Source organism: Trachypithecus francoisi, unplaced genomic scaffold, assembly GCF_009764315.1.
Source record: "Trachypithecus francoisi isolate TF-2019V2 unplaced genomic scaffold, Tfra_2.0 Contig01474, whole genome shotgun sequence".
Lineage (NCBI taxonomy): Eukaryota > Metazoa > Chordata > Mammalia > Primates > Cercopithecidae > Trachypithecus > Trachypithecus francoisi.
Window position 1 is genome coordinate 11,727,362 of NW_022681435.1, and position 288,358 is coordinate 12,015,719.

Here is a 288,358-nt window from a genome sequence, read left to right on the forward strand (position 1 = left end):
TGTTAACCCCCCTCGAACAAAACCCTCCAGATACTAGACATAAATGCCACAATACTCATGGGGACCTATTTGATTAGCCAATGTTCAGCCCCACACCCACCCTCACTCTCAAATTCCCTGAACCATCTACATCTCTCTCTCTGGGTCTCCGGCTTCAGTCACAGTGGCCTTTCTGAAGGCCACTATGTGTGCTCCAATATTGCTCAGATCTTTCCACTTGATGTTCCCTCAAACAGGAGGGCTCTTCCCAAGAAGCCGTGCTCAGCTTCTTCGCTTCTTTCAGATGCTACAACACAGTGAGACCCTTTCAAGTGAAGATCCTAAAAATTTCACAATGTTCCCCTCTTGACATTTTCTATCCCCATTCCCTGAATCCCATTTTCAATTCAGACCACTTGAATTCTGTACTATTGTCCGACTCCATCAGAAGAGCGTACTGATTTTAATCTGCTGATCACTGCTCCATTCTCAACTCCTAAATTGGTGATTGACATAGTAGATACTCAATGTGCATTTACTCAATAAATTGTAATAAGTAATTGAGCACTGAGTCCATTGGGGACAAGCTAAAGGCCATCTTAGAAGTACTGATGGTTGGCCGGGCGCGGTGGCTCAAGCCTGTAATCCCAGCACTTTGGGAGGCTGAGACGGGCGGACCACGAGGTCAGGAGTTCGAGACTATCCTGGCTAACACGGTGAAACCCCGTCTCTACTAAAAAATACAAAAAATAAAAGCTAGCTGGGCGAGGTGGCGGGCGCCTGTAGTCCCAGCTACTCAGGAGGCTGAGGCAGGAGAATGGTGTGAACCCGGGACGCGGAGCTTGCAGTGAGCTGAGATCCGGCCACTGCACTCCAGCCTGGGCGACAGAGCAAGACTCCATCTCAAAAAAAAAAGAAACTCTCAAAAAGAAGTACTGATGGTCATTTTAGGCTAAAAATTGATTTGGTTAAAAATGGACATATTAAGTTAGAACATTTTTCAAGGCAGACACAAGTTCAAGGCACCAGAGTTGACAGTAAAGGACATATATGGATTTCTATGTGTAAATCAGCACTGTTCAACAGAAATATAATGCAAACAATAAATGCAAGCTGCATATGTAATTTTACATGTTCTACCATGACCATGTAAAAATAGATTTAGAAAGAGAAAATGTAATGTTAATTTAAAAATTATATTCTATATGCTGCTGATTTCAATTATCCAAAATTTTTTCAACATAAATATTATCAATATTTATTATAAAATATTTATTTATTATTATATAATCTATTATAATAAATACATATTATAAAATATTACTAATTTGATCTTACATTTTTCCATACAAAATCATCAAACTCTACTGTGCTTTCCACACATTTAACACACATTAATTCACGTAAATCACATTTCGTGTACTCAACAGACCATGTGGATAGTGGCTACCATCTCAGACAGTGTACATTTGGATAAATGTAGAGTCGGAAATGGCTTGGTTCTGACTGAAAGATATTGAGGAAATTGAGTGTGAAAATAAGACATTTGTTGAAATAATATAACAAGAAGCCAGTTGCATCAGTAGGAGAAATGAGCATGAGGAAAGTAGATTGTGGACAGAGTTCTAAATTATGCCAAAGGACAAATTCAGTGGAATTATGAGAGTGTAACATCTTAAAGAAAGGGTTTTGTGATCAGAGATTGCATGAAACGTGAGATGGCAATGAAGGTTGTTATAGTTAAACACTTTAATTGGGCAGCAACAGCAATTTAGAAAAAGAGCAGGTGGGCAAGGAGACTGACGCCAGCGTTCTCAGAGAATGTGAGTGACAGGTCAATAAATGACAGCAATGAAGTCCACATGGTGATAGCTGGAATGCCTGACATCAAAAAGGGAAGACCTTAGCACAAGGGTGAAATGATGGATCTTTCAATACATTTAATGTGGGCTCTAGAGATGGCTAAGAAAATTCATCAACATGGGAAGGGAGAGTGATGAGAAAGAGGTCAGAGGGCAATAACGGGAAACATATTTGAATGGAAAATAGGTTGCTGGAACAGCCAAGGGAAACTCATGTTTTCCGAGTTAAAAGAGCAAAACATACCTGTCAAGGATCCTGTTAAATCAGAAGATGTGTCCTGGCTGGCTATGAAGCAGAATTTTTCTTCAAGTAAGCTAGCATAGGCACACTACCTTAATCTTCTAACGTCCTATGGCTCATCCTGAGGGACGTAGATAATAGCTCTTAGTTAGCCAAGATAAACTGCTTAAATCTAACAAGTGGTATCAAGGCAACTCCTTCTGAGAATTCACAATATATACACTATTCCTGATGGCCCTTCCATATTAATGATTTCAGAAGCTTCTTTAGAGGGTGAAGAAGGAAATAAAGGAGGCCCTAACTGAGTCCAGGGTCTCAAAAGAATGTATCTGAGACTTTGTAAGACAATATCTTAAAAACTTAAAGAAAGGGATAAAGTCTGAATTCATGTGGAAATATTTTATTTAGCCTAATAAAGACTGAACTAGTTGCACAAATAATTTTATACAATTCACTAAACTTGGGCATCATTCAATATTCACTCAATACATATTTAGTGGATTTTAGCATACTGCAAAGTTCTTAAGATAAAGTGATGAAAAAATTAATCTTTATTGAAGAGCTTCAAATTAAAACAGGAGCCTGAAAATTAGCTAAGAAATTAGAACAGGATATTTTTATGCACTATCTTAACTTGTGGATGGGAGATTTATAGAAATACAACACCATCTCATGCAACGTACAGGCATCCGCCAAGTAACTGACACATCATCGAGTTTATAGAGTGTGAGAACATAGAAGAGAAAACCACGTAACACATCATTGCAGCACAACCGTAATGTTCCCTAGACCCCAACTCTTCACTTATTCACACACTCTGAAAACCCAAGTTTTCCTATTTATCTCCGCAAAACAGTTATAACTTAACAGAAGTAGTTCTCAAGCTGGGCTGCACATTAGAATGACTTGGGTAACTTTTACGAAAGATCTTTTTCCAGGTCACACCCCAGGCCAATTAGATCTGAGTCTCTTGGGGTGAGATTCCCACATCAGTATTTTTTTACACCTTCCCAGGTGGTTCCACATGCAGACAGGTTGTGCACCACTGCCTAGAGCTTTCAGTAAACCCAAACTCGGCCATAATTCAAAACACGACTTCTTGGCCTCAAGCATGACCTCTTTGAAGACCTTCAATTTATGACTTTTCCCACGGAATCCAGGTCAAATTCTGTGGTGTTCTGAACGCAATTAACTAAGACAGAGAATCTTAAAGATTTCAGACTGGCAAGGATCAAAGATAGTCCTACAGTTTCTGGCGTGAATCAGTGGTAAAAGCTGTAGCATTGAGATAAGGAATCCAGGGAGGGAAGTAAATTTAGGAGCAATGGGGAAAGTTCAGAAGTTTGGCAGATTCATCACACTTGCTAAGGATGGTAAGGCAGATTTCATTCAAGGTGACCATTGCCATCGGTAAATGCAGTCTTGCATTGGGAAGAGACATTGGACTCAACTCTGATTCCAACAAGGATAAGTGGGGATTTTTAACCAAGAAGGAGGGTGGGTATCAGTGGATGGAAAATTGCTAAGAGAAAACATGAGGGAAAAAGAGTTTCTGGGTAACCTGACTTGATGGGATTATTGCTGAAGGCAAGCCAGGGTGATCAGCTATCCAGGCTTGTCCAATGCTATACAAGCAGAGGGTGAGAAGGATTTTTAATAAACTAACTTAGCACAATTCTTACTCAAAGTGGATTCTACAAGGACATAGAGGGAAGCCCAAGGTTGGGTCTCGCCAAGCAGAAGAAGACTCTGAGGAGCCTGACTAAAGTTTAACTCAAAGGAGAAAGTCTTTGTCAATGCTAAGGAAGAATCATATCTAATGGGGACAAGTGTTTCTAAATAATGATATTCAAATTAAGAGAATATTACATAGTGTTATACTCAGTTTGGGAAGAGATTAAGTCTTGATTGTGAAATCATGTTATCTTTTAAAATATATCTATGACTTATGTTGAACCCTATCTTCTTTTAACCATTGACTCTTCAAATCTCACGAGTCTTCTGCAACGAATAATGTTTCTCTTAAGCATATTTGCATAGGGGTTTTAAACAAAGGCACAATAAAAGTAATTACTATTTTGTAATTGAAGAGGTCTGAACGAGTACAACCTTTCAATTAGGGTCTTGTCAATATTCAACAACATAGAATATTTTCCTCCCACTATAATTCTATATACTTTCTATATACTTTCTTTATAATTTCACGAGATTTCCACCATTTTACATGCTCTTTATGCTATTCTTACCAATAAACTTGTAAAAAATAAAAATGCATTCTTCAGCTTCTATTCATTTAATATTTTATCCCCAGGATATAAATATAGTTCTATGAATTTGGTTTTTTTTTTTTTTTTTTTTTTTTTTTTGAGGCAGAGTCTCGCTCTGTCGCCCAGACTGGAGTGCAGTGGCGCAATCTCGGCTCACTGCAAGCTCCGCCTCCCGGGTTCACGCCATTCTCCTGCCTCAGCCTCCCGAGTAGCTGGGACTACAGGCGCCCGCCACCTCGCCTGGCTCGTTTTTTGTATTTTTAGTAGAGACGGGGTTTCGTCATGTTATCCAGGATGGTCTCGATCTCCTGACCTCGTGATCCGCCCGTCTCAGCCTCCCAAAGTGCTGGGATTACAGGCTTGAGCCACCGCGCCCGGCCTATGAATTTGGTTTTAACAAATAATGCATGTGTCATAACTTATAATTCTTTCTTGGCTTTGATTAGATATTAAAATAGAAGAAATAACACATTCAGAGCCCTTTTACCTTTCATACCAGGCTTGCAATGTTCTCCAAGAAGACGAATGGCTAGATTACATTTTGGTTATTAAAGTGAGGCTTATTACGCTGTTCAACAAAAGTGCATTTAATAGCGTTTTCATTATATTCAAATCATTTCCAGAGTTACACACTTAAAAAGTAAATGAAGTGTAGTCCTGTAGAGAATTACTACTGTGCCAATTCAGGCAAAGTTAAGAATAGTATATTATTCTTAATAGAAAATCCTAAATATATATTTGAGCTATAAATACATGTAAAGATAGATGATATGTTTTCCAAGCGTATTTTATTGTGACCTTAAAGGTGGTTAAGGCAAAAAGTCATTAAAAAAAACTTTAAAAATGTATTCTGGAAAATAGGTGGCATGCTGTTCAGTTTCTACAGCCTTATTATAGCCTATCCCCCAAATTCTTCCATTTCATCCATGAAACACCCAATTTTTGCATGTCTTGATGTCCAATAGCTGAGTGGTGATATTTTCCTACTCCTCTTGGAAGACATGAGTCCTTTCTGTTGCCATCAAAAGCTCCATATACTTGTATACATGATTTTTTCTCTTACCACTTGTCCTGTTCTTTGGGATTACATAAAATACTTCTATATAAAATTATGCCATAACAAACCTGATATAAACAGGTAACATAAGAACATAATAAGAGAGAAAAGTAATTATATTTGTTTTACTATCTGCATAATATAAAATTTATTATGAAAAGATGATGATGATATAAAAGGGTGATTAATTTTGTATAGATAAATATAGGCATTACCAAAGTTTACTTAAAATTAAGGAATAACATTTTTTCCAATTTAAAAATTTCTTTTATTCACTGAGTAAAATAAATGCAAGGATTAATGCAATAACTTTTTACCCTACTACTTAATAGCCATTGAAAGATTGTATTCTATATTCTTTCAATTTCTTCTGCTCTGATTTATAGCAGGATATTTGTAAGTAAATTTAAATTCATCAAAGATTTGACACGTCAGTTTTATCATTCTTGCTTTCTGAATCAGTCATGTAAACCTAGATTGAAAGAAATTAGATGAGACCAAACAGAAGTGAGGCTGTTGGTCAGAAAATAAAATAAACTAAAAAAAGATTTGAAAATATGGTTCACAACATTATTCTTTATATCAGCAATGCTTTCTACGACAAGCTATTTATAACTATAAAACTGGCAAGACCATTTAAAATGTGTTTTTAAAAGGTGATTCTCTTAAGAAAACTCATTGCATTCTTTTATTTTGGAAATTACTATAGTGTTGAGGCTGACGTATATGGTGGAAAACCCATATCTAATTATAGTAAACTAGTACCTACATGATATATTAGCATTTAAAAAATCCATTGGAATTAAATTGTATTTAAAGATTTTCAGTAAAAAAAAGTTAACAAATGCATCATGTAAAATAACTTCAGCTTTATGTTAGCTTTTTTCAAAACAAATTAAATAAGTTAATGAGTATAAAATATTATATTTCTGTGGCATGAATTTCAAGTGATTGTGACACAGGTGCATTTTTAAAAGAATCTATCTTAATATCCGTTAATACCATTTTCAGTATTATTTATTACTTTTTGTTTGTCCTTACAGTTTTCTATTTTGGTCATATACAGTATTTTGGTTATATGTGATTTGAAAAACGTGAACTGTTATAATATCAAGCTAACAATTATTTGAAGCTAATAAACTAATAAACGTGGACGAACACCATTAAAAATAAACTTTAGTTTTACTGTGAAAATAGTATAATTTTGACAGTTATTGCTTTTAGATAATTTTATTAGTATTTGGATTGATGTTTTTAATGAGACTGTTATGAGCAACTTTGAAGAATTCTTCAGAATTAAAAATACTTAAATACGAATATCTCATATGTATTGACCTTTTAAGATTATGAATATATAGATTTTTCTTTTAGGATTAGTTAGAAACAATAAAAGATAATCTTTTGGTCTAGTTATAATGGTTTTATGAAATATACGTTAAGAAATACCTTTGTAGTAAAGAAAATATTCTACTAAATTTCTCTTAAAAGCTTCAATCACTAAATCTCTTTTCTTAATTGTATGACACTAAAATTCAGTTCTATATTAAATAATGCCATATCAAATATTAAATAATGCCATATCAAATATTAAATAATGCCATATCAAATTTCTATTGCATATGTGGTAGTAGCTGAAGAGTATAGCATTAAAATAACTGAAAAATAGTATTTTATCAAAAAAATGATGCGAATTTTTAAAAGCACACTATTAAAAAATGTGTCAGCCTATTAATACAAAGTCAGTACAATTACTGAAATGATTTATCATGCAACATTAGGTACATTTGAATTTTAAAAGTATCTATGTGCTTCTGGTTGCCCGGTTCTCCAAAGGAGCTCAGCACTGAAATCAGATAATCAATGTTGAATTTTACATCTCCACTCTCCCAATGCCCAATGTACTCAAATGGAGCAAATATGACATTTTTAAAAAGTTCATCAACATTTCAAGTCCACCAGGGCTCAATACATCATTTGTGCAGTGCAGTGCATAATTCCTTAGTGGCATGAAAAAGTTAATACTCCTAAAAAAGTGCCCAACACTCATGGGGAGGAATTTGTGTGCTCAGAATTTGAATTGAGTAAGATTTCAGTTGTATCATCTTATTGAGCTATGGCCTTTTAGGTTTAATAATCACAAAATTAAAAATAGGGGTCAGTATTTCATGGTATCTCATCTAATGTTAAAAAAACCATGTCCAGGACTCTTAGATCTGTGTCAAATTCATGCTGTACACTGTAGGGGGATGGAATGCAACTTTGTTTCAGTTGAATCAATGGAAACTTCCCAGGGAAAAATCTTCAACCAAGTCAAATGAAAGACTGAAAAATTTACCTTCAAGTTAAAAAAGTACATTTTTGAAACATTCTGTAATTTTAAGTCATGTGAGTCCCAGTAATAAGTAAAAATTGAACTCAATTAATCTTTTCCTTTCTTTTTCTCTATTAGACTCCTCTACTCTATCCTTACCTCAAGTTTTCATTTTAGGTTCCTGACTGCCTAGCAAAGATACTACAGGCAAGATTAATCTGATATATTTATTCATGAAATTAGTCTTTTTAAAGTACATCCGAGTGTGTAATTCTCCATTTATATCTACCTTACTGTTCGAATTAGTCATCTTGAAATTTTAAAGTACTAATATACTTAGGAAATATAATTCTACTTTTTCCAGTGTTATTGAGGTACACTTGACAAAGATTATATATATTGGGAGTACAGTGTGATGTTATTTTTACAGCTTTATTGAGGTATCATTGAAGTATAAGAAACAACACATATTTAATATATACAATTTGGTGAATTTAGACAAGCATACACCAGTCGCCCCTTCCTTTTTACTGAGGTACGAATTTTGCTTTTTTAATAATTTAAACTTTTATTTTTGGTTTTGATTTGCATTTCTCTGATGATTAGTGAGCATTGTTCTTATGCTTGTTAGTCTCTTGTATGTCTTCAGGTGTATGTGTAAAGATTGATTACATGGATAAACTACATGATGCTAAGGTTTGTGGTACAAATGACCCCATCATCTAAGTAGTGAGCGTAATAGCCAATACCTAGTTTTTCAACACTTGACCACCTCCTTTCTGTGCATGAGTGCCCAATGATTAACTTCCATTTATAAATAAGAACATTTGGAATTTGGTTTTCTGTTCCTACATTAGTTTGCTTGGGGTGATGGCCTCCAGCTGATTTCTTTCTTTTTATGGCCACATAATATTCCGTGGTGTGCATGTACCACATTTTCTTTATCTAATCCACTGTTGATGGGCACCTAGGTTGATTCCATGTCTTTGCTATCGTGAATAATGCTGCAATGAAGACAAAAGTGTGTGTGTCTTTTTGGCAGAACAATTTATTTTCTTTTGGATATGTATCCATTTGCTGGGTCAAATGGTAGCTCTGTTTTTAAGTTCTTTGAGAAATCTGTAATGTGCATTTCAAGTGGTTGAACTAATTTACACTCCCACCAGCTGCATCCCTCTTCTCTGCAACCCTGCCGGCATCTATTAGTTTTTGACTTTTTAGTAATAGCCATTCTGACTGGTGTGACGTAGTATCTCCTTGTTGTTTTGATTTGCATTTTGCTGATGATTAATCACTTTGAACATGTTTCATATATTTGTTGGCTGCTTGTATGCCTTCTTTTGAGAAGTGTCTGTTCATATCCTTTGCCCACCCTTTAATGGAGTTATTTCTATTCTGCTTGTTGAATTGTTTAAGTTCCTTATGCACTGAGATACATTGTAATGCAGTTACTAGAACCAAACTAATTACCATATCCCTCATCTCATGTAATGGCTACTTTTGTGTGTGTGTGATGAGAACAGTTAGAGATGAACTCTATTAGCAAATTTCAAGTGCACAGTAGAGTATTGTTAACTATAGTCACCATGCTATACATTAGATTCCAGAAGTTATTCATCCTGCGTAATTAAGACTTTGTACCTTTCGACCATCATCTCTCCATTTCCCCCACCCTCAAGCTTCTGGACTGGGGCCGAAGATCATTTTAATCTTGATATTTCTATCATTATCCATGGCCAAGATGGTGAACTTGAGACAAGTTTCTTCCAGACTACAGGCCCCTGTCCTCCCTTAGAGCATGTACTTTAGAAAATTTGGGATTGTAAATTATCTGTTGTCCTTTTTATGTAAATCTTCTACAAACAAGAAATACCTTTCTCAAGGACCTGGGAGTTATGTTTTTGAAATGTAATAATCACAATCATCATCTGAGGGGATAGTTCCTTTATCTCCCAATCTCTGTGGAAGATGCAAGCCCAAAGTCAATAATCAAGCAACAGTTAGCAAACGCAGATGGCCTAACTGCTTTTACCAGCCTCTCCTCAGTGTTGTTCAGTACATTTCCATTAGCTCACATCTGCATTTACAAACCTCTCTCTCTCTTTCTATTTCAGCAAGTTTGAGTTCCCTCTGCTTTCTTGCATAGCCCTGAAGTCTTCTTCGGATATTTCTAACAAGTGTCCAGTGCATTTTTTGAAATAAATTGGTAAGATTATTTGATTTACTCATTTTTTTCAGTGATTATAAATCTATTACAATTGTATTTATTTTGGAATCAGTTTGCATTAGTTATAGTATTATTGGTAGAAAATTGTCTATTGTAACTTCAAAGTAACAACAGAAGCACGTCTATGTAGACTTGTTTTGTGACAACCAGCTAACTACACATGACAAGATCAAGTCCTGAAATAACAATATTAACCTTAAATACAAATTGGCTAAGCACCCCACACAAAAGGCACAGAGTGACAACATAAATAAAAAGCAAGACCTAACTGCATGCTGTTTTCAAGAGACCCATATCACAATTCAGTGACACCCATAGCCTTAAGGTAAAGGAATAGAGAAAGATAAACAAGCAAACAAACAAAAAAAGAGCAAGTGGGTCTCTATTCTTATGTCAGACAAAGCAGACCTTAAACCAACAACAATCAAAAAGGACAAGGAAGGGTATTACCTAATGATAAATGGTTCAATTTAATAAGAAGACTTAAGTATCATAAATACATATTCACCCAGCTGGCGCACCCAGATTCATAAAACAAGTTCTTAGAGGCCTACAAAGGAGACTCACATAGCCACACAACAATAGCGGGAGACTTCAACAGGACAGTATTAGACACATCATTGAGTGGAAAACTAAGAAAGATATTTGGGATCCAAACTCAACACTTGACCAAAAGGATCTAATAGGAATCTACAGAACACCATCCAAGAACAACAGAATATTCGTTTTTCTCATCTGCACATGAATATACATTTCCCTCATCTGTGCACTCTAAAATTGACCACACACTCAGCTATAAAACACTTTTCAAAAAATTTTAAAAAACTGAAATTATGCCGATCACACTCTCAAACCACACTGCAACAAAAAATAGAAATCAATAAGAAAAAGATACCTTAAAACCATACAATTCTATGGAAATTAATCAACTTGCTCCTGAATAACTTTTGAGTAAAGAATGAAATTAAGGCAGAAATCAAGAAAGTCTTTGAAACTAGTGAGAACAAGGATAAAACATACCAGAATCTCTGGCAAACAGTTAAAGCAGTAGTAAGAGGAAAATTTATAGATAGCACTAAACATCCACATCAAAAAGTTAGAAAGATCTCAAATTAACAACTTAATATCACACCTAGAGGAACTAAGAAAACAAGAGCAAACCAACCCCAAAGCTAGCAGACAAGAAATAATTCTGATCATTCCCTGGGATGCAGCCAGTTGCGGGAGGGGTGGCCATTATATCTGCAGTTCAGCTAGCACCCTTTCCCGCCTGCTGGCTCTGGAAAGTCCCAGAGGTCTGAATGCGGGAGATTTTCCCCAGCACGGTGCACCCACTCTGCTAAGGAGCAGCCAGACTGCTTCCTTAAGCAGGTCCCTGATCCTGTTCCTCCTGACTGGGTGAGATCTCCCAGAAGTCATCTCCATACACATCCTACAGGAGCATTTGGGCCAGCTTCAGGTCAGTGCCCTCCTGGAACAGAACTCCCAGAGGAAGGAGCAGGCTGCCATGTTTGCTGTTTGCAGCCATCACTGGTGATACTTGTAGGTGCGGGAGGGTCTGAGGCAACTAGGGTCTGCAGTAGGCCCCCAGCAAACCACAGTAGACCTATGGAAGAGGGGCCGGACTGTTAAATGAAAAACAAACAACAAAAAGTAGCAACAACAGCGTCAACAACAAAAAAAGACCCCACAAAAACCCCATTCAAAAGTCAACAACCTCAAAGATCGAAGGTAGATAAGCCCACAAAATGAGAAGTAATCCTCACAAAAATGCCAAAAACTCAAAAACTCAAAAAGCCAGAGTGTCTTTTCTCCTCCAAATGATTGCAACACCTCTCCAGAAAGGGCACAGAACTTGGCAGAGGCTGAGATGGATGAATTGACAGAAGCAGGCTTCCCAAGATGGGTAATTAACGAGCTAAAAGAACATGTTCTAACCCAATGCAAGGAAGCTAAGAATTATGAGAAAACATTACAGGAGCTGATGATCAGAATAGCCAGTTTGGAGAGGAATATAAATAACCCAATTGAGCTGAAAAACACAACACAAAACTTCACAATGTAGTCACAAGTATCAATAGCTGGATAGACCAAGTGGAGGAAAGAACTTCAGAGCTTGAAGACTATCTTTCTGAAATAAGACAGATAGACAGGAATAAAGAAAAAAAGAATGAAAAGGAATGAACAAAACAGTGTGGCAATTTCTCAAAGACCTAAAAACAGAACTGCCATTCAACCAAGCAATCCTATTACTGAGTGTATACCCAAAGGAATATAAATTATTTTACCATAAAAACAAAGGCACAAACATGCTCATCACAGCACTATTCACAATAGCAAAGAAATGAAATTAATAGGTCAGGCGCGGTGAGTTACGCCTGTAATTCCAGCACTTTAGGAAGTTGAGGCAGGTGGATTGCCTGAGCTCAGAAGTTTGAGACCAGCCTGGGCAATACAGTGAAATCTCATCTCTACTAAAATACAAAATATTAGCTGGGTGTGTTGGCACACACCTGTAGTCCCAGCTACTCAGAAGGCTCAGGTAGGAGAATTGCTAGAACCCAGGAGGCAGAGGTTGCAGTGAGCTGAGATCATGCCACCGCACTCCAGCCTGGGTGATAGAGCAAAACTCCGTCCCCCCCAAAAAAGAAGGAATTAATATAGATACCCATTAATGGTGTACTGGATAAAGAAAATGTGGTACATATATTCCACAGAATACCATGCAGCCATAGAAAAGAGGGAAATAATGTCCTTTGTAGCAACATGAATACAGCTGGAGGCCATTATCCTAAGTAAATTAACATAGGAACAGAAAAACCACATGCTGCTTGTTCTCACTTATAGGTGAGAACTCAACATTGAGTACACTTGAACACAAAGAAGGGAACGACAGACACTGGGGCCTACTTGAAGGCTGAGGGTGGGAGGAGATTGAGGACCAAGAAACTACCTATTGGGTAATATGCTCATTACTTAGGGGGTGAAATAACCTGCACAGTAAGCCCCTGTAACATGCAATTTATCCATGTAACTAACCTGCACATGTATCTCCTGAACCTACAACAAAAGTTGGAAAGGAAAAAAAGAAAATTGTCTACTGCAAATTGTCCACTGTCTCCAACTGGACAATTATCATACCACAAAGATACCTTTGCACCTATATGCTTATTACTATTCATCATAGCAAAAATATGAAATCAAATGAAGTGTCCATCAAGGGAGGATTGGATAAAGAAAATGTGGTACATAAGCTGGGCATGGCGGCTCATGCCTGTAATCTCAGCACTTTGGGAGGCCAAGGTAGTTAGATCATTTGAGGCCATGAGTTCAAGCCCAAACTCACCAACATGACGAAACCCCATCTCTACCAAAAATGCAAAAATTGGCTGGGCATGGTGACTCATGCCTGTAGTCCCAGCTATCTGGGAGACTGAGGTACAAGAATTACTTGGATCTGGGAGGCGGAGGTTTCAGTGAGCTGAGACAGCACCACTGCACTCCAGCCTGGGTGATAGAAGGAGACTCTGTCTCAGGGGAAAAAAAAGAAAAGAAAAGAATATGTGGCATATATACATATATATGGAATAAAAAAACAATGCAGCCATGTCTTTTGCAGCAACATGGATGTAACTGGAGGCCATTATCTTAAGTGAAATAACTCAATTTACCATGTGGTCACTTATAAGCAGGAGCTGAATAAGGCGTACACATGGACATAGATTGTGGAATAATAGACACTGGAGACTTGGGAGGGTGGGAGCGTGGGAGGGGGTGAGGGATGGATGAGAAATTATCTGAAGGGTACAATGTACACTATTTGGGTGATGGCTATTCTAAAAGCCCAGACTTTGCCTCTTTGCAATATACCTGTGTAATAAAACTTCACTGGTACCATCCTATTTATTTATATAAATAAATTGCAAATGTAAGAATGTTTTCTTAAAAAGAAGAATATTTGTATGTACAGGTGTATATATATATATATACACATACACACACATATATGTAGCTATGTAGTTACATAGTGATACTTTAGTATCTAGAATTAAAGTATAATACATATCATCAGGGTGATTTTAATATAAAATTAAGTGTAATTTAATAAATATAAATGTAATAAATATAAAATTGTAAATTTAAACATATTAGGAAACCAGAAAACCGTCCATTGTTAAATCTAATGACTCTGTTCAAAAACAAGCATGACCACTCTTGTTATATCATATTTTCTTAAAAATAAGAGTGTACGTACAGACACCTGTTTGGGATATCAGGAGTGCTGGTCATGCATCTAATTGATATCCACACAGTTATTCTGGCATATGATTATTATAAGTTATTTCTTGTAATTTTTGTAATAGATCTGAAGCCTTGTGGACTATACAATAGCTAGTGTATAAAGTCTGTAATAGTCAAGCACATACAATAGATGTAAAAAAACACATATTAGAAAGACTAAATGGATGTCCCTTAGAGATTTTTTCCTTCAAGTAATGTTTCCTGAAACTGTCTTGGAAAAACGATTCTTAACACATTTCCCATGATCGGGTGGTTTAAAGAAGCACCAGTAGTAAAGGGCAAATAAAGTGCCTTTTCTCTTCTAACTAAATATTAAGTTAGCTCCACTTCAGTGTTGCTCTGTTGCGACATACATTATAGAACACAGAGCTAATTGCTTTAGTGTTTCAGCCCTCCAAGCAGTACAGATGTTATGCAAATGGTTTAGTGCTCATTTTCAGAAAGTAAACAATTGTGGTAAATTTTGCAAGGGTTTTTTTTTTTTTTTTTTTTTGCATTAGCACTGAACTTTCTAAAATTGTTGCTAGCTGCAATGTTAGTGCTTAGATAAATTGAAATTTTTGTGCAGCAGAAACTTGTCAGATGTGAAAGTATAATGGATTTTTTCTAATTGCAAAACTTCACTACATTAAAAAACAAAATGGAGTTAAACAGAACAATTAGTATTAAGTTAGCTCCATAATTTGACGAAATATATTATTGCTATCCACAGACAACAAGAATTTGTCAGGTGTGTCTGCAATAACTATAAAATAAAAGCAAGTTTATTTCTTCACATAAAACTTGCATTTAGTAATCATTTAAAAACTTTCATAGTTCAACGCTTGTTTTGTATCAAAAAACCATGATAAATTAGTAAAAACGCTACTAATTATAAATGTCCACAAATATTTTTGAAATTTAGTATCTAATATGTAATCATTTGGAAATATTTATCAATGTGGTTTAGAAATAAGAATCTTAATAATTTATAAGTATTCCTACTATAGGAGGACAGGGTGTAGATAATTCCTGATGATGTGGATTTGTGAAAATGTGTATTTATTTTCTATTGCTGCAGTAACAAGTAATCACAAATTTTGACTCTCAAAACTACACAAATGTATTAGTTTACAGTTCTGTCTGTAGATCAAGAGTCCCACAATCAAGGGGTAAACAGGGCTGTGTTTTATCTGGAGGCACTGAAGCTGAATCTGTTTCTTTGTCTTTTCCAGCTTCTAGAGGCTGCTTGCTTTCCTTGGCTCCTGGCCTATTTTTATATCTTCTAAGCCAGCAGAAACATTTTCAATTTTCTCTCTCTTTCTCTCTCTTGCCTCCCTATAACATCTCCTTTTCTGATTCTGACTATCCTGCTTTATCCGTTTTCTTGTAAATCTCTTTATGGTTACACTGGGCACATTCAGGTTACCCAGGATAACCTCTCCCACTCTAAGGCCCAATTTAATCACATGTGCAATGTCCTTTTCAGCTACGTTTAGTGGGTTGAATAGCATTCCCAGAAGGCATGCCTACTGGAACCTCAGAATGTGACCTTATTTGGAATAAGTGTCTTTGAAGATGTAGTTGAAGATCATAGAATGAGAGCCTTTGGGATTAGAGTGGGTTCTAAATCTAATGAGGAGTGTCCTTATAAGAGACAGAAAAAAATTATACATTGAAGCACAATGGAAGATGGAGGTGGATTCTCCGTCTGAGTCTCCAGAAGGAATTAACCCTGTCAAGACCTTCATTTCATGCTTCTGGCCTCCCTGACTATTAAGATAAGATACATTTATTTTGTGTAAAGCTATCCATTTGATGGTAATAGGTTATAGAAGGCCTAGAAAAATAATACACCATTTAAAGCAACACATTACAAGATTTGGAGATTCTAGGATGTGAATCTTTGAGGGGCACTATTCTATTTATAACAAATATATAAATATGCAACAAAATTTGAGAAAGTAACCCTATATTTTAGCAAGCTACATTGTTTCTGCCTCATCGGTATCCTAAGGCTGTCAAAACAATGTCTTAATGTGACTTTTTATGGGTGATAATGACTTGAAATCCAAGCATAACTAAAGGAGTTATTCCTCAGTGATAAAAGGCTGCTGATGAAAACTTTTATTGAGATTACATAAAAAGACACATATTCTAGAAACTTAATATACTGTCCCTATAATTTAGCAACATTTTCTACTCTCTCTATTGGTCCTTAACTTCAATTACAATAACATTTTTATAGTTTATTAATGGTGATTCTCTGAACAAATACAACCCCAGTACCTTCTCTGGGTTTTCACCATGAGTTGGAATTGTTTTAAGCAGAGATGGATATCTAAGAAGCATGCTTGAATTAGTGAGCTACGAGTCTCTGAGACACAAATGTTTAATATTGTTCACTAAAATACATACATATGTATACATATGTAAATACAATTCTTAATACAGTTGTAAAGACAAATAATATAAAGTATAGTTCTCAAATATTTCTTCATTCAACTATTTCTCCCATTTTGTCTTTTTGCAAACTAATATTTGTATCTAAAATTTTCTGAATTTAATTTGATGGTGAATTAAATCTTTCAAATGATCTTACAGTGTCAGATTTTCTTGTTCACAATTACATTGTGACAATGGTCTTATAATAATTAGAAATTCCTGTTATATCTCTGCACAACTGTTTTACGTTCTAGACAACAATATTAATTTAATTTATTAGTAAATAAAATAGAATTGATTATATGTGCTTGCAATAACAAAGCTAGTTGTTTTCTATATGTCAAATTTAAATAACACCAAATCAACAATTAAACAGCTATATACTTTGTGAACACTGATTTATTCAGTTTGCCAATAGCTCACCATAGGTGTTTTCAGTTTAATCAGATATCTTTTCACCATCACCAATTAACTCTCTTTGTCAGGTTTTCGAAATAATAACTGAAAGCAAAGTCGGCTACTCCTATAGTTATTCATGTCCCCAGAATTACTTATCCAAACAGTAATGACATGCATACGAGCAAAGAAAATACAGTATGTTTTCTCGCTGTTTGATATCAGACAATGCAGGTAATTCACACAAATATTTAGCACACAGTTATAAATATTACAGATAGGCATAGCCTGAGAAGCAAGTATTTAATGTATATGACTATAATTTCTTGCTGTCTTAAATTTCTTTTCAGAAGAGACATGAATTACAAAGATTTCTGTAGATTCCATTTCCAGTTACCTGTTCCAAGAATATGTGGAGCATTGTGATTAACTGAACTTAATTGAATTGCAAGGGGCTCACCGTTTCTCAGAAACAGTATCTTTTCATCAAGCACTAATGTATAACAAGCAACAGAGTGACAGAAGTCTTCTGAAAGCACCATGTGCATATGCTGCCTATACTTCAAATAATATGTGGTTTTTGAAAAGAGTTTGTCTTGAGTTGGGAGGGTAAAATTGTAGAACACAAAGTACATTTAAAATGACTAACATAGATAATTTCCATGATATTCTTCTATGATTTAGGACAGAAATTTACCAGAAATACTGAGCTTTTTAATGCACTTTAAACGTGCAATGCTTTTCTTAAAAATCACATAAATCAAATACCATGAACATTACTAGACCACTCTACCTGCTAACATTTTGACATGTTCGTAAAAAGTGTGAACTTTTAGTTACTCAGAAAGTACAGTAGAACATAATAATTACCGTTAAATATGTTCTTGAATCTGCATTGTTATTCTAATACATGATGGCATAATTTTCCTTGATTGAAATAAAGTGTTTCTAATTACCTACCAATTTTTAAAAAACACATCTGGATGTATGCAACTTTGAAGCTAATGAAAGTCATCATCAAAAAAGAAGTTGATCCATGCTTAATTAATATAATTATCAACAAGCTCAAAGAAGATGTGAATAACACACCAAACATATTTTCTCCAGAAACAGAGAAAATTACGAATTTACACAAGTCTCTTATATTAAAGACTTACTCTCTTTTAACTTGTATTTTAAGTTCAGAGGTACATGTGCAGGTTTGTTACATAGGTAAATTTGTGTCGTGGGGGTTTGTTGTGCAGATTATTTCATTACCCAGGTATTAATCCTAATAATTTAAAACAATTTCTTTTTTCTTTTTTTTTTTTTGAGACAGAGTCCTGCTCTATGGCCCAGGCTGGAGTGCAGTGGCGCCATCTCGGCTCACTGCAAGCTCCGCCTCCCAGGTTCCCGCCATTCTCCTGCCTCAGCCTCCGGAGTAGCTGGGACTACAGGCGCCCTCCACCTCGCCCAGCTAATTTTTATTTTCATCTTTTATTTTTGTAGAGATGGGATTTTACGGTGTTAGCCAGGATGGTCTCCATTTCGTGACCTAGTGATCTGCCCGCCTCGGCCTCCCAAAGTACTGGGATTACAGGCGTGAGCCACCGCGCCCGGCCGCTAAAGCAATTTCTTTTGACTACTATAAATTTGGAAAAATGGAGGAAAACAAGAAATGTAAGTAAGAAATTCTTTGAGAAAGAAAAATAGGAAATAAAGAAATATAAAGTAGGAAAAGTGTAACGATAAAGAGTGATTTTGGAGACTTGGGGAGAAGGATGGGAGAGAAGGGAGGGACAAAATACTACGAATTGGGTGCAGTGTACTCTACTCCAGTGAGAGGCGCACCAAATCTCAGAAATCACCACTAAAGAACTTTTCTCATGTAATGAAAAACCACCCTCTCGCCCAAAACTATTTAAATGCAATTTTATAAAGAGTAATTAACAAGATAATTAATTTTAAAATAATGTAATAATGTAGTGAGTGGAGACTCCATTATACTCTGTTCTTGTGTACCCCATTAATCGAACAAAGAAACAAAACTAAAGCAGCCTAGTCTGAGGACGTTGCTGTTTCCCGCCCACTTCACTTTCCATTCTTAGTTCCATTTCTCCAGCCCAGTATTTTTCTGGAACCACAGGCATCATTGTTATCTGAGAATCTTTTAAAAATGCAAATTCTCAATATCCCCGTCCTAAATCAACTGAATCAGAAATTCTAGAGGCACGACACAGCAATCTGCTTTTATTTTTCCATTCATTTTTCTTGGTCCCTTTTTTCTCTGCAAATTTCCCAGTCTATTCTCATGCACGTTAGAATCTATTACCCTAATCCAGACTATCATCAGATCTTCCTCAATCTCTTTGTGTTCATTGGTTTCCATCCAAAGAATCCAAACTCCATACAAGGATAAAATGAAACAGGAGGTAATATGATGTGTTTGTTCGCTGTCTCCCTCCCCTAGCTAGAGTAACCCAGGACATTAATGAACTCATGACATAATTGGGTACATTCATATATTTGACATTCAATACATTTATGAAAAAGGTTACTAAGGGAAAACTAATGAAATAATAAAAGTACTCCCTTGATACATCTTCATGCATCCAGTATTTCCAAATACAGGATTCCTGGGGCATATTTCCAGTCTGCACCACCTTCATTACAGCTATGCTCAAAGTGCCAGTGGAATGGTCATTCTTAAAACTGGTTATAGGAAAGTCAACATTTAGTCCAAATGTTTGAGGTCTTCCTGTTGCCTCTAAAATTAAGTATAAGTGATTAGGCATTTTTCAAATTCTCGAACACTTTACGAACTTTTTCAACCTTCTGTATGCTTTGTACTTTCCAGTTCATACTTCTCACAAGACAGTGTGCTGTTATGCCCATAACCTCACTCTTGCTATGGCTACAGTAATGTATGATTATATCACCATTTGAACGTTTGAAAATTCTAGGCCAGTTGTGGTGGCGCACTCGTGTAATCCCAGAACTGTGGAATGCAAAGGCAGGCAGATTGCTTGGGCCCAGGAGTTCAAGACCAGCTCAAGCAACATGGAGAAATCCCTTCTCTACAAAAAAAACAAACAAATAAGAAATACAAAATTTAGTAGAGTGTGGTTACATGTGCCTGTAGTCGCAGCTACTCGAGAGGCTGAGGAGGGAGGACCGTCTGGGCCTAGGGAGGTCAAGGCTGCCGTAAGCATTGCTTGCACCACTGCACTCCAGCATGGTAGATGAAGCAAGACCCTGTTTTAAATATATATAATATCTATATATAAATTAATAATAAATATAATATATACTATTAATATATAAATATATATATTTAAATTCAATTTCATCATCATTTATTTCTTAATAAAATGAGGTCACTTATGTCTTCATTTTTATTTTTGACCACCTCTCTTGGCCATGTGTTTCCTTCTATGTTCTATTTGATCCTTTGCTCACTCAGCTTCTTTCCAGGAATGAAGTTCAATCTCAACCACAGAGAACATTCTTGCAACACCTCAAGTTCAGTTATACTGTAGACATGTCTTCCCATCTAAATTTCTGCTATTTATCCAATATCAGATAATTTTAAAAGTTTTTACAATTATGCAAATATTTGGTTACTTTCTGTTTTAGTTTGCTGGGGCTGCCACAACAGAGCACCACAAACTGTGTGGGTTAAACAAAAGAAATGTATTTCCTTGTAGTTCTGGAGACCAGAAGTTTAAGAACACAAGGTATCAGCAGGCGTGGCTCCTATGAGGCTTGTGAGAGAAGAATCTATTCCAGGTCTCTCTTCTTGGTTTGTAGATGACTGTCTTTCCTTTCTTCACATGGTCTTCCCACTGTACCTCTGTCCAAGTTTTTTCTTCTTATTAGAACACTATTCACATTAGATTAAGGTCTTCCCTATAATGAATTCATTTTAAATTAGTTACCTCTTTAAAGACCCTTTCTCTAAGTCAGCTCACATTCTAAGGTAATGGGCGTTAGGACTTTGGTATACGAATTTTAGGAGGGATACGATTTAACCCATATTGTTTCCCTCAAACCATACGAAATGACATGATTCCTAATAGCATGTATGAGGGGTGTGATACGGAAAGTATAAGTAATTGCATGGACAACTTAAGGGCAAAACAAACCTCGTTGGTTAATTCAAGATCATAATATTTAATCTTCAAGGTCTAAACCAGTTGAAGTCATCAAGCAGTTTTATTTTTTAAATATTTGTCTCTCTCCCATTAATAGTTTTCTCTATTGGCATGGTTTAAAGTGAAAGGAAATGTATAGAATAACATAACATCTATAAATTTGTTGTGAAATAAAACACCTTCTTAAGAGTCGCAGAGGACCTTTAGCAAATGGTTGCTTAGCTGTTGTACTGCAGGCATTGAGAAAAACCAGTCAAGTTCTGTTATATTCATTCCCCCCCCCAAAAAAAATCATTTTTGAAAAAGTTTGCTTGAAAAGAATCCCATCATATCTAATGGTGTTATTGTTTGGCATTGTTTCCTACAGAGAATTGGTTTGGACAGAACTAATCTAAACTGAATTGGGAAAATTTTTCAATGATATTTCTTATCAGTTATCAAATGATTAATATTATGTCATGTTGTTTATAAGGTACCAATAGCACTTAAAATATACCTGATGTCTTTAAATAATGACTTTATCTGGATAGAAGACAAAAGTGACATAACATCTTTCAACTTCCAACAGTGAATCACTTCAACACGTTTATATCGAACATCTCTAACAAATGTAGAATGAACAGAAAGTAGCAGTTTGCTGTTGTCATTGAGAAATAAGACATCATTCAACCTTAGCATAAATTTATTGTTTTCTGTATGACATAACACAAAATGCTCATGCTGTAAAACTTTAAATATTGTTAAAAATTAATTTATTCAAAAAATTGGCAGAATCATAAAAAGTTGAATTTATGATTAATTTTAAACTCAATTTCAATTTCATGATCTCTTATTTCTTAAGAAAATGAGATCACTTGTGTCCTCATTTTTATTTTTGACCACCTTTCTTGGCCATGTCTTTCCTTCTATGTTCTATTTGATCATTTTCTCACAGCTTCTTTCCAGAAATGAAGTTCAACCTCAACCACAGAGAACATTCTTGCAACACCTCATTTTCATGAGATCATCATTTTTTAAAAGATTTCAAGAGGTCATCATTTTTTTAAAAAATGAAGAAATGAACTATTGTAGAGGTTTGATCTCTTTTTCAGCGGTGTGCTAGGTGCTACACACAAAAAAGAGGATTTTATATAATTCATCTTTTCTCAGAATTTATAATCTATTCAAAAGGAAAGCTATAACTATATAAAAATTAAACAAGGCAAATATATTCCTGGCAAAATGTGTAAGTACCACAAAGCATTTTAAATAATATACATTCAATCTATATGAATATGAATGACAGATGTTGGCAAAGTTTTTGCTGGACACAACTAAATCTTATTTCTGAAGTGATTTCTTACTGTGGGGAGGTTAAGTCATAGGGGTTTATATGTGAGAACATGATTTTATAAGCTGTCTTGACAGCAGAAAGAAAACTGAAAAAAAGTCAGAGACTTTATAGTCTGATCCATCCTCACGTTTTAAAGGTATCCAATTATATGGCTTGTCATAGGTCAAGAGTTAGTATTTTAAAGACCTCTGAATTGGCAAAATTCATCCAGGTAATTTAGTTTCTCCCTGTCCAGTTACTGACAGTTGCCTTTGTAGTTAAGCTGAGAATGGACTATTTTGTTACTGACAGTTGCCTTTGTAGTTAAGCTGAGAATGGACTATTTTGTTCCTAACAAGTGCTTTTCGTTCTGGCAAGGTATGGGATAACAAACAAACAATGGCTTGGATTTGGAAGAATCCAATTTACTTCATCCAAAATGTCTGTGGGGAAAAGAAAGAGAGATCAGCCTGTTACTGTGTCTATATAGAAGGAAGTAGACATAAGAGACTCCATTTGGTTCTGTATTTGAGATGCTGTTAATCTGTGACCCTACCCCCAACCTTGTCCTTGCAAGAGACATGTGCTGTGGTGACGCAAGGCTTAATGGATATTGGGCTGTGCAGGATGTGTCTTTGTTAAACAAGTACCTGAAGGCAGCTTGCTGGTTAAAAATCCTGCCCGTCCCTGGGCAATGGAACATCTCGGTGTAAAACCCATTGTGTGTTTTGTTTACTGAGCAAGGAGAAAACCGCCTTTAGGAATAAGGTGGGACTTGCTAGAGCAATGCTGCTAAAAGGTTTATGGAGAGTTTGCATATGCATCTCAAGGCACAGCATTTTCCTTTAAACTTATTCATGTTACAGGGATTTTTGTTCATATGTCTTATTGCTGATTTCCTCCCTACAGTGATCCTATTGTCCAGCCACTCCCTTATCTTTTAAGATGGGAAACATAATGATCAATAAATACTGAGGGAACTCAGAGACCGGTGCCGGCGTGGGTCCTCTGTATGCTGAGCGCCGGTCCCCTGGGCCCCGCTTTTCTTTCTCTATACTTTGTCTCTGTGTCTTATTTCTTTTCTAAAGTCTCTCGTTCCACCTAACGAGAAACACCCACAGGTGTGGAGGGGCACGCCACCCCTTCAATGTCTTTTACTTTTATCTCAGAATTCACTTAGGAACTCCTGAAATAAAACACAGAGGTACCCTCCGTATCTTAATTCTTCCTGTCCAGTTGTCATAACTTGGGAAATTTACCCCAAACACAGTGTCTGCTATAACAATTTGACCTGTTCATGCAAGGAGAGAACATTCCAATCGCGTAAGTTTAAGTGAGAAGCTGTAGTGTGTGCTGTCGTCATATCTCAGCTTCCTCATAGCAAAATTGTATCTTGTATTTGTGGCTGTGCATTATCATTTTTATAGGCTTTTTGTTTTTTGAAATAGAATCTCACTCTGTTGCCCACGCTAGAGTGCAGAGGTGGGATCATAGCTGGCTGCAGCCTCAAACTCCTGGGCTCAAGTGATCCTCCTACCTTAAGGCCTCAAACTCCTGGCCTGAAGCAATCCTCCCACTTAGGCATCCTGATGTGTTGGAACTGTAGGCATGGGCCAGTAGGCCCTGCTAGACTCCTCATTTTTAAGTAAGAAAGAAAAGTCATATACATTGTAAAATCTTGAGAAGAAAGTAAGTGGGTCTAAGAAGCCCAGAAAATCTCACTCATTAGAAGAAAACTTGGTTAGGACACTTACTGAGAGTTGTATATGCCTAAACAACATAAGCTTAGCCATGCACAAGTTTCATGAGACTTTTATTGGTTCTGGGTAGTCACACCAGGATACTTGAGCACTGTGTAGTATTTTTGAAATACTAGATAAACATTGCCACGAAAGATCAAAATGTCCTAGTTCCTATATACACCATTGAGAATCTTGTTGACATAGAAGAAAGTGCTGGAAAGTCATTAAGGAGCTGAAAAAAAAAAGTGATGAAACAGAGATCGTTTGGAGAGTTGAGTTTGAAAGCAAGTTTGAGATGGTTTGGGGGATTAAAGAATCTTTCATGACTATATAATGTGAAGATCAATGGTGAAATGCATTACATTGAAAGCGAGACTGCACTCGCCACTCCTGGTAACAAAAGTTGGCTACAATGCAAAGCAAATATTGTAATTTGAATAAAGCAGTACTCATTGGAAGCAAGTGGCCATTTTCTGATTATACGGGAGGTGAAAAAATCATGTGGCACTTTAAGTTTCCAAAGATAGACACATTCTGCTCTGGAGTAGAAATTAGGAAAACAAAGGTAAAATCTTTCTAGGTATATGACTCCAAAACTCCAGGGACCTTCAAACAATGTTGGAGTGTGCACTGCTTGTCATATAGTGCTCAAATAGTAAAGCCCAAGTGAGAAAGTAGGTTATTTAACTTTGGAGACATTTATACAAAAGAAAGAAAATCTTACAAACAGTGCCCTGGATAATAGGCAATATATCAGGAATGTATTTATTAATGTCTAAACTATTAATTTATAGAAAGTAGAGTGAAGTGGGCTTTTTGCCTTAAAATACATACTTAACTGCAATTTTTTGGACCAAATTTTATGCACAACAATCACAGCATATTCTAAGCAGTATCTGATTAGAGGTGCTGATGAAGATATTAGTAATTCCATGAAGGACTTACAAAACGGTTTTGGATCAAGAGGCACTTAGGCTTGAAAGTATCACAAGAAAGAAAAGATAATGGAAGAAATGGTTATGTCACCTTCTTGGTGATGTCCAAAGTGCTAAAGGTTTGAATGGTCACCCCACTCTCATATTCAAAGACATCATGAATCTTTCAGAGAGGGCAGGATTTTGTGACAATGAAGAACTTAATCCTAATGTATTCATTTTGATGCTATCATTGATTAGAGGGAGGAGAAGATGAGTAGCCATGAAAATCAGACATCAACTATTTAGTTGAAATTTTAGGTTATGCAAAAAAAGACTTTGAAATTCTGTTAATGATAATTCCTGATGTGAACAGATGCATCACATTAAAAAAAAAAACCACAAAACTGTAATGGCACGTCAGTCTTATGGTATCTGGATTCTTGGAATTATCAGCAGATGAGCATACATAACTAGTTTCTTGGATTCAGAAATCGATTAATCTCTCATATTTACTGTTGTCCTGGCTCCTTCCCTGGAGCTCACCTTAACCTACTTGATGACTCTCCTTAATTGCCCTCCTCACTAAACATATTCCAGCAACCCTTCCAATGTTAAGCAGCAATTGTGTTTGGTCTAATTTGAATTCCTTATGTATCACTATCATGTTATTTTGATTCTTGGTAACATTAGAGTTGAATGATTAACTATCACAGTTTTTACCTGTTATCCAGGTGTAATTATTAATAGCACATGATTCACACTCAAACTGATGGTTTGTATTTTCTATATGGACACTGTAGCTACAGCAGATATTTGTTGCAGTTTAGAAAAAAACATGGATTGGTATTTGAGACTTTTTTGGCATGTTATGCCAGAAAAGAGAGAGAGAGAGTAAGGAAGGACGGGAGGGAGGGAAGGAGTAAGGGAAGGAGGGAGGGAGAGAGGGAGGAAGGAAGGGAGGGAGGGAGGGAGGGAGAAAGAGAAAGAGAGAGAGAGACAGAGAGAGAGAGAACTAATCAACAAAAGAAAGGAACCAATCATCACAATTCATTCATTGGTTAGTAGCTAGGTAGTTTGTATTCTACAAATCCTCAATGACTTTTTATGTAGGTATTTTATAGTGTTTTAAAGATACATGAAGAAAGTTGGGGTTGTGTATAGACTTGAAATGTGTTATTGCTTTTCTATTTCAAGTAATGGTATATAGATATCCGCTATCTGAAAATTCATTACCCAGTCAGTTTCCAGGGACTGATTAGATTCTGGTAAATAAGAAATACTTGGACTACCATTTGATCAGGAGGCAAACAATAGATTTAGACAAGAAAGGATACTTATTGTTTCCTATATATTTTAATAGAAGATTGTTGAGTTTGTTTTATTCATAGAAATAAAATCCAATAGGGATAGAAAGTCTAATCCTTTTTGTTCAATATCTTTGTCTTAGTCAACAAATAGAAATAAAATTGCTGGTTAGCATCCTTAGATGAAATTGAGAGATGAATTGCATTTATAAAGACTTTAATTAGAACAGTGTTTGTGTTTATCTGATTTATGGCACCAGGTATTTTCCTTTTTAATTACAAAACTAGCAAGGACAAATGTATTAATCCTTTTGGAAAGAAAAGTTTGTTTTGTTTTGGTCTAGTTTTCTTTGATCTAGTGTGGATTAACAAATTTAGTTGCATATCAGACAGAAAGAAACAGAGAGAATTGTTCTAAAAATATAAGAGATTATCAAGATTAGTATTGTTAAACTACTATCATGCACTGACACAGCTTTTATTTAAGTTCATAGAAGAAATGAATAGATTTCTTCTGTAGCTGAGATTCAGCTAGACTTTTATTTGATCATCCTGTTGCCAGTAATAAACCAGGGCTTATTCAAAGACAGTAAACTAGCTCTTCCCTTTTTAAAGCTGAATTATGCAGCATTTTAACAGTGAGTGAAATCATAGAGATTTCATTTAGGATGTGCTGCCTCTATTGGTAAGAAAAAAACTGATGCCAATTGAGGACATATACGAGAATGAGCTGGCTGACTTGGGAAAATTAGCAATGCTTTTTTTCTTTTCCTTTAAAAATAAGATTAGCATTATAAAAATATTCATTTGTGAAATTAATTAAACTTCATATAAATGCTGAATTTCAAGTTTTATAATTATTTTACTGAGAAGTTAATACAGAAGTGTATTATCATACCAAGCAAAGCACAGGTGATGCTTTCTTGGGATCAAACCTTGAGAAGTTATGGCCAATCTAACTGATCCTATTTATAATGTAACTCTCTTCACACCCAGTATCTGTACATATAAATATTCTCTTTTTAGAGAGGGATCCTTGATACGCCTATTGGGACAAATAAAAACCCTTACAGAAAGTGCTATTTATATATTATTATCAATTTACTAACTGCTACCAACTAGCTTCAATCATTATAAATTAGTTTGATCATACATTGAATAACTTCAATGATCATACATGAAATTGATATTTGCTGAGCAAAAAATTCATTACAGAGTACAAATCAAGATAACAAGTCATCAATTCCTCTAGTCATAGCCCATTTTATTTTAACTGAGTATATTTGGAAGAACATGCCATTTTAAAATAAATCACTAGTTTTTCAAAAAGCATAAGGAAGCTATTAAAGCTGTTAGTATAAAATTATAAAACAAAAGAAAAATAAGAATCAAATTTTGTGGTAACTGCTATTCATGTAATTATTCGTTAATTTATTTGTTCTTTTTTTTTTTTTTTTTTTTTTTGAGATGGAGTTTCGCTCTGTCTGCCAGGCTGGAGTGTGCAGTGGCGCGATCTTGGCTCACTGCAACCTCCGCCTCATGGGTTCAAGCAGTTCTCCTGTCTCAGCCTCCCGAGTAGCTGGGATTATAGGCGAGTGCCATCACACCCAGCTAATTCTGTATTTTTAGTAGAGATGGGGTTTCACCGTGTTTGCCAAGGTAATCTCAAACTCCTGACCTCAGGTGATCTACCTGCCTCGGCCTCCCAAAATGCAGGGACTACAGGCATGAGCCACTGCATGCAGCCTAATTTACTTATTCTTTCAAGTACTTATTTATTTATTTAATTAGTATTTGATGATCCTTACCATGTACTAGTTAGTGTGCTATGCATGCTGATATAAACATAAGTACAGTGAATAACTTTGTTTTGTTCCACATTGTTTTGTTACAATGTTGATGAGAAAAAAATACATGTATTCTTGGCAGGGGTCACTTTCTGTGTGGAGTTTGCATGTTGTCCCCATGTCTGCCTATGTTTTTTCTGAGTACTCCAGTTTCCTCTCACATCCCAAAGATGTGCACCCTGGGTTCGATGGCATGTCTACATGGTCCCAGGGTGAGTTAGTGGGAATGTGAGTATGTGTGTGAGTGCATCCTGGGATGGAATGGAATTCTGTCAAATTCTGTCCCATCATGCTCCCTGAGCTGACAGGAGCTACCCACAACTTGAATTGGAATAACTGGGTAATTAATTATCTTACTTGTTTTAACTAATCTTTCTTAAATGTATGTGTAGCTCACATTTATTTCAGTGTTCAATTTTAAAAGTGTTTTGGTCTTTATTTAGGAGATGGTTGGTGTTTTCATGACCAGAAATATGCTGATATGCTCTCGGAACTTAAGTCTTATTTATATAAATTATTATTATATCAATTAGCCTGTGGTGAAATTGGTTTTGTGATACATTGTTTCACTTATAATTGCAGTATCCAAGAACCAATTGATTTTAAGTAAGGACTTACTGCGTGCCACATGCCAAATCTTTTAGATTTCCCAGTCTCAAGCAGTATAAGTAAATAACATGTAATAATAAATGCTACTAGAGATTCAGATTATTAATTGTACATCTTTTTACAACATTAATTGCAATAAAAACAATAAATATAATAAATATAGAACAAAATCATTTAATGCATAAGGACATAAGAAAATTACCTCAACTACAAATCTAAATCAGGAAGCACAATGCTAAATACTATATGATCTGGAATAAAATGAGACCACATGAGAAATAATAAAGATTACCCCCAATTTTACAGAAAATAAACATTATTCTAAAAAATAAATGCTACCTACATGAAAGGAAAAATCAATCAAACTTTCATTGAAGCAATAAAGTTTAAGATTATGAGGAGATCACGCTAAAGCTGTTTTTTTTTTTTCTTCTACAGAGATTTGCTTAGACCTTACAAAACTTCAAGGTGTTAACATTGAAAATAAAAATATTGTACAAGATTGAATAGTTGAGTACTTCCATAATACTGCTTGAGCAGCAGCTAGGAATAGTAGGAAATACTAGATCCAACACAAAAACCTTTGACCTAGTGGACTATTATATACATATATTATATATCATATAATATATAAAATGCATAAAATATAACCTATTTTATATGATATCCAAAATATAATGTATAACAAAATACAATATAAAATACATGAAAATATATAATGTTGTATGCATATATTTTTGAAATATTGAAAGTAATGGCAAAAGCCACAATTACTTTTGCACTAACCTAATATATATAATATAACACAATTAAATATATAGTTATACCATATACATATAATAACACAATTATATATATGTAACTATTTTTTCTCATTTTGAGGTGTAATTGACAAATCGTATACATGTAAAGTATACAACATGATGGTTTGATATATATGTATATTGTGAAATGATTACCACAGTAAAGTTAGTTAACACATTTATATTCTCATATGGTAAACTTTTATGTGTGAGAATGCTTAAGATGTGTGCTATAGCTAACTTCAAATATGTAATTCAATATTATTAACTATGATCATGATGCTGTACATTAGATCTTTGGAACTTATTCATCGTATAACAGAAAGTTTGTACCCTTTGACTAGCATCTCCTAATAACCTCCACCATCATTCCCTGGAAATCACTATTCTATTCCTTGTTTCTGTGAGTTTAACTTTCTTTTGTTTAGATTCCACATATAAGTGATACCCTACAATATTTGTCTTTGCCTGTTTTTTTTACTTTGCATAATGTTGTGCAGGTTCATCCATGCTGGTCAAATGATAGAATTTCCTTCTTTTTGAAGGTTGAATAGCATTACATTTTACATAAATAAATCAGTTTGCATCCTCACCAACAGTGTATAATCTTGGTGACACTTATCTTTTTTGACATTTTTATAATAGCCATCATAACAGGTATGAGGCAATATCTTATTTTGGGTTTTAGTTGCATTTATCCTTTATTTTGTTAATGTGATGTATCACATTTATCAATTTGCATATACTAAACCATCTTACATCCCAGGAATGAATCCCACTTGATCATGGTGCATAATCTTTCTAATGCACTATTTCATTTAGTTTGCGAATATTTTGTTGAGAATTCTTGCATCTATGTTCATAAAGGATATTGGCATGCAATTATTTGTAGTCTCTTTGTTTGTCTTTGGTAACCATGCCTCCTAAAATCAGTTTGTTCCCTTCTTTCAAATTTTTGTAAAAGTTTGAGAAGGACTGACATAAATGCTCATTTGAATAACCAGTGAAGTAATCTGGATCTCGACTTCTTGTGTTTAGGAGTTCTGATTACTGATCAAATTTCCTTATATATTATTGGTCTGTTCAGATTTTATCTTTCCTCATGATTCATTCATGGTAGGTTGTATGTTTCTAGAAATTTGTAAATTTCTTCACCTTATTTATTGACATATAATTTTCATAAGTCTTATGATTCTTTGTATTTCTACTGTATCAGTTGTAATCACTCTTGTTTCATTTTTTATTTTCTTTTTTCTCTTTTATTTATAGTCTAAAGTTTTATTAATTTTATCTTTTCAAAACTGGGTGCTTAGTTTCATTAATATTTTCTGTTGTTTTTCTAGTGTCTAATTTATGTTTACTCTCATCTTTGTTATTTCCTTCTGCTAATTTTGGATATAGTTTGTTTTTCTTTTTCTAGTTCCTTGATGTTAAGTAAGTTGTTTATTTTAGCTCCACTTCTCTCTTTAGTGTACAAATTAATCACTATAAATTTCTCTTCTAGAACTGCTTCTACTGTACTTCATAAGTTTTGGTATGTGTTCTTTTATTTCCATGTATCTCAAGGTATTTCTATATTTCCTTCTTGATTTTTTGGCTCATTGATTGTTTAGAACTATGTTGTTTAATTTTCACATATTTGTGAATTTTCCAGCTTCCCTACTGTTACTGATTTCTACTCTCACACCACTGTACTGAAAATAAATACTTTCCATGATCTCAATCTTACTAAATTTGTTCAGACTTGTTTTGTGAACTTACATATAATCCATCCTGAAGAATTTTCTGCGTGTACTTATAAAGAATGTGTATTCTGCTATGGTTTGATAAAATCAACACTTTCCTGACTTGCAACATTTCTGCTGAGAAAATGATAGCCTTATGATGTTCCTTTGCATGGATGAGTTTGTTTACTCTTGTTGCTTTCAAAATTCTTTTTTGGCTTTGATTTTCAATGTTTTAGAATATTATTCAGCCATAAAAAATGAAATCCTGTTATTTGCAAACACATAAATAGAACTGGAGAATGTTAAGTTAGGTGAGATAAGCCAGGTACATAAAGACAAATATTGGATGTCCTCTCTCATACATTGCAGCTAAAAAAAAATGAACCTGTGAAGAGAGACAATAGAAGGATGGTTAACAGAGGTTAGGAAGGGTAGTAGCAAAGTGGTAACAAAGAGAGAATGGTACAAAATACAGTTAGATAGAAGGAATAAGACCTAATGTTGTTTAATAAAATAGGATGACTATAGTTAACAATGATTTATTGTATATTTCAAAATAACTAAAGAGTGGAATTGTAATGTTCCTAACACAAAGAAATGATCAAGGTTTGCTATGATGGATTTCCCAGTTTCACTAATTTGAACATTACACATAGTATGCATGTTTCAGAATATCACATGTACTCCTTAAATATGTATGACTATTAGGCTGGTACAAAAGTTTTCATGATTTTTGTCATTAAAAGTAATATCAAAAATTAATATTACTTTTGCACCAACCTAATATTGTGTATCCATAATAATTTAAAAAATAAAAAAAGTGTTTTATTATAATAAATGTGCTTCAATGAAGTCAAAACTTTGGGTTAAATCTGTATAAGGTTCTGTGAGTTTCATTTAACTTGTTATTCATATCCCTCCCCAGATTTGGAGAGTTTTTATTCATTATTTCTTTAAATAAGCTTTCTGCCACTTTTCTTCTCTCTTCTCCTTTTGGAATTTCCATAATAGGAATATCATTTCACCTGATGATGTCCCATGATTTACACTGGCTTTCTTCTCTATTTTAAATTATTTTTCTCCTCTGACTGAATAATTTGAAATTATCTGTCTTCAAGTTCACAGATTCTTTCTTTGGCTTAATCCTGCTTGATGCTTTACATTACATTTTTTCATTTCATTTATTGTATTCTTCAGGTCCAGAATTTACATATGGTTCTCTTTTTATAATTTCTACATTTTTTGAACTTCTCATGTTGCTTTTGTACTGTTTTCCTGATATTGTTGATTTCTCTATTTGTATACTCTATTAGATTCTCAAACTACCTTAAAACAATTATTTTGAAATTTTTGTTTGGAAACTCACATATCTCTATTTTGGGGTTGACTACTAGAAAATTATTGAATTCCTTTGTTGATACCATGTTTCTTTTACTTTTTATGTTTCTGGTAGTCTTCCACTGATGCCTGCACATTTGAAGTTGAAGAAACAGTCACCTCTTTTACACTTAAGGACAATTTTGGTGGATAAAGGCCTTTAACTTCAGGTGGGATGAGGGCACCGACAAGATGAAATGTGGCACTCACAGCTCTGGGGATGGCCTGACAGTGTAGTCTCCATGCATCTCTGTTACCTGAGATCAGCATTAGAGAAGATTGTAGAAGTCCTCAAAAGCCAAGACATCGAGTGTTCACAGTACCGGCAAAGGCTGTAGAGATCTTTGCTGGCAAAGACTCCTAGGGTCCTCCTGATTTCTTCATCTCCTACTGGGGATATTATCACTCTTGGTGACAGGTTCAGATCGTGGGCACCTTTGCAGTGGCAGTAGCACTACTGTTTGATGCATGAGTGCTTGTGGAACGACCACGGATATGGGATTTGGGGCATGGAGTTCATGGAATGACAGTATTTCTGGGATCTAGAATTCTGGCTAGATCATGGTAGCCCTGTTTCTGGTGGCTGAGACATAAGTAAGCATTTTTGTCAGCTACATAGCCAGGTGTGGAGTACAGTCTTGTGTAGATCACCTGCAGATCCAGGGTCTGGAGCTAAACATGCACAATGCAGCTGTGGTCTTGGTATCTGGAACATAGCAATGGTTGTAGGAAGTTGGCAGCCATGCTCCCAATGTGGTGGAACAGCAGATCCTTCTGGGAGTGGTGGCGGTTGTGCAGCAGCGTCGCTTTCTCCAGGGTGTCTGTAATTGCTATGGCTGTGGTGACTTCAGTGGTGAAGGTTGCTGATGCCTCTGCAGAGCAGGCCCCTAGGGTTGGTGCTGATGCACACTACAGCTTCCACTGTAGTGAATGCTGTAGGCAAACACTGTTGTCATGGGAAATTTTGAGGTCCTTAACAGCAAAGGCTGATAAGACTCTCAAAAGAAGACCATTGGGGAACACAATGGCAGCTGCCTCATGGCTGATGCAGATAACCCCCACCTTTTTCCTTTGTTTCTAGCCATTTTCCCATGTGTCTCTGCCAAATCAGTCTCTCCAGAAGAATCCTGTGTAGTTATTCTTCCCTTTAGTTTTTCTCCATTTTCTTTCTATAGATTCTTTTTTTTTTCTTTTTTTTTCTTTCTATAGGTTCTTAATTGGACTGTTGAGCCATCCCATGGTTATTTTTGTTAATGGATGGCTTTATAATTGGTTTTTCATTGGGGCATGCAAGTTATTTCCTATCCCACCATCTTGATGATTTCCTGGATGAAACTCATTTCCTTTTTAAAAGCACTTACAATATCCTTCTATTTTTAGGAGAGGATATTTAAGACAATAAGTGAAAGATATAGCCAATAATGTCCCATTTCACAACCCTTTGGTGGCCAGTCCACATTCTATTTTTCAGTAATTACACAGGGTCTATACAAATGACTCCCCTAAACGAAAGTTTTGGTCCTGATAGCCCACTACCACCACCATTCTCCATATGCAAGCATCAATATACTCTCATGTTCCCTTTTGTACAGTGCTAAGCAAAGTATCATCAAAGAATGCCAGAAAGTCACCCGTCTAACAGATTATTTCCCTAAGCCCAACTTGTAAAGAAAGTCTTGAACCAATATTAAGAGTTGTCATCTCTTTTAAAATAGTTAATAATTAAAAATAATCATGGAAACTAAGCATAGAAAATATTTTTAGAAGGAGATACAGAATATAAGCAAAAACAGTATTTCAAATAAGTAACAAAATAATTTATCTTACAATAATATATTAAAAAGGTGATAGTTGAAGTAACAGTCACAAGCTGCCAATAGTTGCTCCAGAAGAAGTAGAAATCTAAATAGCCTTACATCCATGGAGTTAATTGACTTTGTTAATAAAATTCTACCCACAATAGAAATCCAGGGTCAGAGAACTTCCACTGTGAGTTCTCTCAAATATTTAAAGAAGAGATAATACTAAGCGTACAAAAATAGAGCATGATTCAATTCATTTTATAAGGCTACTGGATTAGTCCATTTTCATGCTGCTGATAAAGTCATACCTAAGACTGGGCAATTTACAAGAGAAAGAGGCTTATTGGACTTACAGTTCCACATGGCTAGGAAGGCCTCACAATCATGACAGAAGGTAAGGAGGAACAAGTACATCTTATGTGGATAACAACAGGCAAAAAAGAGCTTGTGCTGGGCAATTCCTGTTTTTAAAACCATCCGCTCTTGTGAGACCCACCCACAATCATGAGAACAGCATGGGAAAGACCCATCCTCATGATTCAATCACCTCCCACTGGGTCCCTTCCACAACACATGGGAATTATGGAAGCTACAAGATGAGATTTGGGTGGGGACACAGAATCAAACCAGATCAGCCACTAGAGCCCTGATACCAAACCAGATGAGAAAATCACAAGAAAAGACAATTTCATACTAATCTAGCCCATGAACCTAAATAGAAAATTTGTCAACAAAATATTAGGAAATCAAATTTTAAAATCTGTGTTAAAGATTGTATACCGTAATAAAGTTTACTTGTGGGTTTACTCCTGGAATAAAAAGATTGATTTAACACATGACAATCAATGAATATAATTAGCATAGCAGATATAAAAGAGCAAAATGACATAATTATTATAATATCTGCAGCAAACATAGCTCAAAAAAGACAGTACATATTTATGATTTAAAAAATCTCAGCAACCTAGAAGTTGAAGAAACTTCCTCCCATAATTAGTATCTAGAAAAAAGCCATATTAGTATGTACAAAAATTAGTATCTAAAAAAAATAGCACACTTGGTGGTAAAAGGTTTAATGCTTTTCTGCTCACATCTGGAATAAGACAAATATGTCTCTCACCACTTCTATTAAACATATTACTGGAAATCTCAGCAAGCATCAAAACAAAGAAAGAAAAAAAGAAAAGAAAAAGAAAAACTCACAGCATAATGAATAGAACTGAACATTTCACTATGTGTAAATTTTGTCTCAGTTGAAAAAAAAAAAGATGGGATTGAATATAGAGCAGAATAACCTCAGAAAAAAATAAAAAATAATAATAAAGTGGAACATTACAGTAAATGGGAGACAATTTTAAAAACCCAGCATAATCCACAATTTAACACATGGTGAAGAGATTTTAAGAAATCAATGTCCAATTAAAAAAAACAAGGATAATTTAAAATTTATTATTAAAAGGCACACAAATATCTCCATGACTTTAATTTTTTGGTTTTCAGATTCCAAAATTTATACTTGTCTCTCTGTGCCTGCTTTATTTCACTTAGTGTAATGGCCACCAGTTGCATCCATGTTGTTGCAAATGACAGGATCTCATCTCATTCCTTTTTCTAGCTTAATAGTACTCTATTTTGTATAAGTACTACATTTCCTTTATCCATTCATCAGCACAAAAACACTCATATCCTCACTTCTGTTTATTGATAGGTTCCATGCCCAAGAAAAATTGGCTATCATAACCAACACCATGTTCCTGTGTTTAAAGACTGTACGAAGAAGTGCTGTGTGGTCTCATAGGCAGAAAAGCTGAAAGAATGACAAGGGAAAAAATCTATGCTGTTGCATTTTTCTATTGCAAACCCTAAAGCTGGAAAAACAGTGTAAAGAGTGAGTGATTCAAACATTTATATAAAGCAAATTACCCTTTAGATAAAAAGGCAAAACTACATATTCTCAAGCAAGTAAGCAACAGGCTTCTTACCAAAAATACTGTAACAAAAATCCAGCGAAACTATATTACTCAAACTTTCTTATTTTTGACTCTATCAATAGACACAGCCCTCTCAAAATAATCTATTATAGGTTAGATTTTTTAAATCAGTACTTTCAGTAGACTATCCTATGTGCAGCAGCTCTTCATCCTGTCATAAAGAAACAGTATCACTCATAATACCTTGACAATATCCATTACATTAAAAAATACAATTTATATGATCACTTTTTATCATTTTTGTAAAATTATGTTTGTATTATCCATTGTAATTGTTTTTAATAGGAAATATCTGATATACAATTCATATGTGTCCTGCTTTTTGGTAAACAATGGACTTGATGATGGTTTACAATATTAAAGTTGTTACTGTGAAGATATAAAAGCAGCAACCAGAATTAGTTCAGAGGATAAAAAGAAAATAAGGAAAAACTTCCTATTGACAAATTGAGTTTAGTGGTTAGCGTATTTTGTTTTAGATATTTACAGCCATTTCAAGAGCTTCGGTAGATCTAATACATAATTTAACTCAGCCTTATTATCTAACACCAAACATAAACACCATTCACAATAGCATCTAAAAATATCAGGTACTTATATATTGAAAAATTAGTGAGCCCTTTACAATGAGAACTTTAAAACATCACTGAAAGTAAAGATGGCCTAAATATATGAAAAGATGTCCTGTTAAGATATAATATTGTTATATTTTTAATACATGAATTTTCCAAAACTTGATCTGTAGATTCAACACAGGCTATTTTGAAGCAACTTCTGGTTATTATGATATTTAGCACTAACCCTGTATGGCTTATTATCCCTGCTCTGTCATTCAAAACCTATTCAGAGGAGTATGTCCTATGATTTCCCAGGTTTCCCTTACACAGATAATTCTCCCATTATTCTGGGTAACTTTAATCTCCACAAAAGTAAATTCTCTTAACACACAGTAATGATTCCTTGGTAGGCATTCACATTATCCTTCCAGCAAATCACTCCCATAATCAAATCAAAAAACATGTTGTCTGACATTGTTTCCTCCTTGATATCGTGAAAAGAATATGTGAGGGTGTGTTTGTGTGTGTGCGTGTGTGTGTCTGCAAGTGCACGTATAAAATTGAATCATGTTTGAATACAGAGAAATTGTACAATTCAGATGGGTATAAAAATAATTATTTAAACCTTGGAACCTAGGGATAACCACATCCAAAATAGGTAGGTGAGTGATGGAAGGTTAGCTAAATGATGAATGATAGATAGATGGGTATGATCTGATAAGATTTTTAACTTCCTGTCTTAGTGTCCCTATATAACCACCTCCCCTGAATGTACTATCCTGTAATATTGACTGTAGGTGTGTGTTATATAACAGACTGATATTATCCTCTTTATATGCATTTTCTATTCTTTAAAATAATCACACTGTTGATATTTCAATCTTATTACATCTGTTATAAAACAATATTTTATACCTTCATAATTAATATTCTATCATTTGATATTTAAAATGTTTTAAAATTTAATTATAAAAAGACTAGATAACACTTTTAATGAAATGCTTTGGCATATCTTTGATTTTTTTGTGAGACGCATTTCAAGATGCGCGTCGTCAAAAGATACAAAAGTTTATATGTTTGGATATATATGCAAATGCCTTTCAGAAAGATTTTACACAAATACAAGAAGAAAAGGGGACCATATTTTAGCACACTTAAGTTTTTACTGGTTTGACCAGTGAAAAGGTAGTGCATATTCCGTTTAATTTACATTTAATACTATTAGAGAAAATAAACATTGACATGAATACATTGACAAGTGTATGCATCATGTGTCATCTCTATTGATACATAATTACACAATAGCAATTATTTTATTATAAAATCTCCATTTACATGTTTGGTGTATTTTTCATATTAAATCATTTATTCATATATATATGTATTTTTTTTTTAATGGAGTATTGCTCTGTCGCCCAGGCTGGAGTGCACTGGCCCCATCTCGGCTCACTGCAAGCTCCACCTCCTGGGTTCACACCATTCTCCTGCCTCAGCCTCCTGAGTAGCTGGGGCTACAGGCGCCCGCCACCACGCCCAGCTAATTTGTTGTATTTTTAGTAGAGATGGGGTTTCACCATGTTAACCAGGATGATCTCGATCTCCTGACCACCCGCCTCGACCTCCCAAAGTGCTGGGATTAAAGGCGTGAGCCACGGTGCCCGGCCATTCATATTCTTTTTAATTTAAAAAATTCATATAGGATTGGGAACATTTCTTACTCATTTAGAAATTTTTGTCTTTTTTGAAATTATATTCTAAATAACATATATATTTTATTTGATTTCTTGGGATTCTTGAATCATAAATTGGACCTTACACAAACTTTTTTTTTCTGCAGTATTTTAAATCAAATTGCATGTATCCTGTCACTTCACCTATAAATACTATAGTATGATCTCTAAATGATAAGGTCTTTTTCAGGACTTTAGTTTGGTTTTGGTTCCTGGGAAGTCAAATCTAGGATGGAAAATTCTGTGCAGAATTTTTATCGGGAAGATCTCTTGTGGGGAAATGTAAAGAAATGAAGAAAGCAGGATTCCACAAAAGGAGAAGTTAACCTGCAGTGAACTGACAGCTGATCCCAAATCTAATAGGATGTCTGAAGCTGGCCCTTGAGTGTTGTTCCAATTAGGCAAAGAGGATGGAACTTTTACACCCATATTAGCCAGTCACTGGCTGCAGGTTGTTGCTTAGAAAAGGTGCACTTGGCCGGGTGCGGTGACTCATGCCTGTAATCTCAGCACTTTGGGAGGCTAAGGTGGGTGGATCACCTGTGGTCAGGAGTTCGACACCTGCCTGGCCAGCATGGCGAAACTCCTTCTCTACTAAAAATACAAAAACTTAGCCAGGAATGGTGTGGTGTGCACCTGTAATCCCAGCTACTCGGGAAAACAGGCAGGGAGAATTGCTTGAACCCAGGAAGTGGAGGTTGCAGTGAGCCTAGATGACGCCACTGCACTCCAGCCTAGGTGACAGAGTGAGACTCTATCTAAAAAGAAAGAAAGAAAGAAGGAAAGAAGGAAAGAAAGAAGGAAAGAAAGAAAGAAGGAAGGAAAGAAAGAAAGAAGAAAGAAAGAAAGAAAGAAAGAAAAAGAAAGAAAGAAAGAAAGAGAGAGAAAGAAAGAGAAAAAGAAAAGTTGCAGTGAGCCTAGATCACACCACTGCACTCCAGCCTAGGTGACAGAGTTAGACTCTATCTCAAAAAAAAAGAAAGAAAGAAAGAAAGAAAGAAGAAAGAAAGAAAGAAGAAAGAAAGAAAGAGAGAGAGAGAGAGAAGAAAGAGAAAAAGAAAAGTTGCAGTGAGCCTAGATCACACCACTGCACTCCAGCCTAGGTGACAGAGTTAGACTCTATCTCAAAAAAAAAAGAAAGAAAGAAAAAGAAAAGGTGTACTTTTAAGCAAGATAGTTCCCTGTTGCCCAGACAATATTATCAGCATCTCAAGGTGGTTGTACTGGCAGGAAAGAGGGAGCCTAGGCAGAACAGCACATCACTTCTATAGACAAGCCCCTGCAGTGCTCAGATTCACGCACTTCTTACAGTCACTTCTACCTTGTTTTCATTTTTGTGAAACTTAGAAGTGCTGGTGTGATAAATAACAACTCACGGTGCTCCACTGCATCTGGAAAATGCAACTGATTCTTATTATCCCTCTTCTCCATAACCCATTCAAGATTCCCCAACCCTTTGTAGCATTCCTTTTAGTCCAGACACCTTGTGTGTAAGATGACCAGATGTTCATTTTGGTTGTCATGCGCTTCTCAGTCTGTAGCTGCTATACTTACTGATTCACTGTTAAAATGGGGCAACTGGCCGCCGGTTATTGTGTGAATGCTAATCATACGCTCCCTGCCCTCATTGTGTAGAGGCAGCCCTGCCTTTTGTAGATATCAGAGTATATTACCAGCAAGTATGGTGACAATTTCCTTGCCTGATGCTCTTTCAGCATGATGAACCCAAAGTGAATAGATATTATTTATCAAATTAGCTATCAAAGCTATTTATGATATATTATTTTAACAGCTATCAAAGGAAATACCTATTATTTAAAATTCCCTGGAACTTTTAAGGTGTTCTCTTCTAGAACTCAATCCACTCTGGGAACATGGACCTCAAGATGCACAGTGATAGGAAGGGAAGATATTCAAGTCAGTTAACAATAGTGATGGTAAGTGAGCCCACTCTTTCATCCATCCTTTGATATCCAAACCTGTTTATTCTACCTATTGAGGACATAATACCATTCAGTAAAAATTAATTTAAGGTATGTATCACAGCTTAATGGAGACGACTTTATTCTCATAAGGTGGCATATCCATTTTGGCATATTAGTTTTGTCTTTAAGGAGCCGTTCCCATGGACAGTGGTTTCTAGATTGTGGTTTTCAAAAGAATCAGTGTATTCCATGGTTAAGGGATCATTGTCACAATCATTTTGCTATAAAATAGAGGAATTATTCTGGAGGGATGTTACATAGCACCCTGTGTGAACAGATTACTCTATATATAGAGTTCTGGTCAAGGTCATACAATAGGAAGGCAAACCCGTACGTTTTTCTGACATTTTGCCAGAAAAACTTAATAAATAAATTTTGTTCTTCTATAACCAGGATATGTTCATTCCATTTTAAGAGGAAACACTTCTTTTCCCAGGAGAAGCAATCCAGTATCTTCAACTTGCCACCTAGGTTAATTTCTCTTTTCGGTATGATGTCATATCAGGTGCATAGCTTTGGAAAGTTTGTCAATAGTTAGATCATTCTTGGAATCATAGATTAACTTGTGAACTCATGAACAGACTTCATCACTGTCGCTATGATCACTCTGTTCATGAGCCTTTTTGTCACCATTGGAATGACAAGCAAGAGACATTGATTTACTTCAACTGAGTCTCTTTTTTTGTTTATTTGACTGTGTTGCATGTCATTTTAGCACATGATTTGAAACAACATAAAAACATATTTCTGCTTGCTTCTTATTCTAATAGATACATCCATATGTCTCTTACACAGAGCTCTTCATCTCCAGTTTTCTAATCTTCCTACTTCCAACAGCGATTAAATCGGCCAGGTAACTTGTTGCTGCCTATAGGTTTATATGTATATCAACATAACATGAAATATGCTCTTGATATTATGCCTACTAGTTGTAATTGTGTCCTCTTTGTCGGCTGTTCAGTAAGTAATTAATTCTCTAAATCCCATTTTAGAATTTGTTTTCTAAGGTCATTTCTGGAACCAACTGTCCCAGATTGTGGTATTCTTGAAGACACAATCTAAGACACTACTTATGCACAGATTTATTGCAATGTGCTCTTGGGGGCTATACTTATAAGAATGTGGGGAATGCAGGATTGCACAAAAGAAGAAGCCTCCTCACAAGTAGTGTGTAATTGAAACTTCAGTTGCACTTACTCCGAGATCTAAAACTAGGATGCCACTTCAGATTTTTCCCTAAGTGGACCTTTGCATGCATGTATCAGGCAGTCACTGAATATAATCACAGCCACTCCCTCATTTCCCAGGAAAGAGGTAAAACCTTTGTCAAGACAGTTTCCTTCAACTGAAGGCAATTCCTATTAAAAAATATAAGTGTGAACTGCCACCAGCAAGATTGCTAGCAGCAGGGGTTGAGTGTGTGGAAACTGGAACGTGTATCTGGCCATTAAATAAGAAAATAATAGCTTTCAAAAAACAGACCTTGGCCGAGCATGGTGGCTCATGCCTGTAATTCCAGCACTTTGGGAGGCCAAGGTAGGTGGATCACCTGAGGCCGGGAGTTCAAGACCAGCCTGGGCAACATGGTGAAACTCCATCTCTACTAAAAATACAAAAATTAGCCGGGCATGGTGGCATGTGCCTGTAATCTCAGCTACTCGGGAGGCCGAGGCATAAGAATTGCTTGAACCTGGGAGGTGGAGGTTCCAGTGAGCTGAGATCGTGCCATTGTACCACTCCAGCTTGGGTGACAAAGCAAACCTCTGTCTCAAAACAAAACAAACTTATCTTGATTATATATATATATATATATATGTATTTTTTTGACCCCGAACAAAGGAATTTCTAGTGAAATAAGAGTAATTATTTACTTTTTCTAGATGTCTTTCTATATCTATCTATCTATTGAATGATCGATGAATCAATCATCCTATTTTCCTTGGATACATCCTACTAGAAAAATATAGTCAAATTATAATTTCAAATATATTTAAGTAATTTTCTTTCTGTGGTTTGGCCATCAACTTGTAATAATTTTTTATATCTACCAGAGTCTATCCTCTTCTGGTGCTAATTTTTGTTTCGATTAACTGGGTGTACTAAAAATTTTAGTGGTTTGAAACTAGAGTATTTTATTATTTCTCATGATTCTTTATGTTGGCTTGATCTTTCTCCTGGCTTAAGCTAGTTCATCTGGGGCTAGAAGGCTCTGGACAGCCCTTATCACTTATATCAAAAGTGGCAGGCTCATTGGTCTGGGGACTACCGGAAGGACGGCCTGACTCATCTCTGCTTCAGGTAGTCTGTCATATAGGCCTTGTCAAGTAACAGTCTCAGGGTTCCAAAGACAAGGAGAGGACAAATCCTAATGTGCAAGTGTTTTTACACCTTTTGTCACACTTGCTAATGTTCCAAGACATTTTGACTTCTTCATCCAAGAATCTGCAAAGTCACCTGGCACATCAAGTTGGGAAGAATTTTAGGTCTTTTAAAATTGTCTACATATAAGATAAAATAAAAAAGAAAGGAAAATTAGAAGCACTTTTAAAAAAAACAAAACACTATTTGATTTACAGAGACAACTGTTTTCTATCAAATTGCTCCAGGTTAAGAAACCGTTATTCAAAATGCTTGAGAACAGAAGTATTTTTGATTTTGATATTTTTTCCAATTTTGGACTATTTGCATTACGCTTAATAGCTAAGTGTTTTTAATCCAAAAATCCAAAATCTGAAATGCTTAAATGAGCATTTCCTTTGAGTGTCTTGTCAGCACTCAACAATTTTCAGATTTTGGAGCATTTCAAAATTAAGATTTTTGAATTGGGGATACTCAACCTTTAAGAATATCATTAATGTTTACTTTTAAATATTGTACTTAATTTGTCACATATCAATGAAAAATGTTGGACCACCCTCAGTTCACTGCTGTAGAGATTGCCAGTTTTAATTTCTTTTATTACATTCATCTGATGTAGTTTGACATGTTCCTCTATTCTTTTAAAATTTTCTAGAAGTTGATTTGTTGCACACGCTTGCTCTGTTCCAAGTGTAACAGTTTGCCAGAAAACTTAACAAGTAAGTTTTGTTCTTCTATCGTGAGATATACAATGCATGGGCAACTATTTTTGTGTAGTTAGTAGCCATTGATATTCAGTATTTAGACCTTTCAATTTATCACAGTTGTAAAAAGGTTATACCTACTATCTAATTCAATTATTAATCTTAATTAATGAGAAATACTTCTGTAATTTACTATTTAGTTTGCCCAATGGTACATTTTTTTAACAATGATATACAAGAACTGTTGAATTTATTTGTCTTATAAACTACTTTTTAAAAATCGTGAGTTGGTTCCCAGTTTCCTGAAAAGTTGAACAGTTAGTTTATGTGTGTACAATAATGAATGAGTGGATTTAAATAGCTTTAAAATGGTTTGATCAATAGGATTTTGTCTTTATTGAAGCTCAAAATATTTTATCTTCATTTATTTATCTCAGTTCTGCAGGCAGAAAAGTCCAAAAGCAAGGCATTAGCATCTGCTGTGGCATTATCAAGGTCCTTCTTTCTGCATCTAAACATGGCAGAAGGACAAACTCTGAAGCTTGCCTAATGCTGCATGAAACCTGTTTTATGAGGGCCTTAATCCTATTAATAAGGAAGGAGCCTTCATGGCCTAACCACCTCTTAAATAGCCTACTTCTTAATACTATCACATTGGCAACCCCTGAATTTCAGAGAGAATTAACTTTCGACATGAATTTGGAAGGAGACAAAAGCATTCAAACCGTAGCACACTTCTTACTTTCTTTTTGGCCCATATCTAAATTCAGCCATTAATCCAAGAAGCTTTAGTTCTTTGGTGGGAAATCATATTTCAAGATCACAACCAAAGTGGTTACAATGCTCATTTATTTAATTCTATCTGCAACTCTAATTCCCTTTTTCCAAGTAACATAACATATGCACAGATTCCAGGTATTAGGATATGGACATCTTCATGGGGCCATTATTCTATCACAATATTCTTGTGTATTTTTGTCATATCTCTCAAGGAATATGTAGTTGTTTATTAATGCTCTGTTATAAGAGTCACACATTCTTCTACAGGTTGACAAAATTTTTTATTTCAAAAGAGTCTGTTATAGCTTCATTGTGGATCATTTTCTTGAAAATACAAAATGGTGGTTTTATTATTTTTTTTTCAAGAATTTGTTTTTGTATTTTATAATTCCTTTCCAGAGTTCCATTTGTTTGGGTTTACTTGAAAGTAATATTTACTGAGTTATATGTTATAAATATAATCCTTACCAGTCTTCAACCTATTCATAAAGCTTTTAATTTTATACTTATTCTTAGAATTAATTGACACTTACAAACAATTGATATCTATGTAATTTTCTCACTTTATTTTATTATTTTAGGTTTTTGTGGTAATTATTTTATTATTGCTATTGTTTTATTAGTGGTGAGTCAACATTATAAAAAACATCTCAGTGAAATAAAAAGGATACTTTCTACCATTAATATCATTCCCTTACTCATATAACTATTTCCTATTTTATGTGTAGTTTCTAGAAAGCCATCTGAAAGTTATTCTTACTCAAGCAAGAGCCACTGTGACAAGGTATAATCAGTCTAGTAATATGTCTAAACTTTGTTTTCAGAATCTTGGCCATATGGAGAAGGAATGGTATGGTTGCATGTGGAGATTTGGAGACCTGAGAATACATTATGACAGTAATGTAGGTGAAAAGTGAGACACTCTTGGAAATAGAATAAAAAGAGAACAGATGAAAAATACTTTAGAGATCAAAGTGGGATGATTTCATGACTTCTTGGATAAATGAGGAGGAAAGGAAGTCAAAGATAATTCTTAGTACCTATTTCATTGATGGTGCCTTCTCAAAAATAAGGTCAGAGGAAGAGCAGCCTTTACTATTATTATTATTAGATTAGTTAAATTAGGGATCTTCAGGCTGTGATGCTTACGATAATCTCAATGTGAAATATGAATTTAGGAATCATTATAGATTCAATGCATAAAAGCAATTAAGATTACCCAAAGAGAGTAAGTAGAGGGAGAAGAGAAACAAGGAGGGAATCTTAAGGAACATGAATATTTAAGCTATGGAAAGAGCAGAGAGAATGTGGAAAATCAAATACAGAGCAGACTCTCAGGTTGGCATACTCTATTGGAGGCAAAAATCAGAAAAACAAATTCCAGTAGATGAGATTTTCTATTTCACAGTTTTCAGATAGGTCGAGTAACTTGAAAATTGAAATGCAATTGTGGAAGTTGGTAACGCTTGGGAGCTATGGACTTTCTAATGCTCAGAAGATGGACTTAGAAAGTCCAAGTTAACGTGTCAAAGATTAAACAGCCAAAATGTTTAAGTATTAATTTTAGCCAGGAGTGCTTGATTCCTCAATCTTAAACAATACAATTTAAAGAAAGTAAAAAAAAATAAATAAACAAAATACCTACATAAATTACCAATAAAGACTTACTCGTTCTTGTGATGGAAAACATTTTCTAAATTTGAAGCCTTTATACAAAAACAATTAGAGGAAAAAACATTTTTTTCATAAAAATTGTTAAGATCTGCATGGAAAAACAACAAAGGCAAACTTAAAGGAAATATAATATAAATGTTATTCTTGATACCTGTAAACTTTAATTTCAGATGTACTAAGCTTCTATCAATTTTTCTTAAAAACACATATGATGACTCAGAAACACCAAATCTCATAATACTGAAAACTCTAAAATATTACAATAATCTGAAAGGAAGTACAAGACCTATGGGGCTGAATTGAGAATTACAATTGGCAGCTGGCATGAGCTTTTCCAATTGGAGCAGATGGTATAGATATGCTTTGGTCCTGTGCCACAACCTGCCCCTGGTAAGAGACCAGAACCTATGCCAACAGAAAACTTGGAAGCTGCCTTCCTACTGCACAGACATAAGATTTTTAGGGGATAATAGTATACCTGATTTCCTGTTGCTACGCTGCTCTCAAGTACCTCTCATAATATATAAGATTTTAAAAAATAAAATGAGGACAGAGAGTCAGAGATTGATATATCCTGTAAAGTATTATCCAAACGTGTTAAATTATGTTGGCAAGGTCACCAATAGGGCTGCCACTATTCATGTCTATTAATGAGTATATATATTTTTTGAATTATTTTATTTAATATAGTGTCAGATAAAGTAGTCATGGCTTTTTAAGACTATTATAGCTCAGTCAAGTGGAATCACATTACATAAGTATTTTCCAGCCCATGAAATGGGTCTAGAAGCTCTACCATCAACCTGATGTATACAAATCAATAAGCTGAGATTTGCTTGCTTTTTTCTTCTCCACTAAACAGGTTGGTATTTCAGCTTTCTGTTTAGAAAGCAAACAAAGGCTATAAAGTGGCATATATTAAAGTGGTCTTCCTTATTCCACAGGCTTCAGTCATGCAAAACTTTGCCAACTGTTTGTTTAAATACAGAAGCAAAAGGCTTCAGCCCAGCAATTATTTTCTAATGCTATCTAAGAAGTATACTCAATGGAGAGTGAGAAAACCCATTGTATGCCATAACATGTCTTTTTTTTTTCTAGAAACAGTAAATAGGCTAGACAATTCTTTATTCCAAAATAAGTAAACAGAATCAAAAATACAAATAAGACTTTTTTTAAAACAAATGCAGAACAATGAATAACAGTAAAAATTGCTTTGAGAGTCAAAGACTTTTCTTCCAAAGGCAGTTTAATTCTCTGAAATCATAAACTCAAATATCCTCTAAAATCACATAGTTCAGATCATTCAACTATTCAATATCATTATTACCTTTATTATTCCTTTTCAACATTACTGACGCCTCTAAACCCTGTTCTCTTCTTTATTTCTCTCAACTTCTTTTTTCTTTGTTACTTACTATTCAACACAAATTTCAGAGTCTCATCCTTGATTATATGCGTGTGAATATCCTCAGCTTTTCTTCTCCATCTTGTTCTACAATAGCTATTGCCTCCTGGAAAAAGTTCAAAGTTGGACAGACTCAATGTGAATTCCCTAAGTCTATGCTAGGTCTTCTGAGCTATGGTAGAAAAAATAAACATCCCGGCCGGGCACGGTGGCTCACGCCTGTAATCCAGCACCTTGGGAGGCTGAGACAGGTGGATCATGAGATCAGGCGATCGAGACCATCTTGGCTAACACAGTGAAACCCCATCTCTACTAAAAATACAAAAAAGTAGCCGGGCATGGTGACAGGTACCTGTAGTCCCAGCTGACTGGGAGGTTGAGGCAGGAGAATGGCATGAACCCGGGAGGTGGAAGTTGCAGTGAGCCGAGATTGGGCCACTGCACTCCAGCCTGGGCGACACAGTGAGACTCCATCTCAAAAAAAAAAAAAAAAAAACCCACCTAATTGCAAAGATTATGGCTTAATATTGATATTATTTATTGATTTATTTTACATAGTGTAGTGCTTGGTCATATTTTCCCAGCTGTCTTTAAACTCATCCAGTTTCACCCTGTGTTTCAACACACAACTTTGCTTCAGAAGTTGGTGACCATTAGATGACAATAGACTCCACTGTCTATTACAACATTAAAAAATTTCCTGAATTCTTACCAGTTTTTATTTCTGTTTTAGAGAAAAAGTAGCTTTTCTGTCCATATAGTGACACAAAATTAGAATGACAACACATTTAAGACTGGTTGAACATTTTAGCGGATGGCTATTAATTGTTATGATTGATGCACAAATGCTACTGGGACCTACTAGGGGGAGACCAGTGAAGCAAGAACTTTTTTCAATTTTCAGAGCAGTTATGCACATTGAACATGATTCTTCACCTAGCACAACTTCAGTTGTGTCTCTGGAATTCAAATAAGTGAAAAATATATTTATAAGTAGGTGACTGTAGAACATAACTCTGATTTAAACGTAGCCCACCACTTTTTGCATGTGTTTAATATGCTGAGATATATATATAAAAAAAGTAGCCATTATAAAAATGAGTGAGAAAGAAACAAATCAAAGTTTATCACTAGAAAAAGGCACCGGCCGGGCGCGGTGGCTCAAGCCTGTAATCCCAGTACTTTGGGAGGCCGAGGCGGGCGGATCACGAGGTCAGGAGATCGAGACCATCCTGGCTAACCCGGTGAAACCCCGTCTCTACTAAAAAAAAAAATACAAAAAACTAGCCTGGCGAGGTGGTGGGCGCTTGTAGTCCCAGCTACTCGGGAGGCTGAGGCAGGAGAATGGCGTAAACCCGGGAGGCGGAGCTTGCAGTGAGCTGAGATCCGGCCAATGCACTCCAGCCTGGGCGACAGAGCGAGACTCCGTCTCAAAAAAAAGAAAAGAAAAGAAAAGAAAAGAAAAAGGCACCAAACCATTGGTGGCTGGGACAATGGCTGAATAACAAGAGCTCTGGGCTGCCGCTCCCAGCAAGATCAACACAGAAAGCAGGTGATTACTGCATTTCCAACTGAGGTACCTGACTCATCTCATTGGGACTGGTTAGCCAGTGGGTGCAGCCAATGGAGGGAGAGCTGAAGCATGGTGGGGTATCGCCTCACCCAGGAAGCACAAGGGGACAGGGAACTCCCTCGTCTAGCCAAGGGAAGCTGTGAGGGACTGTGCCGTAAGTACACATCGGACTTATTCTAAAATTTACCACATAATTGAAAGTAAAACACTCCTAAGTAAATGCAAAAGAAAGGAAATCACAACAAATAGTCTCTCAGACCACAGGGTAATCAAATTAGAACTCAGGATTAAGAAACCCACTCAAGGCCAGGCACGGTGGCTCACACCTGTAATCCAAGCACTTTGGAAGGCTGAGGTGGACAGATCACAAAATCAGGAGATCGAGACCATCCTGGCTAACACAGTGAAACCCCATCTCTACTAAAAATACAAAAAAATTAGCCGGGTGTAGTGGTGGGCACCTGTAGTCTCAGATACAGGAGGCTGAGGCAGGAGAATGGTGTGAACCCAGGAGGTGGAGCTTGCAGTGAGCCTGGGCGACAGAGTGAGACCCAGTCTCAAAACAAAAACAAAACAAAACCAAAAAACAAAAAAAACACCTCACTCAAAACCACACAACTACATGAAAACTGAACAATCTGCTCCTGAATGACTACTGGGGTAAATAACAAATTAAAGCAGGAATAAATAAGTTATTTTAAAACCAATGAGAGCAAAGATACAACGTACCAGAATCTCTGGGACACAGCTAAAGCAGGTTTAGAAGGAAATTTATAGCACAAAATGCCCACAGGAGAAAGTGGGAAATCTCTAAAACTGACACCCTAACATCACAATTAAAAGAGCTACAGAAGCAAGAGCAAACAAATTCAAGAGCTAGCAGAAGACAAGAAATAACTAATATCAGAGCAAAACTGAAGGAGATAGAGACACAAAAAACCCTTCAAAAAAATCAATGTATCGGAAATTCCGGCCAGTGCAACCAGGCAAGAGAAAGAAATGAAAGGTATTCAAATAGAGAGGAAGTCAAATTGTCTCTGTTTGCAGATGACATGATTTTATATTTAGAAAACTCCATTGTCTCAGCCCAAAATATCCTTAAGCTGAGAAGCAACTTCAGCAATGTCTCAGGATACAAAATCAATGTGCAAAAATCACAAGCATTTCTATACACTATTAATAGCCAAATCATGAGTGAACTTCCATTCGCAATTGCTACAAAGAAAATAAAATACCTAGGAATAATACTTACAAGGGATGTGAAGGACCTCTTCAAGTAAAACTACAAATCACTGCTCAAGGAAATAAGAGAAGACACAAACAAATTGAAGAACATTCCATGCTCATGGATAGGAAGAATCAATATAATGAAAATGGCCATACTGCCCAAAGTAATTTATAGAGTCAATGCTATCCCCATCAAGTTACCATTGACTTTCTTCAGAGAATTACAAAAAACTACTTTACATTTCATATGGAACCAAAAAAGGGCCTGCATATCGAAGATAATTGATAATTCTAAGCAAAAGGAACAAACCTGGAAGAATCACAATACCTGACTTCAAATTATACTACAAGGCTACAGTAACCAAAACAGCATGGTACTGGTACAAAAACAGAGATACAGACCAATAGAATAAAACAGAGGCCTCAGAAATAATGCCACACATTTACAACCATCTGATTTTTGACAAAATTAACAAAAGCAAGCAATGGGGAAAGGATTCCCTATTTAATAAATGATGTTGGGAAAACTGACTAGTGATATGCAGAAAACTGAAACTGAGCCCCTTTCTTACACCTTATACAAAAATTAAGTCAAGAAGGATTAAAGACTTAAATGTAAAAATCCTAGAAAAAAATATAGACAATACTATTCAGGACATAGGCATGGGCAAAGACTTCGTGACTAAAACACCAAAAACCATGGCAACAAAAGCCAAATTTGACAAATGGGATCTAATTAAACTAAAGAGCTTCTGCGCAGCAAAAGAAACTATCATTAGAGTGAGCAGGCAACCTACAGAATGGGAGCCAATTTTTGCAATCTGCCACTCTGACAACAGGCTAATATCCAGAATCTACAAGAAACTTAAACAAATTGACAAGAAAAAAAACAACCCAATCAAATAGTGGGTGACAGGTATGAACAGACACTTCTCAAAAGAAGACATTTATGCAGCCAACAAACATATGAAAAAAAGCTCATCATCACTGGCCATTAGAGAAATGCAAATCGAAACCACAATGAGATACCATCTCATGCCAGTTCGAATGATAATTAAAACGTCAGGAAACAACAGATACTGGAGAGAATGTGGAGAAATAGGAACGCTTTTACACTATTGGTAGGAGTGTAAATTAGTTCAACCATTGTGAAAGACAGTGTAGAGATTCCTCAAGGATCTAGAACCAGAAATACTATTTGATGCAGCAATTTCGTTACTGGGTATAAATAATTTTTACTGGGTTTGATAAGGGTTATAATAACTGGGAAGATTAGGGAAGTTAGGGTTAGTATAACAATGGAGGTGTGCATGTTATTACTTTTATTTGGAGTTGCACCAATGTTTTTGGTTCCTAAGACCAATGGATAACTGTTATCCTTTAAAAGTTGAGATAGCCATTTTGTTAAGTACAGGGGCATGGGTTAGCAGTCCTTGCAAGCTTTGTATACCCAAAGCATTATAAATCATTCTACCATAAAGACACATGCACATATATGTTTATTGCAGCACTATTCACAATAACAAAGACTTGAAGCAATCCAAATGCCCATCAATGATAGACTGGATAAAGAAAATATGGCATATATACACCATGGAATACTATGCATACATAAAAAAGATGAGGTCATGTCCTTTTCAGGGACATGGATGAAGCTGGAAACCATTATTCTCAGAAAACCAACACTGGAACAGGAAACCTAACATTGCATGTTCTCATTCATAAGTGGGAGTTAATCAATGAGAACACATGGACACAGGGAGGGGAACATCACACATCAGGGCCCGTCAGTGTGGGGGTGGCTAGGGAAGGGATGGCATTAGGATAAATACCTAATATAGATGATGGGTTGATGGGTGCAGCAAACCACCATGGCATGTGTATACCTGTGTACCAAACTGGCAACTTCTGCACATGTATCCCAGAACTTCAAGTATAAAAAAAAAGAAGAAGAAGAAATATAACTAATCATATCATCCAGCAATCCCACTACTGGGTATTTGGTCAAAGGAGATGAAGTCAGTATGTCAAAGAGGTAGCTGTTCTCTTATATTTACTGCTGCACTATCCTCAATAGCCTAGATATGATATCAACCTAAGTGTTTTTGAACAGATGAATAAATAAAATGTGGTATATATACACAATGGAATACTCTCAGCCACAGAAAAAGAATAAAATCTTGTCATTCACAGCAACATCAGTAAACCTAGGGGACATTATATTAAGTGAAATATGTCAAGCATGAAAAAATAAATATTGCATGAACTTACTCATTTTAGGAATCAAAAAATCTGGTATCATAGGAGTACAGAGTAGAATAGTGGTTACCAGAGGCTAAGGAGGGTAATAGAAAGGTGGGAGAAGGGGAGACGTTGATCAATGGGCATAAGAAGAATAAGCTCTGGTGTTCTATTGCAAAGTAGAGTGGAAATAGTTAACAATATCGTATATTTCAAGATAACTATAAGAGAGGACTTTGAATGTTCTCATCACAAATAAATGATAGATGTTTGAGCTGATGTATGTGCTAAATACTCTTATTTGATCATTACACCATGGACACATGTATTGAAACATCACTGTATCCAATACATATGAATAATTATTATGTCAATTAAAAGTAAGATAAAACTTTTTAAAAAGAGTAATAGTTAAATGTCTCTAAAAAAACTTTTCAATTTTAAAGGATATAGTAGCTATAAAAGTTTCCTTTTATTTAAATATTTTTATATAATTGAATATTTATATTTTACTTATATTTTCGGTTTAATTTATATGTTTAATTTCTTAAGCATAATATATGTATGATACTATTGTGTATCATTATTGTACCTCAGTTCTTAAACAAAATACGTAAAGACTAGGAATATGTGAGATCACATGTTTACAAACTACTGTTTTTTTAGTCAATGAAATTATTCCTATTGTAACATTTTTATTAAAAAATAATTGCAGGACTGGGCATGGTGGCTCATACCTGTAATGACAGAACTTTGGGAGGCTGAGGCAGGCAGATTGCTTGAGCAAAGGAGCTTGAGATTTTTTGCCTGGGCAACATGGCAAAAATCCGTCTCTACAAAAATACAAAAATTAGCTGGGCATGGTGGCAGGTGCTGGTGGTCACAGCTACTCAGGAAGATGAAGTGAGAAAATTACCAGAGCCCGGGGCGGTCAGGGCTGCAGTGAACTGTAATCGTGTCACTGCACTCCAGCCTGGGCAACAGAGTCAGATTCTGACACACACATACACACACACACACACACACGAAGTGAATGGAGGCACAGTGGCTCCCCGCTTTAATCCCAGCACTCTGTGAGGCTGAATTGGGAGGATCACTTGAGTTCAAGAGTTCAAGACTGGGGGCCAGGCGCAGTGGCTCACGCCTGTAATCCCAGTACTTTGGGAGGCCGAGACAGGCGTATCACGAGGTCAGGAGATGGAGACCATGCTGGCTAACACGGTGAAACCCCGTCTCTACTAAAAAAACACACACAAAAATTAGCCGGGCGCAGTGGTGGGAGCCTGTAGTCCCAGCTACTCGGGAGGCTGAGGTAGGAGAATGGCGTGAACCCGGGAGAAGGAGCTTGCAGTGAGCTGAGATCGCGCCATTGCACTCCAGCCTGGGCGACTGAGCGAGACTCCATCTTAAAAAAAAAAAAAAAAAAAAAAAAAAGGGTTCAAGACCAGCCTAGTTAACATAGTGGGACTTCATCTCTACAAAAAGTACACAAAATTAGTTGTTTCTGGTAGTGCGTACCTGTAGTCCCAGCTGCTTGGGAAGCTGAGGTGGAAGGATCGCTTGAGCCCAGGAAGTCAAGACTGCAGTGAACCAAGATCAGGCCACTGCAATCCAGGCTGGGTGATGGAGTAAGACTCTCTCTCTCTCTCTCTCTCTTTCTCTCTCTCACACACAGAGTAAATAGATACCTACTCATAAATTTAAATGTCAACAAATTTGCAAATTAGAAGAAACTGAGACTACATTTAAAAATCCCACATTTATAAAAATTGAATTTCATATTACAATTGTTTTTTGAATTGACTGTGGGTGTACTGAGTGGTTAGAAGGAATGGGAAAAATGCACCCACTATGAAGCCTTAGAAATAAGAAGTAGGAGTACCATCTGCTTTAGAGAAAATTATTCTTCATCCATTAGTTAAATGTTTGTAAGCATTGTACCAATTTCTCAAAAGATGTCTGTGTTGCTTAAAGTAAATGTCATTTATGAAATCAAATATAAATATTCATAAATGAAATGTGTGGCTATATACAATATTGATTTTTTTGCTGAAAAAAGCCTAATTAAAATGGAGCATTGTTAAAAGAATAGCAAAATCTTTAAAAAAGAGAAATGTTCAATTGTCTATTATATAATGGCACTAAAAGAGAGATCATTAATTTGAATACTCTCTTGTGTCGTGAATGCAGAATGTTTTTAGTTAAAAAATAAGTTAAAAGTTCTTGTGAAACTGAGAGATGGTTAACAGTTTGCCTATTTATCTGAAATATTATTTTTAATACAGAAGAATGTAGTAAATTTATTTGAGACTGAACTGAAGCTAGTTATTCAAGATTATTTTCTTTCAGAATAAAAATATACCTTTTTTCATTTATGATAAGTGATAATGCTATAAAAAATTCTATAGAGTACAAAAACTCTTAATGAAATGACTGAAAATCTAGGGGTTTGGTGTCTGATATACCAAATATGAACACAACTGATGGAATTGTTCAATTTTTACTTAAATATTTTACATTTACCTAAAACTGCCCTAAGTTAATAAGTTGCCTGTCTTATATCCCACTGTATGTTATCTTAAAATTTGAACTTGATTCTACCATAAAGACACATGGGCTCAAATGTTCATTGCAGCACTGTTGACAACAGCAAAGACATGGAATCAACCTAAATGCCTATCAATGACAGGCTGAATAAAGAAAATATGGTACATACACACCATGTGATACATATGCCATGGTGTATTATGCAGCCATAAAAAAGACCAAGATCATGTCTTTGCAAGAACATGGAGCTGGAGGCTATCATCCTTAGCAAACGAATTCAAGAACAGAAAACCAAATACTACATGTTCTCACTTGTAAGTGGGAGCTAAATGATAAGAAAATATGAACACAAAGAAAACAACAAACACTGGGGTGTACTCAGTGGGGGGGTGGTGTGGGAGGAGAGAGAGGAAAAAATGACTATTGGGTACTGAGAAAAAATAACTATTGGGTACTGAGTTTAATACCTGGGTGATGAAATAATATGTACAACAACCCCCTGATGATATTGGAGGAAACCACCCCAATATTTAACGTGGGTTCTTTTCTATTTCCCTAAGCATCTCGACTGGTCTGAGAAACAAAGGGAAAGGCTACAAAAGGGAGAAATTTTACAGCTGGGTGCCCGGGGTAGACATCACATGTCAGCACGTTCTGTGATGCTCCCTGAGCTGTAAAACCAGCAATTTTTTGTTAGTGATTTTCAAAAGGGGAGGGAGTGTATGAATAGCGTGTGGGTCACAGAGATCACATGCTACACAAGGTAATAAAGTATCTAAAAGCAAATGGAGGCAGGGCGAGATCACAGGACCACAGGACAGGACAATATTAAAATTGCTAATGAAGTTTCGGGCATGCGTTGTCATTGATAACATCTTATCAGGAGACAGGGTTTGAGAGCAGACAACCTGCCTGACCAAAATTTATTAGGTGGGAATTTCCTCATCCTAATAAGCCTGGGAGTGCTACAGGAGACTGGGGCTTATTTCATCCCTTCGGCTTCCACCGTAAAAGACAGCTGCCTCCAAAGGGGTCAGTCATAGACCTACCTTCAGGGGTGCCTTCTCTTTCTCAGGAATGTTCCTTGCTGAGAAAAAGAATTCAGCAATATTTCTCCTATCTGCTTTTGAAAGAAGAAAAATATGGCTCTGTTCCATCCGGCTCACTAGCAGTCAGAGTCCAAGGCCATCTTCCTTGTTCCCTGAACATTGCTGTTATCCTGTTCCTTTTTCAAGGTGGCCAGATTTCATATTGTTCAAGCACACATGCTCTACAAACAATTTGTGCAGTTAACGCAATCATTACAGAGTCCTGAGGCGACATACATCCTCCTCAGCTTATGAAGATGACAGGATTAAAAGATTAAAGTAAAGACAGGAATAGAAAATCACAAGAGTATTGACTGGGAAAGTGATAAGTGTCCATGAAATCCTCACAATTTATGTTCAGAGACTGCAGTAAAGACAGGCGTAAGAAATTATAAAAGTATCGATTTGGGGCTCTAATAAATGTCCATGAAATCTTCACAATTTAGGTTCTTCTGTCACGGCTTCAGCCGGTCCCTCCGTTTGGGGTCCCTGACGTCCTGCAACACCTGACATGTGTTTATCTATGTAACAGACCTTCACATGTACCTCCAAACCTAAAATAAAAAACTTAAAAATAAATAAATAAATAAAATTTAAGCTTGATGTTTTATTTCCAAAATATTTATATTTTCCAAAGTATTTTAATATCATATTGTTATATTTTGTATGTACACAAAATGTATATACAGTGTATAATACTTACAATGTACACACCACGTATATGTGTAATACTCTTAAAACAATATTTTTCAGTAGTGTGCTATACTTGTTTTTAGAAACAAATTTGTTCTGTGTTGATAATTTTCTTTTATTACTTTATCACTTTATTTTTTATCACCCATTTTCAGTATTTTTTTGTTAAAATACATTTAGTGATTTATTTAATTTACTTAATCGTGTATTTCACTCGGCAAGTGCATTTCTTTTAGTAAAGTATTTTCTCAATATGAGAATAATTGATGGTATATGATTATGTCATCTCAAAAAATCAAATAACTTCTAAATGGAGAGAATCTTTGAAGGAACACTGCAGGAAATGTCTGAGTGATTGTATAGTTCAGGCTTGACAGAACTGCTGACTAAATTTAATGAACCCATAGTGTTCTTGTCAACAGTAAGGAATCTGAGATGTATATTTCCACAACGTTCATCCATTTTGGCTGACACTCACTTAAACAATGGTTACTTCAATTACAATCTTTGTCTGACTTGCTTCTCAATCATTTATTTTCGCTAAATTAGCTATTTTAGGTGTGATTTTAGAATTAGTTGTTTAAGTTGAATAAACTCACTAACAAGTAGAACTTTTTTACATGGAAACTTAGATATTGATAGTGACATGTTTACAGCATTTTAAAAGAAGTTTTTGATTACCTTCAATTATTGTGGATACATAAATGTAAGTCATTTTGTGTAATTACTCAAAGATGCATATTTCATTTCTGACGTCATGTTGAGAGCATTTTTAAAATATCTTTGATAAGCGCTAATTATTTTTCATGTAATAAAGGATTGCTTGTTTGTGGAAATAGATTAGACAGATATATCCACGGCTGCTGCAATACACATGGCTTTACAAATAATAAAGTACTCATATAATGTTTAAATAAAATGTATGAGAGTTTATGTGCATTATTAACATTTGACACTCTTTGGATTAATATAATGTTTTCAAACTAGAACAAAGTATTTTGGAAATGAGGTTGGTATGAAATGAGATTTTTTTTTTTTTACAAACTATTGTAGAAATAAATGTTGTTTTATTGTAAAAATTTGTTCTAAATATTCTAAACTTTATCTAAAAACTTCCTATTTTCTTCATTGGAAATCTCTCTTTTGTATTGGTTTCACGTATCAGTTAAAAACTTTACCTCTCCCTACAAAAAATTAACATGTTAAAGAGAAAATCTTGATTAATTGAAGCAAAGGGTTTTATGAATGGATGCTAAAAGAGGATAGTTTCAAAAATAGATAAAGCAGGATGTAAAGACTGTGGCATTTCATTCAGGTGTATGGTTCAATTCCCTAGTTCTGGAAAATTAACCAAAGTGAGACTTTTAATACAGTCCACTGCTGACTAAATCATTTATAATTACAAAGTTGGTAAATCGGCACAAAGGAGGGAAATCGATAATATGCTAAGTTGGTACTACTTCATCTTGAATCATAGGAAACATTTAACATCTTAATAAGTCACACTGATAATCTACCACATTGTACACAGTCATTGTGTCAATCCTAACTTATAATGGACAGAAGTTCCAGGGTTAGAAATGATTAAAGTATTTGAACGTTTTGAAGATACACTATTAGAAGCAATAGTTATTTCTTAAAATGAAAAGGCTAGGTTGCTGATCTCAATAACACAATCTCTATCACGTGGTATAACCTTAATAATGCTGAATACAATTTAAAGGGCAGGTAAATGATCATTTCTATTATATTTTTTAAAAAGTGGTTCCACACAACAGCTTTGTGTTTTCTATAAAAGTAATATTCTCTCTTTTTCATTAACCAGCACGGGACATGGGAAAGGAATGTGTGGAGAGTGCTGAGATTCAGACCGCAGAATGATAGGCATGGATGGGGCGAAAGATAGAAACTGGATGTTTACACGCAGAAGAATGGAACTTGATTCTGATCTTCTACCACGTATAAAAGTCAACTCAAAATGGATTAAAATATTATATGCAAGAACCAAAGCTATGAAACTACTAAAATAATGCATTGACCTGGACAAAGAATTTTTTTTTTTGGTAAGAAAATAAAAGCACAGGAAGCAAATGCACGTATAAACGAATAAGATTATATTGAGCTAAAAATCTGCTACACAGAAACGAAAACAATCAACAGAGTGAAGAGAGAATACAGAATGGGAGAAAATATCCACTTGTCAAGGGATTAATAGCCAGAAGAAGATGGCAAAAGCACTCAGTAACAAAAATAATAACAATCTGATTTAAAAATGAGCAAAAGGTCTGAGTAGACATGTCTCAAAAGAAAACACACAAATGGCCAGCAAATGTGTGTGTGTGTGTGTGTATATACACACACACACACACACACACACATATATATACATATATATATATATATTTTTGAGATGGAGTCTCGCTCTGTCACTCAGGCTGGAGTGCAGTGGCTGGATCTCAGCTCACTGCAAACTCCGCCTTCCAGGTTTACGCCATTCTCCTGCCTCAACCTCCTGAGTAGCTGGGACTACAGGTGCCCGCCACCACACCCGGCTAGTTTTTTATATATATATATATATATTTTTTTTTAGTAGAGACGGGGTTTCACCATGTTAGCTAGGGTAGTCTCGATCTTTTGACCTCGTGATCTGCCTGTCTCAGCCTCTCAAAGTGCTGGGATTACAGGCTTGAGTCACCGCACCCGGCCCAGCAAGTATATTTTTAAAATGCTCGACATAACTAATTCTCAAAGAAATGCAAATAAATATCACAATGAGATATCATCCCACACCAGTTAAAATGGCTATTACCAAAAAGACAATAACAAATACAACAAACGCTGCCCAGAATTCTGAGAAAACAGAACTCTTATACATGGTTGATGGCAGTGTAAATTGGTACTGCCATTATGAAAAACAGTGTGAAGTTCCTCAAAAAACAAAGAACATAACTACCACATGATCCAGCAATCCCACTGCTGCCTATATATACCAAAGAAACAAAATCAGTATGTCAAAGAGATATGTGTATGCTGGTATTTATTGCAGCACTATTCACATAGCCAAGATATAGAATCAATCTAAGTTTCCATCGACAGATAAATGGTTAAAGGCAATGTGGTAGTTATACAGAATAAAATATTTTCAGCCATAAAAAATATAAATTTCTGTCATTTGCCGCAACATGGATACACCTGAAGGATATTGTGTTAAGTGAAATAAGTTAGGCACAAAAAGGCAAATGTTACATGTGCAGGAGCTTTAAAAAGTTGATTTTATGAAGGTAGAGAGTAGAAAGGTAGTTACCAGAGTCTGGGAAGGGTAGTGAAAAGGATGGATAAAGCCAAGTTGGTAAATAGGCACAAAAATACAGTTAGATAGAAAGAATACATTCTAATGTTTGATAGTTTAATGGGGTGGGCTACAGTTAATAATTTGTTATATATTTTCAAATAGCTAGAAGAGATTTGAAATGTTTTCAACACAAATAAGGGATAAATGTTTGAGGTGATGAAATCCTAACTACCTTGATTTGATCATTACACAATGTATACATGAAAATATCACAGGTACCTTACACATACAATGATTTTATGTCAATTAATATAAGATAGCGAGCTGTCTAAGCACCAGTCCCATGGTGAATGTAAATGTAGAAGCATCTGGTCACTGAGGGGAAGGACAACAACGTGAAGATATACTATCTGGATAGAACTTCTTTCCCCAAAAGAAATAAAGACCAAGTCATTATCATAGACAGACTTGGCATTGCAATGTGTGCTGAGGCAGAAGCTCAGTCACTGATTTTAAGATAAAGCATGTGGAGCTTGTCTTCAAGAACCAAGATGCGAAAATAAATCTATTACTGCAGCCAAGGTGCAAAATTAGGTAATATCAACAACGAGGTGTTCTTAGAGTGATCCTTGGTGATTTCTGTGTCTTTGTATTCTTTCTGCCCAGAGACAGAATGAGAGAACAAGCATCTGGTGTGCATAAACTACAATAAAAGTTTGTGTCCTTTCCTTCCTTCCTCTTCTCTTCCTCCCTTCTTTCTTCCCTTCCTCCTTCTCTTTCTTTCTCTCTCTTCCTTCCTTTATTCCTCCCTCCCTTCCTCTCTCTCTCTTCCTTTTTCCCTTCCTTCTCCCTTTCCTTCCTTCCTTCCTTCCTTTCTTTCTTTCTCTCTCTCGCTCCCTTCCTTCCTTCCTTTCTTTTTCTTTCTTTCTTTCTTTCTTTCTTTCTTCTTTCTTTCTTCTTTCTTTCTTTCTTTCTTTCTTTTTCTTTCTTTCTTTTCTTTCTTTCTTTGCTTTTTCCTTCTTTCTCTTTCTTCATTCTATCATGCTATTGATCTATCTGTCTGCCTGCTGGCATGCTAGTCTATCTGCCCATCCATTATCCATTCACTTATCATCCGTCCATCCATCCATCTATCCATCCATCCACCCACAGATACATCTATTTAAAATAAAGGGGGGGAAAAAAGAAAACGAAAGAAAAGGAAAGAAAAAGAAAGAAAGAGGCTAGGCATGGTGGCTCATGCCTATAATCTCAGCACATTGGGAGGTCAAGGCAGGTGGATCACCTGACCAACATGAAGAAACCCTCTCTCTACTAAAAATACAAAATTAGCTGGGCTTGTTGGCACATGCCTGTAATCCCAGCTACTCAGGAGGCTGAGGTAGGAGAATCGCTTGAACCCGGGAGGAGGAGTTTGAGGTGAGCCAAGATCACGCCATTGCACTCCAGCCTGAGCAAAAAGAGCAAAACTCCATCAAAAAAAAAAAAAAAAAAGAAGAAGAGAAAAGAAAAGAAAAGAAAAAGAAAGATTACAAGATTACAAAGGTAACATATTTAGAGTACAAATAAAATTATTTGTATTTCTACCTCTCCAATTCACTAAGTCCCCAACCTTTTCTAGATCCTCACCAAGATTCTCTTACATATACATGCAAATATTTGGATATATGACCAACTTTTATCTTGTATTTAAGTGGCATCCAATAGAAGACAACGCACACACACTTGTACACCACATGCATGATCTTAATTTTTTAATAGCGAAATTAACAAAAAACAAGTAAACACTTTTAATAATACATTTTATTTAACTCAATATATGTCAAATACTATATTTTCAACAAGTCAACGTAAGGCATACTAATGAGATATTTGATGTTTTAAATATTGTCTTTAAAATTAGTGTATTTTACACTTAGAGTACATCTCAGTTTGAAGTAGCCACATGTCACCTGCTGAGAATCCACGTGTGGTTAATGACTATCATATATGACAATACTTTTTTTTTTTTTTTTTGAGACGGAGTCTTGCTCTGTCGCCCGGGCTGGAGTGCAGTGGCCGGATCTCAGCTCACTGCAAGCTCCGCCTCCCGGGTTTGCGACATTCTCCTGCCTCAGCCTCCCAAGTAGCTGGGACTACAGGCGCCACCACCTCGCCCGGCTAGTTGTTTTTTTTGTTTTGTTTTGTTTTTTGTATTTTTTTGTATTTTTTAGTGTTAGCCAGGATGGTCTCGATTTCCTGACCTCGTGATCCGCCCGTCTCGGCCTCCCAAAGTGCTGGGATTACAGGCTTGAGCCACCGCGCCCAGCATATGACAATACTTATACAGGTTATTCTACCATACACACTATGGAGCACTTCATCTGCTCCTTATAACATATGTTGGTCATATTCTTGAAGAGGATGGTGAGCTATGTCTCACTTTCTTTCTTTCTCTTTTTTTTTTTTTTTTCTGAGATGGAGTATTGGTCTCTCGCCCAGGCTGGAGTGCAGTGGCACCATCTTGGCTCACTGCAACCTCTACTTCCTGGGTTCAAGCGATTCTTCTGCCTCTGCCTTCCTAGTAGCTGGGATTGCAGGTGCACGCCGCCACACCTGGCTAATTTTGTATCTTTAGTAGAGATGAGGTTTCACCATGTTGGGCAGGCTGATCTTGAACTCCTGACCTCGTGATCTGTCCGTCTCAGTCTCCCAAAGTGCTGAGATTACAGGCATGAGCCACTGCGCCTGGCTGGCTATGTCTCACTTTCTAAGTGCTCCAGACCATTCCATTTTTTGGACGTTTCAAGTAGGTCTTAAATGTCTCTCAATGCAAATGGAAAGACTAAGAAAACTCTAAACATTATGAATGAGATAAAACGTTACTGTGTTAAAGATGAGTAAGTTAAATTTCAGTTGTTATGCAATGGAAATCAAGAGATTGGAAGTCTTAACAAATCAATATACAAAACCATATTTAAATATGTTTTACTTGAGTATTAGGATTGAAAATCCTAAAATATTGACTACTTTTAATAACTGGAAAAGATAAAGAGAAGAGGCTTAATGGAAGCATCATTTACATCTTTATTGTGACTTTGAGATTATTAGGTGTGATCTAGTAGTTATTTCCTTATAATTATTAAAAATATCAATAATATATTTCTTATGGAATACAAAGTTATTTTACTTGGAAATGCTTCAGATAATGTTCCAATACATTTGAGTTAACTCATATAGTCAGCATTGAAAGGCGATCATTAAAATAAATTATCAAATTTATTTTAATAAATTTTAATAAATATTTTAATAAATCTTTGGCCAAGATTCACTGACACAGGACTTAGATTTGCTCTGCTGTAGTGGGCTGAGCACTGATGCTCATAGATGCACACATATACTTTATACCAGATCGAGCTAACTGGTTTGTTTGAATAGACAGATTTCTCTATTTAACACTAATTAACAGCATTATTCATTTTAAATGCTGAATAGTTTTAAAGGCTATATTTGCATGTACAAAACCCTTTGTTTTTTTTTTTTTTTTGAGAACTATGCCCAAGTTTTATACTATTAATTTTATTTTGGGGAAGGTGTTCAGGTAAGTGTTCAACCAACTAGTACTTATCAATTCTAAAATAATATCAGAAGAGAATTCCTCTTTTGAAAAAACACTAACTTAATTGAGTTTTCATTTTATTAGCAGCCTTCTGGTAACTGGGACTACATTTACTGACAAACATACAGTAATAAAATAATAATTATAAGGTTAAAATTATTAATAGACTGGGAGAAAAAAATGGCAGATAAAAGTACTACATAATGAGGATATGATTTTTATTTTTACAAAATTCATGAATGCTTATCTGATTTAAATACTGACTTAGCCCTTAAAATCTTTTAGACTATGCCTTTAGTGTTTAAGCCCCCCCAGAAAAAGATTTATTTATGAAAAACAATATAAAATAATGACTTAACTTTTTCATTTATAAATATAACATTTTAATATTGATCATCATATAATAGTAATAATAATATTTAAATCTCATTAAATTGTAACATATATCAGAAAATTTAGAATGAAAGGATTATCTTAGTCTAGAGATGAGGCTAATTTCTCTTTTAAATAGACAGCATTATAATACTAATTTGATCGGAGAACTAAGGCATAAAACACCTCTTCATTTGGAAAGTTAGTACTATAATTTTCCACCATTTCTTAATAGTACTATTTTTGTGTTAATATTTTATCTATTTAAAAACTTGTGAAAATAAATTAAATCCAGAGTGCCTGATTTTTCTCAAATTACAAAGTAGTGTTACAAAAATGAGATTACAGAAAATTATGATACCTCATTCCCAGTAAAAGTAAGAAAGAAGTAAATTTTTAAAAATTACCTACAGGATTTAAAAGACAAATGCATAAAAATAATTATAAATCTCTACTACTGGACCCAAATGTATAAAAATATAAATGTGTGACCACAGCATACAGAGTGAAAAGATAGAGCTGTAGACATATGTAAATTTGGCATGCTATTGAAATTATGTTGATATCAATTTAAATCAAGTTGTTACAAATTTAGGATTTTAAATGTAATCCCCATGGAAACCACAAATAAAATGTTTTAAAAATATATATAGAAGGAAATGAGAAGAGAATCAACAGAGTTTACTAAAAAAATCAACTAAACATAGAAGAATGCAGGAATGGAAGGAATGAAAGAAAAAGAACTATAAGACATAAAGAAAACAAATAATAAAATGACAGAAGGTAGAAATAAGTCTTTCCTTATCAGTAATTGCTTTAAATGTAAATGGGTTATTTTAAAATAAAACACAACATTATACAACTACACACTGTCTCTCAGATACTCATTTTAGATCCAAGGACACAATAGATTAAAAGTAAATGAATGGAAAATGGTATTATATGCAAATAATAATCAAAAGAGAGCTGAGGTGACTATACCAATATCATGCAAAGCAAACTGTATGTGAAAAAAAGGTTACATGCAATGAAGGACATTACATATTGATAACAATTTCAACTTCTCAGAAAGGTATAACAAAAACATATGTACCAAATAAAACTGCTCCCAAAATATATGAAGCAAATTAAAAAAAAATAAAAGTGGGGAAAATTAGACAATTTTACAACAGTTGGAAATTTCAATACACCACTTCCAATAATGGATAAAACATCTATATATAGATTAATAAGAGAATAGATAAGTTGTACAATACTATGAACCCACTAGACCTAACAGATCTATATAAAACACCCTACAGTAGCAGCACACTCCTTATTTTCAGGTGCACATGGAACATTCTGTAGGATAGATCAAATAGGCCACAAAACAATTATTAGAAAAATGCAAATGAAATACAATCTCACACCAGTCAGAAGGGAGATTATTAAAAAGTCAAGAAATAACAGATGCTGGTAAGGTTGCAGAGAAATACGAACACTTTTACACTGTTGGTGGAAATGGAAATTAGTTCAACTACTGCTGAAGACACTGTAGAGATTCCTCAAAGATTTAGAACCAGAAATATCATTTGACCCAGCAATTCCATTATTGAGAATATACTCAAAGAAATATAAATTATTCTATTATAAAGGTACACGTATGTGTATGCGCATTGCAGCACTATTCACAATAGCAAATATATAGAATCAACCCAAATGCCCATCAATGATAAACTGGATAAAGAAGGTGTAGTACACCTTGGAATACTATGCAACCATAAAAAGAAATGAGATCTTGTCTTTTGCATGGACATGGATGAAGCTGGAAGCCATTATCCTCAGCAAACTAATGCAGGAACAGAACACCAAACATTGTGTGTTCTCATTTATAAGTGAGCGCTGAACAATGAGAACACATGGACAGAGGGAGGGGAACAAAACTCACTGGGCTTAATACCTAGGTGATGGGTTGATAGGTGCAGCAAACCGTCATGGCACAGGTTTACCTATGTAAAAAACCTGCATGTCCTGTACGTGTACCCTGGAACTGAAAAAATAATAATAAACATAATTTTAAAATTGAAATAATATAATCTATCTTTTCTGACCACAGGATATGAAGCTAGATATCAATAACAGAAGGGAAACTAGGAAATTCACAAATACAGGGAAATAAAATAATGTACTCAAAACCAATAAGACAAAGAAAAATGTCACAAGAGAAATTTTAAAAAATACTTACAGACAAATGAAAATAAAAACACAGCATATCAAAACTCATATGTTTGAGTAAAGGTAATAACAAGGGAAATTTATATTATGAATGCATACCTTGAAAAAGAAGAAAGATCTCAAATTAAGAACCTAGTTTTACATTTTGAGAAACTATAAAAAGAGAGCAAGCTAAACTTAAAGCTAGAAGAAGGAAGGAAATAATAGATATTAGAGTGGAGATAAATAAAATACAGAGTCTTGTCTTTGAAAACATCAACAAAATTGGCAACTTTTTAGCTAGAGTGACCAAAATAAAATCAGAAATAAAACTGTTGACTATACTATCAACTTTACAGAAATAATAAAGGATTGTAAAATAATATTATGAACAATTTTACACTACCAAATTATAAAACCTAGAATAAATAGGCAATCTTTTGGAAACATACATATTACCTAAATTGACTCAAGAAAGAACAGAAATTTTCAACCATTTTGTAACAAGACATTGAAACAGTAGTCAAAAACTTCCTAACATGAAAAAGAACCAGTGGTTTTACCAAATGAATTCTACCAAATATTTAAAAAACAAATACCACCAATACTTCTCAAGGTTTTCCATAAAATTGAAAAGGAGGATACCCTTCCTAACTCATTCTAAGAGGCCAGCATTACTCAGATACAAAAATTACTCAGCTAAAGACATCACCAGAAAAGAAAACCACAGGTCAATATCCCTTATGCGTAGAGATGCAAAAAGCCTCAAAGAAATATTAGCAAATTGAATTCAACAGCATATTAAAAGCATTATAAATCATGACTAGGTGGGATTTATCCCAAGAATGCAATTGTGTTTCAAAAGCAAAAATCAATTAATAGAATACATATTAATGGAATAAAAAAATGCACAATAATCTCAATTGAACACAAAAAAAGTAACAAAATTGAACATTCTTTCAATATAAAAAAAATACCCAACCTAGGAATAGAAAGAAACTCCCTCATTATGATAAAGGCCATATATAAAAAATCCACAGCTAATAGCATATTCAATGTGGGAGGACTGAAAAATTTTCAGAAATAAGACAAGAATGTCCACTTTCACTGCTTCAATGAACATAGCATTGGAAGTCCTAGAAAGGGCACTTAGCCAAAACTAAGTAAATTAACTAATTAACAAAGAGCATTCAAATTGGAAAGGACTAAAATTTTCTCTGTGTGCAGATATAATCATCTTATACATGAAAAACCTTAAAGACTACACTGTAAGTAAAAAAACAAAACAAAACAAAACAAAAACACACTTATAGCTAATAAACAAAAGCAGAAAAATGCATGATAGAAACTCTATATCCAAAAATCAAATGTGTATTTATACACTGGAAATGAGCAAACCAAAAAGGAAATTAAGAAAAAAGTGCCATTTATAGCAGCATCTAAAATAGTAAAAGACTTAAGAATATATTTCGTCAAAGATATGAAAGATTTGTACCCTGAAAACTACAAGAAAAATGGTGAAAGAAATTAAAGACTTTTTATTTAAAAAAGAAATGTATCCTGTTTTCTCAATTAGAAAACTTAATATTATTAAGATGTCAATCAATATTACCCAAAATGATCTATATATAGACTCAACCCCAAACCTATCAATATACCAACATCCTTTTTTGCATAAACGAAAAATCTGATTTTAAAATCCATACAAAATTGCAAAGGGACCCAAGTAGCAAGCCTAATATTTAAAAAGAAGAATAAGTCATAGTTCTTGTATTTTTCAATTTCAAAACCTAGTACAAACTACAGCTACCAAAACAGTAAGGTATTGGTATAAGGAAAGACATATAGACCAAGGAAGTAAAATTGAAAGTTAATAAATAAAATCTTACATTTATGGCCAACTTATTATTGGCAAAGGCCCAAAGTTCCTTTTCCATTAAATGGAAGAAGAACTCATGTTGAAATTTAAATTCCCACTGTAATGGTCTTCAGAGGTGAGACCCTTAAAAGCTAGATAGGTCATGAGTACTCTTCTCTCATGAATTGATTAGTGCTGTTATCTTAGGAATGGGTTAGTTATTGTGGAAGTGGGCTCCTAAAAAAGGATGGATTGGGCCCCATTGTATCTCTCTGTCTCACGTCCCTGCCTACCTATTCCTCATGGGATAATGTGCAAGAATGCCCTTATCATTTGCCAATGCCATGCTCTTGCACTTCCCAACATCCAGAAATGTGAAGCAAGTAAACATCTACTATTTATAAATTACCCAATCTGTGGTATTTTGTTACAGCAGCAGAAAGTAGACTAAGACAGTCTCTTCAAAAATATGGCTGAGACAACTAGATCCACATGCAAAAGAATATGTTGGATATCTCTATCAAACCATGGTCATACCGTACGACGTATAATAAAATGGATCCCACTATCATACAACTTGATATCCTCAAAATGGATCAATGACCTACATACCAGACCTAAAATCATAACTCTTCAAGGAAAACAAAGGAGCAAATCTTCATGACCTTGACTTTGACAATAGAATCTTAGGTGTGCCATCAAATGTGTGAGCAAAAAGAGGAAAACAAGATAAATTGGACTTAATAGTAAAAATTTTGTGATCAAAGAATATTATTAAGAAAGTGAAAGGAAAATCTGTACGGTGGGAGAAAATATTTGCAAATCATTTATCTGATAAGGGTTTAATATCCAGAATCAACAAAGAACTACTAGAATTTGTCTACAAGGAAATAGTAACCCAATTAAAAAATAGGCAAAGGCTTTTCTCTAGAGAATATACACATCAATAGCCACTAAGCACATGAAAAGGTTCTCAACACCATTAGTCCTAGGAAAATGCAAATCAAAACCAGAAGATACCACTTCATACCTTTTCTAGGATGGTTATAACAATGGCAACACCAAAGGAGTGGGGGACCAGTGTTGTCAAAGACGTATAGAAATCAGAACCCTCATACATTGCTGGTGAGATGAAAAGTGATGCAATTGCTGTAAAAAATAGCTTGGCCGTTCCTCAGGAAACTAAAGATAGAATTATCATATGACCTAGCAATTTCATTTCTAGGCATATATCCAAAAGAACTAGAAACAGAGACTCGGTTACTTGTACAACAATATTCACTGGAGAATTATTTACAGTAGTCAAAAGGTAGAAACAACCTGAGTGTCCAACAACAAATGAATGGATAAACAAAAAGTGGTATGTACTTGTAACGGAATATTATTCAGCTTTAAAAATGAATGAAATTCTGATAAATGCTACACCATGGATGGACTTTGAAAACATTTGGGTAAATGAAGTTATCCAGACACAAAGGACAAATATTGTATGTTTCCATTTATATGAAATAGTTAAATTCATAGGGACTGAAAGTAAATTAGAGGTATCAGGTACGGGCAAAGGGAGGAATGGAGTAATTTTGCAATGGTCACAGAGATTCTGTTTGGGCAGTTAATAGAGTTTTGAAAATAGATAGTGGGCCGGGCGCGGTGGCTCAAGCCTGTAATCCCAGCACTTTGGGAGGCCGAGACGGGCGGATCACGAGGTCAGGAGATGGAGACCATCCTGGCTAACACAGTGAAACCCCGTCTCTACTAAAAATACAAAAAAACTAGCCGGGCGAGGTGACGGCGCCTGTAGTCCCAGCTACTCGGGAGGCTGAGGCAGGAGAATGGCGTAAACCCGGGAGGCGGAGCTTGCAGTGAGCTGAGATCCGGCCACTGCACTCCAGTCCGGGCGACGGAGTGAGACTCCGCCTCAAAAAAAAAAAAAAAAAAAATAGATAGTGATGACAGCTGCACAATATTGTGAATACAAATAATGATATTAAATTGCATACTTAAGATGGTTAAAACAACTATATATTTACACATGTATATAAAACTGTCTTTAAGCATGCATTAATATCATTATTTATATATAATATCATTACCAATATATATAAATAATTTCAACTCTTCAAGGAAAACAAAGGAGCAAATCTTCATGACCTTGACTTTGACAATAGAATCTTAGGTGTGCCATCAAATGTGTGAGCAAAAAGAGAAAACAAGATAAATTGGACTTAATCAATATTAAAAATTGTTGCTATCAAAGAACATTATTAAGAAAGTGAAATGAAAAATATTATATTATCAGTCAAATAAAAATATAAAATATATCGCTTCTCAGCCTTTTGGCTAAGATCAAGTGTAAAAATATAAAATATTTTCTGCAATGTTTGTAGAGACTACCTTTTTCCAGTTGCTTGATTTTACTTAAATTTTACTCCCCTCCTTTTATAGTAATGTATAAGCAAGTAAAATATAAATGAATATATAATTTATATAAAGTAATTTATATATAAATAATGATATTATGTATATATATTTCCCCATAAATTTGTTCAAAATTCTGCATATAAAAAATGCAAAACAAACAAACAGCGATAACAACAAACCTGGAAATCAGAAATTAGATGCATCCACGTTAAAAATCTTTGATTTGTAGAAATAGACCTGTAACAGGTAATGAACAAATTCAGGCTTCTAATGTAATATTCCAAATGAAACGAAAACAAATTCTTCTCTGTGAAATTCTGACTTTCTAGATTATGACTTCAAAAAGCATTAATAATATAACATAAAGTCACATGAGTGATTAAAATACTTTATATTAGATAATGAGCTCATCAGGACAAGGACCTTTTTTATTTTTAAATACTACTGAGGATATAAATATTTTAGGTAAAGTAATATTTTTGAAAGCAAAAGCAATGATATTTGATGCTTTTTAAAACTTTTGCAAATCTAATGTCTAACTTAATAACAAAGTAGGATTCTCATTTTGGGTCTGCATTCAGTTTGCTAAGATACACTGTTTGGTTTGAAGAATACAAAGAAAATACAATCTTACACACATATGTAGTCAAAAAGGGAGCATCTAGCAGACCCTGAACAACACCTCAGAGACTCCAGGAGACTTCAAGTCACAGTTTAGGAGCCACACATCTATCTGGAAACAATTTTCCAAGAAGACAAAAAGACACTTATAAAAGACATAGATGACATAAATTCTATCTAGAATTATTCTCATTTTGCAGGACTCATAGGAAAGACAGTTTTTTTAAGGAAACAATCACAGATAATACACCTATTTTGGGATAGGTTTTTTCCTGCTGTTTTCTCACAAAACTATGGTTTATCTCCATCCTTGTCTCATCATTTTGAGCCAGGAGAATAGGGTCTGCAGGAAGGAAACCTAAGGCTAATTTATGCTGACTTCCTAGAACTGAATCAAAAGGAAAACCTCACCTGTCCACATCCAAGTAACAAGAGGATCAGAGGCTACTCCCACTGCACTGCTGCCCAGATGAAAAGTGGAAAGTACCTCTGACTCGTCCCCTCCCAGAACCAATCAGATTGGTCATGAGCCATCTTTATTTACATAAGGTGTAACTTGTAACTTCACTTCAGCTCTCATTAGTTTCCTTCCACAACCAATCAGACTGGTTGCAAACCAAGTTCTAATTTACATATGGTGTAATCAAGTAACCAGCGGGAAACCTGTAGAGGATATTTAAACCCCAGAAAATTCTGTAACCAGCACTCTTGAGCCCCTTGCTCAAGCCCGCTATCACTCTGTGGAGTGTACTTTCTAACAGTATTGTTTTAATTACTGTTTGTCTCAATACACTGCCATTGTTTACAGGGCATGGGAAATGTCTTTCCACTAGTTAGGACCATGTCACAAGTTAAGAGTACAAGGAATCACTTGGAAGAGTGTATAAATGATTAGTTGAATGCATGGATAGAGCAAAATATTTAAAGTTTTATTTAAAAGGAAACATCAATTCTTATGGTAAGACTAAGAAATCATCTAAGTGTTCATGTGGTCAGAGGATTTGGCAGGCTGGCAAATGAGAGGCTCACATTCATCCATGCTCGCTATTGAACCTCTGGGGGAGAATATGACATCTTGTAGACCTCCTGCTGGTATCCTTGACATGTAACCAGCAAGTTTCTTTCTTTATTCTTTTAGTTTGCTGATATGGTTTCAATGGTGGCATTGTTTTACACTAATATGACTATTTAGAATCTGAAAAATATTTTTTATAAAATTATTCAATTTGTTTAGGATAATTTCTAAATTTAGATAACGTGATGGGAGCAATGAGAGAAACAATCTTTTATAATAATAAAGCAATCATTCTTTCCAGTCACTTATCTAGACATCTCCTAGCAAAACTTCTTACATATCTCCCAAATCCTTGACAAGGTAATTTCATCTATGCCATTTAATTTAATTTTAATTTTGCTATAGTTTTGTGTTGATAGTAAAATTGTGTCTTTCAGTTTGTGCATGCATATGTGTAAGCATGAGACACAAAGAGCAAAATATTATATGACCTGTAGAATAAAAATATTAAATATTGTCTTGCAATTTTTGTAGAGACTTTACCTTTTTCCCGTTGCTTGATTTTACTTAAGTTTTACTCCCTTCCTTTTACAGTAATGTATAAGCAAAATACAAACGAATTGCTCAAATTTATATAATTAGAATAGAGTGAAACCTCCTGGATCTGTACTCTTTTCAATGACATTACTTTGCCTCCTTTCTCTTCCTCTCACCTACACAATCTTAATACCATAGATGTGCATTTCCTCTTTCTTTTGGTGTTTTGGATGAAAGCATAGTTGACTTTGTAGATCTTGCATAATGAAGCATTTGGTGGAAGTCCTGAAGTGGCTGGCATTCTTGTGTTTGCTCCACAGCTCAGTACAGATGGAAGCAGCGTTGATGAAATGATAGCTTCATGTACACATTGAGCCACAGGGACAAGTTATTCCCTTGGATTTCTCTTACCAAAACCCACCTGGGAAAGGAATTACCTTACTCAGGGGAAGGGTGGCTATTTGTGAGGCGGCCACTGGGTGGGGCAAAAGTGCATCCTTTGTAAGAGGACACTGCCCTAATTGACTAGCATAACAATAAGCTAAAAGTGTTTTCCGTTGCTTTTGGTGTTTTAGACATGAAGTCCTTGCCCATGCCTATGTCCTGAATGGTATTACCTAGGTTTTCTTCCAAGGTTTTTATGGTATTAGATCTAACATTTAAGTCTCTAATCCATCTTGAATTAATTTTCGTATAAGGAGTAAGGAAAGGGGAAGGGGAACCTCATATACCTGGGCCTATTATGGGGAGAGGGGAGGGGGGAGGGATTGCACTGGGAGTTATACCTGATGTAAATGACGAGTTGATGGGTGCTGACGCGTTGATGGGTGCAGCACACCAACATGGCACAAGTATACATATGTAACAAACCTGCATGTTATGCATATGTACCCTAGAACTTAAAGTATAATAATAATAAAAAAAAGAATAAGTAAATAAATAAATAATTTTTTTTAAAAGTGTTTTCCAAATTTACGTTTGAAAACAAATTGGAAGACTTGAATTCAGAGTTAAGGAAGGTCTGAATTTTTATTATCTAGCATAACTCCTTTACAATATTTTTATTAATTGCACATATCTTTGCACACATTAAAGAGGATTGTTCTCTCACACACAGTACATGGACTAAGCACGATCATTAATTTGCATAATAGAAAGTAAAATACCAAGTTATTGTCATGTATAATAAAATTTTGTCTCAAATAGATCTTATCTGCTGAGTGTTTGCCTTTCTTAGTATGTATGTTATAATTTTGCTTCAGTGTGGCAATTTAAAAAATGATAGTTTATTGCATTTTTCTCTTAGTTCTATTGCTTTGTGATTGTTGTAGTTACATTCATCAAATGCTACATTCATATGCAGCAACATAATTGTGGCCGTTCAGTATCTATAATCACTTACAGAGAATGAGTGGGAATCAGCCCTTAGTTGGAGTGTTTAAAGAGGGAAAGAGTGAGTGTTAGTGTTTAAGAACAGATGAGCCATTTTCTACCTTCAGATTTCTTGCAGAATTTGTGCCTAGTCTGATTTTCTTTAGATTGAGAAAAATGTTGTCTCTCTGCAGCATTTAAACAAGTACATTATACAAATGTTCTATTCAGGTGAAATATAGTATAATGTAGCAGTTTAAAAGAGAGTCACTGCCTAAAAATCCAGCGCAATAAGTCTGATTCTCACAGACTTTCTGGGAAAAAAAAAAAAAAGTTGCTTTAAAAGTAGTTTTACATATGAAAGACTCCTTATCTTCATGTATATTAGTAACAAATGTGGAAATGCCAACTGAAAATGATACTATCACAAACATTTCGACATTAAATTAAATTAAAACATTTAGTGATGTATCTGGATGTATTGAGTGATTTTGTTTTTGTTTTTCTCTTTTTGTCTGTGAGGCAGGACTCTTCTTTCCTACAAATGTGAGGAGATAGGTGCAGAGATATTGACGTACACAATTTGGAAAAAGGAAATAAATCAGTATTGAATGGTACCTTTCTTTTCCTTTTCAATTTTCATTTTCATTTGTTTATTGCCAAGAATTATTGCCAAAAAATTTCCTTCTCACTTTTTATTGTCAGTTTTTTTTTTTTTTTTTTTTGAGATGGAGTCTCGCTCTGCCGCCCAGGCTGGAGTGCAGTGGCCGGATCTCAGCTCACTGCAAGCTCCGCCTCCCGGGTTCCGACCATTCTCCTGCCTCAGCCCCCCGAGTAGCTGGGACTACAGGCGCCCACCACCACGCCTGGCTAGTGTTTTGTATTTTTTAGTAGAGACGGGGTTTCACCATGTTAGCCAGGATGGTCTCCATCTACTGACCTCGTGATCCGCCCGTCTCGGCCTCCCAAAGTGCTGGGATTACAGGCGTGAGCCACCGCGCCCGACTTATTGTGAGTTTTAAGATGAAGCATTTTTAAAAGAAAGTCCCTGACTTTATTTTGTATTTATTTGTTATAGCTTAGGGATTTATTCATAACAATATACACAGTGAGTACACAAGATATTCAACTTTTCCATATACAATCTCATTTTAAGTATGTTATAAAAGTGTTGCAAAACAGCTGAAAAGTGCATTCAGCAATAAAATGTGCTATAGCCAATGTTTCCACTATTCTATTGCAACTGAATGGATAAAGCACCATCTTAGTATGATTGCTCCTCGGCCTTATTTGTGACCACTGAGTAATGTTAGAGAATGGTTCACTAACAACTTTAGGAATCAAGATGATACAATTCTAAAACAAATTGGCCCATCCAGATATATCATGGAAATGCTACGGGTATCAAGATGTGGGTAAAGAAAACAAGAAAATAAATGAGACTTTGTGAGAAATAGCAATAGTAGCAATAATAATAAAGATAAAAGTAATAATATATAATAAGAATGCAAATCCCATGTACAGAACAATGTACCTAGTCTGCCCTAAGAGATACATATTCCCTAAGTCCAATCCCTATAATTCCACAAGACAAGGTTTACTCCCATTAGCAGATGTGAAAGCAGCAAAGTGAAGAAATACAGTTTTCCCAAGACTGACTTGAAAATTGGTGACAGAAGGGTGGTTCCAGGATGCATTTAGTATGACTATAAAATTAAAAGTAAGAAAATATAGATATTTTATACTTGTTCAGTGTTCTACAGTTTACAAAGTGCTTTCATACCACTATTTGATTCTTTCTGGACTCCTAGGCGATAACAGATATTATTACTAACCCTGTGATACAGAGGAATTAGTGGATACTTAAAATAACAAAAATGACATGCCTAATAAAGCACAGAGGCTAAGGGGGTAGGAAACTAGCTCAGTGCTCTCTCCATCAAATCACACCAGCTGGCTTGGAGAACTGACTGAAATAAAGGAATATAGATATATATGGAGAAGGAAGATATATATATATATACATACTGGAGGCCAATTTAGACAAGGATTTATGACTTTTTATATTTATCCTTGTTCTACAGGTTGCTAGAAGAAATGTGCCTGGAGAGGAACCATGGTGGGGGGAAATGGAAGAAATAAAGGTGGCTTACAAAGGCTTCGTGTGCTGTCAGAGGTCTGGAAGAGCTAAATTTGCCAGCAGTTAAGGGAGGCAATGAGTTATTCAGAAAAGAGCCCTGGGCCTGCAGGCAGTGGATATGGGTTCGAGGCCAGGCTTTGACATTAACAAACTGAGAGATCTTGGAGTCACCTAATCTCTTAAGAACTTATTTTTCCCACTTGTAAAATGAGAGGATTGAATTATATGATGTGTAGTGGATTTAACAACTTCAAAACGTTATGATTGTAGAGTCTAATTATATTTCAAGCCTTATTAGAAAGCTATCACGGATACGGGAACAACTCCAGTGGACCTTCCAAAGCAGGAAAAGTCCAAGGAGAAATGCTGGCACTTACGCCTAACCCTAAACATCAAAATTGGCAGCAATAGTATTAGCCTGCTAATTTATTTTGTACTTTTCTTCCTTGCAATTAAATCAGGTGAGGAATAAAAGGAAGATTCTGAGGCAATAAAGAGATCAAAGAAAAAAATTGGAAGCAAAAGATTCTTCTAAATTTTCTTACTCCTCAATTAGAGGTTATATCTGTAGGACTGCTTTGATACTAGATTACGGATTCGAAGAAATAAACCAATAACATCATATTGTTTGAGGCAACTGAGCCATGTTTCCCTCCCACACTTTCTGGTCACCTTAAGTCCAGGACAACTTCATTCTCTCCATTCAAATGATGATCATCTGCCTCTCTGACCTTAACATACAACAGCAAAGAGAGAGCACTGCTGTTGAGACTGACCCAATTATTTGTCACTGTTTTCTTTACGTGTATCACAGAAACCCAGGAATAGGTATTCCAGATCTCTAAAAAGACAATGCCTCCAAAATGTATCGAAATCCAAAATTTTCAGCATAGGCATTTTGGGTATTGGTAGGGGCAGTTCTGCTCCCCCCACCAAGCATTTACATATTGAAATATACATTATTTTAGTATAAACTACTTTTTAAATTTCTCATTTATTTTTTGTTGGGATATTATATGGATAATTTTTGGTTATTGTGAGTGTATAGGTGGGTTTGCTAATATGAATTCCATTTCAGGATATTGAATAACTATTATACAGTACTTATAATGAAAGTAATCAATGGGTCTTACAGGAATCTTGCTCACTGGTCTAATATAACTCACATTATTGATGAAAGGTTACAGTCCACGTTGGACAGACCATACTGCTTCCCTTAGCTCCAGTGTTCCTTTAACATTTGTGATTAACCAGCTCTCTAGCTGACCAGGATTCGATATTTTATATATTGATATATCTGATATTTTGTATGTTCCCATATGGATTGAAAACACACGGACAAAAAAAAAAAAATCTGAAACCAGTGCTGCTACATCTCCAGCAGACAGGTAGTCGGCTCAGCTAACATTTACTGTACTCATGCAGCTATGAAAGACATACTCACTGTCTGAAAAAGATAATGCTTATTGTTGGCAGGGTAGGAGGAGGCACTTGAATAAAAAACATAAGGCACTGGTGTTCTATCAGGAAACAAACAACATTCCGTGGAATTGCAGAAGGAGAAAAAATTCTTACAAGAGCATTCAGAGAAGTTTTTATGAAAGAAATAACATTTGAATAGAGACTTAAAGGTCGAACAGGGTTTTGATATAGTGGGAGAGCAAACACTATGAACAAAGTTAATTGGCATTAAAATTTGTCTGTGTTCAGGGAATAATAAGTAGTCAATATGAACACAGAGGTGTGCTTCCAGATGGAGCAGAAAGGGGAGATGCGGCCAGACCCTGGCCAGTCTGGAATGCAACCTAAGGAACTGTGGCATGTCCCCTGAGACAATAAGGAGACTCTACAGGTTTTAAAGAGAAGGTACCAGCGTAATTCAGTCTAGTTTATGAAGATGACTGGCAGCAGTGTAAAAGATCAAAATGTGAGCACAGAAAACAAAACAAAACAAACAGGCAGGGAGACTAATTAGGAGTTTCTTCCATAGGCCAGTCATGCAATGACAACCCAAGCCTGAGGCTGGGCACGGATTGTCAGAATTGGGGGAAAAACAGATAGGAGAGAAAATGGTATTTGAAAACTGGGTGTAGAGAGTGAGAAATATCAAGGAGAGGAAGATGACTGTAACTGAAGGAGAGAAGTCACTCTGGCAGACTAAATATTGAAGCTGTCCTCACAGAATTAATAAGAATTCTAATGGAAATATAATTGTAATTAAGTATTAATCAGGCAGCACTTTCACCCACTGCCTCCTAACCAAAAGTCACAAAGCATTAGATACTGACCACTTGCACCCCATTGTTACCATAGATAAAATTTCTGATGTTAGAAACATAAGGCTTTTGTTTTAAGAATATGTAAGCAGATCCTGAATTCCAGTGGAACGGCTGACACCAATCAGTTTAAAGACCTATCAGAGGAACCAAATCAGCATGAAAATACAGTTTCTTTATCTTTTTGTTCCATAACGTCACCCTGCACTCTTCGACCAATCAATAATCTCTACATTTTGGCCACTCCAAAACCCTTAAACCCCTAGTCCCACATTCCCTGGAGAGATTAATTTGAGGTTTTCTCCCATCTCGTCTCATTTAGTGGCCCTACAATTAAACCTCTTTTTTCTGTTGCAATCTAGTGTGTACACATATTGACTTTTCACAAGCATTGGGCAATGAACTTGTTACACTTACAGTATTTAGAGAGAGGATAATGAATGTGGTTTGGAACAAGCTGAGTGTCCCTATAACAAACTTTTCTCTCAATGAAGGTGGTATCAACAACAAAAGCAAAGCAACTTCCTAAAATCAATGCTCACTTGTGAATAACAGCTGTCTTCATGACACTACATGACTGGTTTAAAAAGTCATTCAAAGCATGAAAGAAGTTCTACCATGTTTTAAAGAATAGGTAATTGAATCAAAGAAGTGTCAATGTTATAAATAAATTTCATCAGCAGATACAAAATAAAAAATTCTTAAACCAATGCTACAATTTTAAAAATGTGTTATGTACATCATTTGGTAGTTAAAAACAGCTGTTTACCCTACTTAATGTGTGTTAGAATATGACTTGATATGATACCATGCAAAAGAGTAAACTGATGTTGAAGAAGACATTTATATGCATATATATGCCCTAAATCAATTTTCAGAAGCAACTTGCTCTTACATGCTTTGAGGACGACAATCTTTCATAAGGTCTTTCTCTAAATGCTAATATTTTATTTTTCTTATTGTTTTTGCTGTTGTTTGACAAAAGCATTTCATGTGCTCTTCACGCAGACTCTAAGGCTGTGTGAAAATGTGACAGCCTAATTCTAATATGTTGTAAAAATAAGTGACTATAATTGTTGGGCTTTTAAACAAGACATTATTCTCCATCTCTCAATCTCAAAACCATTGGGAAATGTTTCTGCTAAGGATTCTGGCACTGCTCTGGGTGTAGGGTAGTGGAGAAAGAAAGATTTCAGAATCAGACAGAGCCCGTATGTCACTTGATGGATTGAATTAGAGATCAAGTGATATCATCAGCAAAGACAATAGCTCCCAGATAAGATAAGGCTTGGAGAAAAGAAAAAGCAAAAAACAAGGAAACAAACCAAAAAATCTTACCAATGTATCTAGATAAAGTGTTGATCAGAGAAGGTGGGTAGTAAAAAATGGAAACATACTAGTAAATTATAAGCTATTTGAGTAGACATACATGAACCTATTTTAGCTTGATGCTTTCACACTTTTAAATCACGTAGTTAACAATCCTCATTGTGATTTCATGCTCACCATGTAATAGCCCCATTACTGTGTGGCTTCCCATGTGACACCCCTGCCGGTGGTGTCTGGTTGCCTCTCCAATTAGATTGCTCATTATAAATTGAAAAACTGGTATACATCATTCTTTTTGAGTGGGATTACTTCTGATATGTTGATAAATCAGTTTTCTAAGCCTCCTAGATTTAGAGTCAATCTTTGAACCATGATGAATTTGAGGTGGTTGCCCTATGAAGCTCCTTGGAGATGGATAGAATGTCTTCTCTTAAGACTTCCAACATCTCTTTGATTGCAGCTTTATAAATTGCATTGCAGTAATTGCCCCTACTGGCAGAGTGAACATCAGCATGCAATAAAATACAAGGTAGCATATTTGACGCAGTACTGTCATAGAGCCAGGGTGCAAATACAATTCAGAGTTCAATATCAGCTTACATTAGAGTGAAATGGAGCACTCACCAAAGTTGAAAACAGGAATTTTAAACAAGGACTGTCCTAAAGAAAACAAGGTATACAATCATCCTACTTATAACTCAGGCTGTTGGATCAACCTTGACATTGAACTGGAAACATTTATGATCATTCTTTTGTGAATCTTATGAACCAGTAATGCTTCAAGCTATACCTTCTCTTCTGACAGCTAAATGTGGACCCCTCTCAGAACTGCATGGTAACTCCCTGGGGGTCACTCTCATGGGATGCCATAGCACACACTTCTCTTCTAGACGAAATCCAGGCCTGGTGGTCCCAGCTTGGTTAGTCTGTATTTGCTGTGCCTTATCTGAGAAAACCTTTTTGTTTTTCATTTTCAGTATTGTTTAGATTTTCTTTCATTCATCCAATTTTTTAATGATAGTCTTATTAAAAAAAGGTTGTTTAACCTCTTCCAAAATTTTTACATATTTCTGTCCTTGTGCAATGAAGACCCTTACGGGTGGCCCATGAGCTTCTGAAAAGAGCAGAAATAAGTTGGGCGCGTTGGCTCACGCCTGTAAACCTAGCACATTGGGAGCCCGAGGCAGATGAATCACCAGGTAAGGAGATGGAGACCAGGCTGCCTAACCCGGTGAAACCCTGTCTCTACTAAAGAAAAAAAAAATTAGCCCGGTATGGTGGCAGGCCCTTGTAATCCCAGCTACTCGGGAGGCTGAAGCAGGAGAATTGCTTGAACCCTGGAGGTGGAGGCTGCAATGAGCCTAGATCGCACCACTGTACTCCAGTCTGGGCGACCGAGTGAGACTCCGTCTCAAAAAAAAAAAGGAATATTCGAATTTTGAGTCTTACCAGGGCTTACACACAGGGCTCCAATCCAGGGGAAAATATACATTTTGTATAATGATAGATAGATAGATAGATAGATAGATAGATAGATATCATGTATCATTAGGGTTGTTGCTTTCTACAGATTTATTTCTTTACTGGATTTCTCTTTCTCTCCTGATTATTCTGTGTGGAAGTTTATCACTGAGAAGAGTCCTGCTAAAGTCTCCATGGTATACAAAGTGAGATGTCTGGGTGCAGACTTTATTTACTGAAAAAGATTCCTCTGAGTATACTTTACAAAAGGAGACAGCAGCTATAAATCATGAGAAATTAAATAGTATATTTCAAACTTCTTAAAATTAAAACATACCTGTTAGTGAATAAATATAGAAAAACAATTCTAAACTCAACGGCAAATTCCTATGGCTTAAAATCAGCTCCTTGTTTTAGATTGCTTTCAGTTACAATATCAATGGTTGCATAAAATATATTAAGACCTAATCCAAAGAAAGAAATTCCAGCATAAGGGATTACAACAATGCAAGTCATAGAGATCCTGGCCAAGAAGTAAGTTGCATACACATCACCTTGACTTGTAATACAGGTACTACAACTTATCTAACATAAAAGGCTTTCCAATCTTATTGACTTAAAAAAAAAATTCAATCCTAGACAGTGGAGTAATGAGATTTGGAGTACCTCTGTTTAGAAATAGCAACTAAGAGGGATAAGAATTTTAAAAAGAAAATACTAAAAACAAATTGAGGAGGAAACAAAAACTTGTGTTACTACGGTTTAGTTACTATTTGCCATATGACGCCGTTACATATAATGTGCTCATAGAAATTAGACAAAAACATAATACATTCAGAAATAGCGCAGGAAGAAATAGTTAATTTTCAAATGAATGTCTAGATGAGTAGAAAATGTATGTAAGGAATTCATTCTCAGTGAAGCAATGGAAATTGTATTACAGTTCTCATAGCATGAAAATCTAGCAATACATCCTCCTAAACACTTTTATTTAAACATCTTCAGGTTGATGATAAGGTATTAGCCACTTTTAAGAAAATTATTATAAGGGAGAACATTTTTGTGTATGAAGATATAAATTTCAAAGTGTAAAAGCAAAGTTTTGGGATACTAAACTTAAATTTCTAGCATTCACTGAGTGCTCACAAAATAGTAGGGACCCTTCTGAATTCTATGTACATGATTTCTCATCTACTAGTTTAAATGAACCAAAAAGTTAGACATTATTATCATTTCCATTTTATAGATTAGAAAATAGAGGCTACGTGACTTACACAAAATCATACTGCCAGTAGGTAGTACAGTCAGAATTCTAACTCAAGAAATCCGTCTCCAGAGTCCTCACATTTTGGAATGAAACCAAATGTATAACACTAGGAGAACAGCTACCTAATTATGGTTTATCAGCCTTCAAGTGCATCATTAAATCATACTAATGAGTACTGGATGATACATAAAAAGCTTTTGATATTTAAATGTATTTTTTGTATTTAATACATTTTTAAACATTACATTTAATAAATGAACAATTGCCCTTATAGTTTGCCTGTAGTTGTTTAGAGATTCTGAATTCCTATGATGGTGAAATCAAACATGTGAATGTGAAAATTGTTGATGCATTACAGTAGGCAAACTCTGATAATGGAGACAACCCAAAGGCAGTGAACTAAAAAGATAGGCTATTTGTCTCTCAGGTGATTGTTTCAGGGAAGATAAGCAGGTTCGCCAGCAACAAAATCATCCAGTGACCTAAGTTGACAATGGCTCTGTCATGTTTACTATACAGTATTCACTGCTGCTCTGTGCATGGTCCTTTCAGACAAGAAAGGCCTGGGAAGGGGGACGAACAGAAGAGGCAGATATTTCTCTTTAGTGCACACACTACATCACTCACATTCCTTTAAGAAAAATTTGGGCTTGTAACCATGCCCAGCTCAAGAAAGGCTGGAAAATGTACTTTATTCAAATGCCCACAAAGAAGAGAGAGACCAATATTGATGGACAGCTGCCAGTCCTGGCCACATAAGCATAGTGGATATTTTTCCTCCTTACCTTTATTATGATTATTTATTTCATAAAGACAGATGAAATTCCAGTAATAATTTGAAAACTATTTCTAAATAATCTTCCATTTTTCTTTTAGAAGTTTAATGAAAATGCAAAAGTATTTAAGAATTGAAGGGTTGGTCATGACATATGAGTAAGGATTGTGTGACTTCAATTGGTATACACAATCGTTTTGTGAGCAAAAATTGGAGTTATCATTCTGGAACAGACAGAGGGTCGATCTCATCCGGTGGCCAACGCCAGATGTTTCACTAAGAGAAATAAACCTCCCATAATACACTTAATTTCACAATACTATACCATAGGGGGGAATATCTTCCTGACCCATCTGGTGAGCAGCTTCTGCCCTGAAGCATGAAGATTGATAGCTGGTGTAATTCTATCCTAGCTAGTGTACTGTAACTGCAGGTGCTACTCTTCCTCATGTGAGTGTCTAATTATTTTCAGGATCATTTTCTCGTATTCATATCCTGTTGCCTAGAGTTACACAGGTGAAAAATATTGTTCATCCTTGAATGTTTTTCTGAAAAAACACATATGAGTGTTTAATATATTGTTCGATCTTGTTTTACTAGCTACAGGTCAACTGTTTTTAGAAAAACTGTTCTACTTGTATTTCATATTCCCCTCAATAGTTTGAAAGGTGCATTATTAAAAAAAACTATGTTTATCAAAATATATAATTGGCTCCATTTCACTTATGTCAAATGTCTTTGTTTATTTTTCCTGAAAATTTATTGTCATGAAATAAATTCCTTGCTGTTAATTTCACTGTAAATTTCATTATGTTATCACACACACTCTGGACCCTAATGGATGAATACACTGAAATTATATTTGATATGGAGCTATTAGCACCCATATCAGCAGGATAATTAACTTCCAAAACAGGTACCATTCCTTGTCTTCATTATTAATAATGTGTATATCTTGAAGAGGTAATTCTATTTGTATCTAATGTACTTCAAATGAATCTGTGGCTAAATTCCAAAATCCATGTGAATTCTTGACTTTAGGAACAGGATTTCTTGGCACAGAATCATTTTAAGATATATTAGGAAACAAGCTAGTTGAAAAATATTTAAATTGCCAATCATGAAAAGAGCTACGCATAGGAACAAATTATAGAGGCCACAGGGAAGAAAGATTTCAATTTTAAATACTATGCAGAATTTAGATCATCCTTTCAGAAAGAGTGGTGTCAATCTCTATTTAAATGACCATAGAATTCACTTAAAGGTCAGCTTTCACTCAGTAAAGCAAAGGCCAACGGGCTTTTCATTGCCAGAATAATTCCCCCTTTATAATTTAGGAGGTGAATAACTTGATCCAAAAATATGCTATGTGCTTAATGACAGCTAAAAAAAATACAGTAGCTTTCACATATTTGCATTTCTTTATTTTTGCATTGTTATTACATTAATCTCATTTACATTGACATGTAAATATAATTCATTCATTGACTAAATGCCTATGCTATATAAGAGCCTCTACTAAGCTCTACTAACATGGACAAAGAATGTTTTCTATCCTCAATATCTGGCAGTTCTAGTGGGGATACAAAGAAAAGATATTCTGAAGCAAAATTTTCACACGTGAAAATCTCATCACTGCCTATGAATGGGATATCTGGAATTACACTGGTCTCAGGGAATAATTTTCCTGAACTTTAACATTGTAATAAATGCTGGGGACTGGAATATGTAGGATTGATGTTAATGATTAAATGACTATAATTCCATCAAATAAAAAGAAGCTCATCTATTTTTAGATAATGTTTACCTAATGTTCTTATGTCAATTAATGGATTAGGTGCATTTTATTTCAAAAGTAAATATAACAAATTTGAAGCATGCACATTTAAAATTTCTTTGTCTAACGATTTCTAACCTGCCTAAGATGATAGTGTCACTAAAATCTATTTATGCTGCTTTTTACCTAACTCATTTGTTACCCTTCGGACATTTTCTTTTACTGCTTCATTTTGGTATAAATCGAGCTTTTAGTTTGACACTGCTCATCTAATTCTATGCTTAAATTGGAAGACGAACTAACAAATGCTGCCTGATCATCACTTTGCTTAAAATCACCTCCTATTTAATGAAAGGTTTCTCCTTAATGTTTTCAGTCACCCTTTCTGTATGTACCAGGTGCACCTGAAATGTTTATGATGTATCTAAGTGCCAAAGAGAATTCCTCAGGTGTTAGGAAGAGGCAAAACTTATAGAGCATTTGATAATTAAGTGTAACTTCATAAACGCCCAAGTACTGTTTTTCCTTATTATCATTCATGTAACTGTCTTGTAGTTTTCTTACGACATTATGGCCTACTTTTCAATATGACCATGTCTTAATATCAAGTGTATCAAATCTAATCCTATGGTTTATTGTGGGCAACCCCAGTTGGTAAGCTCTGAGCTTTTTCCTCCCTTCTCAGTGAATGGAAGTTATACTTATGCCCGGCTGGTGGCTTGAATCACCTCAATTTGTTCTGGCAATCAGAGGCAGCTGCTCCATGGGAAAGGCGTGAGGGCCACTGAACATCACATTAGGACTGACCTCAAGCTGAATGTAAAAGGCTCCAACCTTTCTGCCAGGCCAGCAGAGCATGTGCAAACAGATTTGCTGAAGTGCAAAACGGTACAATGATTTAGAGCAAGACTTGTTCTCTTTTCTTTCTCTCCCTCCCTCCCTCTCTCTCTCTCCTTTCTTTAAAAATGAAACAAGATAGCAGACAGGCTGGTATAATCTTAGCAACATCTGTTGCCTTTCACAAGGGTCTTGGTTGAGCACAATAACTTTTCAAAAGGGGACTGACGTCCTGTTGAAAAGGGTAAAATAAAAGATCTCAACTGAAGGAAGTATGGCCATGTTGCCTCAGACCCACTTGAATCTTTTGTGGTTTCTGTCAGAACGAGTATAAAGAAAGTTTATTTTCCTCTACTTCCTGATGAAACTGCCAGAAAAAAAAATATATATATATATATATTTTTTTTTCCCAATTAGTGCTTAAAGCCCTTAAAGAAATATAGAAAAGTTACATTTCAAACTCTTCGTTTTCATTCCCAGTGATATCTGAACTTTAAGCTCGGTTAATCAGAAATCTGAAGAAATTTATGCTGTACGTTTTATCATGTCTGTTACTTTTGGCCTTTCTTATTAAGTTAGTTTTATACTTTTTCCTACAGTTTGGGAGCAATAGGAAGGTTCTTTTTTGTGAAAATGAATATTTCACACTGATTATTTTTCCCTTCAATGTGACCTGTTCATTTTACCCTACTTATCTAATGATGGGTTACAGTAAACATTAACTTGGGATAATTTATATAGAAAAAGTTACCTGCTTTCATTTGCAAGATGTTTTTCATGAGCAATTTTGTTCACTCCAACCATCACATACTTTCACATCAATGAGGATGCAGATGCAGCTGATGTGTATATATATCACCTGCTGGCTTCTGTTTTGTAAAACAAAAATAGAATTATATATGTATAATTACATATATATATCATACACATATATTCTAGATATTTCTATTGTTTTGTATTTGTTTCATATGTTTCTCATTTCCTTTTATATATAAAATATATATATATAAGATATATATATATACACATACACACATATATAGATAGAGAGAGACAGAGAAAGAGAGAGACAGAGAGAGAGAGAGAGGGTCTCACTCTGTCACCCAGGCTGGAGCATAGTAGCACAATCTCACCTCACTGCAACCTCCACCTCCTGGACTCAAGCAGTTCTCCCACCTCAGCCTCTAGAGTAGCTGTGACTACAGATGCGAACCACCATGCCAGGCTAATTTTCTTATTTTTTGTAGGGATAAGGTTCCTCTATCTTGCCTAGGTGGGTCTTGAACTCCTGGGCTCAAGGGATCCACCTACTTCTGCCTCCCAAAGTGCTGGGATGATATTTTTGGTATTATTGATATTTTTATTAATAATATATGTTTTTGGAGTTATTATTTTATTAATTATACATGTTTTGGGAGTTATTCACATAATTTTGAAAATATATTTAAAGACAACATCTGAAGATGCAGTTTATGCTGATCAAGATAATAATAGATTCATATATACTTTTAATACTGATGAGCTTCGTCCTATTATAATAAGGACATAGAGATACATCTGAAAATATCTGAATTTATACGTCTATTAAAAATATATGGCCGGGCGCGGTGGCTCAAGCCTGTAATCCAGCACTTTGGGAGGCCGAGACGGTGGATCACGAGGTCAGGAGATCGAGACCATCCTGGTCTACACGGTGAAACCCCGTCTCTACTAAAAAATACAAAAAAAAACTAGCCGGGCGAGGTGGCGGGCGCCTGTAGTCCCAGCTACTCGGGAGGCTGAGGCAGGAGAATGGCGTAAACCCAGGAGGCGAGCTTGCAGTGAGCCGAGATCGCGCCACTGCACTCCAGCCTGGGCGACAGAGCTAGACTCCGTCTCAAAAAAAAAAAAAAAAATATATATATATATATATATAATAGATCTTTTGATGCTCAAGTTATTTTACCAATATAGTGTATTAATACATGATGTTTTAAAGTATTATTTTAAATGCCCTTTAAACTTACAAAAGTGAGTATATTTTATTTCATAATTAAAATGTTAATGCCTGAAAAAGTTAAATTTTTTTGTTTAACTGCATTATTATGCTTTCAGTGTTATTTAAATATGTGCAATTAAAAATATAATGCACTATTGTATTTGTGCTTCTTATGACTCTTTTTAGTAATTATCAATTTTTAAAAAATTTTTATACCAAAAGTAAAAATAGCAAAACAAGCTCAGTATAAGAAGTAGAAATGGAGAAATATAGGATCATGTGCTATAAATGTGAAAAATATTCTGGGAATAAGCAAAATTGTTGCATTTTTTAAACAGAAGAATTTTTACAAACTGGGTGGTATTCATTAACATCTAGACCATCTTACTAGGAGAGAGGATATTACAATTACTTAAGAGAGTTTCATAACTAGTCTTTACTGAATGGGATGATTCATATTTTGCTTTACTTGCTTCTACTAAAGTTATCTAAATGCTTTCAAAGTTTTCCAGGCTTTGCCAAGAAAACAATAGCTTTGCCAAGCCTGGAAAACATTGAAAGCATTCCATTTTACTTAAAATGGAAAAAATAAAATTGGTCAAAAGTAATGTTCAAACTCACAAACAGTAAGGTAGACATGACCTAGTGGACTCAAGGTTGCCGGGTATGTAATAATGCAAATGGGCTAGTACTGAGGTTTCCATTCACATCAAATACACACTGCCCACAACTGTCATACACAAGGATGATAAGATCTAATTACATCTAATGGTTAAATGACAAAAATAAAAACCACTTTAGGCTTTGACGTCTGCCTGCTTCTATAGCTTACCTTTGATATTATACTAGTAATTCTAGACTCACATGCCTACAGAAGCCCGACGGCGAAATTAAGGGGTAAGTTGACTATGGTGAACTGGAGTATACATGGCCCATTTCAAAGAAATAGACAATCCTGAAGTTCAATCATAGATGATATTATCAAAATGAAAAACCAGATATGGTCAGATTTTCACTGAGTTTAACAGAAGTAAAAATTAGAGTGTTGCGTGTATCATCTTTCAATGACAAACCCTCGAAGACACTTAAAACTCTTCAAAAAAAAAAAAAAAAGCACTGTGTGGGCCAAAGTTTATCTGCAGTTTGGGTGAAATCAGAACTGTTAGCCGGCACATCTTGATTAAATCAAACTATAACACCTAAATATTATTTGCCTTACATTTTTTTTGAATTCATTCAAACATGAGACACACTAAACAAATTTCAAGGTCAATTAATGAACAGTCTTTTGGGGATTAAGAAAGACATCTTGGCCGTGCGCGGTGGCTCATGCCTGTAATCCCAGCACTTTGGGAGGCCGAGGCGGGTATATCATGAGGTCAGGAGGTCAAGACCAGCCTAGTCAAGATGGTGAAACTCCGTCTCTACTAAAAATACAAAAATTAGCCAGGCGTGGTGGTGGGTGTCTGTAATCCCAGCTACTCGGGAGGCTGAAGCAGAGAACTGCTTGAACCCAGGAGGCAGAGGTTGCAGTGAGCCGAGATCACGCCACTGTGTGATGGGAGATAGAGCAAGACTCCGTCTCAAAATAAAAATATGAATTATGATTTACATTAGTATTTAAATGAAATTTCAAGGTGTGATTGAGAGCCACATCTACAGAATTATTTATAAAAATATTTATAATTTTCAAATAAATTATTAAAATACTTATAGTTTTAATAATTTATTAAAATTTTATAAAATTATTTACAAACATAAATTCAATTTTTACAATTGTAAATTCACTATAGTACAAGCTATAACAAATAATTCAAAACAAGAAAGGCTACAATCAAGCTCTTACTCCATTGCTTAGAAAAGCTAGGGAATGTGAACAAAAGTCCTGTTTAGTATTTGAAATACAAAATATCAAATAATAATGGTCTGAATATCTAGGATCTTTAGGAATCTTGTTTTGAATATTGCTGTGTGGATCAACCAGGCTTCATTACTGGGTTTAGATTCTTATATCCATACATGAAGTTTGCCATGAGGTCATAAATCAATTCCTTTACTTTTGTAAACTTCAGTTTTGTCACCGATAAAATGAAAAGAAATCTGTGTGTCTTCAAAGATGTCTTATATAGGCCATTTCATGCATATGGTATGGAGCTCAATTATCTTTGGTGGCTACCTCTGGTAATTTAGTTGCTTAACGAGGCTCATTAACCCTTTTAGACCATTACTTGTACTCACAACTATATTTGGAAGTAAATTGTTACATTATGTACTGTAAGTACAACATTTTCCTGCCAGTGTTAAATGTTAAATAAAAAGCCCTAAATAAATAAATGTGGCATAATGATTGCTCATTTCCATTAAAACTTATTCTCACACAAATACTCAAATAGGCTAGAAAATACTGTGTTTATTTCGTTTCTTAGATCTATTTGTTTATGTTGGTTCTAATATACAATATCACTCTGAATGAATTAGTGTTTTATTTAATCTTTTATAGGCTGGAGCCCTCCCTCAATTCTGAATTTAGAGTAATCATGTTGCTAGATAAGGATAGAGTGAAGGAGATGCTTGCTACATCCCTTTTTAATCATTCAGACCTAAAAGTGGAAAGTGGAGACACTTGCAGTTCACAAAGATAATGACTGCCTCAGAATTCACCTTTGTGCACAGAGTAGTTCAAGTTCATGAAAGGATTACTGCTCCTCATCACAAGTATCTAGGGTGGCAGTACTTCAATATTTTATTAAACATCCTTCTCTTCCTAAAAGTTCACCTTTGAATAAACTGGCTTATTTTATCTAATCTTTCTTTCTAAGATATGTAGTTTTTTTCTTATATTTTTTCCCCTTCTGAATTTTCCTTCTGAATATGAGTTTAGCCTCAAAGTCACATACACCAGGGAGTTGTACCCGGCTCAATGCATCAGCAGGAAGTAGGGTCATTTCTACATGCACGTTTTATGTGTGTTAGGAGAGCACTAAATAAAATTGAGTGGCACCAGCTATAAAACCTGCAGAACCCAGGGCAAACCAGCTCTCTGGATCTACATGCCGGGAGCAATCAGGTTAGTTCTTCTGAGAAAAAAGCAGTGGGCATGGTGTGGAGGGGGGAAACCGTACTCCAAATACAAATACAGGTGAACTGAGATGAGTGCATGCTTAGGAAGCTCTCTTTCTGTTTAGGTGAGTAGAGAATTATATATACCTCATTTTAGCTTTAAAAAATTACATTAATTCCTCATGCTTCTGGAAGATTAAAGTTCTCTGAACATTCTTTCAATTTTCTGCTGTCCCTTCCTGTCTGTATCCAACTCATGTTTCAAGCCTCAAATGAAATGTCACATTGGTTAATGGTTTTAGTGCTCTGCAATAGCATGTGCTGTCTTCCTCCTTCAAATCCCATACCCTACTGCTTGCTATTTGCTTACTGAGTTTAGCCTAATCCTTCGCTTTTATGTATTTTAGTTACATTCGTGCCTGTACCTGCTTGGGGCCTTGGTCTTACTTTCCTCGGTAGATCTCTCAAGTTTTGGCATAGAACCTGCTATATAGCACATACTTAAGACATATTTGTTAAATAAATTGAGATGCTGCAAAAAAAAATCTACTTTTTGAAAAAGATTCTATGGCTTATGGCAAAGTGAAAGATAGAGAAACTCTTAGCAGAAATTTGCATTATTTTCTTTTTTCTCTCTCGAGGTTTTAGAAGGCTTTTACGGAACAACTGTAATTCAAGAGACAGTGTCGCCCTACCTGTATTATTTCTGACCATTTTGACTTGAGCTGCTTTTTTACTTTTTTTTTTTTTTTTTTGAGATGAAGTCTCACTCTGTTGCCAAGGCTGGAGTGCAATGGCATGATCTCGGCTCACTGCAAGCTCCACCTCCCGGGTTCACGCCATTCTCCTGCCTCAGCTTCCCCAGCTGAGCTGCTTTTTAAAAATAATTTTTGACCCAACTATTCTGAATCCAGAAATACAACCACACATCAGTGGTATCATACGCTATTTTAATAAGTAAGTGTTCCCCGGCTTTGGCATTTGACACCATATTGAAATCACACATTTATCTGTTTGAGTTTGTTCTTCAGACAGAAAATATTGAAATTTGACATGTAGTGGAGAAAATTAAACTCCTACTTTAAGATGTTAACCAATGACCCACACCATCACACATTTTCCCATGCCTGAAAAGAAGCCCTAAGTATCTGTAGGAGACTGGAATAATAATAGAAACAACTTCATTTGCTGAGTACGGGGCTAAAATGGACTTCTACCCTTGCTTTCCAACCCCGCTAAGTGTCCTTTCATTCTCATTTCTTTTCTGAAGGATTTTTCTAAGTGGTTCAGGGAAGGAGTAAGTTACCTGCAAACTCCCAGCTGAAGCACCATCTCTGGTAGCACGGGCTGAATCTTCTGTGAGGATTTGCACTTACCTTCTCCCAGATTACACAGTGAAATTCCTTAGATCCCATCAAACATCTTTGCCTTTTTTTTTTTTTTTTTTTTTTTTTTTAGATGGAGCCTCAGTCACCCAGGCTGGAGTGCAACAACGGCATGATCTCGGCTCACTACAACCTCCGCCTCTCAGGTGCAAGCGATTCTCCTGCCTCAGCCTCCTGAGTAGCTGGGACTACAGGTGTGTGCCACCACACCTGGCTGACATTTGTATTTTTAGTAGAGATGGGGTTTCACTATGTTGGCCAGGCTGGTCTCGAACTCCTGACCTTATGATCTGCCCACCTCGGTCTCCCAAAGTGCTGGGATTACAGGCCTGAACCACAGCGCCCGGCCATCTTTGCATTTTCTAAATATTTCTGTGGTGTCTAAGCAGCTCCATTATTCTATGAATATTTTAGAGTTCTTTAACTGAGTGGTATATTCTCCAGGTAAGTATTCATTTTTGTGCAAAACTGAATTTTTTGGATAATGAAAGAGGAGACCTTGAGTGTATCCTAAGAAGCAAAATGGTTGTATTACCTCAGATTTTGGATTTTTCTAGTTTACTTACTCTATGAAGTGGCATGGTCATGAGTGATGCTGTTTGGGGGTTCACTCCATGATGCCAATCTTAGGTACCAACGTCTTTCTTCTTTTAGTGATTATTTATGCTCCATTAGTGATACCTCTAGTCAAAACATCTTTACATCTACTTATATTTTCTGACTATATCCAAGGAACTTCCGTATAATACCAGTGCCACAACTAGAGTCCAGGCCAAGGTTTTTCTCAGCAACTGGATTTCTAAAACAACTTCCTAAACATTTCTTAGTGGCGAGGGTGTATCTTCTAATGCAAATGTGATCACCATTGTTCTTCATAACATTCCTCAATAGAGTCTCTTTGTCCTCGCAGCACATTCCAAACATTTTTCTTTCATTCAAGGTTTTTTCATCGTATGGCTCCCCTTTGTTGTACTCCCATACGTGACATTTTGTGCCCACCTCATCATGTGGTGTGTGGAGATGTATACACCTCTTTATTTTCACAGTAGATTGAGAAGTTCCTGAAGAACTAAATCTTATTCATCTTTGTGTTCCCATGCCCTAGTTGAGGAATCACATAGCAGGGGTTCAGTAAATCTGCACTAAATGGCTACCTTGTGCTAGAAGTCATTACTTTCTAGATGATGGAATCGTATCTAATTAGATGAACTAAATTGAAGGACACAGATACCCTCAGAAAAAATGTTAAGCATTAAATATAGATTTTTATTATTATTCTCAGTTAAATTAGGAGAAACATTCACAAGAAACCATAAGTAGCCCCATGTGTTGAGACCTTTTGAGGCCTTATGGAGAGTCTCCTACCTTCTGCCACATCTCTGTTTTCCTGAGGTTCTCCAGAATGTTTAGAACTACTTAGTTCTCAAGGATTATGTCTCTTCTCTTCTTAGCTACCAGATACTAGGCCTATGTCTTTGGCTTTAGAGTAAGATCATAATGTAATGAATATGAATAAAATCTGATCAGCAATCTCATAAGAAAGTACTTGCTTGCATCGTATCTACTTTGTGTGATAAAGCACCTAAGAATGTACTTTTCATACCAGTAGAAACCATGACAGAATTCTCCTACATTTTACTGATTCCTCCTTCTCCAAAATATAGTTTCAGTGCAGGTAACTTTTCTCAATTTAATCAAGACAGTGAAAATAAATTGAAAAGAGGACTTTTTAAATTAGGGTAGAAAAGGGGACATTTATTCAAATAATGCTATATACAACACTAAAGACATAAAGCCTTCAACTGAGGGAATTTGAAAGTATATACACACACAAGGATAGAAATATTATAACATACATTTGAAATGTATAAGAAAACATGACATTTTGTAAGTAAGACATTATGGCTTGCGTTTGCAGTTCAAGGAATCTTAAACAACTGGCAGTGCCTTGGTTGGTAGTGCCTTGGGATTCACCTACTACAGTTTTTTGTTGTTGTTGTTTGTTTTTTTTGTGTGCGTTTCTCAGAAAACTGGGTCTTCTAATCAAACCGGAAATTGTGAGAAAAAGAAAGGAGAGGAGGAAGGACCTAATAGAACATGTGTTGACCCTAAATTTGACAACAATTTAAGCCCGGTGAACTCTTATTTGCTGTTCTTGATGCTGGGCTTCCTCCTCAGAATAAAATAGAAACATCTTTCAGAGGCTGGAAGACCTAGAAAGATCTATTCCATGTCCATTACTACAACATAATCCATCTCCATTCTCCTCCCTGTCTGAAGTACATACATCCAACCCCTTCCTGCCACAGACATTCCCCTTGTTTATTCTGCCTAGATCATTCTTCCCTCAGAGCTGTACAACGCTGACTCATTGTCGTCATTACGTCTCAGTCTATGTGCCATCTCCTCAGAAAGAGACCATCCCCAGCCTCCTTAGATAAAAGGCGTCCCTTGGTTACTGTCTGTATTATTCCCAGTTCTTACCCTTGCTCTAGGTTGTGACTTTTGGTCAAGAAGAATCTAGACCTCCCTCTAAGACCAACAGCTGTTAATGTGGGAACCAGGGCTAGAATTTTGGTTAAGTGAAATTACTTCACCTGTTTTGGATTCTGTAGAGGTTATTATTTCAGGAAATTTTTTAGAAAAGGAAGGCACGTAGAATGGTTTAAGAAGAAAGCATGCATTTGGAATCAATATTTATGTGTAGTCGTAAGAAGAGAAAAACGCGAAAACTTGAGGAAAAATATCTTTTTCTTAAAGGGCCTCAAAATATTTTCCTTTTCTATGCAATGTCCTTTGATCAAAACAAGCCAGTAGACGAAGACAGCGCAGTTTCTGATTCCCAATCACAACATGACCTCCTATAGACAAACAACCCAGGCAATCCATGAGCAGTTGAAAAATAGCTTGACATGGTCAGATTTGTGATAAATGCTAGATGGGATACAAACACTTCTTTATTCAAGAAATGCTTACTATGGGCCAAACATGTGCTGTGTCTTGCTGATATTGAATATTAATTACTGCCCTCCTGAAGCTTTTAGTTCAGAACAGTGATAAGAAAAAGTCTCATCCCAGAAGTCAGTTCATAGGCAAAACAAGGCAAATATATGTAACGTTACCAGAAAAATCTAAAGTTAATCTAAAGATTGTACTACATGAGCCAGAATAATTGAGCATTTTAACACATTTCAAAGAGCTCAAAATGAAGCCAAGGTTTGATATCTGGGTACCAGGTGAACGATAGTGCCCCTGACAGAAAAGAACATACAGGGGAAATTCAAGCTAATATCTAAGAAAAGATACAGAGGTCTTTTCTAAGCATCTTGAATTTGGGTGACGGCTGACAGCTGAGTGGAAATGGACCATGAAATGGTCATCCAAGCAGCCCTGGATCTGGAGAGTTTTGGGGTTGCAGTTAGAACTTTTAAAATGCATAATGTTAAGTAAGTAACATAGGATGGTATCTGGAACTTAATAGGAGTCCAAAATTGCTGTTAGAATTATTAGCATAGAATTTGGTTTTAAACATTGACTAAATTGAATGGGCGAGCTGGGGAAGGCATGGTGCCAGTTAAATGACCAGGAGAGGCTGGACTGGGGACAGAAAAGTGTGCTTGACAGCACACGAAATCAGAGATAATAGCACCGACAAGTATAAGCCCATGTAACTGGTATTCGAAGAATTACTGCTAAGGTTAAGTAAGAATAAGTGCGTAAGAGAAAGAGGACACTTTCCATTGGTAGAGTGAGAAAAATGAAACGAACGTAGTTGGAAATGATCTCTTCCCCCTCCTAACCCCTATGACAGAACACCCAGTCATCAGATTAAAAAGAGCACCAGAGCAGGGGAAAACAAAGCGTGCTCAACTCCAGGGACTGCACCGTGCTCTTAAGAAAAGACCAGATCCCCTTCCTTCCTTCTTTCCTTCCTTCCACACCTTGCAAGGGTCCTCTGTCCCGCCCTGCGAGTAAATCATACACTTTGGAAGTTTTGCATTAGAGAGCCCAGCTGGAGAGAAAATTGTCTGCAAGAAAAAAAAAAAAAAAACAACAACTAGAACTAGGGCAGTCCGAGGAGATTGAAAGGGCAAAACTATCAAGCAAGAAAACTGTAAGTTCTGATTAGTTTTATGACTTTGCCTTCATGCCTCAGGAGCTCAATTGATCACGGCTTTCACGACAGGCTAAGGTGGGTGTTGGGGGGGCAGCTTGAAAATACCCTCAAAACTCTCCTCCAGCTCCGTGCTTTCAGATGCAAATGCCTAGCGGAGAGATGGATGGGCTGCAGCCCCTCCTACTTTCACCCCTCTTCTTTATTTTCCTGCTAAGGAATCCATCTGTACAGATCTGTCAGGCGGGAGGTGGAGGAGGGTGCACGAGGGTGCGCGCGTCTGTGTGTGCGCGCGTGGCGGCCGAGCGGCTCCGTCTTCGCGTTCATTTCCAGTAGCCCCCACTGGGTCTCTGGGAGGCGCGGAAGTCCCCGGGCCGGCCTCCGACGGCACTGACAGCGGGCGCCCGCCGCCCACCACCGTCGCTCTCTTCTCCTCCCTCTTCGGCCCCGGCTCCAGCGCGCTCTCTGCTCCTCTCCCGCGCGCCCTATCGCCCTCTCTCCGGCCGCGCGCTCCCGCTGGCTCCGGACCTTGCGTCTCAGCCGCCCGGGCGAGCCGGAGGGGCCCCTTTCAGCAAGCGGAGACAGCGGGCCCCGGGCGCCCGAGGCCGGGGTAGGGTCCTCGAGCGCCGCGGAGTGGGCTGTGATTGGAGGAGGAGCCCGTGCCGGGCGGGCCCGAGCGGGTGTCGAGCCCGTGCCTCCAGTCTGCCCCGCGCGCGGAGCTGCGCGCACTGGGTCCTCAAGAGCCCGCGGGCGCCCGGCGGCTGAGCGCACGTTCTTTCGGATGCACACGCCCGGGTCCCCGGCGTCTGACGCCGCGGGGAGGGCAGCGAGGCCCCAGGTGAGTGTGCCTGCCTGCGCGGGGCTGGGGAGGCGCCGCTGGGCAGATGTGCGCCCTTGCTGTGCGCCTTTGGAAGCAGGACTAATCAGTGAGCGGAGAGCGGGCGGGGATGTCCGTGCGGAGTTTCCCTTGGCGTCCCCAAGTTACTGCGTGTTGCCGTGAGACGTGGCTCTGCAAGGCAGGACAGGCTTGTGGACGGAGCCGGGGGCGTTTGGCCCGGAAAGCCGGTGTTGACAGACACCAGGTGCGACACGAGGAGTAGTAGTTGAGGGTAAGAGCAAATCCCGGCACTCTCCAGGTGCAGCGGCAAACATGGGCAGGCTGGAGCACTCTCCTCAAAGAGGGACACAAGCAGGCTCCTCCCTCGACCTCGGACTGATGGGGGCACAACTCCGCGCCGGCTGTGCCGCCGGGTTCTGCAGAGGTCTGAGGCTGGAAGGGGGTATGCGCCGCTGTGGGCAGGAGTCCTTTGAACCATCCGCTCTAGACACCTTTTACCTTTCGTGAAGGTGGAGCTCACCTCAGGGTGCTTTACTTTTTTCCTCTATAATTAGTATTCTGCTGATCTGGTTCATCTGCATCCTGCGTCCCCTCCGCCTGGCAGTACCTTAAGTGTGCGCTGGGAAAAGGGCGCCCTGCTTCTCTGAAGGCATGGTGGACTTCATGGGTGCACATGGTACACTGCTAGTTGCTGGTATTCAACCTTCCAGTGTGGATTAATGAGAAAAGATCCGTTATTCTGTACCGCTTCACGTTTTAGATCGTTAACCCTACGGATTTCTTAAATGTCATAGTTCAGGTGAGTAAAGATTGGCAATGAGTTCACCCAGCACTGGGCAAATGGCAAGCTGTTGAGAAACCATCAAGGATTGGGTGTATCAAGGCTTTGGAGATCTGTAAATTGAACCAGGAATGTACTTATAACATCTTTTGCTTTGCAATAAATATCTTGTCTCTACTAGATCGTTTATTAAGTGAGACCTTTATGTAAGACTTGTCCTCATAATTTCTATAACTACCAGACAGGTGTTCAGATCATTTTTCATAGAGAAGTAGATAAACAGAACTTTATACAAAAAAAAAAAAAACAGAAAAATGTAAGTGACTTGTTAATATATGGCCCTTGCCAAGTGACAAGTATGGTATATATTTTTAAAAGCAGATAACACCTCACACAAAAAATGTGTATTTTAAGAGTTTAGGAGCAGTAGCAGTCTTTTCTAAAGGAAAGTTTGCATAGACACAATATCTAAATAGTTTTAAGAGTGTCTTAATAAAGGCAAATTGTTAGGGGAGAAAAGAGCTAAGAAAAAAAAGTTACATTTGAAGCTTTCAGTAACTCACCAAGAATTACCTCTTTCCTAACGAACTAGTTAGAGTTTGATTTACCTAAGATATTTTCTTGTTACTATATGTCAAGGGGAAATGCATGAAGAATACTTTTCTTTCTTTTTAAGGCTATTTGGAACAGTATGAATTAAAATGCAAAAGAATTGAGGCAGGTGGGAAGACTGGCAACTTTGTGGAAGTCTTGCTTCTGTGTTACTGTTTAATATGGAGTGGGATAGCAGAGCAATTAGGTAACATCCAACGTTAATAGTCTTATCTGGGAAAGCTAGCTGAGTCTGTCTGAGGAAAGAAAAATAAAGAAAACAATACTCAGTAGCACAGACCATCACCCTGCTAAAAGCTATTAAGGTTTGCAGCTTTAATAAAAGGGCATTGTGCATTTACGACGTGAGATATTATTGTAATTAAGGGCTGCAAGAGGTCATTAGAATTGTGTTAACAATCACTTGACAGACTCACAACTCTTCTTAAGTCTTCTTTTATTGATTTAATAGCACAGAGCTTTTTCCTTTCTTATAAAAGGATAATTGTAAAGCATCTATATTACTGCAATTTACCCTTGAATTGACTCTAGTGTTTAGTATCCAATGAAGAAGAGAGGGTGGAGAGCACGCGGAGTTGGCCACTGTTCAGCCTTCCTTGGCCTAAAAATCAAATGACTGTCTCTCCACGGGCACTGTTTCTTTACTGGTTTCCCTGTTATTCAGCATTTTGCTTTTTTGATGGCAAAGCTGATATAAACTCCTCAGAGTGTGTACTGATATGAGGAAGTGAATACATTTTTGTGTTGAGCAAATACTTTTTTTTGTCAGATCTTTCGGAAATACTTTACAAAATACTGAACTCGCAAATTGTTCTGTGCTGTGGATATTTATTGCTGAATGATTCCAATCCGGGTTTTATAAGGTTTTACATTTATTGCTTTGATAGCTTGTATCACATCACGGTTCTCTCTCTTTTACACACACACAAATGTCTTTAACTTGATTGGAAGGCTTCAAAGCCTTAGCTTAAATTGGAAGTTTCAGGAACTTCTAAAATAACTAACATGCATTAGTTGATTGCAAAGGGATTGAGATGGAAGCTTTTTCTTCCTTGGATGAAGGAATCAGATGCTACTTGGTGGGGTGATAAAGGGGAGCTGAGGACAAGGAAAGAAGACATGTGATCAGAGTCTTGTGTGTGACCATCTCCCCAGCGTCTGACAAGCAGAGCAGATCTAGCTGTAACCAGCAATACACGAGTGCCTCCTCTGGGGATTTGCTGGTTCTGCAGAAAGATACCCCTGCAAGCACTTCCCCCTTGTTATTCTGTGAGTCTCATGGATAAAATTACCAGTGCAAATGAATATGCAGACATCTGTCCATATCTTCATTTCAGATTAGAGTATAGATTTTCATTCTGGTAGAATCTCTTTTCTGCTATTTTGCAAAGTGTTTATTGAAGCCTGATGACTTTTGTTGAAGTCACATAAATCACACGTGGCACAAGGTAAATACAAGGGTAAATTAAAAATTAAAGTTGCTACAGCTAAGATTTCTTGTAAGAATAAATTATAAAAAAACTCTCTGAATATAATTTTACCGTTTTGTTATTACATAAATCACTCAGAAAGATTGTGCCTTGTTACTTTGTTTACTTTTTAATTCACAAAGGCTTCTTCTAGTTAGTTATAAACTCTTGTTTCCCCTTTTTAAAAATTCCTTTCACCCACAGCAGAGGTTGTGCTTAGTTGAAATTGAGTCTGTAATCCACTTTGAGAAGTTTTCTATGTTTGATAACCAGATGCACACTACAGGCTATGTGATTCATTTCCAGGGCCCCTGCCTGCATATTTAGGCCAGTTAACAGTAGGAGGTTGTGGTCTGTAGTTGTAATGTTATCTGGCCCAGGGAGCTGATGGATTTGATCACAGTTTCTTTACGTGAGAAGTCACATATCACAGAGAGTCCCCAGCCTCACTAATTAAAATGTAAAAAATTATACCTTTTAAGTAGAAAAGAGAGGACTCTTTCATCAAAATTAAAATTATTGAATGTAATGTTAAGCTTTAAATGGCATTCAGATGAAACAAATTAATGTTCATATATTACTATACTGGAAACTGAAGATAGCAACATTAAGTTTAGGATGATTATAATGGGAATATCAGGAGCAAGCAGTCATCTCAAAATATAGGACTGATATCACCAACTGAAAGGGTACAATTGGAATGATACTTATTTTGCCAAACAAAATGGCCCCATATATAGATTTTTCTATCCTAACATACTGTCCTGAGTTGGTACCCTATTTCTAAAATGTTTGCTAGGCTGTTGTTTAAATTTCAGTGGAAATAGTTAGCTACCTTGTGTTAAAATGTAGTAGGAAGTTATTTTTGGATTCCAGAGTTGTTTAGAAGGGAAAAAGCAATTTTAAATTTGGATACAGCTCACACTTCATTTTTTTGTAAGATAGAAACATACAACCCTAAACAATAGGTTCCTTCACCCTTTCTTCTTAGTCTGCATTCTCTGCTCTTCTGTATGATAATTACGGTTACCATTACCTCCTTAGAAAATTAAAACTTATGGTCATATAAAAATTTTAAGTACAATCAAATCTACTTTGCTTGGCTTTTAAGAAAGATGGCAAGTTCCAAAGATCACACATTGCAAAAGCACTCATTATCAGAATGAGCAATTTTTAACAAATACTTGAAAATACTCATTACATCCAGTTATGCAATGGATATTGGATCAGTACCTAGCTGTGTGACCTTGGGCATTTCACTGGGAATCTGTAGATTTCCATTGTATTCAAAGTAAAGAAAGGGCTACTTTGGTTTTGCTAACGTCTATTGCAGTTCAAACATGTCATCAATCTGTGGTTCCACCACTTTGGGAATCTTCAAACTTAAGGAGCAGCAGAATTTGAGGATTTTAAAAGATTTTTCCTCTAACATGAATCCTAATGAAAACCAAACTATTACATTCTTCAGTATTGAAATAGTCTCCTCTTTATTTATGTCTTAGACACTGTCCTGAGTAGTGTGGCTGGTAGTGTTGTGGTTCAAAATAAAGTGTGGCTTCAGCTCTGAAAACACTCTGTCCCAGACTATTTTCTCTCTAGTGTTGTATTCTGACATCTGCTCAGTCATGAATGGGAGGGAATTAGAACATATTTTTCCCCTTTGGCATTCCCAAAAATGTATTAAGCGGTTCTACATTAAAAATAGGCAAAAGCAACAATGGATAAGTACTACCCTGTACACAAAGCAGACTACTCTAACTTTGTGGTCTGGGATAAATCACAGGGAGGACTTCAGTGGTAACAGGTGGAAGCTGTACTGGGGACACAAGAGCAAACGAAAGTCTTCAGAGAAGACAGTGGATGAATCAGGAGGCAATCTCTTCATTGAATTTAAATAAAACCATTAAATACCCAAGGAATTCCTAAAAAGAAACAGAGTTCTTCTCCCAGACTACACCAAACAAACAAACAAACAAACAAAAACACTAGTAAATAGAAGGCTGGTCTTAGAACATTGGTAATATCTTGCATAGTTCCCCTGCTGTGGAATGCTGTCATTTCCACATTTAAACATGTGCATCTTTCATCTTACTTAGAGATTCATTAAAAGCATGCTACTGTCTAAATGTAGTTCAACCTTAAAGCAGTCTTGGAAATGATAGTTTACTCCCAATAGGTCAACAAGATTTTTTATATTTTGTTGCTATTATTCCGACTGTGATTTCTTGTACTATTATGTTTCGTAGGTCAGCCAACAAAATGTCTCAGGGAATATCAGTTAGATTCTGGAGGTGTTTGTCAGTCAACCATTATGGATTTTTTGATTCTTGTAGATTATTCTAGTAAGTACACTGACAGTCCTCAAATGTCATTCTTACAATTGTTTTTCTAGAAAATGCAAATAATTGAATTTATTTTTGGACTACCATGCTCCATCTACTCATAAACTATACCAATTTTTAAAAGAGAGGCATAACTTATTTAAATCAGCGTTAGCAATTGACAGTAAGCTGTGTGTTAGTGTGGTATATATTCAGTATATTTCAAAACAGTTTCAGAAGACCTGAATCTGAGGCAGACTCCAGACAGCAGAGAGCATGAGCAGCTGCTCCTTGCCTCGAATTTAGAGAAACTTTGGTGGAATGTGGTCTTTAATTGTGGTAAGTCATTGCTTATTTATATTGGACTGCAACAAACATTCCAGTTCAACTTTAAGTGGCACAAAACCAAAAATAGTCCTATATTTCCTTTAGTATAGCTGATAGTTAGATATTATATTACATGTTATTTCTAGAAAGCATACAGAACTGTGCACTTTTTAAAAAAGCAGTCTAGAACATATGAATTAATTGGCAATTAGGCATGTTTTTAAAACTACTCTTGTGGTGATATGTTAATGTGCAATGGCTGAATATGATGTATACTTGTTATGTTTTTAGCATGCTGACTTTAAATGGAACAGGTTCTGGAAGACTTGCAGTTCTGCTGATTAGTAATTGACATGCTAATGCATAACAGTATTTTTCTTTTTTTTTTTTTTGCATGGAAGGACCTTTAGTCATTGTTTATAAGTATGAAAACACCATTTGATTAAGAGCACAATAGTCACTTGATCTGTTAAAAGTGGTTTCCTAGAGATGTCAAGTGGAGTAGAAATTACAAGAAAACTTTATAGTAATGAATTTGTTTTGGCAAAATAACATTAGCTGTTAAAGTTAAATGAATAATAAACAGTCTACTTGGAACTAATACACTGCCACTTAGTTTAACAAAAATAATTGGAACAAAATGGTAGCATGATCAAGCGATTTAATATCAAATGATGTTGGTTTAGTAAATACTGCCTAAGGGATTTTTACCTCTTCTTTTTTCTTTTTGCTTCAGTTTGTTCAAAATATATTTTTCAGTGTTTCATTTTATATTCTGATGATTAAGGTCTGTTATACTCATCACAGTACTACTTGTGGTGATTTTCATGTATTTCAGTTTGTAAAACATGGGAAAATATTATGAATTGTTTTTTAAAATACAAGTTTTAGCCTTAAAATATTAGAGTAAACAAAATCATTTTAAATCTTCGTCAGATTTTTTTTTTCCGTTTCAGATTAATCGTTTATCAAGTGGCCCACTACTCCCTCAGACATCTGTGATTTACTTCTGTGCCATTCTCTCCTCAGATATAACCTGTTCTTGTTTTTCTCTTCAGAAATGTTCCATCTTGTTCCATATTATTACTGTCCAAAAGTTTATACAGATCTGTGGACATTTCTTCAACTGTATACCCATATGTATTTTATATTCTTTCCTGCACTTTTAAAAAGGCCTAGTGATAGTGAAGAGGTCAACTCTCCAAACCACATGCATGGATGCAGAGTACTCATTTTTTTCTGATGTGAATCTTGTTTTTAACTCCTGTATATGAAACTCAGGTGGGAAAGGAGGTAGAAGAAAGAGAGAAGATAAACCACATAGACTTCTAAAGAGGGATGCAGTGTTTTTGCTTTAGGGCACAGATTTGTGAGGCAATATTTAATCCATTGTGAAAAGTCAACAATTTGTTACTCTGTACTCAAGTTCCTTTAAATATAATAAAAGTTATTGTGGTAGCTTTCTACATGTTGATATTTGTGAGAATATAAAAAGCCTTATAAAGAGGTTATATAATATATGACAAAATTCTCAAGTTTGAGTTTGGGTTACTTCTGGTTGACAACCACAAAGAACTATAGGTTTTTTAAAATAATGCTTCAGAGTTCTTATTTCTCTCATGATACCCAGCTCAGGACAGAATGAAATCAGTTGAACTGCTATACTCGCCTTTCTCTTGAAAATGAGATTTGATTGAAAAGGAAGGCAAACATTCGTGAAAGACTGATAAGGAAAGGTGACACCTGACCTGAGGCCATGTGACTCTTCCGCTGCTATAGAGGGCATATGTTCCTGGCAGAGTTGGTTACTGCCAAAAATACTGGGGAACACATTATGAAACATCCTCACTTCAGATCACAATGGTTCACACACTATTTTCTGATTTTCGAAGTGCACTCCACAAAGGGTATGACAGGTACATTTATCTCAAAAAAGAAAATTTCGTCCTCTAATAATATACACAATGCCAGTTAAATATCCTTGTGCACTCTGGTAGAATTTGGATCAGGGTAAAGACAATTTAGCTCAAGAGGTTGGCAAATACTTCAAATACTGCAGAGAAATATAATGGAATTTTCTTGAAAGTGATTGTGACTTATAAACATGGTTGACTTACCAAGGAATTTGTATCTTGACTTGTTATATGGTTAACTTTTCATATTAAAAAATGAGGTTGATCATAATGAAAATGAGCATTGCATAGTTTCCGAATGTCAGTTATGTGCCTACTTCAGTCTTAGATGCTACAGATACAATGATAGGGTAGGTCTCCTTCTTCATCAAGGTTTATGTTTATACTAGCTGCTTTTAAAAACCCTTGATTAAAATGAGTTACACAATTATCAAGTGTCTTCCCTTCACAGACATTATTTCAATGACTTTAATGTCACCCATGCTATGTTCTGTAAATCCCTTTTTTATATGTTCTAGCTAGTTTGATAAATCCCCAGTCTTGTTGAATGGAAGAGAAATAATCTCCAAGAGCAAGAAGAGTACATTAAACACCTCTTCTTAAAGTGAATGTTGCATTTTATAAGCAAGTCAAATGTTTCTTTTACATTCTGTCCATTATCTTTTTTTTTTTTTTTTGAAACGGAATCTCTCTCTGTCACCCAGGCTGGAGTGCAGTGGCTCCCTGCAACCTCCACCTCGTGGGTTTAAGCGATTCTTGGGCCTCAGCCCCTGAGTAGCTGGGATTACAGGTGTGTGGAACCATGCCTGGCTAATACACACACACACACACACACACACACATATATATATATATATATATTTTTTTTTTTTTTTTAATTTTTAGTAGAGACAGGGTTTCACCATGTTAGCCAGGATGGTCTCAATCTCCTGACCTCATGATTTTCCCACCTCGGCCTCCCAAACTGCTGGGATTATAGGCATGAGCCACAGTGCCCAGACCCCATTATCTTTTATTATTAACAATATATATTTTATCACAGCTTTAAAAGAGCTAGCAAAATCAATTATATATAATTGTCAAAAAGTAGAAAAATAGGACCTGAAAAAATAATAGACTTTATAAGATAATTGAATTCAGCTCCTTCATTTTGCAAATGTAGAAAATAAAATCCCAGAGCGATCCAAGGTCATACAGCAAGTGGTGGAGCTTGTAGGACAGTGAATCCTGTGATCTTATCCCTAGTCCAGACTGTGTGCTTTGTTCCTCATCAGTAAACACCTAGTGAAGTAAAATAAATTTCTCCAGTTCTGATATTTGTGTTTGATTTCTTAAAAATTACAGAAGGCGTGCCTGTAAGAAATAAAGAGTTATACATATATATAGTACTTTGGCACCTTTGTATTCATCTTGATTTTTTGATTTATGACCATATGGTTCTCTGGAACCAACTACAACTATCAAAATGCTTTCCCTTGGTGTAAGAGTTGTCTAAAACATTTGAACATAGATAACATTCCAGTGAAAACTAACATCAACCCTTAAACTAATTTTAACATAGCCAGTTTCAAACTAAAAATATGATAATAATTCCAAGAGCTTTTAAAAAACACATTTTTGATTGCCAGGCACTATTTTTGGCATCTCATGATTTGCTCATTTAATCCTATGAAGTAGATGCCATTATTACCATCTTTGTTTTATAGATGAGAGACTTAAGGCTTTATTTCTGGAACTTCTTAGAATGTAACTTGTTCAAGATTAGATAGTTAAGACATAACTGGCCTAGAATTTGAGTCTTGATCCGATGTAGACACCAACAGTCTTTACTGGTAACTCACTCCTCAAGTATTGAATTCCAGAAGCTCATTTGCTCTTTAGGTTTTTAGAAGTTGAATATGTTGTCACTCTCTGAAACAATGTTACCACATCCACTCAAAACATAAAGTAGCCTAAATGATATAATTTTTGCTCTCTTGCATCTAAAAAATATATTATCTGGAGCCAAAGTGTTTATGTCATTGTCTTTAAGAGAGAATTCATTCTCTTGAGAAGAGTAGTGAAACTGGAACTGTTCTATGGCCACAGGCTTCACATGCTTGTCTCAGCCACCTGAGCAGAACTCTAGACCATCCCTCCCCATCCCCAGGAGACTGGTTTGCCACTAGCTGAAGGAAGAAGCTACATGACTTTGCCCCTTCCCATTCTGTCAGCCATTCCTACTGAAGACCACTCGTCATGATTCTCATCTCATTACTGGAGTAATCTCTACACTAGTATACCATGTCCAGATCAAAGTTTCAGCACCTCCCTGCCTTTTTAAACTATAGGAAGCATGCCTTTCAGGTGGGTTAGTCAGACCTATCTACAATAAACTTTCAAACTTAATTAAAGTACCTATATTGGAACACCAAGGAATGATCCCAAGTTACTTGTTCTTTTCAAGTCAAAGTCTAGAACAACTGGCCCTCTAGGGTGGTTTCTAAGTGGAGTAAATTTATTTTTGATCCTTGGATAGGGTATCTGGATTTGGGGAGACTGGGTTCTCTGCACAGGCTGCAGTTAATGTGCTCTAATAAGAGTTACCATTCTGGTGGCTCTCAGGTACAATAATTAGATGAACGTTGGATTTTTCTCAAATGCCCTCTGGAATATCAAAACTTTATAGATATATATTTTTAAATGTATGCATTCATTTTAACAGTTCATTGCACAAAGTCATTGGAAACTGTTCTAGTTGTGTGAACTATTTAAAAATTTGATAAATTTGTATATATGTATATATTTCACATTTCTTTTACTATATATAGCATTTTCTTAAGAAGTTTGACTATCAAAAGTATTTTTTTATTGCATAACAGACACTCCTCTTACACAAGGGACAGTTAGAAAGACTGAAAAGCTTATGAGGATAGTGCATTTTCTGCCTTAATGGGGAGACATCTTTTGGCTTTTGGCTTTATATTCTCAATGCTATATTTGTCTCCCTAAAAAAAAAAAAAACACAGAAATAGGCAAATGATACTTTTTTGCCTTAATTATTCTATTATTGATTTATTTATAGGAAGTAAAATGAATTCGTAAACCAAAGTGCAACATAGTGAGTTAAGTGAGCACTTTGTCATAAATTCTCATTTCTCTGTGTTTTAGGGGTGTGTTTGAAAGTTTGTTTTGTGGCTGATTTTATATCTCTTGCATAATCAGAATTCTGTAACTGAAATAAATAGACATTAGAATAAAAGGGCTTTTCCATGCTGCTGCTAAAGCACCTCCTGGGTGCATGCCAACAATGAATGGACCTCACAAATACAGCTGAGTTTTCTTACTCTTCTGTTGGTCAACGTAATTCAGTTCTATCAATGTTTATGTAGGGAGGCCCTACTATGCACAACTCATGCTTCAATAAATGCTCAATAAATAATTGTAACATAGCAAATAACCGCCGTGCAATAGCATAAGCTAACATGCTACACAGCATACATGACAATAAGTTCGAAGGATGGAAAATGGAAACTACTGAGCTTTTCAGCTGATCACAATCAAATCAGAACACATCAAAACAGCTGGTGTTCTGTGACTCAGAATCAATCAACCAGTTTTGCATCACCTCATACTTTTTTTCTTTCCAGTTTCACAGAAGAGATCTAAACCAGCATATGTCCTTTCCATTTGGTTAAATTTCTGCTTTGAGTTGCTTCGCTTTCACATTCTAATACCAACGAATGAAAATCACTGTAATATAAAATAAAAAAAATAAAGGCTAACATTAAAATGATTTTTAAAATGATGCTGCTACATTTGTGTAAAATAAACCATATGCTCAAATAAAATGCCCTAGAAGAAAAGTGATACTTTAAAGTAGTGTTATGAAATGAAGATAATTCTGAATCAGCTGTATTTATGTAATTCACAAATATAGCAATGTTTATTATAATTTTCTAAGTATATAATTAATATTTTAATTATACAAAAATGATATTTGTATAGTCTTAGGAAATTTGTATAGTCTTAAGAAAATCAATAGTAGGCTAGTAAATGAATGCTAAATATTATTGTGTGTTTGGGTTCCTGACACCAGCTCTTCTCTTTGCTCTGATAGGTACTTATTACACCATTCTTTGGCGAAGGCTATTTGGCAGTGGTGACCTCTTCCAATCCAGCACTCTACAAATTATTATCTCTGGACTCCCAGCTGACACCCTGCCGGAGGCAAGAGCTACTAAGCCAACTGGAACTGTGCCTTTTCTCTTGTCAAGGTTTTTTTCTTACACAGGAAAAAGAAAGAAAAAAAAAAGATGAAGTTGGGCAAAGTGGAGTTCTGCCATTTTCTGCAGCTGATAGCTCTTTTCCTGTGTTTTTCTGGGATGAGTCAAGCAGAACTCTCAAGGTCCAGATCAAAGCCCTATTTCCAATCAGGGAGGTCCCGGACCAAGCGCAGCTGGGTGTGGAATCAGTTCTTTGTGCTGGAGGAATACATGGGTTCAGACCCCCTCTATGTAGGAAAGGTAGGGTATGTGACCTTTCGAAGTTATAAATGATTATTGTCCATGTCTGTGGTTGGATGAAAAACTGCTGTATATATATATACACACACACACACACACATATATATGTTTTGCTATGGGGATGATAACTACAAGACATCATTTCTATGAAAGTTAATGAAGGTTTTTGGTGATAGCCACTGCGAAGTTGTAATCAGGGTATAATACTCATTACAGTGAAGCCATATCTTAGAGAATGATGCTTCATTCCTAAAAACAGATGAGGATTCTACAGAGCCCTAGTTTACCATGGTCGTAACACACTGATGAAACTGTCATTGCCAAAGTAGAGCAAGACTATTCACAAAAAATGAAGAGTGGTAGGTTCTTATAGCCAGTTGGTTTCAGCTGCTGCTTTTGGGCTGTTGTGAAAATGATGTCCTTGCTAACATTCGTGTTTAGATATCCTTCCCTCATACTTGCAGTGGACAAACTGCAAAGTGAAACTATTGAGCCTAGTGTTTCTAAATTATGAACAATTCAAACCCACTTTTCTCAGCAATCTTGTTTTGATGGGGGTGTGTGTGTGTGTGTGTGTGTATGTGTGTATGTGTGTTTGTGTGTTTTAGGTTGCTTTAAACATTTTCCTTTGGATTAGAAATGATGGTGGACAGACGTCAGTTAGAAACGATATTAGACAAGTGATGGGCAGTTCATGGTGCATTTATTTATTGCATGACCAGGTATTAGCTGGATAGACATTGTTTCTTACAGCTTCCTTCTGTCTGGATATTTGAGAAGGAGATTTTCATTGGAGAACTTCCTGAACCAAAAGGTGCTTCTGGAAAGCATGATCTTTTCTCTGCCATTTGGCCTATCATGTTCCCAGTTCCTGGTCTGCTTCTGGTTCAGTTATTTTAATATTTGTAAAGGCCTACTGAGTTTCTCAATTTGGTACTGAGTACTCATGAAGGTTTTCTAAATAGGGTATATTAGCAAGAAATCTGTGCCTCTGTATTTTTACGCTTCATTCTGTCAGTTTTATATTTGTCTTCCTGGCAAAATGAAGCCTAGCTACCTAATGAGTTTATCTACAAATCAATTTTTCAACTTTAAAAGACAGAGGAATAATCTTGTTGATTTACTCCATGGGTCATTTTTTTCATTCGAGCACACCTTAAGTAAGGGCAAAAATTATTTTTGTTAATGAGCATCTACATCAATCAAGGTAATCTGTATTATATTTATTATTTCATTTTAATGTCTCTATATTTTATAAATACTGACTTTTACTGCCTTGTAAACAAAAGGATGTTAATAAGTTAAAGGTTTCTAGGGATGTGAATTAGAATTTTTTTTTTTTTTGGTCCAGTTATACCATTTTCCTACCTAAGCTTATGTAAATACAGAGGTGTTTTGTGTACAAATATATATTTTTGTAGCCATTCTACCATCATATTTACTATACCTTTATATGCTACATTTCTGTCTCACTCTCTTTTTACTTGTTTTCTTATGAAGAAATTGAGAGGAGTAACCATAATGATCAGGATTTGATTAGGAAACTAGCTTTTAATTTCATTCATTTTTAATGGACATTTAACAAAGTCATCCAACTTTCTTAAATGGACAGATCTGTAATATTCAAGTAACATGTAAAAGGAAGTAATAGTTATTAAGCAAAATCATATTTTGTGACAATGTAAAATGTTCTAAAAGCAGCAAAAATGTTTCCAAAGTAAATGCCATTTAATTTGATGTTAAATGGAGTTGCTTGGGTGAAGTTGACATTTAAAAAATCAATATAGTTTTAAAATTTAAGTGCCCTTCTTTTGAATTTCACAACCTTCACATAATAATTCAGAATGCTTATTCCATAAAACTCCTATAAGTCCATTTAAAATTATGAAGAGATATGTCCCCATGTTACTTAAATTCCATATACATACAAAAATACTGGGCAAAGGTGTTATTTTTCTAAGAGAAATTGTGTAGTTAACAGGAAACATTATGTACTTCCCTTTCAAGTAATCAAAGAAGGTCACTTATATTTATATGACAGAAATTAGTTCAAGTTTATCTTTTGCATGCTGTATATTGGGAGTTCAGTGTTGCCTTTCATAGTAAATTGTCCAGGATGGAAATGGATTTAAGTTTTTTTAAAGTTGACTAAAATACAGAAAAATGACTATAACATAATTTGAGATGGAGGGAGAATTTATAGGCAAGAGAGACAAATACAAGGCCTTACAGGAACAATTTTCATATATCCTTGGAAAAAAGTGGCAGAGAACTTGAGTACTATAGATTTTGTATTTGAGATGATGAAATTATTCTTTTTATTAATAATTTGGTGGTCTGAATAAGCAGAGATATAACAACTTTGACTTAAGTACTTTTTTTTATTATTTGGGTAAATAGACATATTTTCTTTTCTTTCTTTCTTTTTTTTGTTGTTAGTTTGGGGAGGTGATGTCTGTGCCCAGAAATGTTTATAGGACTAAAAGTTATAGAAGAAGATGTGAAGAAATGGTTGGGCAGATAATCATAGAAAGAAAAGAAAGAACCTGATTAATCAGTGCTTTTCACAGATGTATATTCAACCTAGGCTAGTTAGATGGTCACACTCTTAGTCATCCTAACACAATCTAGCTATTTGGGTAATTTGGAAAATATGGGTGATGACTTTGATACATTTTATACCTTAACTTGATCACATAATGGATAACTACAGTATGTGTCAAATTGACATCATTTTTATTTTCTTGCTCTACCACTTTCTATTAGTTGTATAACTTGGAGGCAAGTTGCCTAATATCATTAAGTTTAAGTTTTCTAATCTCTAAAATAGAAAAATGGTATCCACAATTCAATTCTGTTACTGAATAAATCGATTAAAATATTATGACATATATTCAATTACTCTAGACATTGTACTTTATGTTTCACTACATATTAATTATAAATTAACTTAGTTTTGGATCATCTATTTTGTTACATGTCAAATGTTATCTGTGTGATTCCTCAGATGAAAGCCAGTATTATTTTATGTTCTAATAGTGTTTATATTTATTCCAGTTAATTATAGGAATGTCTGTTCTGGGGGTGCTTAACAATGCAGCTTTAAGAAATTATTTATATACGATTAAACTGTGGTAGAGATATAATTAGTGGGTAAAAATTTCAATCCTTAATAGAAGAACTTCAAATGTTAGAGAAATTATGCCTGTGAGTTATTTTAGACTTTCAAATTTCGAGTCCATGTTAGTGACAAGTGAGCAGCAAGATCAATTAAATGACTCTTCAGTCAATAAAATTTGGTCATTAAGACATTGAAGATAATGAGGCTATAATATGGCTTTCAAGCATATTATTTTAGGTAGTTTACTGAGTTGGTTTTTACATATGATAACCAAAGACCAAAGTAGAACAGTCTGTTGAGTGGACCCAGGAGTGCTTCTAGAACCCATGCTCAGGAACCACCAGGGCACAGACTTCTGGGCTATGCTAGACTCTGATGGTTCAACCTTTGTCATTAGCTTCCCATCATTTTTCTTGTGAAATAAGTTGATAAACTCCTGACCCTAAATGTATAGACTTAAGGAAGGAGTCCTTGGGTGTTACTCTGAGTTCTGTTTTAAAAAATAATAGTGCCCCTTTCCTTGCATGTATATTTTAATTACCATCATGCCTGTTGTCTTGTTTTTATATGGGAAGAAGGAAGGGGGGAGGATCCTGTCTTTTCTCCTTTACATTTATATCACCCCTCCCGTGGTTATTTACAGTACATAGGAGGTCACAGTTTCCACCCATTTCATTGGATCACACTGCATTTTTTTCAGCCCAGTCTTTTACTCACCTTGGCATTACTCACTTGATGTCCCCTTGTCCCCTAATTATCTGATGAAAAAAAAAATTTGTCTACAAAACCACGCAGCCTCTGTTCCAGGTGTTAAGTGTTTTTCATCTTTCCTAACTGTAATGGGCTGCCAGCTGATCGCTGTGCCCTAGGCCATTCCTTTCACTGAAATGTGTGCTTCGTGCCTCTTCCACAATCGCTTCCCTAGCTGTTAACATCACTCTTGCCTTTTTTTTTTTTTTTTTTTTTACTACTCCCCTTTTTTCCCAGCTTGTTCGGGGAAAATTTATACCTATTACCCCAGTACAAATCAAATACATAGAAATGCAGTTTGCAGGATTGGCTTTGCTTTAAATTTAAGCTAACTTGGAAGTGTTGGTGAGCATTTTCAATGCATTTAATTATACCTCAGCTGTATCTCTCACCAAGAAATTACCTCCTGATATCTAAAGATACATTCAGTGTTCCAAAAAGAAAGTTTCATATTGAAAACAGGTTGTGTTTATTTTAAAAATCTTGGGTTACAAATTAGATTCCTTAACTGGAAAATTTTGTATTAGATACAGAAAAGGTCAATAATGAATGCCAAGTATGAGCGACAGGAAAGAACATAGTCATCATAGTAACATTTACAGGTTATAGATTTTGCTGAGAAAAGACAAACAGGAAAAGCGTCCTCTGAAAATGTAGATTGCCTAACACCAGGTCAACTCTTAGAAGAAAACAAAGACAGTTTATTTTTTCTAGTAATGAGTAGAAACCCCATTTTCATAGTAACTTTACAACCAGAGTTAATTTGTAAAGGCACTTGTTCTTTGTCAGTTTGCTGATAGACGTGTGAAATTCCTGGTGATTTCAAAAGAAATTTGGACATGGATCAGCTCTATCAGATGCAAATAAGTTCAGATTTTTAGAAATACTTCTTGGCAGTTATATTTAGCTCTTATAATGCTCTAATAAACGAATAAATTGTCATTTTGTTTTATTCTTACCATGTTGTAAATAACATGTTAGGTTGTGCCACTGAAATGCGGAAACCCACCATTTATTCAGCTTAATATGACTGATTATCTTAAAAAGGCATCTTAGTTCAGAAATGAAGGTTATAATTACCAAAGGCTTTAACTATACAGCTAAAAGTTGGACAGAGTGGAGGACTTTCAGTTATTTGCCTGATTATAGCCGAATTAGATACTCTAGGTTGGACTCCACATTTCCTGATTGTCTATGTATTTTGATCAAAATCATTTAAAAATTCTGCCTTTTTAACCATGTTTGTATTTATGTGCAATCTACTTGCCTCCTATTTTGTGATAAAAACAGCAAACATTTTCAAATACAGTCTGTATTAGTTGTGTTTTTTTGTTCTTGTTGTTTTGAGATGGAGTCTTGCGCTCTCACCCAAACTGGCATGCAGTGACGCAATCTCAGTTCACTGCAGCCTCTGCCTCCCAGTTCAAGCAATTCTCCTGCCTCAGCCTCCCCAGTATCTGGGACTACAGGCATGTACCACCACACTTGGATGGTTTTTGTAGTTTTAGTAGAGACGAGGGTTTCATCATGTTGGCCAGGCTGGTTTCAAACTCCTGACCTCACGTGATCTGCCTGCCTTGGCCTCCCAAAATGTGTATTAGCTGTGTTTTAACATTGTATTTATTTTGAGGTTTTAGGTGCAAAGGACAAGATATAAACTGAAACGATGATTGAGTTTTTTCTCTACAAAGTGCACTGTAATTGTTTGGACAGGCTTTATGTGCATTGCTCATAGATACAGTCACGGGATCTGCAGCCCTCTGTGACTCACCAGGATACATGACAGAATTGGATAAGCAGCAGGACAGTCACTGAGACTTTACTGGGTTGAGCATATGTAGGCAAGGACTGTATTGAGAGAAATTGGGTCTTCATTGTTTTGTATGATTTATATTGATTATATGCCTTAGGTTGATTACCTGAGAGAAACGCTAGTTTGTACAAACATGGTTAACTTTGTATCCAAGAAAATCTCTTGTATGCTGCTAAACCTACCCTCTGTGTTTTCTTTCTTCTTGTTTTTCTCCTTTTTATTTTCAAATATTTATCACATACTTATACTGTGATTGATAATGTGCTAGATAGAAGCATTAAAAAATAAACTCTTTCATAAAATTCACAGTCTGGTTGATAAGCCAAGCAGGTAACCCTATGACAGTGGATAGCAGTAAATTCCAAAGCTAACCAACAGCTGTGGAGGTGGTTACCACAGAGGAAGAACTCACAGATCCAAGAACAAATGCTTGCATGAGGACACCTGGTGCACCTCTGTGATTTTTGTATCTTTTTCATACAATCTTCAAATCAAAGTAAAAGCAAATTAACTTCTTAGAAAATAGGGCAGAGTTTTCTAAAACTATATTGACAGAAGCTTTATATGGTAGAAGGATCAGTAAGCAGAAACTCCAAGTTAAAGTAGCAATTTTCTCGTTATTTTAAACACAGCCCTGAAACAATAAGTTTTGATTTTCTCATCTGTAAGATATGATCAAATTGGTAAAGTTTTAAACTTTTTTATTTTGAACTAATTTCAAACTTATAAATAATGTTGCAAAGTGCTATTCTCTAATCCAGCTTTTCCAAATGGTAGTATCTTACCTGACTACAGCAATTATATAAGCTAGGAAATTAACATTGGTACAATACTATTTACTAATTAATGGCATATATGCAAAATTTGCCAGTTGTTCTAATAAAGTATTAAATACTTGTTTCTGGCAGGAACGAATTCAATATCACACCTTTCATCTGTCCTGTTTCCTTACATTTTCCAGTCCGGGATAGTTCCTTAGTCTTTCGTTGTCATTCTGACCCATAATTGGGTAGAACATCTTATAATGTGACCCTGTCTCATGTTTCTTCTTAATGCATATGTTTCAGGGAATATATTTTTGGCAAGTATAAGACAGAAGTGATGCTTTTCCCTTCTCACTGTATCACGTCAGAAGATAGAGGATGCTGACATGACTCATTCATAATGATGTTGAGTTTGATCACTTGGTTAAGGTGGCGTCTGCCAGGTTCCTCCACGGAATGAACATTATCTGGAAGTTCTAAAATCTTGAAAGAGATAGAAAATAACCTAAGCTCTCATTACAGATGGGAATAAATACTACTGCTGGTTTGAGGGAGGTGCAAGGGTTGATCCCGTACAATCTGTTGTCCATGTTTAGAATGAGGAGTGTGAGCCAGATTTAAATCTGTAAGACAGTTAGGTAATGTTCATAATTTTATGCAGCAATTGACTGTTTTTCAAAAACGCATCAATTTAAGATGTCAAGGGGCAATTGATTTTGCTTATTTTTTTCTGAACCATGCAATAATATTCTTTATAGTCCAGAATTGCAGGAAAGTTTTTACTAACATAGAGTTAAAAATAAGAGCTTTCTCCGCACATTGCCTATAAAATGGAAAGAATTGTTTTGCATTGTAAGTTTGGGCCCCAAATACTTAGCCATCGTAATTACAAATGAAACATTGTTTTGGAATAATAAACACTTAGAATCCTATAAGTTAAAGAACTAACACAAGACATTACAATCTGATATATTACATTTTAATATATTCACAAGGTTGAAATCTAAACAACTCATAGAATTATATTCAACGTTGAAAAAAATTAGTAATGACAGTTTCTTCTAATTATTCTTGTTTAAAACTTATATTCCTGTTGCCTAGTCAGTACTTATTAAATCTTTAGGAAGCCTTGTGAATTAGAAAGTTGTCTTTCTTATGTTAGAGTTCAAGTAATGCATATGTTTGGTAATAAAATAAGTAGAATAATGGAACAGCATTAGAATTATAATTGAGAAGAGCAAGAAGGCATATCAGATGTCTCCAATGAATAATTATCATTTTTAAAAATCTTAAAATTTTAGTAGAGTTAGAATTCAAATTAATACTACTCTGTCATAATACCAACCAATCATATTTTGAAGATAGATATATAATTTCAGTGTTGTATTTGTCTGTTCTGGTTTCCATAACAAAATATCAGATTAGATAACGATAGAAATTTCTTGCTCATAGTTCTGGCTGAGAAGTCCACAATCAAAGTGCCAGAAAAGTCAGTTTCTAGTGGTGCTTTTTTCTTGGCTTGAGGACAGCACAGCCTTCCTTCTCCATGTCCTCATATGGCAGAAGAGAAAGATTTCTTACTCTTTTAATGAGGCTATCAGTGTTATGGGATTCAGGTCACAACCACATAATCTCATTTAACCTTAGTAAACTTGCAGAAGACATACCTGCAAATCAGTCACATTGGGAGTTAGGGTTTCAGCTTATGAATTTTGAAGGGTGGAGGGTCATGACTCAGTTCACAGCAAGTACCTAAATTCATTATAATTCATAGGAAATGAATGAATAACAAGTAATTGTTGACAATAATAATGTAATCTATAGTTTAGTTTTAACGAGTGGAAGTTTACATAGCAGTTTCAAAAATGTATTAGAGCCGGACACAGTGGCTCATTCCTGTAATCCCAGCATTTTGGGAGGCCAAGATGTGTGGATCTCTTGAGGTCAGGAGTTTGAGGCCAGCCTGGCCAACATGGTGAAACCCCATCTCTACTTAAAAAAAAAAAATATATATATATATATATGTGTGTGTGTGTGTGTGTGTGTGTGTGTGTATATATATATATATGTAGACATCATTACCTGTGCCTATTGTATTCCCAGCTACTTGAGAGGCTGAGGAAGGAGAATCACTTGAGCCCGAGAGGTGGAGGCTGCAGTGAGCCAAGATCATGCCACTGCACTCCAGCCTGGTCTACAAAGTGAGACTCTGCCTCAAAAGAAAAAACAAAAAAAAAAGTATTAGAAAAATAGTTTAGAAATTTTACCCATGTTTGCTTCAGTCAACTGTAGGTCTCAGGCCAAGAGCCTGAGAATTACCTTCTGTCCTTTTGCCATGCAAACAAAAAAGAAAGAGAGCCAAAAGACATCGGGGGAAAACAAACTAGTATGGGGAGGCCATCTACATTTCTAGTTAGGCTAGAATCTTTGTCTTTTGTAAGATAAATGCAGAAGAGTAGTTTCTCAAGATGGGGCTGTGTTACAGGAATGGTAATTAAAGTACCAGAACCAAAATGATTAACATCATTCTAGCAAGTTGTGTATGTAAACAGTGCAGAATTATCTGATAAGAATGCTTCCCTTAGAATGTTTGCTTATCTCCTTCGTTAAAATGCTGACATGTTTTAAGGTATTTAACTGAAAACACACAATCAAAATTTGGACAACACATACATAATGTTCAACAGATGTGAGTTTGAAAGATTTGTGATGATCACCAGTGAAATTAGTCAAACCATGCTTAAATTAGATTTTTCTGATTTGTGAGTCATTTAAGGGTCCATATTGGAGTGGAATCTGTATGGAGAAGAAAAGATTACACATTCCGCACTTGATTCTTTGAAATGAAGAAGAAATAAGATAAAAATCGGCATTTTCTTTCCCATGAAATATCTGAGAAACTCAGTTCTGTATTTCTCATCTACTCTATCTCTGATGCAGTTTACATAATTTTCTCAACTGAATCATAAGAGCTGAATTTAGGTGGTTAACTGGTATGTTTTGCTTTATCTGGAGAAGCAGATACTGGGGAGTTCTAGTCACTGGGATTTGATTTAATTATACCTAAGAACATGTGGCCATCAACAGTTAAAAAGGATTACCAAAGAAATAGATGAAAATTATCACATTGAAAAATTATCACATTTGTTAAGCTGAAGTCATACATAAGGCTTATAATGAAATGTAGAGTCTATAATATGGAGTAAAATAAAAGCAACTGCATTATACGGCATAGACACAACCTTTGAAAAGTGATTTTTACAAGGTTAATATCTAGTGATGAGATAAAGTTTAAAGCTTGCTATTAAAATTAAAAACACAAACTTTAATACAAAGGCTAAGTTATCTTCTTGGCTGATCATTGTAACGCTTGCAAGGAGACTTTCACCTATGGCTGCACAGCTGCATTCAGTGATTTTGGAAGAGCAGTTGTGAAGCGTAATGACCTGAAACAAGACAGTTTTCCCATTGATTAGATCATCTGTGGGAAACATGAGTACAACTGATGATGGAAAATACATACGACTGAGTGTGGATTCAGGGTTAGGGTCAGAGGAGGAAGTGCATTCTGTTTCAGATCCAAATCAGATTTCACAGAGGATATTTATGACTGAAACAATATTTGAATGACTAACATCTTATATGTATATTTTTCTCAGTGCTGCTCTCTTCACCCTGTCTGTGGCTTCCGATTTATGTTTAATTTCTCTGTAAACTGGGCACATTGATAAAGTCCAGTTTTTCAGTTTTTTACTTAACTTTTAACTTTCTGCTCAACCAGAGCTAAGGCATATGTGCAAGAAATAGAAAGTTTAAGGAGGAAGGAATTTAGGCTACCTTGGAGGTTCAACAGTCATATAACAACTCTTTTTATTATTTTTCCAAGCATCGTCTTGGAATTCACCAAAAAATATAAAGTATATAGTTTTGGTCATAAAAGACACATAAATCACATGTAATGATTTTATCAAATTATATAAATGCCTTAAACTTGAATATAAATATCATATGAATATCATACACGTTGACTAAAAAGAAAAAAATATATTCTTCTTCTTATTGTATTTTAATATTAGAGTTTCTCGGGGCTTTGAAATTCATTTACTTTAGGTTCCTGAATTCAGAAATTCTTTGTACAAATCACTGATGAGTGATCAGATAGCCTGAGGTCCATCTCTTAGTGGAAGCAGGAGTTGTCTTAAAAATACACATTTCAGGCCAGGCGCGGTGGCTCACGCCTGTAATCCCAGCACTTTGGGAGGCCGAGACGGTTGGATCACGAGGTCAGGAGATGGAGATCACCCTGGCTAACATGGTGAAACCCCGCCTCTACTAAAAATACAAAAAATTAGCCGGGCGTGGTGGCGGATGCCTGTAGTCCCAGCTACTCGGGAGTCTGAGGCTGGAGAATGGCGTGAACCCGATAAGTAAAGTGTTGAAGATATAGACAGGAAATGGGTGTTGAACCCGGAAGGTGAGGATTTTTTAAAAGTAAGATGAAAAGATGGAAGCTTTTTGTTTTGTATTCTCATAGAGAATTGGAAGTTATGCGGCAATTCCTATGTTGTGTGATTGTCTTTGGCTATGTTACCTAACGCAGATGGCATAGACAGTAATGAATTATGATTATGCCAGTACATAGAGAAGAGGTTTAGCCTAGTAGTTTTCACTGTGGTGCTGAGTGTGGAAGATGTGACTGTGAGTCTCAGCGTTGCTATTTACTTTGAAATGGCTCAACTTTTCTCCACTTAATTTCTGTGAAATGGGTTTAACAATAGGTCTCATGTAGTACAATTGTTGTCAAGACTAAATAAGTTAACATATATAAAGACTTCTTGTTTTATATACAACAAACATTAATTAAGGATTAGTTGTTAATAATAGTGGCACATATTTTTATTCTGCATTCAATTGCTACTTTCTATAACTGGCCTAATTCAGGTGCTTTATTTTCAAGCGTATTTTTAAAACAACATAAAGGATGAGGCAGGGATTTCCAATCTTTTGTCTTCCTTAGACCACATTGAAAGAAAAAGAATTGTCTTGGGCCAAACATAAAATACGGTAACACTAATGACAGCTGATGAACTAAAGAAAAAAATACATAATGTTCTAAGAAAGTTTATGAATTTGTGCTGGGCTGCATTCAAAGCCATCGTGGGCTGCATGTACCCTGTGGGCCTTGGGTTGGACAAGTTTGGTCTGAGGAAAAAACAAGGATGAACTCAAGAAAGAGTCATCACATTGGCACACTTTGTGACAACAGACAAGTCCCTTAAATTACCTTTCCTTGTCCTCTCATCTATCAGAAAGGAACTGTGATGCCACGTCTCCTTCCTCCTTAAAATTGGAGTCAGCTTTGAATCAGATAACTCCTGCTAAAATACTTTGAAGTATATAAAGTATTACATGTTAAATAAGAGTTATTTCTGATGGGAAAATCAGATACTAGTTATATTTATAAATTATTAGAGTAAGAACAGAATTGGCAACACATACACCCATTTTGGTAATTATTTATGAATAATACTTTGGAACTATCTTTTGGTAATTATTGATGAGTGATACATGGTATTTTATACTTTATTTTATTTTCGTTTAGAGATGGAGTCTTGTCATTAACTGGGACAACAGGTGAATCCCACTGTGCCCAGCAAGTAATATTTTATATATACCAGAAACACTTCCAGGATTTGACTGCTGGTTTAAGAGTTTACATATTCAGAATCAAATCAGAATTAAAATTATCTATGACAGCTTTTCAAATCACACATTGGAAAAAAATGTAGAACACACACACACACACACACACACACACAGAGAGAGAGAGAGAGAGAGAGAGAGAGAGAGAGAGAGAGGATTGTTCTATTCTCAAATACTTTTCAAATCCTGAAAGCTAATGAAATTATTGAGAGTTTCCCAGAAGGCAAGAGATTCTAGTGCCATTAGGATTCTACTGAAGAAAGTGATGCTTAATGGAACTAAATAAATGAGATTGCTTGTTAATCTCTCAGTTAATTTTCTCTCACTCTCTGTCCTTCTTTCTCTGTCTTTTTCTTGACCATGCCTTAGGTCAGAACTTCATTGAATTGTTGAATTTATTGGAGTTTGGCTCCAACCTATTATATCGCTGAGGTTTACTGATCCTATGCTCTGTAAAGTTCTACATTCAGAATCTGAGTTTGACAAATTCATTTTAGTTCCACAAGTGGTAGCATTTAAATATCAGCAGCTTAAGTATTCAAAATTAATACTGATTGCATTTTTAGAGTAGTGAAATTCTGACAGTTTGCAGGGAAAAGGTGCTGAACATCTTGATATAATTTACGTACTTCTATAAACGGGCATTTTTATACCTTTGGAAAGATAAATTAGTAGAAACCAAATATTTTACAATTCTAATAGTTTTACTGACATATAGAGGAAGGGGCATAGACTGACCAAAAGGGGAACTTTTGCCAGGCTTTTAGGAGTTGCCATTGCTAACAAATCAGTTTGGGTAGGCAGTTGTTCTAGAAAAACCAGAAGAAAAATGAAGATCAGAGATTATTTTTCTCCTCTTTTCACAAATTAAATAAAATGAAAGGCTTGATGCTGAAAGTAATTGTCCACAGGGACTTCCTGTAATGTAATTCTGCAATATAAAGCTGAAGAAAATGTGAAGATAAGTCTTTCTTCATAAACAAAAATAATCATGTCAGTTGACTATATCCAGATGAAAAGTACATGAGTTTTAGGGCAAACTCTCTACATTTAAGTATGCGAATACTCCAGGTTTCTTCATAAAATGCATGTGAAACCCACCAAAAGCTCCAGCGTCTCCAAAAGGAGATTTATTATATGATCTTTGAAGTGATACTAGCCTACAGGTGAAAAGTAAAACTCTCCAAACCTGAAGCAAATCTATCCACTCAAATGGATATTATGTTTTATCCATCCAAGCAGAAGCATCTGGTTAAGTGGAAAGCATACTTGGCTTTGCATCACAAAGTCATCACTACATAACTTTGGGTAACACGCTTCCTCCCTTCCTCCCTTCCTCCCTGCCATTTATGGAATGAAAATTCTAGTAGGAATGCATGCTCTCCTCCCGCCCACCACTAGAGCATAATTACTGCTCACCAAATTATAACGGTTACGTAATTTTTAAATTTTAACGAGTATGTAAGAGTATGGCCATTGCAATGCCACCTTTGTTGGTTTTGTTGCAGTGTCTCCTTAGAAAAGCTAAATTCTAGATTCACATTTGTCAGAGCTTGATTGTATCTCATTGAGAAGTATTATCAGCTATTTAGCAATTTTAGTCTGTATTTTTCAGGCGCTCAATGAGATTTCCTTTATATTTTATGCTGATCTACAATAAAATGCCAAGGATACCTGTGTCTATCATTACTATGTTTATTTAGAACTAGTGCTAGTCGGGCATGGTGGCTTACGTCTGTAATCCCAGCACTTCAGAAGGCCGAGGTGGGTGGATCACGAGGTCAGGAGTTCGAGACCAGCCTGGCCAATATGATGAAACCCTCTCTGTACTAAAAATACAAAAATTAGCTGGGTGTGGTGTCAGACATCTGTAATCCCAGCTACTCAGGAGTCTGAGGCAGGAGAATAACTTGAAGTGGAGGTTGCATTGAGCCAAGATGGTTCCACTGCACTCCAGCCTGGGCAAGAGAGTGAGACTCCGTCTCCAAAAAAAAAAAAACAAAAAACAAAAAACAAAAAAGCAGGGCGAGGGGGGGCGCAGTGGCTCACGCCTGTAATTCCAGCAGTTTGCGAGGCCGAGGCAGACAGATTGCCTGAGCTTGTGAGTTCGAAACCAGCCTGGGCAACATGATGAAATCCAGTCTGTACTAAAAATACAAAAAAATTAGCCGGCCATGGTGGCGCATGTCTGTAATCCCAGCTACTCAGGAGGCTGAAGCAGAAGAATCTCTTGAACCCGGGAGGCAGCTGTTGCAGTGAGTCAAGATCATGCTACTGAACTCCAGCCTGGGTGACAGAACAAGACCCTGTCTCAAAAAAAAAAAAAAAAAAGAAAAGAACTAGTGCCATGCTGACTCAAAAGCATACAACTCTGAATTCATACAGAATTATAGAACATGATGGACTAAATTACAAAACCAAACCAGGAAAACTGTAAAGAGGAAACTGGTTTCTTTTTATTCCCAGGATATCCACCATCCTTCCATTCTCCTATTCTGCAATCAGAACTTAAAGGAGTCTGAGAGTGAGCACCTTTTAAAGTTTTGTGCCCCAGGTATCTCGCTCTTAAGAAAACTGACACTCTCAGGGAAAAACAGGGGTAGGGTTAGCAGTTGCCCACTGCAGAGATAGAATTCCTCCTTCAGTTTTGCACCCTTCCCTGCCATGTTTGCCTCTCTCTATTCCGTTTTTTTTTTTCCCCAGAGAAAATAGGATTTTTCTGTCCAAATCTCTGATGCTCATTTATTTGCACTAGCTATGGTCCCATCTTCACTTGAGTCACATATGCTCTTCATCAATACTCTTTGGAAGTCAATGGAGCTATAAAACACAAATAAGAATCTTCCCAAGATGGTGTTGGAATGGGAAGAATTGCATCTCTTTCAGTGTTTTAGGAGAAACATCTGGCAGAGCTTAAATCTGATTCTTCTCATGGCTACATCATTGCCAGTTTATCAGAGAATTGACACTGAATCCTCAGATTCGAGAGTGGTGCTTACTGCCCTTTTACTTAGATTAGCCTCATGTTACTTTTCATTGTATATATTTCAAATGTATTTAATTTTATGTCAACCACATTTGGCAGGCAATAAAACATGATTGGGAAAAGAAGCATTAATTTAAATAAGGAATCAGGTTAACATTTAAATTTTATGTTTTAAATAGCATGAAATAATCTGACCATACATATAAATTACATAGAAATGTATGCAAGCATATATAACATAACTATTTTTACACTGAACATTTTATATACTTGAATGTGGCTTTTTGGTACAAGTTTGGAATTATTTCACATTTTAGACATTTTTAAAGGCTACGTTATTGGAGAGAAGGAAATACAAAACAATATATGTAATTCAAATCCTTTTTCTTACCTTTTCAACTTTCTACACTCTATTCCTTTTTAAAAATCATTCTTCTGTCACATCTTAATAGCTGTCTGATACTTAAGAGGGAGAACTACAAATAGAGCAAGCAACCTTTCTGTCTAGCTACCCTATTGGTTGATTTCTTTTTCTTTTTCTTTTTCTTTCTTTTTTCTTTTCTTTTTTTTTTTTTGAGACAGAATCTCACTCCATTGTCCAGGCTGTATTGCAGTGGCGCCATCTCGGCTCACTGCAATCTCCACCTCCCAGGTTCAAGCAATTCTGCCACCTCAGCCTCCCGAACAGCTGGGATTACAGGCATGCGCCACCACACCCGACTAATTTTTATATTTTTAGTAGACATGGGGTTTTGCCATGTTGGCCAGGCTGGTCTTGAACTCCTAACTTCAAGTGATCCACCCGCCTTGGCCTCCCAAAGTGCTGGGATTACAGGCTTGAGCCACTTCGCTCAGCCTGATTTCTATTTGTAGGTAGAAGTGGAATGTGGGGTTTACAAGTATATTAAAATAGAGCAAAATTTTCTTTTGGATGGGTGATAATTTATGTACAGTTGACTCTCATCTATGATAGTGATTTCTATAAAGACACCATGAACACTGAATTGGTGCATAGGGAACCATTGCTCTTAGGAGAAATATGAGATTAGATTCTTTGAGACTGTGGTCCCAACGTTTTCCTGAACTGGTCAACCCTTAACCTTGCTTCATGTGTGTTTCTGTGTAATTTAATATATTATTTAATATATACTATTGATTCATTAATATTAAACTCACAGACAACACACTGTAACTAATGCCTGGAAAAGCTCATTTAACACACATGTTTCTTCCCTAAGGCACAGCACAGCCTTTTTGTGCCTAGGAACACTGGAAAGCATTTCAGCGCTATATCTGGGGATCATTTTAAACAGCAAAACCACAAACAGAAAGTACAAAATAGGAAAAATATGTCACTAAACAGACTGCAAAAAGGATAATTGTTTATAATATGGAAGCAGAATGAGGAGATAGGGGTGTTGCTTTCTTCAGCCTTAGTTGGGAATGTGTGAATCAGGACACTCATCTAGATATTTTGCTGGTCTGTGTATGTTCAAGAATGACCACCGATAAATACACTTTATTGAGTAGATGAATTCCCAAACACAAATTCCTGCAATAATAAATATCAACTGTATCTGTTTAGAAAAGAGTAAGCTTTTGGACCACAGGGCATGAGCACTTCAACATTCTGTTATTAGGTAATGAATCCAGCCAAATAAACAATCTAGAGGAAAGAAAATTGACAATAATAAAAAGTAAATTAACAAAGATAATTATAAGCAAGAATAGCAATAGTTGAACATTCTGAAAAGCTTATAACATCACTAATCATCCAGCATCCTTTCTGAAAACAAAGGATTTTTAAATCACTTTATGCACATATACAATATAGGAGGTTGGCAAAATAATGCACTATTTCTTAACAGCCATGTCTCTTGTAGAACTTCGAATTAATCTACAAATGACCATTGTGTCTTAACTTTAGATTATGAATACCAAATTAGTCAAGTACTTGCACTAACCCTTAACAGTATATAGAGTTTCTATGGAAAATTTAATGGTCCAAAAATTTCTGTAGAATTTGTAAGGAGGTTGGTGGGCTGAAGATAGCACCTTGAGGCTCACTGATGTAGGCTGCAATGGGGGTTCCCAAGTGCCTGACACTGTATTTTATTAGTCTAACCTTTTTCATGAAAATCCTGACTATAGCTATTCAAGGAGTAGTCTTAATAGCTGAAAATGAAGATAGAGAAAGACACCAAGAATATGACAGAGTTTACGTTCTAGTGAGGAACACAACAAAATCAAATTTTAAAAAGAGTGTAATAGATGCTGACAAATACTGTAGATAAATCTCCTAAGAAAATAGAAATAAAGGCTGTCAATGAATGGATAAGGCATAATTATTTATTTATTTATTCATTCATTATTTATTTATTTGAGACAGAGCCTGGCTCTGTTCAGACTGGAATGCAGTGGTGCGATCTTGGCTCACCACAACTTCCACCTCCCTGGCTCACGAGATGTTCCCACCCACCTCAGCTTCTTGAGTAGCTGGGACCACAGGCTGGCATCATTACCCACAGCTTTTTTTTTTTGTAGAGATGGGGTTTTGCCAAGTTGCCCCGTTTGCTCTCAAATTCCTCGGCTTAATCACCCATCTCAGCTCCCCAAAGTACTGAGATTACAGGCGTGAGCCACCGCGCTTAGCTGAAAAGTTTGTAGTTTTTCAAAGGGTGGTCAGTTTCACCTAAAGTGATATTTTTACAAAGCCCAGAGAGAAACGCAGGAATGAACAAGGTGGATACCTGGGGAAGGTGAATTCCAGACACTGGAAACAGTGAGAGCACAGACTCTTAAGCAGGGGTGGCTTGCTATGCTTAAGGAAGTAAAAAAGGCCAGCGTGGCTAGTTTGGAGTAAGTAGTGTATGAAAAGAAAGGAGAATCAGCTTCTCACAAAGTTGGTGAATTATCTGACTCACCATATAATTCCAGTGGGTGAAGTGCTCTTTGACATAATGATGTTGTACTGCAGTTAAAATATACCATAAGGAGAAGTCCTGGAAAACCCCGCTTCATGTCTGCTATAGAAATACTGTCCTTAATCTTGTTAATTGCATTCCACAGTATTCTTTTTATGAATTCCTTGAGAGAAGTCATTAAGTGGACTTTATATCAGGAATCATTGCACTTCATCTCCTTGTTGAATCTTTAAATCTCTAAGCTTTTAATTTTTTGCCACAATTCTCAGAACTTAATTTTTGACCCAACAAATATGTCAAGAAGTTCTGCATAGCATGTTTTGATTCCCTCCTATTACTAATTCTTTTCTGTGTCTCCACATTTTTACCCTTGTTCATTTATGTGTTATGTTTAGTGTCCCTGTCAGTCATTATAACTCCCTTCCAGATGAAGATATTTATAATAGGCAGATGAATAAATAAATAATAATCAGGAAATTGAACTTTTATTCTTTTATGATATCTGTGGCAACTGTAGTTCAATTAATGACTTTTGGATTGATTTTTAGTTAACTAGAATTTTGGTTAATTTATTGCAACCATCCACTTGTAAAGCAATACATTTAAATTATAATTTGGCTGAATCCAGTATGTTGTATCTGACAAGTTTTATGAAATTGATTATTAGAGAACCATGATGTGTCTAAAACAAGCATATGTGTCATACAATATATGTCATATATATATAGATAAAATTAGGCTTTTCTCAAATAATGGGAACAAATATGACATATAGTATTCTGTAGAGATAGCATGAAAATTGTGTCATTTCATTAGAATATGATGAGTGTCGTAGATAAGGTTATGTACAACGTTAAATACAATTTAGTAAAAATATGTCTGGTTAAAGTTGTAGCATGGAATTAATTGAGTCATTCTTGAGGCAAATACTGGTCATTTAAGAATCACATTCTTTAGCGTAGAACTTTTATTGGTAGAAGGTACATTAACAATAAATTCTGAACCAGCATTCTAAGTCAGCTCTGCCCAATGTAGTAGATATTACATATATAGGAGAAAACCTCTAAAATCTTTGAGAAAAAGGAAAAAAAACCCTAATTGACAAACAATGAAAAAATATCTAATGGAGTTTAGGGAAACTTAATATATATTATTTTCCTAGTGGCATTAGTTTTGAGTTCATTGTATACATCATGGAGGGTATATTTATTAATTTTATCCTGATTTTGATATTGCCAAATAAAAAGCAAGAAAATCATGATTGCAAAATTCTTTCCTTTAGAAGAGTTCCTTTCTACTCAAGGAAGTAACACAAAAATTAAAGCGAAATTAAACTTTTCAACATAAGAAATAAAATGTGTAAAAGTACGGATAGCAATAGAATATTAACATATTATACTAGGATATTATACTAGGATGTTATAATATTCTAGCAATAGAATATTAACATATTATACCAGCATATTATACTAGGATGCTAGATGTTCAGTTTAAAACACATTATAAATACATGTGGTGTTGATTGCACCTGCATGTTTCCCATACATTGGCATGCAGCTTTTGGTTCCTGGGCCCCAAGATATTACCCTGAATAAATAAATGGTGATGATTGATCTGAGTTAGAACTGCCCATTAATATGGTTGTAGCATGAATGGATAACGATGAAATTTCTACTGTAATATTTAACATATTTTCAAGCTTCTGTCTGTACACTGAATGTACCTGATTATATCAGGGAGATCAATGAGAAAGTACTTTTTTTCAAGCTAAGTTTGATTTGATTGACAAATGACATTAGAAGCATACCTAACATTTAAAGTGATAACCAAGGATAGATATGAGTTTTGTGAGGTCTCAGGCTGACATAAAATATATGGGTTTTAAAGCTTCAAATAACATAAAAATTTATTTTGGACATTTTACAATATTATCATTATGTTCCTAAGCCCACAACCTCCCTGCCAGTTCTTGGATTTTAGAGTGACCTATGCAAGTGTGAGGCTCTAAATCTTAGCCTGCAGAGAGTAAATCTCCTTCTGCATAGCAAACCATAAATCTGTACTGATAATGTTTAATTGAGTATATTAATATAATGTCTGTGATGGGATTCAGCTCTTGTTTAAAATGATGTTGTAAAAGATAGCTTTAAGAGATATGATAACTCTGATAACTCTCTGAGTCAGAGATAATTTCCTTGGCTGCTTCTGTCTCTCTCTCTCTCCTCTCTCTCTCTCTCTGCTTCTCTCTCTCTCTCTCTGCTTCTCTCTCTCTCTCTTTTTCTTTGAGATAAGATCTTGCTTTGTTGCCCAGGTTGGAGTGCAGTAGTACAGTCATAGCTCACTCAAGCCCCAAATTCCTGATCTCAAACTATCATCCCGCCTCAGCCTCTTGAGTAGCTGAGACTACAGGTGCATGTCACTATGCATAGCTAATTAAACCAAATTTGTGTTTATAGAGACAGAGTCTTGGTATGTTGCCCAGGCTGGTCTCGAACTCTTGGCATCAAATGATCCTATGGCCTCAGCCCCCCTAGTAGCTGGGATTATAGGTGCAAACCGCTAGGCCCCCTCTATTTCCTAAATTTCATGCCCGTCAACGAAAACTTTTTTTTTTTTTCCTGATATGAAACTGTCACATATTTATGTGTTTTCACCAAAACAGATTCAGGATCATTATCATTAGCAGTATTTGTCGACACATGCAGCCCAAAAGTCAGGCATGAAACAAAGTTTTTATGGAAAATTATTTATTTTAACATTTCAGTAGATTTCATATATATGTAGAAAGGGCTTTTCTGACAAAACAGTTTATTGTTTTAAATTTATCGAATTATGCAACATACATTCCTTCTACATACAAGAAGGATTATTAGAAGTTGACTGGGGGGTGGTTATCCGCTGTTCCCAATTATTGCTTCTGTTGCTACCATAGTTGGTGCTGCTCCTGCTAGTGGACATGATTTTGACATCAGTTCAGTTTAATTTAACAGGGATTTATTGAGCATTTGCTCAATAAATAAATCATTCTACAAGATTCAGCAGGCCTTTACCTACTAGCAGGAGGATGGAGAGTAGTTACCAAATACAAGTAACATATTTTAAGGAATTCTTCATCTACATTTCAGGAGATTTGGTATAAGTAATGTGGGTCCAGACAGAAAAAAAGGACAAAGTTAGAGCTGCTTTGATTTTAAATTCTACACAATGAAAGACTGGATGGCCTTTCCAGATATATAAAGGCAGGGACCACAAAGTCATAAGGCAGAGCTGTGATTACCCATTTAGTGGACTGCTCCTCTCTCCAGTGAGAGTGGATCTGCTCTCAATTTTGCATTCTCAGCACCTAGCAGATGATGTGATGTATGTGTTTTTAAAATACATTACGCAGGTGAACATAGCTACAATACTACAATTTTTAAGTAGTCTGAGGCTAACGGGACTATACAGTCAGTAGATATATGGATAATGTATTTCCTGAAAAAGTTGGTGAAATTTAAGAGAAAGCGAGTAACCAGTTAGTGTGAAGAACGGAGAAGAGTAAATCCCATTTACTTTTTAACAGATTAAATTATACGAAAATCAAAGTGTTGAAATCATGTATTAAAATATTAGGCAAAAAGAAAAACATATATTAACTCTAAGGATTTTGGGTTTTTTCCCCCAATATTTTTACTGAATTCCATCCTTCATTTGAACACACTCTGGAAATAAGCTTGTATAATCAGGAATTGATTCAGGTTTATCAGGTGAACAACTTGTTAAAGTTGGGCTCCAGACACAGGACTGGTTGCTTGCAAAGCATGGGTTAAAATGAACATCCTGACTGGATGTACCAAGGTCACACCACTAAAATTCATAGCAAATTTTACATTACTGTCTAAAATCATCAATTAAGTTTACAGACAGAAGTGTTGCACACAGGGAGCAATATGTGGTCATCATCACTAAAATAGTTGGCTTCCGAGTGCTTGCTTTGTCTAATCTACTCGTCCTAAGTAACACGTAAAACATATGAAATTCTAAAAGAAAGAAAGAGAGAGGGAATGAGAGAGAAAGAAAGACCCTACTTATCACATGGTGTGTAAAGTTCGTGTTGGTAGCTGCAAGCCATGCTGTGTAGTGCGAGCAGGTATGTTTATAGATAATCACTTCAGATTGAGAGATCACAGGGGCCATCTGCCGGTTTGCTCAACTAATGCATTTGCTTGAGCCTCTAGCCACCTGCAGCCTTCTGAAAACACCACCTCATGGATCAGATAGACTTTTTGGCTGATGCCACTTGCCAGACACTTGTGCAGTTCAAAGAACAGAATAGTGAATGCTATTTTTATATATTTTTAATGGAAAAGAGGAAATAGAGTTATACCTGCTTTTGCTTAGATGAAAAAGTTTCCAGTGAGTAAAAGTTTTCAATAAGAATGTTTTCTGTACAGTTCTGCCCTACCCAAGTTTAAATGTTACCTATAGCTAACACAGTTTGCCTGGTTGAAAATCAAACTTATGGGTTAAGGAAGTGTAAAAAAACAAGAAGAAATATGTAGTCTATCATGATCCTATAAAAAGTTATGTTATCATGAATATTTTTAAGGATATTGATTGATTTACCCTTTGAACAAATATTTCTGGTGTATGTAATTTGTACACCCATGTGGTCATACTGCGGATTTAAAATACGCAAAGAAATATTCTTGTCCTTCCTGCAGATTGTAATATGAGTAAACATACGTCTAATCTCAGTGTTGTTTGCTGGTGAATTTTATAAATGTGCAGTGGATGAATAAGGAAAGAGTATCAAAATCAGCCTGGCACATCAGGCAGGTCTTTAAAGAGGAGGTGATATTTCAGCTGAGCCTTGAAGGATGAGAAAGTGACTCCTAAATAAGTGGGACTAGAGAAAAAGATAGTGCTGTTCAAAAGGAGCAGCTTATGCAAAGGCATGGAGGCTGGAGAAAATACAATCTGTTTAGGAGTCTGTAATTGATTCAGATGGTCAAAGTATAGGACAAATAAAAACGAAGACAACCAGTAACAGCCAGCCACATCATGAAAGTTTAATATATGTGCTAAGTATTTTTGTTGTTGTTGTTTTGTTTTTGTCTTTCGATAAGTTTGAGGATGGTTCTGAGCCAGTTTGCATTTTAGAAACATCAATTCTGTCACAGTCAAAGTCTGTAACATTTGGGGTGGTGGGTAAGACAGGAGACGGAAAACCAAGTCAGTGAGAATTTAAATATTCCAGGCAGGATATGGTGAGGACTGAAAAATGGTCACGGATGAAGTTAAAAGGATCAGATAAATAACAATTATTTGGAAAGTAGAGTAGTTGTGAGATGTTTAACAGTTAAGTCTGGAGTTGAGGATGTTAGGAGGGATCTAGGCAGAGGGAAAGGAGGTAGGGAGGTGTCTTACTCATTGTTGCATCTACAGCACCAGCAAGGGGACCTCTCCCATAGTGTATTCTATTCAGTGAATGACAAATCCACTATTTCTGGCTCTAGGAAGAATATATAAGATTAAGTTGCAGTTTGGCCATGTTAAATTTGAAGTTGCCTGAGGGAGGCTGGATGCGGTAGCTCATGCCTGTAATCCCAGCACTTTGGGAGGCCGAGGAGGATGGATCACGAGGTCAGAAGATCGAGACCATCCTGGCTAACACGGTGACACCCTGTCTCTACTAAAAATACAAAAAAAAAAAAAAAAAAGCCGGGCATGGTGGCAGGAACCTGTAGTCCCAACTACTCAGGAGGCTGAGGCAGGAGAATGGCGTGTACCCGGGAGGTGGGGTTTGCAGTGAGCCAAGATCATGCCACTGCACTCCAGCCTGGGCGACAGAGCGAGACTCTGTCTCCAAAAAAAAAAAAAAAAAAAGTTCCCTGAGGGATATCTATGTAGAGGTGTGCATGCATGAAATAGTCTTTTCTTTTCTTTTTTTTTTTTTTTTGAGACAAAGTCTCGCTCTGTCACCCAGGCTGGAGTGCTGTGGCCGGATCTCAGCTCACTGCAAGCTCCGCCTCCCGGGTTCACGCCATTCTGCCTCAGCCTCCCGAGTAGCTGGGACTACAGGCGCCCGCCACCTCGCCCGGCTAGTTTTTTGTAGCTTTTAGTAGAGACGGGGTTTCACTGTGTTAGCCAGGATGGTCTCGATCTCCTGACCTCGTGATCTGCCCGTCTCGGCCTCCCAAAGTGCTGGGATTACAGGCGTGAGCCACCGCGCCCGGCAAAATAGTCAAAATATAGAGGTATATGGGAAAAATAATTGAACCTGGTTGATAGTGAAGCATATATTATTTAATGCCTCTCAATAAAGAAGAATAGACTGTAAGCTTGATTATTAACAGGGCCCCTTGAGAGTGAAGGGTAAGAACAAGTACTCTACAATACACTGATTTTTTTTTTAATTATTATTATACTTTAAGTTCTAGGGTACATGTGCATAATGTGCAGGTTTGTTACATAGAAGTACCATATGACCCAGCCATCCCATGACTGGGTATATACCCAAAGGATTATAAAACATGCTGCTATAAAGACACATGCACACGTATGTTTATTGCGGCACTATTCACAATAGCAAAGACTTGGAATCAACCCAAATGTCCATCAGTGACAGACTGGATTAAGAAAATGTGGCACATATACACCATGGAATACTATGCAGCCATTAAAAAGGATGAGTTCGCAGGGACATGGATGCAGCTGGAAACCATCATTCTCAGCAAACTGTTGCAAGAACAGAAAACCAAACACCACATGTTCTCACTCATAGGTGGGAACTGAACAATGAGATCACTTGGACTCGGGAAGGGGAACATCACACACCGGGGCCTATTATGGGGACAGGGGAGGGGGGAGGGATTGCATTGGGAGTTATACACTGATTTTTATATTCTCTTTCTCCTCTTCATTCTCTTTTTCTGTTCACCCAAGTAGTCAGGAATACTTTTTTAAAAAAATACTACATTAAGTAGTCTTAGTAGTCTTTATAGGAAAGTCATTGTTACAGACTATGTATAAAAGGTAACTGATCGCCTGCTATCCCAGCAATTTGGGAGGCCAAGGCGGGAGGATCACTTGAGGTCAGGAGTCCAAGACCAGCCTGGCCAACATTATGAAATCCTACCTCTACTAAAAATACAAAATTAGCCTGATGTGGTGGTGCATGCCTGTAATCCCAGCAACTCAGGAGACTGAGGCAGGAGAATCACTTGAACCATGGAAGCAGAGGTTGCAGTAAGCCGAGATTGCATCACTGCACTCCAGCTTGGGCAACAGAGTGAAACTCTGTCTCAGAACAAAACAAACAAACAAAAGGTAATTGATTAGTTCAAAATAGACCCACTAAAGTATGAAGTACCTATGAACCATTGCTGTTTTTGTAACAGTACGTTATTTAGACACCTTGAACAGAAAAAAAAATCTAGTTACTTACAAAACAGGCTTTCAAAAACAAAAAATGTTTAACTTAAAGATTTCATTAATATTCTTGCTTATGAGGCAACCTTCCTTTACATGTATAAAATATTTGAAGAATGATTTAATCTGAATATGAGAAATAACACCTCTGTCTTTTAGTCTCTGATTATCATCTTCATTTGAAACATGAAACATCTGAGAATACATGTATGTGTGTTTATGTATGTGTGCATGTTTGTGTATATTACAATGTTACACATTTAATAGGCCAGCTCTTTGCGTATGTTTATACATACAAATTAGTAACACAGTTTGATTTGAAACCCTGGTCTTTCTATGTGGTGTTCTTGATCCAGTAGCACTAACATAATTCCCTTTATTTAATATTATGTGGTTTGTAAGCTATGCTCTTTTACATTATTTCATTGGAGTCTTAAAAAAATGAGGTAGAGGAGACATTGTTCTCACTGGTTCATTTGTACATATGGGAAAGTTAAGCTGAGAGAAAGTTTAATAAGCAGTAGAGTCAAACCTACTTGATCGCAGACCATGCTCTCCATTCCACTCTGAGCCATTCTCTGTTTAATCCGATGTCAGATGCTGTGAATTCTCACTGCATGAACTAGTCCAATAATGTTACAGTGTAGCCAGCTTATGTCAAGACTTATTTTCTGTTCTTTAAAGATATAGAAAATGGCTTATGGAATTCTTAGGAGCCTTGTGACATAACATAATGTATATAATCGTGTAAAGCTCACTCTGGGATTCTGTTCAGTAAACACTGTCCCTAGTTTCATAATTTCTTTAGAATATGGCAGAATTATTGGGGAAACAAATGCAACTTGTCTAGTTTAAATTCCTTCTACTCTAATGGTTGTGTGTGTTCTCAAATCATCCTTATCTTTCATCTATTTCTCTGTGGCCTTTATTTTAAATGGCTATCTCTGGTTTTTAATTAAAGGGCCTTTGACTAAATAAACTTTCTCTGCCTAGTATGCTAATGTGTTTATACTGTACCCAGACATTAAGGTTTGCAAACTACGTTAACTATTTATTACATAAGGGTATGTTAGATATTTTTCTGAAGTGCCCCTGAGGCTGACATTCTCTGCATTTAAAAATGGCTCTTAAAGTTCTAGCTGTACTCCATGGAACCCCAGAATGTCTGCTGCAGCCAGTCTTTTTTTTTTTTTTTTAAGACTGACAAAATAGGGAAGACATCTTAGAGAATTTGGGAAAGAGAAGAAGAAAAGGGAAAAGGAGGGTTTTCTGATTTCTGTACTCGGGAAGAGTGAATTGATAAGCCCCACAGGGCTCAAAACGAGGTCAATGTCTGTTGAGTGTAAGTGTAAAGAATCAAACAACTAAACCTTGAAAAGGCCCCGTGTCATTTCCGTCAGAGAAGCTTGTAGGTGAGGCAGCAGGCAATATTCCACCCTATGGCTGTGTGTTAGCCATTTTACCTTACAGTGTTTTCACCTTATCATTTAAGAGAGGACAATGCAGATAGGACAATCTATGTATCTTCCTTCTAAGGTAATATGTGTGTGGATAATACTGTATTCTGGAATAGTAGGTTTTCAGCTTTTTTGCTTTTTCTTTATATGGCCACAGAGTTGCAGTCTAATGTTGCAGCACTGTGCCCTCTAGAGAAGCAAGAAAAAAAAAAAAAAAAAAAATCAAAACACTCTTCACTCTATCCATTGTTACCCAGTCTCCAGAAGCCTTCTTATCCATGCAGGCTAATTCTGTTTGGCCTGCATGAAAACTCAGCTCTTTGCCAATTTCCATAAAAAAACCAATTACATCAAGCATTTTGTAACCTTTTAAAAATCATTATTAAAGATAAGGGAGGCAGTGGGGAGTGCAGTACAGCATCCCTCTTAACAAATCCTCATCTGGCATTCTGCCCTTGGCTGTCCCACCTCTGAGACCCTGCCTTGGAGGGTTTAATGTATTTTCCTTGATGCTGTACTCTGTGGAGCATCAGCTACTGGTTTATCTCGCTCCTCTTTAGTTGTATTGGGAGATTTAGTAATTATCTCTTACAACTTGAGCATTTGTGTGCAGTGGGTGAGTTTCTCACTCTCCACCACATAAAGTTTATGAAACATTTTTTCTAAATAAATCTAAAAAAAATTCTGAGGCCAGGTGCAGAGGCTCACACCTGTAATCTCAGCACTTTGGGAGGCTGAGGTGGGCAGACCACTTGAGCTCAAGAATTTGAGACCAGCCTGGGACGAAACCCTGTCTCTACAAAAATAATAAAAAATATGAAAATTAGCTGGATGTGGTATCATATATGTGTCATCTCAGCTTCTCCACAGACTGTGGTGGGAGGATTGCTTGAGTCTGAGAGGTGGAGTCTTGTAGTGCCACTGTACTCCAGCCAGGTGACAGCGACACCCAGTCTCAAAAAAAAAGAGAGAGAGAGAGAGAGAAATTCTAGCAGATACATTTATTTCTATTTTATTACACAACAGAAATATTTCTCTGTGCATTAAAAGCCTGTAAAACAATATTATCACAGCGATGTCTGTAGATCGGATCTCAAAAATTAGGTAAGATTTATTGTTAATGGTGGTGATTATAAGTTGCCTAGAACATCTCATCACACTGTACTAATCACCGAAGTATCCTGTCATTCAGTGTGATTGCAAAGGAGACTTGATTTTGTAAAGAAAAGAAAAGTAAGATCATCTTAGATGTGAAGAAAACACATGCAGGAGCAGTAATAAACAAAATGCTGGCATTGATTTAAGCTGTTGTTATCATGTTTCTTTGAACAACACTTAATATTCATGACTTCATGTGCTCCTTACACTTTGATTTGGTTTTTCTTGATTTTTATTTTAGAAAAGTGCAAAATATGAATAAATTTGCTATAGAATTTGATGCATTTGATTATAGGAAAGCTGTGGGTGATATATTGTTGCTTTGTAAAGCCTGGTGCATTTCTAGGGCAGAAGGGGGAATATACAAGAATAGGGAATTAGAAGTAGGAAGTAGGAGACAAGAATCAAAAATAGCACATACTATCAATTATAAAATGCATCTTTTTCCACATTTTACCTTCCAAAATCAGGATGCTTGTTATGATACATAACATTTTAAAGTGATAATATGCACTTTTTTTCTTTGGTGGTAGTATGTAAGATTATGGTGTACGTTACAGTCAATGACACCATACCATTGAACGTTTTGAATACTAAGCTGATCTTTAATATGGAAAGTTGTAGGGAACTATCGATGATTTCGATCTAGAGAAGAATAGCGATGTGTTTTAATAAGATGCCCATGACAATCATGTAATACTATGGATTACAGATGTTGAAGAGTAGGTGACCCTTTAAACATCTACAAGTCTTTTTTACTACACAAAGTATAAATTGCCAAGCTGTTAATCTGTGTGAGAAATGAAACCATCCTGATTCAGGGCAGTAATGGGTGGAATGGAGACAGAGAAAAAGGAGGTTATTGAGCTATGGAGATGGAACATTGTGAACAGACAACCAATTGGGGGTTGGGAGCAAGGGACAAGGAGGGGTCAGGAAAAAACCCCCAAAATTTAGTTGTTTTAAGTTCACGTTTTTGCCTTAATAATGATTGGATTTTTCATGTGGAGAAATGTAAGAATCCAAGCTTTTCTAAGTCATGTCTTCTGAGAGGAGATGGGTGGGAGTGGAAATGGGCACACTCAGGGTGGTGTGGTGGGTGAGAATACAGGCTTCGTTGTTGGAGACACCTGCATTCAAGTCTGTGAAATTATTGCGTAAACTTGGACAAAAGCCTGAATCCTCTTAATCATAGTTTTCTCATGTATAAAATTAGTACAATAATGCTTACCGCAAAAGTTTGTCAGAAGAATCAAAGAGCCCTTTACCACAGTGTCTAACACATAATTATGCTCAATAAATATTAGCTGTTAATGATTTGAATAAAAGAGCTATAAAACAATTTGTGAAGTGGAGTGAATAAAATTCAGGGTTGCAAATATGAAGTAAAGTAGTATAAGGAATAGAGAAATAGTAGTGATGAGATTTTAAATTAGAATGGATCAAGTGTGCCAGGAAACTTTCCATCGTAATTTCATCATTGCTAAAATGTTCCCATTTCAGATAGTACTGAAGTTCAGAGTCAACTCACAACAGCGATTACTAATTTTTTTTATATTTGACACTTGTCCATTCAGTTGTAGGATATGTTTTTAATAATTATAAGCAATGTAAAAGAAAGATGATTTAGTTGGTACTTTTTTCCCCCCACAGCAAAGGATGTTTTAGTTAATGGAAGCAACACTGATAATAGGGGAGGAAACACGCATCCGAAATTACGCCCTCCAGAAATATTTCGCTATAATAATATCCCTCAGAAGCAGATTTCTACCAGGAAATCATTATCATCCCAGTGCTGCTGCAAGGAGTTTTGAGTAGTTAAAATTGAAATAGAATAATACATGTAAACTATGTATGTATTATGTGACAGGATGAGAAAAGGTATGACATTGTAAATCTCAGAGAAATGAGCAAATGAACATTCTTAGTGTGTGTATTTGTAAGTGATACCAATTGGATTTGTACATGATATTAGATAAATTATAAGTACCATTCATAATATGTCCTTTCAAATAAATGCACTTGTCCTGAAAATTGCATGTTCAGGTAACATATTATATTGACATACTTGAAATGGTTTGGCTTTGTGTCCCCACCCAAGTCTCATCTTGAATTGTAATCTCATAATCCCCTCATGTCGTGGGAGGGTCCCAGTGGGAGGTAATTGAATTAGGGGGGCAGTTCCCCCATACTGTTCTCATGATAGTGAGTTCTCACAAGATCTGAGTTTAATAACAGACACGCCTCTTTGCTCCACCCTCATTCTCTCTCCTGCTGCTCTGTGAAGAGGTGCCTTCTGCCATGATTGTAAGTTTCCTGAAGCCTCACCAGCCATGCAGAACTGTGAGTCAATTAAAACTTTGTTTTTTAATAAATTACCCAGTGTCGGGTATTTCTTCATGGCAGTGTGAGAATGGACTAGTACAATATCCTTTAAATATATTTTGTGTATATTCTTGACATAGTTTTTTTTTTTTTCTTTTTGAGATAGAGTCTTACTCTGTCGCCCAGGCTGGAGTGCAGTGGCGCCATCTTGGCTCACTGCAAGCTCCGCCTCCCCCGTTCCCGCCATTCTCCTGCCTCAGCCTCCGGAGTAGCTGGGACTACAGGCGCCCTCCACCTCGCCCAGCTAATTTTTTTGTATTTTTAGTAGAGACCGGGTTTCACTGTGTTAGCCAGGATGGTCTTGATCTCCTGACCACATGATCCACCTGCCTCGGGACATAGATTTTTAAATCAAAATTTACTTTCTTCTGTTGAATTATCTTAACCAAATTCCAAGCTGATATACACAAGAAAACACAGATCATTGGCCGGGCGCGGTGGCTCACTCCTGTAATTCCAGCACTTTGGGAGGCTGAGGCAGGCGGATCACGAGGTCAGGTGATCAAGACCATCCTGGCTAACACAGTGAAACCCCGTCTCTACTAAAAATACAAAAAAACTAGCCGGTCGAGGTGGCGGGCGCCTGTAGTCCCAGCTACTCGGGAGGCTGAGGCAGAAGAATGGCGGGAACCCGGGAGGCGGAGCTTGCAGTGAGCCGAGATGGCAGCACCGCACTCCAGCCTGGGCGACAGAGCGAGACTCTGTCTCAAAAAAAAGAAAAAAAAAAGGAAGAAAACAAAGATCGTCACTCCTAAGCATCCAGAAATAAATGACCTAATGTCCTTTTTTTGCACAAGCCATAACTAAATAGACATTTTGATATTATAGAAGAATTTTTTTTGGATACAATAGTCTGAACATGTTCTGAAAACATTCCTGACTTTCCCAAGGTGGCATAACTACACCATTCCTATGTGTCACGTTATAAATTGTTTTAAAATAAGATAACATTACACATCCAGAACTTAGTCCCCCATGCCTTGTGCAGTTCCTGGGATGTACAGTATTCATTAGGTAGCTACTACATATTTATTGACTGAGTTAATTATTGTAGTTTACTCACATTTATTTAGATGAGATGTACAGAGTTTGGGGAATAGAAGAGATCTTTAAGACCGCTTGGTTCAATCTGTTTTGTAGATGAACAAAGTAAAGACCAGAGAAAGTAATGATGGCTGCAGGTTGCCCAACATCAGAACAACACAAGGGCATGAGACCCCAAATCCCATGGCTCTCATGCATGTTAACACATAACACAGGCTTGAAGCAGTTTTAATATCATGCTGACTCGCTTGAGCAATTCTAATTATGTTGCTGAAGAGGTTGTTTGATTCATCTTGAATCCCAGTTCTGTGGATTAATAAATAACTGAATATACTTCTGTATTTGATACTCATTTGGGCAGAAGGAGTGAAGAGTCAAACTGTGAAATAAATGTAGCCGTTAAGAAAATAGGACACCTGCCGGGCGCGGTGGCTCAAGCCTGTAATCCCAGCACTTTGGGAGGCCAAGACGGGTGGATCACGAGGTCAGGAGATCGAGACCATCCTGGCTAATACGGTGAAACCCCGTCTCTACTAAAAAAAATACAAAAAAACTAGCCAGGCGAGGTGGCGGGCGCCTGTAGTCCCAGCTACTTGGGAGGCTGAGGCAGGAGAATGGCGTAAACCCGGGAGGCGGAGCTTGCAGTGAGCTGAGATCCGGCCACTGCACTCCAGCCTGGGCGACAGAGCGAGACTCCGTCTCAAAAAAAAAAAAAAAAAAAAAGAAAATAGGACGCCTATTACAGTTTAAAAATCTAAACAGAAATTAAACAGCTGAAACGCTAAACAGAATTTTGCAGAAAGCATCTTTCTCAAGCAGTGGTGTTATTGATTCTCCCTTGCCTGTTCGTCAGTTCCGTGATGTGGTCGACTCTCTCCAGGCAGTGTTAGTGGTGGCCTCCTGTTAACACCAGAGCAGCTAATATGCAAAGACAACAACAGCAACAACAACAACAACAAAATCGTGGCCAATCTCTCCTTGGAAAACCAATATGCCTTTCCAGAGTCCATGGGATAATATCAATGGCTATTTGAGAATGTCATATTCTCACATCAACTTAATTATTGACTTTATTATGGTCATTGCTTGTTTCTTCCACATCACTCTCTTTTTTTCCCTTTTTCTTCCTATTGATTTCTGCCAATTTGATTACATTTCTTTATGAAAATGTTTATCCTTAGGGCATTAACAACTGCAGTCAAGATTGTTAGTGTGCAGGAAAGCAGAGGATGGAAGTTTCTCTGGTTGCAGAGATGAGTCCCTGAGAGAGCTCAGAGGAGACTTTGTTTTCTTCATGTATTTCTAAATAATATTTTGCTTAGAGAAGAAAACCTCTCTCAGGCCTCCTTAGGTCACCTGGGCTAGAGTATAGTCTTATTATTCTTTATATCAGCTCTATTTTAGAAGAGACAATTACATATTCCATGGAGGGTCTTGTTATGTGAACTAGGTTTGTTTTTCATTTAGGAAGCTTTAGTGTTTTGAAATTGAAATTATGCCAGAGACTTTTTGAGGTAAGCTTTTAAACGTTTGTACCTTCTCAGCAAATTGTTTCAAACGTTCTGCAGACATGCTTATTTTCCCTCTTTTATAACTAGCTAATAATCCTATTTCTCCTCTGTCTTTCAAAATGATAGTACAATGGAAGAACATTGTCCTCAAACTTCCTCTGTATTTCTCTCTTCTTTTTAGGCCAGTGGCTCTTACCTTGGGTATGTACTAGTTTGACCCAGGAAGCTTTTACAAATAAAAAAGCCTGGGACTATGGATGGATATTCTGATTGAATTATTCAGTAGTGTGGTCTGAGCATCACAGCACTTGAGTGAGCATAAGATACTCAACCCTTGACATAGAGAACTGAGGAGGAAGGCATGCAAACTGGGTCGCTGGCTTCCCGGAGCTAAGGCAATTTTGCTTCTTTCTCTTCTCAAATAAAAAACACCAGAATAAATCCTTCATGCTCTTGGGATTGGTCCATTCACAGTGTGAAGTTTCCATAAAGCAAAGCATTTGAGAGCATGCAAAAATAAGATTATGTCAGATATCTACTGAAAGAAACGAGTGACTCACTGCCTGGGGCTACAACTTTTACGAATTTTGCCACTTGACAGCCTCTACTTCAGTGGCTGCTGCTTCTTATCAACAAGTACACATCTCTCAACAAATGACATAAATGTTCCCCTCTATCACCTGTGCCTCTGAAGGAGAGAGCATGGTATGCATGAGTACCAAGGAGCCAAGCTCTGTGATTAATTAGTTACTGAGTTGGTAATGTGTGTGCATGCTGCAGGTAAGGTTGCATAGGAAACAGACCTGGACCAGGGTGGATTTGCCCGTAAGGAATTTATTGGAGTGCATTCTTGGAATAAACACTTATGAGGGAGAAAAGAAGGAAATAGGATTGGGCAGTAAAAGTTGTTGAACAAAGCAGCCTAGGACTTGGCTGACCTTATGGAGAGTTCAGGAGTAGGGAAGGGTCTTCATAGTTGTCCTGAGTTAAGGGGAAAAGGAGCTTTAAAGGCTCACGGCAGCCAATCATCATTGGATATAGTCTGTTCTTAAGAAAGATGTGTTACCTTTGGTCAAGGTGGCTCTCTTCAACTGAGGACGACTTTTGGAAAGGACTTAGCTGAGATGTGTTGGCCACCAGCACACCAGTGTTTCATTTGGTGAAGCAGGGAGGGGATCTGGGAGGCTTTTATGACATGCCCTAGGGTCACCTCCTTGCACCACTCATATCTACTTGCTTCATGTAGTAAGTTCAGGAAACAGTTCTGCAGAAATATGTTAGGCCCTCTTTCCTGCTAGAATTCACAAGAAGATTAAGAATCTCCAGGTTGCAAATGCCTCTCATCACATCCCTCTCATCTCCAACTCCCCTTTGGACAGGCTCTTTCACTTGTCCATTTGCCATTAAGCTGGACAAGAGAACATCAAGAGACACTCTAGTGCCCAGATACTAACAGAAGCCCCCATTAGGTAACAGAAGCCCACCTCCTCCTGATGATCAAGATAGGTTACACCTACCAGGATTGTGACACTTGTCCTAGTCTGCTGGTCCCTTGGTGCCAGGAGTCCCAAGAGAATGGGACAGACATACCTTGTGAACCTGGTAGAGTCACCCTGCTGTAGGAATGAGAAGCACACATCCACACCCAGTGAGTCAATAGGAGTGAGGTAAGAAGGACAATCCCACTCTGATCCTTTTATTCTTGGTCTTCAGTGTTCTGCTCACCCCCTGGAGGCGGAGCTTGCAGTGAGCCAAGATTGCACCACTGCACTCCAGCCTGAGTGATAGAGCAAGAGTCCATCCCCCCCCCCACAAAAAATAAAAGAAAAAAAGAGTTGTGGCTAAGTCACCATCTTTCCTCCTCTTACCTAGCTCCTTTTCAGTTTACCCTCCTTGTTCTGCGTTATCTCTGACATTCTGTGTTTGTCCATATCTTTGTCCAGGCATTGGCTTCCATTGAACAAATATTTTTCTTATATTAGAATTGAAAAGATGCTTTAGAAAATTCTCTCTTTAGATTATACAAGTGTTGACATATTCTCCCTGCAACCAAATGGAGACTCTAAAATTTTATTTCCATTGCTTTAGCTGTTATTGTTGATATTTTCTAATGGACAAAGCACTGTAGTGCAGACAACTCCGAGAAACATTTTGCGAACAGCTTATGCTATTGGCGTCTGCAACATGTATGTGCATACCTTCTCCAAAATGCCAGGTACAAAACATTTGTGCAAGTCTTAAAGATGAGCTCTCAGATTGCTCTCTGCCTTCATCATGGTATCTTCCAGTCATCTCTAATGTTATGACAGGGAAGAAGTGTTAGATGGACTTTTGCCTAGAAGCACTGAAAACAGTTTTCATGTAGGGTTTTTTTCATGGGCCCAGTGCTTCTCAATGGATCTGTGATGAAAGGCCAAGGTGCGTTTTGTTGTCGGTTGTGTTTTTGTGCACACATTTGTTTTTTTAAGAACACATTATACTATTGTCACTTGATGCTAGTTTTGTAAAATGCAATAAAAATAAATTTCTTAGATAAATAAAGTCAATTCCCATTATTTTTATCATTGTATTTGGGTTCAACAGACATGAAATTATTTGGTGAGCTTACTATAACAGTTGCTAAGCCATTCATCTCAAATTCTGTTTTTATCTTAATTCCAAAAAACAGATACCTCACTTTGAGTGGTGTTGCTTTTGCCTTGGTTATATACATTTCCTGCTCAACCGGTCTCATTTTAAAAAGTAAAATTAAAAGTTATTCTTTTGATAAAAAGCTTAGCCTCTCCAGGGGTTGCTTTTAAGTGCTTCTGGCCTATTTCATGGAGTTTACAACTAAGAGAACAAGGTACTGTCCTATCCGGCGAGCCCTCAAGTAGAGAACATGAAGCATTCACAGTTACACTAAGCGAGGATGAAGCCGCAGCTTCAATTCTGATCATTAAGAATTTGACTGTAGGCGGATTTCGTAAGTTGTGTGAGAGTCGTGGTTCTGGCCTGGAGACAGCAATCAGAGATAGGATGAGTGGGGTTTTCTTTAGGGAAGTGAGTGTAGCTGTGTGGAATAAAGAATGCTTTTTTGAGTTGCTGTCTCTTGGTCCCTGATGAAAAAGCTGTGTCTGTGAACATGAAGCTTTAAGTAACCATGTTGTAGGCACAGATCTATGACCTTTTCACTCCAAAGCAGGACTGTTTTCCCCAAGGAATGCAGATAAGTATATTACACCACTATATGGAAATGTGTTAATATGGATGGGAAATTTAATTTTACAAAATTTCTTCCAAATGCATCTTTTTATTTTATCTTCACTCCAACATTCAAAGCCAATTGTCCATTTACAAATATGGATCTATAACAGATGCATAAACTGGGGCTCAAGCACCATCAAGACAACACAATATGGAGCAGAATGGAGATTCAGTAGCCATACCTGGGGCTTCTTTGCATTGACCTTCCAGTTGGGTCATTCTGCTTCTAAGAAAATGGACTGTGACCCCCTAGAATGGCTGTTTGTCACAAGTGACTTACTGTGAACTTTTTCTGAGAATAAAAACAATATGAGTAGTATTTTTTCTTTTTATTTATTACTTAATAAAAGAAATGAATTTTTCAGCAATATTACCATTACCTATGTACTTCCTGAGTTATATTTCTTTCCTTTATTCCTGTTTGTAAAACAATATCTTTACTTCTTAAACCACTGTCTTCATTAGAGATGCTTTACAAGTAAATTGTGTTCCATTACCTTGAATTACAGTAATAATTATAAATTGGGAATACTTCAACCAGAAAGAAATGATTCATACATTTGTTTTCATCTATAACATTTCTTCAACAGCTTGATAATTGCAACATATCCAGTGGTATGTGGAAAATATTTATTAAAAGACATTATGAGAAAAGAAAATTTGTTTATCAGGCAATTTGTATATTCAGGCAATTATACTTCTGCCAATCATTGTTTAAATCTACTTTCTATACTTATAATTGTAAACTTGTAAAATTTTAATAGACTTACCCTGCATGAGTTCTAATAATCTGGAATACACTTTTAAATTTTAAAAATCAGGAATCTATAATAAGTAAATCAGTGGTAAAATTTACTTTTAATACTTTATTAATATTTAATACAAATCACTCTCAGATTGATTAACTTGCTGCTCTGAAAAACACATTTTTTACTTTGCTAGCATTACTTCATTTTTTTTTGACACAAATGCAATGGCACCAGTATGTGTTTTACTTATATTACAATGTATTTTTTCTTATTCCAACGTTCAATATAAGGAAACATTTAATACAAAACTGCAGTTATTGTCATCCTTATTGTAAATAAGTCAGTGAGCATCACAGAGCCTTTAGTTTCTGGTTTCATTTATTAATGTTAAAGCTTTCACAATACGTATTATCTCTTTCATAAAATGTCACCTTATGTTTGTAGATGATCTTTCTGTGGCGTGAAAATTTAGTATTTTTTTCAAAGGCAAAGACATCAAAAAGTGCAACTCTAACATTACAATAATTTACCTTTATGAATCCTAGTCCACTGTATCACCTCAAGTACTAGTCACAATTATGGCAAGTTCAAGTGTGAATATATTTGTCTCCATTTTACAGGGCTAAGCTTTAGGTAGTAAAGACAAGATCATCAGTAAGATCAAATAAGAAGCAGAATTTAAGAAGTACTAGAGGAAAGAAAAGTTCATTAATAAACTGAATTGATTTTTTTTTTACCTTCATCTCCTAAATAGAGGATGTTTTCCATTTTCAGACTTTTATTTAAGCAGATGGATTGAAAGTGGTAGACCGGGTAGTTCATATCATGTGTAATCTGGTTATATAGATGTAAAAAGATCACCAGAACATCAGTGCGTTGCTCTGTTAGTTTTGGTCTCTACAGTCTTAAATTTAAAAATAAGGTGGATAAGAATTTAATGAAGGTGGGCCGGGCGCGGTGGCTCAAGCCTGTAATCCCAGCACTTTGGGAGGCCGAGAGGGGCGGATCACGAGGTCAGGAGATCGAGACCATCCTGGCTAACACGATGAAACCCCGTCTCTACTAAAAAATACAAAAAAAACTAGCCGCCCGGTGGCGGGCGCCTATAGTCCCAGCTACTCCGGAGGCTGAGGCAGGAGAATAGCATAAACCCTGGAGGCGGAGCTTGCAGTGAGCTGAGATCCGGCCACTGCACTCCAGCCTGGGTGACAGAGCGAGATTACATCTCAAAAAAACAAAACAAAACAAAACAAAAAATTAATGAAGGTAATGGATATTCTGGTACCCAAGGACATGCAAGTAGGTTTCAACCCTCCCTTAACACACGTGCATGTGTGTGTATCTGTGTTTTTATGAGAGAGAGAGAAAAAAGGGAGAGAGAACTACTGTATAACAGCTGAGGAAACAGGAATAAGAAAGATGCCTGTTTCTACCAGGGCTCTGTCTCCTGGGGAACAAAAACATGTAAGGGTGAAAGTACAAAATCATACACTAAGTGTTACCATGAGCAACAAAGCAAGGCATCTGAACTCCATCTGAGTGGTTCAGAGGATTATGGAGAACAAACCAGAGATACAGCATGTTTTTTGTTTTGTTTTGTTTTTCTTTAAAAAGCTATTAAAACTTAAAAGGGCAGAAATTGAAATAAAACAAATACTATTTTACAAAGTGGATTATACATTTACCAAATTTAATACAACAGACTTTATTAAGGATGTAGAACATAGTGATAAAAAGAACTTAGTTCTTAAGGAGTTTATAAATTAAAGTTGAATATAAAAATAGCTAGATTTTCAGTATAAAGCAGAATTAAATGAATTCTATCATAGAAATTGAAATAAGAAACTATGGGAAATAAACAGGACAGTTGTAAAACTTCAGAAAAAGGGAACTTGCATCGAGCTCAATTGGATGTCTGTGAGTGGGTGTGTGGGGAAGCATGGGAAATGCTTGCTATGCTCAGGCAGTGAGAACTAGTCCAGCACGCTTGGACCATAGACTACAGTGTGAGATGTGGTGGAAAAACAAGGCCAGGGAGATAGAATGGAATCAGATTGGGACTCATGCCTAGAATTTTCGGTTAAATCCATAGACCATGGGAAGCAATTAAATGTATTTGGTGAGCATGCTGAAAAGGCCAAAGAAGGAGGATCAAGAGTCAGCGCAGTAAATGTTCCATACACTTTGAAATAACTTCAAAAGAGTTGAATTCTCAGCACAGATGTACTTTCCATAGGCTCTAAAATGAGCATAAACATAGCAATAGATGCTTCCTGGAATAATCAGCCACAATTGGCTGGACCATCGGGAAGCTCCAGGCCACACCCAGGGGTGATCCATCATGAAAGTCCTTCAGAGCTAACATTGTTGTGCAAATATGATATATCATGATATCTCAGTGTTATCTTTCAGCACTTATCAGTAAAGATACTCTTGTGGACAAAACCATATTTAATGAGGGATGTGATATAATTTAATGTATGTTTTAGAGGAAATAATTTGATTGTGACAGCCTAGACAATGTGAGTTATTAAATTAAAAAATAATTGAGGTGTTTTGCAATAGCCCAAGTGAAAGGTTTGATGATTCTGAACTAGGATTATAGTTCAGAATGAATGAAAAAGGGCTCGGATACAATAGACTCGTGGTCGGGGGTGCTCTATCAAGTAGGGCCTGATGGAACATTAATGGATTATTCACAGATATATTTTAGGGTACATGTAAAATGTGATTTGCATTCATGGTCTATGTCGTTTATGAGAGTCTGATATTTCTCACATATTAATACATAATGCTGACATAATGACACAGGATTTACATAATTGTACCTCCTCCTCAGCTTATCTTTTGCCTTATCATGAGCTACATTCAACTAAGGTTCTATGCCTCTCACTTTTTGTGCTCATTTGAAAAAAAAATCTGTAAATAGTTACTTTGAAGTCAAAACAAATACTTTGAAAATGATTTAGGAACCCAGACAGTAAAGGCAAATTTTGTCTGCTTATTAAAATTTTATTTTATTATTGTTTAGGCTAATCTCAGGTTCACATTTGCAAGGGTATTTGTGAATAGAATAGACTTAGGTGATTCGGGCTGTTCTGCCCCCAGATAGAGCACAAATACTTGTCTTTGGTTGCACTGTTTATTTTGCTTATGTACTTATTTACCATTTTATAGGATCATAGTTTGTTTTTTTCTTGGTCAAAGGTTTTCACAGTTGAGAGTAACATTTTTCTGTTTGGGTTGTTATAGTTATTCTCAAGGTGTCCATGCGTGTGTCCATGCGTGTGTGTGTCTCCGTGAGTGTGCACGTGCCTATGTAGACACTTGTCAACTTAAGAACATGATTTGCTATTTCTACACTTGAGAACATTTCTCTTCTTTGCTGAGCATTCTTTTTCATCAAGGAGAGAGGAGATTTTACTAAGAGTGTGGATTTCACTCCACCTATTAAGATTAGTAAAATGCACAAAGTCTCACAGATTAAATGTCTGAATGCCTCAGATAATTATGTACCCATTTTAACAATTCAAAGTTGGTCACTTTTAACCACAGATGCTTACAGTAACATAGCAAAGACACTGAATATAGGCTCCAAGCAATTTTCTGCTTGTGAATTTTGGCAGTGGTTAGAAGCCTAGTGATGGTACCAGCTGGGAGAAAATTGTCAGCGATGGGAAGAATAGTAAAGTTTAGGGCTCTTGAAACAGGATGGGTGCGGGGCCGGGGGTGGTGGGGCATGGGTGGGGCATGGGTAGGTAGTAGAAGAGGAAGAATTTGATTGTTGAATGATTGGAGAATCAAGCAGTATGAAACTTTTAAGTTCTGATGCTGTCAGTAATGGAGAACAACTGACAACCCCATAATGTTTAATAAAATGCAGCGTCAGAGCTCTGGTTGAAGTTCACAGTCAGGACTTACTGTGTGATTTTTCTTGAAAATAAATTTGATTTGTTTCTCATACTTGGAATACCACCTGGACTTTGTAGCGCCATGCCACGAAAACAGGGATCAGCTGGTAGGAATTAGGTAAATGAATCATAAGGGTTTGTTCTGTGAATGAAAATCGTTCATGTGATTTCAGTGTAAAAAAGCTTTGATTAAAGACATGACTCATGTATAATTGATATTTCTTGTGGTCTTCTGGATGTTCTTCTAACATTGCACGCCACTGTCAGCAGTAACGTGTAGATAAGTTGCTACCAGCTGCCGCCCCATAGGAGCACAGATGAGGATGAGGGAGCATTAGGAGAGAAGCATTGAACATTTAAGTGGCCCAAGGATTGGAAGCTTGTTTTAAAAACAACTTATTTTCATCCATCATCTGCATTTGTCTTGGGAGTCAAGTTTTTTGCTATGTGCTACTGAGTGTGGTGGAGTTTATTGTTATGTAATGGCAAGAAGAGACCCTGCTGGTAAGTCATAAAATGTACAGATGGAAACCACTCGAAGCACTGAGCTTCTTGAAGATTTGGGGGGTGATCAGGTGGGGTTGGTTGCATATTCCCTTCTTTCCTCACATTCCCCTTTGCATCAACTCTTGAAGACCCTAGCACACAGCACAACAGTCCCTATCCTGGAGGCTGGATCTCATTATAGGGAGTGGGGATGTGGGCTTTAGACCAGTCTGCCAGTTTTCATAATCCTGGGTCTGCCAGAGAGTTGGCTGGGCCACTTCAGGCAAGGTTCTTAGCCTTTCTCTACCTCAGTTTCCTCATTTGTTAGTAGGATTAAGGGAAAATATGAATATTGAATGAGTTACTATGTGAATAATGTTTTACCCATGTAACAAACCTTCACATGTACCTCCAAACCTAAAATAAAAGTATTGTTTTGTTAAAAAAAAAAAAGAATGTTAAGCATAGTGACTGACGTCTAGGAAGTTCTTAATAATTAAAACTATAATAATTCTCATATTTCACCCTTTGTATTATAAATTAGAGGGAGTTACATATATAATCATAACCCTAAAAATGACTTAAGAAAGTTAAATAATTCACAATAGTTGAAGAACACACCTTTTCCATACACTGAATAAACGTGTGGCTTAGGATCCACTAGATAATTCACAATGAAAAATATTAAATTATAACTCATGGCAGAAATTTACTTTTTGTATTATTTAGTCCCATCGAAACCAAAAGATAAATCAGGTATTCAAGTACTTGGAAGCAGAGGATAAACACAGCTGTTACAGTGCAGTAAAACAATCATTTACAGAAATTCAAGGTACAAAAAGCTATGTCCTCAACAGCTGCCAGGGAAGGATGAAAATGTACTGTCCATACTTTCCTTGGTGTTTTTTTTTTTCATATTTTATATCTCTTTAGCACCTTGTCTTTTAAAAAATGCAAACGTAGTTCTGAAGGGCAGTGAAAAGCTTTATTATTTGGTAAATTGGGTTTTACATTCATATTAACCAAAGCCCAGAATGATGGCAGTTATAGGGGGTGAAAGATTGTTGAAATGACGGATTGAGTAGCGCGTTTCTCAGGTTATGAAGTTCAGGGAAATGTGTAATTACGTCTGAGTTTCCTGAGGTTCCTCTGTTCAGCATAATGTTCTGACATAGAGCAGGGACAGCTCCAGATGTGAAACGCAAATCAGGAGGGACTGCTGTGCTGCTGATGCTGTGCTTAATCATGCAAGTCGAATGCAGTTCTTGGTATTTCAAGAAAGGGTTTAGCTGAAGTCTCACGCGTGTATTGATTTAAAATTCCTACTTGAGAGAGCTGTGTCATTTTTTTCAGCTCTAATTTTAAAAATACAGAACAGGATTTGGAGACAGATTTGGAGACTGGACATCCAGCCATACTCATTAATCACAGAAAGGAGTGTGAGTGGGGACAGGGCAGGAAGGAGGGAGAGAAGGGCACCCTTAAATAATATGAGGGTTTCTAAGCATATTAAATGGTATGTTGGAACTAGATTTACAAATGTACTATAGAAAGTTTCTTTGCTTGGAGTAGATCAAATCAACCAATTATACATGTTTACTGAATGCCTGCTCTGTTCAAAGAAGATAGCTAAAACTGGCAAGGACAGATCAAATAAAAAATAACACTACAATCAGTTCCCAACTTTGGGACTGATATAAAATACCTTTGGAAATGTGACTGTTTACAGGAAGAAATGAAATTGTCTTGCTCACAAGTACAAGCTGACACATTCTCATAGCCTTTCTGCTGTGCACAATAAGCGTTCAGCTTATCTTTCCAAGAACAATAAAATTTCCTGTACTCCTACCTGACATAAGAATTATTTTTACATATCTCCGTATCGCTGACTCTCTTGTAAGTTAATCTCATCTCACATGAATTTTTCACCAGCTTCACTCTGATGTTGATAAAGGAGATGGTTCCATCAAATACATCTTGTCAGGCGAAGGGGCAAGTTCCATTTTCATTATTGATGAGAACACCGGGGATATTCATGCCACCAAGAGACTGGATCGTGAGGAGCAGGCCTACTACACGCTCCGAGCTCAAGCTCTGGACAGGCTCACCAACAAACCCGTGGAGCCCGAGTCGGAGTTTGTCATCAAAATTCAGGATATCAACGACAATGAACCCAAATTTTTGGATGGCCCATACACGGCAGGGGTTCCAGAAATGTCTCCTGTGGGTAAGTAAAGAACAATCTGCTTTGTAGCCTGTGGCTGATTTGGGGAGTTTTTTATTTAAAATTAAATCATCCTTAAGTACTGAATATATATATATATTATATTAGTATGTGTATATATATACATACTATATATGTATATATATTAGTATGTGCATAGCAATTGTCAATTAGGGTGAGGGAAACATTTGAGACATGTTGGTGGCCAGTATCCATTAACTTAACTTATTAATTTGTTTGTATGGAAAATTAGGAAATTGTTTTTATACAGCTATTTCAATGTTTTCAGGAAATTACTTTAATCTTACATTTTTTCAACTTGATATTTATTTATATTTTTAAATGATTACAGTGATGCCTCAGAAGTTAACAAACAGAATTCTTCCAGACACAGGCCAGTGATGATCTTTTACTTTTCTTTCCATGCTATTAAGATATTGATTCATTGTTCTAAACATCTGTCTATGGCCAGTGTATCAAGAAGGACGTTGATGGCTAGCCAGACTAATATTTGGATTGGCTGATCTATTTAATTGTAATGAGTATGATTGAACCTACAAATGGCCATCCACATGCCACCACTGATTATTTTAAAATTTTAAGTTCAGGGATACATGTGCAGATGTGCAGGTTAGATAGGTAAACGTGTGCCATGGTGATTTGCTGCACAGATTATCCCATCACCTAAGTATTAAGCCCAGCATCCCTAAATTACTCTTCCTGATGCTCTCCCTCCTCCCCCAACCCTTCAGCAGGCCCCAGTGTGTGTTGCTCCCTGCCATGTGTCCATGCCACCATTAATTTAAAAAAAAATTATCCAAAACCTTAAATGAATGAAAATTTATAGTGAATTTATAGCAATGGTAAGGAGATACCCATTTGGAGATATATGTTTAAAAAAATGAAGGCTTTTTTGTTCAAAGGCCCTTTGTCATTGCACCATTACTAGAAAGACAGCAAGTAAAGTACTTCTAGTGTGTACTTGATTTATATCGAATAATAGAAATTATCTTTTAAATTTCATTTATTCAAGTACTTTTGGAATAGTTTGCAGCCAGTATGTAATGTAAGCATAGGCAATCTTACAAAAAAAAAATACAAAGTTATGAGACTGGGTGAGAGATGGGTTGATTTATATATTAATTTCCTGCTGTTTTTAATATTGAAATAGGAAGTTTATTTAAAATAAGAATGGAACTTGTATTTTAACACATGGGCATTTTAACCAATGTGATGTATTTTTTTTTAAAGGTCATTTCATTCATCCAATCATACAATCAACATACCTATGACTCTGAGGAGTGGGGTTGCAAAGATGTGTATAATGTGTGCTCTTAAAGGGATCCCAGTCTAGTGGCCCTAAATTTCTGTTCCTATTAGAAGAGAGAGGGGAAATTATTTGGGGCACCACCATGCTTCTAGCTGCTAGACAAATGCCAAATGACAAGGAGACAGAAGAATCAATGCTTGTGGCCAAGAAGAATTTGAACCACAGTGGCATGATCTTACTCTAATTATCACATATGTAAGCATTGCTAGCATTTCTGTGACCAAACAGGTGTTTTCACTCTTCCTCACTACCATCCACACCTTCCAAGTGCTTTCTGCTGTTCCTGCTTACCAACAAGAACAGCAGCAACAGTAACTGTTACAAGATTTTGGAGGTTTTAGAAAAAAGAAAGGGCACATCTTCCTCCCCAAATTAGTAATGTTTGGTAAATCAGGAATTTTTGAGATGTGTTTGAGCAGTTTAATTCAACTTCATACTCCTAGTTCTCATGGACATTTTGGTTGTTCTTCATTGGCTTGCCAGTGTTTTCATTTCCCACATAAAATATAGATATACAAATTGTATATAGGTATATGTGAACTTTTTGTTTTAGAAGCTAATAGTGGCTGGGTGCGGTGGCTCATGCCTGTAATCCCAGCACTTTGGGAGGCAGAGATGGGTGGATCACGAGGTCAGGGGATCAAGACCATCCTGGCTAACACAGTGAAACCCCGTCTCTACTAAAAATACAAAATATTAGCTGGGCGTGGTGGTGGGCACCTGTAGTCCCAGCTACTCCAGAGGCTGAGGCAGGAGAATGGTGTGAACCTGGGAAGTGGAGATTGCAGTGAGCTGAGATCTTGCCACTGCACTCCTGCCTGGGAGGAACAGCATGACTATTACGCATACTTAATGTATGTTGTAAGTTAAATAACTTATGTTATTTAAGTGTGCATAATAGTCATTAATAGTCATTAATTTTTCTTTTTCTTTTCTTTTTTAAGTCATTTTTCTTTTCTTTTCTTTATTTTTTCTTTTCTTTTTCTTTTTCTTTTTCTTTTTTTTTTTTTTGAGAAAGAGTCTCGCTGTGTTTACAGATTGTAGTGCAGTGGCATGATCTCGACTCACTGCAACTTCCGCCTCCTGGGTTCAAGAGATTCTCTTGCCTCCTAAGTAGCTGGGACTACAGGCGTGCACCACTATGCCCAGCTAATTTTTGTATTTTTAGTAGAAATGGGGTTTCACCATGTTGGCCAGGATGATCTCGATCTCTTGACCTCGTGATCTGCCCGACTCAGTCTCCCAAAGTACTGGGATTACAGGCGTGAGCCACTGCACCAGGCCCAGATCACAGTGTTTAAATAATTTATATTTAAGTTATTTACTTGGCTGATTCAAATGGGTTTGGAGCTTTCTTAGAAAATTATTTTCAGATGTCTTCAGGCTTTATCTGACACTGATTCAGACAATTAAGTTAATATAAAAATTGAGACATAGAACATGGAATATCTAAACTACATAACATATGTTACAGTTTATCAAACACTACAGTTAATCAAAGTGCTTAAGTCTAACCAAGTATAATAACTATCAAATAGTATGATATAGGCCATGCAAGCTTTCAGTGTTTAATATCCAGGGATCTTTTTTTATTCGATGTTAACTAATCCTAAAATTTTAAACACACTAGTAAGCCTTTAAGATATTTTATTTATTGCCAGAAGAACATAGACAGGCATGGAAAGTTTAAATTTATTTGTGAATATGTGTGTGTATTATCTGGTTTGTGTGTCTATATGTGTTAAATGAGATAATGAACTTTTCAGAAAAAAAAAAGTATTATTGTTCACAGCCAAACTTACTGAAGTTTAGTTTTTATTATTTGGTTTAAAATTGTTTTCTTTCTTTTAAAATGAAGTAGCAAAATCGTACTTAGGCATATTACCAAAATAAATATTGTAAAGCTGATACATATAGAGGAAAGAGAGAACATCAATGTAATTTATTATAACATTTAAAATATTCAAAATTTAATTCTTAAAAAAAGATTTTAAAATACTCATTATTTACCATCTTGGCCCCACCAGACATCCGCAGGGCACAATCATCTAAGTCCATAAAATAAAAAACTTCAGGCTGGGTGTGGTGGCTCACGCCTGGAATCCCAGCACTTTGGGAGGCCAAGGCAGGTGGATCAGCTGAAGTCGGGAGTTCGAGACCAGCCTGACCAACATGGAGAAACCCTGTGTCTATTAAAAATACAAAATTAACTGGGCATGGTGACATATGCCTGTAATCCCAGCTACTCAGGAGGCTGAAGCAGCAGAATCACTTGAACCCGGGACGTGGAGGTTACGGTGAGCCGAGACTGTGCCATTGCACTCCAACCTGGGCAGAAGAGTGAAACTCCGTCTCAAAATATAAAATAAAATAAATAAAAACTTTAGGGCTTAAAGAATAGTGCTGTACACTTAACGTTCATAATTTCCACAAAATTTTAAAGAAAATGGAATTGGCAATGAAATATATATAGAAAATAAAGTGGATTTATAGCAAAGTGGATATTAATGACTTGCTTAAGGCATTTTGAAAGAGATATTTACATAGAAATCAATCTAAAAATATGTTAGCTTAAAAATGTCATATTCAGGAAATTATTTGAAACAAACTAGGACCTTAAAGAATACATAAAGAAAGGGACCTGTTCCATATTTAAAAGACAGGATATTTACTAAATAATGGTATATAACTAAATATATAAACTAAGCAAACATGAGTCTTTCTGATATTTTAAAGATTACATTCCAAATGGAAAAAAATAACAGATCAGAAGAAATGCTTTCCATATTGAATGTGTGAATACATAGTAAATGAAGAAAGAATACAACATTTCATCTGTAACATCGTATGTTGTACATCATATGTGACAACCAAAAAACTATCAATGCAATTTTTAAAGTTGCCATGGCTTTCCTCTTTTACAAGAGGTTTGGTTTAAATTTTCATTTCCTGTTTTGTTTTTAAATCAATTGGCAGAAAAAATTTAAAAATATCCCAAGGAGATAGGGTAGCCATCTAATATCCAGTTAGCTGCATCAAATATTCTTTGTCAGTTAATGACATTTTGGTTTCCATCTGGATCATCTTAACTATGACATTTTTGTACCTGCAATGATTCAAGTGTCCAAGATGCTGTTGTCATGCTGTTTTCTAGACAGTGATTGAGTCTTATAGAAGCTGCTCTTGATGAAAATATATTACCTGAGGCCAATGGATGAGACACCTAAAGTTTCAGTCCCATCCGATTCGGAGTATATCCCAGCCTAATGGGCATCATCGATGGTTTTTTTTTTTTTTTTTTGCCAGAATATTTTCTTATCACTTAAATATTTCAAGGGTTTTGTTAATATTTATCATTTCTTTGGAGCTGGTTTATTTTAAAATTAATACTGTATCAGTTTTTTATGTGCCTTGAAAAAGATAAATGAAAAATTTCAAATATGCTTAATGTGGAATCAGTAACATTTTGTAAGTTACTTTCTTTTATGGTATTTGGGAGTTTTTAATTCAGTGGTTTTGGGATTGGCATCTAGGGACCTCAGTGGTACAAGTGACAGCGACAGATGCTGATGATCCTACGTATGGCAACAGTGCCAGAGTGGTCTACAGTATTCTGCAAGGACAGCCATACTTCTCAGTGGAGCCAAAGACAGGTAAAAATTGAAATGTGACATTCTTGTAGAGTCATAATTTGTTTGTTTCTTACAATTAATATCATTATTTCTAAATATAGTTGACACTAATAACATACTATTTTATTCTGCTTCTCTCAATATGTCTACTTTGGTAAGCATCATATTATTGAGGATTTATCACCATTTAAAATATTTTATTTTATTCATCAGTATCTTAAAATTAAAAATAATGCTATATATTCAAAAATATTTCAGTTTCTATCTCCTGAATGCTTAAGAAAATTTTGATACTTTACCTCAGAGTTTTACTTGTGTTTAGTTTTGTGTTTTCATTCACATAGGAAATTATACATGGTAATCTTTACATCTCAAGCAGAAACTGCTCTGCCATGTAATATAATAGGTAATAGTTTCAGGTTATTCTTCCAGATGTTATTTTTCTCAGGGAAATTAGTTTAAACATAACAGTTAGGGTGATGATCTGCCAAATCAAAAACTAAACTAAATATATCTATTTTTTAATTTTGGGGAGCAATTTTTACTGGGTTGAAAAGTGGTATGGATAGAATATGTAGTTGGTTTGTTCTGTTTTGCTTTTAAACGGAAACTGTTTACATTAAGACTATAACATGGGACATTGTTATCTTGGTTATTAATTGATATTTTAATGAATTCAGTTTTTCTGGTCCTGTGTGTGTAGGGAAGGGTGGGTGGGTGTGAATATTAGTGGATGTGTGTCACTGATTTTTTTAATCACTGTGAAAATCCACATTTTCTCTTTTGAAAAATAATTTTGCCTTTATCATGGTGTTAGAATTATTCAAATATATAAATTTATGATTATGAATATTCATCAGTACCTGTAATTCTAAATGAATATTTTAATGCCATTGATCCTGTTTTTCATATTTACAAAAAGAACAATATTCATTTATTCTCATGAACACCTTTTGGGAATGACCGTTGTAATGTGCATGAACAGAGAAGTAAATTCAATCTTAGCTCATTCATTAGAGCTTTCATAGAGATGGAATGCATATTTTAAACCAGTGTAGAGATAGGGCTTCGAAACCACATGGAAAGTCTAATAAGGAAGAAACAGTCATGATTAAGCAAGTATTAAAGGAGAAATAAATGAAAGTATTTGATTTATGGTATGAATCCTGTGAATGTGGAAAACGTGCTTCTGTTTGACTGAATGATAGATCTGAGAAATCTAAATTCAAACACCCACCTCTTCCCTTCTCTGCCTACTCTTGACAACCTAAAAAGACATTGACAAGTTCCTGACAATTTGCTCACAATCATACGCTCCTGCCTTATGTAACTTGTCCAAAAATAGCGTGTATTAAGTTCAAGGATTAAATATTTTGCTGCTACTAATGATTGGCTTGTGATTTTGGCTTTGCTGCAGAATAACAGGATTTCCATGTAATACTCTGGAGATAAAGCCTTACCGGCTGATCAACTAGACAATGGTATATGTCATAGGATTACATTATTAATACTTCAAACCTGATTTTAATTTCAGAGTTGAAAGGATTGTGTGTTTCAAGAGAAGAGGAAAGTTTAGTTTAGTTTTTTTTTAATACTGTAATTGCGGTAATCACTGGAACTTCTTTTTACATGGTCATTAATGCAGAGATATTCTGGGCATCTTTGTCCTCTCTGCTAATTTATAATATGTAGAGTACATTTCTTGTGAGAAAAAATAAGTTACGTGTTTTTCTGACAGAAATGGAAAGTTTTCAGACCTAAAGGGCATGGGGAATTGTAAATCAAGGTTCACTTAGTCTTGTTAGTCTTCCTTTCCTGATATCTGTCTGATTCATTTATATGTGAGAAATAACATTATTTCCCCTTCACATCTGAGGGATTTGGGGTCAGAAAGTAACATTTTGACAGGAAAAATGTTGAAATTTTGCTAAATAAAAATTATGGAACCATAGGCACAAGCCATCAATGTTAGGTGCATTTCTATAAATTTCTTCTTCTCAATTTCTTTTTTTTTTTTCTTTTTTTTTTTTTTGAGGCGGAGTCTCGCTCTGTCGCCCAGGCTGGAGTGCAGTGGCCGGATCTCAGCTCACTGCAAGCTCCGCCTCCCGGGTTCACGCCATTCTCCTGCCTCAGCCTCCCGAGTAGCTGGGACCACAGGCGCCCGCCACCTCGCCCGGCTAGTTTTTTTGTATTTTTTTAGTAGAGACGGGGTTTCACCTTGTTCGCCAGGATGGTCTCGATCTCATGACCTCGTGATCCGCCCGTCTCGGCCTCCCAAAGTGCTGGGATTACAGGCTTGAGCCACCGCGCCCGGCCCTTCTTCTCAATTTCTAAGAAAATAACATGACTAAAATCTCAGAGCACAAATTTTCATCTATAGCACTATTTACAGGCTGAATGACCAGAGGGAAACTGTGTTTTCTGCATCAATTTCTCCTTCCCCCAAGCTAGAATGTGAGTAGTTGCAAAACCCAGTGTTGACAGTTGACTTTAACAAGCAAGGTAGCATGACACTGGAAACAAGGTAAAGCACATTCCCTTCAAACTTCTCAACACCTATCTTCATAATGTCCACAAACTTACTAGGGGATTATGGACATTACATTTATTCCATTAAACATACTTAGGATCATTCTAAGGTGTATCTATTTATTTTGTAACCTGCAAGCAAACAGATACCTTTTTTGGGTCTATGTGATATATGGGAGGACTGGCTACCTAATTCGTAACTTAAAATGAACATGCAGGTCCTTTATTCTTAAATGATTAAGGATTTGAAGACATCAGCAGCAGAGCTTTAAACTAAGTACAGGGTGAGAATGATGGTACAGCCCACCTGGCCATGAAGCAAGCCGTGGAAAGTGAATTGAGTGTTAAACATCATTTGTCATTTAGGACTTCTTTTTTAGACATAAGAAGTATGATTACGTGGTGGCTGCATTATGTGTTGCATGCATAGCTATTACATCATAATTTTATGTAAAGGATATTGCCATAACAGGTGACCTCTTCCAACTACACCCTTCACACACTCCCGGTTCTCATTCTATGCAAGAGTGCTGTCTCTTTTGAAAGCTTGCTAAGAACATCCCCCACAGGTTGCAAAAAGAGTCCCTTCCTCAATGACTCTTCATTTTCTTCCAGCACTGGAATTCTTTGATGTTCCAGAAGTTTCCAACTTTACTACTTCACTATTGTTGGCTCTTCTCCATCTTTTTATAGCTCTTTCATATCTACACTACAGATAGACAAGTCAAATAATACAGAGCTTAGGCACAAAATTTAGAAAGAAATAGAAACTCGTTAGCAGATTTTTATCTTAAGTGTAAAACAAAATGAGCATCCAAAAACTTTTGTGATTTTGTTTTATAAATAGGTTCTTCCTCCCAAGAGTTTTCTCAGCTAATCAGTAACATAGTTTCTGCATAGCCAGGGCTGTGTATTTCTTTCATATTTGATTTACTGATAAATGTCTGTAATAAAGGTGCCATACTTGATTTTATTGCCTATTATATGAAATTCACTTATAATTTGTATTCCAGTATTTAAACGATTATCATCAAAGGATATTTTTAAAAATAGAAACCAAGCCTGAAACATTTGTGCTCATTTCAGTTTCTAAGTTCCTTTGAAATTTAACTTACAAGCATCATGATTTTTTTTTTTTTAATTTGAAACTGCTTTGTTCAGGATCTGTTTCTTCTTGCCTCAGTGTCTACATTTGCAAGAAAGAGTGTTGCTTGACCCCAATCTGTATTCGTCTCTGTAATTCTACAAATAGGTAACACAAGAGTTCACAATGTATTGCACTCATGATATTTTTAAAATATAAAGTGGTACATTTGTCTTCACAATGCAATTCAAGTCTCAAAGATGCACATACTTAAGGCTGTTTATACATCCCATTCTCCATTTTATTTCTAATTTACTTTTAGTTAACTTTGTATGCTATAAGGTTTTGAGTTTTTTCTCTTTTAATTTCAATAGTTATCAATATGTTACAGAATGAGTTGAGTTTATTATAATTGGTGAATTGCTCCAACAGGAGCTGTCCAAGGGAAAGAAGGTGGCAGTTAGGACTCAGAATAAATTTATAGAAGTGATCATTGTTATCCAGTCAGAATGTGCATGGGGGAGATAGCATAACAGCTGATCACATTGCATTAAAATATTCAATTGTGTCTTCATTAGCAAGACATCATATTGGATTTTTTTCCTGAATATGTACTATATTTCTAAACATCATGTAACATAGCACTCATTGATATAATGTAAAACAGAATAAGTTAATATTAGTCACAAGTGTCACTGAGATATTTTAAATACTAAGAATACATGTTGACAGAAACTGATTACATAAATACATATTCAGTTCATTACCAGTTATATCTATTATTCTCATTCACTAGGGAATAATCACACAAAAATAATTATCTTTAAAGGAGTTACCAAGAGAGCTAACATAATATCCAATTAGTTCTGTTAGAACAAAAGCAAAGCAAACAGCCAAACTACATGTCTTTGAAATGAGGTTTTGTGTTGTGTGATTCTCCTGTCCATATCTAAATGGTGCTGCCTTCATTGGCTGCTCCATTTTGGTGATGGCCATACCAAATGGCTTTAGTTCATTCATGGTCTTTATGAGGTAGGAGACCAACAGGACTTATTTTCTGGTCACAACCTTGTTGACCAAAACAGGATCTAGTTCAGACAGGATAAAGTGAAGAAACTGGCAGGAACCAGCAGATGTCAACATAAGCAGTCCCTAGCTGCCCTCATTGCTCATTGGCATAAGACACTCCCACCAGTGCCATGACAGTTTATAAATACTATGGCAACAACTTGAAAGTTACCACCCGTCTCTGTTGCAATGACCTGGAAGTTACTTCCCTCTTTCCTAGAAATTTCTAAATAATCTACACCTCAATTTGCATTGACCCACTCCTTAATTTGCATGTAATTGAAATTGGGTTTACATAAGTATAAATAACTTTGCCAAGAGACCATAGATTGCAGAGTTTGGGCACACTGACTATGAGTTAGCACTGCTCCACAAACAGCAGTACCATTTAATAAAAGTTGCTATCCAAAACGCACTGGATTACCCTTGAATTCTTTCTTGGCCAAAACCAAGAACCTCCTGGGCTAAGTCCCAATTTGGGGGCTTGACTGTTTGGTATCACTTACCTCTTGATATATATTATTAAGTACATAAAAACCATAAGGAAACCAATTTCTTTAATGTCTAATTGTATGGTTTTAGAATTCTTGGAATAGCTACAAACAATAAAGGCTGTAATGGAGAAAGTAGGAGTTGGAAGTGCAGATGACCCAGATCCTGGTTACTGTGAGAAGGTACTTCCTCAGTTAAAAAGATCCCTGAGGAAGCCGGTTTTGCAATGCTGAGATTCCCCTTGGAGTGGTAGTCTAGTCAAAGTGATATCCAAAAACGTTTAGTTAGTTTTAGTGAGAACAATCCTAAAGGGTTGAGCCCTCACAGTGTGAATCTCCCCAGCCCCTGGTTATTAATCCTTGGGTTCATGTGGTTGTCTAGACTCCTGAGGGTAATTTGAAGCCTGAGTATGCAGAACCCATGTTCCATTCCTTCCCTCAAGTGTGGAAGATTTCAGAAATGGCTATCATCTGTTACATGAGGTACATATACCAAATTTTTAAAAAGATTCAATATTAGCTGAATATGCATTAAAAAAATCATATGAGGCTAATACGATATTGGATCATCAGATTTTTTTCCTATACTTAAAAACAGCTTTGAACAATAGCAATATAAGTTTATGTTTCACATGCACAATGCTTTTTGTGAACATGGATTATAAATAAATGAAAAGTTCTGAGTTATGGTGTCAGATGATATAGTTATAGAAAAATTATTATTCACAAAGCCTAAAATACGAGCCAATGTCTTTTCCAAAGAGCCCATAGATAGAATTTCTTTTTTATTTTTCTTTTGCTAAGCCTATGTGACTTAAAATTATTGATTATTATTAAGCATGAAAATCTCACAGAGTTAGAGGTATCCAGTTGGTCAAGACTAGACTTTACTAGTTCAGTAATATGATATTAGCAGTTTTCTCTCTGTGCGTGTATTTATATACACAATTATATAATACATGACAAAACACAAATGAAATCCAATGTATGAGAATGCTTTCCCAAATTTAGACAGTTTTTACTTAAAAGTAAAAGCGAGCAAATGCCATACAAGTAGAAATCTATTATTAGTGGGTGTTCTTATTTCAAATCAGCTTTTTCCAATTATGTTATTCTTGTCAAAAATATGTTCAATAGTTGAGGCATTTGGAAATTACCTTTCCTACCTGCATTGATTTGCAAACTTTGTGATGATTTCTGCCTTGGAAAGGTGTTATTTATAGGCTCACTTATAAAGAGACAATTAGATGTGTGAAAAATAAGTGAGAAACGTTGACTACCAGACTTCTATCTTAACGATGCTATATTTCCTTTCAAAAATAATTCCGCTAAGCAAACCCATGAGAGGATGAGGCTGCAGTGTTTCCTTTACTGATTAGTTGAGGGGTTATAGACTTCTCTCCATCACAATAAATATGCACAGATGATAACACACATATTGATATTAGAAGGAAAAATGAGAGATGAATCAAATTTTTAAAAAAAACATAAAAGTAAGTGGGACTTCTTTTCTAAAAATAACTCGTTTTATTAATATTTTTCATATAAATGAAATATGTGTTGGTCATGTTCAAAATAAGTAATGCTCAATTGTTTAAAAAAGGGTTACAGAAATAAAGATGATTAACAGCAAAAAAATAACAAACAAACAAACAAACAAAAAAAAAAAAAAAAGAAAAGGAAAAGGTGGAGATATGTCCCAGAACTCTCACACAAAGATTATTTATGTTTGGTGACAGTATGAGGGAAGTCAATATCTGCTTTGTTATAAATTAGAGTTAATAGAAGTATCGAAGAGCAAACATGAAAAATCCATAAAATCATTATGGCTCTAAGAAGAATATGTATTAGATATTTACCACCTGGACCTAATTTGTACATGATTTTTTTTCATTTTTATTCTAATATTTCAAAGATCAATTATAAAATATATAGACATGCATAAGGACTCATTGAAAGTGTTATGTAAAGTGAGCCTGGATTACCATGACAATAGCATCCAACTACAGTTCATGTATGAGAATAAATGAGTAATGTCAAAAAATAAATAAGCAACCTGGACTTCTCAAATAAGTGTAATTTGAATGCTTAAAATACAGATCTGTTGCTGATGTATGTGTATGTTTGTGTTTGAGAGCTAATGTGCTCAGATTTAAACAAAAGTATTGTTGCTAAGGATAGTAAGAATATTATTTAACTTGAAAACTGATAATAAGTGGTTATACATTTTTATAAGCTGTTGAGATGGAAGGAAAGGACAAGTTCATTGCTGTGTACTTTTACAGGTGATTGTCCATTATTCTAGGTAAAAGGCCATTTTATTTATTTATAAATTGTTATTTTCTTAACCACTTTTCCCTGAAACCTAAAGATAATCCTCTTTATTCAGTATTGAGGAAACCACATTAATAATGTTTTCTCTGTTTTGTAACATTGTGTAAAACTATCATATTCCTTTGGTCTTTAATAAACAGTAAAATTACTTAAAGTAAACAAACGAAACAACAAAAGGCAACAACTCAAGAGCGACTTACTACTTGTATCAGTATTCTTTGTTAGTATAAATGCAGTGATTCATGATGGGTTTTACTGGGATTTGAAATTTTACAGGAGTCATCAAGACTGCCCTTCCAAACATGGATAGAGAGGCTAAAGACCAGTATCTGCTTGTTATTCAGGCAAAGGATATGGTTGGTCAAAATGGAGGACTGTCAGGAACTACATCAGTCACTGTGACCCTAACAGACGTCAACGATAACCCACCTCGCTTTCCTCGAAGTAAGTTGTTTTCGTAAGTGGTACAAGTGTAATAAGTTTTCCTGACAGTTTTGAATATTTCTAAAGCAAATAATTATCTTACTTCATTCTTCCAAATTTACATTTCATTAGAGACATAATTTTGATTCAGCAACAATGTGGATTATAAGGGTATTGAGAAGAAATAGAAGCCATCATTTATTTGTATTACTTCTAAGTAATGCAAATTTTGACTACCATATCTTAAATATAGTAAGATTTTTCTTTCATTCACATTTTCAATACTAGACAATTACTAATTGTGTTTATGTATTAGTGTTTTTTCTAAGAATTACTTTTTATATTTTGTAAATTATAAAGTTGTTGCCAATTAATCATATTCAAATACATTTTATTCATTCTGTGCACTAAAATATTGATTTATTTTTGAAAATTAAAAAAGAGTAATAAACATTTCCAGTTTTTCATTTCACACTTTTTAAAGCCAGTTTGTACACACTGAACATTCCATTAGTAGTTCCCCCACATCTTTCTTGTGCAAACATTCAGTGTTTTAAAAACCAATCTAAAGAACTGAAAAAACAAATGCCCTCAATTCCACTTATTTGACCAAAGGGGCTTTTGACTTAACCAAGAAAAAAGAAAAAAAAATTCTCTAGGTAAAGGTGTGCTGTTTGAAAAAACGTTTCATCTCGCTCTCTTTTTAGTTCCCTTTTTTCCCTAAGTGTATGTGTTATTTCTTTAGAATGCTCAAGAAAATAAAGAGATTGTACAGACTACAATGTCTGCACAATGTCTCTAAAATGCTTTTCCAGTAGAAATGGGAACTAAACTCCCTACCAACAGAATTTAGAAGTGAATTGTATCAAAAAAGGAAGCTGTCTGAGCAAATACGAGTGTCACTGTTTTTTCCTTCAATGACTGCCTCTTTAAAATTTTCATCTTTATCTTATATAGTTTTAATATTTATATTATACAAGAAACGATATCTCCTGGTAATATAAAAAAGTGACCCCAAGTTTAGCATTATTTTCTTTAAATAAGCCTATTCTTAATTGTGATCTTGATGGCTTATCATGGAGAAGGAGGGACTTTTAGAATTATAAAAGGAAATAATGCAGTTATTTTGGGCTTATAATGAAATGAACTGCTTTCCTTTTGTTTAAGCCTAGATTGATAAAATTATGTAGAATTTTAGTAAGATATAGGTTTTCTAGGCCATTATAGATTGCCCTCAAACTTATTAAAGTGAAAAAAGCCAAGGATATATCATTGTTATTCATTTTTACTGGGATTTTTCTCTACCATTGAATCACTAGTTTAACCTTGACATTTTTGAATTTTACAAAGGACACTTTGAGATGTGTAAAAGGGGTCACTCAAAAGTAATAGCATATGTTATAATCATTTTAAAAACAAACAGTAGCTATTCACAAAATCTAGAAAATCGCAAACAAATCTCAGTCTAATACATATTTCCATCATACAGACACATTTTCCTTTCTATATTCTTCTCAGAGAGAATCCTTTCTTCTCCCTTCCCAAGACAGGACAAATGCAACAAAATTTAACAACCAAAGGAAATGGAAAAAGATGAAGGAGGCAGGAAAAAGTAAATGATTAGAGAAAAAATAGTGAAGGAATACAGTGTACTGAGGTGTTTCCTCATTTCTGAGTGATGTGGTTCATGTATTTCTTCATCTGCCCCCAAACTTTTTCTTTAGTTTGAGGGATGGCGATGAGGAGTTATTACAAAATTTAAACAAAAATTTTTAAAAGTTATGTTTTTCTCTTTTACTAGCTTTTTTTTTTTTTCTGTTCGACTAATATTGCCTAGGCTCCTGGACCATTGTGGCCCAAATCCGTTCTACGTACGACCCACACAAATCATTCTTATCCTTTCTTATCCAGTTTTCTTACCCAGTTTTCTGAAACTCTCCTGGTAAAAGATGCTAAGAAAATTCCAACATTAAGTTATGAAAACGATTTAGGCTTGTATTTGCCCATTGGAAGCCCAATCTATTCTATTTTTATTTCTTAGTGTTTTACACATTATTGTAATTATTATATTGAATTACATTTAATAATTATATATCAATTATAATTACTTTAAATTTATTTTTATTTTTCGGTGTAGGATATTTCTCACCACCAGAAATACAAGAATTAGAGATTCTTCTCTTGCTTTTCCTCACCATCTATTTCTGCTATCACAGTGATTATTAACGAATCATTCCCATCAAATCTCTTAAGGCTATACGAAACATCTTTTGTTTTCCATTCTCTTAGCATATTTTTTATCAAAAAATAAAAAGAAGTTATGCTAAGATGAGGTCAAATAACCCAATAGTTAAGTTTTTATTGGTTGTCTTGGTATAATGTGTTCATTTCTTGTTTTGACTTTCACAGGGTCTTATCAATATAACGTCCCAGAGTCATTACCTGTAGCCTCAGTTGTGGCCAGAATTAAAGCTGCCGATGCAGATATTGGAGCTAATGCTGAAATGGAGTACAGAATTGTGGATGGTGATGGATTGGGCATTTTTAAGATTTCTGTTGACAAAGAAACACAGGAAGGAATCATTACTATACAGAAGGTAATGTTTTCTTTATGTATCTCTTACCACAGAGTACTGAGAAGTCCTATCTGTTTGGTGGGAGAATGCACTATACAAAACGAATGACCATATGGGATCATTACTATTTTAATTTTAGTAAGATAAGCTATGCATTTATTTTTAGGTGTCAGACTCTTAGGGAACCTTGAGTTACATTTGTAATAACACCCATCAATTCTATTCTTTAAGAAACTCACAGCCGTTATCTATAGCACTATAAAAATAAAGCAGACTGGCAAGGTGCTGTTTTAAAGACCTATTTGGAGAGATGAATATGTTTCTGCCTTGACTGTTCCACTAATGAAACCCTAAAATCAACCAAAAGCCTGTGGATGCAAACAACATATGCTATTATTTTCTCCATGAATGAAAATAATATAATTTCAAGTAGAAACCAAAATGTCGAAGACTTGCTACATTAACAATTATTGCCATTTAAAATTTATAGTAATTGGGAGACTTGAATATTTCATACAAGAAGAGCATGAAAAGTTGTAAAACCTATCGTAATTTCTAGAGAGTGTGAAACAGAAAGTCAGTACAGCCTAAACTAAAGATTATTTTCCATAATATATTTAAATTAGTTCTCAACACAGTTATAGGAGAAAATGGACTCTTCTCTTTTCAATATAGAGACATGACTTTTTACAAATATTTAATCAAAAATAACTCCAAAGCTGTTATTTCAAAATGTAGTCTTAGTTTATCAACTATTTGAAACATTAAAAATATATCAATATATTGATCCCTAAGATATGAATTTTTTTGTCAGTGTGAAAATCCAGTGCATAACTTTGTAATTAATGCTTTTTTTTTTTTTTTTTTTTTTTTTTTTTGTTGAGACGGAGTCTTGCTCTGTCGCCCAGGCTGGAGTGCAGTGGCCGGATCTCAGCTCACTGCAAGCTCCGCCTCCCGGGTTTACGCCATTCTCCTGCCTCAGCCTCCCGAGTAGCTGGGACTACAGGCGCCCGCCACCTCGCCCGGCTAGTTTTTTTGTATTTTTAGTAGAGACGGGGTTTCACTGTGTTCGCCAGGATGGTCTCGATCTCCTGACCTCGTGATCCGCCCGTCTCGGCCTCCCAAAGTGCTGGGATTACAGGCTTGAGCCACCGCGCCCGGCCAATTAATGCTTTTCAATAATTAGCACATATCAATAAATAAAGTTATATTTTAGTTGTTATAGGAAAACATATGTTTGATTTCAGGCCAATGAGAAATACATTTCTGCAATTATTTCCAGTGGACAGCTGCTGTTTTAGCTAAGCTGGTTACAATCTGTGTATAAAAGTTTTAATAACTAGAGTAGGCCAACTGTTGGTAAAATGTTTTGTTTTGTTGTCTAAAATAAAAAGAATTCAGTAAGGTACAATGCTGCTCAAAGATTTCAAAGAGTCATCTGAAATCAATCTGTTCACATTCAAGAATTTTTAATGCAAATTGAAACTTTTTATTGAACAGCTACCTGTATTTTATATATTATAATGAAGGTAGCACGAATCTTTGAAAATTCTAAATTCAATATAAAATATTTGATTTAGTAAAGGAAATATAAAACTTATTTTCTAATTTTATATCATTTCTGGAAATTTTAGAAAATTGTTACAAAAGGAGACATAAAAAACCTAAGTTAAAAATTATGTCATCTAAAAACATGAAACTCATGAAAAAATTGCAGGGATAAATTTGATTATCACTTATAACAATATAAAAACATCACAAATCATTATTATTCTTATAGGTAGCAATTAATATCTGTCAGGCTTTTCTTTTTGAGTAACTTACAGGCTTTATTTTATTTTCTCAACAATTTCATGAAGCTGCTATTAGGACACTGAAAATATGGAACCATTATAAAATATTGAACAATTGAAGGAATGGTAAATAATTTCTGATATTATCATATTAAGAAATTTGCATCCATCATTGTAGTAATGTGGTGATGTTGTTTTTGCAAATGAATATGAAAATTTTTATTGAAAAATTATTAAAAGGCAGTATCCAAACTTTTACAAAGTCACATTTTATAAAAAATATATTTATACAGAATAACAGATTACAAGAAAAATGTTAAAATGTTAGTAGTATCATTTCTAGATCTTATATTTACTTTTTCAATAATATGTAGTATTCACTAGTTATTGTTATAATTGAAATGTTGTTAAATATATAAAAGAGTTATTCAAAGGCCAAACTGAAATAAATCTCATTAAAAGCACTGTATAATCTACTTTGACTATTATTAGAGATGGTAATTATTTTACAAATGCAGAAATAAGTCACAGAAAGGATATTCAGTGGACCCAAATTTCATGTATGAAGTTCTCTTAGGTATTAAAAACGATATAATCTTCTATTTAATAAATTATGATTAAAAAACATTCCAAATTTTTAAAAATTTAGATTAATAGAATTTTTGGTTTTGATACTAGAGATTCCTTACTTCTGCCCAAAATCTGAATGATGCTTTGAATCTAATAAAAGTCAATAATTGGTTATTATTAAATATTTATTCATCAATCATTATATGAGAAGTTAGCTAAATATTTTAACAATTTTTTCAATGAATATGAGGTCAAAACTCCATTATTTTTACTTGAGATAGTTATCAACTAAAATTAAATTTTATTTTCTTAAATGGCTTCTAATACATAAATACTTGTCTAATTCTTTGTTTTCTTATATAACATCAAAGATTAGGAATAATTAAGCACACACAATGTACAGGAGAACCTTAAGAAACAACAGTGGTGAAAAATTTCATATTACTTCTGTGTCATAAGTAGCCAATGTAAATCTTCATATGTAATGAAACAATTCTTGTTCATCCTGAATTACTATGAAGTGTAGAACCAAACCCAGTAGCTATCAAAGGTCAAAAAAATAACGTTTAGTTACGCAGGGATTTTATACATATCAGTAGACAGTTCAGATGTTGAATGCTATCATGATTTTCTGTATCATTTTGAGCCTAAATACACTGTTTATATGAACAATAATTTAGACTAAGAAGTTAATCATAGTTTATTACTCTTAAAGGGGATGGCACTAACTTGCTTTCAGCTTTCTAATGTGCAAAGTAGATCTGATTTTTAAGTTTTATCTTAATGTGGAGAATATATATACCATTTGAGGCAGAACCATTAGATTCTAAAAGTAAAATAATGCGTAGCAACAGATGGCATGAACCTAAGCAGTATGGTCTGCAATTTTTCTGTTCATTAATTCATCATGATAGGATGCATGGTTGTTAAGATGAGATATCTGAAATTTTGCTGTTTGAAATAGGTAAAAATATTTTTAAAAATACCTATGGTATGGTGCTTTTATATAGAGCAGATAATATCAACATGGAGATAAATGAAAACAAGATCTCAGTTTTCTTCATGCTAAAAAATCTTTAGGCTTAGCAAATGTTACTTTTTACTTTCTTCCTACACTCCTTCTTCTCCATGTAGTTCTGAGTAGATACTAGATAGTAGATAGTGGAAAATTAACTCGTATACAGGAGCTTAAGTTTTATTTCCAAAGCTCCCTCCACCTCCAAACTAATTTTTAAAAATTTTACAATGTTTTATCGTCTGTTAATATGTTCCAGTGTCCAAACAATCCTACTTTCTCATCTGCATTGGAATAAACAAACATAAATAAATAACTTCTGTAAGAGTTGACTAAAAATAGTGGAAATGATACATTTGAGTTTTACTGCAGTTTAAGCTTATGGTGTTATACAGTTGATCCTTAAAAAACATGGACTTTAACTGAGTGAGTCCACTTATATATGGATATTTTTTCAATAACTATATTACAATCTTTTTGGAAATTTGTGACAATTTGAAAATACTCACGGATGACTTATGTAGCCTAGACATCTTGAAAATTTTAAGAAAAATAGTTATGTATTGAATGCCTAAAATATATGAAGATGTTAGTCTATGTACGTGTTAATAGGCTAATTGTGTTATCAGTAAGGTTTCTGGCCAACAGTAGGATATTAGTAGTTAAGTTTTGAGCGATCCAAAGTTATACACAGATTTTTGGCTGTGTCGGGGGTGGTTCTTCCAACCCGTATGTTTTTCAGGGGTCAATTGTATATTCATCTAGTTTTTAGATGAAAATTTACCATTAATTCATAATTTTCTTATTCTCAGCAATTATTTTATTAATGTATTGAAATATATAATTCAAAGTTTATGTGTAGCTTCTATGCTTCTTACCCTGTAATTGGTTCCAGAATAATCCAGGGTTTGTCCTGTTATCCTCAGACATTGTTCATATGCTTTCTATGAACTGCAAAGAACTATTAGATGCTTAGAATTGGGATCTCTTAAACCTGCTTTCAGTTTTCTAGTGAGGAAAATAGATCTGATTTTTAAGTTTTATCTTACATTTGCCATTCTGAGGCAGAACCATTAGATTCTAAAAGTTAAAGTATATAGCAACAGAAGGCATGAACCTAAGCAGTATGGTCTGTAAAATTTTTATGATCATTAACTCATCAGAATAGGATACATGGGTATTAAAACGAGATATTTGAAACTTTGCTGTTTGAAATAGGTAAAATTAAAAAAAAAAATTGTGGCGCTTCAGACTCATAGTTGCCAGGTACATATCACTATTCCTCAGTTTCACTCAACAATCTAGAGCAGTCACTAAACTACTTGTAATTCCTGGAAAGCAACGTAAAGTTTTTTCCAGTTCTTCAAACCTCCCCCTGCCTGGTGACTCCCCTGTGCTCTGCTTTCATGCCCCTTACCATACTCATCTTTTGAGTCTAAAAAATCGCTCCTGTTATTTCTTTAAACAGTAAACAGAAGAAGCATAGTGCCTGGACCAGCAAGATGTATTTTTTTTTCTAGGAAGGGAGTGTGTGTGTGTGTGTGTGTGTGTGTGTGTGTCCCTTCAGTCATGGGAACTGGTCTAATCATGGAATATAGATGTCCCAGTTCCATAAATATTGTGATCTTTTTCATAGACTTAGCTGTGGTCACAAGGATTGAATAAATATCCAAGGCTTTTTAGAAGTGTCCAAGAGAACTCAGGCCCCATCTGTCAGCCAACTGGTCAGTTCTACCAGGGCTTTCAAGGATTTGAACATGCCCTGGGGAAGAATTTGAATAGTGGATGCATAACACTGTTTTTCTCAGGTAGACAAGGGAAAGCGGCACAGAGGTAACCACCTGTGCAGAGACCTCACTTATGAGATAACCTGCTAAATACAGAAAGAAGAACTGGGGCAATTTCACTGGAGAATAATGAGGAAGGGAATGTGGGCAACAGATGAGGTAATATAAATGAGAGGGCTCTTAATACTCCTTCACAAAACTGCTGTTGGTAAATAGGAACATATATGTGCAGTGCTTTGCAAATAGAATGCATTACACATGATACATATTGTAAGGTATTTTAGGTGCAGCTCAATAAAATATGAGTAAAAAATTAAAATATTTGCTTATTTCTCTTAAACACGTATTCATGGAAGTGTCTGTGATAACTTTAATTCATTTCAAGCCTTTCACTTCTTTTCAAATGACTGTATTATAATGAATATCAATATTTATTTAAAACGTTATTACTTTCTGGTTATAAATACCCTTCCTTCCTTCCTTCCTTCCTTCCTTCCTTCCTTTCTTTCTTTCTCTCTCTCTTTCTTTCTTTCTCACTCTTCTTTCTTTCTTTCTTGTCTTTTCTTTCTTTTTTTCTTTCTCTCTCATTTTCTTTCTTTCTTTCCTTCTTTCCTTCTTCTCTCTTTTCTTATTCTCTCTTAACCTTGAAGTTATTTTAAGTTTCTTTCCTTGCCTCTTCCTGTCATGATAGCTCTTGGCTGTTTATTTTCCCTTTGACACAATCCTAAGCTTAGTGATCATTGCTTCACCTCTTAAGTTATTTTTATGTCCCCCACACCTAGTTCATAGCCTGCTTCTAACTTCTTCATTTTTAAATACATCTTTTTTAAAAATTGCTGTTTAAACTCAAAACTATATATTTTTATTATTCCAACTAGTCTTAAAAGAATCTACCTAATACTAAGGGAAAAAGACAGAATAATATCAGCAATTGAAAGGAAGCAGTGAAATAATTATTATAGAATGATATTATATACTTAGAAATTCTAAAATAATTTATCACAACTTTGTTAAATTAACGAGAACTTTCAATAATGAGAGCTTCAAAACAAGTTAAAAATGAATACTTTCACTGTATATACTTCATGAGAAAATTTGTGTGAGTTTCTGGGCTTAATCTAACCATGGAAGAGCAAGCTGTGAGGACCTATGTAAGGAATATCCATCACTCTCATTCACATCCCTAAAACCTTCCATCTTAAAAGAATGTGATCTGCTGGCCCAACAAAGGCAGCCTTTACCCCCAAATCCAGGTGTCTTTCCATCATAAGGCCAACAGTATCTCTATACTCAATTTCATAAGAAAAGATTTGCTTACCATTTTGTAACTAGAGTTTATTTGGAGTTGTTTTCCCAGAATCAAGGAAGTCTTGTTCTTAAGATTCCTCAGTCTGAACTAAAAGTTTACTGTTTGTGGCCCTAACAAGACAGGATTTTGATTTTCAATTCTACTTACCAAGATTTAAATAAACATGGAGCCTACATTATTCTCTAGATAAAACTTTTCCAGGGACCTTTCACAGCAGGAGAGATCTGCAAAACAATGTATGAGTCCCCTAAGTTCAGTATTCTTTCTGTCCCAGAAAGTAGTGGCATTGTATGTGAAATTTAGAATGGATTTTTGAATCCAAGTTGGAAGACTAAAACCCAGAAATTCTGAAAAAAAAAAAAAAAAAAAGATAAATTTGGCCTCCTTTTATCACCGCAGAATATTTTTAAAATTTTACTGAGATAGCAGTCCACCAAATCGAACAGTTTTTTGGTTGGTCTCCCAGTCCCTTCTCCACATAAGAAAACATTTACAACCAGACGTTGCTCAGATGTTGACAAGATTTTTGTTATAAGTCATAAATGCGCTTGTTCTGGTGGTTCCGAATGTCTCAATATTACTTCACATTTGGACAATCAAGTTTCAGTGTCCATCTGGATAGAGTAACTTCTATTGGAATTAGATTACTTTCTACCTGCAGACCATGCTTGATAATCATCTGAATCTATTTTCTCTCTATTCTATACTATAATAAAGCTTTGGTCCATACCCTTTTCATAAATAATGTACTGTTATATGTACAATGAGATTTATTCCAGTTTGTGAAAATTGTCATTGTATTTTGCAGCATTTGAATGTGCTGTACTTGGCATAGAATAATTTTAGAAGCAGGAAGAGAAAAACACAAAAGCAATCATTTTTAAAATAAATATTTGAAAAAGAATAGAGACACATGAAAAAATGCTGGTGGTTAGTCTATTATTGTTTCAATATCTTATACAGAAAATATTTATTAATATAACAAAATGTGCAGAATTTGGAAGGCTAAAGGTTGCTGTAAATAATGATAGTTTTTTATGATTTAATCATTCCTGTAAGAATAAACCTAATTATATAGTTTAAAGGTAAAAATGATGATGAAATTTTCATCTTAAACAGTTAAAGCAATGCAAATACTATTTCTTGACCATTTATGAATGCTTCTGTGATACCCTTTATAACCAGTTAAATAGGACTTGAAAATTTACATAGTGTAAACGTAGAGATTATCACATTTCAGTGAATACAATAGTTTTTGTTTTACCTAGAATTATTTCTTTTTACATTTGCTATCATAACTTAAAATTAGGTACTTTAGTATTTTTTAATTTTTTTTCTTTAATATATGGGAGTCTCTCCTCCAATGGACCTCAGTTTTCAATATAAGTCCTCAGTTGTGATTAAATATGGATTTTTTGTATAAAACACGTTACTATGGAGTTACTATAGAGTAAAAAATGAGCATTTTCAAAATTAATTTCCTATGAAAGACAGCTATGCATCCAGTATCTGACATGTGATTTCTTTGGTGGTCCACATTGTCACGCTATTAAGACATTTAGGCTTTTAAAGGCTAATTTTGCTGTGCTAGATTCAAAATATTCTCATATCTATACCCTATGAAAGGCTGAATGAAGTCAAAATAATAGAGCAAGATGTGTAGGCGTTCATAATGCCGTCTGCCTGCCATCCACTGCGCTAAGTTAGATAGCACAGTGTCCTTCCAACCTTCAACTCAAGCTGCACAGATGTGGACTATCTGGAGTTTACTATCTTGTATTGAAATGTTTCTTTTGCCTATTACTTGCAATATTGAGGGCTAATTTCCACAATCAAATATGTATTTCATTTAGTATTTCATAAATGTTGCTGGTATGTGGTGAAAGAAAATCAAACCAAGGTTAATTCCAATGTATTTTTCTTCCTTTTATTTTTATTTTCTTTCAAACATTTTATTCAATTAATCCTGCTGCTCAGGATGCATATTTCTTAAAATTGAGCAAAGACATTGCTCTCATTTGACCATTATAAGGCATAAATTTTGGATTATTTTAGTTTTAAAGGCTGAGAAAATTTGGTGAGCTTCTGGACTTCAGATTATATTTTCCACTTAATTCAATCATTGTTACTATGTATATAAGTATATACTGTTTTAATCATTATGTGTGTGTGTTTGTGTATATAGGCTTATTATCTGCTAATTAAGGTATCAATTTACCTGTGCTTGAGCAGTCAAGAGTAGAGATGAACATAGAGTTTTATAAAAATAAGAAAATAAGAAATCAACATTCTTTGAAGAAAATTATGCTAATTTACATGTTGACACATTTGACCTGATCAAAAGGCACTGCCTTTTTTCACTTAGGATTATTTCAACTTTGGTTGATTTTGTTCACTTAAGAGTATTTCAGCTTTTGTTTGTTTTTTTTTTAATTTTGATAGTTATTATAGCAGTATTCTCAGAATATGTGTATATCAAAGACGTTTTCCAGTGAGTCCATTATGGAGTTCATTTTGCTGAGTACAAGTCACAGATCATGTAAAATTGTCCTTCCTTTCCCCCCAGCCCTCCCATGGTGTGTTGATTCCTAGGTCAATCTCAATGGGTAGGATTCCAAGAAAGAGATATCTAAGAAGTAGATAGGAGAGAATTTAATAATTGTATGAGGAAGGTTAAAAGGAAATTTAAAGACAAAGCCAGTGTTTCTAGTTTGTGTAAATAGCTGAATACTTGTGTTGTTCTTTGAGAATGGGATGGAGATGTATAGGATGGCTTGGAGCAAGTGATGTTTGATGCACTGTAATAGCAAGGTAAATATGTTTAAGAAGTCGTGAATATAGGTCTGTCATTCAAGGAAAAGGTCTATAGTACATTCTTAGGTCTAGGAGTTATATGCACATGCATGGTAATCAAAATTAAAGAGACCATTGATAACATCCATGGAGGGCATACATTAAATGATGAAAAGAAGGCTTTAGACATTTCTTGGTGAAACTGAAAAATTTAAGTTATTATGGCAAAGAAAGACTCAGAGAAGGCAAACTGTTTTATTCTTTCAGAATTAAGATATTTTAAGAGGAGTTAAAAATAACTTATTAAAGAGGCTAATAAACAAAGTTTTATATTTAGAAGAATAGAAGAAAATGCATATATTACCAATAGAAGAGAGAATTGACGGATCCTGATATCTATGATACATAGTAATGATGGGACATAACAGAGAAGGCAAAGATTCGAATAGTCAAGGAACTGGAGCTCTTGCTGAGTTCAAAGAAATTCACGTGTCAAGATCTAACTTCTCCCCCACTGTTTAATTTGGCCATTTCAAGTTTATTTTGGTTCATTTTATCAGGATATGCTGCCATCACCTGACAAAAACTGGTCACCCACTCTCATCCTCTTTCTATCTGTGGTTGTATCAACTACCTTATTGCTTAATAAATCATCCCCAAAGCTGGTGCTTTAATTTCCTTAGCTCATGATTTTGTGGGTCATTAATTTGTCCTGGGCTCAGTAGGATGTTTTTATGCTGGTCTTAAGTGGGTTCACACATGCATCAGCTATTGGTCAGCATGGTGGTTCTGCCTCCATGAAGGTGGCTGTCTGTCTGCCCAGAAAACAAGGGGCCTGGACCTCTGCCTCCTGTCATCCCTTGGGTGACCTGAGCTTGTTTCAAGAATGGTAAGAACAGAGGTTGTATGGTCTTTTGAGGCTGTTAGACAAAATTGGCACATCATAATTTCTGCCACATTATATCGACCCAAGCAAGACACAGGACAATCTAGATTCAGGTAGTGAAGGAAAAAAACATCCGTGAGAAGAAAGAAGCAATAAAGTATTGTGGACACAGGGAAAGTCGAAAAAATATGTTGAGTTCCAGCGCTGCTCTAGAGAGACTAACTAACCTTCAGGTTACACTTCATGAAATGGCAAAGAAAATACTGAATCTCAGGTCTGCCCACTTCCCTCATCATCAATTCTCCTCTGTTAGCCTATCTCACAAAGTCATTTTATTGATCAAGATCAGTTAAGATTTGCCGCTGTTTGATGAAGAGTTCCAGGAGAGCATATGCTGAGTTGTCTTCAGGTCATAATGTGGATTCTGCTTCCCAGACAATGTATGAAACCCTCTAGAAGTCATTGGGTGTAGCTATAGTGCATGCTGGAAAATGTTGACCTCAGCATAGTAAGGGAATTGGCCTGAGCTGTAAGGTAAACCAGGTTTTAGATGCTGGGCAGAAAAACCGTCCTTTCCAAGGCTTGTTTTCTGCTTTATTCTTATAAAATCAAAACAGACTACCTAAGTTCACAGTAGGAGGCTGTGGTAGACACAATAATGCCTCCTCCTCAAAAAGATATTCACGGAATATGTGAATGTTTTACCTTATGTGGTAAAGTGAATTTTGGAAACGTGATTAAGTTATGGAGCTTAATGGGAACATTATCCTGGATCACATAATTGGGTGCAGTCAAGGCTCCTTAAAGAGGAAAGAAGGATGAGTCAGTGTTATAAAAAAGAGATACAGTAACGGAACCCAAGCTTGGAGTGATGTACTTTGAAGATGGAGGAGGGGGCTATGAGCCAAGAATACTGCAGATTTTGGACACTGGAACAATTCTCCCCTGAAGCCTCCAGAAAGAATGAAGCTCTGCCAACACCTTAATTTTAGACTTCTGACCTCCCAAACTATAAAGCAATAAATTTGTTTTTAAGCCACTAAGACGTTGGTAATTTGTTACTGTAGCAGTATGAAATTAATTAATGCAGAAATCAAAATGGAACATTTCTGTGGGGGCGAAAGCCGATCCAGACAGGAGAACAGAAGAGAGAAAGGAAGACGCTCGTTAACTAAGTATGAATAAGAATCTGGATAGGCAGAGCCAGAAATTCTGTGCTCAGTTTAAAATAATACATGATGGCTGTGGTTACTTTGATGATAACATTCTTCAATGTTAACTTGTGTTACTAGATGATGAAAATAATATCTCCTGATATTTATATCATTATTGTATTCCTGATCATGTCTTTGTGTAATTTATGGTTTTAGGCTCCAATCATTTCTGCAATTATTTATTGTATTTGTTTCAACCTACCTTTGGAGCACAGGCACTTTCTATCTACTGGTAATAATATATTTGCAAACTGCAAGTGTTTGTTCATGTACTGTCCTAATATCTGTGTTCAAGTATAATTAAAATAGTAATGATAATGACTATCATAAAAGTATAAAATAGACATGCAGACAACCAGTAATCTCTTTTGCTTATTCTGAATTTGCTTAAACTTATTTTACTGTTTTTCAGGTAATTTGTTTGGCCTTAGATATTTTTTTCTTCATAAATCAGTAAATCTCTATTTTATTCAAAAACAATCATATCTATTGTAGATTTGTAAGATTAATAAAGTTAGGATCCTGTTATAGGAATCTCAAGTCTAGTACAGTTAGAAAGATAAGAAAATGTCAGTCCCGCTGCAGAGAATACACAGAGCTGGCAAGACCTCCAGAGCTCTTCTCCCCCATAACCCATAGACTTCTATGAATGCAGCAACAGTGTGCACCTAGATAGAACATAGTATTTATTGTTTATATATTATCTTTCTCTCACCTTCTTCTCTAGAAAATATAAGTTCTTGCTAAAATTCATGAGTCACAAAAATTTCAAAATAGAGCCCTCATCTACTTGCCAAAATCACTTTCTGTGAAAGCAAAAATTGCGCAGGACAGTTAAACAGGTAATGAAGACTTCCTTCAAGGCTGTTGCAATAGGAGAGAGAAACCAGACTCAGTCCAAACTCAACTTGGCTAAAGCAAAGGGCTGCAGAGCTTTTATGAGCTAGGATGGAGGCTGGGGATCATAGGCCAATTGTGTTTGATAACTGGCTTTAACCAATAGGAAAGTAAATGTTCTTGTATCGTCATGACAGGGGATAGTTTTGCAATTTGGAACAAGGCTTCTGCTGAAGTTAGGCTCTTATCCTTTTACAGAAACTGGGATGTATTGGTTCTATCTTCCTTAATGATAAAATTTCATAGAGATGGCTTTGGGGTCCTTGAGGAAGGCATTCCTTGGTAATAAAAGTGTCAAGAGGATTTTTAAAAGATTTACATATTAAAAGGGCAGAGAAAAAGATTTACAATGACAGATTTTCTAAAGAGAAAATTAGAAACCTGACTAAATTTACTCAAGCTAGAAGAAATGTAAGGCCTTCTTGGTCATAACCCAGGGATATAAGAAAATAGAAAACCACAGAATGCAGTTGTTCATAATAAAGAGGATGTATTTTACTTTGAAAAATTCTTGGGGAATCATTATATTTAAATGTACAGAATTATTCCTGCTCTTATACCTCATCCAAGGTTGTAGATCAGGTTTAAGGTTCTGGGTAGTATATTTATTTAGAGAATTTTTCTTCTTCTTTTTTTTTTTTTTTTTTTTTTTTTGAGATGCCATCTTCCTCTGTCGCCAGGGCTGGAGTGCAGTGGCGTGCTCTCAGCTCACTGCAACCTGTACCTGCCAGGTTCAAGCCATTCTCCTGCCTCAGCCTCCCGAATAGCTGGGATTACAGGCACGTGCCACTGTGCCCAGCTAACTTTTGTATTTTTAGTAGAGTCAGTATTTCACCATGTTGACCAGGCTGATCTCGAACTCCTGACCTCATGATCTGCCCACCATGGCCTCCCAAAGCACTGGAATTACAGGTGTGAGCCACTGTGCCCAACCTAACATAAAATTATTGTAAGGGAAAAAGTTATAAATGAGAGTTATTTTTCCATAAGTATGGTCTCATTTAAGCCCATTTACTTAGGAAAAAATATTCATATTTATTTGTTCAAGAAGTAGGGAAAAGCTATGGATATTGAAAGCCACAAAATATACTTTCATCTGAAAAAACAGCTAGAATCTCCAGAGAAAGAAATACTCTTAATGATGGCAATCCATCATAGAACTTTTGACCAAAATCAACATTAAACATAAGACATTAAGTATATAGACACATACATATGCACATACACTATCCAGCCCTGATAGTGTCATGCTACCATTAAAGAGAACAGAAAATGGAGAATTTTAGAAGGATTTAACTTGGATCAATTCCTGAAATATTAACATCATTGGCTAAAGGCGCAAGATCCATAAGAAGATCATCGAACTTAACGAGTCTATATTTGGCTATAAACCAGAAGCAAAGCTATATTAAGGAAGAAAAATAAAGTGCAATGATTTTATTAAATGAATTCAGTAATTAACTTGTTTTATCATTGAAAAGGCTACAAATGGCAAGGGAAACTTTGAGACTCCACTATTTGTGATAGTCAGATTTTTTAATCCAACAATAGAATTTGCCAAAGACAAATAACCTAGGTGCCAGAGCGGAACAAAGATGAGAAACACACGCTCTTTACTTTCCATTTGCTTTTAATCTAGCAGGAAATAATGATTCTAATAACAGCATAATAGTAATACAGCACATATTTATACAGTGATTATTTTGTGTCAGTCACTGTTCTAGGTGCTATTTGTTTCTCAGTAATTTACAAAAACCTCATGAAGTTGATGAAGTCAGCAAGGGCTTATGCATGATAACATTATACAGTGTGACGGATATACATGACCGTGAGTTCATGTAGTATCTGTGCTCTTTAAACATGGGCTTTTTGGACTTTCACTAGAGCTCTTTGCTATTTACTTTTCACATGTATTAATAATATTGTCTTAGTCTATTTGGGCTACTATAACAGAAATATACGCTGGGTGTTTAAACAGCAAATATTTATTTCTCACAGTTACGGAGGCTGAGAAGTCCAAAGTCAAGATTTGGTGTCTGATGAGGCCCCTTTTTCTGGTTCATACACAGTCATATCCTGTGTCCTCTCATAGCAGAAAGGGTGAGGGAGCTCTCTGAGGTCCCATTTATAAGGGCACTAATACCATTCATGAGGGATCCACACTCAAAACCTAATTAAATCCCACAGGTCCCACCTCCTAATAGCATCACCTTGGGATTTGAACGTATGAATTTTGGTGGTATTTGGGGGGCAGACACAAATATAAAATGCAAAAGAAACACTAATCTTACATTTTTTTAATGCATGTTAAAGATGTGTGCGTGTACAACTCTTTGTAGTTAGCTCTTAATATAAAAAAAGTTTTATTACATAGGTAAGGGGATTATGGAAATGCTTATTAAGAAGGTGATAGTCTCTAGAAGATTTCTCTGAGAGGAATGACTAAGTTATGTGAGAAATAAATAGAATTTTTTAATCATCTGAGAAAGAAGGAGAAGCAGGTGATATATACTAGAAGAGAGAAAGTGTACTGGATGCTGATCACTTGAAATGTTAGCCTTACCATGTTAGGCTCCTTAGATGAGAGACTGGCAAACAACTGCCTGCGTGTTTTAGCCCAGCCCAGGATATAAAGATGGTTTTATATTTTTAAATGACTAGAACATCTCAAAACAAGAAAACTGTGTCATGATACATGAAAGCCATATAGAATTTAAAATCTGAGTTAACTATCAAAAAATTACTATTTGCAAACAATCATATTTATTCATTTTCATATGGCAGACAATGTATGCCCTGCAAAGGCTAATAGTCACTAATACTTACACTTCACAAGTTTGCAGATCCTTGCCTTACACAGAATTCTTTTTATTTAATCCTAATTTAATTATAAATTGAAATTATAAATTTAATTATAAATTTAAAGACTACTTTTGTACTTTGGAAACTAATACAACAAAAAAATTCTCCCTTTTAGTGTCTCTAACACAGATGTCACTCAAAAAGTATCTACTGGTCTGTACGTCCCCTATTTGATTCCAGACTTGAAGTGGTGAAGCCACAGAGTCATTCTGGGAAGGCTAGAGACACTAAAAGAGAGAAGGAGCCTTTTTTTTTTTTTTTTTTTTTTTTTTTTTTTTGACACGGGATCTCACTCTGTCCCCCAGGCTGGAGTGCAGTGGCCAGATCTCAGCTCACTGCAAGCTCCGCCTCCCGGGTTCACGCCATTCTCCTGCCTCAGCCTCCCAAGTAGCTGGGACTACAGGCGCCCGCCACCTCGCCTGGCTAGTTTTTTGTATTTTTTAGTAGAGACGGGGTTTCGTCATGTTATCCAGGATGGTCTCGATCTCCTGACCTCGTGATCCGCCTGTCTCGGCCTCCCAAAGTGCTGGGATTACAGGCTTGAGCCACCGTACCCGGCCTTTTTTTTTTTTTTTAATCCTGGTTAAATTTCCAATTATGTAAGTATCCACTTATACGTATGGTATGTTTGGCTGTGTCCCCACCCAAATCTCATCTTGAATTGTAGCTCCCATGATTTTCATGTGTTGTGAGAAGGAACCAGTGGTAGACAATTGAATCATGGAGGCGGTTTTCCCCCGTACTGCTCTTGTGGTAGTGAATATGTCTCATGAGATCTGATGGTTTTATAAGGGGGAGTTTCACTGCACAAGCTCTTCTTCTCTTGTCTGCCACCACGTGAGATGTGCCCTTCACCTTCTGTCATGGTTGTGAGACCTCCCCAGCCACGTGGAACTGTGAGTCCATTAAACCTCTTTCTTTTGTAAATTGCCCAATCTCGGGTATGTCTTTATCAGCAGCGAGTAAACGAACTAATACAATGTACTTTCAAACATCGAGATAATTTATTTAGAAATTACTTTTATTTTTTTCTATTTCCTTCTTTGGTATCTTTTCTCAATTGTTATTATTTTTCAAGTATAATCTTAATAATTCTAATCATTATGGACTATATTACTTATCTAAAAATCAACAATGAGAAATCAAATAAAAAGTAAATTTTACTGTAAAAGTTTATTTTTTATTCAAATGCTTAACAGTCTTATTCATCACACTGCTCCCCTCTTTGAAAACTAGATCCTGGCATATTCTGATATGCTCTGAAAATAATTTTGTGAAGCAATTCCTTTTGTCTGTAATCTTGATTCATAGACTTTCACATGAATTCTTTTATTGCTTTATTTTCATAATAGCTTTTAGGCAACCAATCATCATGCATAATACTGTGTTTCTTCATGACTTTTTAGCATCCAGATGTCTATACCTCATGTTACTGCCTTTTAGACACATTAAAAAAAATAAGTTGCTATAAAAAATTGCATTCATTTCTGCAGTAAATTTTAAATTATTCTTTCATAAGGGAGACAAACTTTTACTTGAATACAGAAGTACTTGGTATGCCTTTTGCTAATGTGAAAACCTGAATAAATAAAGTTGTGGTTTTGCATTGATTTGACAGGAGCTGACAAATGGGATTTCTAAGCATATTCTTTTACATACAGACACATCATATTTGAAAATAAGTTTTCTCTTATAGTTAGTAATTTTTATAAAGAATATAAGGACAAATTGAGATTATTATCCAAACTATTTGCAAGTATGTTTTGATTTCTCAGTAGATGCTTTTAGGTAACTGAGAATGCTTTTGAGAAGTGTCCTCAAAATAAAGGTTGGAATTTATATATAGGCCCAAGAAAATTTTAATGAATAGGTCAGGTTTCTTAAGAGAAGATTTGCATCAGAATCACCTGATGAGTCTTCTAAAAATATATCGGCCTGTGCCTCATCCTGCACCTGCTGAATCAAAATCCCTTGGAAGGGGCCACACATAATTTGGAAGGGTCTCTGGTAGGTTCTGATTCTCACCTTTGTTTGACCACCATTGGATAAAACCAACTCTTAGATAATAAAAAACTAAAAAAGTTAGCCTCATAAAAATATTACTGAGTCTGTTAATACAATGTTAATACAATGGCAGTATTTTCCATGTGCCCCAACATTTTTATGTAAAACCTTAGATAAGAATTAAAACTTTTTCGTTCTGGAGCAATTCTATAAAGTGTTTTTGTGCTCAAGAAAAACAATATACCTGACTATATTTCTTCCCTTGTCTCTCACTTTGACCAGCAGGATTCTTTGGGTCAGATGTATAGTTTAATTTTCAGCCACTTGTACCTGAATATCCGTGTTCTAATTTTTGTTGTTGTTGTTGTGTTAATTCAAGAAAAGGAGGCTCAAGAATTTATTGACACTCCCCTATGTATCAAAAGCATTTTAAGTACTGGGAGTAATAGTGATGAACAAAATGGTCAGGGCTTCAAATCTAGTGGCTAAGACAGATGTTAAATAAGCATTTTAGTAAGTACAGTCTCGTCTAGATATTGTAAGCCTATTTTCTGTATTGATTTATACATTTTTTTTTCATTTTTCTTACTCGGAGATAAACCATGGGATCTCTTTAATATTTGTGTGCAAACATACATATATATATATATATATTATGTGTATATATACACACATATATGTGTATATATATGTAATGTGTGTACATATATTTATATATAAAATGTGTAATGTGTGTATATATATGTTATATTTTATGTAGCAAAGTGAATATGCACTGTACACAGTATGGGATATATGATACACTGTACAGTATGTGTATATATATCCTATTTTATGCCTATTTTATACTTATGTAACTATATTGTTTTATTTATTTTGGTTATCACATCCTTTGGGGGTTAAGTTGGAATAAATGTGTGCCTGCATATATGTACACACGTACACCCAAACATATAGTGAATGAATTAGAATTACAATTCTCAGTATTACATATTAGCTCACATTTCATAATGTTTTATTTGTATATACTGACAACTAAGTAAAATATGTATTATATTTTGCAGTATTCCTATACAGTTTTTTTTAACTATTTTTAATTCTTTTTGTTGTACATCATTAAATGTAAAAAGAATTTGGGGACAGTTTTGCAGTGGTGAAACTGAAATTGAAAGTCATAAAAAGCTGTTACTTTCTATATCCACTGAAGAAAAAGGAACATGTTATTGTCACAAACAACGTCTACATGTTGTGTATATGATTTCTATTTTTCAAAGATGATACTGTGCTAGTGCAACTAGTTTAATTGTGCTTACAACCTTTTTCAGCTCTCATGCGGTTTGAGTTGGTCACTAATTTTTAGGAAAATTGTAGCATGTAAATCCTGTTGGAAAATTAGATACAGTGTAAAGATGCTGAGATATAACTGTTAACCTCCTAAAATAGAGATCTAGTGTTGCGGGAAGTCAGGGACCCAGAACAGAGACCCCAAAACTGGAGCTGAGGCAGAAGAACACAAGTTGTCAAGATTTCATGGACATTTATCACTTCCCCAGTCAGTACTCTTATAATTTCTTATGCCTGTCTTTACTTTAATCTCATAATCCTGTTACCTTCATAAACTGAGAATGTACATCACCTCAGGACCACTATTGTACAAATTGATTGTAAAATATGTGTGTTTGAACAATATGAAATCAGTGCACTCTGAAAAAGAACAGAACAACAGCGATTTTCAGGCAATGAGGGAAGATAACCATAAGGTCTGACTGCCTACAGGGTCGAGCAGAATACAGCCATATTTTTCTTCTTGCAGAGAGCCTATAGACAGATGTGTAAGTAGGAGAAATATCACTGAATTATTTTCCCAGCAAGGAATATTAATAATTGAGACTCTGGGAGAGGAATGCATTCCTGGGGGTAGGTCTATCGACGGCTGCTCTGGGATTGTCTGTCTTACGCAGTTGAGATAAGAAGTAAAATACACACTGGTCTCCTGCAGTACCCTCAGGCTTACTAGGATTGGGAAATTCCAGCCTGGTAAATTCTAGTCTGACCGATTTGTCTGCTCTGGAACTCTGTTTCCTGTTACGATGTTTATCAAGACAATGAGTGCACAGTGGGACAGAGACCCTCATCAGCAATTCTAATTTTGCCTGGCTTTGTGATCTTTATTGCCCTTTGAAGCATGTGATCCTTGCGACCTACTGCCTGTTCGTACACCCCCTCCCCTTTTAAAATCCCTAATAAAAACTTGCTGGTCTTATGGCTCGAGGTCGTCATCATGGTCCCACCAATATGTGATGACACCCCCGAAGGCCCAGCTGTAAAATTTCTCTTTGTACTCTTTCTCTTTATTTCTCAGATTGGCTGACACTTAGGGAAAATAGAAAGAACCTACGTTGAAATATTGGGGGCTGGTTCCCCCAGTAATCTAGTACATTTTGATGGAGGAATAGTGAAGGCAGACATGATGGGTGCTTCATGGAAAAGAACTGGCCATGTTTGCAGACTGAACAACCTCAGGATGGCACACTTGCCCCTGCAACCACACTTTGAGTGCCCTGAAAACTCAGAATCCTAATGTAGTCCCCAAAATCACTGACCCTTAAATGAGAAATTCAATAGAAAGTAATGTTTTTCTTAATTTTTAAAGTACACCCTGGGTAGTACAGTTAAATCACATGGTTGAAGAATATTACATTGAAAGTCCCTGTTGGAAAAATATAAATTTGACCAGTTTTTCTTTCAAATAATATTCCAAAGACTGATATCTGTCTGTTCATGAAGCGTATAGCAGCAGAGTGGATGAAGTTGATTCAGAAGCACTAACCATTGTTTGTGAGCCAGGAAAGCAGCAAGAATTCTGATTGGCATTGTTATTTATTATTTTTGAATGCTGATGGTGCGTTTACATGACAGATTCTTTCCTGTGCTTATTGACATTCATAAATGAAAAGGCTCTGCTTTGCTGACTATTTAACTGGTAATTTAATTTTCCTAATGACTTTCTTTACAGGAACTGGATTTTGAAGCCAAAACAAGTTACACACTACGGATAGAAGCTGCAAATAAAGATGCCGACCCCCGCTTTCTAAGCTTGGGTCCATTCAGCGACACAACAACCGTGAAGATAATTGTGGAAGATGTGGATGAGCCGCCTGTGTTCTCTTCACCCTTGTACCCTATGGAGGTGTCAGAAGCTACCCAGGTTGGGAATATCATTGGCACTGTAGCAGCTCATGACCCAGATTCTTCCAATAGCCCTGTGAGGTAAAAAGTCATTGCTCTCCTTTTCTATGGTTTTACAAACAGTGCATCTTTTTTCACAACTCTTGTTTTATGCTATGATGCTTCTTTGTTCATAACAAATAAAAAACTATATATATATAGAGAGAGAGAGGAGTTATAACAGCAGAAGTAAAACAGGATTAGAAACATACATTTTACTAACTCAAAATCATGAAAATTACTTAATATTTCTTGGTTTAAAAAAGCCCATAATGTTGTTTCTTTCTAAACTAATAAAGTGATTATATACATTTATACACACACACACATATTTTAAAGTAGTATATATACATATATGTATGTATATATGTGTGTGTACATATACATATATATACACAGATATGTTCAATTATAAGCTATCCACAGATTTTTAGATTTAAATAATATTTAACAATGGTAAGTGCTTTTCAGCTAACTTTTGAGATAAGTCCGGACTTTGGTTCTAAATTGTCATGAAAATTACTTAATATTTCTTGGTTTAAAAAAGCCCATAATGTTGTTTCTTTCTAAACTAATAAAGTGATTATATACATTTATACACACACACACATATTTTAAAGTAGTATATATACATATATGTATGTATATATGTGTGTGTACATATACATACATATACACACACATATGTATAGAACCTTGTAAAGGATTGGTATAGAATAACAGTTATTTAAAAAATGAAATCATACATATTATGTCCTTATCTAGACAGCAATTTCAGAATGTATTGATGATTATACTGTTTTTAATGTGGTGATAACAGACCATTTCTGAGAATATAATCTGTGCACAAGAATATTTATGAATCACAAATATAGCAGATAGAATAAGCCTTCCCCTCTTCACTGTAATTGCCCTGCCTTCATGGTCAAGAAAATTTCCTGACTGCAGTTCAGCCCCACATACCAAGTTATATTAATTTGGGCAAACATGAGTGTGAGTTTTGCTATAGCATTCCATCTCTTAGTGAAACCTTAAATCTCTTGCCCTCATGAACAATCAACCACAGCACAATTACTGGCATAGATTAGCTGCTTAGGACAATTTGGTTTTTGCTTGAATCATTTAATTTAATGGAAAGAGAGACATGCTTTCATAAAGTTGGAGATATGGAGAAAGAAAGACAGTAATATATATCATAATTTACTACTAAAATGAATGATGGAGCCAGGTGGGATGACAAATGCCTGTAGTTCTAGCTATTTGGGAGGCTGAAACAGGAGGATCACTTGAGACCAGGAGTTCTAGATTGCAGTAAGCTACAATTGCACTTGTAAGTAACCATTGCACTCCAGCCTGGACAACATAGTGAGACCCCTGTCTCTAAAATAAATAAATGAATAAGTAAAATGAAAGGATTTAAGAATATTTTCACTGATTGCATTGATATTTTCATCCTGTTCAAATTCTTCTATTACCCAGTCCCTTGTCATTCTGTTGAAGCCTTTCATAGAAAATATTTCACTTTTGGCCAGGCGCGGTGGCTCAAGCCTGTAATCCCAGCACTTTGGGAGGCTGAGACGGGCGGATTGCGAGGTCAGGAGATCGAGACCATCCTGGCTAACATGGTGAAACCCCGTCTCTACTAAAAAATACAAAAAACTAGCCAGGTGAGGTGGTGGGCGCCTGTAGTCCCAGCTACTCGGGAGGCTGAGGCAGGAGAATGGTGTAAAACCCGGGAGGCGGAGCTTGCAGTGAGCTGAGATCCGGCCACTGCACTCCAGCCCGGGCGACAGAGCGAGACTCTGTCTCAAAAAAAAAAAAAAAAAGAAAGAAAATATTTCACTTTTTATAGTATTTTTGTTGGAAAAATGTCAATATTATTATATAATAATTTGAGGAAGAAGAAGGAATAGAGGGCCCAAGTGGAAGGTGACTTGAGAAAGAGCAAGTAGTGACTAGAGAGAGATGAAGTGAGCTCCAGGTCTGTTCTCTGAAGCACAGAGGTCAAAGGCTGAATTTTGGAAGTAAAAATCTCTGTGGTCTTTATCAGTGAAAGAGTATCTACCCAGCACCATGTTTTTTACTCCACTTTCATTTCCTTAAAAGTAATGACAGTGACCTGAAAGTTCAAGTTAGTGTTAGCTTACATTGTTTCCTCACAAATAGAGAAATAGACACTTTGTCCCCAGTGAATTAACATTTTATTTTGAATATATGAATATTTCTTTTGCATTTGTAGAATTAATTTCTTGAGTCATGTTTAATACTTACATACTTGAAAGTTTTTACATGATTTTCATAAGGTCAGCACAATTATTTGCACCTTTTTTTTTTTTCCTGCATTTGTCTTTCTCATACTTCTCTTCCTCTATCCTTTTATATAATATCCCTTAAGAGGCCAGTCTCCTTATTTTATAATTTGTTGAGTCTGCATTACTCACATGCATTCTCTTGAAGACTGGTTCCCTTCCCAGCACTGCTGTTTGTGGAATGACCTAGGAGATGTCACCTTACTTCCTATGGTTTTGTATTAGCCAGCAAAAAGGAAAAGTAACTGATGCTTTATCCCAGGATTTTCTGATGATTGACTAAGAGAGAAAAAGTAAATGAAGCTTTTAAACTGTGAATCATGACTTAAATATTACCATGTATTATCATTATGTATTGCTATTATTATAGGTTATTGTGTTTTCATGCCATTTTAATTCTGAGGTTAGCGAAGTCAGTAAAAGAGACATAGCATTTTATACGCAACCATATTGGCAATCTATATTGCAGGTTGTCTTGTACTCACATATATTCCAAAAGATACAACATATTGTAGGGCTTTTTGATGAATATAAACATGTATTTGCATTAGGCACTCCAATAACTATCAAAATGTAAATCCTGTCTCATAATATATGTTTAACATAATAAAACATATGTCAGTGGATGAATAAATAGCACAGTCTTCTGAGGTACTAGGAAAAGTGAATCTCCAGATTGAGATGGGGCACAAGGAGTCTTAACAATTGTGAGCTTTGTGCGTTACACCTTTAGCAATATTGTAGTTCTTTGAGGAATGGAAAAGCATTATTTGTTTTGTTGTAATTGTTTAAAATTAGACCAGTAGGGTTTGACTTGTAAAACAGTATAGCCAATGGGATGATTAGTTTTGAATTTATTGACATTATTGTTGTATAATACTGAAATCTAGCAAATGTCATTTATGTTTGTAATGTTTTCTGATATATGAGGCAATAAGTTAAAATTCTAGAAAATATATATTTAGTTGCCCCCAGCAAGGCAAAGTTGATATTGTCTTCCTACATGATCCCTGCTTTGCACAGCATTTTAAAATGTCTACCTACTTTACTGAAGTACCAACCAAAGGTTATGCATAACTCTTCTCTGTGAATCTGCTTTTTCCTTAAAAAAAGACTGGGGCACCTACATGACTATTGGAACCCGGTCATTTTGATGTTCGCAAGTGTAGTTGTCATAGATGGAAAGATTAAGCTGAAAGTCCAGTAAACCACCATTTCATGTACACTGTACTGTCCTTTTGTGGCAGGGGGTGGTATGTGGAAATAAAACCATATGTAAACTAAAATTGCAGCCAAAGCCAAGGGTGGAAGTTAGTTGATACTTGAGAATACTTAGAGGAATTTTTTTTTTTTTTTTTTTTTTTTTTTTTTTTAGGAAAAATGGGTAATTGAGGGCAAGCATGTTTCTGGCTTGTTATTTGATAAGTAGCTGTTTATCACATCATGTATTTTGGCCCTAAGTACTCAATATTGGGCTTTATCTCTTGAACTTGGAAGGACAGATTGTGGTCTGTTGATGCTGGTCATGTTTCTGAATGATAGAAACTTCACTTCTGTGTTTCTCATCCAAGATGGTAAAAGCTGTAAGAACAGCCTAAAGTCTAGAGGATTTGACTCATTTTTCATGTCAGCATTGGCAGGCTGATCAATGACTGAACAGGCATTCATTAAAAACCTATGTTATGCAAGGCACTGGGGAAATGCTAATGAGAAAATAAAGATAAATGAAACATTTCCTCTGACCTCAAGAAACTTACAATCTGGATAAAGTAATAAGATCTCATAAAAGTTAAACAATATCGGGGAAAATATGCCAGCACTGTAATATGGCAAATTGTAAGATAAATAATCAGCACTCCAAGTTCAGGCTGTGAGATTTCATTTGAAGGAGTGGTAGAGTAAGTAGGGCTTCAAGGGATGGCAAGATTTGGACAAGCCAAGAAAACATCATGCAAAATACATTTATGTTTTATTTGGTTATATCTTAAAAGCCTAGTACTAAATTATGAAATAAGCAAATTCATTTCTGCAGGCATCACAGCAAACCCAAAATTCCTATGCTAAAAATGACCAATGAAATGGAACATGATATTATTACAAATAAGATCAGATATGAATACAGGAAAAGAAAAAGTACTAGGCATCATTTTAAGCATTTCTAATAATCTAAATATAGAAATATGTTTATATTTATGTTAAAGGATTCTTGGATAATATTTACCTGTGGACTTTTTCAGCATTCCTGGTATTGTATACCCTCACATAAAAACTGGTAATAGTATATCATAAATTACTTTTTGTGGCTAGTGTGAACATATTTGGAGTATTTGAATAATTCAATGTGTATTTTTTGAGTAGCTTGTATTAATGCATTTATGTGCACATATGAAATCTAAATTATTTGTGAATATCTATTTTATTCCAAGAAAATTAGCAAGCCGATAACATAACATACAGAAAAATAATAGCAGCAGTAAAACTGATTAACTTAAAAAGTAGCGGATATTAAATCTGTGAGAAGACTATAAGCTGTACTCTATTTCAAAATGCTGCTCATTTTAGCATAACTACCACTAAAAATGAAAAAAGAGAGTATATGTTCATGTCTGGTGAAAACATAAAGTGTTTTCGTTAGAGTAGTGTACTTACTATCCAGAGATAATTTTTGTAGAGTTAAATTTTCTAGGAAATGCCTAATTTATTTGAGCCATCTTTCTCTTCTCTTCTCTTCTCTTCTCTTCTTTCTTCTCTTTTCTTTCTCTTTTCTTTTGCCCAGCTGGAGTGCAGTGGTGCAATCTTGGTTCACTGCAACTTCCACCTGCCAAGTTCAAGCAATTCTTCTGCCCCTGCCTCCCAAGTAGTTGGCATTACAGGCATCCGCCACCATTCCTGGCTAATTTTTGTATTTTTAATAGAGACAGAGTCCCACCATGTTGGCCAGGCTTGCCTTGAACTCCTGACCTCAGGTGATCCACCTGCCTCAGCCTCCCAAAATGCTGGGATTACAGGTATGAGCCACCACCCCGGCCATTTTTTCTTGTTTTATTATATTGCTGTAGAACTACAAAGCTCTACTGTCAGCAAAGACTTTCTTAGTTACCTTTTTGGAAGACTCCAGGTAAAATAAATTCATTGAAAATTACATTTGTTCTGATTTGTTTCTTAAAGTATTTTTCATATCTAAAATAGTTACTGAGGGCTGGGCACAGTGGCTCACATCTGTAATTCCAGCATTTTGGGAGGCCACAGCAGGTGGATTATTTGAAGCCAGGAGTTTGAGACCAGCCTGGCCCCTGTGGTGAAGCCCTGTCCTTACAAAAAATATAAAAATTACCCAGGTGTGGTGGTTCATGCCTGTAATCCCAGCTACTTGGGAGGCTGAGGCAGAAGAATCTCTTGACATCAGGAGGTGGAGGGTGCAGTGAACTGAGATGATGCCACTGCACTCCAGCCTCAGTGACACAGTGATGCCCTGCTACACACACACACACACACACGTATATTAAAAATATAATATATAATTTATTAAATAAAATACTTAATGAAGAGTCACATTAATAAAGGAATACAAAAATTCAATGTTCTTGTGCAAATGGTAGAGAATTATTCATGGGATTAAAAAGTTAGGGAATATTACTTTTTATCATGTACTGTCCTCTTAATATTCTTTAACCATAATCAACAGAAATTGGCCACGGTTAGTTAAAAAAAGAAAGAAGTTTATTGGAATAATTGGGCATAGCTCAAAGATTCAAAGGAAAAAGTTGAATGACCAATCTTCAGAAAAGGAGAGGAATAGGGTTCCTCTGTAAATACTTGTAGCAGGGGTAGCAGGCTCTTCAGAATGTAGCAACTGTGATGAATCAGCTGCAACTCTTTTCTTGCAGCTCTCTGTTTAAGATTCACATTTGCTGCAGAGTTTTTTTTTTTTTTGCATATATTGATATATGTGGCCGTCTCTTCTCCAAAATGTTCTGCACATCTTGAGTGCCATGAAGATTGCATATGAGATTTGAAAAAGTTTAAAACCCTAAAGGAAAATTGTGTTGACATAATCAGAAGAGGGGTGAGCAAGGTGTCTGCTGTCATTAAGTTCAGAAATCAATAGTTCATTTTTATTCTTTTTTTTGAAACAAGTCTTCACTCTATTGCCCAGGCTGGAGTGCAATGACACAGTCATGGCTCACTGCAACTTCCGCCTGCTGGACTCAGGTGATCCTCCCATTTCAGCCTCCCCAGCAGCTAGGACAACAGGCACATACCACCACGGCCAACTAATTTTTTGTAGAGCTGGGGCTTTGCCATGTTGCCTAGGCTGGTTTCTAACTCCTGAATTTAAGCATTCCACCCACCTCGGCCTCCCAAAATGCTGGGATTATAGGCGTGAGCCACAGTGCCCGGCCTCAATAGTTTATTTTGAAGTTTACTTATCACTAAATTCCTAAGAGGCAAGCATTATTATTACTATGTTCTTAGAAGTAAATACACCCCTGGCCACACAGTTAGAAAATATGGTTCCAGGATTTTAGTGAGGTCTATATCAAACCTGTACGATCCTTACAGCAATCCACATAGACACACGCAAATGCGCACACGCATACTGACAAACTTTATAGTAGATGAAATTTTCAATTCAAATTATTCATCTATTTCAATTGATTAAACTTTCTGATGCTTTTTTATTACATTATCTTTTGCCACTTTGGGAGTACTGATGATATATTTGTGTTAATCTAGCTCACTCACCCCCACTTTCTGTTTGTGAACACTGATATGCAAATTAATAGCTGGTGATAAGAATGCTACCTGTGAATATAAAGAAGAACATTTTAATTGATCTCTTTAGCTTATCAAATAGCTGCAGGATAATCACCGGTATTCATTAGGGAATTCATTTTGTAACAGATGTTCAAACACTGAAGACACACAGATGTATGAGATACGGTCTTTTGCAGAAACCCTCTTGTTATGTAGCTGTAGAAGAGATCTTACATGAAAACTCATTTAAAAAAATTCAGTGTTAGATCTGAAAATGATAATTAATCTTGTAGACCTTTCTCATTGAACAAATGAAGAAACAGAAAAAGCACAGATGAAAAGCCCCAATTAGTACAGTAGGTTAGTGACAGGGTCATAGCCAGAAATACTGTCCTCAGTCTATGGTTCCTGGTGGTGTAGCACAAGGAACATTTGGTAAACTCCACGGATCACACACCCTGCAAGTTTTCTTTAAAAAGCATGACTTCTGATGTAATTGGAAAGGCATGCTGCTTTAATGCTACTAGTTTGTCTTCAAGGAATAGCAGGACTGAAATAATTGGAAAGGAGGAAAAACAGGGATACAGAATGACCAACATGAGAAAAGGCACAGAATTGGAGATGTGTGTGGTATACATTTGTTCACCAATTAATACATCAGTTTGACTGGTTATGAGTTTAGATAGGAAAGCAGAGGGGGAAAAAAACAAATAGCTGAATTATAGAGCTGTAGGTGGCTGAAACTACAATTAATGTATATGCAACATAGTGTGCTGGAAAACTGGCTCAAATAGTCATGATTCTAAATCTTGGATCCAACCCCCAACTGTGAAATTTTAGAGTCCAGTATTGAAATAACCTCAATAATAACATATGCTTGCGTTAGTTAGAAATTGTGCTTGGCTAGTAGCAGCAAAGCTTAACACTAATGACGTACTAATGAGAAGTCTGGAGCTATGCTCTCAAGGACTGACACCTTGGCAGTATAATGCCATCAAGAGCCTTGGCTTCATTTTTTAAGCACTTGTCACTGCTTATTTACAATATGGCTTCTGGATCTCTTCCATTGTGTTTATGCCTCAGGTGAGAGAAAGGGGAAGGGCAGAAATCAAATACCAGATAAATTAACAACTATCACTCATGCTTTAAGGAGTTTTTCAATTAGACTGTAGGCTAAAAATGTATTTTGTACTTCATTTCCCAAAACTTAAATAAAAAGACACCACATCTACAAGGGAGGCTAGCAAATATAGTTTTTCAGCTGGACGTATGGCTGACTCTAACAAAAGCACAGTTCTCTTAACAGGACGTAAGAGAAATATAATTATTAGGTATGCAAATGGAAGTTTCTGCCACTATATGACCTTACATATTTGTTTGAGAATTAAGGAAAGAAGGTAAACTATATTTTAAATATTACATCCTGCAAAGAGAAAAGTTCAGAAGGTAGGGTAATTTGGGGAAAAGGTTGATAAATTTGCTCATAGATATATCAAGATTGTATTAGTAATGGTACAGGCATCTAAAAAGCAGTGTACACAAATCTCAGGAACTAGTTTGAGACTGGATATTGAGATACAGAGCTGTCAGCATAATAAGTGGATAGGGCAGAAGCTTAACTGCTGTTGCTGCAAAAATGTGAAAGTGATCTCTCTAATTGTTCACTCCAACATACACTAAAGGTAGCCAAGTATTTTAGGCTGTATTTTGCAGAAGCTAGAGAGATTGTTCTAAGTCCACATACCACTAATGGCATCAGAAGTTGCACTGTAGTTGGTGGTGGTTCATGATTTGGAAATCACCTATCCTCACACTTCTAGTTCAGCCTCCAATTAACTCAGGCAACTAAATTTCTCAGGTCCCTAGGCCAGTCAATCCACAACATCAAATAGTGTGTCCTTTCAGACTTCTTTTAGGGCCTTTCTTCTCTTGACTCAATCAGCCCTCCCACATTACTAAGGCAGAGATATTTTACACTTCTCATTCTAAAAAGTATCTGTATTTTCTTTATTTTTCTTACCTAAGGACTTTTTTTTCTCAAGTAACTTTATACATTAGCTAATGCTTTATACTACAACTTAAGGTTTTTCCATGTCCAGAGGGACTGGTAGAAATAGGAAACCCCTTTAATACTAGGTGATCCCAAGTCCTTGTCATTAAGAAATGTAATAACCACTAGGACTGTTCTGGATTGTCAGTCTAAACCTTGTCTTTGCCAAAGCATCCCATATCTTCTCAAGTCAATACCATTCTGCAAACATACCCTGACCTCCTTCATAATAACTTCTTAGTTTATCCCTCAATATTTATTATTTTAGTTGCAAGTTTAAAAAAATTGTTTATGTAATGTATTTCCTGAAATAGTATGTCACTTGCAGGTGCTCAAGAATAATTGCCAAATGCATAAATGAATAAATGGAAGACATAAGGAAATTATAACATCATAAATTACCATATATATATATATACACACACACACACACACACATATATATATGCTATTTAGTGAGATCTAAGTGGGAATTATAGTTATTAACAAATACACACAATTTAGAAGGGGGGCCAGACGTGGTGTGTGGTTCAAGCCTGTAATCCTAATACTTTGAGAGGCTGAGGCAGGAGAATTGCTTGAGCCTAGGAGTTTGCGACCAGCCCTGGAGGCATAGTGAGACCATGTATCTACAAAAAATACAAAAATTAGCTTGGCACATGGCCCACGTGTGTAGACCTTGCTCCTTGGGAGGCTGAGATGGGAGGATCACTTGAGCCTGAGAGGTTGAGTCTGTAGTGAGCTCATGGTTGCACCACTGTACTCCAGCCTGGGCTACAGAGTAGATTTTGTCTAAATAAATAAATAAATAAATCTACTAGGGGAAGCTGTAGAATTTATAATTCAGAAATGATAAATATTTGAATGATAGAAACTTTTGTGGCCCACGTTTTTTGAAAACAGATAGAGGCCTAGGTTATAACTAGATCCCTAAATTATTTGTGATTTTCTGTGAGGCAAATAGTGGTTGGAGACGTTTAGCATATTAAATAAATTCTCCACTTTAATGTTTTTTATTCTAATCTTAGATCTTTGAGACTATTGATAATAGAGGCAGGTGTTTTAGTTATTGATGTTAGCCCTGTGGGGAATTTCATGAATTCATTTAGACCGATGTCGGTCAAGTTCAAGGCCTTTTTGCTTTTAAGAATCTAGACATTTATTTTTTCATGAATATCCAAACATTATCTCAGTTATTAACTTAGAGATTTGACAAAGAGAACAATTCAGGCTTTAATATTGGCTCAATTGATGCATGAATGTATGGGTTATAATCTCATTAAGTTACAATCCTCTTATCAAACATTAATATCAGCTGTCATATTGCCATTGAATATTACTTATATAGAAGTGTATTTTATATATGTATATTGGTTGCATACATATATATATGTCGTATATACGTACATGTATATATACATATGTATACATAGATACACACATGATCCTGTTCTAAGTAAACATATTCCACCCTGTATCTCACAGTAAATGCAACTATGAAACCTGGATAGAGTGGAGCCATCAGAACTCTGAAAAGTAAATATTAGCAGGTAGTTTAGTGAAGGAGGGTACTACAAAGTATCTCCAAACCTGTGATGGGTTTACCATTATTTTCCCTCTACTGTCCCCTGTCCTGGAGTAATAATTAGAAAAACATTAGCAGAATAAATCCAAAGCAAGGTGAAGAAATAAAACAATAATTATAAGAGCAAAAAACAATGCATTTCAAAACAAATTATACAGAAATCAATAAAATTAAATGCTTGTTTTTTTGAACAGACCTAAATATTGATAAACCTCTACCAACACTGAAAAAGGAAAAAAAAAAAGCAGAAAAAATGATAAATATTAAGAACAAAAGGGGAGATGTTACAGACCCTGCAAACATAAAAACCAGAATAAGAAAATACTATAAACACGTCTACTGACATAAAGTTTATAATTTCAGTGAAATTGGACAATTTGGAATAAATGGATCAATTATTCAAAAAGTGTTAACTCTCAAAACTCAACATGAAATAGATAACCTAAATAATCCCATAACTATTAAATTATAATTTTAGTTAAAAACTTTCTGAAAATGGAAATATTTGAGCCCAGATCACTTCAGTGACAAATTTTTACCAAACACTTAAAGAAGAATTACCAATTCTACACAGTATTGTTCAGGAAATACAAGAAGAGGGAATGCATCCCAACATTTTTACATAGCCTTATTCTTACTACCAAAACCAGGTAGATGTAGTACAAGAAAAGAAAACTTTGATCAAGACTTTCATGCAAATATTTTCCACAGAACATTTAGATAACTCAATCAAGCAATATATAAAAGAATAATTCACCATGATAAAGTAGGGTTTATCCCAGAAGCATAAGATTAGTTTAATATTCAAAAGTTCACCAATATAATTCATCATATTAAGAAATTAAAGAAGAAAAAACACACTGTCAGATAAATTGAAAAAAATGGGGGAAGCTGGCTCTCCTGCCATGAGGACACTCAGGCAGTGCTGTGAAGAGGAGTCCATTTGGCAGCACCAGCTCACCATCCATGCCATGCACATGCCGTCAATGTGAATAAGACACTTTGAAACTGGATCCTCCAATCCCAGTCAAATCATCAAATCATGGTTGACCCAGCCAACATTGACTACAACCTCCTGTGAGATTAAGAGCTAAAACTGCCCTACAAACACACTTTCAAATTTCTGACTCAAACAAAATAAGATATATTATTATTATTGTTTGATGTCACTAAGTTTGATATATTACAATGTAATATGCATATACACAGGAGTAATAATAATGAGGGCTCATAGTACATAAATTGGTAAGAGAGATGTGAGGAAATAAAGGCAAACTGATTTTAAGAAAATGTTGCTAGTGTCAGTAAATTGTAGATCCCTGTCAGGATGGAGAATTGCTGGAGTAGGAGGTGGTGAACAGAGAGTAAGATGCTTGAAGCAGAGTTTCCAACAGTAATGCATATATTAGAGCTGACAAGTCAAAGGTATGTTCATAAGAATCCATGAAAACTGGAGTAAAGGAGCAAATCAGGAATCAAGAAGATGAAGAACATGAAAGACCATTATGTTTAATGGATCATGAGTGTAGTTGAAGCAGTTACTAATCATCATGTCTAAAGTGGGTGTATGCTTTTTTTTTCTGTTTGTTCTTTTGTTCATTTGTTTGTTTAATTGTTTGTTTTTAAATGAGAGCTATCTCACCCAACCAGAAAGACTGTGAGAGGAACCTGAAGCTGATCATCATGAGGGGAGGGTGAATTTTGTGTATAAAACAAATAATAACATGGACAAAAATACAAGTGGAGCAGTAATTTTTCACTGCTGAAAAAATATTTGGATTACAGATATTTCGAGAAAAGGCTTTTACATGCAAAAACAGTCATGCAATCTCAGGGGTTCTACTTTGAAACATGTCTTTAGAATCCTCGTCAAGACCACTGAGTAAGATTTAAAAAATAAAAAATAAAAGAAAGAGGGTTAATGACAGGTTGGTGCTGTCAGAACAAAAGGTGTTACTAAGTATATACAAATGGGCAAGATGTTTACATGTTTCATTTTAGAAGGGTCCATAATCGGCCGGGCATGGTGGCTCAAGCCTGTAATCCCAGCACTTTGGGAGGCCGAGACGGGTGGATCACGAGGTCAGGAGATCAGGACCATCCTGGCTAACATGGTGAAACCCCGTCTCTACTAAAAAATACGAAAAACTACTGGGTATATACCCAAAGGATTATAAATCATGCTGCTATAAAGACACATGCACACGTATGTTTATTGCGGCACTATTCACAATAGCAAAGACTTGGAATCAACCCAAATGTCCATCTGTGACAGACTGGATTAAGAAAATGTGGCACATATACACCATGGAATATTATGCAGCCATAAAAAAGGATGAGTTTGCGTCCTTTGTAGGGACATGGATGCAGCTGGAAACCATCATTCTTAGCAAACTATCACAAGAACAGAAAACCAAACACCGCATGTTCTCACTCATAGGTGGGAACTGAACAATGAGATCACTTGGACTCGGGAAGGGGAACATCACACACCGGGGCCTATCATGGGGAGGGGGGAGGGGGGAAGGATTGCATTGGGAGTTATACCTGATATAAATGATGAATTGATGGGTGCTGACGAGTTGATGGGTGCAGCACACCAACATGGCACAAGTATACATATGTAACAAACCTGCACGTTATGCACATGTACCCTAGAACTTAAAGTATAATAATAATAATAATAAAATACGAAAAACTAGCCGGGCAAGGTGGCGGGCGCCTGTAGTCCCAGCTACTCGGGAGGCTGAGGCAGGAGAATGGCAGGAACCCAAGAGGCGGAGCTTGCAGTGAGCAGAGATCACGTCACTGCACTCCAGCCTGGGCGACAGAGCGAGACTCCATCTCAGAAAAAAAAAAAAAAAAAAAAGAAGGGTCCATAATCATGAGCAGGGTTACCAAATATATTGTAAATGGTTTACAGGAGTCATAATAATAATAATGAATTTAGCCAGGGACGGTGGCTCACGCCTATAATCCTAGCATATTAGGAGTCTGAGACAGAAGGGTCACTGGAGCCCAGGAATTCAAGACCAGCCTGAGGAACATAGCAAGACCCTGCATCTACAAATAATAATAATACTACTAGTAATAATAATGAAATGGCCAAATATGGTGTTGCATGCCTCTAGTCCTAGCCACTCAGGAGGTTGAGGTGTGAGAATCTCTTAAGCCCAGGAGTTCAAGGTTACAGTGATCCACTCCACCCCAGCCTGGGTGACAGCAAGACCCTGTATCAAAAATAAATAAATAATAATAGTAATAATAATGAACTTGTAGTTCCAATGACATATTCATAGCCATTGTGAAGATCACTGTGGTGTTCATTTAGTAATGTCTGACAGAAAAGCAAATATATTAGTGAGACAGGTTATAAACCATCTAATATGTGAGTAGAGTTTTAAACATGGCATGCATTTATGTGATTAATATGACAGATCAGAGAGTCAGTAGGATTTAGTGATGAGCTACATAAATAATGAAATAGTTTTAGCAAATTATAATCAAACATGCATGTTGAAGGCTTTTCTTTTCTTCAATGTTCAATTAGGTACTCAATTGACAGAAACACAGACTTGGAGAGATACTTCAATATTGATGCCAACAGTGGGGTCATCACAACTGCCAAGTCTTTGGATCGAGAGACAAATGCTATTCACAATATCACAGTACTTGCAATGGAGAGCCGTAAGTTGTGAGGCTTAAAACTAAATTAAGATGGAGGACAGTGAGTGGAGAACCGATTGTCATGAGGTTGTAAATTCAACTTAATTAAAATAGTTCCTTATATGAATTGAACAAAAACTTGAGAATACCAAATTTCTAAGCTGTGAAATATACTTATCTTCACTGTCTTTGTATGCTAATATTTACAAAATTTATGAAAACCAAGGACTAAAAAACAATGCGCCTATATTACCTTCACAGGATTTCTTGTTTTCTGATCACAATTCATATCATGTTTATGCTGTTATGGAGTTAGTGAAATAGCTTATAAAAATTAGTACATTGATCTATAACCAAGACATCTGGATTTGAATATTCTGATATTAACTAAGTTTAGTCCCTCATAAAAAATAAAATAAAATAATAAGTAATAAAATAAAAACTATTGAAAAATGAATGCATATTTGCATGTATATATGTATATGATATATTGTGTATTTTAATATGTATGCATTTATAATACATGTGTTGATAATACAAATGTCTAGTCATGCAAATATGAGTTCTAACATCAAAGAATATTGAAATTCATGGTTTACCATTTATTCTTCTTTCAACAATTTTCTCATCAGGGACTAAAAAACTACAAGTATGCATATAGACTATAAATATACATTTTTATATGTGCATGTATATCCAAATACACGCACATATAATCATGTATATGTATATATTTGGGTATACATATGTATGTATACATACACGTGTATGTATACACGTGTATGTATATGTATGTATACACATATATACACATATACACATATATGTATATGTATATATACACACATATACAAATATATGCATACATATGAATGTATGTGTGTATTTGGATCATATTTTCAGTTTTCTATAGCTCCTTTTAAGTAATACAGCATTATAATTCTAGATTTCATTCTCAGCTTAGTCATTTTATTATTAGAATTGTGCTTTAGAGGGGCAAGGCGTAAATGATAAGACATTGTCTTATTTATTAGAGAATCCATCTCAAGTAGGAAGAGGCTATGTGGCCATCACTATACTTGACATCAATGATAACGCCCCTGAATTTGCCATGGACTATGAGACCACCGTCTGTGAAAATGCCCAGCCAGGGCAGGTAAGAGTCTTCAGAACACTTTGCTTCTAATTTGTGGTTTCTTAAAAAATATCCAGCAGCAGTTGCCTTTGAAATTCTTCCAGCTTTAAGATAAAACATAATCAGCTTGTTTCAGCAAAACTAACACTTTGATGTGTAGCATGAACTAATATTAAAGGAACCTTCAAATTCCAGCTTCATTGGGGTGATGAAAATTCCTCAGGAAGAAAAGGTAAATGTTGTAAAAGCTCTGTTAAATGGCTAAGAACTTAGACTCCTTTAGGAGAAAGATAGCATAGTACGCTGATTGGGCTGTTTCCACCTTACACAACCAGGTTTAAGTGTCTTACAATTCTAAGAATTAAGTGCAGTTCAATCTCAGGTTGGTTTGTTCTTCTATTGTTCAGTGTCTTGTGATGTTTCCCGGGATGTCTAATCAATTGGAACAGCTTATTTCTGAAGTTCACAAAAGTGAATTCAAACATGAACAAAGAAAAGGACATGATTTGTTTTTCAGAGCCCTTTTTTAGATTGGGTTCATAATAATACATTTGATCCTCTCTCCCTAGCTCATTCAGGGAGGTGGTATTTATTATAAAGTGTAAAACTGCTTTGTCCTGACACAGAAAACTAAGCATAGCACACCAGTGTGCTTTAAACTTTTACTTTCTCTTTTCCTAGGTTATCCAGAAGATCAGTGCTGTGGATAAAGATGAGCCATCCAATGGACATCAGTTTTACTTCAGCTTAACAACGGATGCAACAAATAACCACAACTTTTCATTGAAAGATAACAAAGGTAATGTATTAATATTGTTACTGATAGAGGTAGCAGGTCCAGATACTCTAAGCTTCTCCCTCAGGAATGGTGATTATGGATTTTTTTTTAAAGCAAAGATATTAATTAAAGGGCAATGAGCACCTCAAGTAATTTTTATCTATGGATTTACTGTCATGAAGGAAAAGGTGCTATTTAACTTATTTTAGGCCTAAAGCCAAATAGGAGGGAAAGTTAGATTTTTCTTATTATTTTCTTATAGGCACTCATTTTTTTACTTGTGTACCAAGTTGATTATCCAAATAATCTAATAAGTTGATGGTCAACTAAATACCCTAATAAGTACTATGCTCATAGATGCAACTTGAGACATAAGAACTGGATATTACACATTTTAATCTAAATCAGCTTTGACTTAATGTTTTCAATAATAACACCCCTTACTCTTTTATTTTTACATAAATGCAAATGTAACTCATGCAAATAATAATAAAATAATGACATATTTATGAGCTAACAAATATTAAAAATAACAAAATGACTCCCTCTCATGTGAGATTGTATTTCTCTGCTTCAAAGGTAAACAGTCTTAGCGGTTTCCTAAATATCATTATAGTAAAAAAACACTTAGAAATACCGATAAGTAGATTTTAGTTTTGCATAATATTATATATTGGCAATTATGAGAACTTAAAGCACGAGAACCTGCTATCATTGTCTAATTCTGAATTATATATTTGAATGAGTTTTTATTCAAGATATTTATTTTAGAGGAAGGAGAGCATTTGAAACTGATGTAGAGGGTGAATAGTACCCCCCAACAACATGGAAAATGTCTATTTTTAAAAATTTATATTGTTTATGTACATCTGGTTTTAGGGAAAAATGCAGAAGTGGATTTGCTAGTCAGTACTGGCTTGTTTAAAACAGACTTACTACCAAAAGGTGGACAAGAACTTTTGCCTGAGGCCATCACCTTATTTAGTGCAACCTAGGCCTCAAAAATTCAATTCGAAAGTAATAATTTTTCCTGATCTTATTTCCTACTCAATGAGAAGACTATTGTGTCCCTTTAGTAATATAAAAGGTAGAGCATTCTCTACATGGGTAACTCCAGACTCACTGACTTAAACATAGTTAAGAAGGATAATTCTCAGCATTTAGATTCGTCTGGTACAAATGCAGAGAAGGGAATTTATGACCTTCACAAAGAGAATGTGAATATATCCCCCATGTGTCATCATCCAATACCACCATGATTGCTGTACAGTGCGTGCACTAAAATGTCTGCATTTATAGGACACCCACATTGCCACACAATTGAAAAATTATCTACTTTAAGCCCAGAGCTCCCTTGACTGTACCTTGAAGGAAAACATATGAATACAGAGAAAGTCAGTTTTTAAGAAGTCTTCCATATGATCGCTTTTCTGAATATAGAGTCATATTCTCACTTTTTAGGCATTTCAGCTTGTGTTCCTCAATTGTGTGTGTGTGTGTGTGTGATTTTGATATCACTCATGTTACATTACAAATCAACTTTCTAAAACTTTTTGTATCAAGTCATAAATGCATCTGACATCTGAATTGGTAGGAGGCAAAGGCATAGGCCTGCATGCTACTGTGAAATGTACGGAACTTACTGAAAGCTGTATCCTTCAACAACTCCAGCTTAATTTTTTATTGCATACCTTCTTGAATTCATACATTTTAAAATAAAAGATTTGTTTACATAAAAATCTACCAGATGGAATCTGAAAATCAAATCGTTTTATTACTGTCTCTTCTATAATTGCATGTAATACATTTTCTGCAGTCTAATATGAGCTTGCTGTTTTGTGCTGTTTGAGACAGATTTCATCTTGCTGTTTCACTAGAGTACCATTAATTTTTTCATGCTATCATTGAATAAATCTTTTTGACAATTTGGAAGAGAGAAAAATATATAAAAGCACACTGCATGGAACTCTGATCCTGATTTTTCTTCTTTTCCTTTATATTTTTATCAATAGCTATTAATTTTAAAAATCTCATAAATACTCTAATTATTTAATTAAGACAAGTTATTTGGAAAACTGCTAACAGAGACAAAATATATTTTTTATGTATAAATCACACATGTTATAAAGACTTATTGATCACTTTTTTAAAGTTTATAATTACTATAATTGCTTAGATGAAATCAAATATTGAATACAAATTAAACATAAATGGCCTGTTTTATCACTGACAAAATGTTTATACACATAGAGTAGCTATAAATACAAATATAGAATGTTTAAAATGTTACAATAAAATTATTCTGAATACCCCTGTATATTCCATTTAAATAAAGTTAAAATAGCCGATTTTACCCTTTTAAATATTGGTCTTGAAACCTGACAAAAAAAGGATAGATTGAAAATTTTGTCTCTACTATATGATGATGCTGCAAACTATTTAAGCTGTTAATATGTACCATCCTTTCTATAAGTTTATGGTGTAAAATCTAAGATAAGTAAAAAGGTGTAGTTTTTATAAAGTTGCAATTAATGTAATAAGTGATGCATAAACATTTTCATATTTTGTTTTACTTTGTAACTATTTCTTTTGTTATACTGTGTAGAATAACATAAGTATCTTATAATGTATTAAACTGGAAATGTCCCTCTGTCCCAGAGAACTCAAAGAAAATTGTTGAAATAAATCTGCAATTCCAGAGATTTCCCTAATTAAGGCATCAAAGAAAATAGAGTGACTTAAGTAAAGTTTGGGAAGACTGATTGCGTCAGAAATCTTGTGTTACACATTTGCTTTCGTTATCCTAGACAACACAGCCTCAATATTGACCAGGAGAAACGGCTTCCGGAGACAGGAACAATCGGTTTACTATCTGCCAATTTTCATTGTGGACAGTGGATCTCCTTCACTTAGCAGCACCAACACCCTCACCATCCGCGTGTGTGACTGTGATGCCGACGGTGTAGCCCAGACCTGCAATGCAGAGGCCTATGTCTTACCTGCTGGCCTCAGTACAGGAGCCCTGATAGCAATACTCGCCTGTGTCTTGACATTATTGGGTAGGTACTGTTTCCAGGGCTTGCTCTGAAAGAGCTGTCACAAAAACCATGTGTCACAACTTGCCTATTTTCTTCTCCATTTGGTGAACATATGCAGACATTCTGCTAGATGGTGTTTGTTTTGTTTTGTTTTTCTTTGAGATGGGGTCTCACTCTGTTGCCCAAGCTGGAGTGCAGTCGCAGGATCTCGGATCACTGCAGCCTTTGCCCCTCAGGTTCAAGCAATTCTCCCACCTCAACCTCCTGAGTAGCTGGGATTACAGAGGTGCACCACCACACCCAGCTAACTTTTGTATTTTTAGTAGAGACCAGGTTTCACCATGTTGGGCAGGCTGATCTTGAACTCCTGACCTCAGGTGATCCACCTGCATTGGCCTCCCAAAGTGCTAGGATTACAGGAGTGAGCCGTAGCTCCTGGTCTGGATGGTGTTTTGCTCACTAAGTAATAACAATTGTTGGCCACACTTTCCAGTGGTATATTTAAAGTATAACTCAGACAAAAGTTCTATCAATTTCATTTTCAAAACAACAGTGAAGATAAACGGCTTATGCTTTAAATTAATGTTTTTTAAGATTAAAAAGAATCTATCTCATCCCGGTTCTTTGCTTTAGAGCACTTGACAGAGGAGATACACTAGACTGAACAATACATTTTCTATATTGTTTTGATAATATGCTTATTTTAGAAATTATGGCTTTATATTCTACTTTTTAAAGAAAATAAGATGGCTTTCTTAAATAGTTTGCAAATTTGAAATGATTACAATTTCAGCAATGCAAATGTTATACTTTTAAAGTATTAAATACTAGCACATTTAATTGTACATTTCTATGATTATTACTTGGTTAAATTCAATTTATAACTCATGCTTGCAGGAACTCAGATTTTGCAGCATCCTTTTAAAAATTGGGAGACGTCTAATGTGGACATTGGGTAATGGGTTCATTCCAAAGCAACATTTTTCTTCTCAACGTAACTGCCTGTAACACGGACAACAAGCACTTAATATGTTACCGGAAACTATACTCTGTGTTTTCCTGGGTTTTAATAGAATTAGTGAATCCACTTATGACATTTTTGTATAACAGCATTTACAATGATAGTCACCATTGTATAATGTTTAAAAACTAGATTTGTGGATTTAGGTAAACTGAGCTTTTACTTCTGCCTCCAACATGTACTCCTTCTTCCCAAGGTTAATGTTAATCCTTCAGTAGCTGGTTAATTAACCTAAAAGTGAAAAATAACCAAACTAGATTCATAAGATTGTTGTGAGAATTAAATCAAACAATTCATATGAAGAACAGAGTAAACATTCAATATACCATACCACATGGTGAACGTTCGATAAATTTTAAGTGTTACTGATGGCAAATTATCAACTAAGACCTATTTACTAATACATTATAAATGCTGTCATGAAAATTGAGGTTATTGGCTTAAGTAACTTAAGCTAAACAAGTAAATCTAAAAGAAAATAAACTGTATTTTGCATAGAACTTTACACAGATGCAGAAACTTTCAGAATTTCATTAGAATTGGAAAGTAATTACCTGCTAAATCTAATTAGAATCTAAGGGATTAAATTTTGAAAAAGGTAGAACCACCGCAAACAACTTTTTATTGATCTAAAAGCTTCTAAAGCAAACTTGTCCAACCTGTGGCCTGTGAGCCGCATACAGCTCAAGATGGCTTTGAATGCGGCCCAACACAAATTCTTAAACATTCTTAAAATATTATGAAATGTTTTGTGTTTGTGTGTGCTTTTTTTTTTACTCTTCAGCTGTTGTTAGTCTATTTTATATGTGGTCTAAGACAAGTATTCCTCTTTCAGTGTGGCCCAGGGAAGTCAAAAGATTTAAATTTTGGAATCTAAAACTTAATAAAAAAGATGTAAATTGCATGTTTATTTTATAGTAGCAGAATAACCTACATTAGAAGATTTAAAAATTCCATTCATGTTTAGAATGTCTTTAGCTTGAAGGCACAGAATCAGAAAGAGTAATGAGAGGACAAGTAGATGATGTGTGGAAGACTTTTTAAGTTTGGTCAGTTTATCATAAACAACTTAGATTATGCCTTAAAGGAATAAGATTGTATTCCCCCAATTATAATGATCCTCAATAATGAATTGATTTTTGATTATTTTAAGGCTGTCTGATGAAGCTTGCTTCACTTTAGTAAATACTTTCACCTTTGAATTCGGGGTTTTTTTGTGATTTAGGTTGCTTGATGATTCTAATTAATTAAAAATTATCAGCTAATTATTACTGAAAGTCACTGAAATAGAGATTTATTAGATTTCATTATTAGATATACTATCTACAAGTATACATATACAGTATGTGCGTGTGTGTTTGTGTGTGTGTCTGTGCATAAAGGTTTGAGGGATTTTGTCAGAATTTAAGTATTGCTACTCTTTCTGCTAAATTTGAACGTATTGCTTAAGTAGACACCAAATTTGGAATCCCTCTTCCACTTCTAAGGATCCATTTTTTTGTGCCCTATATTTTATTCATTTTTTAAGAGTTACTTCAAGTCTCCAAAACCTTAAGTAAAACAAAGTCTATTGTACTGAAATACTGTTTGGAACAAGGGACTTCTGCCTGCAGCTTCCATTTCTACAGTGACCGCACAATAATCAGTATCATCAAATGTTAGCATTTTAGCCCAGAAATGTGGTCTCTTTGTGTCTTATTTCCCAAGTTTTTAAAAGCAGATAATTAGGAATTTTTAGACGTTTTTAGTTTTGTTGCCAGTATTGTAGTCTCTGGATTTTCACACACTAAGTGCTGAAGTCAATGAGATTAAGTATTCACAGGGGGTGCAAGTGAGGCCTGCAGCCTGACATGAAAATGGAGTTCTAGTACACAGTTCATTCTTTATGACACCTCAGAAAGTGGTGCGAATCTCATTTCTAGGCATTAGGTATCAGGATTTGTCACTCAAACCTTTTAAGACTTCTGAACAAATATTACTAGGAAATAGCAAGGTGAGGAGGTGGAGATGGGAATAACAACTTGAAAATCAAGTTCAGTTAAGAATGAAACTATAGAGTACCTGGACTTTAGACTCTTAAAAAATAAAAGTACTTGACTGCGTGTTAAGTCTGTGTTCCATTGATGTGACAAATTAAAGCTACTTGTAACATGACGGATGGGGAATGCACTGACGTTACCGGAAGTTTAATGCTGGAAGGCATCCCAGGTATCCGTGCTAACCCAAACCTTACAGAGGGAGAACTTGAGGTATAGGGTAGGTTTGAGGATTTGTAGGAGTACAGTTAGAGGATATGATGGGATAAGATTCTAGGTCTCCTTATTCTCAATCACTGATTTTTATTAAACTGCACAAGAAATACATCTTGAAAATATAAAAATGTTTACTCCTATATATTGCTGAAATAATCCGTGTTACCTGGAGTTGTATTTGTCAGTCTTCATCTCTATCCGTATTCTTCTAACTTTATGGATGAACTGCTTTCTGATTTCTCATCCTTGCTCTCACCTCTCTCTCTCATTTATTTGCACCTGAATTCTCTAAATTTGAAAAAAAAAAATCTAAAACTTAGAACATGGGATTCCTTTCTTTACAGTGAGTGCAGTTTGAATGAGATATGTTATTGCTATACTCACATTTCATCATAAAATAATCAATTAGATGCCTCAATTATTTTTCATGCAGAAAAAGTCCATCAATATATGGCAAGATATTCTGGTATTCTAAATTTTGAATAGAAATTACAACCCATGAATAACATCAATACCAATTTAATTATGCATTTTTATCATAGTTAAATTCACACTTACAGACATATACAGTTATTCTTCTACCAGGCTAAAGATACTTTAAAGAAAAAAAATCTACGAATGACAAAGACATTAGATTATTCAGTAGATTTTTATAATAAAGGGGAAGAATTTCCGCTGTTTTGTTTAAAAATATGGTTTCGATATTAAATATTGTACTCCTATTCTGAAAATATTACAGCTAAATTTTTTCTTTTCCTCCGCACACACAAAAATAAAACCTGTTTCTTGCACAATAAAGCTGCCACTGAATTTACTGTGTTAAGTTTTGGGTGTTTCTGTACTTGGACTTCAAGGTCGCAGTAATTGAAGTCCTGTAGCATTCCTTCCAACTCTTTGCTCTTCTGAAACAATTGGAATTAGTTAGACCAGCCCAACTTCATAAACTCAGGTTTAATAAGGTGTTTGTAGAAACTTGCTGTTCACTGCATGGGATTCAGTCTCTTCCAGTATGTCTATGATGGTCAGCTTGACAGTTAGCTGTCATGCATCTTTTCACTTTTCTTCCCTGATCTCCCAAGTACTAAACTATATTTGGTCACCAGTAACTGTGGCTATTCATGACTTTTTTCCAACAGAAAAATATTTTCTTGTTTTTGCAAGTGATAGTGAGCATTACTGAAGGAAAAAATATGTTACATCGCGTAGAAAAAAAAAAGTGGTAGCACTATGTAAAAAAAATTGATCCCCATCATAATCTATAATGATAGAACATAATTGGCATAGCAGCCCTAGAGATAATAATGTGCAGACTACAGTTGGCTAATTTATGGTAGCAGATGGGTTCCTCTCTCAAACAAGCATGAGTATAATAAAAAATGAATTGCATTTCATAAGCTTGTACTATGTGCTAGACATCAGCCTAAGTGCTTTACAAGCATTATCTAATTTAATGCTCATAACAAATTTCCTAGGCAAGTATTACTATGCCCACATTTTTTATAAGAAGACTACAACTTAGAGGAGATACACAAAAAGTTATAGGGCGAACGAGTGTCAGAGTCAGGACCCAAACACAGGGAAGCCTGCCTCCTAAATGTTCTTTATAAGGTATTTTTGCATATGTGTTTCCCCCTGTGAAAGAACCCTCCGTTCCTAGGGAATGCCAGTAGGTCTGTGGATATCACAGCCTGGGCGCTGCCAAATTAGGTGCAGGGGTATCTTTGCTGTGTTTCACATAGTGGCTTTATTACTTGTCCAGTTAACTCTGAGTGTCTTCCAATTTCTTCCAGTCTTTAGAAAACACATTGAGAAGGGTGTATGTTAAATTTGAGGTTATATTCCAGTACAACCAAAATCTAATACACAAATTGTCTTTCTGCATAAACCATTCGTTGTACTCAGGAATTTTTTTTCTATATTAATTGAGACTAAGGTGAAATCATTCTCTCTCACACATTGAAAGGAAATGAATTTTGCGATACCTGTTTTGGGAAAAGATCCATTTTAGTTAAACTTTTCCTTTTCTTGAGACCTGGAAAGAATTAGCCCCTTTAAACATAGATGATCTATCACAGCAGGTCGACCAATGTAGCTTCTTTGTTCTATTGGAGAGTTGAAACTAGAAATCTCCATAAAAACATCAATCCTGAGCAATTTTCCTACATTCCTGCCTCTTTTCCTTATTGAACCCCATTTGTATGTTTTTCTGAGTGGAATCAGTCAGACTTCTCTCTTCTCACTTGCATCCTCCAGGGTCAGTTAGTCCACACATACTGTTAACTTTAGTTTGTTGGGCCTTGGATCAATTTGTTTCTGTCTCTTACTGTTGCACCTGATATTTGTCCAGGGTCCTTCTTTTTCCTGTTGAATTGTGGCAACTCTACCATTCTCTATCAGAACCAATCCATCAGTATTGCAGAGTAAGCTTTTAAAACGTAAATGGGATTTTGACACAACCCAGCTTAAAATCATATTTTCCTGAAACCCCATTGTCTATGGACTAAAATAACAGACTCTCCAGGACCAGACAGCTCTCATCCAGTTCAACCTTATTTTTCTCTACTTACTTGGTGTACTTTAGTCAAATTGCATCAGTTGCTTTTTTTAAGACTCATTCTGCTTTGTCTTTCTGCCTGGAATACCTCTTCCCAGAATCTACAAGTGGTCACTTTTTTTTTTTTTTTTCAAGACTCACTTCTTTGGCTTCTGAGTCCAGGTTGGGTGCTGTTCCTAAGGACCCCACAGCACCTTGTATCTAGCAGTCTTTGAGCATCTGACATGGCTGACTTGTCTGTTTCATTGGTTTATCTTCTTGTCCATCTCTTCCAGTAGACTGCTTTTAGAGGCAGACTAAAAGCATTATTTTATCATTATTTATATCAGCTAATCAGATGCTGATCTGACACATACAGAACATTCCATACATGCATGATAAATGAAGCATGAATGATTTGAATGTACTCAATTGTGGAAAATAATAATTGATTTGACTTATTTTTATTACCTGTAGGAGTATCTCCATTAGACCCTGTTTTTTCTGTTTCCCAAGACTTTATATTTTTAGGACATTTTTTCTGAGATTTGGTCTATCTCTTTAACTCTTCAGGAAAATGGATGTGTCACAAATTAAAAGAATTTAAATGATGTTTTCAGGTTAATAGCCATGGAACTATATAATGGCTTAAGAAAACAAATTAGAATAATGACTAAAGGTAGATAGAGAAAATATTGCAGACGAGATGCCAGAGATATTTTATTTATCAGTTTAAAATTCAGTTAAATGTTACAGTTAATATCTCAGTCACTCACTTGGATCATACCAATTATGAATCTTTAGTTATCCTTTGCAAAAGTAGTAGAATGGGTCCCTAAGTGCAAGATAAAATTTTAGCCTTGTGTTACTGGGGATCTGCATGAGCCTCAGATTCCATAGCTCATAAATCCAGACAAAATGACAGGTTGATTTCCACTTATCCTTCAGATCTTTGCTTAAATGCCACTTCTGATGACATCCTTTTCTGATCACAACCAGATGGTGCTGGTACTCCTGCATTTTTCCTATCACTTTCCTTTGTAAGACATAAATTATTTTACGTCTCTGCTTGAAACATTTCAAAAGAATCAGATGCACTTGCATGAAATCCAAATGTTTATCATGGTCCACAAAGCAAGCATGTTCAGCCACCTGCTTACCTCTCTAAGGTATCAGGCTGTCGGATCCTTCTCTCATCCAGTAGGAGGACCCACAGTGCATTTCTTCCCATTATTTTCAAGTGTGCTACCCTCCTCCTGAAACATTCTTGCTGCATTCCTTCACCTGTCAAGTTTAGATTATCTTTAATGCCTCAGCTTCAGTGTTATCTCCCCAGGAGGAGTGTCCTAAGCACCATTATTCTCCATCATAGTATTTATTTCTTTTGTAGTGTTTATCACAACTTGTAACTATATAAGTTTGTTTGTTTTGCTCAAATATAAAAGCTTTTCAATGTAGTGATCTTCAAGTCTGTCTGTCTTCTTAACCGGTATATTATTGAGGCCTGTCATAGGCACATATAGAGACAATATTTTTAATTCATAAATATTATTTATTGTACTCTACAGTAAATTTTGCAACCTTATCCACATATTTTAATCCCTTCAAGAATAGGTCCAGTATCCTCTATAATTCATTGTTCTACCATCAGTTAGAACAGAGTAGATAACAGATAAATTAACTACATTACAGGAGGTCATCCAAATCACAAGTGAGAGCATGCTAAAGTTTACATTTTATCTGTGTATGAGTTACATGACTCAAATTTTAGTGAGACCCAAAAAGTTTGGAACTGAATCGTATGAATTTATTGTAGAAATTCCACAATGTAGGACCTATTATTGAATAAAAACAGATGTTGCCTATGTGGGTCACACTACTTAAGCCCTTTACAATTAGACACTCAATCTTCATAAAGTTACTATGAAGTGGTTTCAAAGAGGTAAAGACTATTATTTTCATTTTGGAGAGTGGGAAACTGAGGCAAGGAGAAGTAAAAGATCTCACCTACCTCCATACATCCAGGAAATGGAATAACAGGGATTCAATGCAGAGGAGGTCCTTAAATAGGCAGGAGCCATGGACTGAGGGATGGGACTTGAGATGTATTCCATGGGTTACAGTGAGTAAGAAGAATTGGTTGAGTGGAACATGTGGTGATGAAGAGTTGAAGCAAAGAGGAAATGAAGAAGCTGGAGTCAAAGGTGACTTGGAGTTTCTGGTTTGGGTATTCTCTTACTTGAGAAAAGAACACAAGATAGGAAACCAATCAGGAACATTAATGAGATTAAACTTACAGATTTTGAATGGTGTATGAGTGAGAGTCATTGGACAGAACGTTGTTATCAGTAAAGGAAGTGGTCGTAACAAATCATAACAATGATAATAATTACCGTTTTGAACATTTATTATATTCTGACGAGTACATATATTTGTATTATCAAAAATAGGAGTAGTCATTTTAAAATGCGGTCTGGTTATCCAAAGAGATAAATGAGAGATTTAGATGTCAGAGACATCAGCTTTTGCCATGCAAGAGGCAGTTGAACCTGGGGTTTCACTGGGCTTGCCTAGGAAGAATGTGGGGTGAAAAGCCAAGAAGCCAAGTATGGAACTTGAGGAAGATTTACTGTAAGTACTTCTTAGAAGAGAGAGGCTACAAAAAAAAAAAAAAAAAAAAAAAAAAAAAAAAAAAAAACATGGTTTGAAATAAGAAAATAAATTTTTTTTTTCTTTTAAACTGGCTGCAAGCAGCTGCATTGTTTACTATTGCGTAAGTTCAAGAGAGCTGGCCCACACAATTTTCCATGAAGTTCTGTGTCAAATAGGACACACATGCCATGTGAAAAAAGGGTCACAAAGTGGTCATTGGATTTGGCAAAATGTGAGTCATTGGTAGCCTTGGACCCTGGGAAATAGCAGGGAAAACTCAGATTGCTCTAGTTTGAGAGCAATCAGGATATAAGAAAGTGGCAATGTGGAGTAGGCTACTTTTACATAAAAGTTAATAATATTGAGGGTATATGAAGATAAACTGTTGGTTGGAAAATTTCAGGAAACTGTGTCCACTTAATGTCCTCCCTGTTTGAGCTCTGATGGAATAGTGTGTCTGGAGGCAGTGGAGAGAGTTTCAAGTTGACCCTGAAAAGAGTGAGGATACCATGTTTCTTCATCATGGTTATTTCTGATCCATCTGAAGCCAACAACGTTCAAGCTCAGTTCAATATTAAAAGGAAAAGAAGCTGGGAGCTGTGGCTCATGACTGTAATCCCAGCAGTTTGGGAGGACGAGGGCAGAGAATCACTTGAAGCCAGAGTTTGAGACCAGCCTGAGCAACAAGCGAGACCTCTTTTTCTACAAAACATAAAATAGTTAGCTAGGCATGATGGCATGCACCCAAAGTCCTGGCTGCCTGGGAAGCTGAGGCAGGAGTATTGCTTGAGCCTAGGAGTTTGAGGCTGCAGTGAGCCATGATCACTCCGGCCTGGGTGACAGAGTGAGAAAAATTAAAATTAATTAATTAATTAATGTTAAAAAATTAAAATGTCTAAAAATTAAAAATAAATTTAAAAAACAGAATTAAACAATTTTTGAAATTAAAAAAAGAATTACTAAAACTTAATTAGTGCTCAGTAGAAAAAACTGATAGATTTTTAATAAACTTCATGTAAATCAACAGGATCAATACATGGTGAAGAATTACAAAACAGAAACATTGATATTTGCATGTCAATGTGGATGATTGTTTAAAATAAATTATTGAAATTGTATATAGATTGTGCTGGCAGATTTTTTATTTTGATTAGATTATTTTTCAAGTATACTTATAGGTACACTAATCATTACACTGATTATAGCTGTCCTATTCTTCAATATGTCATTTGACAATAAATATGAGAATACCTCTAAGACCATATGTAATTAGATCATTCTGGTGTTTGAGTCTTTTGTTTAGATCAGTTGTGCAAAATAAAGTTATTGTGAACCATCAGTGTGAAACACATATGTAACTTCAAACTTTCACATAACTTTATTAGAAAAAGTAAAAAGAAACTATTGAAATAAATGCTAATAATGTATTTCAAACACACTATACCAAATTATTATCATTTTAATATGTAATCCATGAAGACTATTGAGAAGATATTTCACTTTTTTAAAAGAGAAACAAGTCTTGAGCATCATATGTTTATTATTTTACACTTAAAGTATATCTCAATGAAGAATAGCCACATTCCAAGTGTTCAACAGCCACATGTAGCTAGTGGCAACTATGGTAGACAATGAAAATTTAAATGACTATTTTATGGCTAATTAGAAATGATGATTGTTCATAAGACACCATATAGATGATGGTGTTTTTGGTAAAGACTTACTCATCCCTCAAGTCACATTTCAAATGTCATCTGTTATGTTGGACTTTCTCTGAGGATCCTGGGCAGAAATAATCCCTTTCCCATACAAATTTTCCTAGCATATTTTATATTGCTATATATTTAATTCATTCTATGATATTTGACTGTTTATTTTTCATTCAGAATGTTGGGCTTGTTGATGGCAATCCAGCAAGTCTACTTATTTCTAGTCACATTTCCTTGCCTATAATTTATTAACCCATTTAACAAATATTTATTGAGCACATACTTACTATCATGTATTATTCTTTGTGCTTAGGGTAAATCTGTAAAAAGCAAAGTCACTACCCTTCATATGGCTTACAGTTTCAGCAATTAGTACTCATTAAAAATATTATTGAGTTAAATGGAATTTAGGCTTTAAACCTGTGGTAGTAGCCACTAAACAATGGATCAAACTTAAGAAAGTGATATTTAACAGATACAAATATAAATTTATGCGATTTGGTTTTTTAAAAACTTTTTTTTACAGAGTTTTAGGCTAGGAAAAAGCCTAGTGGGATGTAATTTATATGACTGAGTGACTTTAAAAGGATACCAGATTCAACATTTTAAATATGTTAAAAAACAATACATTAGTGGAGTTACTTTCTCTTTAATATAAGTAGCTTTAGAAAGCCAGATACCTCATGTTGTCATTTATAAATGGGAGCTAAACAGTGGGTACACATGGATATAACATGGTGGAATAATAGACATTGGAAGCTACAAAAGGTGGGATAGTTGGCAGGGAGTAAGGGTTGAAAAACTACCTGATGAGTACAATGTTCACTATTTGGGTAATGTGCACCAAAATTCCAGACTTCACCACTGCAAGATAAATGCATGTAAAAACTCTTCACTTCTAATCCCTAAATACATAAAAATTAAAAATTTTAAATATATGTATTTTATATGTATATACATATATAGGCATATATATAAAGGGTATATATATATATATATTTATAACTATATATGTATGTGTATATGTGTCTGTGTGTGTGTGTATATATATAGCCTTATTTAGCAATGGTATCATTTTGTGGTGATCAGATCTCATCGGCAGAATTCTGCTAGTTCTGGGTGCCAAAACTGAATTTTGAGAATTCTGGCATTTCCAGGCACAGAACATCCAGAGTAGGGAACTCAGGATGACAGTGAGGTTTTGAACTCAAGACAAGCTGAACACTACACATGCCTGTGGAGCAAGCTTGTTCAACCTGAGGCCCACAGGCTACATGTGGCCCAGGACAGCATTGAATTTGGCCTAACACAAATTCGTACACTTTCTTAATATTTTAGGAAATATTTTTGCAATTTTTTTAGGTCATCAGCTATCATTAGTGTTAGTGTATTTTATGTGTGGCCCAAGACAATTCTTCTTGCAGTGTGGGCAAGGGAAGCCAAAAGATTGGACATCCCTGCCGTAGAGCAAATCTAGGTGACTTCTAACGTGTCTGCCATCTTTAAGAGGATAGGACAGTTCCTGATAGAACACATTCACTGGAAAGAAGGGATGCTTAATTGTAGAGACCAGTAAGGCCATGGTTATCATCAAGTGGGAAGATTAGTTAGGACTGTAGGACTTGACGATAGTCCAGTAGAAATCATGCTCCACTTTACTGTGCAAATAGACATCTGCCAAAGGTCACACTATAGCCGAGAAGAAAGGTGCCCACTGATTTGTGGTGTGGTGTGTGTTTGCACATCAATATTTTTCTCCATATTCCCTTCCTTTTATTTATCTTGGTTTTGAGAGAATGATTCTATCCAATTGCTGGACAACTAAAACTAATTTAAAACTGACAAAAGGCTGGGCGTGGTGGCTTACACCTGTAATCCTAACACTTTGGGAGGCCAAGGCAGGAGGATCACTTGAGCTCAAGGAACTCAAGACCAGTCTGGGCAAAATGGCAAAACTCTTTTGAGCTCAAGGAATTTGAGACCATCGTAGGCAATATGGTGAAACCCTGTCTGTACAAAAAATATCCATGTGTGGTGGTGCATGCCTGTAGTCTCAGCTTCTTGGAGGTACTGAGGCAGGAATATTGCTTGAGCCCAGGAGATCAAGGATGCAGTGAGCCAAGATCCTTCTGCTGCACTTCAGCTTGGGTGACAAAGTGAGACTCTGTCTCCAAACACTAAAAATAAAACAAAAATAAAGCTAACGACACATCAGTTCAGAAGAGCGTAAAGAATTACATCAAAATTTGTGACATAGTTAGCAGTAGGGTGTTGTAATTTTATATAATTTTATGCTTGTAATTCTCTTTTCTGCATATTTCTCTGCACCTATGCATGTCTGTCTCTTCTTACAATGAATTGCACTAAGATTCATACTATATTTATCTGTGAATATACGGTCTAGTGTTGGAACTGCTTTCTTGTAGGACCCCTCTCTTGATATGCTTCTGCCAAGTGCAAGTAGCACTATTTTCTATCTGCTAGGATGCTCAGAAAATGTTGAATTGAATGTTGTGAGACTGAATTCCAAAACCAGAAATTTAGGCCTGCATCGTGCTTTTACTGCTGTAATAGCACTCTAACTTATTTTCTGACATCGACTCTCCTATCTTCCTCTCCTTGGTCCAGTAAGAATGTTTTTTATTTTTTGTTTTTGAAACAATCTGATTATATCATGCAGTCCTTAAAATATGTTTGTTCTTGGGCCTGTAGGGTCTGACTCATGCCTACAGCTCCACCCTTACCTCACCTCTTTCTTTGCCCTCCAGCCACGTTGGCCTCAAATATCTGCTCACTGTCGTCACCGTACCAGGCATGTTCCTCTATAGCACATCTCCTTCCTGTCCCTACCCTCAGCCTGCAGTTATCAGCAGTTAAGTCTTTCTTGTCTGCATCTATTTCCCCTAGTATATTTCTTTTAAGATCACGTTTCCCTCTTTTGGAACAATTATTACAATTCCACTTTTGCATTTATTTATTTTAATGTTTGGATCAATATCTGTTGGTCCCAATGAATTGTAAGGTCCATGAGTAAATGTTACATGTCTGCTTCTATGTGCAACATTACACTACAATACCTAGTGCACATCATAAATGGTTAACATATTTTTGTTAAACAGATATGTAAATTCCTGAACAATCAGAACAATCTAAGTGTCAAATATGACTAGATTTCAGCTAGAACTAAGTCTTTTCTTCTATTTCCACTCAGAAGTAGAGGTCATATGACAAAAAAGAGAAATGATAAAACCTCTTAAAATATATAATCTTATGCTTATTTAGGCAGAGTATTCTTCTTAATACAGTGATTAACACCATAGTCTATGAAGAACAGTTAATTCTTGTTCTATATAAACATTAAATTCTATTTTTTATATACACTTACATAGTTAGAAATTAATACTTTCCGAGGTCATTCAAATGTTAAATTATCTGACTTTCCAAAATACCATGTTTTTCTTTGCCTTGGACAAGATTGGGAAATAAAGCAAACTGCATAAGACATTAATATGCTTGATGTGTATTGTACCTTAGGGCTGATATACCCACAGGTACTTTAGAGTTTTACTTTGATTGAAGATTTGAGAATCAAAAGTCAAGTTTATTGGTAGCATGAAATACATTTACAATCGAATATAAGAAATAATTGATATATACTATATGTAGGTATATATTTATGACATTTATTATAATGAAAGAATTGATAATTTTGGAATGTTTTTGTCTACTTAGACATTGATTTAAAAGAGCATCTAATTATTATGTAATTCTTACCCTCTTTATACCCTTACTGACTCTCATACTCATTCATTTCTTACATCCTTTTGTTCTCAACTGGACCTTTCTCCTCCTTAATTTTGCTGTTCAACATGTGTAACAGATGTCTTATTTCTACCTGCCTCCATCTGTGCATCCCATCACTATTTTCTCTCAACATCCCTCTTCATTCCCTGCTTTCCTTTATTTGATTTCTCACTAAGAAGTTCTACTGGGTTCTACTTTCTTTCTACTGCAGTTACTTTCATTTTGGGGGAACTATGTAAAAAATTTCAGAAACTAAAGTTGTATATAAACATAACATAATTATTTTTTCATCCACGTATTTTAAAAATTGTTGTCTTTCTTGAGCAAGCAATTACCTTTTGAGCTTTCATACTTGTCACCCTTAGCCTTTGTTTTTTAATCACCTTCTGTGAAAGTACTACACATACAGTATTATAAACAGCGTGAGGGTTTTGAAGACAGACTGAGATGGAGTATGCCTCACCCCTCACTACTGCATTTAATTACATTTAGACAGTTATTTTATGTGTCTAAGACAACCATCAAATGGGAAAACCTCTACCCCAGAGAATTGTTGTGAGTGTTAAATAATATGTACTGTGTGCAGACCTTCATTTCTCACGATACCACCTTTCCTATTTCCCATTTAATCTTTGGTACATATGCCTAGCCATATATGGTACACTTTCTACGTTGCTTGTTACATTAAAAACAAACTGCTCTGTTGCATACTGACAAGTAACTGGGATTCTGATAACTCTACTTATGTTATTTCCAATGTTCTTTATCTCTTCAGTCCACACTGTGAAGATTGATGTGGACTATGATTATCATATATTGCTAATTTCAGTTAGTTTAAAAGTTACTTGTCCCAACATCACACAACTAATATGTAGGAAGGTTGGACAAGGCCTTTCTGACACCAGCGCCGCAGCTCCTGTTGTAGCATTCTGGCATGTACCTTGACAACTACAAGGCATTAGAGTGCTGAAAGTGCTAATTCTAAGTAGACAAGAAAGGACAATCCGCTTAACAGGGAAGGAAGGTGAATACCAGACTACTTATGGGAACAGAAAGATATACAAGCAGTAACTTTTGAACTTAGGTTGGTGCAAAAGTAATTGCGATTTTTGCTATTAATTGCAAACACCAGTTACTTTTGCATCAACCTAATACCTATATGCCCTGTTGGTGAAGCTGGTTGAAAATATCCAAATGAAGTAAACAGGAGCAAAAAGAGAACAGGCATATCTGTGCCAATGCAGCATGAGAAGGTGGCCAGAAAAGCTCAGAAATGTATCAGTTTCTGAACTGTAGGTCATCCTTAAAGTGTAAAGCTTATGAGAAGAGCAGTACAGTAGGATCCAGTGGGAAAGATAAGGAAAAAGTGCCACACACACAAAAAGTTGTTTTCACCACTATTTCCACAGATCACCAGTACAGTTTGTTCATCAGTCACATTCCTGTTGATGATGTTAACACAGATAGCTGATAGACATTTAGGAAAGCATATATTTTTATTGAAGATGAATTCATTTTATTTAAAATTAAATTAAGTGCTCAGTCTTTTGGTTTTTGAAAGTATACTGAGGTGGGGGATGGAGTATGCCTCACCCCTAGTTACTGCAGTTAGTTAAGGACATTGATGCCCTTTTTGGTTTTGTATTTTTATTTTCAAAAGTGTTACTAATGCCAGAGTAAAAAGTTTACAAGATACTTTAAAAATATTTCATGCCAGCCGGGCGCGGTGGCTCACGTCTGTAATCCCAGCACTTAGGGAGGCGGAGGCGGGCGAATCACGAGGTCAGGAGATCGAGACCATCTTGGCTAACACAGGGAAACCCGTCTCTACTAAAAATACAAAAAAAATTAGCCAGGCGTGATGGTGGGCGCCTGTAGTCCCAGCTACTCGGGAGGCTGAGGCAGGAGAATGGCGTGAACCTGGGAGGCAGAGCTTGCAGTGAGCCAAGATCGCGCCACTGCACTCTAGCCTGGGTGACAGAGCAAGACTCCGTCTCAAAAAAAAAAAATTTTCATGCCCGCTTTTAAAAATATGATGACAATAACGTAGCCAAAACGATAATCCATATAATATACGTTTTGGGCTGTTCTGACTTTCCAGAAAAAAAATCTTAAGCTGATGCAATATAAGTTGTTAAAAGGTATTTTGTAGACGAATAAAGGTACTTCATTGCTTTACATATTTTTAAATTCCAAAATTCAAGAATACCCTTTTTATTTCATTGTAGTTTAGTTGAAGTAGCAGTGAAATTAGATGTATCCCAAATCAAGGAGCATGCAGTCACTCGGAGGCCAGAGCACTTTCCTTATTTGTGTATACTAGTGAACAATGCACAGAATACGTTGTTTGTTTAAGTCTCCCATATAGCCAGTGTAGTTGTTCTTATTTGTTTTACAGTGCAATCTCCTGCTTTAAGATTTAATTATCAGTTTTGATATAGGAAGATAAATTCCTAACATTAAAGGGGTGATTCATTTCTTAAATTTAGCTTGTACAGTTGCTGAAAATCTCACAGCTTGTATTCTGTCTGTAGGTATAATGGATAAAGACCAAGTTCAGTATGTTATACATGAAAGTGGGACTCAATTTATTATAGAGAAGCTTTTAATCTTCGTAAATGGCCTGACATGCTGGATTTTATTTAACAGTTGACTTTTATAGAGAAGGAGTAGGCATTTCTTCAAAGAACCTGACTGAATGCTATAATCCATTTCTTTCTGAAATTGCAGTTGTTAAATTAGACACAAAACATTTATGAATTTCAATTTGCCTTTCCAGCAATTAAGGAGTTCAAAAAAATCCCTTTGTGTTTCCTGGCTTTGAAATGATTATGTTTATTATGAACTGGCCCTTCAATTTCTTCTATCAAATACATTGGAGGTTACGTTAAAGAGGAAGACATCAGTTCTGAACAGGTGTGGAAAAGGGTTCCTTGATGTATAAAAGTGTTCTATTTTAAAGCCATTTTAGCAATTTTAGCACATCTACCGCTGTGAATCCTCGTGGAAGTCGGTGGCCAATTCATTTCTCTTTAAAGGGAAGAAAACCTGTAACTCAGTGTCCTGGGCCTAATTTTACCATGACGAGGGGCAATGGGTGAGTTTACTGAAACTTTCTCTTCCTGTCTCATTGTTTCAGTGTTGATCCTCCTTATTGTCACTATGAGAAGACGGAAAAAAGAGCCCCTTATTTTTGACGAAGAAAGAGACATCAGAGAAAATATTGTGAGATACGATGACGAAGGCGGGGGAGAGGAGGACACGGAAGCCTTTGACATGGCTGCACTGAGGAACCTCCACGCCATCCGAGACACCAAGACCCGGAGGGATGTGACTCCGGAAATTCAGTTCCTGAGTCGACCAGCTTTTAAAAGCATCCCAGATAATGTCATCTTCAGGGAATTTATTTGGGAAAGATTAAAAGAAGCTGATGTTGATCCTGGTGCCCCTCCTTATGACTCCCTGCAGACATATGCTTTCGAAGGAAATGGCTCAGTTGCTGAGTCACTCAGCTCTTTAGATTCCATCAGCTCAAACTCTGATCAGAACTATGACTACCTAAGTGACTGGGGACCTCGCTTTAAACGACTCGCGGACATGTATGGGACTGGCCAAGAGAGTTTGTACTCATAGCCTTGGAACCTTAACTTGAAATGTACTGAAGACAAAGTAACAGCAAAAACTAAAATAAAATGAAATAAAATAAACCACTACATACAGAAAACAAGAACTCCACTTGCTGGAGAAAGATGGTTGTAAATATTTCTCCATTTTTAATTGTTTAGGTTTCTGCCTTGGTGAGGCATATCTTCATTAGACTGATCTAAGGCACTGCACTGACCACAGACTCTGAGCGTTTGAAGGTTTTCTGATAAAAAGCAATGCTCAGTGGTTTGTGAATAGATAGCAACTCGCATCTACCTGCAAAGGCACCAAACCTCTATGAGAAAGTAGTGCCCTGTGTTGTCAGTGAATCAAAGATGCCCTGTACATACCTTCATGGTACTGTCATTGAGAGGAAGAGAACATGATGAGCTATTGAAAAACCCTGGAACTTCTTGCATATCAAAACTTGGGACAAATTTAATTCACAGAGATGCTTATAGCTTACTATGTTATTGAATCCAACAGAATTATGTTGCTCTTGACTAACAGAAATATTTTATTTAGCAATATATAAATTCCCAGAAATTCCTTCCTAACTGAAAACCCTGCCACAAAAGCCAGTAAAATTTAGTTTAAGGCAATATAAACCATTGTCTATCCAATAAATTATAAAGTGTTCCAAATAAGAAAAAGGTAAATAATTTTTGAAGTTTGTGATAGTTTTGAGATGCTTGTGTAGGTATGATAAAAAAAAAAAAAGTTGCTGTCTATTCATTGATTTTTATTCTCTCTTCTGATTCGTACAGGAGAATATCTTTTCTTCTTTATTTGACACATGGTGTTGTATTTATTTTGGAGCTCCAATCTCCACTAAATTCAGGTCCATCATACTGCCTCATAGTATTAAACTCATCAGAACATGCTGATTTTTCTCCAGCCTGAGCTACATGAAGGAAATGAAGCATGGAAATGGAGAAATAATAGTAAAGCAATTGAGCCCTGTTGCAGTTCACATCTCAAGGAGGAGCACAGCTACAAGGACATATAAATTGTTCTTCTGAGCCATTAGAATGTCAAAACATTGGAATAAAATATTTGTATTGTAGAAAGACTTCAGAGCGAATTGAGATTTTCTTTGATGCAAGAATTATTTTTCAAGGTCATAAGTTCTACATACTCCAAAGACTTTCAAGAACCCAACCTTTCTTGCTGCAAACATATTGAGTAAAATACTGATTTCTTAAAAATCTTAAACAATATAATGTTATAAAGACTAAAATCCATCTTTAAATTCTGATGCAAATATGTCCCTCAAGAATTAACCAAGCAATGTATGATTTCTATGTGGTTTAGATTTGCCAAAGGAAGGAAGGCAATTGCAAGTCATCATATGTTTAAGTCTGAGATGAGCTGCTTAGAGTATGACTTTCATGACCAAAATGATATTTCTACCTATTATTTTTCCTAGGTTAATACTAGCCTAATGTGCATATATATTCAAGTAAGAATGGATTTATTTTTTCCTTCCTTTCTCTTTTGAAAATAATTCATTGTTGGGTTCCTAATACATTTACAGATAGTAAACACTGTGTAGAGAATCATGTTCTAAAAGTGCCTTTTGAAAGGCAGACAGTGAAATTAGAATATTAATATGTTGATTACACAAAGAAGAACTACATAGGATTCTGTAAACTTGCAGCCCAACTTTAGAAATGAAGTATGTAAAAGTGACCTTCAGCTTCATAAAAATAGATAATCCAATAAATTTGATTACCTGCAAACAGTTCTTTAATTTGAATAAAGTTTTGTAAACATTGTTTTATAACTATATAGATATGCTTCTTGCTGTATTAATATGCATATATATTTTAAAAAATTATAACAGAATGAAATATGCTGTTCATAACTTTTAATCACACATGCAAGTTTTTCAAATTAAGAAAAAAAAAGCAGTGTATTTACCCAGTTTAATAAAATCAGAATGTGGTGCAGGAATTACATAGATGTTAATGTAAATCAGCAAGGTGCTGAGAATACAGTTTGTAATAATTCCGTTTTTGTCTGCAAGAAGATGAAATAGTTTAGTACAGTTGGATTATGTTGTCAAAACTGCTGATTGTTGCACATGTCACTAAACGGAGGTGTGGATATATTTTAGAAAAGGAACACACATCATTGACCCTTCTTTTTCCGCTTTTAAAATGTGTGTTTTTTCTCATTAATTTTTTCAAATGTTTACCAGTGATAGATTGGAAAAAGAAAGGTTCACATTTAAATAATAATTTAAAATTATTGCATATACCCAATTGCTATTTATGTGCAGATGATTATATCAATGCGGTATTAAATTTGATTCAGTATTTTTTTATTATTATTATACTTTAAGTTCTAGGATACATGTGCATAACGTGCAGGTTTGTTACATATGTATACTTATGCCATGTTGGTGTGCTGCACCCATCAACTCGTCAGCACCCATCAATTCATCATTTATATCATGTATAACTCCCCAATGCAATCCCTCCCTCCTCCCCCCTCCCCATGATAGGCCCCAGTGTGTGATGTTCCCCTTCCCGAGTCCAAGTGATCTCATTGTTCAGTTCCCACCTATGAGTGAGAACATGCGGTGTTTGGTTTCTCTTCTTGTGATAGTTTGCTAAGAATGATGGTTTCCAGCTGCATCCATGTCCCTACAAAGGACGCAAACTCATCCTTTTTGATGGCTGCATAGTATTCCATGGTGTATATATGCCACATTTTCTTAATCCAGTCTGTCACAGATGGACATTTGGGTTGATTCCAAGTCTTTGCTATTGTGAATAGTGCCGCAATAAACATACGTGTGCATGTGTCTTTGTAGTAGAGTAATTTATAATCCTTTGGGTATATACCCAGTAGTGGGATGGCTGGGTCATATGGTACATCTAGTTCTAGATCCTTGAGGAATCGCCATACTGTTTTCCATAATGGTTGAACTAGTTTACAATCCCACCAACAGTGTAAAAGTGTTCCTATTTCTCCACATCCTCTCCAACACCTGTTGTTTCCTGACTTCTAATGATTGCCATTCTAACTGGTGTGAGATGGTATCTCATTGTGGTTTTGATTTGCATTTCTCTGATGGCGAGTGATGATGAGCATTTTTTCATGTGTCTGTTGGCTGTATGGATGTCTTCTTTTGAGAAATGTCTGTTCATATCCTTTCCCCACTTTTTGATGGGGTTGTTTGTTTTTTTCTTGTATATTTGTTTGAGTTCTTTGTAGATTCTGGATATTAGCCCTTTGTCAGATGAGTAGGTTGCAAAAATGTTCTCCCATTCTGTAGGTTGCCTGTTCACTCTGATGGTAGTTTCTTTTGCTGTGCAGGAGCTCTTTAGTTTAATGAGATCCCATTTGTCAATTTTGGCTTTTGCTGCCGTTGCTTTTGGTGTTTTAGACATGAAGTCCTTGCACATGCCTATGTCCTGAATGGTATTACCTAGATTTTCTTCTAGGATTTTTATGGTATTAGGTCTGACATTTAAGTCTCTAATCCATCTTGAATTAATCTTCGTATAAGGGGTAAGGAAAGGATCCAGTTTCAGCTTTCTACTTATGGCTAGCCAATTTTCCCAGCACCATTTATTAAATAGGGAATCCTTTCCCCATTTCTTGTTTCTCTCAGGTTTATCAAAGATCAGATGGCTGTAGATGTGTGGTGTTATTTCTGAGGACTCTGTTCTGTTCCATTGGTCTATATCTCTGTTGTGGTACCAGTACCATGCTGTTTTGGTTACTGTAGCCTTGTAGTATAGTTTGAAGTCAGGTAGCGTGACGCCTCCAGCTTTGTCCTTTTGACTTAGGATTGTCTTGGCAATGCGGGCTCTTTTTTGGTTCCATATGAACTTTAAAGCAGTTTTTTCCAATTCTGTGAAGAAAGTCATTGGTAGCTTGATGGGGATGGCATTGAATCTATAAATAACCTTGGGCAGTATGGCCATTTTCACGATATTGATTCTTCCTATCCATGAGCATGGTATGTTCTTCCATTTGTTTGTGTCCTCTTTGATTTCACTGAGCAGTGGTTTGTAGTTCTCCTTGAAGAGGTCCTTTACATCCCTTGTAAGCTGGATTCCTAGGTATTTTATTCTCTTTGAAGCAATTGTGAATGGAAGTTCATTCCTGATTTGGCTCTCTGCTTGTCTGTTACTGGTGTATAAGAATGCTTGTGATTTTTGCACATTAATTTTGTATCCTGAGACTTTGCTGAAGTTGCTTATCAGCTTAAGGAGATTTTGGGCTGAGATGATGGGGTTTTCTAAATATACAATCATGTCATCTGCAAACAGGGACAATTTGACTTCTTCTTTTTCTAACTGGATACCCTTGATTTCTTTCTCTTGCCTGATTGCCCTAGCCAGAACTTCCAACACTATGTTGAATAGGAGTGGTGAGAGAGGGCATCCCTGTCTTGTGCCAGTTTTCAAAGGGAATTTTTCCAGTTTTTGCCCATTCAGTATGATATTAGCTGTGGGTTTGTCATAAATAGCTCTTATTATTTTGAGGTACGTTCCATCAATACCGATTTATTGAGCGTTTTTAGCATAAAGGGCTGTTGAATTTTGTCAAAAGCCTTTTCTGCATCTATTGAGATAATCATGTGGTTCTTGTCTTTGGTTCTGTTTATATGCTGGATTACGTTTATTGATTGGCGAATGTTGAACCAGCCTTGCATCCCAGGGATGAAGCCCACTTGATCATGATGGATAAGCTTTTTGATGTGCTGCTGAATCCGGTTTGCCAGTATTTCATTGAGAATTTTTGCATCGATGTTCATCAGGGATATTGGTCTAAAATTCTCTTTTTTTGTTGTGTCTCTGCCAGGCTTTGGTATCAGGATGATGTTGGCCTCATAAAAAGAGTTAGGGAGGATTCCCTCTTTTTCTATTGATTGGAATAGTTTCAGAAGGAATGGTACCAGCTCCTCCTTGTACCTCTGGTAGAATTCAGCTGTGAATCCATCTGGTCCTGGACTTTTTTTCATGGGTAGGCTATTAATTGTTGCCTCAATTTCAGAGCCTGCTATTGGTCTATTCAGGGATTCAACTTCTTCCTGGTTTAGTCTTGGGAGAGTGTAAGTGTCCAGGAAATTATCCATTTCTTCTAGATTTTCTAGTTGATTTGCGTAGAGGTGTTTATAGTATTGTCTGATGGTTGTTTGTATTTCTGTGGGGTCAGTGGTGATATCCCCTTTATCATTTTTTATTGCATCTATTTGATTCCTCTCTCTTTTCTTCTTTATTAGTCTTGCTAGCAGTCTGTCAATTTTGTTGATCTTTTCAAAAAACCAACTCCTGGATTCATTGATTTTTTGGAGGGTTTTTTGTGTCTCTATCTCCTTCAGTTCTGCTCTGATCTTAGTTATTTCTTGCCTTCTGCTAGCTTTTGAATGTGTTTGCTCTTGCCTCTCTAGTTCTTTTAATTGTGATGTTAGAGTGTCAATTTTAGATCTTTCCTGCTTTGTCTTGTGGGCATTTAGTGGTATAAATTTCCCTCTACACACTGCTTTAAATGTGTCCCAGAGATTCTGGTATGTTGTATCTTTGTTCTCATTGGTTTCAAAGAACATCTTTATTTCTGCTTTCATTTCGTTATGTACCCAGTAGTCATTCAGGAGCAGGTTGTTCAGTTTCCATGTAGTTGAGTGGTTTTGATTGAGTTTCTTAGTCCTGAGTTCTAGTTTGATTGCACTGTGGTCTGAGAGATAGTTTGTTATAATTTCTGTTCTTTTACATTTGCTGAGGAGTGCTTTACTTCCAATTATGTGGTCAATTTTGGAATAAGTGCGATGTGGTGCTGAGAAGAATGTATATTCTGTTGATTTGGGGTGGAGAGTTCTATAGATGTCTATTAGGTCCGCTTGGTGCAGAGATGAGTTCAATTCCTGGATATCCTTGTTAACTTTCTGTCTCGTTGATCTGTCTAATGTTGACAGTGGAGTGTTGAAGTCTCCCATTATTATTGTATGGGAGTCTAAGTCTCTTTGTAGGTCTCTAAGGACTTGCTTTATGAATCTGGGTGCTCCTGTATTGGGTGCATATATATTTAGGAGAGTTAGCTCTTCCTGTTGAATTGATCCCTTTACCATTATGTAATGGCCTTCTTTGTCTCTTTTGATCTTTGATGGTTTAAAGTCTGTTTTATCAGAGACTAGGATTGCACCCCTGCTTTTTTTGGTTCTCCATTTGCTTGGTAGATCTTCCTCCATCCCTTTATTTTGAGCCTATGTATGTCTCTGCATGTGAGATGGGTCTCCTGAATACAGCAGACTGATGGGTCTTGACTCTTGATCCAGTTTGCCAGTCTGTGTCTTTTAATTGGAGCATTTAGTCCATTTACATTTAAGGTTAATATTGTTATGTGTGAACTTGATCCTGTCATTATGATATTAACTGGTTATTTTGCTCGTTAGTTGATGCAGTTTCTTCCTAGCCTCGATGGTCTTTACATTTTGGCATGTTTTTGCAATGGCTGGTACCGGTTGTTCCTTTCCATGTTTAGGGCTTCCTTCAGGGTCTCTTGTAAGGCAGGCCTGGTGGTGACAAAATCTCTAAGCATTTGCTTATCTGTAAAGGATTTTCTTTCTCCTTCACTGATGAAACTTAGTTTGGCTGGATATGAAATTCTGGGTTGAAAATTCTTTTCTTTAAGAACGTTGAATATTGGCCCCCACTCTCTTCTGGCTTGTAGAGTTTCTGCCGAGAGGTCTGCTGTTAGTCTGATGGGCTTCCCTTTGTGGGTAACCCGACCTTTCTCTCTGGCTGCCCTTAAGATTTTTTCCTTCATTTCAACTTTGGTGAATCTGGCAATTATGTGTCTTGGAGTTGCTCTTCTGGAGGAGTATTTTTGTGGTGTTCTCTGTATTTCCTGAATTTGAATGTTGGCCTGCCCTACTAGGTTGGGGAAGTTCTCCTGGATGATATCCTGAAGAGTGTTTTCCAACTTGGTTCCATTTTCCCCCTCACTTTCAGGCACCCCAATCAGACGTAGATTTGGTCTTTTTACATAATCCCATACTTCTTGCAGGCTTTGTTCATTTCTTTTTCTTCTTTTTTCTTTTGGTTTCTCTTCTCGCTTCATTTCATTCATTTGATCCTCAATTGCTGATACTCTTTCTTCCAGTTGATCGAGTCGGTTACTGAAGCTTGTGCATTTGTCACGTATTTCTCCTGTCGTGGTTTTCATTTCTGTCATTTCGTTTATGATCTTCTCTGCATTAATTAGTCTAGCTGTCAATTCTTCCACTCTTTTTTCAAGATTTTTAGTTTCTTTGCGCTGGGTACGTAATTCCTCCTTTAGCTCTCAGAAGTTTGATGGACTGAAGCCTTCTTCTCTCATCTCGTCAAAGTCATTCTCTGACCAGCTTTGATCCGTTGCTGGCGATGGGCTGCGCTCCTTTGCAGGGGGAGATGCGCTCTTATTTTTTGAATTTCCAGCTTTTCTGCCCTGCTTCTTCCCCATCTTTGTGGTTTTATCTGTCTCTGGTCTTTGATGATGGTGACGTACTGATGGGGTTTTGGTATAGGTGTCCTTCCTGTTTGCTAGTTTTCCGTCTAACAGTCAGAAGGACTGTCTGTTGGTCTGTTGGAGATTGCTTGAGGTCCACTCCAGACCCTGTTCGCCTGGGTATCAGCAGCAGAGGTTGCCGAAGATAGAATATTGCTGAACAGCGAGTGTACCTGTCTGATTCTTCCTTTGGAAGTTTCCTCTCGGGGTGACTCCACCCTGTAAGGTGTGGGGTGTCAGACTGCCCCTAGTAGGGGATGTCTCCCAGCTAGGCTACTCAGGGGTCAGGGACCCACCTGAGCAGGCAGTCTGTCCATTCTCGGATCTCAACCTCCGCGTTGGGAGATCCACGGCTCTCCCCAAAGCTGTCAGACAGAGTCGTTCGCGTCTGCACCGGCCCCCGCTGCTTTCCCTATTGGACTTCAGCTGTGGGCTCTCCCCAGAGGTGGAGTCTCAGTTGAAAATGCAGAAATCACCAGTCTTCTGTGTCGCTCGCGCTGGGAGTTGGAGACTGGAGCTGTTCCTATTCGGCCATCTTGCTCCGCCCCAGTATTTTTTTTAATTTAAAAACATTTCTTGAGATGGCTGGAAGAATGTTCCTAATATAGGTAGTATTTACATGAAGTCGTCTAAGCTTAATTGTAAGAGTAGTAGATGTTCTGCTGTTGCTTATTTTAGTTTTCTTTTTTCTTCTGAAAGCTAATGCTATATATGATGACTGACAATACTTGAGATATATGCTTTGTTTTAAAAACAGAGATTGAAGAGTTGATTGATAAAATTAATATTAAATCTATTTGGAAAATTCTCCAAAAATCATTTAAATAAATATATATTATCAAGTTGCTTAAATTCAGTGCTATACTGAAACCAACTAGAATGAGCTCACAAGAACTAATTATGCATATCTCTTCCCAACTCCAGGTACAGTGATATCATTTTGGTATGTTGATGTCAGCCTTGGTGGGATTATTTAGACCACACTACCCTGTGCTCTGGAGAACAAGTTGTTAAACATTTACCAGCAACTCTACTGCTTAAATTATTTTATAAAAGGACATGTGATAATTGTAAATATGTTATGAATTTATATGATTTAAAATAATGACATGAAAGGAATTTATGCTATATTTTACTACTAAATATCAATGCATATGGTAGTGATTTCCTGATGTGAAATCCTTGGAGCTACTTGTAGACAAGGAGAGGATTCACTTCTTTATGGAAAACAATGGCTAAATTTTAAGTAGAGACAATAGTTCAGGAAGTCAATATATTTAAATATCTTCCGCTTGTCCATATAGGAGCATCAATAGAAACTCAGGGTGTGCCAAATTATGCCCATTTTGAACAGTTTAATTTATTGAAAAATCAGATGCATTTTACTTGTTACTGTCTATGTCAAGGAGATACACCCAAGCCCTTAATCTGAATTGTCACCATTGCATTATTTAAAATCAACATAAAAATATAAAAATCAAAACTTAAGAAAATGGATTTCTGGAGATCAAACCTAAATTATCAATCTCAATTCACAAATTAGTCTCTCAAAGAAATATTCCTAGATCAGTCAGCTAAAGGAACAAAATCAAGAAAAAATTAGGTAGTAATTTACAGGCAATAAGTAGATTTTTCTACAAGCAGTCACCAGATCAGGGATCTGGTAAATATCTTTATTTGCCAGGAAGCTTCGCTTATGACTACAGTTGAGATTAGTTGTCTACAAGATACATGCAGGAGGTAGTAGTGGTTAAGTGATGGTAGCTGCCTTTTCACTCTGCCCTCTGAGGATGTTTTAAATTATTTTATCTTCATGCACAATTACATTTACTACAATGGATGATAAACAGACATAGGCAATTATTTTCATGTCAACGGCATAGTTACACAATGTAGGAATGATATTTGTGATATGACCCACATGCCCAAGAAATGCAAATGCAAATAGTGTTAGCATTTATATTGAAATATAAAATCTAAAGGAGCTTAAAATAAACTAAGCTAAACACCCTGCAAGAAGCTAAATGATTTAGTTTAAACATGTTAAAGTTTTAAAGCACTAGCTGTAAATATTAATCTTCAGATTTTCAATTTAACATATATTCGCTTACAAACTGTGCTAATAGTAACCCTAATTATTTTCCAAGTCACCATTTAAAGTTTTATTTACAGTTGACCTAATCAAATTAAAGTTGATGAAAGCTTCAACTTATTTTTTAACTCTTTCTGGTCAACGATGCCTGGAGGCAGGTGAAATATATATGGCAACTAATAGATAAACCAATTTATTTTATGTTAGTGTATGTTTATTTTTTAATTATGAATAATGTATATTGTGTGTATATGTGATGGTGTATGAAAGTTGGCAATGAAAGCTAATACAATCATGTTAGTTGGCTGGATATAATAAAGAACAAGAAAGGAATAGTAGCATTTGCATTTTAAATATAATTGAAATGATTTCAGAAGAGTGGGATAAGACCTTAAGAAACATGGGAGATGTTTAAGGCTGTGATTTGGCGGATGCTGTAACGTATGATTCTGTGGGTAAAACTTTTCAAGCAAATCAAGGCAGGCAGTGTGTGTGTTGCATTCTGACACTTTTTCATTATTATGCTAACTTCTACTGGCTCAGAATTTAACTGAAAAGGATGTGTCCCTGTGTGTGTGTTTTTATGTGTGTGATTGGGAACCTTGAGAGATGTATCTGAAACAATGTAAAAATAAGAGTCTCATAATGCCTGGTAAATGCTGGCATATTGTTGTCACTTGCCAAGTGACTGTTAGGCAATAAGACTAGAAAATATGGTACTGAATGAAAGGAGAAATATCTTATTTGCTGTAACCATCTAATTTATATTAGGATAAGGATTTCAGTAGCTAAGGAAAGAACATTTAGCTGAATTATTTGAGAAATTGTCACATATTATTGTGTAGATTTAATCTCCTTGTTAACACAGAATATACAGTGTGAATTATTTGTTATGAAATGTTACTGGGCTTTGGTGTCGGTGTGGTATACCCGAAATTACCTCTGGTCTGTGGTTATAAAATCTAGGTCAGAAGCTCAGTTTTGCCACATTTTTGCTGTGCCCTAGATGCCATTCTAATTCTCTGAACTTTTATAGCTTCGTGATTAAAATTGAGTTAACTACTATCCTGTTTCAGAGGCTTGTGAATGATTAAGTGAAAGACTGTGTAAACTGTAAAACACTATAAAAATATAGAGCTTTATTATGGGAAATAATGGGAATTGTGTAAAAAGGCCGATTATTATTATATGGTAAACAGAGAATTTCTGTTTGGAGATATATACATTAAGGAAAAATACATGCAATTTGGTATCCTACATTGGGAAATAATATTCAAATAGAAAATTGTCATAATTAATTGAAGCCACTCAAATACAGTCATAAGATCTTAAAAGAGTGAAGTTTAACTCAACCTAATTCAACCATTCATATGAGTTGATATCCATATGTGAATGGGATTGTAAATAAAGAACAAATCTTTCCTACTTATGATGATGACTGAGTAGAAGACAAAGGCCTGCCTTTAGATGATCCCAACCTCATTGCTGAACACAAAACACCAGAATAGAGAAAATAAAAAGACAATAATGAGTATAAGTTAAGTGGTCTTCCAGGCATCCAGAGTAGATAAAGAAAATGAAGTTCTAGAGAATACAATACTTTTTAAAGTCACAGTGACATATGTATAATTAATAATTTATACACTTGAAAAAATTAGAAAGCAATGATATTGGCTTAACGTGAAAAGCATTCTGAATGCAATGTACTCTTGATGACTCAAACTCACTTCTTATATCTTACGATAGCTCATCTTAATCTCATGAATGAAGAAACTCTAGGAAACTAAAAAATAATATACAATAGATATTACTTTTTGTAAGTGATGCCAAGATGAATGTTAATAAACTCTCTTCTCAACTTTAGCTCTTAGTTATCTGGTTATTTTATGCTCATGTGAACAGACACTAGAAACAAGTATATTAATAACTATGTAACTAATGAGAATGTTGAGAAGTACAGCATACTTTCATTCAAAAACTTAAACTTGCATTTTCATTTTATTAATGAATATAATTATGGTAATAGTTTATATTTTTATAAGCTGGAAAAAATTATATGATTCAGTACCCTACAGCTTCATGTTCTATTTTTGTGAGTATAAACACTATGTTTTTGTATATCAAGATCTGGAATATGTTGTATATTGTATATGACCAATACTTTAAGAACAATCAAGTTTTAAAACATTAGATAACTATATACCAATTTCATTTTACATGCAGTAATTTTAAATGTCCAAAAATAAAAGGAAAAGGAAAAACAACTCACTACACAACTTATATATTATATATATTATGTATTTGTCTTTGAATTATGTGTGCATATGTGTGTGTGTGTATATATAGACAGAGAGCATGCACACACATACATACACATATGCAGGAACACACACAATTTGAGGCTAACTGTTGAAGTAAAGTAAATGACTTTTAAATTAGATCCAACCTCTACAATTAAATTATATGAGCATACTGAGAAAAAAATGCCCATTTGTAAAACTTCTCTTTAGTAGAGATTTCAGAATTTTTTTTCTGAAATTTAGTGGAATGAACAATTCACATTAGTAAAACACACAGCATTACTTTCAATGAAACTGTGACTTTTATGTTTATGAGATTCCATTATAATTACATTAAAAAGAACTAACACCACTTTTTAAATGTTTTTGCTTATGTAAGAGTCACTTGTATAATAAAACAGTCTTAAAAATGTTAATTCAATTGACTGCAGAATTAATCCTGAAAATCCAGTTCACTTAACCTTGGAAATGAGACATGAAGCATAAAACTTGAGGTCAGGATGTATGTCAGAACCAAATAGATTATTTTCTTTCAGCTTAAGTGCTATCTTTCTGGCAAATAGGCTTCTACAATATTCAGTATTGGAGATGTTTAAAACAAATATAAGAAATAGGGTACTGTTTCAGAACTAACAAGTGAAGAGATACATACAAAGTGTACTCTGAACTGAAATAAATGTAGGAAGACAAGCTGTGAGAATGCGAGAGATCAGTGTATTGTTGTATTTTCTTGTGTGTTTTGCTATATTTTAAAAAAATAAGAAAAAATTGTCACAGAGTAAGATACATGGAAGAAAATAATTTCCTCAATTCTTGGTACCTCACTACAATGAAGACTTCTATTGTCATCATTCTCAGCTCTGATGGTGGTGTCAACCTGGTTTCCAACATATACCTCCTGACAACTCGGTACAGAAAATGAGTATCATTGTAATTAAAGTTTAACATTTTCTTCTAAGTGACTGATTTTTTAATATAAAATTATCATAATAAAGTTTTTCCATAGATATGTAATTTTAAGTTCCATAACATTCTAACATATACATTATTTCAATTTTCATATAAGTCTGTGAATCACTCAAGTTAGGCATTGTTAGGTTTTTTAAGGAAAAACTTTGATGACCAGAATAACTGTAACTTATGAAAAAAAAAAAAACACCACATAAAGTAAATGCTGGAAATGAAAGAAGAAGAAGAAGAAGAAGAAAAAAAAAACTTTGGGACATTTTGCCCTTTATCTTTTCTATTATCTTAGACTGTCAATAAATGATGGTTTGGTTTAGGAGGATAAGAAGATAGCTGAAACTCTAATAATTTGACTTTCCAATCTTAATTAGGCTTCAGTTCCCTCACTAGGATTATGAAACTTCCTTGTGATTCTTTTTTTTAAAAATAATTTAATCAGGATGTGACATTAAATTATGTTTCCATGTAATGAGAAAATAGAAATATTTATATTGTCATGATGATGGCACTTCACCAGTATGTCCCAATCTATTCTCAATTGTTGTGGGAAGTCAGGGACCCCGAATGGAGGGACTGGCTGAAGCCACGGCAGAAGAACATAAATTGTGACGATTTCATGGACATTTGTTAGTTCCCCAAATTAACACTTTTATAATTTATTACGCCTGTCTTTACTGCAATCTCTGAACTTAAATTGTGAAGATTTCATGGACATTTATCACTTCTCCAATCAATACTCTTTTAATTTCCTATGCTTGTCTTTACTTTAATCTCTTAATCCCGTCATCTCTGTGAGATGAGGATGTATGTCGCCTCAGGATCCTGTGATGATTAACTGCACAAATGGTTTGTAAAACATGTGTGTTTGAAAAATATGAAATCTGGGCACCCTGAAAAAGAACAGGATAACAGCGATATTCAGGGAACAAGGGAGATAACCATAAGTTCTGACTACCCGCGGAGCCAGGCAGAACAGAGTCATGTTTTCTTTATTGCAGAAAAAGAGTAGGAGAAATATCGCTGAGTTCTTTTCCTAGTAAAATAGAAACTTGCTGGTTTTGCAGCTCAGGTGGGCATGATGGAACCTGCCAACATGTGATGTCACCCCCAGAGACCCAGCTGTAAAATTTCTCTCTTTTGTACTCTTTCTCTGTATTTCTCAGACCAGCTGACACTTAGGGAAAATAGAAAAGAACCTATGTTGAAATATTGAGGGCTGGTTCCCCTGATACTCTATTATGTCTTTGAGGTGGGACATTGTTTTAAGAATGGATGATAGCACAAAAACATGGCAGAGCAGATTTTCTGAGGGTTACCCACTTTGCAGATTCATAAACTTGTTATTGAATAGTTGGCTCACAGGGTAGAAGAAAAATCCCAACAAGCCCTCTACCTTTTCCAAAAAGAAAAAAGAAAAAGAAAGAAAAAGCTAAATCTTATGAAGCTAAACTGCCAACCAACAGATCTACTGAAGTTGCCATGGGGGCAGCTCCAACCCAGCACTGGGCTTGTGGAAGGCAGCAAGGTACCTGCATCAAGCCAAGATCCATAAAGGTCCTAGAGTCATTTGAGGACAGTTTCACCCCTATCTCCCATAGATTATTTTAGACCAAATATGAATTAGTAGTCAAAAATGACCAAACACAGATGATAACCCACCATGAGGGAGATGGTTCATAGAAATCTCCAAGAACTTCATATATGGTAATTATCAGAAATATGACAAGAAAAAACTTTGTGTAAAATATAGAATAAAACACAAGCAATAATGAAAAGATGATCTATGATGGTGTATACTTGCAAAATAACCAAATAGTTTATTTAAGATTTAAATATATCTTTGAAGCTAGAAGTACTATGAAGAGTGTATATACTATATTAGACACTGTGCAAGAAGGAACTTGTGAAGCTAAAAAATAGAATGCAAGAAATTAGTCTGCCACATAGAGAAAAAAAGATAATCTGAAAGAATATAAGGGACAAGGATAAAATACAGAGTTTAACATGCTTATAACCAGTGTGATCTTTGTTAATCAGAATTCTAGAATGTTCCTTTGCCTTGTGTGATACCTCCACTGCCCCCACTTTTTTTTTTTTTTTTTTTTTAGACAAGGTCTCATTATGTTTCCCAGACTGGCTTTTAACTCCTGGCCTCAAGTCATCCTCCTGCCTCTGCCTCACTAAATGCTGGAATTACAGGTGTGAGTCACCATACCAGGTGTCTCCCATTTTTTTAATGGTAGCTTAACTTCACCTGAAGCCTCCTATGCCACTATCTTTATAGGAAGCTTTACCGACTTTGTACGACTTGGTTTAATTTATTCAGCTTAATGGTCCATTTAACCAATATTGTTATAAATTTATGAAGCTTCAATTCTAGCAAAAATAAATTATGTACATTCATCAAAATGTGTGGCACACCTATGAAAAGTGATCAGGATGCCCAAGCAATTTTAATTAAAATCAGATAATTAAATATGGGCTCTGTGTTTTCATTTATCTTTTCTCTCTACGGTGTTTTGGATTACTTTCTCTGGGGTTAGTGAAGATCAAAATAAAGCCCTCTTTTTTCCTCTAATAAAAGGGGGATTTATTTGGGTTGTACAGAAAAGATACAATATAGTCATGATTTAAGTGGCATAAATCAAGATTTTGTGTTTTTTCTTCTCTTTTAAATACTCTCTTCCTACTTCTTTAGTCCACCAAAATCCTTTTAACAATATATTCAATAGCCAGAAAATCAAATGAGTTGAGGACTGGGTCAATTCTTCAGCTCTCAATTGATTTACCAGTGAGTAATTCTGATCTTTATCACTTCTAGGTGGTCTTCAATATCTTGATTTAAAGTTTCATAAAGATAACTAAGCTGTGCTTTTGCCATTTCACAGTTTGGTAGTAAAGGGGATTCTCTTAGTTCTAGTTCAAGGCAAAGATTGCTGTCTTCTTCTTCTTCTTTTTTTTTTTTTTTGCATCAATGGTGGGTCAGGGATGAGCATATGTCACTACTTGTTTTCCTAAGATGTTAACAATGCCAGGGTTGTATGACAGGCATAGATCCTTTGTACTTAAAACCATCCAGTTCCCTCATCAAAAAGAATAGTAAATGAATAAAATTTAGTCTCCTAGTTCAAGGTGGGTTAAGTAGAATGTGCATATGACTACAACCATGCAGAAGAGACCAAAGTCTCACTTATATAAAAAACTTAAAAAGGTTCATATTTCACTTTCCTTAATCTAAGCATGTAACATCTAGCTTCCAAAAGGAAAATAATTAGTTGAATTATATGTACCAATTATTTAGAAAGGACATTTTAAATTTTAAATATGCATTATGCATTATTTTTATTATGTATAATTATATCAGGAGAGGTTTAATCACATAAATGCTCCTGAACTGAAATTTAAGAAACTTATTTATATGAAGTATATTTCACCATTATTGCACATGTGTTTTCTGAGGACATGTATTATTACCAGCATTTAACCCACGAGGAAAGTGAAACTCCAAGAGGTTCGATGAATTGACCAACATTCCACAAGCATTGAGTGATAGGGCAGGACCTGACCCAGTTTACTTCCATTCTGCCTTAACACTGCTATGAACATTCGTAATTTGAAGTTTCATATGATGATACTGTAATTTCACCTGTTAAATATATGTGTTGGCCGGGCGCGGTGGCTCAAGCCTGTAATCCCAGCACTTTGGGAGGCCGAGACAGGCGGATCACGAGGTCAGGAGATCGAGACCATCCTGGATAACACGGTGAAACCCCGTCTCTACTAAAAAATATAAAAAACTAGCCGGGCGAGGTGGCGGGCGCCTGTAGTCCCAGCTACTCGGGAGGCTGAGGCAGGAGAATGGCGTAAACCCGGGAGGCAGAGCTTGCAGTGAGCTGAGATCGGGCCACTGCACTCCAGTCCAGGCAACAGAGCGAGACTCCGCCTCAAATAAATAAATAAATAAATAAATGTATGTGTTAACATCACATAGGTAGGTAAGTATAAGTAATTGAAGTTTATTGTTTTTCCTCCAGCTGCTCAGAGGGGAAAGGTCCCTAAAAAGATAACCCTTTAAGCTCTATGTTTCGGTGAGAAAATGTGTGAAGTGGGCTTATGGTCAAATTTATGTAGGCAAGTCTTTAAGTTTTAAATATCAGTTCACCTTCATAGCACCACATTGGTGTATATACAAATCAAACAGGAATGCAAAAGAATTCCCGATAAACAATTTGGGCAACTGTAAGGATCAGAAGTGAATTAGCGAAACAATGGATGAGGGCTAGAAGTAGAAGGCATGATGGAAACAAAAATCCTCAGTATTAACCACACTGAGAAACAAATGCACCTACCAGAAACAGGAAAGGGACAGTTTTGTTATGATAACCACTATAACATGTTATGTTTGCAGTTGAAATCATCTTCAAGGCTATTAATATATAAACAATTAGAAAAAGGTGTCTGCATTCTTAAACCCATTCAAACTGTTGGCTAAAGTTTCAAACAATGTTGCTTGAAAGTACAGTAATTTAGGGCAGAACAGAGGTTGATTAAAAAAGACCAAAAAATTGTAAAACAAGAGAGTAAGATATTTATAGAAAAATATTATTCAAATTAGTTGTAATTCATGTCAAAATCCTTCCTCATCTTCAATTCAGCTTCTACAAATCTTATCATTCATTCATTAATTTAGAAGTAAGCATCTGTATGGGGTGGGGACTGGCTATACAACAATGAGTTAAAGAGATAATATTACTAGAGCTACTAGACAGTTTTCTCTGAATGTGATACCTGGATTACCTAAGTCAGTAATTCCTGTTACATAACAGAATTCTTGTTTAGAGTGTTTCTGCAGACTTCATATTGCACATGGAATTAGAATTTTTAGGAGTGGAAAAACTTAGCATTTCAGGGCATTCTCTCCTCCTGATCACTAACAACTACCATATAAATGTCCCAGTCAGGCTCAGTGGCTCATGCCTGTAATCCCAGCACTTTGAGAGGCCAAGGCAGGCAGATCACGAGGTCAAGAGATCAAGCCCATCCTGGCCAACATGATGAAACCCCGTCTCTACTAAAAAAAAAAAAAAAAAAAAATAGCTAGGCATGGTGGCACGCGCCTGTAGTACCAGCTACTCGGGAGGCTGAGGCAGGAGAATTGCTTGAACCCAGAAGGTGGAGGTTGCAGAGAGCCGAGATCGCACCACTGCCCTCCAGCCTGGGTGACAGAGCGAGACTCCGTCTCAAAAAGAAAGAACGAGAAAGACAGAGAGAGAGAGAGAGAGAAGGAAGGAAGGAAGGAAGGAAGGAAGGAAGGAAGGAAGGGAAAGAAAGAAAGAAAAGAAAGAAAGAAAAAGAAAATGTAGCAACAAGTGCCTCTGTCAGGTTCTCCACCATGCGGATCAGCAAATAAAATTCATTGTATGTTCATTCTAATATTATACAGGGAACCAACTGTTCTCCATATTGAGTAAGGAAAGTTTTATAATCATCATTGATTTGAAGCACTTCAAATAGTCTTTTGCAATTTGACCATCAAAATAAGTGCTAATAGTGAGTGATACAGGAGAGGCAGATAGTGAGGACAAAGGGGTCCTTGGCAAGGCTTTCTTTTTAATGAAAAGCAGCCCCCAAATCATTTTCCTTTCTAACAAAGAGCGGCCTAAAAAAAATCAAGCTGCGGACATAGATAAGCAAGCTGGAAGCATCCATGGGTGACTGCCGGCAGCTGTTCCACTGGGAAAAGGCTACCTGTGGGTCAGGCATGTTCAACATGGAGGCTTCATCTTCCCTTTTCTTTGTCACCATACGTACCGTAAAAGAAGCAGGCAATATGGCACCAGCCAGGTAAAGAACCAAACTGCATAATCAAAGATTAGAGTAGGGGTGACCAGATTTTTGCACACTATGCGAATGGCACACACCTGGTCTAACCAATCTTTCATGCCCCGTGTAAATCAAACACTGCCTCCTCAAGCTCATCTGTAAAACCTCCTGCACTTCACCACAGAAGTGCCAATCCATTTTCTCCAGGATCCCTCTATCTGCAGCAGAGAGAGCTTTTCTCTTTCTTTTGCCTATTAAATTTCCACTCTTAGCCTCACTCTGGTGTGTCCACATCCTAGCTTTCCATGGCTGTGGGACAACGAACCTCAGGTATTACTCCTAGCAGAGATACGGCTTTAAGAGCATGGAGTATAACCTGAGTTATAACCTGAGTCCATGCTGGCACAAACAAATAAATATTTAGAGATTCATACAAGTACTTTCTTGTAGTAGGATGCCAACCAATAAATATTGAAGGGATGATGAAAGTAGAAATTCATCAAAGTTTTTTAAAACTAGTGTATAACATAAGACAATAAACATGTTTACATAACACTCAACTTTTTTTTCACAAGGAATGTATTAATTACAGAGGAAAAAATAATAATTTCTGGTGCAGAAATATGGGAGACACTGCCTGAACCAATGAATTAGCTGATCAAAAAGATTAGAAAAAAATGTTGTGAAATATGTCCTGATATGATGCACTGAGGACACAACATCGCTTTTGTGTTATTCCTGACAGATATGTATAACCTATTTCTATTTAGAAGGACACAATACAAACCATAAAAGAACGTTATACAAAATAAGGTGCCTATATTTTTCAAAAATGTCAAGATCAACAAATATAAAGAAAAGCTAGGGAAGGTTCCAGATTCTTTAAAAATTGTATAAATGCAATGCAAGTGTTTTCACAGTCAGAAGGCATTTTTTTCCCTAAATGTTTTTCTGAAACTACAACCTGACAGTCTAGCTTCTGTGAGATTTCATGAAGAAATCTTTTTTTATTTAATAAATAACAAATGAAATATTTAATTACAGTAGAAATAGAATAGTATAGACAGCATTATCTTAGTTCCCCAGATAAATCAAAATAGATAAGATAAAATAAGATAGATTTGCACATGGCAATACTGATGCATACAATGCAGACTTGGAAGTAGAATAGTTTCTATGGTGATTGCCAAAGAGCTGCTAATCAGTAATTTTTTTTCCATATGACAGTATTCTTTTTGCAAGATTCTAAGAAATGATCTATAAAGTATATGTATGTTATAAAACTAATCAGTTTGTTCAAAAATTAGTTATTGTAATTATTAGTCATGGTCATATTTTATTATCGGAATATTAGGTGATAATAACTAATTTTTAAATAATCCAATTAGTTTTTTTTAAATAAAGGTCTATAAAGATTGTAACCAACATCACTTTTTAATACTACGTGAATGGCAGAGTATTTGATTGGTTTGACATAGATTCATTTAATGGAAATCTATATATTAATTCAAAATTAGAAATTTTCTTTAGAAAATATCTGAAATTATGGTAGCTATTGAAAATATCATGATGTATTTTAAGTGATACATTCTCACTCGTTGTACTTATTAAGAAAATAATAAATGCCTAATGGTTTGAGTCATTGCTGAGTATTATTTACTGTCAAAACTCTTGCGACTGACAGATTCGCAGTATACTAGAGAAGCATTTTGCATATTCAAGCATTTTTAAGAAATTTAAATTATTATATGTAAGCAAAGGGTAAAAATGACAAAATACACTCTAACACAATACAATAAAATGGAGGGGGACTTATTTTATCTGCTTTAAAGGCTGGCAAAAGATAAAATATAATTTTGTGTGTAATTAATAGTATTGCCTTTAAATATCTGCCACTGAAGAACCTTAAATTTTCTCTTAATCCTATTTAAATCATCATTGTGGACCGTGCACAGTGACTCATGCCTGTAATCCCAACACTTTCGGAGGCTGAGGTGGGTGGATCAACTGAGGTCAGCAGTTTGTGACCAGCCTGACCAACATGGTGAAAGCCCGTCTCTACTAAAAATACAGAATTAGTCAGGCGTGGTGGCAGGCATCTGTAATTCCAGCTACTCTGGAGGCTAAGGCAGGAGAATTGCTTGAATCTGGGAGGCAGAGGTTGCAGTGAGCAGAGATCACATCATTGCACTCCAGCCCAACAAGGGTGAAACTTCAACTCAAAAATAAATAAATAAATAAAATAAAATATCATTGTGTATAATGAACTCAACAAGTTTACTTTTCCCTTTATTCCTTCTGCCTTTTAGATAAGGTTTCTTAAGATACTCAATCAGGATATCATCCTAGTTCCCAGCAGCATGAAATTCAGAGACCTTGCTTTCTTGAGACTTTCCTATGTCACTGAAGCACAAGCTCTGATAATATGTCTTTTCTAACATCCTCATACTAAGATGCCCAACAATTATGTACTATGTGTTCTCCTGTTGGGAATCGCAGTTAAACTCAGTATTGTTGAACTATATATGTCTATTACTGGTAGTCCTTGGCTTCTGGACATTGACGTGGTTGGATTGTAGAGGATGACGTAGCTGTAAGATAATGCAGGGTCAAAGGAGAGTTTTTTAAAGATAAGACAATAGTTCAATATTTTTGCTAACCAATGCAGGAGAGAAACTTTCTGAAGTTACATCTTTTAGAAGGTGAGCATGAATGGGTATAGTGAATGCATAAAGATTGGTCTTAGATAGAAAAAAAAGAAGAGTCCAGAAATAGAAAAATAGAGATAATAAGTCATAATGATACTAGTATCAATGGGAACATGTTCAAGTGGGAACATGTGGAATTTCTTCTTGGGTTACTTTTATTGTTCTTCCTAAACAGAAGAGAAAAATCATCCGTGGAATGTGAGGAAGTGGAAGAAATCTTAATGATGGATGAGAGAAAAGTGTGAAGTAGATAATTAAGGGAAGGGAAAGGATCATGTCAACATCCTAGAACCTCTGGCAGCAAGCAAGAAGGGCTCAACACTTATTGAACTTATTGACCATGTCCAGAAATCAACTAAAATTGTCCCTACAATCCCACATCCCAACATAGTACATATACTATTTAAGCAAAGGTATGTATTGACCTTCTAATTTCTGATTTACTTAATTATCAACCTGCTCACATGCATAGACACATACACACACACACATACACACACATACATCTTAAGGTGAATTTTTCAGAAGTCATTAGGGGAGACCACCTGGCACCATCATGTCTAGCCACTAGATGTAGACCTACTGGTTCCTAGCTTACTTATTTTCTGAGTGACTCCAGGCAAAAGATTTGCCTCTTTATATTCAAATGTACCATCTATGCAGTGGGCAGAACAATATAATCTACTTCCTATGCATGCTAAAACAGTGAAATGTATTAACACTTATGAAGTAGTACTTAGAACAGTATTAGGCACCGCATTTGCCAAATAAACAGAAATCTTACCAAACTGAAATCCCTGGATTACTTTGAAAAAATAAAATCAAATGGATGAACTAATAGAACCAGCCTATTACTGTGCCTATTTGACAACATGTCTCATTTTGGTAGTCGTTTGGGAGTCTTTGTGGTCTAGATTATGGTTGGCATTACTGAGTGACTTTCATTGTGTAAGTATGAAACCACTCACGAATGAAAGCGCTCTTCCCACCTGCCCAAGCATTCTTGCATTATTTTGTTATTTCTAGAAGAGTAGTGGTAGAAACTTGTTCTGAAAGTTAGAGAATGGGCAGGTATCATGCGTCTATCCCAGCACTTTGGGTGGCTGAAGGAGGAGGATTGCTTGAGGCAAGGAATTTGAGACCAGCCTGGGCAACAGGGGAGACACATCTCTGCAAAACATAAAAAATTACCTGGGCATGTGCCTGTAGTCCCAGCTGCTCAGGGGGCTAAGACGGGAGGCTACAGTGACCCATGTTTGCACCACTGCACACCACACTGGGTGACAGAGTGAGACTCTGTCTCAAAAAAATTAAAAAAAACTAAAAATTAAACATTAAAACTAAACAAAACAAAAAAAAGTTCAATAAAAATGTTGAAGAAATCTTCAGTCCCGCTTAATGATAATTAATTATTAACACATAACTAATTTGACCATTTATATGAGTAAAAGAATGCACCCTTGCCTAATTAATTTTGTTATTTCTATCAGAGAGAAAAAGAGAGAGATCCAAAGACAATATTGTTGAACACCCTTCTATGTTCACTACTACCCCCAAAGGCCCCTTTAAGAAATGGAATATATTTTGAATGCATCCAATTAACTAACATGACTTTTCAGGATTATCGTGTACTATCAGAGGACATCCCCAATGTGAAAACCTGTTACAACTCATCACTACTCTACTGCTCCAGTTTTCATATTATATTTTAAACTTTTGAAATATTTGTTTAATTCTCTTTATGCTTTACTTTTTTGTATGACTGGAGATTTGTAAGACATGTCCACAAATTCTAAGAAAATCTGAAAAGATGAGGTCTACTGAATGGAAATTCTTTCTCAGGTCTATAGAAATTCAAATAATAAAACTTTTAAGAGAAATAAATTATCTTTAGTTGACTCTAGCATTCTAAGTATCTAAATCTTCTTGAAAGAAGTAAAACGTGAATAAATTTTGAGGGAGAGCAATAATCTAAAGTCATCAAGTTTATCTATTTTAGAAGCAAAGCATTAAGACAAGGAATGGTGCCTAAAAACTGCCTAAGAGCATCACAGGAAGAGCCGAAATCCACCCAGGAGAAATAAGTTTCTATTGGAATATGACAGGGCATTTAACTGCACTGATTGTCTTTTCTCTTTGGAGATGCATTCGATTGGAATTATTAAGAATGAAGTCCTTTTTACTTTGTAAAAATGCTCTTCAAAGATTTTCTTTTGCTTCTCAAACAATTTTGCCTTGCTTACAGGCAATACCCAGAAAAATAAAAGTTACCGTGTGTGATAGTACATTGCATTTTACATTCAAGGACACTATAAAGGTGCATGCATTGTATAAAAATTAAAACATTCATTTTCTTCCAAGAACAAACAAAGGTTTGAACACTATTTGTCTGTTTCTGCCCTTTCATACCTATTTTCCTATGAAGCTAGAAATGATGGTAAAGCTATTCAGAAAACATTAAACTTTTCAGTACTTCTTCATTTTGTTGTATTATAGAGTAAATACAGATTAATTAGATAACTAGTTTGAAATATGAGAATAAAAAGTATTTAATAACTGCAAACCATTTGAGGGCATGTGAGTTGGGGATATTGTCTACAAGGAAAATATTTTTAAACTATAGAAAATTGCCTTTCTGAAACACAATTAGATTAAAAATTAGAACTATAACCTGAACAAAGAAAGAAAAGGCAACTTAAGAAAGAAATAATTTCACATATCTAATATTGGGAACTAGTTTTATTTTTCCAGCCTGACTTTATTAAGTTAATGTATTATTATACTTATTATGAATATGCAAATTACGGGGATTTAGAAAGCTTGTTTTAAACACCACCAGAATTATTAATGAAAGAAAGGAGGCCAGATGTCAAATATTTATCCTCTAATGTATGTATGTATATATTTTGCCATTCAACTCAAGTTGGATTCCAAGACTCAGTTCTGACTCATGTAGTTTGTTTTCTATTTATAAGTTGCCAAAGACATAAAGACCACCTATATTAGTCCATTTTCACACTGCTGTAAAGAAATACCCGAGACTGAGTCATTTATACAAAACACAGGTCTAATTAACTCACAGTTCTGCATGGCTGGATAGGCCTCAGGAAACTTACAATCTCGGTGCCAGGTGAAGCAGAAGCAGGTGTCTTCTTCACAAGGTGGCAGGAGAGAGAGTGCTAGCAGGGGAAGTGCCAGATGCTTATGAAGTCATCAGATCTCCTGAAAACTCACTCCCTATCACAAAAACAGCATGGGGGAAACCACCTCTATAATTCAATTACCTCCCCATGGTAATTGGGAGGGTACCTCCCTTCACACCTGGGGATTATGGGGATTACAATTCAAGATGAGATTGGGGTGAGGACAAAAAGCACAAATAACCCTATCACCATCCTTGGAAAATGTACTTCCCATTACTATATCTCAGTGATAAAATGTGGGTATTGATACCTGCAGAACTTTTCCCCCTATAATGTTACAAAACTAGGACAGCTGCATGAAGTCTTTTGTAAGATGAAAGACTATTTTCTCTTTGCAGCTTGCTAGGGTATTTAAGTTACTTATAATTCAGGATATAAATAAAGCAAACTCATACATCTTCCTACTGAACTAGGCACATAACTGTAATGGCCTTCATGGGAACAATATCTCTTAAAAGGTACCTAATGATATCTCTTACCTTTCTTACTTCTAGAAAAAAAAAAAAAGATTAATCTAATGGCAATCATTAAATTCATTTTACTTTATTAAGGATTTTTTTAAAAAATTAGAGATAAACCTCTGCATCACACTGAAAAGAACTTACATGAATACTTCCTTTTCAAGTGCTTCCCCAGTTTAACACAAAAGAGATTCCTCTACGTTTATTTTTTCAACTTTGTTTTGAACCTGCAATTGACTCACTTTTTAGAATTTCTTTTCTGTGTAAAGGACATAATGTTTCAAGTAGTATATTTATTCCTTTTGTATTGAGCAACAGGATATAATTCAGGTGCTGATATAACTGAACTATCTGAAGATTAATAATTTATTTCTTTGAGTATTTCTGCAGATATCCTTAGTCTTGGACATTCAATTTCAGACTGTTCTGTATCACTTTCAAACTTTATGCTTAAAGCTAAAATATGCTTAAAGCTAAAATAAAGTCAAGTGATTTGATTTTTAAATTGTACATCATTCGCAAGCAGCAAAAAAGCATTTTTAATCATGTGTGCATATCACTGATTCCTGAGTGTGTGCCACAACCTTTAAACAGCTCAGAAATATGTTGCGTTGTGTTGACAATTGCCCATATTCATTTGAGAACTGTTAACCTAGATTTATTAAATGTAGTGCACTTTGGAAAATGTAAAATTGAACACAGGAGAGTAAAATATAAGCTGCATTCCACAAGAAATAAATCCAGTGCCTTCGAGCCTCTAAAACAAGCATAAAATACACAGAGGAATGGAAAGAGGCAATTTAGAGGGCAATAGTCCCTCGGCATCTTACAAGACTGCCCTTAGCAACTTGAAATATATGACTGTTCATATGCTCCATGATTCTTTTACTCTGTCTGGTGCTTTTTCACCTTTTCTATGGGATTTTCTCTCTCCAGACCCAGTGAAGAGCTATGCTAAATTTGAAACAAGTTTGGAATTAATGCCATAAAATTTGCTAAAGAATTGAGTTTTAGGCATGATGCCAGTTGTATTCTGTAAGAATGCCTGCATTATTATAAACAAATCAGATAGTTATGTAGAAATGAATCCACATCAACCTGAAAAATAATAACAAGTGTTGTGAAAAAAATAGTTCAGATGTACCCAGACAGTCCATTCTTTGAGAGTGGAAAACTGGGTGTGTATATTTGGTCAATACTTGTATTGACAAAGTATTTTTAATTCTGGTTGAAGTATTTTAAATTTGACCATGTAATGGCTTTAATTCTCTGATAATAACCCCGTAATAACATTTAATTATCTATATATGGTAAAAAAAAAAAAAAAAAGAAAAGAAAGAAAGGTAAAGACATCATATCAAATGTACTGAGTACTTTTATTTTTTCCAAGACAATTCTAACAGACAAGAAATAATTACCTTCCTTTATCATAAAAATCCAGAGAGATTATAGACTACACTATACTCTTTCCAAATACAAACACAAATATAAACCAATGAACACATTACCACAGAACAAAGGAAAAGCAAAGTATTCAAAAATGTGAGCTTCTGATTCATTGGTTTTAGGGGACTCTTAACTCCTCTGAAAGAGCTGATACCATTATATCCATTTAAAAAGGATTTTAAAATGTACCTTTCATGTGAATTCTAATTTGCTTTATCTGAGTCTAACTAGTGAGTGGTCTTCAGGAGTTCTAGCTTGAAAACTGTAATTTAGAGTGAGAGAAGATGTAATAATGTGTTCGAATAAGACATTACAGACTTTCCTCAACCTTATGACCACAAATCTGTACGCACATTACACACTTTATTGCCAGGTTTAAAAATCTGAAGTTAGTTTTAACATGTTTGTTGTATTCAACTGTATAGTAAACTTCTTGAGACAAGATAAAATCTCTTCTCTTATATCTTATTTCATTCCATAAATATGAAGACTTCCTTCTGAGTCACACATAGCATATACTTGAAATATATTGTTTTGAACAATAAATCTAGAAGAAAAAGAGGTGAGACTACCAACATAATTTGAATAAGGAATCTCAGTGATTCATTAAAGATACATTCAACCTTACATATTAAAGAAGTGTATCTCAGATCTAGACTAGACATCATGATGTGAAAACAAACACAAACAACAAATATCTCCGGAAGAGTCTTAATAACCTGCTAGAGATATTTGATAATGTGTTATTTATTCTGAAATTTCTAATATATGTTATCATGTGTATAAAATTAAATGAAGACTTACATTTCTGGTGATGGTGAAGTAGCTTATATCAGAAAAATCTCCCTGTAGTTAACGATACACTCTATCATTAAAATAGATGAAAAATAACCATTTGAAGACAGAGGTAGGCGAAACCAGAAGGTATTCAGCTGTTGAATGAAAAGGAGCACATGAGTGAAGTGTGAAGTGATTAAACTTTGAAATTTAGCAGTCTGATAGATTAAAGTTGAATATCATTAAGCTAACACAAACACTAAATATTAATCATAGAAAATAAACATGGCTAAAAAGCCCAAAAAGGAAAGAAGGAAAATACAAAAAAAAAAAAAATCCCAGCCAATTAAGCCAATGGAATATGAGAAAGGAGTAACAGAAAAACAAAAAAAGAGAAATGATAAATGGAAGGCACATACCAAGATGGTTGACCTAAGCCAAAAGATATCAAAATTACAGCAAATATAAATAGAAAAAAAATAATTCAATGAAAACAAGAGGTTTTCAAACTTGATGTTAATCAAGAAAGAGCTGTATGTTGTATATAAAAGATGCACACAGTGTAGGTGTGGATATCAAAACAAGCATAGGTTGAAATGAATAATACGGAAAAAAATACACCAGACAAGCTTTCTGCTTAAAAACTTGTGCAGTTTTCTTAACATCAATTAGTGCAGACTTCAAAGTAATAAATCTCGCCAGAGATAAATTATTTCATAATGATGAACACATCAATTCATCAAGAAAATGTAACAAGTAAAAATGTGTATTGATTAGAATTTCAGAATATATGAAATAAAACTGGAAGGTCTGCAGTTAAAAAAAGCTAAATCTACATTAATAGATGGGGATTTAAAACTTTTTGATTTTAATTTCATTGCTGAAATTAAAATCAAGATGAGATACCATCTTACTTCTTCAAGGATGGCTGTAATTTAAAAATTTTTTTAAAATGATAGATGTTGGCATGAATGTGATGAAAAGGGAACACTTTTGCGCTGCTGGTGGGAATACAAACTAGTATAACCAAAAACAGTAAGTTTTCCATCAATCCCACTACTGGGTATCTACCAAAAGGAAAAGAAGTCATTATATGAAAAAGACACATGAACATTTGTGCTTATATGAGCACAATTTTCAGCTGTGAAGATACGTAACCAACCTAAGGGCCCAGCAACCAACAAATGGGGAAAGAATATGTGGTATGTATACAACATTGAATACTATTCAGCCATAGAAAGGAACAAAATAATGTCTTTTGCAGCGACTTGGATGGAGCTGGAGGCCGTTATAAAACCAAATATTGTATGTTCTCACTTATAAGTGGGAGGTAAGCTATGAGGATGCAAAGGCGTAACAATGATACAATCATTTTTGGGGACTCAGAAGGCCAGGTTTCGAGAGGAGTGAAGGATAAAACACTACGTAGTGAGTACAGTGTGGCAGGTTCACTAAAATCTCAGAAATCACCAGTAAAGAACTTCTTAATGTAAGCAAAACCACCTGTATACCAAAACATACTGAAATAAAAACAATTTTAAAAATCAGCAATAACTATAAAGAACAATATAAACCAAAAGAGCTTAAATTATACCTATAGAAAATTACACTGAACAAGTGAAAAATATAAATTATATTCTCCAAGTTCACATTTAATATCCACCAACACAGAGGATGGGCTTGGCATCAAATAAGGACCAATGTGTTTCAAAAAGTGAAATCTTATAGACTATGCTATCTGACCACAACAATACTAAGTCAGAAATAAAAAAGAGATGCTTTAAAAAGCCCCACAACATTGGAAATACTATTAAATAAATTATAGAATTTTAAAAAATCAAAAGATAATTTATAAAATCTTTTAAGATAAGCGACAAAAATCTAACATTTCAAAAGGTTTGGGATGCAGTCAAAGCAGTGCCTAGAAAGAAATTGATTGCCTAAGTGTTCCTGTTAAATATAATTCTTTTTTTCTTGCCCCTTACCCATGCCCTTTACAGGAAAGCACTGATCCTTCTGTTACTATAGATTGGTTACTAGAATTTTATGTAAATTAAATTATACTGTGCATAATCTTTTAAAATCTGTTTTCTTTCAATCAGGGAAATCGTTTGAGATTTATTGATGTTGAAACAATAGCTCATTCTTTTTTTCTGCTCATTAGTATTTCATTAATAAATATACTAATGTTTGTTCATCCATTTACCTCCTGAGGGATATTTGGATTGTATTCCATTTTGGTTATTACCAATAAAGCTTTTATAGCCATTTGTGCATAATAGTTTGTGTATACATAGGATTTGGTATTTTTGTATAAATGTCTGGATAATATAATTGGCATTTGTTAACTATATTAAGAAACTGGAAAACTTTTCCAAACTTGTACCATTTTCTATTCCCCCCAGCAATATGTGAGAGTTCAAGTTTCTCTATCAACACTTGGTATGATCAGTCCATTTAATTTTAACCTTCTTAGTAGATGTGAGTGGTATCTCATTGGGATTTTAATTTTAATTTGTTTTTTCCTTAGGATCAATGACACTGGGCATCTATGGCATTGGACATGCATAGTTTGCACTAAAATAAGCTTTTCATGTGTTTGCTTGTCATAAAGAAAATACAAATAAGTTGATAAATTAATCATCATTAGGTACATTACTGAAATCAATCTGTCACGCTAGGTCTGTTCTACACTTCCTGTGACTTTCCTTCAAACTAGGATAGCCAGATAAAATAAATGTAAGGCACTTAATTAAATCTAAAACTCACACACACACACACACATATATAACATATATACACACACATATGAAACATGTGTATATATATGTATGTACAAACATACAGATATAGATGTACAAACATACATACAGATGTACAAACATAGAGATATACACGTATGTAACATTTTATGTATGTGTGTATGTGTAGAGAGAGAGAGCAAGACAGTGAGAGATAAATTTTAAGGAATTTGCTATCATGTTTGTGGAGGCTAGTCAGTCCAAAATATATAGGGCAAGCTGGCAGGCCAAAGACCCAAAAGAAAAGAAAAAAAAGAAGAAAAAACAGGCCTTATTCTCCTAAATTTCTTCCTGATAGGTAAATTATGTAGGGCAGATTTACACTATTATGCTATCTAGATTGCTGAGCACAAGCATTAATCAGCTAGAGAGAACAAAACGTAAACGCTATCTGGGACCTCAGAGCCTCCGCAGGAAAAACACACACACACACACACACACACACACACAGTTTGTGAAATTTATAACAGCACCCAGCAAAAACAAGGAGTACAGATGGAGATCCAGCCTGTTCTTTCCTAGCCAAGCCATGTATCCTCTCCCAGGTCTGCCTCAGCTTGGAGGATGGGCCACCTTTTTCTTTACTTAGAGGCTTATCAAGAACCACCGTGCTTAGGACTTCTGAGAGGACATCACCTTTTTTAATTAGTGCAAAATTCATATTGATCTAGACAGGGGATCTCAGGTGTTTCTAAGCACTGAAACGACTTCAACCCTACCTAACTCAGATCTGTGTAATCATTGTTCATTGTTCCTTAGGTAAGTAAACCAAGCCACCTGTCTTGAACGCTCATACTCATGCCTTCAGTGACCCGTATTCCATCACTTTCTTTCTCCCTAATACTTTCCAGCATAACTTCTATAGTTTTCATTCCAAGATATAATATTGTTATGCATTCTAAACTAATGATTTCCAAATTAGACCATGAGATAGATGATTTCCTGCAGAAATTTAAATTTAATTACTTTAAAAAGCTATCCTAACTCTCAAATAACATCCCTTCTAATTTCAGGTTTCAAAGTAATTTTTCCTTTATAAAGTCAACTTTATAACCGTTTTTTTTTTTTAATTGTCCTTCCATGGTAGAGAACTGACAACACTATTCTGATCTATCTCCTTTGAGATTACTGATATACAAAAAGCAAAAGTCTGCATATTATTTTCCCAAAACACTTCTCAGAATCTCTCTGCTGCTGCAACATGGCTGAGGTTTGGCCTCATTTAAGGGCCCCAATTTTCCTGCTGAAGCAGCTCAATTCCCTACATTATGGGGTAGTTATGAGAATTGATTTAATGTATGCAATAGACTTACCTATGGAAGTAGGAAGAGATCCATAAACAGTAGCCATGGTTTTATTTGTGTTCTTGGGCAGGCAAAATAGCATTTAAAAGTCAGTACTTTAAAGAACTTTCTTGCCGATCACAGGTTATGGAGAAGATCATTTTAGACTGTACATGCGGAAGTGCTTTTAAAATTAACAGTAGTGACCACAGGCAAACTTACTATGAAATGCTGTTGTCAAAGCAAAAAATGACACCAGACAGTCAAGCAGGCAAGCAAGAATTTGTTCAAGGCTATTTGCAATGGAAGAGAGAGGCCAGAACTCAGTTTGCACTCAACTCCCCTGAAACAACAGGGTGGAAAGCTTCAGAATTTTTATGAGCTGGAGTGGAAAGATCTTAGGCATTCTATGTTTGCTAATTGGCTTTACCTGAAGGAAAAGTAAACTTTCGCCTCCTATCTTCATGAAAGGAAGTAGTTTTCACAACTTGGGGCAAAGTGCCCAGTGAAGTGAAGACCCTACCCTCCCACAGAGACTGGGAGGTAGGGCACCATCTTCCTTGCTGATTGCATTTCAGAGGAATGGCTCCCAGGTCCTTGAGAAAGACATCCCTGGTCTGTGAAACTAGAAAGAGATTTTAAAATGATTTACATCCCAAAGGGGCAGAGAAAGGATTAACAATGACAAGCTTTCTACAGTAAATGTTATAAGCAAAGGTAAATCAGAGGTCTAGTCTACTCTCAGGAAGAAGCCTGTCTAAACTGCAGGCAAACTGAGGCGAACTGAAGGCATTTTGGGTTCCTAGCTATAATCAAATAAGGCCTTAAAACATAATTTCATAAGCAGAAAAAAAATGAATAGCTAAATGGTAAAAATCAAGGCCACTTAAGGGAGTAAGAAAGGTTACATCTAAGAAAAAAAAGAATTAAAATCAGCATCAATTTAGCAATAAAGAAAACTAGTTAAGTACAGATGAGATGTTTAACTATCAAAATCTGCTGTTTCTGAGACTTCTTTGCTGTTGTGTGCTTTCAAGGAACAAATACTTCTGTTTAATAATCCTATAATATTATTAGAATCCATGTGTTCATATGTTTAAAATGTTTATAATACGTGATTAGCACATTACCATCAAAAAAGTGATTATTTATGTATTCTGAATTACTCTGTCCTTCTCCTCCTTACGTTTGTGCAAGCCATGCCTCGGGGTATGTGCTCTTAGCTTTCAAAAATAATAGATTGCAAATGGAAAGGGTTTTCTAAACTAGCATGTGGACCAGCATTCAAAATCTTTGTACTTGCTTGAAGAATACTGTATCTTGACGCAAGAAAGATAAAAATGGCACAGAGTAACAGAAGAGTTCTTATTTTTTAGATTCTATGCTATAATTTAGGCCTTGATAGGATTTTCTTTCTTTTTCTTTCTTGATTTTTGAAATTGCCATTACCTCATTCTATGAAATAGAACGAGTGTTCCCAGCTTTGGTATTTTTATGATTCTTATTTTTATGATCATGGTTTATACATAATTGTACTAGGTTTAAAAAAGTCTCCTAGCCCTGGAAAAATTTTAGTAGTTCAAAACTGATCTGTATTATTGGCGAAAACACCTCTCAGTGATATTAACATTTGCCATGGGAAACAAACAGTGGACCAAATGGTAGACTTTTGAAGCAGTGATATGGAGCCACTAATTTATTATATATTTTTAAAAGAATAGTTTAACTTCAAACAAGTTTTAGAAAATTATAAAATATCAGTTGAAATTCTGAGTATTTTTCATGTTTGGGGATCGCTAATTGCGTCATTTGAAAGGACATTGCCAAAATGGACAACTTGTAGACTATGGGCAGAAAGAAAATATTGCTTTAAGATTTGAGTTGTGATTTGACTCTGGAAGTCCTGCAAATCGGATTGAAATTATTTTTAAATTGGCTGTAATTTCTAAAATAGCTATATGGCATTTTATTGCTATGGTCATCTATCAATTAGAGGAGTTTTTTGTTGTTGTTGTTGTTGTTGCTGCTTTCATTTAAAGTGATTTACCTAAGTATTCTAAGGAAAAAAAAGAGTTTCTTAATGAAGTACAGTGTGGATTTATGTTTTTTGTTTTCTTTTGTTTTTTTGAGATGGAGTCTCGCTCTGTGCCCCAGGCTGGAGTGCAGTGACACAAACTTGGCTCACTGCAACCTCTGCCTCCGGGTTAAAGAGATTCTTCTGCCTCAGCCTCTCAAGTAGCTGGGATTACAGGTGTGAACCCCCATGCCCAGCTAATTTTAGTATTTTTAGTAGAGATGAGATTTCACCATGTTGACCAGGCTGGTCTTGAACTCCTGACCTCAGGTGATCTGCGCGCCTCCTTGGCCTCCCAAAGTGCTGGGATGACAGGTGTGAGCCACTGCACCTGGACTTCTATCTCCCTAAATTGTATAAAATCAAGCTGTAACCCAACCACTTGGGGGCATGTTCTCAGGACCTCCTGAGACTGTGTCATGGGTCATGGCCCTCACATCTGGCTCAGAATCTAGTCAAATATTTTACAATTTGACTTTTTTCATCAACAAAACACTAAGTTTTAAATTACATTCTTCTTTCCCTCTCTCCCATTAGTATTTATTTGATTGTGAAACAAAGTTTGTTGTTATTTCCCCCAATCAGTTGCAAAGTGGTGATTTGTCCTCGTATAATGTAAAAACCATTGTCATTAACTTTAATTTATCATTGTACTTCAGCTCCCTTGGCTCTAAGCCAGGAACTTATTAAAGCTGGTGTCAGATCAGCTCACTCCAGATTCGTTTTGACAAACATGTTTTCCTCTATACCACTGCAGATCATAAGCCTGTGTGACCAAAAAAAAATAATAATAAAAGCAGAAAGCCTTCCTTTCTCACTGGCACAGAAGTGAGACTTAATTCTATAGGCTACATTTGCCTTATCTATCAACTTTTTGCTTTTAATTCATTAGTTTTCATATTTTTTCCTTGAGCTTCTTTGAAGTTCATACTGTTCTATTTCCATTAGATATTATTGTAATCCAGTGTCTCCAAAACATAATCTGATGGGTTATGTTATTAGCTTTTTATATCAAAAAAATGTCAAAACTCTGTGACACCGGCCTTTGAAACAAAAGCAAAAACAAAGAATAAGAGAAGTGTGCCCCAGGAAAAAGAGCGGGGTATAAAACTAATCATCGCGGCCAGGCGCGGTGGCTCAAGCCTGTAATCCCAGCACTTTGGGAGGCCGAGACGGGCGGATCACGAGGTCAGGAGATCGAGACCATCCTGGCTAACACGGTGAAACCCCGTCTCTACTAAAAAATACAAAAAACTAGCTGGGCGATGTGGCGGGCGCCTGTAGTCCCAGCTGCGTGGGAGGCTGAGGCAGGAGAATGGCGTGAACCCGGGAAGCGGAGCTTGCAGTGAGCCGAGATCCGGCCACTGCACTCCAGCCTGGGCGACAGAGCGAGACTCCGTCTCAAAAAAAAAAAAAAACAAAAAAAAAAACTAATCATCTTATACAACTGCACCTTCAGTTGTAGGTTTCATAGGTGTTCTTAGGTGTTTAAATTTCCATCAGGTTTCTGAGAAAAGGAAGATAGCCCAGAGCAGTTTGAGTTATGTGAGGCATGCAAAATTTATCAGGCACAGAGTGGTAGGAGTATGGAACTTCAGTCAGCTGCTGCCATGGCACCAATGCCTGGGGTCAATTGTTTAAAGCCACTTTTTTCCTGACTAGCTGTTTTATCCATTATCTTCACGTTCCTGGAATTTGTGATAATAAAGAACAATGTATAGACAATTAATAGTTGATTGTTTTCTTTTCTTTTTGTGACAGAGTCTTGCTCTGTTGCCCAGGCTGGAGTGCACTGACAAAATTACGGCTCACTGCAAACTCTGCCTCTCGGGTTCAAGCGATTCTTGATTCTCATGCCTCCACCTCCCAAGTAGCTGAGACTACAGGTGCATGCCACCATGCCCAGCTAATTTTTGTATTTTTTTGTGGAGATAGGGTTTCACCATGTTACCCAGGCTGGTCTCGAACTCCTGGCCTCAAATGATCTGCCCACCTCGGCCTCCCAAAGTGCTGGGATTACAGGCATGAACCACCATGCCTGGCCAGTTTAGGTTGTTTTAACGTAAATTCTTAGTGAACAACTTTAGAACTGCCTCTTCTTTTTCTTTAAAAACCTACTTGTAACTGCTGCTAATTGGAGTGTGTATTCAGAGAGACTTGAATCTATGTATCTGCTTGCAATCCTCAAGCTTTACCAGATAAACTCTCTACTTATATTAATTTTGCCTCAGTTTTTTTCCTTCTAGGCCTACATTTCATGATTTCGTTTCTGTTTTATTCTTATTTATGCGTCACAATCTTCAGCTAAATGAGGCAGAAGACTATTTGGCATGACAATTGAGCAAAATTCTTTATTGAAACAGAGAATAAGTGAAAAATTGTATTAATGTGAAAAGTAAAAAGTCTTTTTGGAATATAGGTTTAATATACCTTGGAAATGTCGGTGGAACACGATCATCTTTTCTTTAAAATCATTTTTAAAATAATTAGAAAGTTCGTCATTTAGAGAATAAGTTTTAATACTGAGTCAGGAAGTCACTGGAGCAAGTTTTCCCAAAACCTGTTGGTCTTTGGGCAGGGAAAAACATTTTGAAACAAAAATGCATGTTCATTTTACAAATTGAAATAAAGGGTTTATTATAAGCCTTTTATGCAAACTTCATCACATTTAAAACAGTATCACTTTGTGCTATATGGCCTACCTTGTTGAGTTTGCCTTGGCTGATACTAAATTAGCAGAAGGTCGTTTGTAAATGTAATTTTACATCCCTTTTTGTCATTATCTTCATTAAGTTTGCATTTTAATCATTACTGTTGTGTTCTATTAAATCTCCAAAATGCTGACTGAATTATTAGCCAAAACATGGGTTATTGAAGTAAAAGGTAGTAATGTTACTCACATAATGATTACAACTAAAAATAACATTATTAATGCAAATAATGAGGGCCTAGTGCTAGTACAGAATGCGAATTTATATATTCTTGAACAGAATATATAATTCTTGTAGCTGTATTAATTAATTCATGAAAAGCTGCTTTTTAAAAAAATTGCTTTAAAAAAAGTAGAAGAAATCTCCATGAATGGTAAAAATTGCATTCTATTAACTTTGCAATTCATAGAGCCCTAGTTGCCACAGAGGTGCACAATATGAAAACTTATCAAAAGTCTCATGAGCCATCAATGCTTATCATGATTTATAGAATGCATTAATTTCTTGGATGAATCAATATCTTTTTTCTCCAAAAGCTTAATAACAAATCCTTCTTACATATAATTAATTATCTAACATTAAAAGGTAGAAAAGTAGACAAAATTACAAAGGCACAATTCAAAGTGGCATGTCTCATAGCCAGAATGTAAACAAGAAACACTATTGCTGAGAAACATGTAAAGCAGGAGAAATGGGCCATTGGCAAGATTATTTGTCAAAAGAAACTATTAAATGACACCTCATATTAATGCTATACAACATGGAATAACAAAAGCAATCACATTTGTAAACTAGGATATGTATTTTTAACACTTGGATGAAACTGCTCATATCCAGAACAGAAATTCACACTTAACTTAATTGTAGTGTATACAAAGAGGAGAAATATTGGTTCTGTGTATACTACAACCTTTGTGGACTGTCACATAAATTGGAAAGAGTGTTTAGGATGAATACCATCACCAGAAATTAAGAGCATTGTCATATTAAAAAGAAGATGAGTCCAATTATTGATCTGAGTTTTGTGAGAAAGAGACGTTAGAAGTTAACAATAAGCCTATTCAACCTACAGAATGGGAGAAAATTTTTGCAACCTACTCATCTGACAAAGGGCTAATATCCAGAATCTACAAAGAACTCAAACAAATATACAAGAAAAAAACAAACAACCCCATCAAAAAGTGGGGAAAGGATATGAACAGACATTTCTCAAAAGAAGACATCCATACAGCCAACAGACACATGAAAAAATGCTCATCATCACTCGCCATCAGAGAAATGCAAATCAAAACTACAATGAGATACCATCTCACACCAGTTAGAATGGCAATCATTAAGAAGTCAGGAAACAACACGTGTTGGAGAGGATGCGGAGAAATAGGAACACTTTTACACTGTTGGTGGGATTGTAAACTAGTTCAACCATTATGGAAAACAGTATGGCGATTCCTCAAGGATCTAGAACTAGATGTACCATATGACCCAGCCATCCCACTACTGGGTATATACCCAAAGGATTATAAATTACTCTACTACAAAGACACATGCACACGTATGTTTATTGCGGCACTATTCACAATAGCAAAGACTTGGAATCAACCCAAATGTCCATCTGTGACAGACTGGATGAAGAAAATGTGGCACATATACACCATGGAATACTATGCAGCCATAAAAAAGGATGAGTTTGCATCCTTTGTAGGGACATGGATGCAGCTGGAAACCATCATTCTTAGCAAACTATCACAAGAAGAGAAAACCAAACACCGCATGTTCTCACTCATAGGTGGGAACTGAACAATGAGATCACTTGGACTCGGGAAGGGGAACATCACACACTGGGGCCTATCATGGGGAGGGGGGAGGAGGGAGGGATTGCATTGGGGAGTTATACATGATATAAACGTCATGCACATGTACCCTAGAACTTAAAGTATAATAAAAAAAAAAAGAAAATGTGGCATATATACACTATGGAATACTATGCAGCCATCAAAAAGGATGAGTTTGCGTCCTTTGTAGGGACATGGATGCAGCTGGAAACCATCATTCTTAGCAAACTATCACAAGAAGAGAAAACCAAACACCGCATGTTCTCACTCATAGGTGGGAACTGAACAATGAGATCACTTGGACTCGGGAAGGGGAACATCACACACTGGGGCCTATCAGGGGGAGGGGGGAGGAGGGAGGGATTGCATTGGGGAGTTATACATGATATAAACGTTATGCACATGTACCCTAGAACTTAAAGTATAAAAAAAAAAAAAAAAAAAATAAGCCTATTGATGTGAATTCAAAGTTAAAGGAATTACTGAAAATGTTGTATAGCTCAGAGTGCTCTACAAGGAGATCTGGCATTAGAAAATATTCTACTTTTCTACTCTAAAGTCCACTGACTCAAAAATATATGTTGAAAAAGTTAGTTGGGCAATGGTTAGAGTGGGCCCTCTTTCTTTGCCACTTTTTGGTTATTAAATTCATTATTTCATAAAATATGTGGAAAATATTTACAATTTCAAGGTATATTTCTTAACTTGCAGAGAAAACTTGGAGTTATCTTGACATTATCTGCAGTGCAATTTAAAAGTTTTTATATCTAGGATAATATTAAGTGATGATCAGTGAACAAACTGGAAGTGTTTTTGTTACAGAAAGAGGCTAGTCTGTAGTCACTGACCATAGATTCAACTTGGTCCCTGCTCATCTCAAAGGGCTGGACTCTCTTCTATAATGAAGATATTAACTTTTTATAGTCATAGTTTAGGACATTGAGAATCTTAGTTCTCTATCCTGTAACATTATTATTTTAAAGTCACAAACATCATAGTTTTCTTAGAAGGATGATTTAACATTTTGAAAGCAATGTATACTTTATCCCCTATGTTTGGTAATTTTTGAAATATTTCCTGCTTAATTCTACATATCATTTAGAAAAGTTGCATGAAATTAAAGAGGGCTCTGAGTCAATCATATGCTACTACTAAAATAATGACATATTCTCTTACCTGAGACTAAGATGACCAAGCATAATGGGTTACTTTCTTCTCAGCTTCTCCTTTAAGATTGCTGTTCATTTAATGTATTTTTCACGGAAGTTGATTATTTTTCAACTCCATGGGCTCTGTCTTATAATAAAATATAATTGCACCACTGTATTTGATCCTAATTAGATTGACTTACAAATTTTATTTATTTATCCCAATTTAATTAAGCTTTGTGGGCTCGAGATAATTGTTATCCCCTAAATGTTCTAGCCCAGCTGTTATAAACTCGTAAAGAGCATCAATGCCTTTCAATTAATAATGCTAATAATGCTATTGATTAGCCTTATGAGTTATGATCCTTACAGCACATTTAAAATAATTTTAGTCTACAAATCATCTGATATTAGAATTTTTTGCCATTTTCTCTCACTGTCCAATATATCACAAATTGTTCCTAAAATGAATAAAAACATTTTTTACAAACTTTTCAAAGTCTAGGTCTCTAGGGCACCCAAGCTGATCAGAGAAGCCAAACTCATTGTGACTAACGCCATTTAACAAATGGCACAATTTCAACTGTTACACACTAAATTCAATATGTTGAAGCAACCAAAGTGAATAGATATTTGTGAGTGTTACATTTGGATATTGCGATTTCTCAGACATCCCTCTTCTTAATGCTGCTTCAATTGTATGATTTGTCACACCAAAAAATTAAAGTACAACTTTGACCTAATATTCTCTTATTAACTTTCCTGTTATTGCTAATTCTTTGTCCTGCAAAATTCTTCAAATTATATAATATGATTTATTTTTGAAAACTTATTTTACATTCTCAATCATAAAGGAATTTTTTATGAATTCAAAAGTGTAGTTCTTTGAATATATATTCAAAGAACTATATATATATATGTAGTGTGCTACAATACCAAAGATTGCCAGGATCTCACATTCTGATCTATGGTTGCAACACTTTGAATTTCTACAACTTCTCCTCTTCACCATGCTCTAGTTGACATTTTCCAATATAGATAGGTCACATCTGCAACTTCTTATGTATGGAATTATTTGCTTATTTTTATTACAGTTTTATTAAGGTATAATTGAACTATAATATATAGTACATGATTAAAGTGTATCATATGTTTTCACATATGGTGATAATTCATCACCATAATCAAGAAAATGAACCTATCCATGACCACCCAAAATTTCTCTGTGCCCCTTTATAATCTTGTCCTCTTGCCCTTTTGTGTCTCCACCATCCACAAGCAACCAATGATCTGGTTCACTATAGAATAGTTTATTTTTCTAAAATTTTATATGAAAGGAATGCACTTTTTAAAATCCAACTTCTTCTGTTCAGCATAAACACTCAATACCCATCCACATTGCATTGCTATGTGTGTCCATAGTTTCTTCCTCTTGTTACTGAACATAAATTCTTTGTTTTTGCTTTATTTTCTTTTTTTCTGTTTATTTATTTAGCCTCTTAGACAGTGAGGGCACTGTCTCAGAGCCCATTGTATAGATATTCTATAATCCTGTGGGTGGACATTTCAATTGTTTTTAGTTTTCAGCTATTTCAGACAAAGCTACTATGAACATTTGTGTAGAAATCTTTTTTTTTTTTTTTTTTTTTTTTTTTGAGACGGAGTCTCGCTCTGCCGCCCAGGCTGGAGTGCAGTGGCCGGGTTTCAGCTCACTGCAAGCTCCGCCTCCTGGGTTTACGCCATTCTCCTGCCTCAGCCTCCCAAGCAGCTGGGACTACAGGCGCCCGCCACGTCGCCCGGCTAGTTTTTTGTATTTTTTAGTAGAGACGGGGTTTCACCATGTTAGCCAGGATGGTCTCGATCTCCTGACCTCGTGATCTGCCCGTCTCGGCCTCCCAAAGTGCTGGGATTACAGGCTTGAGCCACCGCGCCCGGCCTGTGTAGAAATCTTTTAATGAAAATACGCATTCATCTCCTCTGAGTTAGGATTGGCTGTGCCCTGTGGTGGGTATATGTTTATCTACCACACTAGCACATAAGCATTTCAAGTGCTCCATATCCCCGCCAACACTCTACAAGCACAGTCTTTTTAGTTTTAGGCGTTTAAGTAGACATGTAGAGCTATCTAGTTGTGATTTTAACTTGTGTTTATCTATTAACTAATGACCTTGAGCCCTTTTCATGTGCCTTTTTTTCTGTCCACATAATTTATTTTTGGTAATAGGTCTGAGGGTATTTAGAGGGTTCACCTAATTTGTTTCTGTCCCTCAGAAATCAGTGTCTCTCATTGTCTTGTGTCTCATGTTGTAAGAGTGATTTTATTTTATTTTTCTGGCTTTGCAAATGTAGAGAATAAATCTAGCCTCTGTTATTCCATTTTGACCAGAAGTAGAAATTCCCATATACACAATGAAATGTTTAGCCCTCTTCCAATGAATCCATGTGGATTTTACCTACATAACAGTCATTTATACCTAAGCATTTCAGGACTTTATCTTTCTTCCTTATTTTAGTCTTATCATTCAAAGTGTTCCAAGGGCCATACCCTTCTAAATGTGGTATTCTATTTTTACCATACTGATTCATTCTCTCATACTTGAGGCACAAATAAATAAATTTATTTGCGGTTTCTACATTTATTCTGAAGAATTAGTTTGATACTCTGCTGTGTTTACTAGAGACATAAAATTTACCCTGTAATATTGCTGGGCTTGTTATAATGTACATTTTTGTATTGTATTTGCATACATTCTTCAAGTGCCAGCTTCAGATCTGTACACAGAACTGTCATTAGCATTTGTCTCAAGTCATTGATTATCTGCTCTTATTATATGAAGTGGAACAGTTTGATGCTTTTCATAGTTGAATGTATTCCCATACGGCCCAGCAAGCAATTGGGAATTAATAATTATCCATGGCTAATCTCCTTATGGCTCACCCCAGCTTAGGGAGACAATAGTTGTCCAGTGAATCCTGGCCATCTGCATTGAGGTTGCCAGTGAATCCTGGCCATCTGCATTGAGGTTGCCAGATGGGCTTTAAAGTGTTTTCTTTATCACCATAAGCCACTGTAAATCATTTTTTTATAGTATTGGACCATATATAAAGGGTACTGGCTGGTTCTTGTGAAATTAATTCATAACTACAACTTCAAACCATTGAAACTATCATCAAAATTAGAAGAAAGAGAGTAATACAGAGATAAAAGAAAACCTATTAAATGCTTCCTAATTATAAATAGTTTAGGGTTTTAAAATTTATTTCTCATGATATTAATTACCTATATATTAAGTAAATTCCGAACCTTAAACATTATTTCTTTGTTTTGGGTCTGGCTCTTGGGTAATTAACCCATAATTTATCTTTTATTTAGTCAAAGGTAATTTTCTTTCTTCAATTAATCTTTTTCTTGAATCATGGTTTCATCAGTTTTGTTCATTAAGTTGTAACCCTAGAGTTTGTAAACAAAATTCTAGTTCATGTTAAAACAATAAACTTTGTGAATTAGTATTTTCCCATAATGAACCATGTAGATTTTGTTCAAATCTACTACCAGCTATATTTTAACAAAGATACGCTAAGAAAGTGTTATTTTATTAGGTTCCTTCAGGGTAGGCATGGTCAAATATATATAATGGAATGGCTTATTTATTGGCTGCATCTAATATGTTTTATATATTCCATCATTTTTATTTCCCAAAAGGAGTTTAATGATGTGGGTAACTCATATAATAGGTTACAGATGATCAGAATATACTAGGTTATAAGGTTAGCAAATATCAGAAAGGGCTGAAACACATGAATAACTGACAGTTTTGTTTCATTTTTTTATCTTGTTTTGTTATTTTTTCCCATAATGACTAAATGTTTAGGAGAATGTCACGTTGAGTTTTCAGTTTCATTCATTCTGATGTTTTAGTCTCATTGTTTAATTTAAACAAAGTAGGTCTAGCTTGGATTGGATAGTCCTCACATGACCCAAAGTGGCATATATGCATGTTGAACTTAAATCTAAATGGTAGACCAAAGAAGTATTTAGGTAATATATTTTATCTTATGAAATATTTTCACCTAATTATGAAGACTATAAAAAATTACATTATGAATGATTTATGAAAATCAAACCTTGCTTCTGGAATGAGTTTAAAATTGCCTTATTGTGATCAATCTAGTCAATTTGTCATGAAGTATTTTTTTTTTTTTTTTTTTTTTTTTTTTTTGAGACGGAGTCCCGCTCTGTCGCCCAGGCTGGAGTGCAGTGGCCGGATCTCAGCTCACTGCAAGCTCCGCCTCCCGGGTTTACGCCATTCTCTCGCCTCAGCCTCCCGAGTAGCTGGACTACAGGCGCCCGCCACCACGCCCGGCTAGTTTTTTGTATTTTTTAGTAGAGACGGGGTTTCACTGTGTTAGCCAGATGGTCTCGATCTCCTGACCTCGTGATCCGCCCGTCTCGGCCTCCCAAAGTGCTGGGATTACAGGCTTGAGCCACCGCGCCCGGCCTGTCATGAAGTATTATACAGAATACTCGGAATGCTCATACTCAGGTGGCTAAACACCTTCAATAGTCTTCTTTATAGTAGTGTCTCTCGAAGGATGATCACTGAGCAGCAACATCAGCATTACCTGGGAACTTGTTAGAGATGCAAATCTTGCTCCAGTCTCCTTTACCCCGAATGTTTCTTTCAGATTTACTGTATCAGAAACTCTGTAAGTAAGGCCTAGCAAACTTTAATAAGCCCTCAGGGTGATTCTGAGCACACCAGAGTGAGAATTCACTGTTTGAATAATCTTATCTTTTTATTTAAAAAGTCTGAACCTGCTGTAAAATGAAGTACTCAGGGAGATGTCTATCATTTATGAACGTATTTTATTCAAACACTCATCTTATGAGTGTTCAACTGATGTCATATGCAAAACTGTAGCAAACCAACTTAGGACATAGTTGAAATAGTTCTTCATAAACATGAAACCATATGATATCAAATAGGACAAATACCTAAGGACATTGCAAAATACTATGTTTTGTATCATTAATTTAAATTTTTTTCCTGAAATTGTTAATAATTTGAACTAGCCATTCAAAGGAACAAGCTAGTAAATGTAATTTTTTTATTAAATTAGGTCATTTTCTTAATCTGCTTATTAACGAGTTTTGAATATTATAAGTTTCTATCTAGATATAACTTTAATAGCAAAATTTGTTGAGTTTAAATGAATACATATTGCTATATTTGCTTTAAATGATGAGAATACATAAAAAACTGTTTAGTAACAGTGGCATACCTATATTATTCTACCAAAATTTTATTTCGTAATAATAGCTTACATCAAAATTATTTTAACAAACTATTGATCTCCATCTTTTCTTCACTTGTCAGACACAGTTTATATTTATTCCTTTCATTGCTTAGGGAATAAGAATCTCAAAGAATCCAATTCGATATAGTGTAATAAAACAATAAAGTCAGTTCAGTTGATTCTAATGTTTAGCAGCTTTCAATACACTGAGAAGTGATAGTTACAGAAATTGGGACTCTGAATAGTCCATCAGAGCATTCCTCTTGATACTTGGCATGAGCATGAATCTACAAAGACAACAATAATAGTTAAGTTATGTTTGAGGAATGTCAAGAATTAATACAAGTGAATTACTCATGGCAGCTGCCTAGTCATTTCCAAAGCAACACATAATATCGCCGTTGGTTTATTTCCTTATGTCCTTGAAACCCTTTTGCATAGATATACAAGGCATACTAGCAAAATCACTATGCTTTGCCACAAAGCAGCATTTTTAAGAGCAATATAACTTTCATTTTCCCTCTTTACCCCATTACTCCACCCACTTTAGAAAACATTAGTATCAAATCTCACATCTCAGGAACTTAGGTACATTATGTATTCTTTAGGGGACAGAATTCTCAGTCAGGACTCAGATTTAGACCCTGTTTATGCATGTAATGAAGTGGCAGAGATGATGCAGTGAAAATAGAAGGATGCGGAGATGAAGCCATTTTGAATCAGATAAACTTGGAATCCTTGTTCTGACATTCACTTACTCTATTCTTTGGGCTGTTAACCCTTCTCGGTTTCAGTTACTTCACGTGTAAATTAATGTAATAATACTTGAAATAGTTACTGTAAGATTTAATGCTTTTGTTGCTTTCCTTCCTTCCTATAACTCTCCATACCTCCTCTGTTGATTTTATGTGTGGTTGTCAATAAAAGCAGTTTACATGGAAGGTAATGATCAGTAGTACATTTTCATTAGTCACAGCTTGCCTTGAGACAATGATTTTAATTTCTGATCCTCTTACTTTTCTGCTGCTCCAGCTCTGCAGTTTTAATAAGTTTTTGTTGTGTTCTTTAACACTATTCTCATGGAACAGGAGCTAACTTTTAGCATCCCTCCAGTATTAAATATTTAATGATGTTTGAATACTAACTTGTTAAGGATGTTTTAAATCATTCTGTAAATACACTGGTACAAATCATAAAGGTTTAGACCTCTGCTAGATACTAAGAAAAACAAGGAGTTAAATCCACTACAAGCTAGGTGAAGTTGCACAGGAGATTTTATATAGTAAGGAAAGCAAAAAATGTATTTTCATTTATTTCTCTGGTGTGAGAAAGTTTTTCACTAATTACCAGTTAATGATCATAAAGTACATTGAAAATATGTAAGTGTTGTATATAGTCCTTATAATGATGGAACCTTTATGACTCTTTCAAATTAAATGATCATTTAACAACATTTAAAAACCCTTTATGCTAATTGCTTCTCTCAGTCATTTACTTTGCAGGGTGACTGCTCCCATTCTAAAAGACAAATACTCATATTCTCTGAGCATTTGATAGGATGACTAGCATCCTGTCACTAGTCCATGCCTTCTGGTTTTCATATTTGACTTTAGCTCAAGTATTCTTCTAACTACTAAAGCATATATATTCCTTCAAATGTGATATATAAATAACGTCAGTGGAATAGATTCTATCTTTAGTGTCTTGCTTTCAACATTAGGAGTGTATAAATTCTGTTGAATGCGTAAGTCTCTAATATCACAAACTTATGTTTTTATATTTCATCTTATAAACTCCTTATTTTAACCAACTGCCACATTTCCTTCTTCCTCCCTCTCTCAAGATACAAGTTCAATTCTCTTGTGTATGGCTTGGCAGCACATTTTGTGTGCAGCTCTCTAAAGACTGCCATAGCAACATAAAATGATAACTTATGCTTATATGAACTTTCATGGATTGGAAAAATAAATGCTTGGCATAACATCAAATCCTTGTCTATATTTGTTATTTTTCCCCTCTGCCATAATATGAAAATTATGGGCAGGTTGTCTCTTTCATCTTTTTTCATGTATGGAGATCTAAATTAGCTGCTATGATTCATCCTGACCTTCTAACATCACTTTGTAGTCAGAGTCCCTTGGTGCTCAATTCTGTGTCTGAACTGAGCGGCAATCAATTTATCACTGAGCAGAGGAAATAGAAATGGAGGAGAATGAAGAGTGTGTTAAAATACCTAATGTATGCGGGGCTCAAAACCTAGATGACAGGTTGATGGATACAGCAAACCACCATGGCACATGTATACTTATGTAACAAAACTGCATGTCCTGCACATGTATCCCAGAACTTAAAATAAAATTTTTAAAAAGTGATGCATATATATGGTTGGCTGTATATAGAAACTAAACTATAAATACATAGTGAGTTGAACTTAACAACGATTTATAACTAGTATTAATTAATGTCTGGTTATCAGAGATCATTAATGGCATGGGATGAAAATATCTGTTAACGTAATTTTGTTCTATGATCTCAGAATTATCATTGCTATACTTAATGTATTCATTATTACCATACCAATTAATCAAGAACTGCATATTAATCACATTTAAGCTTACTTTAAAAGAGAATCAACATTAAAATTGTTTTTTATAAATTAATTTCCGTAATTTCATCTTTTTTTTTTTTTTTTTTTGAGACAGAGTCTGGCTCTGTCGCCCAGGCTGGAGTGCAGTGGCGCGATCTCCGCTCACTGCAAGCTCCGCCTCCCGGGTTCCCGCCATTTTCCTGCCTCAGCCTCCCGAGTAGCTGGGACTACAGGCGCCGCCACCTCGCCCGGCTACATTTTTGTATTTTTAGTAGAGACGCGGTTTCACCGTGTTAGCCAGGTTGGTCTCGATCTCCCGACCATGCGATCCACCCACCTCGGTTTCCCAAAGTGCTGGGATTACAGGCGTGAGCCACCGTGCCCGGGCAATTTCGTATGTTATAAGTACTAAATTCGTACTTATAATTTAGTATTTAAAATGAATGCTTTCAGCTACTCTGAAAAAATCAAATGACAAAACAAATATGGGTTTTCCAAAGCAAGGAGCATATAACTAGACAGACATATATTGAGAAAATATTAGATTAGCATGCAGCATAATTCAAGTATTTGACTTCAGTTATGGTCAACTTTGGCTTGGGCTGGAAAGCTTGATGCCTCCTTAGCCATGGTCGCCATAGGTCTGAAGCACACCTGAAATACTAAGATCAGAGCTCTTGGGGAAGAAGTCATCATTCAGGTCTATATTACTTTTTGAATACACAGATATGTAAATGGATATTTTTTAGTGGTAAATAAGGTAGAAAAATGATACAAATTTTCTATTATTGGGGAGTTTTAATGTGTATAAGAAAGTTGGAGAAAGCAAAGGACTCAGATTGGCTTGAATACGGTTTTATCTCTAGCCAGACCAAATGTTCTTCCAGCCTTGACACAAACCCTGGATTCAGTACTAGGTTCTTGTTCTCCAACCCAGAGATGATGGAGGAAACAAAACATAACAAATATAAAAGACAAGTACATATGGATAGAAATAGTTTCTGAGATATATATCTTCTAAGAAGTGAAAGATTTCAGAGAAGTCTGTGGCACACAAATATCTGCTTATATGGCTTCTCTTACATTTATTTTATTTCATTTTGGTATGATATTATATTCACAGAATGGTATCCAGATTATTTAACAAATAGGGATCATTTGAGATCTAAACAACACTTTCAAAAATGTCAAATTATTACTTTTATATGTTAAAGTGCTATTTGCTGTCATATAAAAAAGTTACTAAACTTCATGAAATATAGATTATATTCCAAACATACTTTGCAAGAATACTGCATATTTTTCAGGATACTCATATGAAAGATGGTTTTCAGTATAGTTTCTTTTTGTCTTTTCTCTTAGTCATTTTTAGGAAACCATTTATGAATGATTTAATTCAAACATCTTTTGCTAAGTAAAATTTCCATATATTTTGGAACAATAATTCAAAGAATATGGTATACAAAATGGAGTTCATAAATATCCACACCTTAAAATTTGTCATTTCTTTCTATATTTGAGTGTTAAAATCAGTTGATAAGTAAAGACACTTGCATAGTAGGTGATATGGTTTGACTCTGTCCCCATCCAAATCTCATGTTGAATTGTCTCTCCTATAATCCCCACATGTTGTGGGAGGCACCCGGTGGGAGGAAATTGAATAATGAGGGTGTGTTTTTTCCCATGTAGTTCTCATGATAGTGAATCAGTCTCATGAGATCTGATCTTATAAAGGGCAATTCCCCTACACATGCTCTCTTACCTGCCTTTGTTCCTCCTTTACCTTCTACCATGATTGTGAGGCCTCCCCAGCCATGTGGAACTGTGAGTCCATTAAAACTCTTTTTCTTTATAAAATGTTCAGCCTCAGGTATGTTTTTATTAGCAGCGTGAGGACGGACTAGTACAACAGGTTTTCTAAAGGTACTGGGCTCAGTATGTGTGTATACACATGCACGTGTGTGTAGGCTATTCTTGAAACCTCATAAATATTTTGTACATTATGCTATATTGTTAGGAGACTCTCTTTATGATGTTTTACAGAGCTTATTTACAGAGTATATTCTATATCTGGGGTAGCAAAATCTGTTTCTCTAGAACAGATTTGTAACAATGATAATAATATGAGTTAATGCATTCACTGGGTATAATACTTTACATACGTTATATAATTTAATCTTCATGACAAAACTCTTAAGAAAGTAGTATTATCCTCTCTTAATGGATAAGTTAATTGTTTGCAGAGGCTATTAAGTTGATGTCATTGAAAAGAGTTGGACTATTGACCCAAGTCTGTCTGACAATGAAATTTGATGATGACGGATGCACATTAACCACAGAACAATATTTCTCAAAGTATGATACCAGGTTACAGATTATGGTGTACTGGAGCTGGCTCCAACCTGCTCAGGAGATCTGATTATGTGCATATGTTTCTAGCAACCTGTTCAGCGACGTCATGTGGAGACCTTGAAATGGGCCCTGGTGAGAGTATTCATATCATCGTAATAGGAAATGCAGCAAATCAGGGCTTTCATGTATCAGGAGCGGCACTTAATCTGCATACCATCACTGGCAAAGAATATCCTGCTAGTAGACTGCAAAGTGTCCAAAAAGGTAAATTTAAAAAATGTATATTTTGAATATCTTCACAAAATTGTATTTTTACCAACAACATAGGATTTTTTTACTACATCTAAAACAAATTATTTTAAAATGTTATTTAATTAGTTGTTCATAATTTTAAAGTGATGCCCTACCAGATCAGTTTACTTATAATTCTAAATCAGTATTCTGTGAATTCTCGTTGCCATACAGTAATTGGCAAGTTTGTAAAGCACTTTCTGTCTCTGTGTATGTGTATGTGTGTATGTATTTGGAATTCCTGAAATTTTAAGTATTTGCTATCAGTCCATGGTAAGCATGATCTTGAAATCCTCATTAAAATGTTTATATTTTTGCTTCTTAAATTATAAGTCATCATTGCTTAAGTGTAATAATTAAAATGTCAGTTTCCTTATGGTCTTTGGCTTATTATTTAATGTGTAATAACTCATATATACATCAATAGTGCTTAGACTTATACTTTTAGATACAATTTTATTTTATAGATAACTGTCATACTTTATTTTTTTCATTTACTGGGGCATAACTGACAAAAATTACACATATTTAAAGTGTAAAACTTGATGTTTTGATATATATATACATTGTGAAATGATCAAATGGGATATTTATCAAAGAATACAAAGTTTCACTTTTGCAAAATGAATCCTTTATTGAGATAAATTAATAAAATGTTGGTTAACAATATATGCTTAGTTTCTTGAATTTAATGACAGAAAGCAGCTACTAAGGATTGAATAATTCTTGTGAGGGGTTTGCTTGTTGGTTTTGTCAAAATATTGATAAATAAAGCACAGCAAATGCCCAAAGTTTTCTCTGAAAGGTAATGGCTCTAATGGATTTGGTGAAGTTTTTACTTGAAAGTTGTAATATATTCTAAATGACCAGGTAATTAGAGCTATTCTGAAAAGATCTTAAAAATTACAAAACTGGTTGTATCTTACAAATCTATTCTAATTATTATTAAAATTCAATGCAAAAAAAGTCAATAATAAATTATCTGGCACACATCTAGTATCTGTGTAGTAGACAGCATGGTCCCCCAAAGAAATCAATTTCCTAATCCCTGGAATCTCTGAATATGTCACCTTCCATTATAAAAGTAACTTCATATAGATAGTTAGGGTTACTGACCTTAAATGGGGGGGGTTAACTAGATTATCTGAGTCTTCACAAAAGTCCTTAAAAGCAGAGAGTTTTCTCTGGCTGGAGTTAGAGAAATGCAGCAGAAGGCAAAATCAGAAATATTGGAAACATAAGAGGGTCTCACCTCTCACTGCTGGAGGGGGCCTCACAGAAAGCCTGAGACCGTATGGGAGCAAGTTTCCAGGAGCAAAGGCAGGCCTCTGGCTGAGAGCTAAGAGTCATGAACTTTGGTTCTACAATCCCACTGAGCTAAACCCAACCACCAACCTGAATGCACTTGGAAGCAGATTCTTCCTCTGAGCTTCCAATAAGGAACTCGGGCCTTGACACCTTGATTTCAGTGAGGCTAGTGAGACTCTAAGCTGAGGATACACTCGAGCTAGCAGAGTTCTAACCTGCAGAAGCTGTGAGGTAGTCAATAGGTGCTGGCTTAAACCCTAAACTGAAACCCATGTGAGAAGTTCTTACAGTAGTGAAAGGGAATGAATGACCTTGCTTTAGGAAGCAGGCATTGCCATTTACCAGGGTTCAGGAAAGTACTTGGCTGGTAGCATGGATCAGATGCTGAGACTAGGAAGGCGGTTAGGAGTTGCAGCAGAAAACAGAGGATTATAGTGCACTTATTTTCCTCACTCAACTGGATGCATTGCCTCTGAATTTTTTGGTAACATTACAACCACAAAGCTAAAACTAAAATCAACTCAACACTTGTAGTATTGTGTGAAAGAGTACCCTATGTTTTTGATTCATCTATCGTACTACTATGCCACCTGTCTCATCCTGAACCTGGGCTGTGAAGTGTAACTTTGATATTCACATTTTTCTGCTGCTATGAAATATGATAGTGGAAATGTTGCAAAATTATTTTTTTCAATACTGCCAATTTCCAACAATATGTGTTCCAACTCAGATCTCACTACTGAATTGCTCCCTTAGCGGAACTTCTCTGGAGAGATTGTTTTTTATTTGAATAAATACTTGAAGAAAGCTTTATGGAATTAGATTTAAATGTTTCTTGTCAGATATCTGTAAAAGACTGTTATTCATTTGAAAATTTTATTACTTTGAAAAAATGTGCTATATCCAAAACACATATGGAAGTATCAGTAGTTTGCTAAATTCTGTGAAAAACACTCCTTCCCTTCCTTTGTTTTTGCCTGAATTTCATCTAGATTTTCCATATCTCTTCACATATATCATTCACTGATTTTCTTCCCCAGCCATGTTTTAGTAAAGTATGCTCATTTAAATGAAACAGTCACCTGTCCTTGTCGTTAAATCGTATCCTGTCCTAAGAATTTAAAGACCTCTGAGTAGCATAGCAGAAAGGTTAACGGCAAATGAAATGGTGCATTTCAGTGTTACTGTGGACTTCATTAAAATTTAGTATCCATTATCAGTCTTTTCTAAGATCACAAGTCCTACTGAATCATTTGATTTTGTCCTTGTAGTTTCATTAATAAGTCAGAAAACTTTATTTCAAACACTTCTTTTAAGCATCTGTCAGCATCATGCTAATTACCCAACACCACCCAAGTGCCAAAGAAGAAAACCTTTACAAGAGACAGAGTTGATTCATCAGAATTAATCTTGTCTGTTTTCAATACAATTTCTTGAGTGTATGCAATCTCCATTTATGTCCAAGAAGCGTATACTTTAACCACTTTTTTCTTATTAAAATGACTTAATTTGCTTATATGACATAGTATTTTTTCATCATGTTTTTAAAATAATACATTCTCATTACAGAAAATTTGAAATATAGAAAATTAAAAATTGAAAATAAAAGCTGTGCATTATTATCTCTGTACTAGAGAAAACTTCTGTTATCATTTTGGTATATTTGTTTCTGGTAGTTATATGTAACTAAGATTTTACTATGTAGACAGGTTTTCAGTCTCTTTTCTTTTTAATATTTATTTCTTTATATTTAGAGACAGGGTCTCATTATGTTTCCCAGGCTGGCCTCAAACTCCTCAAGTAATCTTCCCAAGTAGCTGGGACTACAGGTGTAAGCCACCATGCTTGGCTCTTAATCTCCTTTCTTTTGCTTAACAATATATTATGCATATTTTCTCTTTTCCTTAACAAGTCTCTCAAAGTAGAATTTTTGGCTGGGTGTGGTGGTTCATGCCTATAATCCTAGCACTTTGGGAGGCTAAGGTGGGAAAATTGCTTGAAGCCAGGAGTTCAAGACCAGCCTGAGCAACATAGAGAGACTCCATCTCTACAAAAATTTTAAAAATAGCTAGGCATGGTGACATGTGCCTATATTCTTAACTACTCTAGAGGTCGAGTCAGCAGGATTGCTGCAGCCTAGGGAGTTCAAAATTGCAGTGAGCTAGGATTGCACCACTGTACTGCAGCCTGACCCATAGACCTAGAACCTATCTTTAAAAATATAAATAAATAAAAAATAAATAAAATTATACACACTATCATGTACATGTAGCACAATTCATTTAACCATTTTTTTCTATTACTCAATGCATCATTATCAAAGAAATGCTATCATAACTAAAATTAAAATGCATAATTTTTACATATAAATCTTCTTACAGTCCTTGATAGAATCCTAGATGTTAAATTATTAGGCCAATGTTTGTGATCCTTACGAAAGTTCCTGTTGCATACAACCAATTGCTTCTCAAAGTCTAGGAGATAGTGTCACATGATTATCTCTCCATAATTTATTTTATTTATTTAAAAATTAATTTATTATTATTTTTATTTTTTGAGATACAGTCTTGCTCTGTTTCACCAGGCTGGAGTGCAGTGGCATGGTCACAGCTCACTGCAACTTTGACCTCCTGGGCTCAAGTGATTATCCCATCTCAGCCACCCGAATAGCTGGAACTACAAGGATGCACCACCATATCTAGCCAATCAAACAAAAAATTTGTAGAGATGAAGTCTCTTTATGTTATGCATGCTGGTCTCAAACTCTTGAGCTCAAGAGATCCCCTGCCTCAACCTCCCAAAGTGCTAGGATTACAGGCATGAGCCACTAAGCCTGCTCTCCTTTCCATAATTTAATGTTATTCACTTCTGCCAATTTGATAGGTGATACGTAGTATTCCATTATTTTAATTTGTGTTGCTTTGATTTCTAGTAAGACCATGTTTCAATTTATGATTCATTATCTTTAAAATAGTTGATGATAATATACCTTACACTTCTCTGACAGATATATTAAGATGACTAAATTGATCTTCACTGTAATAGGTCTTCATGACTTCCTTGGCTTCTCCAGCACAGTCATTTTTGCACTAGAAGTGTCATCCTCCACTTAATGTCTCTGTTTGTCATGAAACTATACTGATATACAGTTTAAAGCAGGGGCATGGCAGCTTTTTCTCATCCAGGCTAACTCTGTTTATAGGTTTTATTTAAGATAAATAGTTTAAATAGGTTTTATTTAAGATAAATAGTTAGTTACTATTTGATAAATAATAGGCCAGAATATCGAGAAAGAGTAGACTGAACCCTTTGCATTTAAATTTTTGCAAGAGCATAGCATCAATTAAATATATTTAAGACTTGTCAATAGTCTTGGACAGGGTCCATGCAATCAGGAAGGCTCTGGATTTTAAGCTTTATTTGTTTCATGATAAATCCACTCTGCACTCACTATCATACAGTGAGTGCAAAGCAACTCACTACTGCAAAGCAAAGTTCCTGCCACATTCGAGAATCATGAAAACCACGAGAAAACCTAATTGGTTAGCATATTCAGAGATATTTCCTCTAAAGAGGTGACATTTAGGTTGAGAACTGAAGAATGAAAGAAAAAGATAAAGGACACTTATTCTCATAAGTAGAAATAACACTAGCAGAATTCACCACTCAGAAATGAAATTCATAACTTATGGTTGCTTAATAACAGTGAAAAAACATTTAAAATGGATGAGGTAAAGCAACAGTGAAACCATGCTTGTTTTTGTATGACAAGTAAGGACCATGGATTTTGTCCAAGTAAGCCATCTAGTAGTATTATATAAGGGAGTGACAATATGATATGCATTTTATAAAGACAACGATGGGACCAGGCAAGTTAGCCGAATAGGAACAGTTCCAGTCTGCAGCTCCCTGAAAGACCAATGCAGAAGGCAGGTGATTTCTGCATTTCCAGCTGAGGTACCCAGTCATCTCATTGGGACTGCTTAGACAGAGGGTGCAGCCCATGAAGAATGAGCCAAAGATGAGGCTATGCCTCACCTGGGAAGCGCAAGGGGTCAGAGAATTTCCTCCCCTAACCAAGGGAAGTCATGAGGGACTGTGCCATGAGGAACAGTGCTATGTGGCCCAGATACTATGCTTTTCCCAGATAATACTCTTTTCCCATGGTCTTCACAACCTGCAAGCCAGGAGATTCCCTTGGATGTCTACACCACCAGAGCCCTGGGTTTTAAGCACAAAACAGGGTGGCCATTTGGGCAGACACTGAGCTAGCTGCAAGAGATTTTTTTTTTTTTTTTTTTTTTTTTTTCTCCATATCCCAGTGGCACCTGAAATGCCAGCAAGACAAAACCATTCACTCTCTGGAAAAGGAACTGAAGCCAGAGAGCAGAGTGGTCTTGCTTAGTGGATCCTACTCCCAGGGAGTACAGCAAGATAAGATCTACTGGCTTGAAATTCTCACTGCCAGCACAGCAGTCTGAAGTCAACCTGGGATGCTCGAGCTTGCGGGGGAGGAGCGTCTGCCATTACTGAGGCTTGAGTAGGCGGTTTTCCCCTCACAGTGTAAATAAAGCCACTGGCAAGTTCGAACTGGGTGCAGAACCCAACGCAGTGCAGCAAAGCTGCTGTAGCCAGACTGCCTCTCTAGACTCCTCCTCTCTGGGCAGGGCATCTCTGAAAGAAAGGCAGCAGCCCAAGTCAGGGGCTTATAGATAAAGCTTCCATCTCCCTGGGACAGAGTTCAAAGGGGAAGGGGCAGCTGTGGGTGCAGCTTCAGCAGACTTAAACATTCCTGGCTGTAAGCTCTGAAGGGAGCACTGGATCTCTCAGCAAAGTGCTTGAGCTCTGCTAAGGGACAGACTACCTCCTCAAGTGGGTCCCTGACTTCCCTGCCTCCTGACTGGGAGACAGCTCCCAGCAGGGGTTGACAGACACTTCATACTGGAGAGCTCTGGCTGGCATCTGGCAGGTGCCCCTCGGGACAAACCTTCCAGAGGAAGGGGCAGGCAGCAATCTTTGCTATTCTGCAGCCTCTGCTGGTGATATCCAGGCAAACAGGGTCTGGAGTGGACCTCCAGCAAACTCCAGCAGACCTGCAGAAGAGGGGCCTATTAGAAGGAAAACTAGCAAACAGAAAGAAATAACATCAACATCAACAAAAAGGACGCCTATGCAAAATCTCCATCCAAAGGTCACCAACATCAAACACCAAAGGTAGATAAACCCACAAAGACGAGATAAAACCAGCAAAAAGGCTGAAAATTCCAAAAGAACAGAATGCCTCTTCTCCTCTAAAGGATCACAACTCCTTACCAGCAAGGGAACAAAACTGGACAGAGAATGAGTTTGATGAATTGACAGAAGCAGGCTTCTGAAGGTGGGTAATAACAAACTCCTGTGAGCTAAAGGAGCATGTTCTAACCCGATGCAAAAAAGCTAAGACTGTTGATAAAAGTTACAGGAACTGCTACTTAGAATAATCAGTTTAGAGAAGAACATAAATGACCTGATGAAGCTGAAAAATGGAGCACGAGAACTCGGTGAAGCATACACAAGTATCAATAGCCAAATCGATCAAGCAGAAGAAAGTATATCAGAGATTGAAGACCAACTTGATGAAATAAAGTGGAAAGATAAGATTAGAGAAAAAAGAGTGAAAAGGAATGAACAAAGCCTCCAAGAAATATGGGACTATCTGAAAAGACCATACCTACGTTTGATTGGTGTACCTGAAAGTGAGGGGGAGAATAAAACCAAGTTGGAAAACACTCTTCAGGATATTACCAGGAGAACTTTCCCAACCTAGCAAGACAGGCCAATATTCAAATTCGGGAAATACAGAGAACGCCACAAAGATACTCCTCAAAAAGAGCCACCCCAAGCCACATAATCACCAGATTCACCAAGTTGAATGGAGGAAAACATATTAAGGGCAGTCAGACGGAAAGGGCGGGTGACCCACAAACGGAAGTTCATCGGACTCACAGCAGATCTCTCTGCAGAAACCCTACAAACCAGAAGAGATTGGGGGGAAATATTCAGCATTCTTTTTTTTTTTTTTTTTTTTTTTTTGAGACGGAGTCTCGCTCTGTCGCCCAGGCTAGAGTGCAGTGGCCGGATCTCAGCTCACTGCAAGCTCCACCTCCCAGGTTCACGCCATTCTCCTGCCTCAGCCTCCCGAGTAGCTGGGACTACAGGCGCCCGCCACCTCGCCCGGCTAGTTTTTTGTATTTTTTAGTAGAGACGGGGTTTCACCGTGTTAGCCAGGATGGTCTTGATCTCCTGACCTCGTGATCCGCCCGTCTCGGCCTCCCAAAGTGCTGGGATTACAGGCTTGAGCCACCGCGCCCGGCCAGCATTTTTTTTTTTTTTTTTTTTGAGACAGAGTCTTGCTCTGCCACCCAGGCTGGAGTGCAGTGGCCGGATCTCAGCTCACTGCAAGCTCCGTCTCCCGGGTTTATGCCATTCTCCTGCCTCAGCCTCCCGAGTAGCTGGGACTACAGGCGCCCGCCACCTCGCCCGGCTAGTTTTTTGTATTTTTTAGTAGAGACGGGGTTTCACCGTGTTAGCCAGGATGGTCTCGATCTCCTGACCTCGTGATCCGCCCGTCTCGGCCTCCCAAAGTGCTGGGATTACAGGCTTGAGCCACCGCGCCCGGCCCAGCATTCTTAAAGAAAAGAATTTTCAATCCAGAATTTTCAATCTCTCCATCTGACAAAGGGCTAATATCCAGAATCTACCAGGAACTTAAACAAATTTACAAGATAAAAACAAACACCCCCATCAAAAAGTGGGCAAAGAACATGAACAGACACTTCTTAAAAGAAAACATTTATGTGGCCAACAAACATATTAAAAAAACGCATAATCACTGGTCATTAGACAAATGCAAATCAAAACCACAATGAGATACCATCTCATGCCAGTTAGAATGGCGTTCATTAAAAAGTCAGGAAATAACAGATGCTGGAGAAGATGTGGAGAAATAGGAACATTTTACATTGTTGATGGGAGTGTAAATTAGTTCAACCAATGTGAAAGACAGTGTGGCGATTCCTCAAGGATCTAGAACCATACACACCATTTGACCCAGCAATCCCAGTACTGGGGATATACCCAAAGGATTATAAATCATCCTACTATAAAGACACATGCACAAGTATTTTCATTGCAGCACTATTCACAATAGCAAAAACTTGCAACCAACCCAAATGCCCATCAGTGCTAGACTGGATAAAGATAATGTGGCACATATACACCATAGAATACTATGCAGCCATAAAAAGGATGAGTTCATGTCCTTTGCAGGGACACGAATGAAACTGGAAACTATCATTCTCAGCAAACTAACACAGGAACAGAAAACCAAACACTGCATGTCCTCACTCATGAATGAGAGTTGAACAATAAATATGGACACAGGGAGGGGAACGTCACACACCGGGGCCAGCCAGGGGGTGGAGGGCAAGGGGAGGGATAGCATTAGAAGAAATACCTAATGTAGATGATGGGTTTATGGGTGCAGCAGACCACGATGGCACGTGTAATACCTATGTAAGAAACCTGCACATTCTGCACATGTATCCCGGAACTTAAAGTATAATAAAAAATTAAATAAAAATAAATAAAGACAACTCTGGCTGTTTCATTAAAAATAACACAGGTTTGGGAGCTTAGGTGGGTGGATCACTTGAGGTGAGGAGTTTGAGACTGGCCCGGCCTACACGGTGAAACTCCACCTCTACTAAAAATACAAAAAATTAGCAAGGCGTGGTGGCATGTGCCTGTAATCCTAACTACTCAGGAGTCTGAGGAAGGAGAATCGCTTGAACCCAGGAGGTGTAGGTTGCAGTGGGCTGAGATCATGCCAGTGAACTACAGCCTTGGCAACAGAGTGAGATTCTGTTTCAAAAACAAATAACAACAAGCAACAACAACAACAAAGCACAGGTAAGAAAGCAAGGGCTGCAGCTACTGCAATAGTACACTTGGAAATAATGACATTCAGGGGAAAGATTGTGGAGGTTTATAGGATCATTTATTTATTTAACACTAGTTTTGCAATATATACCTATAACTGTGTGATTCCTCTATGTCAGGGGATGGGATATAATTGAGGGCGTTATATTTGTTCTCTAGCCCTACAAACATATTTTAGTAGGAGAGAAAATATTTTTAAGCAAGTAAAACCATTGCATAAAATAGTTCAAATGTGTGATTCATTTTATTATGGCAAAAATAAAGTATACTGAGGAAGATCGGTCAAGAAGCAGCTATGGAGTCAGGGAAACTTTCCAGACAGAAGGAGCAGCATATACAGAGACCCTGTACCAAATGAGCTTGGCACATTCTAGAACTCCTGGAGAGACAGTAAGGCAGAGTGCGACTAGATCTCAGTGAGTGAGATTAAAAGGCAGGCACCGAGGTGAAAGGCAGGTGGGTACCAAATCAAGTGGGTCTTTTAAGACGTGGTAAGGGGTTTGTTGTAAACACAATTGAAACCATTCCTAGGAATTCCTACCAGGGGTCACTCCTTGGAGACGTGTGGATAGAATTTAAGGGTCTTTTACGGTTTAAATTTTTGTTCCCTCTGAAACTCGGGTTGTGGTTTAATCCCTGAAGTGACAGCAATAACAGGTGAGGTTTTTAAGAGGTCAATAGGTCATTAAGTGAGACTTGATGAGTTCTCAAGGGACTGGGCTAGTTACTGTGAGAACAAGTTGTTACCAAATGAGGCTGCCTCTCCCGTGTACTATTTTTGCACCTGTCTGGTTCTCCTTCTACTTCTCTAGCATGTTATGCCACAGCACAAGGCCCTCACCGGAAGCCAACCAGACATGGCCCGTTCATCTTGGATTTTCCAGCCTTACCCAGTCTCAGGTAATCTGTTATAACTAAAAACAAAACAAACCAAACAAACAAACAAACAAAAACCCAGAAAACGGACTAAGGGTGCTCCACTTGAATGAGTCAACATTGCATCTTTTTTTCCCACTTGTAATAAAATTTACCAAATAACCATCACATTTGAAGAGCCTGTGACTTTGTCATCAAAAGAAATGAGAGATATTTTCATGGTACTTTATAGTCATTGCAGACATCTCAACATTTATGCTGTCAGCACTATGTAAGTAAAATAGTTTTAACATTCCATTACATTTTATTGTTTAATGTATTAAATGAATTTCTTACATTATCTCACAAATTAGTTTAAAAAATAGTTTGATAAGTGTACTTCAGCAATTTTCTTTGTAATACTATATATGTCATTTTACATAGTTAAAACCATTAGTCTGAGAAGGGGCTCATAGGTTTCCCCAGACTGTAAAGCAGGCCTACAGCATGAAACAATCAATCAAAACCTATTAAGAGTCTCTTGTTTTAAGAGCATTGTTTTAAGCAAGGGAGTGACGCAATCGCAATCAGATTTAAGGCTTATAAGACAATTTTGTTTCTATGTGGAGTATAGATCGCACCTATTTGGAAGGAAATGGTGATATCAGTTGGAAAACTAATAAGCTGGCTGATTTTTAGGATAAGAGTAGTGAAAATACAAAGAGTTAGACAGAACTGAGATGCTGAAATTGGTTGCGAGGAAGTGAAAAAAAGATAGGACTAAAGATGATTCAATGTTTAACATTTATTAAATAAATGAATACTCACAATGCTTGCTTGGAAAGGGAAGTGTAAGGAGAGAAAATTCCAAGACTTGTGAAAAATTCCAAGAGCACCTTCACTCTGAGATGCTGAGATCTTATCAGTCATCTAAGTGAAGATATCAAAATTAATTGATATAGAAATTAATTATCAGAGGAGGCAAAATTGATGATAAAACTAGATGTACGAGTTAAACCTATATAAGTAATTTTGGAAAAAACAAATAAGTACTGCACAGATTTCTTAGATATAGCTCCAAAATGACAAGCAAAGAAGAAAAAAATAAGACCATCAGCTTAAAAACTTTTGTTTTTCAAAGACACCATTAAGAAAGTGAAATGATAAGCCATACACTGGGAAAAAAAATATTTGCAACATATAGACCTGAGAAGAGAGATTTTTAAAACTCTTACAACCCCGTAATAAGAAAATAATATTTTAACAATGAACAAAAGTTAACCCTAGTACTTTGATACTTTGAGAGGCCAAGGTGGGAGAATCACTTGAGACCGGGGCCTTAAAATCAGCCTAGGCAACAGAGAGAGTGAAATCCCATCTGAAAAAACAAAAGAAAAACAAAAGAAAGAAATACCATTAAAAATGAGCAAAAGAGTTAAATAGACATTCATCAAAGAATTTAAACAAATGACCAATAAGCATATTCAAAATCATTAGTTTCTCAATAATGGAAATTAAAGTCACAATGAGGTATTCCTTCACACCCACAAGAATGGCTAAAATAAAAAAAAAGAAAGGCAAGAACACGGGTTGAAAAGTATGTGGAGAAATTAAAATCCCCAAACATTGCTGGTGGGAATGTAGAATGGTGAAGTCACTTTGTACAATAGTTGGGAAGTTTCTTTAAATGTTAAACACAGAGTTACCATATGATCCAATGTCTCCATCCCCAGGTATATACCTGATAGAAATGAGAACATATGTGCATACTTCTTTGCAAATACTCACAGCAACACTACCCTTAATGGCCAAAAAAGGGAGAAAATATCCAATAGTTGGTAAATGGATAAACAAAATGTAGTGCATGCCTACAATAGAATATTATTGACAGTAAAAAGAAAGAAGTATTCTTAAGTGTTATAATTTGGATTAACCTGAAAAACATTATGGTGTGTGAAAGAAGTCACTAACAAAATACCATATATTGTTTGATTCCACTTACATAAAATGTCCCAAAAAAGTAAATCAATTGAGAAATAAAGTAAAATTGCTGCCTTGGCTGCACAAAGGAATGGGGTGAGACTGCAAATGGTCATCTTTTTTTATGGGGGTGATGTAAAGGTTCTAAAATCAAATTGTGGTAATAGCTTCACAACTCTGGAAACATACTAAAAGTCATTGAATTGTACATTTAAATACAGTGAATTCCATGGTATTCAAATGATACCACGGTCAATCTGTAAAAAGAAAAACATAATTACATGAATAGAAATCCAGCTCTGGGCTGAATATCTTAAAGTGAAAATGTCAGCATGTAATGATATATCAGTCAGAATCCAGTCAGGAAAGTGGAAACATTATTTGAACTTTCAAACAGAGGAAATCTAATAGGTTTCACAGGTAACAGAAGAGCTTGAATAAATGGTTTCCTCCTGGTGGTACTGATGTAAATGAGGTTGATTCTGGGAATGACCACAATTTTCTGAGGAATAGGGCAAACCGAACTGCTAGTGTGA

The 288,358-nt window shown here is 35.8% G+C and overlaps 1 protein-coding gene across 1 annotated transcript; it reads left to right on the top strand.

The window, feature by feature from the left end:
- The first annotated feature begins 97,176 nt into the window (after window positions 1-97,176).
- CDH7 (cadherin 7) lies at window positions 97,177-228,366 on the top strand. The gene is made up of 12 exons (XM_033175269.1): window positions 97,177-97,707; window positions 109,230-109,635; window positions 152,989-153,283; window positions 158,144-158,263; window positions 166,025-166,192; window positions 168,581-168,768; window positions 188,894-189,147; window positions 203,358-203,494; window positions 204,508-204,629; window positions 205,290-205,407; window positions 208,194-208,445; window positions 225,535-228,366. The coding sequence occupies exons 2-12, from the start codon at window positions 109,426-109,428 to the stop codon at window positions 226,026-226,028; spliced, it is 2,358 nt and encodes a 785-aa protein (XP_033031160.1). The 5' UTR covers window positions 97,177-97,707; window positions 109,230-109,425; the 3' UTR covers window positions 226,029-228,366.
- Window positions 228,367-288,358: the final 59,992 nt, after the last annotated feature.

Bases quoted from the DNA above. Each gene is read 5' to 3' on its own strand.
- CDH7 (XM_033175269.1), top strand. From the start codon at position 109,426: ATGAAGTTGGGCAAAGTGGAGTTCTGCCATTTTCTGCAGCTGATAGCT. The intron at 203,495-204,507 runs GTAAGTTGTGAG...CTTATTTATTAG, and splicing joins AGTACTTGCAATGGAGAGCC to AGAATCCATCTCAAGTAGGA. The intron at 208,446-225,534 runs GTAGGTACTGTT...TCATTGTTTCAG, and splicing joins CTGTGTCTTGACATTATTGG to TGTTGATCCTCCTTATTGTC.